The sequence below is a fragment of the Schistocerca serialis genome, chromosome 4, assembly GCF_023864345.2.
Source record: "Schistocerca serialis cubense isolate TAMUIC-IGC-003099 chromosome 4, iqSchSeri2.2, whole genome shotgun sequence".
NCBI classification, from domain to species: domain Eukaryota; kingdom Metazoa; phylum Arthropoda; class Insecta; order Orthoptera; family Acrididae; genus Schistocerca; species Schistocerca serialis.
The window spans coordinates 38,092,811-38,330,436 of NC_064641.1; the positions used below are offsets into that span (position 1 = coordinate 38,092,811).

A 237,626-nucleotide genomic window follows, 5' to 3' on the forward strand; every position below is an offset into this window, starting at 1 on the left:
TACCCATTACCTGAGAAACTTACTTCATACATCATTACACCAAATCTGGCTCTATTTTAAGGACTACACAGAACATATGGCACTCTGCCTCTACTACATGATACACTGAGGTGGGTATGACCTGGAGACAGCTGTAAATGGTCTCAAATGCATTGTTCCAGAGAAAACTGTGGTCTCAATTATTTTTCTTTTTAACACTTTCTGCACCGGCTGAATACTTGTTCATATCTACAGAATCCAGGCAATTTTAGCTACTTTCTTGAAAGACATCATGTTTACACCAGTGACTGTAAAACTTTTTATTTCCACTATTGCAATTTCGGCCTTAGGCAATTATCAGGTGCAGATGTTTTGGCTTTAAGCCATGTCTACTTTATACAAGCTGACACATTTATATGTCGTTCATTTGCTGTTATATACATTCGTAACACTGCTAAGTAGTGTGAGCACACATAGCCATATATCGTAAAACAGCACAGCCTGTACATACACATGTTCATTCTACCATCACTAGTAACTTTTGCACAAAACCACAGCAGCGAACTAGTGATGGTGGAATGAACCTATGTATGTACAGACTGAGCTGTTTTACGATATATGGACATGTGTGCTCGCACTACTTAGCAGCGTTACGAATGTATATAACAGCAAATGACGACAACATATAAAAGTGGCAGATGGTATAAAGTAGACGTGGCTTAAAGCCAAAACATCTGCACCTGATAACAGCCTAAGGCTGAAATTGCAATAGTGGAAATAAAAAGTTTAACAGTCACTGGCGTAAACATAATGTCTTTCAAGAAATTTCACATGACTGTGATCCCAGTTATGAAAAGTTAATTTTAACTACATTAAAAAATTTATATCTTGTAAAACATTGAACATATAAATAAAAAAATTAACACAATTTTAAGCCAAGTTTGTCTCCTTTAATACGCAGCTGTGAACAAAATCCAGCCTGGTATAACATGGACAAATTATTATATTATTATATATGACATTGTTTTCATAAAAAGTTAAAAAAAGTTATACATTCATTTAAGTAGAGTGCACGAGTTCATAAATACACAACGATCAGTGCTAAATATCATATTTAAATACAATAGCACTTTCTACACACTGCTTTTTGGTATGGAATATTTTAAAATAGGGTTCCATACACAATGCCACACAGCACAGATTGGACTGATAACATGTCTCCTTACGATATGCTTTCCCACTTTCTTTCTTTGATTTTGAAAACAAATGTGTCATACACAGGAGTCGTTCTTTTTGCTTGGAGATGGTAAATGATTCAAGAAATGTCCCTGTGTCAGTCTGCCTGTAGGACCATTTTGGTTATTTGGAGCTGTCAGTATATGATATTGAACCACTTGCACAGCAAGATTGGTAGTTAAACAGTTATTGTCATTTTTATGGTATTAAATGAAATGTGTAACCAAAATGCATTCCATTCTCCTACTAGGAGCAAATGAAGAAACAGCTTCCACCACCATTTTACAGTCTGTGCCTGAACGCATTCTACTGCAGTCGCTGGTCTCCGAGGTCCATTCCAGCCTTGTTCAAATTATAATCTAAGATTTGAAGTGGCTTCATTACTTCAACTCCATTCCTTTCTGTGAGAAATCCAGAAGTGGCTCCATGTCTTGTAGACAATGAAGATACATCTGTATGTCATTTCACCGTTGTTCAATTTAGCTGTGACCAAATCTTTAGGCATTGACTTTGTTTTTATTTACAGCCCCTACAACACCAGTACTTTCATCAGATAATTGATTGCTCAAAGATTTCTGGACTAGAATACAATCAATCTAGATAAACAGTATGGCCTTTGTTCAAGCAACTGCTGCTACACAGCATCCTCATAACAACTGCTGACAATGAATTGTCATTGTTGTTTTTTCCAGCATAAACTTCAAAGTGTATAACATAGATACTCTTAGCATCTGCAAGCATTTATAACTTCAGTCATACTTATGTGGTTTATTCAGCACATAAATATGAAAACTGACACAACCTCAAAATGGGCATATACCTTTATCAATAGCTAATTTTCCAGAGGAGTGATAAGATTGAATGTATCACTCTTTCAAATTACTGTAGCAAGGAAGCACTTTGAAAAGTTGATGAAAGCCTTCTTCTCCTGGTTTTCTTGGGTCAAAGTTATCAACAATATGAAAACGTGACAATATCTGCATGAAATGCAAATGACTCATTATGGGCGGACAAAAATTACAACTGACCACATTATTAGTGCTTCCGTGAGCTGATAATTTTGGACTACATGACATGCACGTATGAAACACGATACCCAAGAAGCATCAAATTTCAGCAAGAGAAACTGGCTTCCAGGAGGTAAGTACTGAATGAGGTTTCAGTTCATTTTTTAAGCTTTCTTTAATTGTTTGTGATGCATAGAGATCTGTTTGTGACTTCAGTCACTTTATGTCATTGTCTGTTATGAATATACTGACACTATCAAGCACTGAACTCAAACGATCAATGTCCGTGAGAATTAGTGTCAGAGTTGGTTTTCACTGGTATTACTGGAGCAGCACATTTCACTCATTTCACTCCATTCACCAATTCTACATCTACATCATACTCTGAAAGCCACCTAATGGTGCGTGGCGGAAGGTACTTTCAGTTCCACTATCTGATCCATCCAACCCTGTTCCACTCGTGAATAGTGCGTGGGAAGAATGATTGTCCGTACGCCTCTGTATTGGCTCTAATTTCTCAAATTTTCTCCCCGTGGTCAATATGCGAGATGTATGTGGGAGAAAGTGCCTCCTCCTGAAAAGTGCTGTCCCAAAATTTCAATAGTAAATCTCTTCATGATGCACAATGCCTCTCTTGTAACGTCTGCCAGTGGAGTTTGTTTAGCGTCTCCGTAACGCTCTCTCACCAGCTAAACAATTCTGTGACGAAACGTGCCACTCTTCGTTGGATCTTCTCTATCTCCTCTATCAGTCCTACCTGATAGGGACCCCAGATAGATGAATGATACTCAAGAATGAACAATACTAAAGAACTGGGTGAGCAAGTGCTTTATAAGCCACTTCTTTTGTGGATCAGTTACATTTCCTGAAGATTCTTCCTATGAATCTGAGTCTGTTGTCTGCTTGTCCTACTATCTGTTTTATAGAGTCATTCCACTTAAGGTCACTCTGAATACTTACGACTAGATATTTTACGGCAGACGCTGTCTCCAACTGTTTGTCATCAATAGTGTAGCTGTAAAGTAGTGGATTTCTTTTCCTATATATGCACAATATGTTACATTTATTTGCTTTCAGGGTCAACTGCCAGTCTCTGCACCATTCATCAATTCTCTGCAGGTTGTTCTGCAAATTCTTACTATCTTCTGGCAGTGTTACTTCGGTATAAAGAACTGCACCATCTGCGAATAGCCTTAAAGAGCATCCGACGCTTTCTACTAGATCATTTATATATATTGTGAACAGCAATGGTCCTATCACACTTCCCTGTGGTACTCCGGATATTACCTTTACATCTGTCGATTTAGTTCTGTTAAGAGCGACGTGTTGAGTTCTATCCACAAGAAAGTCTTGAATCCAATCGCAGGTATGCTCCGATATCCATAAGCTCGTATTTTTTTCATTAAGCGGCAATGCGGGATGGTGTCAAATGGCTTACTGAAATCAAGGAACATGGCATCAACCTGAGTGCCGTTGTCCACTGCACTATGGATCTCGGGGAGGAACAAAGCAAGCTGAGTTTTGCAGGATCTCTGTTTGCGGAGTCCATGTTGATTAATATAAAGGAAATGCTCATTTTCCAAAAACATTATTCTTGAGCATAAAACATGTTCAATAATTCTACAACAGATTGACGTCAACAGCGTAGGTCTATAATTGTGTGAATCTGTCTTACAGCCTTTCTTAAAAACGGAAATGACCTACGCTTTTTTCCAGTCATTAGGTACCTTTCATTGCTCAAGTGATCTACAATATATTACTGCTAGATGAGGAGCAAGTTCTTTCACATAATCTTTATAGAATGTTATAGGTATCTCATCTGGTCCTGAAGCCTTTCCACTACTACGCAATTGTAGCTGCTTTTCAGTTCTATGATCGGTTATCTCAGTATCTCCCATTTCGACAATTGCACGACGATTGAAAGGAGGGACAGTGTTGCGATCTTCCATGGCGAAACAGCTTCGGACGACCGAATTCAGTATTTCGGCCTTCTCTCTGTTATCTTCCATTTCGGTGCCGGTGTGGTCACTGAGAGAATGAATAGATGATTTTCACCCACTTACTGATTTTACACATGACCAAAAGCTCTTAGGGGTTTTACTCAGGTCAGTTGACAATGTCTTACTTTCAAAATCATTGAACACTTCTCTCATTGCTGTCCTTATGCTCATTTTTGCTTCGTTCAGCTTTCGTTTGTCAGCTAGGATTTTACTTCTCTTGGATCTGAGATGAAGTGTTCTTTGTTTACATAGCGCTTTTCTAACATGGCTATTAAACCATGGTGGATATTTCCCATCCCTTAAAACCTTACTCGGAACATACTTGTCTAGGGCATAGTGAACGATGCCTTTGAATTTTTTCCATTTGTTCTCCACATTTTCATCTTCATCACCAAATATTTGATGCTGACTGCTGAGATATTCTGAAATTTGTATCCTGTCATCCTTGCTGAGCAAACATATCTTCCTACCTCTCTTAACATTCCTTGTGGGACCTGTCGTCATAAATGCTGTCACAGCCTTGTTGTTGTGGTCTTCAGTCCTGAGACTGGTTTGATGCAGCTCTCCATGCTACTCTATCCTGTGCAAGCTTCTTCATCTCCCAGTACTTACTGCAACCTACGTCCTTCTGAATCTGCTCAGTGTATTCATCTCTTGGTCTTCCTCTGTGATTTTTACCCTCCATGCTGCCCTCTAATGCTAAATTTGTGACCCCTTGATGCCTCAGAACATGTCCTACCGACCGATCCCTTCTTCTTGTCAAGTTGTGCCACAAACTCCTTTTCTCGCCAATTCTATTCAATACCTTCTCATTAGTTATGTGATCTACCCATTTAATCTTCAGCATTCTTCTGTAGCACCACATTTCGAAAGCTTCTATTCTCTTCTTGTCCAAACTATTTATCGTCCATGTCTCACTTCCATACATGGCTACATTCCACACAAATATTTTCAGAAACGACTTCCTAACACTTAAATCTATACTCGATGTTAACAAATTTCTCTTCTTCAGAAATGCTTTCCTTGCCATTGCCAGTCTACATTTTATATCCTCTCTACTTCGACCATCGTCAGTTATTTTGCTTCCCAAATAGCAAAACTCCTTTACTGCTTTAAGTGTCTCATTTCCTAATATAATTCACTCAGCATCACCCGCCTTAATTTGACAACATTCCATTATCCTCGTTTTGCTTTTGTTGATGTTCATCCTATACCCTCCTTTCATGACACTGTCCATTCCGTTCAACTGCTCTTCCAAGTCCTTTGCTGTCTCTGACAGAATTACAATGTCATCGGTGAACCTCAAAGTTTTTATTTCTTCTCCATGGATTTTAATACCTACTCCGAATTTTTCTTTTGTTTCCTTTACTGCTTGCTCAATATACAGATTGAATAACATCGGGGATAGGCTAAAACCCTGTCTCACTCCCTTCCCAACCACTGCTTCCCTTTCATGCCCCTCGACTCTTATTACTGCCATCTGGTTTCTGTACAAATTGTAAATAGCCTTTCGCTCCCTGTATTTTACCCCTGCCACCTTTAGAATTTGAAAGAGAGTATTCCAGTTAACATTGTCAAAAGCTTTCTCTAAGTCTACAAATGCTAGAAACATAGGTTTGCCTTTCCTTAATCTTTCTTCTAAGATAAGTCGTAAGGTCAGTATTGCCTCACATGTTCCAACATTTCTACGGAATCCAAACTGATCTTCCCGGAGGTCGGCTTCTACCAGTTTTTCCATTCGTTTGTAAAGAATTCATGTTAGTATTTTGCAGCCGTGACTTATTAAACTGATAGCCTTATGATCACTTATACCTTCCTCTGCGTTACCTGATTCGATAATTTCAGGTCTGTTTGTTGCCAGGAGGTCTAAGACATTACCCTCACGAGTTGGTTCTCTAGCAATCTGCTCGAGGTAATTTTCAGACAAGACATCTAGAACACAATTCCCTGTCTCTGGCACCAGTTTTGATAGCATGACACTCCTAATCTACACCTTGAAAGTGAAAGTAACTCCCTATTACAATGGCACGATCAGGAAAATTACTAATGATATTCTGCAAGTTCTGTCTGAAGTGCTCTACAACTACAGATCCTGACCCAGGTGGTCAGGCTTTTACAAATGTAAAAGCATCCAGCCACCATTTTTGCTGTTCTTTGATACTCAGTTTCACCCAGATTAATTCACATTCCGAATCCGTGATAACCTCGCTAGACTTTATTGAATTTTTTACTGCACTTAACACACCGCCACCATTGGCAACTAACCTATCCTTACGATAAACATTCCAGTCTGAACTTAGGATTTCATTGCCATTGACATCTGGCTTCAACCAGCTCTCTGTTCCCAATACTATCTGTGCATTATATCCTTCAGTAAGCGATACTAATTCTGCGACCTTTCCTTGGATGCTCTAGTTTACTAAAATCATATTTATCTTTTCTGTCTCTGATTTACAAGGACGAAGATTCTCCGAGGTCGCTGTGGGTGATTTAACAGGCAAATCGAGTTTACTCTCAAGGGAGGGGTCCTCTGACCTAAAAAAGCCCCATGCGCATGCCACACGTACTCTGCTACCCTAGTAGCCCTTTCCTGCATGTAGCGCATGCCTGATCTGTTAAGACGAACCTACAGTTCTGCACCCGATAGCGGAGGTAGAGAAATTCGCATCAGATACCGTCGCAGAGCTGTCTGAGCCTCTGGTTTAGATCTTCCACTCTGCTCCAAACCAGAGGACTGTAATCAGCCCTGGGTATAATGCTACAAATAGCCTGTACCCCGTGTGCATTGCTAACTGCCTTCACCAAATCTGCCAGCTGCTGAAAGGAGGGAAGGATAGCCTCAGGATCTGAGCGGCAGGCATCATTCACGCTGACATGTGCCACTTGATGCAGCCGGTTGCACCCAGTGTGCTCGACAGGTGCCGGCGAGGCCTCCTCCACACAATGGGTGAGACCTTGCAGCAAACATACCGAATGCACACTGGAATTCTTTCTCAGTTTGCCTGCTATCTCTCTGAGGGGCTCCATCACCCGCGTAATATTGGAGCTCCCAATGACTAGCATACCCACCCTCTGTACTTTTCCGGACTGGGCAGGAAAATTGACCGCTGGCCCAACAGGAGAGGCATCTCGCGCTGGCTCAGAGTTATCATCAAAACTAGGAAGCACCTCGTATCTGCTGCTAAGACATAGGGAGCCAGCCACACAGCCTCTTCCTCCTTTCGCCTTCTGCCCTATGACGCGTGAACCAACCACTGTCTGCGATCCAGTCTGGAGTGAGGACAGACCTGTCAGATGTTGTGTATCGGAAGCTGCAGCAACATCCGGGTCACCAGCAGATTCCAGTGGCACTAAAGGTGTTGCAGGTCTCATCACTGGCACCCCGACGCCACTGAAACTTCGAGCATTAGCTAGAAGCTTGTCAACGATAGCTAACGCAGCTTTCAGCTGTTTACGGACAGCAGCCAACTCTCCTTGTGTCCGCTCACAACAAGCACAGTACCTAACCATCCGTAGTGTGTATAAAATAGATATAAGGCATCAAATGGCGCTACTGAGTTTGAAAATATACCAAAGAAGAATAAAGTAACACTAAGAGTTAGTGTGCATATTTCTCACTGTACTCTGAGACCGCAAGCTATTAAACAGAAATAGCTTTCTCTACACAGAAAATTTACACTAGGGAGCCGCCCTACACAAGTATATTCACAAAACTTATGCAACAACAAAAACTGTGATTAATTTTCTAACCCCTAGTCTATACAGTAAAATACACACATACAGTTCACTTCTTTGCAGACACACATGAACAAAACACAAAGACTAAATTAATTTACAGCTTATCACACAAGAGCTGCTGCTGCTCTGCTGTGCATCCTCTCAGCTCGGTGGCTGTCTTGGAAGGAACAGCAGCACTGTATATAATGTCATTATCACTACTGTAGCTTTCTGAAGAACTGCTTTCAACTGATTCTTCAACTAAAAAATGGGAGGAGATATAAAAACTAAAATTCCTTAAACTTATGCATGGTGTTTATCTGCTTTTGCTAAACACTGTAAATACACAATTTTATAGAATTTTACTGAAAGACATACCTTTAAAGACCTGAGTAGTCCAAATCATCATCCTTCACTATTCAGAGCGTTGACAAAGTTTCTAGAATATAGCAAATTGACATTTTCTTCATGGGTTAAACCACAGCGTGCCATTTCTCTTACACAGAATACCAATAATAAGCTCTATCTGCAGGTGAAAACAATGACTCGTATCAAACAAAATACCGCAAAAACAACACACACATTCATGCCATCTATCCATGTAACTAACAGTATAAACAGTGTATATTGATAGTCATCAAAGCAAAATCAACACACAGCACTTTTTACGCAACAAAATTCAGGCTTGACACTTTTGAAAGGGTGGGCATCCAGTAGAACCTACAGGCTTGGTGCTGAGAGTGTTAACCAGCTATTCAGAATGTAACGTTTCCTTGCCTATGACAAGGCTACAGATAGCAATTTGCAACTTCAGTTCATTCACTGTTACAGGAAACCGACAATGCTCTCACTGTTAGTTGCTGAGTAACAGTTTGTTACTCTTTTCATCAAGTTGAAAATGATATTGTTAGAAATTCGTTATGACTTGAAGCTTTGTAGTTTTTGTCTCACACATTGTGGAACAGTAGTCTCTAATTCAAATGTCACTCTGACAGTACCATTTCTTGATTTATTCACTACATTGTCCCACTTCCAGTCATTCTGGGCACTGATGACCATACAGTTGAGTGCTCCACAAACCAAATATCATCACACCACTTTACCTTTGAACAGTCTGCATTCAGTTTCCTGGTCAATGAAAATGTTTTATTTTCATTGTTTCTTGATGTGTAATTTGCATGGTGTTATATACCCTTCACCACTGCCTGAATCATTAAAATCACTTTCTTTCAACAAACACTGAATTGTGTGGCTGTTTGTTCACGTAGGTTAGGCATGCTGTCACTTATTGAGTTCTTGAAATGCAGGCTCAACACCTGTAAGCTCAGATTGTGGGTCCAGCTTCACAAATATACAAGTTGTGCCATCTAACAGTATTGCCATCATAATATTATACAAAGCAGACAAAACATGATTCTTGTCTACAATGCAGCATCCATCACTGTAGTGCAATACTGTTGTGATAGCTACAGCCATCACCATAGTTGAATGGGTTAAAAACAGTTAATATAAGTACAGTGATAACAGCAGATAATTTTATGGCTGATTCAATCTCGAGAGTGTACTCAATGTGCCAACAGGTGCAACACATACCTGCCTTGACTATTCTCCAGATTAAAAACACATTCCTTCATGTTGCTGGGAATCTGGACATTGATGAGAAATTCTCATACTTGAAATTACTGACAGTAGAAATTTGTGGAATTGGAAGTGCGGTGCTGTAAATATTGCAGTGCCACCATTATGACAGTTACGACAACCACCATTCATTCACAGGTACGCATGCAGCAGGCAGCCCCTTCACTGAAGAATGGACTTCAGGACCTCAACAGGCTCCAGCCACCTAACATTATTACCCTTGTGAACAGAGTGTGTGAATGAATATGGGAGTGTGTGTTTACTTCTCTGATGAAGGCTGCGGCTGGAAGCTACTGTGCAAGTTTTTTTTAGTTTTGCCTGTCTGCAACTTAATGTGTCATCTTTCTGGGAAAGGACTTTGTAAATATGGTCTTATTTGTGTTCATATCTAATTGCATCAAAATGTCTTGTTTATTCTATCTGGTAACCAACGAACTGTAAAATGATCTCTGGTCTAAGCTTTGGATTAATTTCGTGAACTTCACTCACCTTGCTAGTATAGATACAATTTTGTGAACAATCACATAGCCTGTTTCTACACTCCTGGAAATGGAAAAAAGAACACATTGACACCGGTGTGTCAGACCCACCATACTTGCTCCGGACACTGCGAGAGGGCTGTACAAGCAATGATCACACGCACGGCACAGCGGACACACCAGGAACCGCGGTGTTGGCCGTCGAATGGCGCTAGCTGCGCAGCATTTGTGCACCGCCGCCGTCAGTGTCAGCCAGTTTGCCGTGGCATACGGAGCTCCATCGCAGTCTTTAACACTGGTAGCATGCCGCAACAGCGTGGACGTGAACCGTATGTGCAGTTGACGGACTTTGAGCGAGGGCGTATAGTGGGCATGCGGGAGGCCAGGTGGACATACCGCCGAATTGCTCAACACGTGGGGCGTGAGGTCTCCACAGTACATCGATGTTGTCGCCAATGGTCGGCGGAAGGTGCACGTGCCCGTCGACCTGGGACCGGATCGCAGCGACGCACGGATGCACGCCAAGACCGTAGGATCCTACGCAGTGCCGTAGGGGACCGCACCGCCACTTCCCAGCAAATTAGGGACACTGTTGCTCCTGGGGTATCGGCGAGGACCATTCGCAACCGTCTCCATGAAGCTGGGCTACGGTCCCGCACACCGTTAGGCCGTCTTCCGCTCACACCCCAACATCGTGCAGCCCGCCTCCAGTGGTGTCGCGACAGGCGTGAATGGAGGGACCAATGGAGACGTGTCGTCTTCAGCGATGAGAGTCGCTTCTGCCTTGGTGCCAATGATGGTCGTATGCGTGTTTGGCGCTGTGCAGGTGAGCGCCACAATCAGGACTGCATACGACCGAGGCACACAGGGCCAACACCCGGCATCATGGTGTGGGGAGCGATCTCCTACACTGGCCGTACACCACTGGTGATCGTCGAGGGGACACTGAATAGTGCACGGTACATCCAAACCGTCATCGAACCCATCGTTCTACCATTCCTAGACCGGCAAGGGAACTTGCTGTTCCAACAGGACAATGAACGTCCGCATGTATCCCGTGCCACCCAACGTGCTCTAGAAGGTGTAAGTCAACTACCCTGGCCAGCAAGATCTCCGGATCTGTCCCCCATTGAGCATGTTTGGGACTGGATGAAGCGTCGTCTCACGCGGTCTGCACGTCCAGCACGAACGCTGGTCCAACTGAGGCGCCAGGTGGAAATGGCATGGCAAGCCGTTCCACAGGACTACATCCAGCATCTCTACGATCGTCTCCATGGGAGAATAGCAGCCTGCATTGCTGCGAAAGGTGGATATACACTGTACTAGTGCTGACATTGTGCATGCTCTGTTGCCTCTGTCTATGTGCCTGTGGTTCTGTCAGTGTGATCATGTGATGTATCTGACCCCAGGAATGTGTCAATAAAGTTTCCCCTTCCTGGGACAATGAATTCACGGTGTTCTTATTTCAATTTCCAGGAGTGTATTTTGTTATTAAAACTGCATAATTGTTGTACTTAGTCATTCCAATTTATACAATTTTTGTTGTTAAATAACTTTGTCCTTATGATACAAATGATGGAACTGGACCAATCCATAATTTCGAGTAGCAATTGCTTGGTACACCAATTTACATTCAGATTCACTTTGAAGTAATAGTAAATGTTCGCTGTCAGTAAAAAATCCTACATTCAGTCCATGGTTAACAACAAATGAAAACCACAATGAGGGTGCTCCACAGATATTTAATAGCCACACATTGTTATAATATGCAACAATATACTGAACTTGTTGCAGTTGTGTATTTCTTGAAAGATTAAAATTGAGGAGAAACCATTAAACACTTAATAAACTTATAGTAGCTCTTCATATTATACACTGTGCAGCTAGATCTATATAACATTAGAAATTATTGAAATAAATGTAATGTTCTATCTTTATTGCTTAGATCAGTTGGTGTTAGAAATCGACACACTGTCTTTGGAGAAAATCTGCTATCATTTGTTTTAAAACATACTTTGCTGTTCATCTACCTTGTCCCTTTTTTTGAATGGACAATTTCTGTTCCACTTGAACTGTCCTCAGATGTAATTGTGTTGGCTACAGGAGTAATCTGCCCAACCCATTTGCAATATCTACTCCTGCAACAGACACCATCAAGTCTGAGGCCATTAACTACAAGCTGCCATTCAAAAATAAATAAAACAATCTATGCAGACAACAAACTCTGTTTCAATCAGTGTCATTTTGATGATAAACTTTTATGATTTTGTCATTTATTGGCAGAATTATTGAACACAAATACAAATTTGAGGTACACCTCAAGATGTATACTGCTTTTATGTGCATTTAGTCCAGTTAAAAAACACGCATAAACTATTACTATATGTATTCCAGCGCTACCTGCTGGAGACAGTCGTGTGTATGAGGTGTGCTTTGTTGTGTGAATGAATATGAGAGTGTGTGTTTACTTCTCTGATGAAGGCTGTGGCAGGAACCTACTGTGCAAGTTATTTTCAGTTTTGCCTGTCTGCAACTTAATGTGTCATCTTTCTGGGAAATAACAATCTATCTTTTCCTTATATTGGTAAACTAGTATTTGGTTATTTCTGCAACATATACACTGGTGTCCAAACTTAAAGCAACAAACTGCCATTTCCCCATCCTGTGTCTAATTCATTATATAATCGTACAAACTGTCAACAGATGTCATTACTATCATGCTCTGCACAGGAGACAACATTCCGATCAACGGGCAGCAACGCGAGCAATGACGCAACAGCACCTATCAAGCAGGGTAGTGTTTGCAGGGTAGTTTCACATCCATAATTGCTATGTACACAGAGACAGACAGTGCAGTATGGCACAGAGAAGATGCCTACAGACTCTCTGCTGAGGAGGGCCATAGGAAGAATGGAAGCAAGAGTGTCGCAAACCGGTGTGGCCCGACGGTTTATTGTGTATCATTCTGTTTCTTGGATGTGGCGACAGTTTATAGAGACCGAAACTGTATCCTGGAGACCAGGACAGGGTGACCACATGTGACATCACAAAGAGTGGACCGTTATTTGTCTGTAAGGGTATGACAGTACCGCCTTACTACTGCATTGCAACTGGCACCTGACCTTGCAGCGTCCCCTGGACATGCTGTATTGAGGCAAATGGTGTACCGAAGGTTTCAGCAGAGTGGCCTTTATTGTTGGAGACCTGCTGCCTGTTTGCGTCTGGTGTCTCTTCACAGAAGGGAAGATCTATAGTGGAGATGCCAACATGCCTCCTGGACAGTAGAACTGTGGTCCAATGCTCTTTTCGCAGACGAGTTCTGATTTGGTCTGGAGTTGGATTCTCAAGAGATTCACATATGATTTTGGGACCCAAACATTGTGGAAAAATACCAATATCGAGGATACCTAATGGTGTGGGCAGGGATTCTGTCGACTACTTGAACACCTCTTCACGAAATTGTACCGCTGAATCGGCAAGATTTGACTGCTGTTAGGTACCATGAGATCTTGAGATCTCACACGTGGCTGTTGTGAGATGCTGTGGGCCCAGACTTTGTATTGATGGATGATAATGCTTGGCCTTATGGAGCATGTGTGGTTGATGTCTTTTTTGGAAACAGAAGATATTGCACACACAGGGTAGCCTGCTCACTCTCCCGATTTGAGTCCCACGGAGCATGTCTGGGATGCACTAGGGAGACAGGTTGCATCATGTTACCATCCACTAACCACTTTCCAAGACTTATGAGCAGCTCAGCAGCAAGAACGGGCATTATTGCCTTCACATGAGATCGATGACATCACTCACAGCATGTCCCCTTGTTGTCAGGCCTGTATTCGTGCCAGAGATGATCACACCCCATACTGAGCACATTAACAAGTTGTCAGAATGTGTGTGCAAATCCATTAAGTTGGGAAAAAAATGAAGAACATTTTTGTCTATCATTATGCATGTTGCAGTTGGTTACATTCTGTGTTCTTTGCATCATTTCTACTTTACTACCACCTGTTTATACTGTTTTGAGGCAAAATAAATGCAACCTTGCAAAATTTCCATTTGTTGCTTTAATTTTGGACACCAGTGTATTATCAGCATGATAGCATTAACTGATACCCCCAATAGTAATGCTGTTGACTGAGCTGTTGTCTGTGACTCTGTGAGTACAATGGTACTGGAGCCACATCCTGATTTGTTAAGTTGTGCAGAAAGTGACCACCTTCACACTCTTTCTCCTAATGGTAGCCTGATTAGTTAACTAGTCATGCCGTGTTGGAAATATGGTGTCATTCTATTGCATAAACAATTGGTACAAGAATAAAACAATCTGAATAACTGTTTTTAACAATCTTAATATATTTATAAATTAAACATTCAATGGAATGTACATACAACAGTCTTTGGTATAATCTTTGTTTTCTTCTTGATTACAGTTTCAAAAAATACCCTCAAGATCTCGAGGGGGTGGTGGGGATAATTGAAGGGGGAACTTTGGGCTCTGTATCAGAAGTTCTTGTGAATGAGGAGAGGTTGCTGCACTTGATGACGATGATGAATTTCCCTGAAAGTAGAAAACAAACAATAACTCCTCTGGCAACTCTAGTGACTGCTATGTATTTAAAAAAATAACAATAAAAAGGCAGCAAACAGAATGATTGGTATTCCCTTTCTTACATAATAATGTTACTTACATTTCTTTTAAGTAACATAATTAAAGTAGTTATAACATATTTTCATAAAGAAATACGCAGTAGAAACTCACATTTAAAACAAATGAAAGGGATAACAATTATATTAAGATGACATATTTCTTTGTTTTAAAGCAACTTTTTTAAAAAAGCTGCATGGCATTGCAACTGTGGAGAATGGCTGCCATGCAAAAGAAGTACTTAATGTTTGACAAATGTTTACATTTCATGAATAAATTCTCAATTACATTAACAGAAATAAAGAGCAGATATGAAAAGCTATATGAAGTTATATGATGAACTTACATCTATTGAAATTTAAGATAGGATCAGGAAGCGGCAGCAGAACACATACATAAAAGACTGTTGTGACTGGCAGGCTTTTGGAGCCAGTGGCTTCTTCTTCGGCTAGAAGGGTTGAAGGTGAAGGAAGTCCACTTCAACCCTTCTGCCAGGAGGAGGAGCCACTGGTTCCGAAAGCTTGCCAATCACAATAGTCTTTTTGTGGGTGTTTTGTCACCGCTTGATGAGTAGATTTTGTATCTATCCAATAAAATTTTTTGTCAATAATTGACTGTTTTTGCTGAAATATAAGACAGAGACAACACAACAAGATGTCTGTCTGAGAACTACCAATTTGTCTTCAGTTACCTCAATAGCAGTTGTAAACTATTCTCCTTACATAATTGTCTTCCCAGGAGAAGCTACATATAAACTTTATAACTTACCTGAGGATCATTTATTGATAGAGGTGCTGGCATTCTGCCCCATCTGCACACATAACAATGAGGGGGATCCTTCATACAGTCTGAATGGTAGGCATGACCACACCTGCAACATAACAATATAAGAAACTAACAACTAAATTTTTAAACTGCATCATTGAACTTTCCATTAGTCAGGCCATATATAGTATAGCACTGGCTCAGAAAATATTGAAATATATGTTCTTTTTCTCTCCATCACCTTTGCTTCTTCAGGCAATGTGTGACCTATCTTAACACAGGTTCTAAGTGACCTGCTACCCTAGCCAGCACCCAGTGGCTATTTTCTCTTTTGTGGCACAAAGAAGGAACCCAAGGATACAAAACTTAACAGAACTACCTTTACCTATTTTCTATGCATATATTTGCCATACTGGACACTGCACATTCTCAATATAAGCATACATCGTTCTTTTTAAATTTATGAATTTCCAAAAGGAATTGTCATTTTCATATGCGTAAAAGACATTGCAATACAATTAAAAACATCAACTTGGTGCAGAAGCTTGCCACAAATCTTCAGATACTGCAACAGTTTAACTGAATTTTAATAGTGAGATGCAATGTCACTTTCAAAAAGTACATCTGTCTTAGAAAGTTTACATCACACTTGAAACATTACAAAAACACTTAACACATGATGAGCTTTATACAGCACTTTCTTAGACTCAATATGAGTTACGGATTTCTGGTGGAGATAGAGAAGTATAACACATCATTTTCATGATAACGACAGACCAGAAAACAAAATGAACACTCTCCCACACATTATACTTATCTTTTTCTGCAGGCAGCCAACAAAGCACACTGAGACTTAAAAATATTACATTAAAATTTGTGATTACTGAAATTAAATATTTTTGAATTTGCATTTTTGCCTGATGATGATGTCACAGCTTCAAATATGTCACAGTAATAATATAATTTCAGCAGTCTTCGTTGAATAACGACCAATGTAGATATCAATAATCATGATTTATTAATTTCTGTTTAATTTAAATGCTACATACACCATCACTGAAATTATTCATGCAACAGTTATTAATTCTGCACAAGGGCATGTGCACACTCCAGAAAAGTGTGAACTCAATTACCTGAAAAGAACTACAGATTCATTATCCCTAAGATGTGTAATCATCTGGCGACACATGCTGCAGGTGGAGAGGCGTGGTGTCATGCCCCTGTTGGCTGCTGCCAGATGCTTGGCGAGCTGCTGGTGTAAGTCTGAGCTCAGCAGGCGAGATGTCGCCTGAAGCAGTGTCTCCTCGTAGCACGAGTTGCTGAGCATGCCTGCATCATACATGAATTGCAAGTAAGTGACAATACAAAGAGAGAAACAGGGCCTTTTTACCCCAATGTGATATTTACTCTAAAATATTTTACATCAGACCAATTGCTGAAGTTCAGTAAATTGTACATTTTCTTAGTGAAAGAATTTCACTGTAAACTTCAACATCTGCCATATCATGATACCTGTCTGTCCAAGAGCTCTCATGTGCCTTAAGTACGTAACTCCATAAAAAAAGTAGTTGCTACCATAACTCAGAAGTAGAAGAAGTAGAAGTAGTAGTAGTAGTAGTAGTAGTAGTAGTAGTCCAGTTCTAGAGGAGGGCAGTGACCTCCCCACCACCACCACCATACACTATGTCATTCCATCTTATTAGATGGATGGGCAAGCGAGGCTTCTCCACAAACTGCAGTCCTGTAAGTTCTCTCCCTCTTCAGTGCTGTCCCGAGCATGCTTCCTCTGCTGGATGTCATATTTCCACCATATCCTTATACCTGAATCTTGCTGTTTTCTCTCTGAGTTTCAAATCATACATTAGTCTTGGTAGCCTCTTAGCATCCATGCATCACATTGTTCATTCCATTTCAACTGGATTACATCCCTCTGTGTCTTTCTGACCATACTACGAACAAATTCTGATTATGCCTGAATTCTGATTATGACTTTACTTCTCAAGGCCCATGTTTCACAATCATACTTCAAAATGGGCATGTAATAGGCTTCACAGATGACTCTTTACATTTTAATGTTACTTTCTTGTTCCTTACTAGGTCTTTATCTTCCATTTTGACATTTCTCCTTAGTTGCTCATATACCTAACTTATCTCCTATCTGAAAATGAGACCATACACTTCAGGAGCTTCTGCCCAGGTGTTTATTTGATCTTGAAGATCTTTTTTTGATTTGGCCAACAGCTATACATCATTAACAAACAACATGGATTTCATTTTTTCATCTCCAATGGTTCAGTGTATTTTCCCTGGAGTTCATTCACTACAGTAATGAAAAGGAGATGGACACAATCTTGCTTAAACCCAGATTTTGTGCCAAAGGTTTCGGTCATTCCTACCGGTGTTTTGACTTTATTGTGGCTATCTTTATACAAATTTTTTTATGCCATGTAACATGTCAACCTGTATTCCAATTTTCTTCCGTGTTTCCCACACCTTTTCCCTGTTCACATCATCAAATGTTTTCTTCATATCCAGAAAGGGTAACCATAGGTCACAATTGGGTTCATAGTATTTTTCCATTTACTGGAAGAAAGCAAAAATTAAATAAGTTGTTGATCTTTCCTTTTCTGAATCCAAACTGTTCTTCCAAGAGAATTTCTTCATTGATGTGGCTAATCTTACATTCTACAATTCTTTCATAAAGTTCAATAACTTGAGATGTTAAAGGTCTTAAGCTACAGCTTCAAAATTTCTTTCCATCACCTTTCTTGATAGTTGGGATTACAATACCCGTTTTTCAATCAGCAGGCATCTTTCTTTCTTTCCACATCTTATAAAAGAGTCTGCAGATCCATTGTTTTTCAGCAACTCCATTGGCTCTGATTATTTCTCCAGTTATTTCATCAACACCAGTCATTTTTCCAGCTTTCATTTATTTCAAAAGTGGAAGTAACATGGGAGCAAAAAAATTACACATATGGGAAGAGAACCAATGTTTCTAAAATATAGTGCTACAGAAGAATGGAAATTAAATAGATGATTGAGTAACTAATGAAGAGGTACTGAATTCAATTGCGGAGAACACCAGATAGATTGATAGCAGATTCCTGGCCCATTAAGAAATGGTTAATTTGCTGATGGAGTGAAGTGTGTGCGGTAGAAACTGTTCAGTGAGATACAGTCTTGAATGCGATATGCAGGTTCAACTGAATGTATGAGGGCATCCCAGAAAGTAACGCCTCTGAATTTTTTATCTGAAAAGCCTCAAAGCTTTTTAAATAAAACAAACATTACTAACATTCTATGGCTTTATTCCTCATGCCTACATATCTGCAGCCTTCTTCTGCTGGTGGGCTCCTTACTGCTGTGTGTAGCATAACTATGTTGGTGTGTGAAAAATCGAGTTTCAAACTTGAAGAGAGTGTTCACACATGGAGCACCCTCTCCCTTCAGCATGACAATGCCAGACCACATACAAGCATTGCAACATCTGTAACAATCCAACTCCTTGCATTCACTGTGAATGAGCATGTTCTGCGCAGCACTGACATGGCCTCCTATGTTTTGAATCTGTTTTCAAAACTTAAAGAACACCTTTGGGGATTTTACTTTGGTAGTGATGAAGCAGTCAGGGTGTATACATGGACAAAAAATATTTAAACAAATAAAAACCCGATTTCCCAGGTGAAAATATATTTTTTCCATGTTAAGTGATCATATACTTCTCTCCAAGCTGTAAAATTTGTCAATCCTTTCAGTGGTAGAAAGTTTTATAAACCAATGTAGAACTTTCTGGCACTTCAGGAAAAGGTCTTTCATGTATGGCAACATGTACACTACACATTTTCGTATTGTGGAAGTATAAATACCAACGCCACCAAATGCAGCAGAGTAGCTGCAGAAACACTGAAATCGAGACTGCATTACAAGATGCGCTTCTGGACATAGTTGGAAAACTTTGCATACCCATACAGAACTATGGAACAAAGTATTGCCTCAGTGATAAAACATCAACAACACAGGAAGAAAGTGGTATAAGGAGCTAAAACAATATAGCAGATGGACATGGCTGGCTGAGCACAAGAATAGAAAAAGGAGAAGCCAGTCACTCTGCAACACACTAAAATGTCCAGCCTAAAATTTTAGGCCAGAGTCCAAACACATCAAAAAACTTTAAAACCTTAGTCCCACTAGTCTCATCATTGGCTAAAATAGATGGCAGATCCCTACCAATATTTGCTTCTGCCCTTGCATCACAATATAAAATGCTCTCCATTAAAATATGGCAGATAGGGATGTGCACGACACAAGCATCACAAAACAGGGGATCCTCTTGCCGTAGTAAAAAGCTATGTGTGAGATGGCAGTGCCCAATTCTAAGACACGTGAAGTCCCTTCATCCCACCTGAGCAACTGGCAGGAGGTACGCCATGGCCGGGCTGTTGACTTCACCAACTGCAGCTTATTGGCCGTCACTGCCAGCCATTCCTCATCCGACAACTGCATGCACTTTCTGTGTAGTGCAGAAACAATAGCCTGCAAGGGAACAGGACACTGTGCCACGTCCTGTCCTCTACAGGCCTCCTTGGCCGGCCGATCAGCCTGTTCACTTCCCCATATCCCTACATGACCTGGCACACAGCAAAATGACACCTGCTTACCCTGCCATTGGAGCAAGTACAGTTGGTCATATATCAGCCAGACCAACTCCTCAGCTGGGTACAGATTCTGTAACATTTGTAAGGCACTAAGGGAATCTGAGCAAATGAGAAACAGTTTGCCCCAAATATGAGCAAATGAGAAACAGTTTGCCCCAAATACGATGCACCTGTTCCAGTGCTTTTAGGTTCATGTGAAGCTCTGCTGAGAAAATAGTATACCCATCATGAAGGCGAATCCTGGTGACACAGTCAGAGAACATTACAGAGCAGCCAAGGGAATTCCTTTGTTTGGAGCCATCAGTGTACACCACTGTGAAACTGTGATACATATCTAAAATCTTGAAGAACAGAGATTGAAATGTAAAATCTTAAAATTCGTCAAGTCTAAAATAAATCTGGGCTTCCGGTGAAGCCAATGTGGAAACCCGCTCCCACTGCGATGTAAAACAAGAAGATCATCCACACTTATCTCTAGCAGCCAAGCCTGTGCACGAATCCCCTATGGCCTCACTGCCTGTCGCCGGTTACGAAAAAGCCTTTCCAGGGAGATGAACAATGGTATGGTAGTCGGTATGTATGGTGTGGACAGTGTTTTATACATATAGTGCACCTTAAGTAACCGTTGCCTGACGTGAAGTGGTGCTTCACCAGCCTCTGCACAGAGGATTGGTATGGGGCTTGTTCTGAATGCCCCAGTGGCCAACCGAATCCCTTCATGGTGCACCATGTCCAACATCCCTCAATAAGAGGGTCTCGCAGACCCATACACCATGCACCCACAATCAAGCCAAGATTGCACAAATGCCCTATAAAACTGGAGGAGACAAGTCCTGTCTGCTCCTCATGCACTGTGGCTAAGACATTTTAAAATACTTAAAGCTTTAAGTTAGCATTTTTTCAGGTCCTTAAGATGTGGTAACCACGTAAGCTTAGGGTTAAATATGAGGCCCAGAAACCTCAATGCATCAATAAAAGTAAGGAGAGTGTCCCTCATCCCCAACTCAGGAAAGTTTAAAATGGAATGAGAATGGTTAAAAAGAACACACACAGATTTCTCGGAGGAAATGATGTGCTTCTGCCATCCACTCATAGCTCATGTCACATGATCTCACCAGTTAATTACATCAGATATTCAGAGCATAGGACATGTGATGTAGTCATCACTATTAACAATATGTCGTCTGGCAACACTACAGTGGTTTCGTGCGCGAAATAGTGGCCAATGGCTGGCGACACCACAGTGGTGTCGTGAGCATTGTATCGCGCAGTGGTCAGCGACAGCACTTTAGTATCTTTTGCATTCTGTTGGTGTTTTGTACAGGTAACAATAAGTTACACACATCAACAAGCATGTGCCTTTTCATCATGGCAGATGAAACAGGTGATTACGATGAATACACGGATGTTTTGTCGGACGACTTGGACATGTGCGAAGAAGACATTGAATATCGAAAAAATGAAAGTGAAGCAGAATCATTGGAAGATAGTGAAATACGTCCAAGAAGAATTCGGCGAATACTACGGTTACCAACTGATTCAGATGAATCAGAAGACGACGACAGTGCACAGTGATCAGACTTTGATTTACCGAGGACCAATAATAAATTTCAAGGATCTCCCGGTCCAATCATATTTCCAAAAGATACCGGTCCAAACATATTTACCGAAGATACACAGAGCATCGAGGATATCGCAGAATTGGACAGCCTTTAGCAAAAACAGTGATGGAACTATTGACACCTTCTTATGGAAAGTGGCATCACCTCTACATGCATAATAATTATAAAAGTGTAGAACTTGCAGAGAAGTTATTTAAAAAATTAAAAAAAAAAATCCAAGTTTGTGGAATGATATGGCAAAATATAGGATCTCCAGAAAAATTAAAGTGCCCAAAAGTCAATGTGTTTGTAGCTTGTCATCAATGGAAAGCTGAAGTACTCGCACAGGTATGGAGAGCTTCGAAAACTAAAACAATACGAATGATCTCTACAATACATAATGCCACTTTGACTGACACTCAAAGAAAATGTAGAAAAACCAATTACACAATAAAGAAACCTGAAAGTGTATTAGACTACAACAAATACATGAAAGGAGTGGGTCGGGCAGACCAATATTTGAGTTATTACCCCATATACAGAAAAACTATAAAATGGTCAAAAAAGGTTTGCATGTACGTCTTTAATTGCGCATTATTTAATGCATTCTGTACATGGAAATATTTCAATACACACCACAAGAGTCTGCGACTTCACGATTTTTTATTGAAGGTGTCCGATTTATGGATAAAAGACCATGCACCTGCTTCTGAGCAAAACTTGGGGGTTGACACTACATCACGTACGTCTCACCATGATCCGGTTGGCAGACTTTCCAGTCACACACCAGCACACCAGCTAATACTTATTTCAGAAATGAATAAACGAAAACGAAGAAACTGTCATGTATGCTTAAAAAAAAAAAAAAAAAAAAAAAAAAAAAAAAAAAAAAAAAAAAAAAAAAAAAAAAAAAAAGAAGAACAACAAACTTAATGTGCAAGTCTTGTGGAGTTGCGTTACATCTTGGAGACTGTTTTGCTGCATATCATACGAAAGAGAAGTACCAAGTACCAAAGACAATGCAAATAAACAAATATATGAAACAAACAAATTTTGTATTTATTTACGTATGTGTATCTTCAACATTTTATGAAAGTAGGGGAACAGGGTTGCGAACTTAAGAGAAGTAACAACGAGATTAGTAAAACTTAACAATTTATAATCTCCTGATAATGTCAAGAACGGCCGGCGACAAACCAAGTAATCCGAACTAGTGCTGCCGGCGCCAAGTGAATACATTTGTACGAGATGTGCGGACGGCAAAGTGTTAAGTAGCGCAAACACACAAATAGGAAAAGTTAATGGGTTTTAAGTCTTTCCTTCTGATCCCAGCCAGTAAGTCTCCCCTGACGCCGGGTTCTGTGTGACTTTCCTGAACTCTATCCCTTTTCCTAAGCCTCACCAGTTCTTTTCCTTTGCCCCTCTTCCTTCCCCTTCAACCTTTCTGCCAGAAGAAGGAGCCCCTGGCTCTGAATGCTTGCATACATAATACTTTTTTATGTGCATTCTCCTGCCGCCACTTGTTATCTTTCCAATTACATTATATTTTCAAAAATTGATTATTTTCATTGATATAATAGTTTAAATTAATATACATACAGTATAGCTACAAGAAAAGCTAAGCTGTCACATATATTATTGGTCTTTTTTAGCATGTGTTACCATTTAAGATATATTCAACACAAATGTGATAATAAAATTTTAAATAATAGTGTAAATGGCTGGTCATTTGGACTCAAAATTGTTCTAAGTGGCTGGTCCTCAAAGTTTTAAAAAAGAAAATTTTCTTTGAAAGTCATGCTTCTCAAACCACCATTCGCAATATTTTCCTGCATCCCGTTAGAAGTGTAAACAGTTTGACATCATGCTCATCAAAAGCACATTATTTTTACATAGCGTCATAGTCTTCATCCTAATGCCTTTGAAACATATTGCCATTAGCAGATGTTTGTATGCGCAGAGTTTTATTGTTGTAAATGGCGCATTTTCTTTCCAACTGAATTTTTATTTTAGTGTTGTTCTCTCTTTTACTGTTGCAGTATTATTCTGCAGTAGTGAGCTACTGTTCAAGTATCAGTTCTTACCAGTCAAAATTAGAAAAATTTAACTGGAAACTAAAACAATGAAAAATTCTTAAGTTTTTCCCAGATGAAAAAATTACTGTGGTTTTTCCCAGATTTTCTAGTTGTCCCAGGGTGTAAACACGTCGAAGAGTGCAAGCACAGGTGAGATTTTGGCTCAATCAACAAAGTCAAACATTCTACAGTGATGGTATGAGGAAGCTGACCTCTTGTTTGTCGCCAGGGTGACTATTTTGAGAAATAAATATGTAGACACGAAGAAAAAAGATGGAGAATGTTAATAACATTTTTTCTATAAAAAAAAACTTTATAAGTTTTCACATAAAAAAATTTGGAGACATTGCTTTCCAGTATGCCCTCATATTTACAGCAATTATGCATATACAGAAACACTTACACAAAACAGAGTATCACACAGAGCTGCATCAAATCACTCATTCACTGGACTGGTAACTACAAGAACAATATATGTATGTGATATGATGAATCATTATTGGTGGCAGGTGTAGGAACTGATCGTGAAAGGTGGGAGGCAGGTGCATGCGTAGGGTAATAGTAGTTGGCGTCGTCTGCAGGTATTGTATGACTGGATATAACACTAAAAATAATCAATTATTGATAATGTAATATAAACGGATAGATAAAAAAACCTACTCACCAAGCAGCAACAAGGGCACACACACACACACACACACACACACACACACACACAAAAGGATTCAACTTTTACAAGATTTTGGAGCCAGTGGCTCCTCCTCCTGACAGAAGTGTTGAAGGGGAAGGAAAAGGGGTGAAGGAAAAGGGGTGAAGGAAAAGGGGTGAAGGAAAAGGGGTGAAGGAAAAGGGGTGAAGGAAAAGGGGTGAAGGAAAAGGGGTGAAGGAAAAGGGGTGAAGGAAAAGGGGTGAAGGAAAAGGGGTGAAGGAAAAGGGGTGAAGGAAAATGACTGGAGAGGTTTAGGGAATAGAGTACAGTTCAGAAAAGTCACCCACAACCCCGGGTCAGGGGGGACTTACAGGGTGTTTCAAAAATGACCGGTATATTTGAAACGGCAATAAAAACTAAATGAGCAGCGATAGAAATACACCATTTGTTGCAATATGCTTGGGACAACAGTACATTTTCAGGCAGACAAACTTTCGAAATTACAGTAGTTACAATTTTCAACAACAGATGGCGCTGCGGTCTGGGAAACTCTATAGTACGATATTTTCCACATATCCACCATGCGTAGCAATAATATGGCGTAGTCTCTGAATGAAATTACCCGAAACCTTTGACAACGTGTCTGGCGGAATGGCTTCACATGCAGATGAGATGTACTGCTTCAGCTGTTCAATTGTTTCTGGATTCTGGCGGTACACCTGGTCTTTCAAGTGTCCCCACGGAAAGAAGTCACAGGGGTTCATGTCTGGCGAATAGGGAGGCCAATCCACGCCGCCTCCTGTATGTTTCGGATAGCCCAAAGCAATCACACGATCATCGAAATATTCATTCAGGAAATTAAAGACGTCGGCCGTGCGATGTGGCCGGGCACCATCTTGCATAAACCACGAGGTGTTCGCAGTGTCGTCTAAGGCAGTTTGTACCGCCACAAATTCACGAAGAATGTCCAGATAGCGTGATGCAGTAATCGTTTCGGATCTGAAAAATGGGCCAATGATTCCTTTGGAAGAAATGGCGGCCCAGACCAGTACTTTTTAAGGATGCAGGGACGATGGGACTGCAACATGGGGCTTTTCGGTTCCCCATATGCACCAGTTCTATTTATTGACGAAGCCGTCCAGGTAAAAATAAGCTTCGTCAGTAAACCAAATGCTGCCCACATGCATATCGCCGTCATCAATCCTGTGCACTATATCGTTAGCGAATTTCTCTCTTGCAGCAATGGTTGCGGCGCTGAGGGGTTGCCGCGTTTGAATTTTGTACGGATAGAGGTGTAAACTCTGGTGCATGAGACGATACGTGGACGTTGGCGTCATTTGTACCGCAGCTGCAACACGGTGAACGGAAACCCGAGGCCGCTGTCGGATTACCTGCTGCACTACCTGTGCGTTGCCCTCTGTGGTTGCCGTACACGGTCGCCCTACATTTCCAGCACGTTCATCCGTCACGTTCCCAGTCCGTTGAAATTTTTCAAACAGATCCTTTATTGTATCGCTTTTCGGTCCTTTGGTTCCATTAAACCTCCGTCGAAAACTTCGTCTTGTTGCAACAACACTGTGTTCTAGGCGGTGGAATTCCAACACCAGAAAAATCCTCTGTTCTAAGGAATAAACCATGTTGTCTACAGCACACTTGCATGTTGTGAACAGCACACGCTTACAGCAGAAAGACGACGTACAGAATGGCGCACCCACAGACTGCGTTGTCTTCTATATCTTTCACATCACTTGCAGCGCCATCTGTTGTTGAAAATTGTAACCACTGTAATTTCGAAAGTTTGTCCGCCTGAAAATGTACTGTTGTCCCAAGCATATTGCAACAAACGGTGTATTTCTATCGCTGCTCGTTTAGTTTTTATTGCCGTTTCAAATATACCGGTCATTTTTGAAACACCCTGTACCATCTGGTAAAATTATTATTTACTACATAATGATTATTTACTACATAATGATTATTTACTACATAATGATTATTTACTACATAATGATTATTTCCTGCCGAGTAGGAAAGAGAGTATAGTGTACACGTAGATGTGTTATTAGTAGAGGCAGAAAAAATTTGTAAAAATGATAAAGCAAAAAATAACGTGGAAATAGAGGTCTTTAGACAGGTAATGCAAAATTTGCAATTTTTAGGGGTTACAGAGAATTCCCCCCCATTAACCATGGACCTTGCCGTTGGTGGGGGCGCTTGCGTGCCTCAGCGATACAGATGGCCGTACCGTAGGTGCAACCACAACGGAGGGGTATCTGTTGAGAGGCCAGACAAACATGTGGTTCCTGAAGAGGGGCAGCAGCCTTTTCAGTAGTTGCAGGGGCAACAGTCTGGATGATTGACTGATCTGGCCTTGTAACATTAACCAAAACGGCCTTGCTGTGCTGGTACTGCGAACGGCTGAAAGCAAGGGGAAACTGCGGCCGTATTTTTACCCGAGGACATGCAGCTTTACTGTATGATTAAATGATGATGGCGTCCTCTTGGGTAAAATATTCCGGAGGTAAAATAGTCCCCCATTCGGATCTCCGGGCGGGGACTACTCAAGAGGACGTCGTTATCAGGAGAAAGAAAACTGGCGTTCTACCGATGGGAGCGTGGAATGTCAGATCCCTTAATCGGGCAGGTAGGTTAGAAAATTTAAAAAGGGAAATGGATAGGCTAACGTTAGATATAGTGGGAATTAGTGAAGTTCGGTGGCAGGAGGAACAAGACTTTTGGTCTGGTGATTACAGGGTTATAAATACAAAATCAAATAGGGGTAATGCAGGAGTAGGTTTAATAATGAATAAAAAAATAGGAGTGTGGGTTAGCTACTACAAACAGCATAGCGAACGCATTATTGTGGCCAAGATTGACACAAAGCCCATGCCTACTACAGTAGTACAAGTCTATATGCCAACTAGCTCTGCAGATGATGAAGAAATAGATGAAATGTATGATGAGATAAAAGAAATTATTCAGGTAGTGAAAGGAGACGAAAATTTAATAGTCATGGGTGACTGGAATTCGTCAGTAGGAAAAGGGAGAGAAGGAAACATAGTAGGCGAATATGGATTGGGGGGAAGAAATGAAAGAGGAAGCCGCCTTGTAGAATTTTGCACAGAGCATAACTTAATCATAGCTAACACTTGGTTCAAGAATCATAAAAGAAGGTTGTATACCTGGAAGAACCCTGGAGATACTAAAAGGTATCAGATAGATTATATAATGGTAAGACAGAGATTTAAGAACCAGGTTTTAAATTGTAAGACATTTCCAGGGGCAGATGTGGATTCTGACCACAATCTATTGGTTATGAACTGCAGATTGAAACTGAAGAAACTGAAAAAAGGTGGGAATTTAAGGAGATGGGACCTGGATAAACTGAAAGAACCAAAGGTTGTACAGAGTTTCAGGGAGAGCATTAAGGGACAATTGACAGGAATGGGGGAAAGAAATACAGTAGAAGAAGAATGGGTAGCTCTGAGGGATGAAGTAGTGAAGGCAGCAGACGATCAAGTAGGTAAAAAGACGAGGGCTAATAAAAATCCTTGGGTAACAGAAGAAATATTGAATTTAATTGATGAAAGGAGAAAATATAAAAATGCAGTAAATGAAGCAGGCAAAAAGGAATACAAACGTCTCAAAAATGAGATCGACAGGAAGTGCAAAATTGCTAAGCAGGGATGGCTAGAGGACAAATGTAAGGATGTAGAGGCTTGTCTCACTAGGGGTAAGATAGATACTGCCTACAGGAAAATTAAAGAGACCTTTGGAGAGAAGAGAACCTCTTTTATGAATATCAAGAGCTCAGATGGCAACCCAGTTCTAAGCAAAGAAGGGAAGGCAGAAAGGTGGAAGAAGTATATAGAGGGTTTATACAAGGGCGATGTACTTGAGGACAATATTATGGAAATGGAAGAGGATGTAGATGAAGACGAAGTGGGAGATAAGATACTGCGTGAAGAGTTTGACAGAGCATTGAAAGACCTGAGTCAAAACAAGGCTCCGGGAGTAGACAACATTCCATTAGAACTACTGATGGCCTTGGGAGAGCCAGTCATGACAAAACTCTACCATCTGGTGAGCAAGATGTATTAGACAGGCGAAATACCCTCAGACTTCAAGAAGAATATAATAATTCCAATCCCAAAGAAAGCAGTTGTTGAGAGATATGAAAATTACCGAACTATCAGTTTAATAAGTCACAGCTGCAAAATACTAATGCGAATTCCTTACAGACGAATGGAAAAACTGGTACAGGCGGACCTCGGGGAAGATCAGTCTGGATTCCGCAGAAATGTTGGAACACGTGAGGCAATACTGACCTTATGACTTATCTTAGAAGAAAGATTAAGAAAAGGCAAACCTACGTTTCTAGCATTTGTAGACTTAGAGAAAGCTTTTGACAATGTTAACTGGAATACTCTCTTTCAAATTCTGAAGGTAGCAGGGGTAAAATACAGGGAGCGAAAGGCTATTTACAATTTGTACAGAAACCAGATGGCAGTTATAAGAGTCGAGGGGCATGAAAGGGAAGCAGTGGTTGGGAAAGGAGTGAGACAGGGTTGTAGCCTCTCCCCAATGTTATTCAATCTGTATATTGAGCAAGCAGTAAAGGAAACAAAAGAAAAATTCGGAGTAGGTATTAAAATTCATGGAGAAGAAGTAAAAACTTTGAGGTTCACCGATGACATTGTAATTCTGTCAGAGACAGCAAAGGACTTGGAAGAGCAGTTGAACGGAATGGACAGTGTCTTGAAAGGAGGATATAAGATGAACATCAACAAAAGCAAAACGAGGATAATGGAATGTAGTCAAATTAAATCGGGTGATGCTGAGGGAATTAGATTAGGAAATGAGACACTTAAAGTAGTAAAGGAGTTTTGCTATTTAGGGAGTAAAATAACTGATGATGGTCGAGGTAGAGAGGATATAAAATGTAGACTGGCAATGGCAAGGAAATCATTTCTAAAAGAAGAGAAATTTGTTAACATCGAGTATAGATTTAAGTGTCAGGAAGTCGTTTCTGAAAGTATTTGTACGGAGTGTAGCCATGTATGGAAGTGAAACATGGACGATAACTAGTTTGGACAAGAAGAGAATAGAAGCTTTCGAAATGTGGTGCTACAGAAGAATGCTGGAGATTAAATGGGTAGATCACATAACTAATGAGAAGGTATTGAATAGAATTGGCGAGAAAAGGAGTTTGTGGCACAACTTGACAAGAAGAAGGGATCGGTCGGTAGGACATGTTCTGAGGCATCAAGGGGTCACAAATTTAGCATTAGAGGGCAGCATGGAGGGTAAAAATCGTAGAGGGAGACCAAGAGATGAATACACTAAGCAGATTCAGAAGGATGTAGGTTGCAGTAAGTACTGGGAGATGAAGAAGCTTGCACAGGATAGAGTAGCATGGAGAGCTGCATCAAACCCGTCTCAGGACTGAAGACCACAACAACAACAACAACAACAACAACAACAGAGAAATTTGTAATTTTTCCAGGATGGCAGTTTATTGATATTAGTAATAATTAATAATTGTATTCTTAAACTGGCAGTTCATTTCCCATTACCAATTTCAAGGTGGTGATGAAAACAGCACTGAACTTAGTGCAATTAACATGGTATTTGGCAAAAAACACCAAATTTCACAACAAACATCATCAAAATTACACTGAATTTGCCAAAACAAACAACACTGACTTTAGCGAGAGACTTTGAATTTACCATACAAACACATTGAATTTGGTGATCGGGGAGGGGAGGGGGGGGGGGGGTGATAACATCAAATTTGGCAAAAAATATCATCGATTTTGGCCATAAAATAAAATGATTTTATTCTATTCCTAGTTATTGGTAAATAATATATCAATGCTAGTAACTTACATGTTTGCTGATATATCACCTTGTATTTACAATTATTTCGAAACTGAATGTACTACTGTGTCTTTTTTCCCTTTAAAGGGAGCACTATTTGTATATGAACAACTGTCAGCACATGTACTGCTCAATAATAGAGAAATTATATAAATGACACCTGAAGTCACAGGTACCTTTACTGTATACCACACCACTTTACACACTGTGCACAGAAGAATTCATATAAAAGGTTGTGTATCTGACAACGAATTTGGTCATTTTGTTCCTGCCGGGTCTACTACGATCAACATTTTGTAAAAAACAAAATATTTCTCAATTATTCCTATTCATAGTGTCAATTCTACAATAATTTTAAATTCAATCATTTACTAACCCATCATAAGTTCCCTTATGTCTCCAAACTTGCCACCAGCATATGCAGGATCCTGGAGAACAACTTGCAGCATAGCAGGCAATGAGACAAAGCTGCTCATAGCCATCAACAACTGTTGCGTGAGTTCCTGCAAAACTGTCAGAACAGCTCTGGTTATAACATTTCATGTGTAAACACCTGTACAACTCTACAAAACCTCACACCCCACAAATAACATTATTACAAACAAACCTCATATATGAAACTTTCAGCACAGAAATCGAGATATGTGGCAGATTACTAGCATTGGTGAAGGAGGTACATAAAAGGATGACAGCTGTCTGCAGAGATAGTGCTTACTGTTTTCAGGGGGAAAGGAAAGTGATTTATGTGAATTGTCAAAATTAGGGGTAACCATTGGTCTTAGGGGCGAAGGAGGCAACATTTCTGAAATAGTTCGTAGTAATAGATGGCAAATCGAGTAAAACTGAAGTGATATCAGGTGTTCCCGAGGGAAGCGTCCTGGGACCTCTGCTGTTCCTGATCTATACAAATGACCTGGGTGACAATCTGAGCAGTTCTCTTAGGTTGTTCGCAGATGATGCTGTAATTTACCGTCTAGTAAGGTCATCCGAAGACCAGAATCAGTTGCAAAGCGATTTAGAAAAGATTGCTGTATGGTGTGGCAGGTGGCAGTTGACGCTAAATAACGAAAAGTGAGGTGATCCACATGAGTTCCAAAAGAAATCCGTTGGAATTCGATTACTCGATAAATAGTACAATTCTCAAGGCTGTCAATTCAACCTGGGTGTTAAAATTATGAACAACTTCAGTTGGAAAGACTACATAGATAATATTGTGGGGAAGGCGAGCCAAAGGTTGTGTTTCATTGGCAGGACACTTAGAAGATGCAACGAGTCCACTAAAGAGACAGCTTACACTACACTCATTCGTCCTCTGTTAGAATATTGCTGCGCCGTGTGGGATCCTTACCAGGCGGGATTGACGGAGGACATCGAAAGGGTGCAGAAAAGGGCAGCTCGTTTTGTATTATCATGTAATAGGGGAGAGAGTGTGGCAGATATGATACGCAAGTTGGGATGGAAGTCATTAAAGCAAAGATGTTTTTCGTTACGAAATTTCAGTCAGCAACTTTCACTTCCGAAGGCGAAAATATTTTGTTGAGCCCAACCTACATAGGTAGGAATGATCATCAAAATAAAATAAGAGAAATCAGAGCTCGAACAGAAAGGTTTAGGTGTTCGTTTTTCCCGTGCGCTGTTCGGGAGTGGAATGGTAGAGAGATAGTATGATAGTGGTTCGATGAACCCTCTGCCAAGCACTTAAAAGTGAATTGCAGAGTAATCGTGTAGATGTAGATGAGTGTAGTCTGTGAGTTGTAAGAGCATCATTGTACTGATGTACGGAGTATCAAGCGAAATTTATGACTGGATTGAGGGTCTTTTAGTAGGGGGTGGTGGGACATAGCATGTTATCATGGGGGAGAGTCATTGTTAGATATAGAAGTACTTTGGGTGTGTACCAGGGAAATATATTGGGACCGTAGCTGTTCATGGTGTCTATAAATGACTTAAGGGCAATACTGACAGTAACTTCACACATTTTGCAAGATATGCAGTTGTCTACAATGGAGTACTGTCTGAAAGAAGCTGCGTAAATATTCAATCAGATCTTGTTAAGATTTAAAAGTGACACAAAGAATGAAAACTTGCTTTAAATGTTCAGAAATGTAAAATTTTGCATGTCACAAAATGAAAAAAACAATAGTATCCTATGACTATAATATCAATGAGTCACATTTGGAATCGCCCAATTCGTACAAATATCTGTGTGTAAAACTTTGTAGGAATATGAACTGGAATGAACACAAAGGCTCAGTCATGGGTAAAGCAGATGGTGAATTTCGGTTTATTAGTAGAATATATGGGAAACACAATCAGTCTACAAAGGAGATTGCTTACAAATCACTCGTGCAACCCATCAAGTGTGTTGGACCTGTACCAAATAGGTCTAACAGCGAATATTGAATGTATACAGAGAAGAGCACCACGAATGGTCATAAGTTTGTTTAATCTGTGGGAGAGTGTCACAAAGATGCTGAAGAAATTGACCTGGCAGACTCCAGAAGACAGATGTAAGCTATCCCAAGAAAGACTACCTACTATGTTTCAAGAACCTGCTTTAAATGAGAACTCTAAGAATATACTACAATCCCTACATATTGCTCACATACAGATTGCGGGGAGAAAATTCAATTAATTACAGCATGCACAGAGGCATTTAAACAATCATTCTTCTCATACTTTGATTATGAATGGAATGGGAAGAAACCATATAACTCGTACAATGGGATGTACCATCTGTCACGCACTTGACAGTGGTTTGCAGAGTACAGAAGTAGATTGAACTGAAACTACAGAGATTCACATGTCACTGATGTCCAGAAATAACATGAATTACAATAGCAAATATATGGTGTATGTACTCATGCTGACAACAGGGTTATAACAGAAAAAGTCTAATTTCTCAAATATACCAAGAATTCCTCAATTTCAGCATCACCACCTATTGGGCGACTGAGTCACAAGCTATCCATAAATTGAAGATTGACTACTTTACTCTGTCTCCCTTTGCACAGACTTCACCATTGTGATACTTAAGCATATGGAGTATGAGCTACAGGAGCTTCAACAGCTTCTGGACACCGTGACATATAAAAGTTTTCTAAATGACCTCTTCCTCCCATCAAAACTGAGATATAGAAAATTCTAAAAAAAAACCAGGCTCATCACAAATCCTCCATAATAATTCTTACCCCTCCGGATCTCTGATATTGTATCACTACCACCTACTATTCAACTATACTTCATGCAGCCGTGTATCCTACGTGGCTGCCCATTTCGCCTGCTTGCTACAAGACTCCTGTTGAGCACCGGAAAACAGTCCGATATACACACAAACAGGCCAGATTGTTTTCCTCCAAATCTATGGTGTCACCATTGGCTCCACATTGCTGCTGCCAGTCACATGCCTCCAAATGCTGGCCCCTATGTCCTTCCGCACACCAGAGGACTCCATGGTCACGAGCTGACATTCATGATTCTTCAGCAAGGAGCACACCTGCAACTCACTGAGAGTAACATCGTGGCCACCTCGCCACAGTTTCCTTAGTAAGGAACTCCCACTGCTGAGTTTTCCAGACTCACCCGATTGATGTCCGACACTTCAAAACCCATGCAGTCTTATCTTCTATCACCCAAAATACAAAAACATAAACACTCTGGCTCTCCCATTGTAGCAGGCTTCAAAACCTCAACAGAACACATTTCAGCTGCAGTAGACAAGCATGTCCAAAGTAAAAAACAGAGCTTCCTATCCTAGGTAAGAGAGAATATCTCGAATCTATTCCCACCCTTATCCCAAGTAAACCTTCACATCACTAACTGATTTGATCTCGCTCTACACTAATATGTGACATGTGCATGGTCTTTCAGCCCTCGATCAATACCTTAGCCCAAAGCCAACCAAAAAATCTCTCAAAAACCTCATTTACTGTCACACCAACCAACTTCATCCTTACCCATAACTAATTCATCTTACATGGCCAATTGAGGCATTCCTCAACATCGAGACATTGGGTCCCCTGGCCTGGTTAAGATTTTGATATCTTTATTGGCTGGATTCCTAGTGAAGAAGAACTATTCAAATTCCCACTACAGCTTAACGCCTTTTCCTAACTGAAATGCATCTAGCCATTTCACAAACCCAAAGTCATTTTCCTTGACGTTTTCCTCCGCCACACTGAGGCTCATATAAAAACCTCAGCCTATATAAAACCAACCAATAAGCAATAAAGCCTCTTTCCTCCCTGAGGAAGGAACATACTAGCTCTTAAAGTTAATTTTTAGGTTCTTCTAACAGTGGAAAATCCGGGACGGAATGAAACAATATTATGGGAACGAAAGTTACTACACACAATATAGTGGAGACGCTGAGTTGCAGATGGGCACAGCAAAAAGACTCTCACAATTATAGCTTTTGGCCATTAAGGCCTTCGACAACAATATATGCACATGCACACACATTCACCACGCAAACACAACTCACACACACGACTGCGGTCTCAGGCAACTGAAACCACTGGCAGTGTGCTTTCAGTTGCCTGAGACTGCAGTCCGTGTGTGTGTGTGTGTGTGTGTGTGTGTGTGTGTTTCGTTGATGAAGGCATTAATGGCCAAAAGCTATAATTGTGAGTGTCTTTTTTATTGTGCCTATCTGTGACTCAGCATCTCTGCTATATGGTGAGTAGCAACTTTCCTTCTCAGAATACTCTAAGTTTTTCTATTGGATGAACTCAGAATTTTGCCTCTTGGAGATATATACTGACCACCCATTCCATCTCCTTGTAATTTAACTGTTTCATCAACTGAATTTTCCTTTTGAAATAATTTTCTATACAACACCAAATTTTGATGCCGAGTTTTGACAGAAAACTTAGTGTTGTTACATTATTCACTTAATATGAAAGATGGTCTGGTTGTCTGCTTATCTGGTAATAAATGTATGACAAGGGGATCCTATGAGGCAGCCCGATCCAATTTCTTTTTCATACTTACAGCACCTGCATTTCAGTTTCCTAAAACAGTGTGATGCAATTCTCAAAATATCTGAAAACATCCCCTCTGAAAATTAGAAGATTTCTGAGCACTGCAAAGGACAAAATATTTGTAAATTTTTAACAAAATCGTCCATAGTTAACCACCGGCTAGTAATTACAAAGTTGCTAGTGCAGCATACTTTTTTAAATTTCATATTTATTAACAAATGGAAATGTTAATAAACAAATACAGAATGATAATTTTCCAGAAATAAATAGATCTTTTTGTTTTTCATTACTATTCACATGAAAATAAGAGTATTCACAATAAATTAAAATATGGTATAAATATGCGAAACATCAAATAGAAAATTAGACACTTTCTAATTTCTTATTACTGAACAGTAGTAGTCATGTACATAATTTTTTCATTTAACAAATTGTCATTAACATGTCTGTTTTACATTTTAATTTATTTTCATAGTACCACTACTTCAAAATAAAACAATCTTTTTTATTAATAAATAATGATTCAATTTTTGTTAGTAAATATGGATTTTTTTTAAAAAGCTTTGAAAAGGTATGATATTAACAAGACTCACACCAGCAACTTCATAATTAAAATCCAATTACAAAATACCCTGGGCTACCGATGAATTTGTTAATGAATTACAACTGTTTTACACTTAACAGTGCTCACAAATCTTTTGATTTCAAAGGCTTTATTTCCAAATTGTTTTGAAAAATGTGTCTTACTGCTTTATGACATTCATGGTTGGGCAATAACCTTCAAATCCTTTAAGTATGAAGAAAATCAAAGAGAGCCAATCTGTAAGGTCCCATTGTGAATACAAACACTGCAAGAAAGCAAGGCAGTTTAGATTAGATTAGATTTACTTTCATTCCAATTGATCCGTAGTGAGGAGGTCCTCCAGGATGTGGAACATGTCAGAAAAACAACAATACATGACAAATATTTACAACTAAAACAAATAAGCTAATGTACCATTCCACAGGTCCCAAGTGGAATGATTGTCATTTTTTAATGAACACTAAGTCATTTTACAAATACTAATGCACTGAATTTAAAATAAAGTTTATTTATTTATTTATAAGGTAATAAATATGTAATACAACTACTGTAATACTTATTTACAATGAACATATTACTGCACTGAAATGGTGCAGAAGTTAGATTATACTTACACACACACACACACATTTTCAATGAACACATTACTGCACTGAAATTGCGCAGAAGTTATATTGTACTTATATACAAATCAGTTGGTTTTACTAAGAAATTCATCAATGGAATAGAAGGAGTTGGCCACCAATAAATCCTTTAGGTTTCTCTTAAACTGAATTTCATTGGTTGTTAAGCTTTTTATGGCTGCTGGCAAGTTATTGAAAATGTGTGTTCCTGAATAATGCACAACTTTTTGTACAAGACTAAGTGACTTTAAATCCTTGTGAAGATTATTCTTATTTCTAGTATTGATTCCATGAATTGAGCTATTGGTTTGAAAAAATGATATATTTTTAATGACAAATTTCATTAAGGAATAAATATATTGGGAAGCAGTAGTTAGTATCCCTAGTTCCCTAAACAGGCTTATGAAGGATGTTCTTGAGTTCACACCACATATAACTCTTACTGCACGTTTTTGTGCCCGGAAAACTTTAGCTTGGCTTGATGAATTACCCCAAAAAATAATCCCATATGACATTATGGAATGAAAGTAAGCATAGTATGCCAGCTTTTTCATTTTTATATCCCCTATGTCTGACAAAATTCGCATAGCAAACAGAGATTTGTTAAGACGCTTCAGCAGTTCTGTGGTGTGCTCCTCCCAGTTGAATTTATTATCAAGCTGTAATCCCAAGAATTTAACACTGTCCACTTCTTCTATCTTCTTGTCATCATATGTTAGACATATACTCTTGGGACACCCCTTACAAGTTCTGATCTGCATGTAGTGTGTTTTTTCAAAGTTTAGTGACAAAGAATTGGCTAGGAACCAGTGATTAATGTCCACAAATATTTTATTGGCTGATCTTTCTAAGACTACACTTGATTTGCTATTTATTGCAATGTTTGTGTCATCGGCAAACAAAACAAACTTGGCATCTGGTAATGTTACTGATGAAAGGTCATTGATATACACAAGAAAAAGTAAGGGCCCCAAAATGGAACCTTGTGGGACCCCGCATGTAATTAGTTCCCAGTTGGATGATGCTTGATACATGTCTCTTTCCTAATAATACCCTTTGTTTCCTGCCAGAGATATAAGATTTGAACCATTTTGCAGCATTTCCTGTTACACTATAATATTCTAGTTTACTTAAAAGGATATTGTGATTTACACAGTCAAATGCCTTTGACAGATCACAAAATATACCAGCTGCCTGCAATTTTTTGTCTAATGAATTAAGCACATTTTCACTGTAAGTGTAGATAGCCTTCTCAATATCAGAACCTTTTATAAATCCAAACTGTGACTTTGACAGTATGTTATTTGAGATAAGATGGTTATAAAGACGACTGTACATTACTTTTTCGAAAATTTTTGAGAATGCTGGCAACGGTGAAATTGGACGGAAATTTGATGCTATTTCTTTATCTCCCTTCTTAAACAGTGGCTTAACTTCAGCACATTTCAGCCATTCAGGAAATATTCCACTGATAAACGACTGGTTACACAGATAGCTTAATATGTTACTTAGCTCAGAATCACATTCTTTAATTAACTTTGTTGATATTTCATCATACCCACTATATGTTTTTGATTTTAAAGATTTTATGATGGACATTATTTCTGTTGGGGTAGTGAGGATCAAATTCATATTATGGAAGTTACTTGAAATGTCTGGTCTAAGGTAATCCATAGCAGCATCTACAGAACCTGACAACCCCATCTTTTCAGTAACAGTTATAAAATGTTTGTTAAAAAGTTCTGCAAGACTATACACATCTGTCACCAATGTATCATTTACTCTTAATGCTATTTGTTCCTCTTCATGTCTGGTTCTACCGGTCTCCTCCTTCACTATATCCCATACTGGCTTTATTTTGCTATCTGATATGACTATCTTTTCCTTGTAATATATTTGCTTTGACATCCGTATTACAGTCTTTAATATTTTGCAGTATTTCTTATAATGTGCTATAGCATCAACATTGGAAATGTTTCGGATTGACAGATACAGTTTTCTTTTTGTTTTACAAGATACCCCTATTCCTCGAGTAATCCATGGCTTCTTTGTAGACTTTGCCATGAGCACTGTAAACATCAGTCCAGTGAATGTCTCTGAGGAGTGTCCTAAAATAATCAATTTTTGGCTTACTGATTACCCTCTTGAGCTCAGATTTAACAGATTTTATATCCTGTTCAGTATTAACATTTAACAGAAGGAACTGCATGTCGTGGTCGGAGAGGCCATTGACTATTGGTTTTGTAATATAATTTTGTTCATTTGACTTTTCTATAAAGATATTATCAATGGCTGTTTGTGAGGAAGTGGTTAACCTAGTGGGGAACTTTACAGTGGGAATTAAGTTGAATGATAGTGTTACTAACTCAAATAAGTTCTTATTGGGAGAGTCTTTAAGGAAATCTACATTGAAATCACTAGCAACCACTATTTCTTTGTTTTTGGTTGTTAAATGGGCCAGTACAGCTTCAAGGTGGTTTACAAACAGATTAAAGTTACCTGCAGGTGCTCGATATACACTTAATATTATGAAGGATTTTTGTGAAATTCTAATTCTGTTGCACATGCTTCCATATGCTGTTCTAGGCAAAATTTATGAATGTCTATGTTCTTAAATTTATGACAGTTCCTGATGAATGTGGCAACTCCTCCTTTCTCCATTTCTGATCTACAAAAGTGAGATGCTAACCTAAACCCTGTAACACTTAAAAGTTCTATACCAGTGGTCACATGATGTTCAGAGAGGCAGATTATGTCAGCTGGGTTTGAAGACTCTAATTCATCTATGCAGATAGTTAATTCATTAATTTTATTTCTCAGTCTTCGAATATTTTGATGCAATAAAGATAGCTGACATTTCACATTGACTGAGTTAAAATTGGGTGGAGTTAAAATATCTGCTGACAGTTGAAAATTCTTAACCAATGGCTGTTTATGCTGATGTAATAAGCTGGAATTATGTTTTTTGATTTCTTTCTCAAACTGAAGGTTTGTCTCAGTTCTAACCTCTCTTAAAATTTGATTTCTTTCTGTCCTCCCTACCCTAAAAAATGATCTTTTCTGAATCCTATAACCACTGGTATTTTACCACTCATGACAGTGCCTCCCCCCTTTAACTTTCCTGCTATTTCCCCAGCCAATTTACCCTTCCCCTTCCTGTTGAGGTGAAGGCCATGCCTAGTATAATCCCACCTACTGAGAGAATCAACATGAACCACACCAATGTGTGACCCTGCACACGAAATAAGCAGCTGTTCCAACTCCAAATTAACTCTCTTAACAGAAGAGTTCAAATGAGGTCGGTCATGGCGCCCAAGAACAGATACAAACTCAACACTAGTATGCTTCGATGCTGATGCAATCTTCGCCAGGTCACACTCTATACTGTACCCAGGATCTCTGTCAATACTGTTACCTGCCCCACCCACTATAACCACGGTGTCTTCCTTAGTGAAATCTTTACAAAGTGATCCTAAATCCTCTGTCACCTGCTCCAGACCAGCACTAGGTTTAAAAAAATTGGTGACCTGGTATTCTGATCCTAGTTCATCCTGCAAAAGTTGGCCAACACCTCATCCATGGGAACTACTTAACAACACTTCCTTTCTCTTTACTGATTTCCCTACATTCTTACTTTTCAATTTGCTGCTGAAAGTTTGTTGTGCCCTGTCTACACCTGCAACTGCTTGAGGCTCACCAGCTTCTAACTGAAGCAACAGGTCAAATCTATTTTCCACATTCACCATAAAGCTGTCAGACAAAGTTCTAGGCCTGTTCCTCCTGTTGCCTGTTGCCACTTCCCACCTCTCTTTACCCTTCTCCCTCCTTAACCTGTCAAGATCTCCCCTGGCCTTGTCTATCTCAGCCTGAAGGGCGGCAATTTTCCCCTCCTGTTCTAGTATCTTCCTATCTCTACTACAAATCGTACAAAACCACTGATGAGTCTCATTTACTTCCCCTATTCCCACGCCACTAAAGTCACCCACGTGGAAAAAACTACAGCACTCATCACACCAAAGCCCCGACCTAACAATTCTACGGCAAGTCAAGCACTTTTCACTCACGATAAACGTAATAGTTTATTAAGAATAAGTCAGTTAAATTACAGATAAACACGAAAATAGGGTTACACAAATTTGGCGTATACGCAACTGTGTGTAAACAAAAACAAAAGTGCAAAGTTTCTGAAACAACAACTTAAACTTTACGCTACTTTCCGGAAATGCTAGTTAAATAATGAAGAGGTACGCTAAGTTAAATTGCTGGAGAGAGCAAGGAACAACTAAACTAAATTCTACAGATTTGCTGCAGCAGAACGTAAACAGAAAATACGACTGTACGGTCTTTTCGCGTTTTCTGCTATATTACGTAAAGAAAAATGAAACCTTTAATGGTACACTTAAACGGCACACTAATACACTTATTTACCACGTAGTCAGTACTAATCTATATGTTTTATAATCTAAAATGACTTATCTTTACGAGAACACCAAAACTCGCACTAGTCGCCTGGCTGCAGGGCTGCAGTGGGAATAGCTTTATGAATGAATGTTAAGGCTTAACATCCCATTAGCAATGAGACCATTAGATTCAGTACAACTATGTGCTGGTGAAGTATGGATATGGAAATTGACCATATCCTTTTCAAATGAAACATCCCAGCAACTGTCTTCAGCTGCTTACAAAAACTAATGAAAACCTAAATCTTTATGTGGGGAAGGAGATTTTAACCCTCATTCTCCTGGAAGTGCTCTAGTCACAGACATTACAGGCAAGACATTGTGCACCATGGAAAGTGAAATAACTTCAAGTTGAACAAATATATTTCAAGGAAGACGCAATACATGAAAGTCACAGATCAAGTAAACAGAGTAAGACCTGTGTACACTTTAACATTCAAATCACAATTGAGTCTGAGTCTAGCGGCCGCTGGCTGGCTGGCCGCTTAGGTGGCGCTGCTGCTGTATGGCTGGCAGACAGCGCCGCATGTAGAGGACACGCGTAACTGTGCGTCGGCACTTTGAAAGATCGGCGAGTCACAACACTTTTCCCCCCCTTTGAATTTTTTGCACAGGTCTTGATGGAGGTGGCCTGTAGACTGCTAATGTCCATAGGTGTTGTTTGACTGGCCGTAAAGTCTCGAGGAGGAGGCTTCCCGTACGCACGGAAGTGTCCCCGATGATAACGGGTCGAGATGACAGGAGACGTGGGGGTCGAACCTGCTGGGGCCCCGTGCACCAATCTGCCAGTTGCGGGAAGTCCGGTTGTTATAACAGGAGACATGGGCAATGTGTCCGTGTCCGTGTCCGTAGGAGAAGGAGGCGAGTAGAGTTGCTCCAACAGATGATGGTCATCTGGTTCCTGCATGGGCACGTCTCCTGGTGGCGTCAGTTCTTGTGCTGGCACCAATATGATGGTGAGAGTACTGCGTTGTGAGTAATGAGAGATTCCAGTATCCCGAGCGTCAGGTAGAGCCGAAGGTGGTGTAGCGGCATCCGGAACAGGCGTTGCCGGCACACGAGGCCGAAGCTGGTCCGAATGACGCACTGCAACACCCGTGTCCGTCTGGATTTCATACAGGTGTTGGCCACGGTGTCATAAGATGTGGCCAGGACTCCATTTTGGCTGCCTGCCATGTCCCCGTACCCATACAAGGTCGTCGGCGGTGAACCGGCCAAGCGAAGGCACCTGCGGCCGTGAGGTGGAAGGCCGCAGAAGATGAAGTAGTGTGCGGGGCTGTCGGACATGTAAGAGCTCAGCCGAGCTGTGGTCGCCCAATGGGGGGAAACAATAAGAAGCCATAAATTGCAGAAGCGCATCATCAGCAGAAGAAGAAGTCAGGAGTTTCCTCATCTGAGCCTTAAATGTGCAGACCAGATGTTCAGCCTCACAGTTTGACTGTGGATGGAACGGAGGGGCCGTGACATGCATGATGCCGTGACGGGCACAAAAATCCACAAAATCAGAAGAGGCAAATTGCGGACCATTATCAGTAACAAGAGTAGAGGGAAAGCCTTCCAAAGAGAAAATGCGAGCTAGAGCATTGGTGGTTGCCGCGGTGGTAGGCGACATGCAACAGACAATGAAAGGAAAGTTAGAGTAGGCGTCAATAACGAGAAGCCAATGAGTACCTAAAAGAGGTCCCGCGAAGTCAGCATGAATACGCTCCCATGGCTTCTCAGGTGAAGGCCACAGTGACAAGCTTCTCAGGTGAAGGCCACAGTGACAAAGATGACTTCGGGGTGGCGGCCTGTGATGCACAAGGGCCGCAGGCAGCAATCGTGTGCAATTTCAGAGTCAATGCTGGGCCAGTACACATGACGGCGCACCAGAGATTTTGTGCGAGAGACACCCCAGTGCCCTTGGTGAAGGAGGCGCAAGACCAAAGCACGCAAACATGCAGGTAACACAACACGTGGCGAAGCATTTTCGGTGGAAAGGAGGGTAACACCATCCCTAGCCGTGAGGCGGTAACGCAAAGCGTAGTAGTTCCCCAACGGATCAGAAGTCTTAGCGGATGGACAATCTGGCCAACCCTTCTGAATACAGCATAAAACCCGGGAGAGGGTAGGGTCAGAACATGTAGCAGCTGCCAGCCGGCCCCCGGTGATGGGGAACCCGTCCACAACCCGCTGCTCGGCAACATCCAGGTGGAAACACAAAAGTTCGTCCGTATCGAATGCCAGATCAGGACCCATGGGAAGGCGAGACAGTGCATCAGCATTTGCATGTTGAGCCGTCAGCCGGAATTGAATCTCAGAATTGAAACAAGACAAGTAAAGAGCCCAACGCTGGAGGCGGTGTGCAGCCTTGTCGGGAAGTGACGTTGATTGATGAAACAAGGAAACAAGTGGTTTGTGATCCGTAACAAGATGAAATTTGGATCCATAGAGGAGGAGGAGGAGGAGGAGGAGGAGGAGATAAGTGATTAACGTCCCGTCGACAACGAGGTCATAAGAGACGGAGCGCAAGCTCGGGTGAGGGATGGATGGGGAAGGAAATCGGCCGTGCCCTTTCAAAGGAACCATCCCAGCATTTGCCTGAAGCGATTTAGGGAAATCACGGAAAACCTAAATCAGGATGACCGGAGACGGGATTGTACCGTCGTCCTCCCGAATGCGAGTCCAGTGTGCTAACCACTGCGCCACCTCGCTCAGTGGATCCATAGAGAAAAACACCAAACTTATGAAGAGCATAAATAATGGCCAAAGCTTCTTTTTCAATTTAAGAATAGTTCTGTTGGGCATCCGTGAGCATTTTGGAGGCATAAGCAATGGGTTGTTCAGAACCGTCAGGAAAACGGCGCGCAAGGACTGCACCGACCCTGCATTGAGAGACATCTGTGGCAAGAACAAGATGCTGGCCAGGTCGATAAGTAGCCAGGCACGGGGGCCGTTTCAGCATAGTCTTCAATTTCTGGAAAGCTTCATCGCATGACGCAGACCAGTGAAAAGGCACGTTTTTATGCGACAGGTGATGCAACGGCTGAGCCAATGAAGCAGTAGACGGTAAAAACTTGTGATAGTATGCTATTTTCCCCAAGAAGGCCTGCAGTTCCTTAACACATGTAGGGCGAGGAAGGGTATCGATCGCAGCGACAGTTTGCTGAAGCGGACGAATACCATCCCAAGAGAGTTGAAACCCCAAGTACGTGATAGACGCCTGAAAAAATTTTGATTTCTGAAGATTACACTTAAGACCGGCAGTCTGTAAGACATGAAAAAGTGTGCGGAGATTTTAAAGATGTTCGTCAGTGGTGGAGCCAGTGACAACAACGTCATCCTGGTAATTTATACACCCAGGGACAGTGAGCAATAATTGTTCCAACAATCGCTGAAAGAGAGCAGGGGCGCTGGCAACCCCAAATGGCAATCGTTGGTATTGATAGAGGCCGAAAGGCATGCTAAGGACCAGAAACTGCTGGGAAGCAGCATCGACGGGAAGTTGATGATAAGCTTCTGACAGGTCAAGTTTAGAAAAATACTGGCCTCCAGCAAGTTTAGTGAACAATTCTACAGGTCGAGGCATAGGGTAAGTGTCGATAAGGCACTGAGCATTTACAGTGGCTTTGAAATCGCCACAGAGACGAATATCACCATTTGGCTTAGCAACGACGACGACAGGAGAGGACCACTCACTGGAAGTGACAGGAAGCAAAACCCCTGAAGCAGTGAGACGATCCAGCTCCCATTTGACCTGATCACGAAGGGCCACGGGAATGGGCCGAGCCCGAAAAAACTTAGGCCGAGCAGTGGGTTTGAGCGTGATATGAGCTTCAAAGTTGTTTGCACGGCCTAACCCAGGAGAAAAAAGGGATGAAAATGTCCTCGACAAGGAATCCAATTGAGCATAAGGAATAGCATCAGAGACGATATTGACAGAGTCATCTATGGAGAACGCTAAAACACAAAAGGCATCTAAACCAAAAAGATTCTCCACGTTACTATGGTCGACCGCAAATATGGGAACAGTGCGAACGATAGATTTTTAAGATACCTCAGCATCAAACTGTCCCAAGAGAAAAATCTTCTGTTTATTCTAAGTCCGTAATTGCCTAGTGACAGGTGACAGGATTGGAGAACCCAACTGAAGATACGTCTGAGAATTGATGATAGTGGCAGCAGAACCAGTATCCACCTGCATGCGAACATCTCGACCAAGTATTTGGACAGTGAGGAATAACTTTCCTGAAAGGGAAGAAGTACAATTGACAGACAACACAGAATCAGAATAAGCGTCATGTTCATGAACATCATGTATGGATCAGATTTGCAAACAGATGACACATGACCCTTTCTTTTGCATTTGTGACACACGGCCCAACGTTGTGGACAATCTGCTCATGAATGTTTCGTAAAACACTGTGGACAGGAAGGAAGCTGCCGTGGGTTTTGCTGCAGTTTCTTAGAGGTTTGTTTACGGTTAGGCCGAGGCTGTGCTTGGGAACGTACTGCGGCCACGTCGACCGTCGACCGGTGGGGACACGCCACACGCTTCGTCAACATCGCACAGAGGTTGTATACCCCCGATGTCGCCCCATGCCTCTATTTGCGCTCCAGCGGCGCGAGAAATTTCAAAAGACTGAGCAATGGATAGGACTTCATTTAGAGTCGGATTTGCCAACTGGAGGGCACGTTGCCTAACTTCTTTGTCGGGCGCCGTTCGGATAATAGCATCCTGTACCATGGGATCGGCGTAGGATTCTTTGTGGACTTCAGTAACAAATTGACACTTTCTACTGAGACCGTGAAGTTCAGCAGCCCAAGCACGATAGGATTGATTCGGTTGTTTTTGACAATGATAAAAGGCAACACGAGAGGCTACCACATGCGTTTGCTTTTGAAAATAGACGGACAGAAGTGAGCCACATTTCAGCAAAGGACAAAGACGCAGGATCTTTCAAAGGAGCCACTTGCGACAACAACCGATACATTCGAGGTGAAATCCATGAAAGCAACAGAGACTTACATGTTTGTTTGTCTGCGACATGAAATGCCAAGAAGTGCCGTCGAAGACCTTTTTCGTAATCAGACCAGTCTTCCGCCGTCTCGTCGTAAGGAGGAAAAGTAGGTGGAGACAACGACGAGAGACGCCCCGCATTTGATGCCGCGACGAAATCACAAATCGCATTTGTGAGAAGCGTTTGCTGTTCTATGAGATCTTGCAATAGTTGCTCTAAAGTAGCCATGGAAACATGTGGGTCAACGATGGAAAAGAAAAATCACTACCTCGTCACCAATTGTAATAACTTCAAGTTGAACAAATATATTTCAAGGAAGACGCAATACATGAAAGTCACAGATCAAGTAAACAGAGTAAGACCTGTGTACACTTTAACAGTCAAATTACAACTGAGTCCAAGTCTAGCGGCCGCTGGCTGGCCGGCCGCTTAGGTGGCGCTGCTGCTGCATGGCTGGCAGACAGCGCCGCATGTAGAGGACGCGCGTAACTGTGCGGCGGCACTTTGAAAGATCGGTGAGTCACAACAGAATATGATGTCACTGCACCACTCTGCTCTATGGCAGCTTTATCATCTGACCGATATTTTTGTGTTATAGTGTATATAGGGCTATTAATCCACATGGAAGGCATTACTGACCAATTAAGTTATGAAATCACACTCTCCTCCACATTCTGATTGTCTTCCTAATAGAGAACGGTATTTTTCAGCAAGGTAATGTGCCTCATTACACAGTTACTAGTGTCTGTAAATGGCTTGAAGAATGCTATCAAGACTTCTTCACGATTCACTTGCAACCAGTCTCTCTACGTCTTAACCCAGTTGAATATCTATGGGATAACTTTGATCATTGTATTCACTAGTCACCTCAGTTGAACACAAAATGCTCCCAGATTACCAGAAAGTATCAAGCACAGCTTCACACTAGACTGCCATCTCGTGAAATAAAGATGAAATTCATTAATTTCAGATCAATGACAGTCAATCGTTGTTAACAGTCACAAGCATTAAATACACTAAAAAAAAGATGGACCACAAAAGGGTTATGCAAATTGGTCACAGATTGATATTCATATGGTTATGGGGAAAGGAGATGTCATTCTTCATAGGAAAAATACGAAAATAATGTGATTCATCCACAAAAGAGGTAGCCAATGAAATTTTTCATTGACTGATTCTTGATGACCAGCTGTCTGTCTGTGAGCCTTGCCATGCAGGATTAATACAGGAAACACAGATGGTCTTTAGAAGTGCAGCATGTTACATCATCGGTTTGTTTAGTCATGCAGGAGTGTCTGGATAGCACTCATCCAAGACTAGTGACAGACACTGTTAGAAAAGCAATGTATATCACAGAGAACATTACTCTTACAATCCAGGACAGTACCTTTAAAAAACAATAGAGTGAAAGATTACTATCTTTCACGCATCTTTCTTTTAATGACCATGATGGTAAAATTGGAGCAATAAGAGTAAATGCAAAAGCAACGAAGTTGTTGTTCTGGTACTCTGTCTATGAATTGAACAGGAAAAAGGGAAGATGGGGATATCATGACATCTGCCATACACCCATGTCAAAGCTTGTCGAATATACAAATGGATGTGTAAATCTTTTTCAATGGGAGCTGCAAATGCAGATACTCTGGTTACCAGAAGTGAATATAATGCTTACTTCCTGAAAATGTACTTCACCCACCTGGCAGCCGTGTAGTCTCATTTCGCTGTGGTCGCATGAGGCTGTCGAGCAGAGGAAACCATACACTGTGACGGCCAGCCTCATCCAGTGTGGCTGAACCTCTTCTACACAGTTCCACGAGACGTGTGGTCAGCTCTCGCACCGCAGTTTCTTCTTCAACCTTATTTACTCCATCTCTTGATGTTGTAATTAACAAATCTATTCTGCTGTTAAGGTGGCCCAGTAACAGCTGCAGCGCTCCTTGGAAGTCTCCAGTCTTCTCCAGCAAATAAGCTGTAGCGTCAGTCTGTTCATACTTCCTTGTGATCTATGAATGTAAAACCAAACTGCTGAAATTAAAGTTGAATTTCTTAAAATGAAATCATTACATGAACACTTTCCCAAAATAAAGTATTACTACTGCAATTAGCAGCTTTCCACATGCTCATACTGATGTGCAAGTGTTTTGATTTAAGGAACTAGAGCTCAAAAGGTGAGCATAACTCACGAAAAGAAGGTATCTGGGTTTGTGCCACAATATGGTACAAGTTTTAGATAGCTAGCTAGCTAGTTAGTCATCCTTATTTATAATTTTTCATCTACTGATTATTATTAACTTTAACATTACAGTATTACACATTCATAAATTCTTCTTTGAAACAGAAGGAGTCATACATCACATAATATTTCAGTTTATGTTTGAAATTAAGTTTATCTACTAGATTCTTCACATCCCTTGATGAGTGATCTAAGATTTTTCCCTATTCTTTTAGCTCAATACTAAGAACAAGTGATGCATAGTATCAATCATTATATTACAATCACTCATTACAGAATGATAAATCAAGGGTTGATTAAAGAATAAGAACTGAATACAGTACAGTGTTGCGCTGAGAAGTTGAAAATATGGCACTTTATGTGTTTTGGTACAGTATTCCTGCTGAAGCGTCATGTAGGGTTGGACTGGCAAATTCTTTGGATTTTGTCACAGTTCTTAGAGCAGCTATGTACTTAAAGGAAATAGATATAGTGACCAAGGCCTCATGGTGACTGTCGTGTAAGGTTCACAGTAAATTGTCACAGATGTGGGTGTGAAGGGCATCTCTGGAAACAGTGTCATCAGCCAAAGTGCTACAAACGTGAGCAAGTGGGTTAGAAAGCACAGGAGTGAGTGCAAGGCTAAGAAACAAGAGAATCGGTCTCAGGAGAAGTGATCATCGAAAACAAATGGGAAAGTAAAAGCTGTCTAACAAAGTTCCCAATAAAATATGATACTGCACAGTTAGAGGCAGAGATAGGATGCTGCTTGTGGGGTTTTGATGATGGCAAGGAACATAGGTTTTTAACAGATACAGGGGTACATCTATTGGTCACTGCACTGCATCTCTTGGGTAGAAAGAGACTACGAGTGCCTCATTAAATATCACAGGCGGAGTTGGTAACAATGATTTAGATTCATTGGGGACAACAAAGCTCAAGTTCAACCTCGAGGCTAAGACTTTTTCTGAGCATATGGAAGCATTGCCAGAAGTGTGTCAAGGGTATTCTGTGACTGTTGGGCTCTATTCTCTTACTAAACATTATGCCAAAATCAATATTTTGCAGCACACAACTGAACTTGGTGAAACTTTGTTTTCACTAGGTGATACCACTGCAAATGAGGCAATGTTGCAAGGCTAACCAATTATGGAGGTGTACTGTGTGTGTGCACAGTCCACACTGAAGATGGGTTCTTGTAACAAGACACTACCAGTCACAGAGAATTTAGTTTGGGTATCCATAGGTACAGGCTTACCACAGGAAATGTTATGAGTGGTTGAACCACTGGGGAATAATGAGGATTTGGATACAATGCACCATTTTGTACGCAGGAGCATAATACACATAAATAATGTAGCTGAGGTGTATATATATAGTTCCTGTTAACCTGGATAGTTTTGGTATGGAAGATGTGAGTCAACTGAAGGGTTTAATGATCACCACATTGGGTATTTTAGAGGAAGATGATATACATAGGTCATATACAAACTCCAACCACAAACATACAGTTAGTGATCCTGCATTTGAAGTAAAGTGAGTCATTGGCAAGGCAGTGATCAGGTAGTTATGGAAACACTATTGTTACAATTTAGGGATTTGCTTATTGCACAGTGTCTATTACCCACGATTCCTATTACCCAACACTGCATACCAAAAGGGAGTAATTCTCCAATTTATAAGACACTATATTGTGTACTGAAGCATTTACAACTGCTTAAGGAAGGATTTATTGACAAACAACTGGCAGAAGGTATTATAGAAACCAGTGACTGTCCATGGGGAGTGAAACAGGCAATGAATGGCACTAAAAAATATCAATATCAATTTTGTTGTAACTACATACATCCGAGTGCATGAATTATCACAACGCCTCTGCCAACACCAAATATCACAGAAACACTTGGCAATTTGGATGGTCGCTGGATACCATTCGGGCTTAAAAATATACAAAGATTGCTAAATGGAGTTCTGCTTAGCCTGAAACCTAGGAAGTGCATGACGTATCTTGATACTATAGCTTTTTTTTTTTTTTTTTTTGCGGAGTATATGAATGAACATGTGAAATAGATGGAGGAAGTTACAACAGCCTGAGAGCAGCACGTCTTATGCTAAGTGTCGGCAAATGTAATTTTGCACGGACCCAGGTCAAGTATTTGATGTCATTAGTGAAGAGGGTGTTCAACTGATCCTCATGTAGTATTAGCAGTTTCTGAAATTGCGACTCAACACACAACAAAACAGTTACGATCTTTTCTCTGACTTTTTAACTATCAACAAAAATTTATTAAAGACTATGCACCAACTGCTCAACTGTTAAAACCATTGGTTAGGAAAAGAGATTAAATTTGAGTGGTCAACAGATTACAAGTGTACCTTTCAGGAATTAAAGGAAGCACTAATCAAAGACCCAGTACTCTCATTTCTATATTTAGGCAAGGAATTCATCCTTTCTTGCTACACTACCAATTGGTTGTGTTCCAAGTCAGGGGCATCCTTTGGCATACACTTCTCGACAGTTAAACACAGAGAAGGAAATGTTTAGTGGTGATCTATGGAATCTCATACTTTAGATTTTACCTATATGGGCAGAAATTCAAAGTATTAAAGTATCAATCTTCCTTATTGTGGCTAATGGTATTGAAGGATACCTCTATCACATTATCCAGGTGGGCCCTTATGTTGATGGAGTTCAATCATACATCTTTTCACAAACCTGGGAGAAAACACATAAATATACACACTTTGAGCTGCAAGATTGCAGTGTTGCAAACACCTGGAAAAAGTGTGAGTGGCTGTCAGAGAGAACAGGCAGCTGACATGAACTATCAGGAATTATGTCGCACCCACGGTTCACACGAAGGTTTACTTTGTGGACCTGCAAAATGCTGACTGTACATAGTGGTTCAATTTCGCTGAGGAAAGAAGTGTTACAACATGCAAGTCGGTTGGGGATAAATATAAATTTACTAAACAACTCACTACAATCACATTTGAAGCTCACATTAGCTACGGCATTCACAGCAGAGCACTCGGAACACTACTGAATGCTCACTGGCTGTTGGAGTATGTGGACGTAGATGTACAGAACCAGCCCAAACTCGATCGCCGTGTTAGTGACTCCAACTATAGTCGGAGGCAACTTTAACCTATCAAGTATAGATTGGGATGTCTATGGATTCAGTCTGGAGTGTACAGACAGACAGTCATTTGAAATACTTTTGAACACGTTTTCTAAGTACTGTTTTGAGCAGCTTGTTCAGCAGCCCACACACAATGGAAATATCTTAGACCATGTAGCTACGAACAGGCTGGATCTTATCAACAATGTCAGTACAGAAACGGGTATTAGCAATGATGATGTCATTATAGCAACTATGATTACAAAAGTCAATAAATCAGTCAAGAAGGCTAGGAGTGTGTTTCTGCAAGATAGTAACAAAGAGATAGAGGGGCTGGCCAGTACTTACCTCAGCTCAGTACAGCCGATAGATACACATAAAACAGAACCGAAAATTTACGTTCCTAGCTTTCGGAACAAATGTTCCTTCATCGGGGAGGAGAGAGGGGAAAGAAAGGGAAGAAGGGACAGGAGATTCAGTTACTCACAGCCCAGGTTATGAAGCAACAGGGAAAGGAAAATAGGGAGGGTAGCAAGGATGGAGGCATGGTTGTCAGAGGGAAGCCAAAGATATTCTACTGTAAGTACTGAGCCAGCTTCAAACCAAAGAGGATGCATACAGAAGTAAAGAGGTATATAGTATAAAGATAAACACCACTATGTAGGATGAAAAGATGCGTGAATGCCTAAAGAGGAAAGAGAAAGAGGAGAAGACTGAAGAGTGAATGGGAGTGAGGTTGTTTAACGTAGGTTCAGTCCAGGGGGATGGCGGGATGACAGGATGTGTTGGAGTGCAAGTTCCCATCTCCGCAGTTCAGAGGGACTGGTGTTGGGTGAGAGAAGCCAAATGGCACATACGGTGTAGCAGGTTCCTAGGTCCCTAGAATTATGCTGGAGGGCATGCTCCGCTACTGGGTATTGGGCATCTCCCAGGCGGACAGTTCGTCTGTGTCCGTTCATGCGCTCAGCCAGTTTAGTTGTTGTCATGCCGATGTAAAAGGCTGTGCAGTGCAGGCATGTCATTTGATAAATGACATGTGTAGTTTCACACGTGGCCCTGCCTTGAATTGCATATGTTTTACCAGTAGCGGGGCTGGAGTAGGTGGTTGTGGGGGGATGCATGGGGCAGGTTTTGCAGCGGGGTCGGTTACAGGGGTAGGAACCGCTGGGTAGAGAAGGTAGTCTGGGAATATTGTAGGGTTTAACAAGGATGTTAGGGAGGTTAGGGGGGCGACGAAAGGCAACTCTGGGTGGTGTGGGGAGAATTTTGTCAAGGGATGATCTCATTTCAGGGGTTGACTTGAGAAAGTCATATCCCTGGCGGAGTAATTTGTTGATGTTTTCGAGGATGTTTGTGTAAAGGGATGTAGCAAACATCCCACATACCCATGGTCTCTCTGCCCTTGAGCACTACCTCTCCCAATGCCCACCTGAAGATCTTCCAAAAACCTCGTTCCTTATCACACTTACCAACTTCATCCTCACCCATAATTACTTCACTTTTGAAGGCCAGACCTACAAACAAATCAGGGGAACGGCCATGGGAACCAGGATGGCTCCGTCCTATGCCAACCTCTTCATGGGCCACATGGAGGAGGCTTTCCTGAAGACCCAACAGCTGCTTCCCCTGGCCTGGCATAGGTTTATAGATGACATCTTTGTGGTCTGGACTCATGGTGAAGAAACACTCCTTAATTTCCTCCATAACCTCAACTCCTTTTCGAATCTGAATTTCACCTGGTCCTTCTCCAAAACCCAAGCCACCTTCCTGGATGTTGACCTTCATCTTGTTGAAGCTCACATCCACACCTCTGTCCATATCAAACCCACAAACAAACAACAGTACCTTCACTTTGATAGCTGCCATCCTTTCCACATCAAACGCTCCCTTACCTACAGCCTAGGTATTCGTGGCAAACGTATCTGCTCCAGTGACGAATCCCTCAACAATTACACCAATAACCTTACCAGTGCTTTCCTCTCCCGCAACTATCCTGCAGACCTTGTCCACAAACAGATTTCCCGAGCAATACATTCCTCCCCGTCCAACAACAATGTTCCTACCCCCAGACCACACAGAAGCATCTCCCTTGTCACCCAATATTTTCCTGGCCTCGAAAACATCAACAAATTACTCCGCCAGGGATATGACTTTCTCAAGTCAACCCCTGAAATGAGATCATCCCTTGACAAAATTCTCCCCACACCACCCAGAGTTGCCTTTCGTCGCCCCCCTAACCTCCCTAACATCCTTGTTAAACCCTACAATATTCCCAGACTACCTTCTCTACCCAGCGGTTCCTACCCCTGTAACCGACCCCGCTGCAAAACCTGCCCCATGCATCCACCCACAACCACCTACTCCAGCCCCGCTACTGGTAAAACATACACAATTCAAGGCAGGGCTACATGTGAAACTACACATGTCATTTATCAACTGACATGCCTGCACTGCACAGCCTTTTACATCGGCATGACAACAACTAAACTGGCTGAGCGCATCAACGGACACAGACGAACTGTCCGCCTAGGAGATGCCCAATACCCAGTAGCGGAGCATGCCCTCCAGCATAATTCTAGGGACCTAGGAACCTGCTACACCGTATGTGCCATTTGGCTTCTCCCACCCAACACCAGTCCCTCTGAACTGCGGAGATGGGAACTTGCACTCCAACACATCCTTTCATCCCGCCATCCCCCTGGGCTGAACCTACGTTAAACAACCTCACTCCCATTTACTCTTCAGTCTTATCCTCTTTCCCTTTCCTCTTTAGCCATTCACGCATCTTTTCATCCTACATAGTGGTGTTTATCTTTATACTATATACCTCTTTACTTCTGTATGCATCCTCTTTGGTTTGAAGCTGGCACAGTACTTACAGTAGAATATCTTTGGCTTCCCTCTGACAACCATGCCTCCATCCTTGCTACCCTCCCTATTTTCCTTTCCCTGTTGCTTCATAACCTGGGCTGTGAGTAACTGAATCTCCTTTCCCTTCTTCCCTTTCTTTCCCCTCTCTCCTCCTCGATGAAGGAACATTTGTTCTGAAAGCTAGGAACGTAAATATTCGGTTCTGTTTTCTGTGTATCTATCGGCTGTACAGAGCTGAGGTAAGTACTGGCCAGCCCGTCTATCTCTCTGTTAGCATTTGTTTCACATCTTTATATGAGATTTTCCATTAATCATTTCTGCAAGATAGAGCAGATTAGCAGTTGTTAGCACCTCACTTGGTGAATTGACATCAATTAGTTCCAGTAAGATGGATATAGAGTAATTACGGACAAAGCTTAACCAGTATATAAATCCTGGTCTGGAGAGTTATGTACTTAGTAAGTGGATAAGGGATGAAAAAATCCACTGTGGTTTAACAACGAAATTCAGAAGATTCTGAGAAGATTCATGCATTTGTCAAAAGATCTATGAGTGAAGCATACAACAACTACCACCATCATACCTGATTAAGAGATCTGGCGGAGAACCTGAGAAAATTCTGGTACTACGTAAAATTGCTAAGTGGATCTAAGGCTTCCATTCAGTTCCTTGTTGACCAGTCTGGTGTGGAAATTGAAGACATCAAAACCAAAGCTGAAGTTTTAAATTTCACGTTCAAGAAATTGTTCACACATGAGAATCTTGCAAACATATCATTTGACTATTGGACAGACTTTCATATGGACAACATAGTAATAAGCATCCCTGGTGTAGAGAAACAACTGAAAGATTTGAAAGCAAAATAAATCACCAGGTCTGGATGGAATCCCAATTTAGTTTTACAAAGAGCACTTTACAGCAGTGGCCCCTTACCTAGGCTGCATTTATCGTGAATCTCTCACCCAGCTCAAAGTCCCAAGGGGCTGGAAAAAAGCGCAAGCAGCTCCAGTATATAGTAAGGGTAAAAGAATGGACCCTCAAAATTAGAGACCAAGAATCCTAACTTCAGTTTTCTGCAGAATCCTTGAACATATCCTCAGTTCGCATATACTGAACTTCCTTTAGACTAAGCAGCTTATGTCCACAAATCAGCATGGTTTTAAAAAGCATCACTGATGTGAAACTCAACTTGCCCTTTTCTCAGATGATATACTGTGAACTATGGATGAAGGGCAACAGAAAGATTCCATATTTCTATATTTTTGGGAAGCATTTGACATGGTGCCCCAGTGCAGGATGTTAAAGAAGGTACGAGCAGATGGAATAAGTTCACAGATATGTGAATGGCTCAAAGATGTCTTACGTAATAGAACCTAGTATGTCATCCTTGACAGCGAGTGTTCATCAGAGACAAGGGTATCATCATGGGTGCCCCAGGGAAGTGCGATAGGACTGCTGCTGTTATCTATATACATAAATGATTTATCAGACAGGGTGGGCAACAATCTGTGGCTGTTTTCTGATGAAGCTTTGGTGTACGGTAAGGTGTCGAAGTTGAATGACTGTAGGAAGATGCAAGACGACTTAGACAAAATTTCCAGATGGTGCAATGAATCACAACTGTCTCTAAAAGTAGAAAAATGCAATTTAATGCAGATGAGTAGGAAAAATAAAATCGTTATGTTCGGATACAGTATTAGTATTGTCCTGCTTGATACAGTCACATCGTTTAAATATCTGTGCGTAATGTTGCAAAGCAATACGTTATGGAACGAGCATGTGATTAAAGCGGTTGGGAAGGTGAATGGTCGACTGGTTTATTGAGAGAGTTTTGGTTCAAAATGGTTCAAATGGCTCTGAGCACTATGGGACTCAACTGCTGTGGTCATAAGTCCCCTAGAACTTAGAACTACTTGAACCTAACTAACCTAAGGACATCACTCACATCCATGCCCGAGGCAGGATTCGAACCTGCTACCGTAGCGGTTGTACGGTTCCAGACTGTAGCGCCTTTAACCGCTCGGCCACTCCAGCCGGCAGAGAGAGAGAGAGATAGTTAGTTTTGGGGAAGTATGGTTCATGTGTAAAGGAGACCACTTATAGGATGCTAGAGCAATCTGTTCTTGGGTACTGCTCGAGTGTTTGGGAACCACACCAGGTTGGATTAAAGGAAGACTTCGAAACAATTCAGAGGAGGGGTGCTAGATTTGAATGATGTGATGTGATGTGTGATGAATGGCAGCTAGCTCTAAATGTGGAAAAAGGTAAATTATGTGGATGAGAAGGAAGGAAAAACCTGTAATGTTCAGATACAGTATTACTAGTGTCCTGCTTGACACAGTCAAGTAGTTTAAATATCTGGGTGTAACACTGGAAAGCTATATGAAATGAAAAGAGCATCCAAGAACTGTGGTAGGGAAGGTGAATGGTCGATTTCGGTTTATTGGGAGAATTTTAGAAAAAAGGGTGGTTCACCTGTAAAGGAGACGGCATATAGGATGCTGGTGTGAGCTATTCTTGAGTAATGAGTTTGTGATCTGCACCAGGTCAGACTGAAGGAAGACATTGAAGCAATTCAGAGACCGACTGCTATATTTGTTACCGGTAGGTTTGAACAACACGTAAGTATTATGGAGATGCTTTGAGTACTCAAATGGGGATCTCTGGAGCGAAGGCGACATTCTTTTTGAGAAACACTATTGAGAAAATTTAGAGAACTGCCTTTTAAAGCTGACTGCCAAACGATTCTACTGCCTCCAACATACATCACGCTTAAGGACCAAGAAGATAAGATACGAGAAATTAGGGCTCATACAAAGGCATATATACAGTCATTTCTCCCTTGCTATATTTGCGAGTGGAACAAGAAAGAAAATGACTAGTACGATAGCTTGCAGAGTACCTATGTAAATGTACATCGAGGACTAGTTTACAGTATACTTTTGCACTTTCTTCTTCTTTGTTTTGTAGTATTATATCTGTATTGTGGGCTAGCAGTTTATAAGCTATTAATGTCAGTCATTTGTTATTTTTCTTATATGGACACACCTTTTGAAGAAGGAAGGGGTATTGATGAGCATTCCTTTCCAGTAAGCAATGTAACAGTGAGGACAATCCAAAGACTAATTGTACTCATGATGTGACTACATGTTATTGAAGATGTGGGAATTGCAATCGTGAACCAACCACTGAACTCCAGAGTGTTGTTTTCCAAACAACCGCATGTATTGCTGACTATTTATCACTGAATGCTAGGACTAACTTACGAGGTATGGAAAGTTAGAAATGAGATTTGCAGACGACAAGAGATATTCAGGAAAAGTTACTGTTAATCCAACTAGGATGGTACAAATAGATACAATTCATGCAAGGTACAACTGTTCGGAGGTGATCCTGATGCCACACAGTGCCACGGACAAGTGTAGGAACTTACCAACACTTTGAATCCAGAATTGTCATACTTCGTTGATGAGCTAATCGCAGAAGGACATATTGCTACAGAACACATGTTCAGGCATATGAAAAATTTTTGAGAACAACATAATTGGACTGATACTACTATAACCATTTCTATTATTAGTCCAACTGTGTTTCTTGTAGTAAGTTGTATTGTGCGCTACATATGCTTGAGGTGTAAAGCTGCCAATCCTTTAGACCTACCATCACATCAGATCTCTATAGACTAACCTGGCTCTATAAAAAAGGCGTGTGGGGACCACAATAACAAATTAATGGGCAACTATCCGTCTGAGACGAAGCAAATGACTCAGTCAAACAAAGCTTTTTTCATATTTTCATGACAATGATTTTGAATTTGTATGATTTATATTAAAGTTGACATCTGCTAACAAAAATCTCGTTGTAGTCTTTACTGAATTGGTAGAGACTTTGGTGAATAAAGGACACCTGGTTGAATCAACTTTCACTCAAAATAATGACCAGATTATGAAAAGGATAGGTTGCTACTCAACACAGAAAAACACTGTCTCCAGCCACAGAAACTTCTAAATGCCTCATAGGAGATGCAAGATTTGTGTAGAACGAAGAAAGGCAAGATGTGGGAAGGTGGCAAGAACTGTCATGAAGAGTGTGATGTAGGTTCAAATGGCTCTGAGCACTATGGGACTCAACTGCTGAGGTCATTAGTCCCCTAGAACTTAGAACTAGTTAAACCTAACTAACCTAAGGACATCACAAACATCCATGCCCGAGGCAGGATTCGAACCTGCGACCGTAGCGAGTGTGATGTAGGACTTCATTTTACAAAATGCTTCAAAATTTTTCATTCTACAGCAAATTTAACTAAGAAGTTATCAATAAAGAACAATATTTTCAAATAGTTTCATTTTTAGTATCACCTTGTATTCCTATGTCCATTTACAGGGCGTATACGCAGACAAGGAAAATAAATTCCCGAACTTCCCGGTTAAAAATACACTTTCTCCCGGGTGAAAACACGCTTCTTCCGTGTTAAGTGACAATATCTTTTCCCTCAGAACCGCAAAACTTATCAATCCTTTGAATGGTTATGGTTGTATACATGAGCATTGAATTTCCCAGCACTTTAGAAAACGAAACTCAAGGAAAAAGAAACGTTTTGGAAATATCTTTGATGTGCAGCAACATGTACGCTGCGTATTTTCATATTATGAAACCAAACACCCCAAGTTACTTTCCGAATCATTGAAATAGAGATTGCGATGCGCTTTTGTAAGCCAGTCATAGCTCATGTCACGAGATCTCGCCAGCTGATGACAGCATATATTCAGAGCATGGGACACGTGATGATGTCAGCCAACAGCAACATCACTGTTAAGTAGCACGAACACCCACATAGGGAAACTTAATAGTTTAAATTAATATACATAGTGTTGCTACAAGAAAAACAAAGCTTTCACATATAATATTGGTCTCTAAGGTTTAAGCTGCAAGAGAAGCTAAGCTTTCGCATATAATGTTGATCTTTTTTGTGCGTGTTACACTTTAAGATATATCACACAAATGTGCTAGTAAAATTTTTAATAATGACAAAAACGTCTGATCTTCAGGGTTCGAAATTATTCTAAGTGGCTCATCATCAAAGAGTTGATTTTTAAATGAGAGTCAAACTCTCTGTGATTTAAGAAATCCATGGTACATTCTCGCACATAGTTCAACTTACGTAAAAGGATATTTACTTTGAAAGTAACGCTTTTCAAACCACCATTCGCAATATTTTTCGCGACCTGCTAGAAATAGGTTCGTTTCAGCAGTTGCCACAAAGCACAGACAACAGGTGACATCGCACACGCGTAGCTACCATGACGTAGCCCGTATGTACGTACGTGTAAAACACTGAAAGATCATACATTATGTCATACAAGAAACAAGACATCAGAGAATACTCAAAGAGCATCAGAATTTCGTGAACCATACTAAAATATGCACATTTAAAGTGTATACTTGAAGTGCAGATTTGTATGCCCAGATTTCCAATGAAGTAGACCTCGACCTGATATTAAGCTTTTCAGTGTGATTTTCGGGACGTAAATTTTCTTGGAGCACCAGTAATCTACTATATCATGTTTGGTTCTTTATTATGGCATAATGCCATATGTGCTAGAAGATGAAAACGTGCACTTGAAATGCAGCGAACCGTTGAAACTAGCCAGTACTGTGGAATGAAACATTTCGTTTCAAATAAATTGACTGCCTCTGCGGAAAAGGCTAATAAAAGTCAAATTTCTTTAGCAGACAGACAAAAATAACTTCATTGTTCTGTGAGGCGATTAATGCTTGACTGTCAGGAAGATGGAAATAAAATAAAATCTGAAACCAAAAACATATGTTAGCCTTCCGTAATTATGTGAATTATTTTAATTCACTTGATAGCTCCCGGCCACAGATATCCATTTTATTTTCATTTGACGTGAGAGTAAATGAAGGGGAAACAGTAAAATCACTAAATGTAAACACGGGTCACGTGGAGACTACCCACTATAACTCAGACTGTTCTGCGCATCAGCCCCGGATTTACAATATTTGCTAACTGGGTCAGTACTTAAAAAAAGAAAAAAAAAAAATATATCGAATTTTCAAAAGTATGTTCATCTTGTAGTGCACATCTTTCTGAAAAGTCTGAAACATAAAAAATATGTGTCCGAGGAAATGTAAGACATGTTATTTGGTCTTAAGTGTGGCAAAGTGCAGTGTCACGGCTCTTCACACAACATTCTTCTATCGCACGTCACTATTTCGCTCTGTGGAATTCAAACATGTATATTTTGTAATGGATGCCATCAAACTATACTCAGGACAGTGTCAATTGAAATGTCATGTGGTGCTTCTCCTGCTCCCAGTCGGCTGGTTTGACAGCCTGCCACTTTTTTTTTTTTTTTTTTTTTTTTTTTAAAATCTCGCATTTAATAGTGGATGGGATTATTTCTAATCGGGAGAACAAGAACTCTTCAGAAAATGTGCACTCTTTACTGCCTACTAGCTAATAACTTGATGTTTTGTGTGACATAAAATTAAATATAGGATACATAAAACCAATAAAGACAAGAGACAAGCAAGAAAGTATACATTTCTTCAATCCTTAGCTCCTAGCATTTGTTTCTCTCCAATCTTGCTACAGATTTACATGGCGTGCCTTCATTTCTGCGAAAGAATCTATTACCTCATCAAAGTTTGTCAAACATTTTGCTACATGAAAAATCAAAGTGTTGTTATCTAATACTGAAAAAACTGTTAATACAAATAATATCCAAGACTGGTGTGGTTTCTCATTCTTATTACATCTATTTTGTCACTGTTTGCTAGATAAAACAAAATAGGCCTTTCTAATATTGCAGCAATTTTGTAACTCACACCGAATAAACGAGACAAATGGTCATTTTTATAACACGACAGAATATAATTCACGAAGTACCAATATCAAAACCCTATTAGGCCTACTACAAGCAAACAGCTTTATGTTAGGAATTAATTTCACATTTCATTCATACACACCAGTTTCTCAAGCACGAGATCGAAAAGTAGGCTAGTATCACAAAAATTTTTTATAAATTTGAAATTGTTTTATTGTTCCATAATTTGTGTGATGTCCCCGTTTCTTCTCCTTCCTCGTTCTAACAAACAATCATCACCAATTCTGTAGCTATTCCTGCCATTGTCAAAATTTGTTTGCTGGTTAACTTCACTAAACCTGCCGAAATCACAGGTTTAGTTATCCCGCGATTATTCTCCCGTCAGGCGTTATTACGTGTTGGTACAACATGTTTTCCGCGTTACTTCCAGAACAGAACTTAAGCAGCTGCTAGCCGGGAACTGTACAACTGGTCCTTACTAGTGTAGTGATCTGGCCAAAAACTTTCTTTCAAAATTTCATTTTCTTGGGTACACCGAGAAGATAATACGTAATCTTTCTCACCTGTTATTCCTGTTAGTTGTTTATTTCCATTCTGGTAGTCTTAATCTATGGATTTCACTAGTAATTATAACAACGCTGATCATTCGCAAACCCAATCAACCCTATAAATGGAAATGTCATGTGACTAGGGCCTCCCATCGGGTAGACTGTTTGCCGGGTGCAAGTCTTCCGATTTGACGCCACTTCAGCGAATTGCACATTGATGGGGAAGAAATGATGATGATTAGGACAACACAACACCCAGTTCCTGAGCAGAGAAAATCTCCGACCCAGCCGAGAATCGAACCCGGGGTCTTAGGATTGACATTCTGTCGTGCTGACCACTCACCTACCGGGGGTGGACATCAATCACATAATCAGACAGCGATTGCCATCTGCTCAGCTTGTATAGCCCCGTCCCCTTCTGTCTGCAGAAGTTTATTTTTAGATGTGACGAGGATTCCCCTGACAGAGACATCACATACACTATGCAACATTCAAAAATCAACTTATGATTCATTCAGAAATCAACTTTAAATGTGTTCAGAAATGTTCAAAAACCAACAGGGATGCGTTTCAAAACCATATGAATAATTGATAGATCAACGTGCGCTGGATGCTAGGCTCTTTGCGAAACAAGTTTTTTTTCGCCTCAAGAATATGAATTTGGCACCCCGATTTCCCGGTAGCATCTACTACTCAAACGCGACTCAACTGTGCATGCAAATGACCCCGCTCGTAACTGCTAAAATGAATCTAATGTAAACAGTTGTGACTTCACGCTCATCATCGGAAGCAATTTGTTGTTATGAAGCATTGCATAGTCTTTCTAAAGCCTTTGACACATTTTGCTGTTGGCAAACACTTTCATGAGCACTGTGTGTCATTGTTGTGTATGGTGCATTTCCTTTGCAATTTAAGTTATTTTTGTTTTTTTTTTTCCTCTCTCGTTTATGTTTTATTGTTGAAGTATTATTCTGCAGTAGCACGATACAGTAATATCCTTTGTTAGAGTATTGGTTATTACCAGTCAAAATTTAAAAAAATTAACAGAAAATTAAAACAATAAAAATTTCCCAGATTCTAAAAAATTCCCGGGTTTTTCCCGGTTTTCCCCCAGACGGAAAATTTCCAGAGTTTTTCCGGGATCTCCCTGATTAGGAAACAAAAAATGAAAAAAATTGTGAAATAACACATTTTCATTCCAATATAAAAAAATATTGTCACTGATGTAACTTTATGTTTCTTTGCAGAATTTCATAAAAAAAAGACCCTCTTGTGAATGCAATAAACTGATCTAAGTTCTATGCACCAGAGCCTACTACACAAAGTTCAGAAAAACTGTGAAGACACACAGTCTCAATCAGTTGAATGATGCTCTAACAGCCCACACCTCAAAGTGTTAAAAAGCAATTACATTTTTCTACACAACAAACACTTTCTTCCTAAAAGAAGAGTTGCCCCTAAATACGATCAGGTAAGACATTAACGAATGAAAAGTCAACTTTTAGAAATTTTCTCTCTGAAGGCTGTTATTCATAATGCAAAAGTTATAGAGAATTGACATTTAATAAGATGAATAAATCTGATTGCTAGTTCAGGTTCTTACCAACACACACCTGAAAATTCCTCATACATACATTATTGCTAATGGTGGGGTCAGGCCTTAGGCAGTACTAAATAGCATGTATTGCACTTTATCTAAATTCAATGATCGTATATTTGCACAGAACCAGTTATTAATTTTGAAAAAAAAAAAATGTTATTTATGTTTTCAAGTTTTTAACAAGAGTTGAACCAATATCAATTCCTGTGATTATTCCCCATTCTGTGTATGTTGCTTAAGTGTGTACATTTCCTGGATTTCTTAATGTGAATCACTGCTTTGTTTTAATGAGATAGGGATGAGAAATAGTTTATAGCAAGATCTCTGATGCCATAATACTTGAGTTTCTGCAAGAGAAAATTTGTGATCTGGACAACCAAAGGCTTTTCACAAGAGACACAAAATACCATCTGGCAATATTGAAAGTTTTGTATAATCTGATCTATGAATTGAAAAAGTCACATTCTGTGGAGAGATCCTTTTGAAATCCAAACTGATACTAAGAATCTTATTTTGGGATAGGTGTGTTTTGTTTGTGCATACAGTTTGTCACATATTATCACCAATTTATGCAATTTGCAAGCCCTGTTATCTCTAATAACCATCATATTTGCTTCCAAATGCACACACACAAAGACACACAAAGTCCAGGGTCATTTGAATGCTTTAAAAATATTGATTACCTTCAATGTATTATCAAGACGATATCCATCGAAGCTAGTAATAAAGGAATAAACCTTTGCTGGATCATACTGGCACATTAACTGAATGTATTGCTCAACTAATTGTGGCTCAAGGGTCAGGTCGTCCTTCAGATGACTTAAGTTTGCATGTGAATCCCTGAAAATAAATGTCATCCAATTTGTAATGATCAAGTAACTGTTCCACTATTTCAGATCAGGCTTTTCATGACAATGCATCAGTGACTATGATAGAACATATCTAATCTGCAATTTACAGAAAATACCTATTGCTTTACCAGAAAAATATAAGCTGGAGAGTTACCTGAAATCAAACAAACCATGGAGGAACTGATACAAGACCTCTGGTTCAAGGTCAAGTTTTCTTAATATCTTTGGAATTGTCTGAGGTAAATGCAAGACTATAATTTGAGCGGTCTTTACAGCATCAATGTCCAACAGTTCCTGCCAAACAGAAAACAATGCCATCATCATCATCATCATCATCATCATCATCATCATCAGTAATAATTACATACGAGATACAGAACTTGAGAACTAAATGTGACCGCAAACTAAACTGGTAGAATAACAATAACCTAACAAGAGTTTTTGTTAATATTATAAAGATGTAGAATGAATGGCCAATACTTGCCTTCAGAGGGTGCAACTCCAAATAGAAACACTTTAAATAGAAAATAAGAATCCTAGCTTTTTGAACTACACAACTTCTTCAGGAACCAAAAGGGTTTGGTCAGGGCAGATATAAATGGGGCACAGTCATATAGAGAGGAATCCATCTGTTGCGAGGATGAAGAGGTAAAGATGGAGAAAAAGGAACCAGAGAAAGTGAAAGACAGTAGATAAGCAAGCACTGTACTGGCTTCAGTTTAGGATGACAGTCGGCACAGAGTTAGAAGCGAGGAAGAGAAAATGAAAAGTAGAAAGAATAATGGAATAGAAGGAAAGGGAGAGTGGAAAAGAGTGGTTGGGGTGACAGGGAGGGGGGACGGGGGGGGGGGGGGGGAGTGGGAGGGGGGAGTGGGAGGGGGGAGTGGGAGGGGGGAGTGGGAGGGGGGAGTGGGAGGGGGAAGTGGGAGGGGGGAGTGGGAGGGGGGAGTGGGAGGGGGGAGTGGGAGGGGGGAGTGGGAGGGGGGAGTGGGAGGGGGGAGTGGGAGGGGGGAGTGGGAGTGGGAGGGGGGAGTGGGAGGGGGGAGTGGGAAACAAAATAAGTCAGTAAATAATAAAATTGCAATGACTGCCGTGTAGGAAAAGGGATGTGGGCTTATGCTAACCAGAGGTTATGTCCAAGAAGTTGTTCTATGAAAGTATATACCAAAGAGTTGGGTCTTATCTTTGGAGTTCAGGGGAATTATGACTCAGCAGAAGAATCCAAATAGCTTGTATGGTATAGCAGTTTCTGCGTCATACTGTAGACCATCCACAAGGTGACCAATCCTTTTGAGTCTATTCATACATTTGGCCAGATTGGCAGGTCCTTAGATGGAAAATTATGCAGTGAACACATACCTCATGGTAAACAACATAAATAATTTGATATGCTGCTCTGCATTTAATGTTACTTGATTCATGATGGGGATGAGGTATGTGGTAGTAGACGGGTGCACAGGGCAGATTTTATAGCAGGACAGTTGGAGGAGTAAGAATCTTGGAGTAGGGACGGAGGGGGGGGGGGTCGGGTCCGTGAATGTCACATGGTTTGGCAAGGGTATTGTGGAGATAAGGAGAGCAATGGAAGGCAAACTTGGGTGATGTGGAGAGGATATAAGGCAGATATGGTCTCATTTCACGGCTTCATTTGAGAAAGTTACATCCCTTACACAGTAATCTATTCAGGCTTTCAAGGTCTGAATGATACTGGGTTATGGGAGAGTGGCAGCTATACTGGTTGAAGCTTTGGAGGAGGGAACTGACCACGAGATTTGTTCTTGAACAAGATCAGTAATGTAACTGTGGGTGAGTAAATTAAGAGAGGTTACTGGTGCAGGTGTTAAGGTATTTGGTACAGGGGCAGACATGTTTTACCATACATGTCTGGGCTGTAGGGAAGGTTGTGTTTGACAAGGAAGAGTGTGACAGTAGTTGAATTGTAGATACTGTAGGCTGTTGGTGAGCTGGTTCGATTGGATTGGAATTATAGGGTTAGAGACACCAAACTGCAAGGTCACGTCCCTTTATCCTATATGTGTCAAGTCAGGAAGAGTCCTCGGACAGGAAGGACACAGAAGACAAACCCTGATGAATCTGATTGTATCTGAGAATAAAATAAATTAAAAAAACAATGGGACAGAAGCAAGTTGAAGTGAAAGAGGGACAGGAGGGTGATGTTCAGTGAATTGCTCCTCTCAGAAAGCAGCTGGAGGCCCCAGGGCATTTTATGCAATGGGAGACACACACACTGCATCCGATCAGAATTTCCCCACCCTCCATTACCGCATGAAAACCAGCAATGCAGACAACTTGACTAAATCTCAGAAAAGAGAACAATGACAACAAGACAGAAAACCAACGAAAGACTTAAAAGAATACAAAGAATTAAAAAGGTGGGAGGGGCAGGAGCCACGTCAGACCATGAAGCAAGAGCAACCTTGGGGGCCTTGTGTCAGAGCATGCAATAAGGCACCCCTCCAATCCCTCAAGCAACCGAAGAGGCCAACGTGCCTTACCTCACTAAGAGTAGTAGAAACCACCTTCACGGGTAAAACTGAACACCAGATCAGTCACTTTGACATCATCTGCTATCACCAGAGGCAGCCTGTCATCAGGTTTAAGATTTCACCATAAGGTGGCCAAATTAGAGCAGTCCAGTAGGCTGTGGGCCACTGTCAGATAGGCATCACACTGACAGTGGGGTGGAAACTCATGTCATACGATGTGGCTATAGATCAGCCAAGTGTGACCTATGTTAAGATGACAGAGAACACTAGATTATCTGCAAGAAGCATTAAGGGAAGACTGCCATATGGTTGCGGTCCCCTTTATTGCTAGCATTTGTTTGGAGAAACCAAGGCACACTATTCCGTGTTTTCCAAGCCCTCAACAACTGATGGCATAGAGCCAACCAAAAGTCCGGTTCCAGTATACCCATCTCCAAAGTCAGCAACCTGGTAGCCAACTTGGCAAACCGGTCAGCACCTTCATTCCCTGGGATCCAACATGACCTGGGGTTCACACAAAGATGACTGAATATTCACCTTGAAGGAGGTCAGAAAGGAGATCCTGTATAGTCACGGCCAATGGATGTCAAGAGTAGCACTGGTTGATAGCCTGAAGACCACTCAGGGAGTTATGCAAATTAAGAATGTCTCACTGGTGTGAGAATGAATGACTCAGGGCTCGAGTGATGGTCACCAATTCTGCAGTAAATACAACGCATCCATTTTGCAGGGAGCATAGTTCACTGCATCTTGCGTATGTGTTGGCAAAATGGGTTTATTTGTCAATTATAGAGCTGTCAGTGCACACCACTGTGAACCCAGAAATAGATCAATAAAGGTCGGGAACAGGAAGCCAAAAACCCTGGCGTCAACAGAACCTTTCAATCCACAGGATAGGTCAAGACAGACCAAAGGACAGGTTACACGCCATGAGGGTGTATGTGATTGCTCCCCGACAAGATGTGAGAAAGGGGGAAGATGGAGTTCAGAGCAGATGGTGTATACAAACTGTGATAGTGACTCCAGTCCTGGGCCTATGTTGTGTGAGTTTGATCCCACTACCAGGATAAAGCGTGCAATAGTTCAGAAGCACAGGGGAGCAGCAAATGTGCATCATGTAATTGAGCAGCAGTTGGTGCCTATTATGAGTCTCCGCAAATAGCCTGTTCACATGGATAGCCTGAAAGGCACCTGTTGCAAGTCAGACCCTACAATGGTGTATCGGGTCCAGCATCCACAATACTGAAGGTGATAATGAGCAATATACCAGACTTCCCCTAATCAAGATAGGACAGGATCAGAGATTTGTAACGCCACAAAAGTGTAGAGCAGTCTGCACCTCAGCTGGTGTTACTAAGGCAGTGAAGAGTATTAAGCTGTGGCCAGCATGTTTGCTTAAGTTGGGGAAGCACTGAAGACCAGTCTGACTGAAAACTGGAAACCAGGGATAAAAGCCCACACAGTGCGTTTCGTATGGCACCCTGCACTCAGCAACACCCACAGTGGAGGAGCAATAGTACATTCAAAAAACCTAAGGATGACACCGTAGGCCTCACAGCTGCAGCTAGACCACTGATAGCCACCAGAAAAAGGGGAACACTCAGTGAAGAGCCCTGCAGGATCCCACTCTTTTGTACATGAGGGGTTCTGTAGGAAGTACCAACTTCAATCCAGAACATACAGAGTAACAAGAAGTTCCCAACAAAAGTCGTGAGTGGGCCTCTGAGACCCCACCGACAGAGTAATGAAGATAGTGATTCTACCATATGGCGTTGTAAGCCTTTTGCAAGTTGAAGAAGACACTGATAAGGGAAAAAGTTGACTGAATGGCAGACTACAGGCAGACCAAATTGTTGGGAGTAGAATGACCATTATGAAAACTGCCTTGGGACAGAGCAACAAGACCTCAATACTCAAGGTACCAACACAACTGCTGGCTCACCATACGTTCGAGCAACTTGCAGAGAACAATAGTTAGACTAATTGGGTGATCACTGTCCATCACAAGGAGGTGTTTATCCAGTTTCAGGACCAGAATGGTCATGAGATAGGAATTCACCCTTGCTCCAGACATGGTTAGAAATGGCAAGGATGGATGTTGGCAATCCACCAATTGGTGTTAGTGCATTTGGCTGTGGATGTAATCTGGCCCTCGAGCCATGTCAGTGCACAGGACTAAGGCACTAAGGAATTCCCACTCACTGAAAGGGCATTATATGGCTCTATATTATATGTAGTGACAGGAAAGTGAATTCGCTCCATCCACCATTTGAGGACACAAAATGCAGGCTGATATTTCTCAGACACGGAGGCTTGAGCAATGTGTTTGATGATAGCATGTGGGTCAGTGTATACAATACCATTCAGAGAGACACCTGATACACATGTGGGAGGACTGTTGTCCACAGAAGTACTGACCCTTTGTCAAAACCTGTGAAGGAGGGGAACGTGGTCCAGTTGTAGTAACACTCTGTTCCCAGCATCCTTCTTTCTGTTGTTTTGTTAGGCAGTGGACCCATGCATGCCATTTAAGGCAGTGAGGTTCTCCATCGATGGATGTTGCTTATGATGTAGGAGAGCCTCTCTGTGATCTCTAATGGCCATGGTGATTTCTTAAGTCCACCGTTATCCACATTGTCTTCCGATGGAGGTATGCCGAGGTGTAGGAGATGATTAAGTCTGCAGCTGATCGAATGGCTATACTCTGGCCAACCCCATCGATATCTCCACATGGTGGGATGCTAAGGGTGATGGCAGAGGCAAAAGCATCCCAGTCAACACTGTTGAGAGCTCATCTGCATGGACACGCAGGTAAGTGATGCTGATTGAGGGACAGGACAATCAGAAAATAGCTGCTGGCACACAAGTTGTCACGGACTCACCAATGGCTGGAAGGGAGAAGATTAGGGTTGCAAATGGGACGATTAAAGGCCAAATAAGATCCATATGCCACAATGATGGGTGTGTGGGCACTAGCGTTCAAGAGACAGACCAAGCTCTGTGAGCAATGGTTCAATAGCTGTACCACGGCCAACGGCTGCAGTCCCATGTTGCAGATGGTTGCTGGCATTGAAGTCATCCAAAAAGAGGAAAGGCGGGAGGAGCTCAGAAATCACAGCTGACAATACGGTCTGAAACACTTCACAATCAGGAGAGAGATACACATTACAAACGGTAAAATCCAGAGGCATCCTCACACAAACAGCTAAGGCCTACAAAGTCACAAAGAGCGCACTTGTCTGCTGTAGACAGAGTCCATGACAACCTGTGTAACAGCAATTATTTCTATTGTGTTGGGTTTTTGGTGTAGCACCTCTGCCAGAAAGGAAGGACGCAAAGACAGAAAGGCACAAAAAGTGGAATGTACACCACAGTGGGTCACCTTCCGAGCACAATTTGTGAAAGGCAGAGGGAGAAAAACAGAAGAATAGGCTTGCAATAGAAAAGGGAACTGGTGCTACATGGTTGGTTAGTCACGGTGGTCAAGCACGTTCTCACAAGAAAGAGATGTGAGCCCCTCGGGGGGGATTGGTTTCATGTGCATTGAAGTTTGTTGCAGGTCTTTGGAAGATGGAGGTCAACTTCCAAGGAAGGGGCTAATGCTGAAGACTTGGAGAAATCTGGGTGAATTTAAGGTGGGAAATGTATTAAGCTATTGGTGGAGGAGTAGTAGTACTTTCTTTACAGTGAATCCAGATCACAAAGATACTGTCCATGAACTTGTACCAAGACTGTGTAAACTGCTTCCGAGATTAAAAATTCCATTTATTTACTATTAAAAACAGTCTTAACCACGATTTATTTATCAAGGTGACCGGTTTCGACCACTACTGTGGTCATCTTCAGACCATTGAGTAGGAACCTCTTTCTGTTGGAGAATCACTGAATTCCATCATGGCCATGAAAACATGGAAAAAAAGGTGAAGCATCCTGGTTCTCATAGCCATCCACTTCTGGGACCTGCCCTTCCATTCCAATCTTTCCCCAACAAATCCCTCTTTGTTCCCTGCAGACAGAACATATATTTCTGAAAAGCTAGGATTATTATTTTTGATTTTGAGTGTTTCTATTGGTATTTAGAGCCAGCCTTTCTGTCTCTCTGTAAGTTTAACAAATTTCTTAAATGAACTTCCTGTTTTACACAGGCAAAAACAACCTTCTTTGTTCGTTTCCTTCTGGGTGGGCTATATAGCCACTATAAATGTGAGGAAAGACATCACCCCACTGGGCTGTATTTTACAACTGTACTTTACTCAGCAGAACTAGTTTTGGGCATGGTCCACTTTCAAATGCATCTAAAACATAACAACATACCATAACAAAAAGAAAGTTACAACCTAAAAGCCATACCACTACACTGGATGTATTGTTCATGCAAACATTCACTTTAAACCGGGCCATGCCTGAAACTAGTAGTGCTGAATGAAGCACCATTTAAAAATACAACCTGGTGGAATGATGTCTTTGTGCAAATCTTCATTTCAGTGAAAGACAATATTAACTAAATATAACACGATGAAAATTTCTGACAATTGAACTTGGCCACACTCAGCATTTAAAAATATTTGAGTGTAAATACTAAAATGTGAAAGCATGAGGTCAGCATTATTGACAAAGCTGCATAAGGCTGGTTTGAAATGGTGGTCTGGTCTATCATGGAGTCCATTCTGCCATGTACATTAGGTTTAGACATTTGCAGCACATTATTTTCTCTTCTTGTCACACCACTTGTTCTTATGAGTTATGTTGTGCTGATTAGAGGTTGTCTGTGGTCTAGGTGTAGCATCTTTGATCAGTAATCAAAACATCCTCAGTTCAGTGTTTGAAACCAGCCACAACTTAAATCTTTATTAATAATTAGCATTGATGGCTGAAGACTTCCGGCATAAAAGTCTCCCTCATTCTGCCAACAGCCTCGTCAAAGAGGGCGGAGGAGTGGACAGAGAGTTTGGGCACTGTCTCAATCCTAGAGTGGGAAACTGCCCCTAAAGGCAGAAGACTCAGAAATGATCAATGGCCTGAGGATGCAGAAGGCAATGGGAACTACTGCATTAAAGACACATAATGTGTATCCACAGGTCATGTGGCCTGTAAATGGAAAAGTGTCATGATGATATTTCCATTGGAAAAAGATTCTGGAATAGTCCCCCATTTGGATCTCCAGGACAGGACTGTCAAGGGGGAGGCACCTATGAAAAAAAAAAAAAAAAAAAAAAATTAATGAAGTGATAACATTCTACAAGTCGGGGCCTGGAATGTCAGAAGCTTTAACATGGTAAGAAAGCCAGAAAATTTGAAAAGGGAAGTGCACAGGCTCAATGGAGATATAGTAGGGGCTAATGAAGTGAATTGGAAATAAGATGAGGATTTCTGGTCAGATGAGTATAGGATAATATCAACAGCAGCAGTAAGTGACATAATGGGAGTAGGATTCACTATGAATAGGAAGGTAGGGCAGATTGTGTATTACTGTGAACAGTTCAGTGATACGGCTGTCCATAGAATTGACAGCAAATCAACACCAACAACGATAGTTCAGGTACATATGCCAATGTTGCAAGCTTTAGATGGAGAGAGAAAGAAAGTATATGAGGCTGTTGAAAGGATAATACAGTATGTAAAAGGAGATGAAAATCTAAAAGTCATGGGGCTGGAATGTAGTTGAAGGGGAAGGAGTAGAAGAAATGGTTACAGGAGAATATGGGCTTGGGACAGCGAATGAGAGAGGACAAAGACTAATAGACTTCTGTAATAAATTTCAGCTAGTAATAGCAAATACTCTGCTTAAGAATCACAAGGGGAGGTTGCATGAAAAACGTGAAGAAATTGGAAAGGAAATGATTGTCGAATGACTGACTCAGCATATAGGAAAGTCAAAACATCCTTTGGTGACACTAAAAGGAAGGGCGGTAACATTAAGATGGAGAGGGGGGATAGGTGCAAAGAGTACGCTGAAAGCCTCTATGAGGGGGAAGATTTGTCTGATGTGATAGAAGAAGAAACAGGAGACGACTTAGAAGAGACAGGGGATCCAGTATCAGAATCAGAATTTAAAAGAGCTTTGAAGGACTTAAGATAGAATAAGGCAGAAGGAACAGATAACATTCCATAAGAATTTCTAAAATTGTTGGTGGAAGTGGCAACAAAACGACTATTGACATTGGTGTGTAGAACATACAAGTCTGGCAACATACCATGTGACTTCCAGAAAAAAATCAGCCACACAATACCGAAGACTGCAAGAGCTGACAAATGCAAGAATTATCACACAATCAGCTTAACAGAAAAAGAAAATTTAAGACATGTTGGATGACAATCAGTTTGGCTTTAGGAAAGGTGAAGTCACCAGAGAGGCAATTCTGATGTTGCAGCTGATAATAGAAGCAAGACTAAAGAAAAACTGAGGGACATTCAGAACACTGTCAACCTGGAAAAAACGTGATCTGCTGAATGGAATGAACAATCTAATGAGAACAGACTATGGATTGAGGGTTAATCGAAGAAAGGCTACAGTAATGAGAAGTAGCAGAAATGAGAACAGTGAGAAACTTAACATCAAGATTGATGGTCACAAAGTAGATGAAGTTGAGGAATTCTACTACCTGAGTATCGAAGTAAACAATGTCGGGCAGGGCAAGGAGTACATCAAAAGCCAACTAGCATTGACATAAAGGGAATTCCTGGCAAAGAGGAGTCTACTACTATAAAACATAGACCTTAATTTGAGGAAGAAGTTTCTGAGAAACAATGTTTGGAGCACAGCACCATAAGGTAGTGAAACATGGACTATGGGAAAACAAGGAAAGAAATCAATCGAAGTATTTGAGATGTGGTGGTACAGATGATGTTAAAAATTAGGTTGACTGATAAGGTAAGGAATGAGGAGGTTCTGTGCAGAACCAGAGAGGAAAGGAATATGTGGAAAAGACAACAAGGAGAAGGGACAGGATGATAGGACATCTGTTATGACATTAGGGAATGACTTCCACAATACTAGAGGGAGCTGTAGAGGGCACAAGCTATAGAGGAAGACAGATACTGGAATGCATCAAGCAAATAATTGAGGACATAGGTTGCAAGTACTACTCTGAGATGAAGAGGTTGGCACATAAGAGGAATTTGTGGCGGGCTGCTTCAAACCAGTCAGAAGATGGATGAAAAAAAGAAGTTACTAAAGAGAAGTAAAGGTGGAAAATTTGCAATTGGTTATCCCAGTGCCTTTGTAGCTGAGTTAAGTTAAAGAAATGAGAATAGACTAGCATTGCTTGTATCTCCATTTCAGACGACAGAGAAACACTAAGAACAATCACGTAGTTAACTCAGTCAAAGACACATTGCTACCTAGCCAGACTATTCTCATAATCACAATAAAATGAACACCATAAATTAATATTAACAATATTTATGGCAATAGGGAAGTGTTTATAACAAGCAACAGAGAGAAAAATGTAGTGGGCTGCCACACACAAATTTAAAAACATAATTTTCATCTTCAGTTTTTGGAACTTCTCAAAAATATTGTTTACAGCTATATTGTTGAATTTGTGCATTGAAACTCTGGTCCAAAAAACTGAAATATAGTTCAAGGGAAAATTAAATAGGTCTCACCTTTATATTATCCACCACCTGGGCTTCTACTTTACTCCTTTCAGCAGTGTTATTGTACAACAAAAGAATATTGCGCAAATATGAAAACACCTGCGGTTTACGGAGTGGATCCCATAGGTAACACTGCAGAATCTTGTCGTATTCATGTCTTTGTTCATACAATAGCTCACATACACGGTAGCTGACAATACAATAAATTATGTTAGTCATCAAACTGACATCACAGGCACTTCAGAAATTATGTATGTCTACTTAAATCAAGTCAGAAAAAAAGATTTTTCACAAGGAGAAAATTAAGTGGGACCTGTTAAACTATATACTCCAGTTCATTAAGAAAAGGTGATGTCTATGAGCTGAAGAAAGAATGTACAATAGCTACCTGAGCAAGTAACTGACACAGTGACGCTTAAATGGACATGCAGAATGGCATAAAAGTGATAGATATACTTGTTCTTGAATGAGTAATTAAAAGCATAAGCCACCTGCATAATGAAAATACAAAACAATAAATACTATGATATAACACAAACCAAACAACATGCTCAGGAATGAAAACAAACATGAATTCAACGACCTCCGCCACGCTATTTGAATTATGTCTGTTAGTATATCTGGTTTCTGTTTAGTTAAAGATAGAACTCTGTGTGGTAAACTGACATTGCTACTGCTTTTTACTCTTACATCATTGATTCAAAATACTTAAATATTAATGCAAATTCCTGTTGTTGATGCTAATCAGCATGCTTTGGTTACTGCTGTCTAGTCATCAACTTCAATATATTTTTGTTACTTCCTAACACATCTCCACATTAACTGTCATACATCACAACCACCATATTCCTATTCCAAGATTTCAAGATTTTTAAGTTTCTGTTTCACTTCTTTCTTGCTCCTATTTTGATTATTGTTTGTCCACCATTAATGGTTATGCAAGTGGAATTATGTCTAATCAAATGCAGAGACAAATGTCAATAATTATAAAATATTGTAATTTTTAAACAAATTTATTCAGTTTTTATATTTATGAAACAATTAGTCAACTGCTTGCAATGTCACAACATTATGCACACAATGATTTAGTGGAATAATGAGGTAAACATTTCTACGTTATATGCATTTCTGTTAAGTACAAGCAGAAGGAAAAATTAAGATAATCTCTATTGCACTCTCCCATTAGATGATATTAATAACTGTTAATGTGGTATCCACAATTAGTAAAGGCAAGACTGAACTCAAAAGTTGATATGATCACTGTAGTGCTCCTGTTACCCATGTCCCAACTGTTATACAGTATACACTTGACTTCCTCTGACCTTTGAACTAATTTAATACCCAACTGCAGGGTGTACTACAGTTTAATACACACTCCAAGCCATTGTGCAACTTGACATTTTACAATTTCTAGGACTGACAGAAATGGATCCCAGACTACTACTATGTATCACTTCTTGTAACATTCAAAATTCATGTCCTGCTGCTGGATCCTCATGTGAGGAAAGTAGAAGTCATAGTGTGTGAATAAAGAGGATGGGAAAAATTTCATAGTCCAGAGTAGCTGCCTGAAGTGAATAACTTGCTGACACAAATTGCAGTGAACTTATTTGGACAACATCCAGTGCTGCTTGGGTCTGACACTTTGTATCAATATGCAACCCATTATTTTCTAATAATTGACCCCCACAGAGATAATCGGCCAACAATGCACTATGGCAGTTCTAAAGGACACTAAAGAGACTTTCGGAAATTATATTTGTTTCCCTTTCTTTGGCAGCAGTGATGTTGAGTGCTCCCGTTGCTTGCTCGGCTGCTTAGAACTCAGTCACAACAATTAATACAGCATGCATCCATGGTGATCAGATGTTCAAAAAAGGTCATCACACTGGCCAAGCCATAACCTTTTTATGTTGTTATTCTTGTGGTGTGATTTTTGTTCAGGCATGAGAAACTACTAACTCTATCACATCTAGAAGCTTGCAAATGACCACTGTATTTGCTTTTGAGTTACTAGTTCCTCATTAGGATATGAATTAATGCTTTTCTCCTCATCATCCAATAACTTTGCCACACTGGAAATCACTATTCCATTAAGCCACAGAGTAATAATTGGAGATGCTGTTTTCATACAAGTCATCCAGCTCACCAAGCATTTCATTAAGTGTTTTTCTTTTCAAGAATGGGAAAGGAATCTATGCTCAAACCTCCATCATTTCAAGAGGGTGCACCATCTTTCAGTTTGTACTCTAGTGGAGTTCTGCATTTGATAATAAAAAGCTATCATCACCTGTTATATAATTACAGTCCTAACAGAAGATGATATTTTCTTCATAAACCGCAGTAATCAAATGCCTGGCACAACTTGCTACACAGTCAGTTCGTACATTTGAAAATGTTATGAAGCGACAACTGAGCTATTTATTTTATGTAAAAAATGAAATAAAACACTGCCATCTTGATAAGTCACTAATCACCCATAGATGTGAAACTCAGTGTCATTGAGGCACTTGAAATATGCAGACAGTTCTGAAAAGTCACAAAATATTCAGTATTCAGACCCAACAAGACTATAGAAAATTGTTCTCACAAGGGAACCTCCCCATAGCACCCCCCTCAGATTTAGTTATAAGTTGGCACAGTGGATAGGCCTTGAAAAACTGAACACAGATCAATCGAGAAAACAGGAAGAAGTTGTGTGGAACTATGAAAAAAATAAGCAAAATATAAAAACTGAGTAGTCCATGTGCAAGATATGCAACATCAAGGATAATGTAAGCTCAGGAGCGCCGTGGTCCTGTGGTTAGCGTGAGCAGCTGCGGAACGAGGGGTTCTTGGTTTGAGTCACCCTCGAATGGAAATTTTAATTTTTTATTTTCAGACAATTATCAAAGTTCAGGCACTCACACATAATCAACTTCGCTCTCCAAAATTCCAGGACATGTTCAGATTTGCTTGGACATATGCAGGATTTAACGGTCTAGACACGGAAAAATTTGAAAACGTTAAAAACATGTTTTGACAGAGCACAGGGAAAACTGTGCGACCGTGAAACTGTTGCATTCATTTGTTGCAGTTTATGTGACAAACTCTTATGCTTTCATCACTTTTTTGGGAGTGATCATCACATCCACAAGAAACCCTAAATCGGGAAAGGTAGAAGAATCTTTTTACCCATTTGCCAAGTGTACAAGTTAGGTGGGTCGACAACATATTTCTGTCATGTGACGCACATGCCGTCACCAGTGTCGTGTAGAATATATCAGACTTGTTTTCCTGTGGGGGAATCGGTTGACCTATGACCTTGCGATCAAATGTTTTCGGTTCCCATTGGAGTGGCACGTCCTTTCGTCTACAAATCGCACGGTTTTGCGGTGCGGTCACAACACACAGACATTAAACTTACTACAGTGAACAGAGACGTCAATGAACGAACGGACAGATCATAACTTTGCAAAAATAAAGTAAGTAAACTTTTCACTCGAGAGGAGAGTTGAACCAAGGACCTCTGGTTCCACAGCTGCTCACGCTAACCACGGGACCACAGCGCGCCTGTGCTCACATCATCCTTGATGATGACTATGTTGCCCATGGATTACTCAGTTTGTATATTTTGCTTATTTTTTCTTAGTTCCACACAACTTCTTCCTGTTTTCTCGATTGATTTGTGTTCAGTTTTTCAAGGCCTATCCACTGTTCCAAATTATAACTAAATCTGAGGGACGTGCAATGGGGAGGTTCCCTTGTCAGTACTAAACATGGACTGTCTTCTTATGTGGCAGCACAACAGGAACCATTTAGATGTACACAAATAATCCCCTGAATTGAAAAGATTGATGCAGTAGCAATATGTGTGAAATCTACACTACATTAAGAATTTTTAATATTCTGTACAGCACCATGAAACTCATTTGGAAAAGAACAGTGACTTTTAGAACTTTTACAAACAATAGCTTCAATATTCAGATTTTTTTCCTTACATGACAACTGCTACAAGCTGCATTTTCTCTGGTGTTTCAGTAGATATCTGCAATTATGTTTTTGAAATATGTAGATTGAGTAATCCAAATAAATACTGCCCAGTGTCAAAAGAAAATTTCAGTTTGTTTCTCATCACAAACAAAATATTTTTAAAAGAGAAACTTTATATGGTCATTCAACAGGTTGGTTCTGTTATATCCTAGCCAGTAATGCCACCCGAGCCCGCTGCCAAAAGGTTGGCAGCATCAAAGTCCGGACGCCATCCGCATAAGCAGCGCCAGCGAGACAGGAAATCGCCGCAAGTCTGCGCGCGCCACCGCTGGCTTCTGGTTTCTTAAGCGCTGGAGTCGCGAGCGCTAGGACAGTTCTGTATTCGCCGCTCAGTTGTATACTCGCCACCGAATTGTGTACTTGCTAGTCAGTTGTGTGTTCATCGCAGCAGAGTAGTTGTTTGTCGTCAGCCGACGCTGATCTAGCCGCTCCGACTCGAACTAGACAGATTTCTGTAGACACGGAGTTCACTACTGTGTTGCTGTATCTTCGTTAACAAAGATAAGTACCGACTTTTATTTAATCAGAGTGTTTGGGTTTTCCTCTTTCTGTTCACTGTTCCAGCGGACCGGTTGGCCTGCTACTAAAAGTGTGGCGGTGACTTCGTAAGCCGTTTCTACAGCGAATTGCTTGTCGCTACGAACGCCGCCACAAAAGGTTCCAAAGTAGTTTAGTGGGATATTCAGTTCTATAATACAGTATGTCTCAACAGGAGTAGCAAAATAAGAATAACAATCAGTAGACCAGCAGTGCCTCAGTAGAGCAACTGCCCAGTCATAGTGGAAAGATGGCACGGCACATCCTGGGACACAAAATATGACAAGGAAGGCAATATGACAGGAAGTTTCAAATCAGCACACACTACACTGCAGAATGAAAATTAATTCTGGAAAACATTCACCAGACTGCAGCTAAGCCATGTCTTGTGATACTCTTTCTTCCAGAAGTACTAGTCCTGCAAGGTATGCAGGACAACTTCTGTGAAGTTTTGGAATGTGGGAGAGAGGTATTGGTGGAAGTTTAGCTGTGAGGGTGGATCTTAAATTGTTCTTGGATATCTGTCAGTAGAGCACTTGCCTGAGAAAGGCAAAGGTTCCAAGTTTGAGTCCTGGTCTAGCTTCTAGTTGCAAGAAAGACATGGCAAATAACTATTTACCCAGCTTTTGGCATGTTTTGTTGTTATCAACTGCATTACAGACAGATCACGAGCAAGCCATACAGCCACAGTGCTAACACAGGTAGGACAATATAACTTCCACGAGTTTTTTGCAGAGTGTCCTAGAGTTTCCTTTGCCACATCACTAATATGATAGGATTTACTGGATTTTACTAAGTCCTGAGATCAACAAAAAAACCAGTTCCACTACCTTCTGGCACAGATAATATCTGTTATGATTTGTTCGTCATGCCATTTTTGTTCTAGTTGCTCCGACTTCAGGGCTGGCCTGCACTGTGCTTTCTGTCTGCTACCACCATGTTTTGCTATCATTGTTAAGACAAACTGATAAATATCACATTCAACTATTTTTGGTTCCAATCTATTGAATGGGCTCATAAAATTCCATTTTAAGAAACATTTTTATACCAAGAAACAAACTTAAGTATTCCTTTGACAATGGGCATTAATTGTTTGGCATAACTTAGTCCACACTAATCACAATATGAAATAAGAATTGAACCTGGAACATTTCATGTAACGTCTAGTCATCCAAAGTTCATCTGTATATACTGCCAGCAAAAGTCACATCTCCCTTGGCTCTCACCTATTTTGTTACTATATTTGTACCTAAATATAATATTGGTTACCTATTCCATATGTAGGAAAGTTTTTCCATTTATTTGGAAAAAGTAATGATTTTTTGCACAATACTAAAGTAGTGGTTCAAACAAACATATTAGAAAGCACTAAAAAAGCATAGACAGTTTCATCACAGATTTAAGTGAATTCAAAGCCTTATTAACAATCAAAAACTGAATGGAGCATAAGGAGAGCAATGCAAGAAACGGTCAATGAATTCAAAAGAAGAACATTTTGCCAACCAATCTGATGAAAAATCCTATGTAGTTATGTCTTCATAAAGTCAGTACATCAATCAAAATAATCTACTCTGCTGCTCAGTGATCATACTGATGCTGAAACAGAAGATAGCAGAGAAGTTCAAAGTACGTATTATATCAGCCAAGAACTATACTGTCTTCCAGGCAGGTGTTGTAGGTTGCCAGCTCTCCGGGAGGATGTGATTAACAGTTCACATCAACATAACTCACCAATCTGTTTACAAGCCTAGCCTTGCACAGCTCAGGCCATTTATGTCATAGTTTCAACACCTCCTCCATGGCGTCCAGCACTATCAGCCTCACTGATAGGCAGCATTACTATCATGGTAGAGTGCTGCAATCTGGACACTACTTTGTTACGCCACGTCTCATGCCCACCCAATGCCACTCCGATATCCCTCCGCTGGAGAGTATTTAGGCCACCATGCTGTGGCCAGTACACCGTCTGGGTGTCACGTTGGTCACACCAGCAACCCAGCGATCGGAGTCATCACCCTTGCTGTGAGCACCTGTTGCCAGCAATATGCAATGCAGGACCACAGTCCGCTGCTCCCAGGTGCCACGTCTTGCTGCGTGTCGTCCCACCAGTGGCTGCCATTGTCAAGCCATCACCACCTCCATCCACCGAGGCCTGAAGTTCCAGAAGCATTGCCATCTAGCTACATCCCCGACATCCACCATCACCCAACATCTGCCAACGCCCCATGTCCCAGAAGCATCATCATCCCACCAATAGTTACTGTCATCAAGCCATTGCCTCCAACACCTACTGATGCTCTATGTCCTTCAAGCCCTTCATCCTTAAGCACCATCAATCATCCTCGGCACCTTCTGTTCTGCCACTCAGTATGACTTGTGGAGTTTACTGTGTATGCACAACCCAGGCAACATTGAAAAATGACATATCTGTCTGTATTTATGGTTAGTGAATCTGACTTTTACTGATAATAAGCAGTTATTGTGGCACTCCCGCATTTTGTTGGTAATCTGCAGCACACATTGGTCACTGGCACAAAATTTTGAATTATGTCTTCCGAAACTATTTCACTGTAGATCATAATATGGTTCATTCTTTCAGTCACCGCATGGACACTGAAATGAAACATTAAAGTTCGACATCGTGGATCAGAAAAGCAACTAAAATTTTTCAGTTGAGGAAATGCAAATGGATTGGCTGATGTACTTGGACCATTTTATGTAGATTATTAAAAGAACTTACTCCCCTTCTAAAAGTAGTTTATACTTGGTAGGTCACTGGAAAAGTGAAAGGATCCAACTGCGTGGAGGGAGATGCAGGTGATTTTGTTTTTTTTAGATGGAATGTCTGGCAGATGTACATTATTGTATTATTTGAAACATGAATTGGTTAATCAATGTGTGTTCTCTCTCAGCAGATAAACAGAGGAATCTGCAACAATGGGCAATTTTGGGGGGGAAGTGGGGGAGGGAAGAGAATGTCCTCGTGTGTTAGTATAGTCAATTACTAGATTTGTCCCACACTGTTACCCATAATTAAAAACTTATTTATGAATAAATGTTAATGCTAAGACTTACTATCCACATGTATATGCCACTTCAAAAATTCTCTCGAGACTCTCTGTATTATATACAATTTAAAATGTGTAGCTTATGCCTTTGTCCTCATCCAACTCTTCCCCCCCCCCCCCCCCCCCCCCCCCTCTCTCTCTCTCTCTCTCTCTCTCTCTCTCTCTCTCTCTCTCTCTCTCTCTCTCTGTGTGTGTGTGTGTGTGTGTGTGTGTGTGTGTGTGTGTCAATGTTTTCATGTTGTATTTTACATGTATGTGTACTGTGATAAACTATTTATATTAAACATATAGAGCCTAGGTGCTAATTTAGGGCATACTCATCTCCACTCCAAATTTCATCCAAATCCATTCAGCCATTTCAGCGTAAAGTAGTGCAGTTTGCACTGTGTTTATTGTGATAAAAAAGACAATAAAGAAAGAACTCACAAAGGCAACTATGGCTAAAAAAGTATCTAAATAACAGAGGTACTTTACCGCGAGATATGCAAAATGATGGCAATGTTTTGTTTGAAAATTCCACATGAACGTCACAGCAAGATTTTGAATTTTTGGTTATGAAACAGAAACATGTATCTCTACGGAAGATACTGTTACACGAAATGCAATTTCTGTAGAGATGCAAGTGGCAATAACATTCCATTACCTGCATCTGGCAATTCATATACTAGTCTGAGCTATTTGTTTCGCGTCTCAAAATAAAGCATTTCAGTGGTTATTTCTGAAACTGCAAAGCACGTAAGGGGTAGTCTTAGTGATTATGTGAAGTTTAGGTAGCATTCATAAGTTTTTTATTTTATACAGATATTGTTTGCAAAGTTAAAACACAGAATGAGACTGGTCCTGAAGATTCGAGGGTTTGGCAGTTGGCGTGTCAAAGGCGCTGTGATGCTGAGACGATCCATCTTGTTCCAAATTTTTCTGCATACAAGCAGTGCAGTTGAAGTTCATTTATTGAAATGAAAAATAGACTTGAAAATGTCAGAATTTGTAACTGATTTCTCTGATCAGTCAGTGTTAGATTCATGGCACTAAATCCACGTTCACATTCAGTGGTAAATGTAGATATAATTTCAATTGCTTTCACAAGTTCTTTTCACAGAAGTTGGCGTGTATTGAGGATTTTCTTTATAAAATCTTTCGAAAATCTTTTGACTAGTGAAGCACATGTGCTTTCACTTAATTTAAAATCTACCTTCTTACATAAGTGAGGAATTGACATGTCACCATAAAACACAAGTTCATATCCGTCTCACGGCTATGCTTCTGAATTTAAAATGGCTGCAAATGAAAAGAAATACAAGTCTTCAAAGCAGTTTTTTTATATTGTCTAGCAAAGACTGGAAACAGTTCTTCCTAAATATCTTAAATTTATTACATTCATCGCAAGAAGATTCTTTAATTAATACTTCTTTGAATGTGTGCTTTTCCTCCAACTCTTTTACAATTATCCTCATTTGCACTTTGCATGATCACAAATTTTATCATTTAGTTCTTTTGTATTATCAGCAGAAACACCAACTAAAAATGCATTTTCTATATGCACACATTCCATGCTTTCCACCATAAGTTCACAAACTTCAGAACACACTGTGAATATTGCAAAGTTTTAGTCATTTACAGATAGCTACACAGCTTAATCTTTTGTTAGTTTTGAAAATGCGATAATGCTACACAATTACCTATTACAATTTCAAGCCTACTGTTACTCCCATCCCTACCTTCGCAATTCTCACAGTTTTCAGTCCCCAAAGATTCACTATTTCTTCCTGTTGGCATCATCATCATCATTTTGTTTCTCAAATCCACCGTCTGTTTTATCTCCTTTAGCACCACTGTTAGTATGTGTTTGCACATGTACCTAGTAATGCACTGTTCTTAAGGTATGGTGAAATTTTGCTTTGCTAGAAAGCCATGCTGAAATTCCATAGTTCTTACAGGTTGAAATTCCATAGTTCTCACAGGCCTGCACGCACTCAGCTCACTAACAATGCTACTGAAGCGGGAACTTGCGGAGATCGCCGTATCTTTTGTGGATGCGAGAGAACAACCGAACAGCACCAATTAATTTCACATTCGTGATACTGGGGAAGCTGTGTTAAGCTTGACCCATGTGGTCCACGACTAGCAAGGCCAGACTGCTGAATCCCATCTGCTGTGTATTCTTGCTCAGTTTGGACTGCTTTGTGCTTCTGTCCAGTACAAATTCGTCCATGCTGCACTGTTGCCAAAATCTGGTCTAATTTAAATGTGGCTGCAGGTACCGCGGTTGCCCGCCTTGTGCTGGGACCCGTGGGTGAATTTCAGCTCTGCTGCTCAGGCACCTCTGTGGTATGGCTGCCACACTACTTGTCTTGCAAGCACGCACGTAATGAATGGTGGACCTTACATGAAATCAACAATGACAGCATGAAAATGACAATTCAGTTTGAAATGATTTGAGGTGCTTAAGGACATTAGGCTTTTTCCAAAATTAATGAGCAAACATGTTAACAGTAATAATGTGTCAATATTTTCTGTCTACGGGTCCACAAATTTAAATTAAATGTTGGGGGTTTTATGTACGAGTGGAAAATAAACATCCTTGGATCGGATAGGTAATTTCAAATCAGAAAGGGGGAGGGGGGGATGGAAATCACCCCCCCTCAGCCCTCCCTCCAAATTGCACACTGATCTGCACATAAAAAAAGCCTTACCATGTTGATTGCACGGATTACCACATGGCGTAAAGACTATTTAAAAATTGATCAAAATGATCAAAGAGTATCTCAGATCAGCAAAGGGCAAAGAGGGCTCACTAACAATGTCGGGAATATACCACATACCCTGAACTTAAGACTTTCCTACATGTTGAAATGATTGTATGATCTATCATCAAACATAGACAGTAATGCAGGTTGGGATGGGTGGGGAAATTGGACATGATGGAGCACACACTGTAAGACACCAACCACATAATAGAATTTGCCGACATGGAAGTTCTTGCTGTGGAGAAGAGCTACCGAGCACATGTGTTCAGCGAAGCTACAGATATCCACAAACATGGTAACAGCTTTAACAAGAAAGAGGAAAGAACCAAGATGAATGGATCCTGATTCCAGTGCTGCAGCAAACAATCGTTGCAGGTAACAAGGCGAGCACCACTACGATAATAACCAGCGAAATGCCCCTCAGACATTGGTGCAACAGGTACATATAATCTGCCGCTGTGAGTTCGACTCCTGTCCGCCACCAGCAATGGAGAGGGAAGCTTTGACAAGCCAGCCACTTGTGGTCGTGAAACATCAGAAAAATCATCAAACATTGGCAAAAGAACCCGAGAATAAGCCAATAGGCAGTTTGTCATATTTAAACTCCAGTGGAAGACACTAGGATCATGGAGAGGTTACCCACAAAAATTCTGAGAGTGTACGTTCCAAGAAGTCTGGAAACATATTTCCTCCCACGTCTCTCAAAATGATTAGAATTCAAAAGTCACAAAAATATAGAGATCATACAGAGGTTTACTGTTGGCTGGCTGCCCTTCCCAGTACCATTTATGGACACAACGGGGACGAGGGGAAATGATGGTGGCACTGGAAATACTTTTCATCACATTGCACAGTTTAGACGTAGATGAATATTTTTCCAAGTGTGTTACATGAGACGGCTATACTGTTATCACTGTTAATAATGCCATTCAGTATAACTTTTGTATTTATTTTTTCATTTCTTTATTTTTACATATTTGGTATTATTTACGAGGGCTGTTCAAAAAGCAGCTGCGCTGATCTAATTTGCTGATTCATTATGAATGTAGATTAATGTAAGATATGAACTGATAAAGACAGTACATTAAAAATCATATAATTTAACAGCATTCTTTTTAGGAAAAGGACAATGGTAAATTTGGCATGGAATATAAACAACAGAAGCAGTAAAAGTTACACCTCATCTTGCACTTTTGATAACAAGCTGTCAACAGGAACATAAAAAAGATCTCAATCTTGTTAATGTGACTGTTGAGCACTCAATGCCTCTGCTAAACTGTGAGTGATTACCTTTACTTTTTCCATTGCTTTTAGGAAATTGAAGACAATACATTTAGTGAGTGACGTATGTAGGTGAATTGCCAGAATGAATCTTTCACTTTGCAGCACAATGTGCACTGATTTGGGACTTCTTGGCAGATTAAAACTTTGTGTAGCACCAGGATTTGAATCTGGAGCATATCTGTGGACGGTGAATGTCCGGATTAATGTGATGGTCCGGCATACAGTTTTAATCTGCCAGGAAACTGGGTACATGGGTGATGTGGATAAGCAGTTAGGGATGCCTGTGAACAATGGCACAATACTTACAAGTATGCTTTGTGAGCAAGAGTGAGAAGGCGGTCTTGGTCGTAATGTTGCAGACCACCAGCTCTTATTAGCTCCAGCAGGGCCTGTTGGCGCTCCTCATGGTGGCCTGTGCTTGGTGAGCCACTGCCTTCAGTCAGGAACTCAACCACCTGTTCAAAGAGCTGCCGCTCCACGTGCAGCAGACCACACCACGGCCGGGCCAGCTGACGTGCCAGGAATGTGAACAGAGAACCGACCTGGCTTGGCTGCAACCCAATCAGTCCTGTTATTAAAATGTAATTTTAATGGCTATCCAAATTTTAAATATTGCATGTACATAAGTCAGGTAGTGACTCTGGAAAAAAAACTATCCAAACTGAAAAATATTAAAAATTCCCCACTTTAATGCGTGCTGGACAAGAACTTGGACCCTTACACCAGTCTTTAGCAGATAGTGTTTGCCAAATGTACTGCTCACAGAGACTAAAGGCATTTGATCCTTAATAACAACAGTATACCTGTTCTTTCTGAACTGCTGGTCCCACTGCATTGTGGGAGAGGCTTTGAATAAATGTAGAAAAGCTGGTGGTAGATGCTCAAGTAGCATAACTGAAGATATATTGGTCACAAAAAGCAAGTATCAGGATTTTAGTCCTTGTCTGGCACATTTTTCTGGGTTTGTATCCCAGTTAATACTGTCGTTTTCTTTCCACTATATTTTGAGACCTTCCCCAGTTGCCTCTGCTAGAAATTGAGTGCACACTTCATTGGTACGAGGGGCATTTGGAAAGTCCGTGCAAAAATAAAAACTACTAATGTGTTTGGGGCAAACCTTTTTTATTTTTTGACAGTCTCCTTTTAGACTTATACACTTCGTGCAACACTGTTCTAATTTTTTGATCTCTTCCGAATAATAGGAATTGTCCAAGTCTGCAAAATAGCTATTAGTTGCTGCAATCCCCTCCTTGTTTGAATAAAATCTTTGTCCCGCCATCCATTTCTTCAAATTGGGGAACAAATAGTAGTCCAAGGGAGCCAAGTCTGGAGAATAGGGGGATGTGAAACGAGTTGGAATCCTACTTCCATTAATTTTGCGACCACAACTGCTGATGTGTGTGCTGGTGCATTGTCGTGATAGAAAAGGACTTTTTCGCGTCCAATCGCCGGCGTTTTTCTTGTAGCTCGGTTTTCAAACGGTCCAATTACGATGAATAATATGCACCTGTAATAGTTTTACCCTTTCCTAGATAGTCGATGAGGATTATCCCTTGCGCATCCCAAAAGACAGTCGCCATAACCTTTCCAGTCTAAGGACTGGTCTTCGCCTGTTTTGGTGCAGATTCGTCCTTGGTAACTCATTGTTTAGATTGTGTTTTGGCCTCAGGAGTATAGTAATGCATGCATGTTTCACCCACAGTGACAAAACGACGCTTAAAGTACTGTGGATCCTTCCTGAACAGCTGCAAACCATCCTTGCAACACTTCACATGATTCCGTTTTTGGTCAAGCGTGAGCAATCACTGAACCCATCTTGTGGATAGCTTTCTCATGTCCAAATGTTTATGCAAAATATAATGTACCCGTTCATTCGAGATGCCCGCAGCACTAGCGATCTCATGCACCTTAACTCTTCTGTCATCCAGCACCATATCATGGATTTTATCAATGATTTCTGGAGTCATAACATCCACAGGGTATCCAGAACATTCAGCATCACTTGTGCCCATATGACCACTCCGAAAATTTTGAAACCACTTATAAACTATTCTAATCGAAGGTGCAGAGTCACCGTAAATTTATCAAGCTTCTCTTTAGTCTCCCAAGGAGTTTTGCCTTTCATAAAGTAATGTTTAATCACCAAACAAAATTCTTCTTCATCCATTTTTGACAATCACTCGACTTCCCTGATTCACGCAAATGCCAAACACAAAGAAATAGACCAATATGGCTGAAACTTTGTGTGTCATCTTTCCAAAGATGCTACTATCTAAAAATGACCTTGATACGCGTCAGTGGTGCCATCTCTCGGACTTTGCACGGACTTTTCAAACGCCCTTCGTAACTGTTTGAGCTCCAACTGAACTGCAAAAAGAGACATGCTGTATGCCACTCTAGCAATTGCAGCCTCACACCTTCAAAGAATGAAGCAGTTCCAAGTCTGACAATTTGAGGAGAGACACCATCTTATCTGTGTTGTGTCCCAGCTGAAAACTCAGAAATAATCTATTTCACCAATAAAGCGTGAAGGATTATCATTTCACTCGAGGGGAGGAGATAATTTGTAACATATATGCTCTTCACAGCTACACTGCTACTGTGAAAGTTGACATTTATTACGAGGTGCCAGGATGAATATATCATATCTACATTCACAAAAACAGAGTATGACATCAATATTTTGGCAATGAACAGTAAAAAAGTTATATCAGCCTGGTGCTAGAATTGGAACTGCACAACAGATAAGATCATGTGTCTCCTCCACTCACCATACTTGGAATGTGACAACATTAGACCAATTTATTCTTTGTCAGTCAAACAAATGCCAGTAATTCATGCAGTGTGTCCTATTCACAACTTGCTTAGAGTCCAGAAAATGAGCATGTCACACCTGACAAGGACAAATAGTGAAGTTTTAAAAATATCATGCAAGAAAAATAACAATGTGCTCAGCTCCAAAACCCAAAAGCTTCCTAATCATCACTTTCACTAAGAAAGCCAGAAAGATCATTGATTTAACTTGACACATATAATAAATGCGATGTATAAGTTACAAATATTAGAAGATTTCTCGTTCCACATTCTTCATTGTCACACAAACTCTTCAAGGAATGCCACAGTGAAAGGCAAAGATTATACTGTATGTCACTATCATTCCATTTTACCATCCCCTCTCTCTGTCCTATTCTTCTCATGAAAGGTGTACTGGAAAAACAATGGTTTAGGCACTTATGACATTACAATACCACCACCACCAAGAACAACTGTTAGATAGCTACTGCGTAAGTTCTAATTTCTCTTACTTTACCCCCTTTTTCATTTTGTGGGACTTGTAAGTGGGAGAAAATAATGCGTCATTAGTCTCTTATCATAAGGCATGATCTTCAAAGTATTAAAATGAATTCATTATGAATTTTCTCTGTGTCCTCTACTTTTATTACCCCGTAAAGGTCCCAGAATGATGAGCAGTGCTCAAGTACAGTACAATGGATGAATTTTAAGCTAATTCTTTGGGATTTTCTAGACAAAGTTAATCTGGCATTTGCTTTTCTGGCATAATTTTCATGGAGTTGTTTCACATTAAAACGATTCAGACACATACATCTCAACTTTTGCAGTAGAGGCTGGTTACAGTACTTCATCAACAACAGTTCGACATGCAAGTCGCCGAAGTGGCGTCAAATCTAAAGACTTGCAACTGGCAAATGGTCTACCCGACGGGAGGTCCTAGTCACACGACATTTCATCAACAACAGTGTAATGGAAATAATAACTGGTCCTTATGCATATTTATGAGCAATATTACATATGTGTATGGTGCGGGTTAGCTGTTAGAATCTGCAACAAGTTATGTTCATTTGAAAGTATTCCTATAATTTTATAAAATTTAGTAGTGTTTTGACACCCTCCACAAAAACAGCATACTCCATGATGCCTCTTATAACTTCCAATTTTATTCACTAGCTCATTTAAGGTATATTTACCCAGGGAAGTGATAGTTTTAACTAACTGATGCTGCCTTCCTTACTTTTGGTAGGCACTTAATTCAGTTCTGCAATGCAGTTCAGTGAGCAAAATATGAGCTTACCAAGTATCAAACCAGATTTGTGACTGGATTCAGACCCTTACTTGCAGACAGAACTCAACACATCACTCTTTAAAGCATAAATTGACACATGCAAAGTTAATTTTGGGAGCACCCCGAGGTATTGTTGGAGGCCCAGTGCTGTTGGGAATATATATAAATAATCTATCTAAAAACAAAGATGATGTAATTTACCAAACGAAAGCGTTGGCATGTTGATAGACACACAAAGAAACACAAACAAACACAAACACACACACAAAATTTAAGCTTTCGCAACCAACGGTTGCTTCATCAGGAAAGAGGGAAGGAGAGGGAAAGACGAAAGGATATGGGATTTAAGGGAGAGGGTAAGGAGTCATTCCAATCCTGGGAGCGGAAACACTTACCTTAGGGGGAAAAATGGACAGGTATATACTTGCACACACACACATATCCATCCGCGCATATACAGACACAAGCAGACATTTGTAAAGGCAAGATGGATGTGTGTGTGTGTGTGTGTGTGTGGGCGCGCGCACAAGTGTATGCCCGTTATTTTTTCCCCCCTAAGGTAAGTCTTTCCACTCCCGGGATTGGAATGACTCCATACCTTCTCCCTTAAAACCCACATCCTTTCGTCTTTCCCTCTCCTTCCCTCTTTCCTGATGAAGTAACCGTTGGTTGCGAAAGCTTGAATTTTGTGTGTGTGTTTGTATTTGTTTGTGTGTCTATCAACATGCCAACGCTTTCGTTTGGTAAGTTACATCATCTTTGTTTTTAGATATATTTTTCCAACGTGGAATGTTTCTCTCTATTATATTTATATAAATAATCTAGTAGATAAAATTAGATGCTCCAAGAGGTCTTTCACAGACAATGTTGTTGTTTACAGCAAGGCTGCAACACAACAAAGACTGTGCTAAAATATAGGAAGAACTGCAAAGGATGGATAATTAGTGTCATTGACCATGAAAATGAAAACATAATGTACTGCACATAAACAGGTAAATAATTTGATTATGATTTGATTACATTGTTGGCAACAAATCACTGGAAAGACTAGCAATCACAAACTATCTAGGCATAGTTGTATGGAGCGGCCTAAAGTGGAATGAGCATATAAAACTAGCTGGAGAAAATGCAGATGCCAATCAGTCACTGGAAGAATATTCAAGAACTGCAAATTACCCAGCAAAACAGTGGCTTTCAAAACATTTATGTGACTGATTCTTCAGTGTGCTCTTCAGTCCAGGTCCCTTTATCAGGTTGCATTAATAGAAGAGACAGAAAAGTTTCAATGAGTAGTGGGATGTTTCATTATGGGTTCATTTAATAAGAACAACAGCATAATGGAAACACTCAACAAACTCTAGTGGCTGAGGCTACAAGAGAAATTTTGTAGATAACTAATAGATCTACTATTGAAATTGTATGAGCAAGTTCCACATATATCTCATAAAATGACCAAAATGAGAAAAATGGAGCAATTTGAGCTCCTATGGAGATCTATCTGCTGTGTCGTATGCATGCACAAAACACAGCCAGGGCAAAAGCACCACAGGCGCAAAGATGCAAACTGCTGACAGTGCAACACAGACTTGCCACTTGCCACCTGCGCAAGTTCCACCAGTGCCACGGGCGGCGTTGAGGATGAAGATATCGACTTCACCTCGGCCAACTGCTGGTCGAGTACAATCCACCAACGACTGGACGACAATGGATAGAAGCCTACTTGCAAGGTAGAAGAGCTGCTCTCACCTACTTGGTTAGAGATCATTGTCCAGGGCTGACTTAGACAGGGAACACCATTTAGTGATCTCTTAGAAGTGAACAGACAGTTGTTGCAAATTGCATTTGCTGTGGACTGTGAAGTTTACCTATGATTATTTGCACTTAGCCATAAAGGGCCTTTTTTTGTGTTTTATTACATGCAGCACTGTAGACTTCATTATTCGACAAGTCAATAAAATAAATAAGCTTTTTTAACTCATTAGTGTAACTTTATAACTAGTTCATTGGAGTGTTGTAGAACCTTTGTTCTCCTACACTGTTACCTGACCCTGGGGGACAGTTCTGTAATAGTGGCAGGGAGAAATTGTCTTAGCAGCATACTGCATCAGAAGTCGTTTCATGAGCTCACAAATTTGGCCTACCGTAACAACAACAGCAACTCTACCTCCACAGCAGTAGCAGCGAGACCTTTACATAACACAAAACAGGCAACGAGGGTTTACAAATTTACCATTACTTGTTCTTCCAACACAAGATTTGCAAATGTAACAGAGATGCAGGAAATGAAAGGGTACTGTACCTCCCCCCTCCCCTCCCACCACATGGTGTGAGGTAGCTTGCAGAGTCCAAATGTAGATGTATAATTTGTGTCTTTGGTTGACAAATAACAGTGAAGTTTGAAACTCCAGACATCTCTTACAACATTTACAACAGTAAGAACCAATTTTAAACTGTCCAGTAGATTTACTGTTTGCTTATTATGTTAATACACAGAGATACAGACATAAAGACAACTTGTGTACTGCTGTGAAAGATGCAAATAAGGAAAGTAACAATTGAATATTTTACATGGTGAATATGTTTTATTCTGATATGTATAACTTTTGTTCAAAATATTAAGAAAAGATAAATTATTACTCACTCTAAAGATGACACGTTGAGTTGCAGACAGGCACAATGAAAAACTGTTACATATTTAGCTTGTGACTAGCGATCTTGAAATTTCAACCTTAAGTTTCCATTGTTTGATTTTGTTCAAAATATTAAATTATACATGCTAGGTGAGCCTCAAATGTAAAGGCTGTTTGACACAAAATATGACCAACTGCAGTGAACATCCTGTGCCTGTACAGTAGCATGCCCTTCCTTTTTAGGGTTCTGTACATCAGTCGATAAAAATGGAACCCTTATAGGATCACTTCGTTGTTTGTCTGTGTGCCTGATTGTTAACAACCCTTTTTCTCAGGATCGGGTAGATGTCCCACTTTGGAATTTATGTCACATACTAATGTCCACAGACCCTTGATGGTGCAAAAATTTAAGTTTCGTAGTCAATGCAATCAAAAGATACAGCCACTTATGTTACAAATTCCGATACTTGCAGACTCATTCATTAAAACTTATAGGGTACATTCCGTGACCTAGAATCGTGAAACGTGGCAGGAGCACGGTTTCACAGTACAAGTAAAAAAATAAATTTGAAAATTGTTAATTTATAATTATGTCACATGAAGAAACGTTTTAATCAGTTGTTATCTGACTGTCTGTCCATCTGTTAAGATCACTTTTTCCCAGGAATGGATAGAGGTATCAAGTTGAAATTTATGTTGCATACTAAGGTCAGTTGTCCCTCAGCGATGTGAAAAATTTAAGCTTAGAAGTCAATGCAATTAAAAGATACAATCATTTATGTCACACGTTTTGATACTCACACACTATATGGTACAACCTGTTGAACTAGAATCATGAAATTTGGCAAGAAGCACAGTACAAGCAAAGGGAAAAAAAATTGAAAATTGTTACACTCCCAGGATCAATATATTACCAGTATTGATATTGCTAACAAGTAAAAATTATCGAGATTCTTGATTCTCGGTGTGGATGAACTATCTATACACATAATTAAATTTGTGCAGAACCCTCAGTGCAAGAGTGCTACTTGCACCTGACAAATGTTTTGTGTGTGCAACTGAAGTTATTTGTATTACCTGGTATTGTTACTTTCTTTCTGTGTGCCAGAGTGGCTGCAAAAATACAGTGGTCTGAATCCCCAATTCAAAGAGATGTAGTGTGAATGTAAATTACAATGAACTGAGTGACACTTGAGCACCTTCACCAATTGGAGAAGTAGATCAAAGTAAAGCAATTGCATCATGCATTTACAGAAAGTTTGACAACTGTGCAATGTGGGGAGAGCAGTGGCATGCCTAGCACACATGAGATGAAATGTATGTATGTAGTACGTAAATGGGTACAGGAAAAATTGCTGGACAAATATTAACATTCCAATGGTGTTTCCAAAAGGTGACCTAAACAAGAGTGTGCCTAACTGTTACCAATATATGAATTGTTTGTGCAAGTGCACGTTCAGAACTGAAAAGAGTTGAGATGCTCACAAAAAATAAGCAATGATACTTACACATTACATTACTGCTTTTTACAAGTCCAAACAGCGAACTAGCTTCAGGTGTCCCTCACTGTGATAAAAGCTAAAGTAGTTCACAGAAATACAATATTCTAGGAAAATGAAAAAGCTGCATTATAGGAATAGAATGTGGTGTGAACTTTGTAAACTTTACCCAGCAAAGAACATGAGTAATACCTGAGGTGTACTGTAGAAGACATACAAAACTGAGGCATGACATTCAGACACGAAAATCAGAGAAGTTGATAAGAGGAACTGCTCTCATTAAAAAAAAAATTCACACTTGCACTAATCAGATGGTTTGGAATTTCAGGAGAGAAATTTATGGACCCTTTCCTCCTTGCAAACCAATCTCATATTCAGCAACTGTCACTTTCTCATTTCAGGAAAAAAGTTGCTTCTCAAAATTTTGAAGATGTGCAGTGTTGAAATTGGTACTTTGGAACTGTCTGAGAACATTTCCGTGGAGAAATTTAATGTGAAACTGTGATAAAAATGAGATGAAATGTATGTATGTAGTACGTAAATCCTAAAATGCACCTTTGATTTGCATTTTTGAGATCTTTTTTGTTTTTTAATAAAATAGCCTTTATTTTTTGAGATTCTACTTTGCACAATGTTGTCTGATAAATATATCAACAAGAACCCTGTTGCTCTTGGACGAAACTTACGCTATAAAGAGTTCGCATTTTTTCCCCCCACAATATAGCGATATCCAATTCAAAAACCACACTAAAAAAGAATGTAAGTAAGGTGGTGATAGCTGCTACAAGTGCAGTAAGGTTAACACTTTATCTTTCATTGTGTCTATAAATAATTAACTAACTCAAAATCTTAATTTCAAATGAGATCAGTGTTGGCTCATTCCCAATTTATTAATGGAAGAAATAAAATGAAAAGATGATCACAATGATATCAGTTAATAGCTGTCCACTTACCGTGAAACCCTCGCCCTGCACCATTATAAGCAACAATATATCAACAAGCCGTTGCACTTGTCTCATCCCCACCTCAGACAGAAACTCTGGCTCTTCAAATGCTAGTGCAAGCACATTTAAAAACTCACGAGTATCAAAATGTAGAAGGACCCTGTGGATTAAAATACCACACATTACTAATAAGTATGAGTTGTATTGAAAACAGAGATGAATCCATTAAAGTACCAAAAAACATTGCCTTGAAAAGGTGCAATGAATTTGCAATTTACCTATCTCCATTAAATAGCAGAGAAAAATACATTTTAACGTCTTTAGCTTTAATTACAATATCTACAAAATTTAATCACATTTCATTAACTACTTCCAGCCTTGAACATTAATAGCACATTGCCCCTACTGTTGTTCAGAAAATTAATTATTTATTAGAGCAGTAAACAGAATAATTACATCCCTCTTGCATAGTGGTGACAGTACTTCTGAAACAGCAAAGTCTGCCAACTGCTGCTATGCTAAATATACTGCATGCAAATAGAAAGACGTGAAGAGAGCAGTGCAAGCGGAAACTGAGAGTCACTGTCTATCACTGCTGTGAGTGCCAAAGGCCTAGTTTGAAGCCAAATGATCTGATTTTACACTTGATTGTGGAGCAGTTAATGGATGAAAAGAACACATCACTATCAGATTATGTACCTACAATGATTTCAGTAAACCTACTGTATATAACAAAGTGAAACAAACTGATGGTAGTTTCATGTGGATTAAAAGAAGGTGCACTAGTAAGAGATGTTTAATTTGCACAACAGAATAATAACTAATTCTCACTGAATGGTGAAGGTCTGTCTCCTCCAATATTAGCCATTTTCAGTTTCCGAGAACAACACTAAACACTTACGAAAATTACAGGAATGACAGAGAGTGATATGACACTATACTGCTTGGGGAATTTTTCAATGTCATTCTCTGCAAGATCTGTGCATTGAGTGTGGTGTCAGTTTCAAAAATAAAGGGTCCCATACTTATGATAGTTCAGATTCCACATCACATCACAAACTATTCACCAAGGAAAGGTTTTTTCAGGTATTTTTCTAACAAGGAAGGGTACCCAACTGTTGTAACACACTTTTTGAATCTATATAGTACGTTGAACAGCCAATATCAAAATACACATACCATTCAAATTACAGCCGGCGAGCAAATTATTTTGATAACATTTAAATCATGGAAATAAACAACGTTATACACCTATGGTAGTTCAAATGCAGTAGACATGAAAGTCAATAGTTCATTGTCTAGATATAAACATATTTTACAGTGAGCACATCACAGGAAGAAAAGCTGAACCCAGCCATCTTTGGAATCTCCTCCTTCTAAATCACTCTCGAAACAGTATTTGGAAGGTGTCTGAAATGATCACAGATGTTCATCAGTGTAACCACATTTTAAGAATGCAAAGCGGATAAATTGTTTGAATCTATTTGCTAGAAACTGGATGTGCACAAAAAAACTAAATGTGAAGAAATTATTCTCTTTGCCACACTTTAACTGCAGACAATAACATTATCCTACCTGTGATGAACAGTGCTATACTTCTGAACGGACAGAAAACGAAGATGTCCACTGGGTGCACCAATCCAGTACGTTCTGCAGTGATCAGTTTCTTGTGAAATTCAACATCTGCTGGAACTGTCTCAGTATGTAAAGCATCATCTTTATTTGCTGTCCAAGAATCAACCAAAAGAAGAATTCAATCTCTGCTATCCAAATCTGGCTGTAACACCTGTTCCAGGAACACTTTCAAATTCCATTTTGTCAGGTTTGGTGATTTGCTGGCACATGCTTTCACACTGTGTAATTCAAGTGTCACACTTGTTGGAATTTTCACACTTGTTTCCAAGACAAGAACATACATGTGTGGAATAAGGGTGTGATCCATTACAATAGGCACTGTCACGTGTGAACGGGTGGTTGCTACAACTGATCTCACTGCACCAAAATCAGTTTTGCTCCTTTAACGGCAAGAGTTATCCCAGAATGTAACTCTTCAGCAAATACTGACTGCACTAATTATCTGCTCTGGTGAAAAATTACTCTCTCCAATGAAATTTCTTACTTTCATAAGAAACTCATCAGCTTTCTTTCCTACATCAGTGTTATCACCAACAAATCTGACAACTTTACTCGTGATCATGCGAGAAACAATCTTGTTTTCTTGAGCTGCAGCAGCTATGTTTTGGAAGCTTTGAATGTTAAGATATTGTTTTGCTCAATTGTGCTTTAAAAGACAGTGCCCAGATTCATAGCATTCGGTGATCACTTACATTGTTAGTTGTTATCCTTGTAGCACCTTCCTCTTTTTGTCATGTCATTTCACCATCTTTTTGGAATTTTGAAAAATTGTCTTGTTTTTTACTTGTCTTTTCTGTGCCATTATGGCACTGAATGTGACTCTACAGAGTATGTCTAGGGCTAAACCAGGAGGGCACCATCATGAAGTTCATTCCTCTAGGCTGTTTCAGCCAGATTTTGTAAGCATCAGCCAAATAACCTTCTGAAAATTTTGTCCTATTTTCTTTGGTGGTGATGGACAATATGAGGAACCACTCCTCTCATCTCTGCCACATAATGCTGGACCCCATTCTGAAGTCTGCTCATTTTCTAGCTATATTGCTGGACTGTGCCCAAAATCACTTTCAGTATTATCTTCCTTAGTGACTTCACCCACCGTAATAGTTCTGTACTCTTCAACATCAATGTTTTCATCGAGTAACTGTTTCCTAAACCGTTAAAAAAAACCATGCCATCTATTTTAGTTGGCCTTTCCTCTGAAATGCCAAAGAAATTCACTAGTAACTTAATAACTACAGCTGGTTTCATTGTGTAACAGCCTTTTCACAAAACCTGTCACATTCACATCTGATATGTAACTACACATGAAACTGCACCAAATATTTTTTCTTATGTTCTGTAACAAATAAACTTGACTCATTCAAAAGTCAGTGATAACTACAGGTACCATTCCTTCCTGTTTCCAGCCACTATTCTCCAGACTGAATGGCTTCACTTATTAGGAGAACCATTCAAACTTGACCCTATCATTCAACAGAAAAATGTTAAATTCTGGATTATTCAAAATCTTCTGAAGAAATGTTTCACAAGGAAACAAATGTGTCTCTTTCTTCCATTCACGTAACTCTGGGTATGGGTGTCTCCTTAAAAATCAGTCTAGTTTCTACTGAACGCACACTATATGGCAACAGTGCTGCCCATTTTGATAAACTCAACTATGTGATATATTCAGCATTGCAAAGCTCAAAATGTTAAGACTGATAGCGACTTAAGAATAGAACTTTGAATATGCTCCACCGCACACAAAATGAAACATAGAAGATTAGCATCAAACTTACAATCTACTATAAAGTTATTAGAGATGAAGCACAAGCTCTTGTTGGACAAGGACATAAAACAGAACATATAATCGAAATATGGCATACATAACAGTATGCGTGTATTTAAGGTATACAAAGACATTGTCTATATGTGATGTGACTGACCTGAGGTAAGGATATGGCGGCTCAGAGTCAGGAGCATCTTTACTGTGTAGGCAGGTGAGGCACTTGAAGACTTCATGCTTCACACTGGCAACCATATCTGAAGGTATGTATCCCACTGGATATGCACGCCCAGCTAAGCAACAGCTGATGTACACCAGAAGCTTGTTGCCCAGAGCTATCTGCTGGTCTGTAAGTTGCTTTCCTGACATGAAAAAGAAAGAAGGTAATGCATACACTGTGGGTGTGTTGGCATATTTGGATGTATTAAATAAAAACTGTAGGATATTTCTGTCAGCAGAGAGGAAAACAACAATGTTCATTAACAGTACTGAACGAAGAAAACTACACCCTCTAATTTGTCGGCAGAGTTCAGTCTTGCCCTGTGTCTTTATTTCTGAGGCTAAATGTGTAACTCCTCCCAAAATTGAGTGACTAAGTGGCATAAGGGTTGGTTTTAAATAGTACAGAGTTTTATTATATTCTAGATTTTACAAACTTTTTAAGTTTTATAAAATATTTTTATGGAACAGCATTGTAAAACTCTACAAGAATTTCGCCTGCAAATACTTTATAAATGTTCATTTGCAGAAAAAACTTAAAACTTCACAAAAATTTTTCAACAACTACTTCAAAATTATGACAAAAGATTGAATCTGAACACACACATTTTATGTACTTCTTTTTAATATATAACATATAAATTAATATGTAATATACAGGGTGTTACAAAAAGATACGACCAAACTTTCAGGAAACATTCCTCACACACAAATAAAGAAAAGATGTTATGTGGACATCTGTCCGGAATTGCTTAATTTCCCTGTTAGAGCTCATTTTAGTTTCGTCAGTATGTACTGTATTTCCTCGATTCACCGCCAGTTGGCCCAATTGAAGGAAGGTAATGTTGACTTCGGTGCTTGTGTTGACATACGACTTATTGCTCTACAGTACTAGCATCAAGCACATCAGTACGTAGCATCAACAGGTTAGTGTTCATCACGAACGTGGTTTTGCAGTCAGTGCAATGTTTACAAATGCGGAGTTGGCAGATGCCGATTTGATGTATGGATTAGCACGGGGCAATAGCCGTGGCGCGGTACGTTTGTATCGAGACACGATTTCCAGAACGAAGGTCTTAGGGAGCACGGAACATTCCAGCCTATGACTCGCGACTGGAGAAGACCTAGAAAGACGAGGACACCTGCAATGGACAAGGCAATTCCTTGTGCAGTTGACGATAACCTTAATGTCAGCGTCAGAGAAGTTGCTGCTGTATAAGGTAACGTTGACCACGTCACTGTATGGAGAGTGCTACGGGAGAACCAGTTGTTTCCGTACCATGTACAGCATGTGCAGGCACTATCAGCAGCTGATTGGCCTCCATGGGTACACTTCCGCGAATGGTTCATCCAACAATGTGTGAATCCTCATTTCAGTGCAAATGTTCTCTTTACGGATGAGGCTTCATTCAAACGTGATCAAATTGTAAATTTTCACAATCAACATGTGTGGGCTGATGAGAATCCGCACGCAATTGTGCAATCACGTCATCAACACAGATTTTCTGTGAACGTTTCGGCAGGCATTGTTGGTGATGTCTTGATTGGGCCCCATGTACTTCCACCTACTCGCAATGGAGCACATTATCATGATTTCATACGGGATACTCTACCTGTGCTGCTAGAACATGTGCCTTTACAAGTACGACACAACAGGTGGTTCATGCACGATGGAGCTCCTGCACATTTCAGTCGAAGTGTTCGTATGCTTCTCAACAACAGATTCGGTGACCGATGGATTGGTAGAGGCGGACCAATTCCATGGCCTTCACGCTCTCCTGACCTCAACCCTCTAGACTTTCATTTATGGGGGCATTTGAAAGCTCTTGTCTATGCAACCCCGGTACCAAATGTAGAGACTCTTCGTGCTCCTATTGTAGACGGCTGTGATACAATACGCCATTCTCCAGGGCTGTGTCAGCGCATCAGGGTTTCCATGCGACGGAGGGTGGATGCATGTATCCTCGCTAACGAGGACATTTTGAACATTTCCTGTAACAAAGTGTTTGAAGTCATGCTGGTACGTTCTGTTGCTGTGTGTTTCCATTCCATGATTAATGTGATTTGAAGAGAAGTAATAAAATGAGCCCTAACATGGAAAGTAAGCGTTTCCGGACACATGTCCACATAACATATTTTCTTTCTTTGTGTGTGAGGAAAGTTTCCAGAAAGTTTGGCCGTACATTTTGTAACACCCTGCATATAAAGGGGAAATGTGTTTACCAGAAACAATAAACTAGGCTCAAGGTCACAGAGAGGGGGGGAAGAGGAGGTGGACAAAGTGGTGGGAGGAATTGGAAATAGAAAGCAGGAAGGACATGGACAGAGGGGGCAGGAGGAAAAGGAGAGGGAGCGGGGAGGGGGGGGGGGGATGAGGACATGGACAGAGAAAGGAGGGGCATACATGTAAGAAATTTGTGCTTTGTTTTCTTTCTTTTCTACTTAACGAGGCTGAGCCACAGCAATGTGTGGCTGGGAACAGCTAGCGGTAAATATAAAAGTGCCTTCACTCTTTGCTTTAAGGTTTCTGTAGAACATCTGGTATAAATTATGCAACATTACTATATTTTAATTTCTTAATGTGCCACAAGGGTATTTTCCTGAAAGGTTACATTAAGCTGCATGAAGCAGTTACTTTTTTCCAACAATTTTTTTTGTTGGAACTAACTGTTCAAAGAAAATTTTGCATACACTACACATTCATGGCTTGTAAAATTATCATATCTAATTTCTTTTACGCTTATGGATATAATAGAGGGAAACATTCCACGTGGGAAAAATATATCTAAAAACAAAGATGATGTGACTTACCAAACGAAAGTGCTGGCAGGTCGATACACACACAAACAAACACAAACATACACACAAAATTCAAGCTATCGCAACCAACGGTTGCTTCGTCAGGAAAGAGGGAAGGAGAGGAAAAGACAAAAGGATGCGGGTTTTAAGGGAGAGGGTAAGGAGTCATTCCAATCCCGGGAGCGGAAAGACTTACCTTAGGGGGAGAAAAGGACAGGTATACACACACACACACACACACACACACACACACACACACACACACACACATATCCAACCGCACATACACAGACACAAGCAGACATTTGTAAAGGCCATCCATATGTGTGTGTGTGTGTGTGTGTGTGTGTGTGTGTGTGTGTGTGTGTGTGCCCGCGAGTGTATACCCGTCCTTTTTTCCCCCTAAGGTAAGTCTTTCCGCTCCCGGGATTGGAATGACTCCTTACCCTCTCCCTTAAAACCCCACATCCTTTCGTCTTTTCCTCTCCTTCCCTCTTTCCTGACGAAGCAACCGTTGGTTGCGAAAGCTTGAATTTTGTGTGTATGTTTGTGTGTCTATCGACCTGCCAGTGCTTTCGTTTGGTAAGTCACACCATCTTTGTTTTTAGATATATTCTTTTACGCTTAGCTACAGAAATTCTTTCCAACATTTTACTCAGATTAGTAAAAAACTTATTTTGGTCCTTCTTTATGAATTCAGCCTGTTGTCCCATTTAGTTAAATACTCACACCGCCTTTCTATTACAGCAAAATTTATTTTGTGTGGAATGGAGGTAGCTCATTCTTCATTGTAGGACCACAAATCCAAATTCTGGATGCCACAGACGTGTTGTGCAAGCACTGTCCACTAGCAAACTGCTTAAATCCAGAGAAGAATGTGAAGCTTTGTGGTATCTTACAGATACCCACTGCCAGAAATGACTGCACCCATACATCACTGCAAGGCACGCAACATAATACAGCAAAAACAATGATGTATGATGGTGGCAGGAAATTCGAATGCCTGCCACTGGAGGGCCAACACGCAGCCAGTGTGGACCACAATGATTAGCCTCTTTTACAAGTAATGTCACAGAATCTGTAGCGAAACACGCTCTTTCTGGGCCATCACAGACACTGAGCCATTGTGGCCACAGAGGTCTGCTGAAGAATAATTTTGGGTGTTCTGTCCATGAATCCTAAGGAGATCCAGACCCTGGCCACTTGAGAAGGCAGCTTGGAGGTGAAAAGGCAACAAAGCACAGCACTACAGGGAGAGATGTTGAATTGAGCATAATTTTCTAAATAACCATAGGTCAGAAGTAAACTGTTGCAGAGTTATGGCCATAAAAAGATGACCATCAGTGATGAGTGTGTGTACCTTTGTCCATTAAGAGATAATGACTGGGTTTGTGTATAAGTGTGGTTCTGTCCAAGTTGCTGCTTTGTTATGCTTACTATCTTAATAAATTAATAACATTATGGTGCACTTACAGTAGCTAATTTTACTGTCAAGCTTTACCCAGTGACGATCACAGGAATTTTGCATCTTATGTAAAGAGTCACGAATAGGAATTCAAAGTTTGTTTAGCCTTGACTGTTCAGCTGAAAATATTATTTTCAGTGGATTTATTTAGTAACTGCAGTCTTTCACGTAACAAGTATTAGCTGGGGCAAATTATTTTAAGTGCACGGACTTCCATGTGTTCATCACAGATGGCTGTCGTCTTATGGCCACACAAGGGTGCATTTCCGACTCATCTAAAAAATTTTGCACAATTTGATGTTATCTAGCCCGTGCTGATCTTACTACCAGGTTGTTTTTCTCCACTCTATATATACAAGAGAGCACAGACCATTTAATTATGGAATTACATTATACTACATCCTCATCTTGTTTAGCAGAACACATGTACAATCAATTACAAATTGTAATAACAGATGTAACATGATCAATTGTAGTACCTTGACAGCAGGTCATAAGTCAATGCCAGCAAACAAATAAAACAAAAAGGGAGGTACATGCTGGCACAAGAAAGTTCTGTTTGATTCCCTCAAACTATCAGCATACAGTAACATACAGTTATCGCCCCTATTTTTACCATGAAATTCATATTTTGGCCAACAAAACAATCTTTATAAAATATTCATATTTTTCTTTCTTTTAACTTGCTCAAGAACCAAGGGTACCACTTCCACCAGACAGCTGCTTTTCATCAGTATTTATATTAGTTTGAACACCTTGTATATCAAATACAGTGCAGCTACTGTCAAAATAATGAAATCTGCGTTTCCTGGTGCTACAGTGGTGGTATGTGGTCTGGGTTGTGTTACTTCCATTCAACCTTGCAAACATTGGAATCACATGCTATCAAACACACTTCCCATGCATCAAAGTAAATGACAGTGTATACGTGATATTCTGTAGACTGAGCAAGGATACAAGATATGTACTTAGCTCATTTCCAATAACAGGCTGGCTCTGATAGTTTAGCATGGGTTAGAATTCTCTGCTGAGGGAGGATGTTGGGCAGCTGAAGAAGGTCTGATGAAGGTTACAATGACTTCTTTACTGAGGCTCGATTACAATCACTAGTGGTTGGCATGGACAATATAAGGCGATGGTCGCCAGCTGCTGACTGTGCGTCCCCTGTTGAATGTCTGGTGCTGCATCACCACATTCCCACGTTTCTGGCTGTAAATGAGTGTGGCTGGTGGCAGTGACCACAGTGATGTCAGGCTGCATCACACTCCCGGGCTTGGAGTGTAGTAGTGGAGGCAGAGATGGCTGGATTTTGGCATGGTACTCTAGGGATGGTGCCGGAACATGGAGCTGCCTCTGGTGCCAAGGTGCGTAGGTGATGAGCAGCAGTTTGTGTGTCAGCTGAGGCAGAGCCATCCGAGTCAGTGGTACGGCACGGAGTAGCACAGGCTTCATGTCACATCACTGCCCAGCTGTCCAGATCATGGGATGGTTCAAGCGTTCTTAAATACTGCTTCTCCGTGCTGATTTCTGTTGTTTAATGCAGTTGTGTGTCACGATGAACTGTCAGGAATGTGTTCGTGACCTTCTGGCTGTCGTAACTAGGTTGCAACAGTTTTGCAGGCTGCGCCAGAAGTTGGCAGCAAGTGTCATCTGTCGACAACACAGTGTTGCAAAGTTGCTGACATGCAACACCTTCACCGGCTGCAGCTTGCTTAGCATTGCCCTGGTTTTGTAAGGACTCCATTTAGACTCACTTATAACTTTATCCCTTTACATTCCTCCCTGCCCACAGAGAAAACTAGCTTTTGAATTTTACTGAAATGGAACCCCAGTTATTTACACTTCAGATTTGCTCCTCCAATCATGGAATCACATTGTACACTATTTGCTCGACTTTACTAGCACTTATCTCTACACAGAGGTCTTTGTCCATGTTGCACTTTGCCACTCGTGACGTCGTCTGTTGTTGGTGCCATTGTGACAAGTTTGAATTCACAGGTTGAAGATTAGAAGGGATGGGATTTGGATTATTTTCCACTTGAGTTGGTAGCATAAAATTCCAGTTATTGTGAAAATTACACAGGCAGCTGAGGTTGAGGATTCTACAACTACCAGTCAATGCTGATGTTCATTGCAACACTTCTTTACAGTTGTTCCACTGAAACATTGCCATGCTGTGTGAACATTTGATACGAGTTATTTAGGAATGTAAGGTTTCCTGTGGGTAAAATCTCTTAAGAGTAGATTCAGAATGGAACTGTCTGACATTAATTGCCCTTCTTCTTACATAAATAAGCTGAGTACAAACAAAATCTCTCCCCATAAAGCTAAAAGTCTACAACTAATACATGAATCCATACACACTCATCCCCAGCGACCATCTACCTTCTGTTCAAGCCTGTTGAGAACAAACAACTACATCATAAAGTAGAATGTGCACTCTTCACAAATGTAATTAACTTATTTACTGCACATGTCAGTGTTTTCCCTGTCAACCCAAGAGCAAAACTAAACTGCCATTAGTAATACTGCAAGTATAGTTTCATCTAAAGTTCTTTCAATCTAGAACTTACACCAAATGTTTGATTTATGTTCAATTGCATAATCCTCTTTCACAAAAATAACATCATCTTCAATCCAGCCTTTGCTAAAATACACATATAACCACACAGCACCTAACTTGAATAATTCATAATAAAACACACGAATTTCATAAATGCAATGCGTTCACAGTTATCCCACTATTCTCTAATTACCTTATTATCCCCACTCGCAGCCTAAATGCATAGTGACATGACATGATGGTTACAGAACTGTCTTGCTTTCCTTGCCTAATCTTTTGCTTTTTTTCCCCGTTTTCCCCAGGTTCTTCCTCCCCTCTTTTGAAGACACTGCTGATACGGGGCAGCACCTCTACAGTTCCCTTAAAAGGATGAATCTGATTGTCGTGGACTATCGTGGAGCAAGTTGGGAGTTTTACCTTAATGTTAACATGTGACGTCATTTCTATAACCTGAAAGGGGCCTTAATAAAATGTCACAAACTTCCTAGTTTTTCCTTTTGGTACATATGGGTTGGTCAACATACTTGATTGATGTATGTGATACTTAGGTAAAACTGCTTTCTTCTTATGTGTCCTGTCTTGTGGTTCCAAGGATTTTGTCTTCACCTTTTTGACTTGTTGCCAAATAGTTTTTAGCCATTTGGAGAAATTTTTCACTGGCGAACTATCCCTCTCTGGTGGAGGCTTAAAAAACTCCGAAGAAGATGGCATATTCTGACCAAAAACAATCTCATAGTGCAACAAACCTATGTTCTCATGGGTTTTTGAATTGTATACTACCATGAGGTATGCAATTAAAACATTCCAGTTGTCAAGCTGTGAGTTAACTTAGTAACTTAACATCTTCACAATTGTCCGATAAACCTTTTCTGTTTGACCATTTGCATGTGGATGTAATGCACTAATCTGAAGTTTCTTAATGTGCAGTAACTGGCATAACTGCTTCTTAAAACTGCACATAAAGTTTGTTTCTTACTGTTCCAGGTGTTCCAAACTTGAGCATCCACTGGTTTACCACTGCATGTGCTACTGTTTCAGCCTGCTGATACGGTATGGCTGTCATAGAAATGAAACATGAAAAAATGATTGATTATTGTCGAAACATACAGGTTTACTGCTAGCTTTTTTTGCAAAAGGTCCTAGGTCATCCAACCCAAGCATTTGAAATGGTTTATATACCTCAGGTAGCCTTTGTAACATAAGTTTTGATAACTGAGCTCTGCCCATGGCACACGTGGTATACAGTTCCTTAAGTAACGATCTACATCATGTCTGCATGTTATCCACCAGTAATTTTGTGCTACTCTCCATTCTGTCACTCTACAAACAGCATTTTCTGCCAAAATCAAATCACGAGCTTGCCTCAACACTGTTTCATAGACACTCTGGGACTATGATGTGTAGCCTGCATTTCATCTTTCTGTACAATACGCCATCCTCCATGTTGAACTATGGCTGCCTGGTGAACTGCTGGGCTATCTGGACCACTGTTTTGTGCTTTGATCCATCCATATTCATATGTACTAGCACATTTCACAGTGCGTACTTTGCAGCTTAGATCGTCTGCATTTGCGTGTAACCTTCCTGAAGGATGCACTACTTCAAAATCAAACTCACTGAGACACAATGCCCATCTAGTTACATTACTACTTGGATCTTTATGTCTTGGTAACCATTTGACAGCTGCAAGGTCAGTTATTACTTTGAAAGTACATTCATATAAATGACATCTGAAGTAAATTATTCAGAATATTAATGTCAGAATTTATTTCCAGTTGTTGAATAGTTCCTTTCTTCTCAGTTAAGCTGCCTGGAAACATATACTGCATATTCTACAATTTTTTCCATCTGAGCTATTGATATTCATAGAAGTGGTTCTTTTGACTCCAAAGGTCTCTCTAATTTTCCTGTGGGCAGTATCTGTCTAACTCCTAGTGATATATGCCTCTACATCCTTAAATTTGTCCTCTAGCCATCCCTGCTTAGCCATTTTGCACTTCCCATCCATCTCATTTTTGATATGTTTGTATTCTGTTTTGCCTGCTTCATTTACTGCACTTTTTGAATTTTCTCCTTTCATCAATTAAATTCAATATCTCTTCTGTTACCCAAGGATTTCTACGAGCCCTCATCTTTTTACCTACCTGATCCTCTGTTGCCTTCACTATTTCATCTGTCAAAGCTACCCATTCTTCTTCTATTGTATTTCTTTCACCCGTTCTTGTCAATCGTTCCCTAATGCTCTCTCTGAAACACTCTACAACCTCTAGTTCTTTCAGTTTGTCCCAGTCCCATCTCCTTAAATTCCTACTTTTTTGCAGTTTCTTCAGTTTTAGCCTACAGTTCATAACCAAGAAATTGTGGTCAGAGTCCACATCTGCCCCTGGAAATGTCTTACAATTTAAAATCTGGTTCCTAAATCTCTATCTTACCATTATATAATCTATCTGAAATATTCCAGTGTCTCCAGGCCTCTTCCACATATACAACCTTCTTTCATGATTCATAAAACCAGTGTTGGCTACGATTAAGGTATGCTCTTCACAAAACCTTCAAAGCAGTTTCCTCTTTCTTTCCTTACCCCCATTCCATATCCACCTACTACTTTTCCTTCTCTTCCTACTATTAAATTCCAGTCACTCATGACTATTAAATTTTCATCTCACCTCACTATCTGAATGATTTCTTTTCTCTCATCAAACATTTCTTCACTGTCTGCGTCATCTGCAGGCTAGCTGGCATATAAACTTTTAGTACTGTGGTAGGCATGGGCTTCATGCCTATCTGGGTTACAATAATGCATTCACTATGCTGTTCATAGTAGCTTACCCTTGCTCCTATTTTTTTATTCATTATTAAACCTACTCCTGCATTACCCCTATTTGATTTTGTATTTATAACCCTGTATTTACCTGACCAAAAGTCTTGTTCCTCCTGCCACCGAACTTCACTAATTCCCACTATATCTAACTTTAACCTATCCATTTCCCTTTTAAAATTTTCTAACCTACCTGCCCAATTAAGAGATCTGACATTCCATGCTCCGAACCACAGAATGCCAGTTTTGTTTCTCCTGATAATGACGTCCTCCTGAGTAGCCTCCGCAAGGAGATCCGAATGAGGGAATAATTTACCTCTGGAATATTTTACCCAAAAGGACACCATCATCATTTAACCATACAGTAAAGCTGCATGCCCTTGGGAAAATTACGGCTGTATTTTCCCCTTGCTTTTAGCCATTCGCAGTACCAGCACAGCAAGACCGTTTTGGTTAATGTTGCAAGGCCATATCAGTCAATCATTCAGACTGTTGGCCCTGCAACTACTGAAAAGACTGCTACCTCTCTTCAGGAACCACACATTTGTCTGGCCTTTCAACAGACACCCCTCCGTTGTGGTTGCACCTGTGGTATGGCTGTCTGTATCGCTGAGGCATGCAAGCCTCCCCACCAATAGCAAGGTCCATGGTTCATGTATGTAATCAATTTCCTAATTTATTTAGACTATTCCTAGTTAATATTTTTTGTTACAGAGCGAAATCAGTAATCGTTTTGTGACTTATGTTGTTATTACCGGGCACCAGGTCCAACCGTGACAGTTCTAGAATCATTCAAAGGGAGTCTACATTCTGTATCGCAGAAGTACCCGGATCATGCTATATTAGTCGGAGGCGACTTCAACCTACCTAGTATAGACAGGGATATCTATGGATTCATTACAGGTGGTACAGACAAGCCGTCGTGTGAATTACTTTTGAACACATTATCCGAAAACTGTCTTGAGCAGCTAAATCAACAGCCAACGCGTAATGGAAATATTTTAGATCTGGTAGCCACGAACAGACCAGACCTCATCGACAGTGTCAGTCTTGAGACAGGGATTAGTGATCATGATGTCATTACGACATTGGTCAAGAAGGTTAGGAGAGTATTCTTACTAGAAAGAGCAGATAAGCAGTTGTTAGCATCCCACTTAGTAAATGAATCGACTTCATTTACTTCCAGTACGATGGACATAGAAGAATTATGGGCAAATTTTAAACACATTGTAAATCATGCATTGGACAAGTATGTGCCAAAAAAATAGGTTGCAGATGGAAAAGACCCACCGTGGTTTAACAGCACAATTCGGAGAATGTTCAGGAAGCAAAGGCAGTTGCACTCGCGGTACAAGAAAGGTTGGGAGAATGAGGACAGGCAAAAGTTAGTAGAGATGGTGTGCTGCCTATGAGCGCAGAACATAGAGACCAACTAGCACGATGGAAAGCCGAGCTGGGTAATGTGGTCATCGGGAGGCGGGAAGGGAACTAGAGAATCAAAGGGAAGTTGCCACTATCACAGAGGTCATAATGTGGTGACTGTGTAAGGAAGGAGGAAGAGAGCTAAAGATCAATGGCAGGAAAGTGCCATACATGGCACTAAAATGAGTAGGGGAACTACCATCAAGGCGGCACAGGTCGTGACCTGCAAGAAATTGGTCAATGAGGAGCCCCTGACTAGATGAAAAAGCGCTGCCCCACAAATGGTGATGGGCATTAAAATCCCCAAGGAGGAGCAAGGGAGTGGAAAGATGCTGAAGGAGGGCGGCCATGGTACCAAATGTAGGTAGAATGTCAGTAGGGAGATAGAGATTGCACACTGTGACCACAGAGTTCAAGTGGACCCAGACGGCAACTGATTCCAATGGGGGAAAACAGTGGGATCCATGAACTAACAATATCCATATGGAGAAATGTGCAGACACTATGAGAGTCCTTACTACTCCGCGACATGCTGGTGACTCAGATGCTTCTGACTCAGCCAGGACATGAACTGCTGCCTGCCCCCTATTAAGCCTGTGGGCACTATGGGCAGCTCTGTGCTCTGCCACCATCACTGGTCCAGCCATCTCTGCCCCCTCTCCCCACCGCACCCTCCACCAACAGAAGACAGTTACTCTTCACGCCAAGGAGTGATGGCACCCCCCCACCCGAACTGATGGTTCTTTCAAGAGTTCATGCATGGTGCCCATGAGACCCCAGGCTATTGCAGCCCATGCTTATTTCCTGGGCTGCATTTTCCTCCCCATGCTCTGACCTCCACATCCACGCTCCTTCCTTGCAGCCCCCTCCTTCCTGTCTCTCTGGGTTCTTACTTATGTCGACCTGGCTGTTCTCTTGGTTTCCTGTATTCCATGTGGTTTTGTTCCCCTTACATTTTTTCTGTCACCCTTCTGTTTTGGCATTTTTGGTCCTCCTATGGGGTTTGAGCTCCACTTCTAAATTTTTTGTCTGTAGTGTGAGCCATTTGAGGAAGTGCTGCCTCCCTAGCACCTAAGGTGTGGATTTCTCTCTACCCTTCCTTCTCCCCCTTTCTTCTCTGCCATAGCCCCTCCCTCCACCCTGCCAGGTCACTAGCACATGTAGTCAGTCCTTGTGGTGGAGCTGTTACGTACCCATCTGGCTGATCCCCCTGACAACACAGGGATCCCACTACTGATACCTGAACTGTAGCCTACTCAAATACGTCCAGGAGTGGTTGCTTGTTATTCCAGAGCATCAGAACTCCTGGCGGCGGCCTCTGTGCCCGATGGCCCTTGCTGTAGCTGGGTGGTGCCAATTGGTAGAGCCCTTGATTGGAGTAGGTGGTATCAGGACAGATGCTTTGCGTACGAATTGTATCAAGCTCCAAAAATCTGTCTGTTCTTCCATGGCTGTGTCTTTGAATGGTAACTGATCATTGAATGCAATTTCTTATGACATTGCATCCTACCCTTTCCTGGCGACACTGTGGGAGGAGGGCCCAGCTTGCCAGCTTGGATGAAATGCTGAGTCAGAAGCATCTGAGTCACCAGCATGTCGCGGAGTAGTAAGGCTCCGCATCACAACTGTTTGACAAAGACTGACTGGTTCAAGTGTCCTTAAATATCACATCTGTGTGCTGATTTCTGTTGTTTACCATGGCTAGTGTGCTGTGACAAATATTTGGAATGTGTTGGTGACCTTCTGGCAGTCATAACTAGGTTGCAATAGTCCTGCAAGCTGTATCAGATGTTGACGGCAAGTTTGTCCGTTGTCACTCTAGTGCTGTGAAGTCACTGACTCTGTAGCCCCTTCTTTGGCTGCAACTGACTTGATAGTGCCCTGGCTTCATCATGATGCTCTTCTGCTGGTTTCAAAAGTCACTTACAATTTTATCCCTTTTACAGTCTGTTGGGATCAACTCTTCCACCACTGAGCCATTCAATTGGAAAAAAGGTGACGTGTTAGTATAAAGACAGTTACACAAATGAGACTGTAATAAAAAGATTGTAATACACATGCAGATGGTGAAATATTGATTATGATCACATACGAAAAATGTCAAATAGCATGCAGTAAACTGCAAATTATTTTTTCTGCAGATAATGGTGTTCACAGTTCTGAGAAACATAATTCTGAAGAAATTTGTCCATTAATAACAACAACAACAAGGTAACAACGAGGATGGAAAAAAAGGCAACTGAAAAGTATGAGGAATTAACATTCAAACGAGAGCTATCTGGAAACTGCAGTGCTGAATCATACTTCTGCATAAAAATTCATAGTTTCAAGGAGCTTCTAGGAAAATTAAGATCTTGTAACTGCCTCAGAGGGTATATAGCCAAAGACAGATTATGGAAATTATCTGACTCTAAAACAACTTCGAATGGACATACTCAACTAGTAACTAAATCAAGTATGAAAATATATGCTTCAGATTAGAGTAACAACAAACATGCATGGGAGATGTTGGGTTTGCTGCACTAAGCTGTCACTCATTTATATAGTATTGTTATTTCAAGTCAGTTCTCAATTCTAGTGAGTTGATCCACATAACCAATACTGATATTTGAGCCTTCATAGAGTCATTTACACCAAGAACATATACTTTATAAGTCTGATCCATTGTTACCATTTCTGAACCAAGGCAGTGCCATCACAAAGGAACACCAATTAAGAGTTTGATAATTCAGTGTATCTTGTAACTAAGTACATAGCCTTTTGAAACAAGCGGTGCATTTCATCATGGGTTCATTAAGTCAGTGCGAGAGTGTTTTGCTGAAGATTAATGGGAAGATGGAATAACTAATGAGGAGGCAATGAATCCAACGGACGGGGGGAATAAATTTGTGGCATAAGAAGGGATTGGTTGATAAAATAATTTTCAGCCAGGTAATAGAAGAGAGAGAGAGAGAGAGAGAGAGAGAGAGAGAGAGAGAGAGAGAGAGAGAGAATTGGGGAGGGGGGATTGTAGCAAGAGACCATAAGTTGGTTCAAATGGATGCAGGTTGCAGTAGTTATACAGAGATGAGGAGGCTTGTACAGGATACACTACTGTGCATAGCTGCATAAAACCAGTCTTTTGAGTGAAGATGACAAATGTATCGAATATGTTGTCCTGTTGCCCTCATGAGTTACAAAAGAAAGGAGAACACAAAAACACCAATCAATAATTAAAAAAGAAAATGGTATAATAACCAGGAAAATTTTAGTAATTGTAACATTTCCAACTGTGACAGTTTAAATCTCATTAACACAAAAAATCATGTCTCATTTTCTAAAACAATAAAACTAGGATGGAATATGTGGTTCCTGACGAGGCCTGTTTCGCTTAAAATAGTTCTGCTTTGGTAAGTGCTGCTACAGTTTCAACATTTTTCTCACTCTCGGGGACAATAATTTGTGCAGTTGCATAGTATGAACTCAAATTATAAATGGTGTACCACATCTCACTTTGCAAGCATAAAGGAAACCACTAACATAATGGAAGTACAGTACTGCAATTAGGGCATGCAGCAAAATCACACTGACATGGTGCAGAACAGCCAAGAATTGCCTCATCTCTCCCACTTTTACCTGATGCTCATTGTTACCTGTAAACAACAGAGAAAAAGAATTCTTTCCACTTTTGTCTATTTTTTCCTCAATCTTTGGGCACTGTGAACAACTCTCTTTGTAGCTGTGATAACTCTTTTGTAACAATAACTACCTGTTATGTAGATCTAGGCAGAAGGTGTAACAAAACTCATGAATCAATAAGAAAGAGAGATTACAATTGAAGTTTTCTTCAGCCATCATCAACAATGGGCTTGAAATTTCTCATTTTTGCTGGTGTCATTATACCGAGCAATGACTGAACCGAAATTTTAAGAATAGCTCCCACATATTTTTAATTTAATCAAAGATTTTGCAGCTATATTTTCTAAACTGATAAAATTTTACATGACTATTCTGACACAATATAGCAAAAGCAGGCAGATCATTTGTGACTTTTTCCTTGGGGAAAAAAAAGAAGAAGAAATATTACAATTGGATCGTCAGTAATTACATATACAAAACTGAAAGGAACAAATGAATAAGCTGTTTTACCTGTTGCTAGAGCAGCTTGCAGTATAGGCATAAGCTCTTGTAGTGGTGTTACATAATCCATTAGAGCTTTATTATGTATGTATATAATGGCATTATACAATCCCTGAGACCAACACAAGCCCATTACTTGATGAATATCAAGTGATGCAACGTCCATATGCACCAAACATTCTTCTAAAGTCTGTCAATAATAGAAGGGAAAATATTCAGAAGCAAATAACTTTCATCACTTCTTAAAAGCAGCATGACAACAGTAATCTACAGTATGTGGGTTCAAGCAGAATCCTCCTGACTATAGTTTAAACAGCTAAACTTTATAAAGTGACATCCACAAACTGCTCTCGCTCATGGTATAGAGCAGATTTTGGCAATGTGTCTTCTTTATCCTGCTAACATACAAATTAAAGTCTGTGGACAATGTTACCTTCACATTATATTGTGTAATACAGTTTGACTGCATTAATTTTTAATTTATTTCCGGCAATTAAAAATAAAAATACATTGTTATTAAAAAACTGTAATTCAACATCTGTTTATTAACATTTCCATTTGTTAATATATATGTGGAATTTATATGACAGTAAAAAACCATAGTTGCTACTACAGAGATTTGAACCAGTAACTATACGATTAAAAAAACTTCTGTGATATGCATTGTGGCACCAGTACCTTGTTCAGCTAGAATTTATTTTTACTTGACATAGCTCAAATCTTCTCTCTTCTTGTTGTAGTATTATTCTTTCCTGTCTCAGACGTTATGTCTGGTTGAAAATGGAAAGTGACGCAGACCTTGATCAAGCGTGACTGCCTTTTAACTGTACGGTATATGTTACATTGCATTTAGGAACTTTCGGGTAATTGAACATGTATCAATAATTACAGATTTCTGTAGTTGTATATATATGTTTGGATGTAGCTGTATTGCGTTGATGTACTGGTGGATATTGTGTGGTATGACTCCTGAAGTTGATAGTATAATTGGTATAATGTCAACTTTGTACTGATGCCACATGTCCTTAACTTCCTCAGCCAGTTGCATGTATTTTTCAATTTTTTCTCCTGTTTTCTTCCGTATATTTGTTGTATTGGGTATGGATATTTCGATTAGTTGTGTTAATTTCTTCTTTTTATTGGTGAGTATGATGTCAGGTTTGTTATGTGGTGTTGTTTTATCTGTTATAATGGTTCTGTTCCAGTATAATTTGTATTCATCATTCTCCAGTACATTTTTTGGTGCATACTTGTATGTGGGAACGTGTTGTTTTATTAGTTTATGTTGTATGGCAAGTTGTTGATGTATTATTTTTGCTACATTGTCTTGTCTTCTGGGGTATTCTGTATTTGCTAGTATTGTACATCCGCTTGTGATGTGATCTACTGTTTCTATTTGTTGTTTGCAAAGCCTGCATTTATCTGTTGTGGTATTGGGATCTTTAATAATATGCTTGCTGTAATATATGGTGTTTATTGTTTGATCCTGTATTGCAATGATGAATCCTTCCATCTCACTCTATATATTGCCTTTTCTTAGCCATGTGTTGGATGCGTCTTGATCGATGTGTGGCTGTGTTAGATGACACGGGTGCTTGCCATGTAGTGTTTTCTTTTTCCAATTTACTTTCTTCGTATCCGTTGATGTTATGTGATCTAATGGGTTGTAGAAGTGGTTATGAAATTGCAATGGTGTAGCTGATGTATTTATATGAGTGACTGCTTTGTGTATTTTGCTAGTTTCTGCTCGTTCTGTAAAGAATTTTCTTAAATTGTCTACCTGTCCATAATGTAGGTTTTTTATGTAGATAAATCCCCTTCCTCCTTCCTTTCTGCTTAATGTGAATCTTTCTGTTGCTGAATGTATGTGATGTATTCTATATTTGTGGCATTGTGATCGTGTAAGTGAATTGAGCGCTTCTAGGTCTGTGTTACTCCATTTCACTACTCCAAATGAGTAGGTCAATATTGGTATAGCATAAGTATTTATAGCTTTTGTCTTGTTTCTTGCTGTCAATTCTGTTTTCAGTATTTTTGTTAGTCTTTGTCTATATTTTTCTTTTAGTTCTTCTTTAATATTTGTATTATCTATTCCTATTTTTTGTCTGTATCCTAGATATTTATAGGCATCTGTTTTTTCCATCGCTTCTATGCGGTTGCTGTGGTTATCCAATATGTAATCTTCTTGTATAGTGTGTTTTCCCTTAACTCTGCTATTTTTCTTACATTTGTCTGTTCCAAAAGCCATATTTATATCATTGCTGAATACTTCTGTTATCTTTATTAATTGGTTGAGTTGTTGCTGCCAGTAGTTTTAGATCATCCATGTACAGCAAATGTTTTATTTTGTGTGGGTATGTTCCAGTAATATTATATCCATAATTTGTATTATTTAGCATGTTGGATAGTGGGTTCAGAGCAAGGCAGAACCAGAAAGGACTTAATGAGTCTCCTTGGTATATTCCACACTTAATCTGTATTGGCTGTGATGTGATATTATTTGAATTTGTTTGGATATTAAGCATGGTTTTCCAATTTTTCATTACTATGTTTAGGAACTGTATTAATTTAGGATCTACTTTGTATATTTCCAATATCTGTAGTAACCATGAGTGGGGTACACTATCAAAAGCTTTTTGGTAATCAATGTATGTGTAGTGCAGTGACCTTTGTTTAGTTTTAGCTTGATATGTCACCTCTGTATCTATTATCAGTTGCTCTTTACATCCTCGTGCTCCTTTACAGCAGCCTTTTTGTTCTTCATTTATAATTTTGTTCTGTGTTGTATGTGTCATTAATTTCTGTGTTAATATCTTGTATATTGTTGGTAGGCATGTACTGGGGCGATATTTAGCTGGGTTTGCTGTGTCTGCTTGATCGTTAGGTTTCAGATAAGTTATTCCTTGTGTAAGTGTATCAGGGAATGTGTATTGGTCTGCAATGTAACTGTTAAATAATTTAGTTAGATGTGAATGTGTTGAGGTGAACTTCTTTAGCCAGAAATTTGCTATTTTATCATTTCCAGGGGCTTTCCAATTGTGCGTAGAATTAATTGCTCGTGTAACTTCATGTTGCAAAATTATCACTTTAGGCATTTGTGGTATCATCTTGTATGTGTCTGTTTCTGCTTGTATCCACCTTGTGTGTCTGTTATGTTGTACCGGGTTTGACCATATGTTGCTCCAGAAGTGATCCATGTCTGTTATGTTTGGTGGATTGTCTATTTTAATGTGTGTGTTATCTATTGTCTGGTAACATTTATTTTGGTTTGTGTTGAATGTTTGGTTTTGTTTCCTTCTATTTTCACTTTTTTTGTATCTTCTAAGTCGTTTGGCCAATGCTTGTAGTTTCTGCTTCTTTTCATCTAACTGCTCTATCGCTTCTTGTTGTCAGATTTTACCTAACCTTTTTCGTTTTTAGTCTGATATTTCATTTCTTTTAAATTGTGTTAGCTGTCCGATGTCTTTTATCAGTTTTTCTATTCTGATCTGTAGCCTGTGTTGCCATGCTGGTTTTGTGGGTTTCTTCTGTGTCTTGGTTGGTTCTGATCTCTGCCTAGTGTGTATATTTAGTGTAGTGATTGTTCCTACATAAACCAGTAGTTGTAACTCTTCCGTAGTTGTATTTTCATTTATTTTGTTGTGTATGATTGTGTTGATAGTTGTTATTGTTGTTTCGACTTGTGGGTTATTTGGTGGTCTATGCAAGAATGGTCTAATATCTGTATTTGTTACTGTATTTTCTTCTTCTTCTTCTGACTGCACATTATTTTGTTCCAGTATTTGTTGTACTTGTTGTTTGATGTTTTCTAATTCTGACTGGGGTATCCTGTTATTTTTGATTACTACACGAATCTGATCCGCAAGTCGTTGTTCTGTTAAAAATTTTAATTCTGGGTATCTGGTAATAAATGTTGTGTATACTTGTGATCTGTATCCAGTTGTGTTGGTTCCTAAGTTTGTTGCTTGGTAATAACAGAACATGAGGTGTCTGTTAACTTCATCTGACCATCTCATCCTCTGGCTTTGTTTTCCTTCTAGAGTGGTTGCAGGAAGCATGTCCTGCAAAACACCTCTATTCGGATTTAAATCATTTTCCATGTGGCTAGCAGTGTCGTTACCATTGTGGACGGGCATAGGGTTCAAGCGTCGCCCCCGACCATGACAGCGCTTGTCCGAGGCTTCATTAGTTCTATCCTGAACCAACTAATCACACTAAAAGGGGGGTTAGCCCTATTAGTGGTTTGTTCTTTTTGTCGCCTTTTACGACTGGCAGAACTAACCGAAGGCCTATTCTTTTCCCGAGCCTCCAAGGGAGTATTATTACTATTATTATTATTATTATTATTTACAATTACACCATATTGCTTTTAGAAACTGATGTCCAGACAGTGACTTTAAAATCCTGTAACTATGAAGCAAATCTAAGAGGGCCAATTTATAAGGTTACACCTTACAGCGATTAGGGCAGCAATTTTCAAAATTCAGACTAAAAAAAGTTGATGACTTGAGTGAACGAAATAGATAAGAATGGATGCCAGGTAGTTCGATTTTCCTATAATCCTTTCAAGGGATTACCAGATGCGTTTCAGAAGCAGACAGGTGAACAACGTAGAAGGAACTGTATTGATAAATTCATTTTTTTAACAGGTAATACAGGATTAAAAACACACACACACACACACACACACACACACACACACACACAGACAGAGAGAGAGAGAGAGAGAGAGAGAGAGAGAGAGAGAGGCAGGCTTAAATAATACCATTGATAAACATTGTTTGTAGAAGCTACAGTGGAAAATAAGGCCCAAGTACATCAAAAAATGAGTTCCAGTGTATTGAGAATGCTTGTGTTAATTTTAACATATATTATTATTATATTCGTATATTAAAATTGAACAAGAATGGGCAGACACAATGAATGAAAGGAACTACAACTGAATTAAGAATGGTGGAGCTGGAATGAGGAACGAGCGACCACCCAAAAAAGGAACAAGATCAAGGAGGGAATAATGAACGGTGGAACTGGAACAAGACTGGCCAAATAAAACCAATGTGTGAACAATAAACAGAGGTACTGGAACGACACCAGCCAAATGAGATTGAGGTGGGAACAAGCAAGACCAATCTGAAAAGAATGGTGAGCAACTTTTCCTTAGAAGTCATTCCTCGGTCCTTTCATTCAGTTTCTTGAACTTTGGACCCATCCTTTTAAGAACAATCCACCTCTAGAGTAGACAGTACTTTCTTAATTGACTGCTTTTACAGCTTACAGATGCTTCTTTTACTGATGTATGCACCACTTCTGCACTATCTGTGCTCAAATATTGTTAATAATTTTGTGTCAAAGGTGAAAGTATGTTATGACAGGCTTATCCTTAGTGCAGCCCGAGGTTTAGATAATACTGCAAGGTGACAATTTTGTTTTGAGATGATGAAGCCAAAGAGTGTGAATATAATGTGGTCACAGACTGATCCATATTGTAGTTGGGTGTCTATGTTAATGTGAAAGCTGACAGCTTCAATTTTCATTACTTTCTCTTTATTTTCATCCAGAATCTCACTGTATCTATACCAATGACAAAAATGCTTAAACATGGTAAAAGTACAAAATGAAAACTCAGGATTCAATAATTTATTATGTATCTGTACGTATCTGCCCCAGTAAACAAAGTGTTTCTCTTCAAAAACACAGTTTGATCACATCCCAGCATCTACTATCTCACGATAACTGTTACATTAAATACGTAACATTTCCCCTGCTGTTAAAGGAAAAACATTATTACAAAACTGACTATACAAATCAGCTATTCTGCTGACACAACTTCCCACAACTGCTTATGACAGGTGTTAGCAACATGTAATTTGGCGTAAAGATGACAAATTCAGTTGCAGATAGGTAGAACAAAAGGACTGTTACAGACTGAGCTTTCAGCCAAAGCCTTCTTCAGGAAAGAAAATACACACATATTCACATAAGTAGGCACACCTCACACACAAATGTTCACTATCTATGGTCGCTTCAGGCAGAATGCAACTCTTGTGTTTAACAAAGGGGATGGGAGGATGAGGTTGCTTGGTTTGTGGGGCACTCAACTGCGCAGTTATCAGAGCCCGTACAAATTCCCAACCTTTGCTCAGTTCAGTCTCGCCGCTTTCATGAATGATGATGAAATATGAGGACAATACAAACGCCCAGTCATCTCGAGGCAGGTGAAAATCCCTGACCCCACTGGGAATCTACCCGGGGAACCCGTGCTCGGGAAGCGAGAACGCGACCGCAAGACCACGAGCTGCGGACAAAGTGCGGGTGGGGAAAACAGGGTACGGGTGAGGGGAGAGAGGAGTGCTGTATGAAGAGTGTGCAGGGACCAGATGTACAGCAGCAGGACAAGGCTGGCAGGTGCAGCATCGGGAGAGACAGGTGGGGGGAGGGGAGGAATGGAGAGGTGCAGAGGGGGAAAAGATCAGTGGGTGGGTTGGCAGTGTGTGAGGTGAGCGGACGTCAATTGGGAGGAGGTGAGCGGACAGAGGAGACAAAAACTATTGGATGGAGGGTACGGAGACAGTAGGTTATTGTAGGTTGAGGCTGGGATAATTTTGAGAGTGGAGAATGTGTTGTTTGTGCAGTTCAGAAAAGCTGGTCATGGTGGCCCAGATTATGAAGCAGTCATTTAAATCAAGCACATTATATTCAGCAGGATGTTGTGCCATAGGGTGCCCCACTTTGCTTTTCGCCACAGTTTGGCAGTGGTCATTCATCCTGGTGGACAGCTTGTTGGTAGTCACACCAATCTAAAAAGCTGTACAATGATTGTAACAGAGCTAGTATGTTACATGGCTGCTTCCACAGGTGGTCCTACCTCCACAGAAGGGTAAATTGAAATAACAATTCTAAAACAATACAATGGAAAATTTGAAATGGAATAATGACAATATTATGAAAACAATAGATTGCTACTCGCCATATAGTGGAGACGCAGAGCGGCGGACAGGCGCAACGAAAAGACTGCTACACAAGTAAGCTTTCAGTCATAAGGCCTCTTTTGAACTAGACAAAACACACACACACACACACACACACACACACACACGACCACTGTGTCTGGCTGCCAAATCCAGACTGCGAGCTACAGTGCATGAAGTGAGAAGCAATGTTTGGTGGGTGTAAGGAGGAGGCTGGAATGGGCAGGGGGAGGGATAGCAGGGTATGGGTAGGGGAAGGGGACAGCAGAGTGCTGCTAGTGTGACATACAGGAATGAAGTGAGGAGAGGGCAGTGCAGCTAGATGCAGTCGGGTGAAGGGGCGGGTTAGATTGGGGGAGGGGGGGGGGGGTTAGGTGTAAGAAAGGGGGGAAGGGGCAGAGCGGAAAAGGAGAGAAGTAAAAAGACTGTGGGTGCACTGATGAAACAGAAGGCTGTGTAGTGCTGGAGTGGGAAAAGGGAAGGGGATAGGTGGGTGAAGGACAGTGATTAATGAAGGTTGAGGCCAGGAGGGTTACGGGAATGTAGAATATGGTATATTACAGAGAGAGTTACCACATCTGCAATTCAGAAAAGCTGGTCTTGGTAGGAAGGATTCAGATGGGACAGGCTGTGAAGCAGTCACTGAAATTCGGAACACTATATTAAGCAGTGTGCTCAGCATCTGGGTGGTCCAGCTGTTTCTTGGCCACAGTTCGGCGGTGGCCTTTCATGCAGACAGACAGCTTGTTATTTGTCACGCTCACGTAGAACACAGCACAGTGGTTGGAGCTTTGCTTGTAGATCATATGACTGGTTTCACACGTAGCCCTGCCTATGATGGGGTAGGTGATGCTTGTGGCTGGACTAGAGCAGATGTGCCTGGACTGGAGTATATGTATGGGACAGGTCATGCATCTAGATCTATTTCAGAGGTATGAGCCATAAGGCAAGGGGTTGGGAGCAAGGGTTCTGTAAGGATGGCGAGGATACTGTGTAGGTTCAGTGGGCAGCGCAATACCACTGAGGGAGGGGAAGGAAGGATAGTGGGTAGGACATTCCTCATTTCAGGGCACAACAAGAGGTAGTCGAAACACTGGCGTAGAATGTGATTCAGTTGCTCCAGTCCTGTGTGGTACTGAAACATGAGGGGAAGCACTCTGTGGCCCAGCGGTGGGACTTTGGGAGGTGATGGGTGAATAGAGAGAATGCATGGGACATCTGTTTCTGTACAAGGTTAGGTGGGTTATTATGGTCTGTGAAGGCCTCAGTGAGACCCTTTGTATATTTTGAAAGGGACTGTTTGCCACTGCGGAACTGATGGCCATGGGTGGCTAGGATAGGCTGTATGGATGTGACTTCTTGGTATGGAATGGGTGGCACCTGTCGAAGTAGAGGTATTGCTACCCACCAACCACCAGCAGTCTTCACTTCAATGACTGCTTCATAGCCTGTGCTATCTTGATCCTTCCTACCAATACCACCTTTTCTGAATTGTGCAGGTGAGAATTCTCCCTGCAATATATCCTACATTCCTGTAACTGTCCTGATCTGAACTTGCAATACTCACTGTCCTTTACCCACTTATCACTTTCCTTGTCCCCCAGCCTTCTATTCTACTACCACACCCACTTTTTACTTCTATCCTTTTCTTTCTGCCCCCCCCCCTCCCCCACTGCCTACCATCTAACCTCACAACTGCACTTAGCTGCACTGTCCTCTTACCACCACATCTCTCTATGCTCTCACAAGCAGCACTTAATTGTCCCCTTCTCCTTATGTGATCCTGCTATATCTGCCTCTCAGCACTCACCATCCTAGCCTAGCCTCTCCCTTGCCCACACCACCCAGATTGCTTCTTCCATCATGTGCTGTAGCTTGCAGTCTGGCCTCAGCAGCCAGAGACAGTGGTCGTGGTCATGTGTGTGAATTGCATTTGCATGAATATGTGTGTGTGTGTTTTGTCTAATTCAGAAAAAGGCCTTTTGTGATTCATCATCTCAACTATAGCAGCAATCTATCCTTTTCATATTATTTGCATTGATCCTACAATTGTGAATTTTAACTGAACACACAAATCAGAAGACAAAATGGCTGTGAAAGTACTATTAGTCTATGGAAAATTGTAATGTAATACTAACCTGTTGTTATAAATTAAGAGAGAATGGAAAAGAAATTACAGACACTGAGGATCAGTGAAGAAGCTTAGGGTAGTGGTGGAAGTGGGATTGGTGGTGGTGGTGGTGGTGGTTGTAGTAGTAGTAACAGAGACAGAATATTAAAACACACATGAGCAACATAAAATTATATTGGTTCCAAATTATCCAGCTTGTACACAGACAGAAAGAAAGCACATAGCATAACCAAGGGTTAGCCCTCTTACTAGCACAAGGTCTGCTTTTGTCTTGCATCTAGCAGTGGCTTGCTTCTGTGATCATTTGCTGTTCCTATCACTATAATTTCACTAGCCTATAGCAGACAATACATTTGTGTATGCTGTGTGTATGAACAATTTAAACTTTTTCTTTTTTCAGTTTATTTTGACCGTTCGTATGTTGGGACTTAGAATTCTGCTTTCTTGTTTTCAGCTGATACCAGTCAAGACTTCTGGCAAATGTGTACTGATGTCTAAAACTGCTTGCTTTTGCTACTGAACAGCATCACATTTTAATCTTTCTATTTTTAATTTTCATGAAAACTGGTATCAACTGCCCAGAAAAACATCCTCATGAGTTTTTTTAATAAATCAGAAAACTCACTCGATGCTCTTTTGATAGTGTAAACTCAATAGGCACAGCATTTTGTACAAACAAGGGAAGAGTAAAGTAAACCTCCATTCACAGGACAGTTCAATAGAGGCATGTGTCTTCAATTATAAACAGGACAATGTGGCTTCTGTAAAATGTTCAGTGTCAATTGTCACTCTACAGCAAGAAGGGCTATCAGCACTGGAAGCTGCCCGTTGAATCCAGTACACCGCAGTGATATCACCGGAACATTCATCCTTTTGAGAGAGACAGGGAAGGCATGCTTAGTAATGGTTGCCCATAATCAACAACAACAGCTGATGGCCATTTCCTACAAACCATGGCTTCTAGGTATCCCAAGGAAAATGCAAAAGAACCATGCTTCCCTTTTTAGAGATAATGGCGACAAACAAATTGATAGACACAATTTATGTACTACATAAATGTCTCAACATGGTCAATTTGGTATTTAGATGTCCATTATTAAGAACAGCACAAATCCTCCAGCACCATGGAAGTTAATTTGAATCAATGGTGTCCGTTTCTCTTCCTCGATGAGTGTTGATTTCTATGACACCTGGTGATTGTCATGGATGAGTGTGGAAGTGACCAGGTACAGTGTGTGTCACAAGCGTACAGTCTCATGGATTCAGAAGGCAAAACATAGGCCAGTCATGTTTTGGACAGGTATTGTGTACAGATGCTGGATGCCTCTCATCACTATCAAGGATAATATGAGAGCTTCACTATCAAGGATAATTTGAGGGCTGGGACAGGATCCTGCACTCTACTATGCAGCTCTACTGCCAGAATTCTACTGGTGAGTTAGTCTCAGGACAGTAGTGCACAAGTACACCATACCCATCTATTAAACACCCTCCCTTCAGGAGGCAGGAATCAACTGCATCAACCCTCACACATTGGGCCACCACTGACAGGTGAAATAGGTTTGAGCAGAAACATCTTTATCACATTGTGCCAAGTAGAATCCACATGTTTTCACGAAGAAGGGGTTGGAGCAATAATGTACTGAATGTTAACCAGCAGCAGATTTTGAAAGCTGTGAGAAGAGGTACACTTTCATTTTGGTTAGCATTTTATTTCACAGTAAAGCTATCTTTTTTGTTCAATGGGATTAATTCTTTCACTCTCAGCTTACTATGAATAGAAGCCCACGTTTTCACCTATACCGAGGCACCAAAGAAAAAGGTATAGGCATGCATATTCAAAAACAGAGATATGTAAACAGGCAGAATATGGCACTGCAGTCAGCAACACTTACATAAGACAACAAGTGTCTGGTGCACTTGTTAGATCAGTTACTGCTGCTACAATGGCAGGTTATCACGATTTAAGTGAGTTTGATTATGGCGTTATACTCTGCACACGAGCGATGGGACACAGCATCTCTGAGGTAACGACGAAGTGGTGATTTTCCCATACAACCATTTCACGAGTGTACCGTGAATATCAGGAATCTGGTAAAACATCAAATCCCCAACACTGCAGTGGCCAGGAAAAGATCCTGCAAGAATGGGAACAATGACGACTGAAGAGAATTTTTCAACATAACAGAAGTGCAACCCTTCCACAAAATGCTGCAGATTTCAATGCTGGGCTATCAACAAGTGACAGTGTGCGAAACATTAAACATAACACCATCGTTATAGCCTTTTGGAGCTGAAGGCCTACTCTTATACTCTTGATGACTGTATGACAAAGCTTTATGCCTTGCCTGGGCTAGTCAACAATCACATTGGACTGTCAATGACTGGAAACATGTTGCCTGGTCAGACAAGTCTTGTTTCAACTTATATCAAGTGGATGGATGTGGATCTGTATGGGTATGGAGAATCTCATGAATCCATGGACACTGCATGGCAGAAAGACAATGTTCAAGCTGGTGGAGGGTCTGTAATGGTGTGAGGCGTGTGCAGTTGGAATGATCTGGGAGCCCTGATATGTCTAGATACGACTCTGACAGGTGACATGTACATAAGCATCCTGTGTGATTACCTGCATCCATTCATGTCCATGGTGCATTCTGATGGACTTCGGCAATTTCAGCAGGGCAATGCAACACCCGACAAGTCCACAATTGCTACAGAGTGGCTCCAGGAACACTCTTCTGAATTTAAACACTTCCGCTGGCCACCAAACTCCCCAAACATGAACACTATTGAGCATACCTTGGATGCCTTGCAACACGTTGATCAAAAGAGATCTGCACCACCTCATACCCATATGGATTTATGGACAGTCCTGTAGGATTCATGGTGTCAATTCCATCCAGCACTACTTCAGACATCAGTCGAGTCCATACCATGTCGTGTTGCGGCACTTCTGCATGCTTGCGGGTGCCCTACACAATATTAGGCAGCTGTGTAAGTTTCTTTGGCTCTTCAGTGTATATGCAAGGGACACCAAGCTTCTTTTTGAGCAGTTCTTGTTACATGACTACACAGTGAGTGGACCTTTAGTGCAAAAATTACACACAGTCTGGAAGACTGTAAACTGAGTCTTTGAAATGAGGAACTAATTAGTCACAAATTAATATTTAATTCTTTTATTGGCGATCAATTTTTATATTACACACAGCAGCTGCCAAGGTAACATATATCAGTCTCGGTGTATGCATTGCAAGGGTACGTAAAATTCTGACACCCACTAAAAATCCTTGCCTGTTGCACAGCAAGACAGGTAGTTACAATCCTATCTATCAGTTCCTTTTAAATTTCTACAGAGGTTTCATAAATTAGTGACTGTGAAATCCCACAGGGAAAAAATACCACCAACATCAATGGACAAACATAAGCATTTTACAGATACATGCTTTATAAGCATTGCTCATTCAAGACCTTGTATTGCCTGAACTATACCTTTCTGGCTACTGGTTCCTGATTTAGAAATACTCAGTATTTCATACAGTGGAAAAACCAGGTTGAAATAATATGAATTAGGAGGCACTGCACAGCAGACAGGCACATTTAAAAGCAGACATTTAATTTTTCCCTAAATCTAACAGTCTACTTTTAAATCTTCCTGACTGCAGTTCAGTGTCTCCTCAATGTGGGGAGTAGCTATTTATATAATATAAATTCATATTATTGATGGACACAGTGTATGGACCTGTAATGCCTACATAATTGTAGGACACCCTGTATAACCCTATGGGCAGACAATTTATTATAACTGTTTCTGACACTCAAAATCTAGATCACATGCTTTTGTATGTATGTTTATCAAGAAACTCAATTTGTTCAAGTTAATACATTATTGGTTCCAGCAGCCACATTGTCTGCTATGAAGTAACCCAGTAACCCACAGTTGGCAGTCTATGTCTTAACATTTATCATATCAACACAAGGGACGCTGTGTACATTTTTAGGTTAGAATCAGGATGTAGGCACTCTTATGACTCAAGTTAAAATAACAGAAAACGCCCACAAAAGTGCTTAAGAATACACAGAAAAGTAAGGGTACCTTATTACATGTGAGTGATAGAGAGTACAGTAATAATACAGAACAACTTTTTGCCTGTATCAAAAATTTACAGAGCTCTGGAAAGATAGAGATCCTGTGCCTACCTGAGCACCACATGCATACATGATTAAGTTAAATACAAAATAAATAAAAAGCAAAATGTGGTTTAAGTTTTACAGCAGGGTTTCCCAAACTTTTCCTCTGATGGGACTTTGAGAATCCTGGTACTTTAATGGAACATCTTGTTTTTGAAAGTTAACAAAATTTTTTAAAAATGAGATAATTTGTTTTATTCAGTGATTGCATAATTTTAAATCATAACTCACAACACACAAATCATAATAAAATTTTCAATGAATGAGTATCACCAAATGTAGAGAAAAAATAAATACAAATATGCTATGTTACTAACAACATTATGAGGAGCAAAGTTGCTACTCACCATATAGTGGACATGCTGAATTGCAGACAGGCACAACAGAAAGACTCACAAACTTTTTATTGTGCCTATCTGCAACTCAGCATCTCCGCTATAGGGTGAGTAGCAACTTCCCTTCTCATAGTATTCTTACATTCCATCCTGGATTTCCCATTGTTCCATGTTATTAATAGTTCTTTTGCATAGCACTTACACACTTCCCGCAGAACACCAGTGTTTGGCAGAACACAGTTTGGGAAACACTTTCTACAAGATAAATATGGTGTTTCTCATTTATTGCTATGTTGTCTTGCATAAAACTGACAAAAGAATAGTTAATATGTTAAGTGTAAAAGACTAGCCATTACCCATGGCTGCACTTGTTTATCAGTAGTTTTGCTATGATGAGTGATGGTAAGTAAGTAAGCTACTGTATGTGCAATAACATCAGCTGCACTCATGTCTGCCTGGTTGCATAAGCATAACTTGTGATGCATGCCCTTCCAACTGCTGCAAACCACGACAATGTGGCATTCACAGCATTTCTGCCGAGTAGTGCGTGCAGAGGGGCGTGGGAAGGAGCATCCATCTATGCTTCAGGGTATCTAAGTAGCTATTGTCGTTGTTGTCTTCAGTCCAGAAATCAGTTTGGTGCAGATCTCCACGCTACCCTATCCTGTGCAAGCTGCTTCATCTTAAATTACCTACTGCAACCTTCATCTGTCTGAATCTGCTTAGTGTACTCACCTCTTGGTCTCCCTCTATAATTTTTACCCTCCATGCTGCCCTAAAATACTAAATTGGTGATCCCTTGATGCCTTAGAACATGTCCTACCAACTGATACCTTCTTCTAGTCAAGTTGTGCCACAAATTCCTCTTCTCCCCAATTATATTCAGTACCACCTCATTAGTTACGTGATCTATCCATCTAATCTTCAGCATATTTTCTGTAGTACCACTTTTTGAAAGTTTCTCATCTCTTCTTGTTTAAACTATTTATCGTCCTTGTTTCACTTCCATACATGACTACACTCCATACAGACACTTTCAAAAAAGCCTTCCTGACACTTAAATCTATACTCAATGCTAACAACTTTCTCTTCTTCAGAAAAACTTTCCTTGCCATTGCCACTAAACATTTTATATCCTCTCTACTTCCACCACCATCAGTTATTTTGCTTCCCAAATAGCAAAATTCATCTACTACTTTAAGTGTCTCATTTCCTAATCTAATTACCTCGGCATCACCTGATTTAATTCAACTACATTCTATTATCCTCATTTTGCTTTTGTTGATGTTCATCTTATATCCTCCTTTCAAGACACTGTCCATTCCATTCAAATGCTCTTACAGGTCCTTTGCTGTCTCTGACGGAATTGCAATGTCATCGGCAAACCTCAAAGTTTTCATTTCTTCTCCATGCACTTTTATTTCTACTCCAAATTTTTTTTGTTTCTTTTACTGCTTGCTAGATATACAGACTGAATAACATCAGGGATAGGCTACAGCCCTGTCCCACTCCCTTTCCAGCTGCTGCTTCCTTTTCATGCCCCTCGACTCTCATAACTTCCATCTGGTTTCTGTACAAACTGTAAATTCCCTTTCATTCCCTTTATTTTACCCCCACCACATTCAGAATTTGAAAGCGAGTGTTCCTGTCAACATTGTCAAAAGCTTTCTCTAAGTCTACAAATGCTAGAAATGTAGGTTTGCCTTTCCTTAACCTATCTTGTAAGATACGTCATAGGGTCAGTAGTGTCTCACACGTTCCAACATTTCTATGGAATCCAAACTGATATTCCCCAAGGCCGACTTCTACCAGATTTTCCATTTGTCTATAAATAATTCGTGTTAGTATTTTGCAGCCATGACTTATTAAACTGATAATTCGGTAATTTTCACGTCTGTCAACCCCTGCTTCCTTTGGAATTGGAATTATTATATTCTTCTTTAAGTCTGAGGTTATTTTGCCTGTCTCATACATCTTGCTTGGTAGAGTTTTGTCAGGGCTGGCTCTCCCAAGGCTATCAGTAGTTCTAATGGAACATTATCCACTCCTGGGACCTTCTTTCAACTCAGGTCTTTCAGTGCTCTGTCAAACTTGTCACACAGTTTTGTATCTCCCATTTCCTCTTCATCTACATATTCTTCCATTTCCATAATATTGCCCTCTAGTACAGCACCCTTGTATAGAACCTCTATGTAGTCCTTCCACCTTTCTGCTTTCCCTTCTTTGCTTAGAATTGGTTTTCCATCTGAGCTCTTGATATTCATACAAGTGGTTCATTTTTCTGGTGATATATGCCTGTACATCGTTACATTTGTCCTCTAGCCATCCCTGCTTAGCCATTTTTCCCTTCCCGTCCATCTCATTTTTGAGACATTTGTATTCCTTTTTGCCTGGTTAATTTACTGCATTTTCGTATCTTCTCCTTGCATCAATTAAATTCAATATCTCTACTGTTACCTAAGGATTTCTACCAGCCCTCATCTTTTTACCTACTTGATCCTCTGCTGCCTTCACTATTTCATCTGTCAAAGCTACCCATTCTTCTTCTATTGTATTTCTTTCACCCTTTCTTGTCAATCGTTCCCTAATGCTCTCTCTGAAACACTCTACCTTTAGTTCTTTCAGTTTGTCCCAGTCCCATCTTCTTAAATTCCTACCTTTTTGCAGTTTATTCAGTTTTAATCTACAGTTCACAACCGATAAATTGTGGTCAAAGTCCACATCTGCCCCTGGAAATGTCTTACAATTTAAAAACTGGTTCCTAAATCTCTATCTTACCATTATATAATCTATCTGAAATATTCCAGTGTGTCTAGGCCTCTTCCACATATACAACCTTCTTCCACAATTCATAAACCAAGTGTTGGCTATGATTAAGGTATGCTCTTTGCAAAATCCTACCAAGCGGCTTCCTCTTTCATTCCTTATCCCCATTCCATATCCACCTACTACTTTTCCTTCTCTTCCTTTTCCTACTATTAAATTCCAGTCACCCATGACTATTAAATTTTCGTCTCCCCTCACTATCTGAATGATTTCGTTTCTCTCATCGTACATTTCTTCAATGTCTGCATCATACGCAGGCTAGTTGGCATACAAATTTGTACTACTGTGGTAGGCGTGGGCTACTGATTTAAGTACTGATCACTACTGATATAAGTACAAGGGCTACAAATAAGCAGTCACAGGTAGCAAGTATGTTTAAGAATCATTTCTTGGGTGTAGCAGAAAATATAGGGACATTTTAACAGTTTAAGAGAAAAATCACAGCAATATGTTGAAAAAGCAACTCACATAAAAGTCTATCATAAGGATGTATTATATATGCTCTCAAAAATAAAAGATGATCTGGATTTGATGGTGTTTCCAACACACTACTAATGACTTGTTCCCATAAAATACCCATTCATCACTTCAAGGTATTTCCCCACTGAGTTTGAAATATGCCATTGTTAAGCCCCTCAAAGATACTCGATGTGATAGCGTCCGCAGCTGTGATGAAGGTTTTGAATGATTGCTTGAAGCCTTCAAGTTGCCATTTTCTTTATTTCCTGTATGATTGTACAATTTCAGTTAGGCCATTTTCAAGTATCTAAAAAGGACGTTTCATACATTATATATATATTAGTACATGATTTAAAGAACACACGACAATAAACGACAATATACCATCCACATGTGCTGCACATTTAAAAGACACCAACCACAAAACACCAAATATAGATGGATCACTTCAAATATTACTTAAGCTACAGAAAGGAAAAATCATGGATGTAATGGAAGAAATTGAAATCTACATACATCTAGAAGATCAGTTAGTCAAAGTTTTAAATGAGCAAAAAGACCTGCGAAATGGGAAATTCCTAGACAACTTTCTACCAGTTCTAGGGCGAAGTGTTACAGAAGCAGAGAATGTAAAATTATCACTACACTCATTAATAAATATGACTGTAATGATAACCATAAAGCAGTTTTTACTACACTCTCGTGGTCCTCAGTACTATTTCATTAGAATAATGTGATAAATGTGATATATAAGATCTTTGTACCAACTATTCAAAAATTACGTGCTCCTACAATAACAGAACAAATATTTACAAGTTATTTCAAAGAAACTACAGACAGTCATATTTACACCAATGATGAACGGTAATTAAATATAACTGAGAACAAAAGCATATGCAGGTTACATAGCAAAATTCTGTAGAATAATTATAATCTTCCTAGTGTTAAGTATGTTATATATCAGAGCATTGAAACAACTGCTCGAAAGTAGTGTGCTTCTAAAATAGTGTGAATACTTCAAACTAATTTACGAGCATAACGTATGTCATAGGAGCAACGACGTATACGACATAATCTGTTACCACAGAAAACCATCCATGAAGTTAAGTTACAACGCGCCTAGTATATCTACAGGTATGACTTGCTCCTATATAAAGATCACAAGTGTCACTAATGTATCTACTGTATGAAACTTTTAGGTACTTGAAAATGGCCTAAGGTCGAAATTGTACAATCATACAGGAAATAAAGAAAATGGCAGCTGAAGGCTTCAAGAAATCATTCAAAAAAGGTGACATGCCAGTAATGACCAATCTGTTTCACTCCAAATTTTTTGAGTAGGTGATGTATTCTACAATAGTATTCCACCCGAAAAACTATAATATACTGACTAAATAACAGTTGGATTTAAGAAGAGTTGGATAGTGTTATATGAAACCAAAATGATAAAGGAAGTTTTACTTAGTAATTCAACCAACGTAACCACATGAAATTCTTCTCACTGGGGAAAAAATCAAGTTGCAGTTCTCAAGAGTCAATCTTAAGTCTGCTATTGTTCTCATATATGTAAATAATTTTCAATTTAATACACAATGAGCAGAATTAGCTCTTTTTGCAGAGGACAGTAGTATTGTAATCAATTCAAGCATACCTACAGCAACAAAAGAAATGGTAAACAACGTTCTTAAATATATCACTGACTGGTTTTCGGCGTGAAGTCACTCTCAATCGAAAAAAGGAGACAACATATTCAGTTTTGTAAATGTAAAGGACCTTCATTATTGGTAAGTGTAACACATGGTGAGGAAATGATAAATTGGGTGTAAACTTCAAAATTTTTAAGTGTCCACATTGATGAATATTTAAACCGGAGAAAGCACATTTTGGAACTCTAAAACAAGTTAGTTCAGTCACTTTTGCACTTAGCAGATCTTGGGTACAGAGAAATCAGTAAGTTGACATATTTTGCACATCTTCATTCAATAATGTCATAAGGAATAATGTTCTGGTGTAACTCATCCTTAAGGAGCAGCCTACATTGCTCAAGAAATAACTTAAGAATAATATGCAGTGCTCACTCACAATCCCCACGCATCTGTTTAAGGCGTTAGCCATTTTGACTACTGCTTCACAGTATATTTATTCCCTAACGAAGTTTGTTCTAAATAATCCACTGCAGTTCAAAGTAACAATGACTTGCATAATTACAATACAAGAAGAAAAATGACATTTATTATTTCAAATTAAGGTTGACTTTAGCACGAAAAGAGGTTCACAACACTGAAACCAAAATTTCTGATTACTTGCCCTGTTAAAAAATGTCTGACAAATGGCAAAGTAAAATTTAAAAACAAATTTAAAAAGTTTCTCCTTGGTATCTTCTCCTAGTCCTTAGAAGAATTTCTGTTATCATAAAGTGTAAAGGCAGTAGATAGGAACTACTAATACACATCTGTATATTTAATAATAAAAAACAATAATAATTAAAAAATGTCAGCACACACCCACATATTTGCAAACTAATTTATTTACACGTAAAATGACTTGTTCCACATCCATGCACTCTCTATGCTCAGATGGAACATCTCTGCTCTATTGCCTGCAACCCTGTCCCCTTAAAATTGGAAAAGAAAGTGGGTGGACAATATGAACCACATTCAGGCTGGCCTTTTCTTTCTTTCTTTCTTTCTTTCTTTCTTCCTTCCTTCCTCTTCTTCTTCTTCTTCTTCTTCTTCTTCTTCTTCATCAAGTACACAGATTTAGTCTGGGTTGGGTTAAGCTTTCTGTCATATAAGTCACCCTAATGTGCAGTGCATGCACTACACATTAGATGACATAAAAAGGTCTTAGCTGAAACACAATGAAGTTTATAGCTCTATCAACATTCAAAAAACTTCAATGATTAGAAACTAACCTGTAGATTGCCCAGATTCTCATAATGAGAAACAAATTGCTGGCTTATGATGGGTGGCACATGACGCAATCGATCATTCAGCAACCATGGTTCAAGACTTTCCAAATAGACGGCCTTCATTACTTCGTCATTACTGCAGGCATCCCACAACTTTCCAAACAGCAAGTCCCTGCCATAGAAGTAAACAACCAACTGTAGGGCAAAATAACTTTCTATTATTCTCTGTATGGCTATTTTGAACTTTTAAGGAAGTAATATATAAATATCTGTTGAGTGGTGGCAGCATGATTTTTAGGAAGAGAACACAAAATTATTACAGCACACGTTTTCTGGAACTGGTCCTCTTATAGTCAGCAGCACTGAGAACAGTCATATCAGTCATGTCACAAACAGCAAAATCATTTTTTAGTCATGTGCAATTATATATTGCAAAACAATTAAGATTATTCATTTTGTTACCTTTGTGAAAGCGGCCAATCTAGTCCACATATGGTATTGGTTGGTTGAGGTTTAAGGGATTACAGGTGAGGTCATCAGTCCCTTGTTCAAGTGGTATTTCATTTGGAGTTACTGACGAGTGGCAGAAATTTGATAAAATTATGGAAGTATACAACAGTGGAAATATCAAGGCACTGAAAGCAATATTGGTGCCAAAGCTGAGAAATAATTTAAGGTTAAGGAAAAGTATACTGGTCAGGCCACCCTAAACAGCTCAGAGCAGATGAGGAGTCTCATAGGACTCAGCTAAAGCAAGAGAAATCTTAGCTCATCCAACCCCCTCCCAACCTGGATAAGGGCAAAATCAATTACAGAGTAAAGAACACCTTTTAGCTGCGATATTCATAACGGTAAATGTGAAAAGGCTGAAAACATAATGAACATCAGCTGGACTGATAATAATAAAAAGGCGAGAGAAAAAAAGTCAAGTCTGTAGATGGGTGTGGCTACATGGGTGTCAGCCAGGGATCTGCATGCAATGGGGGCCATGATTTCCACAATCCCACCCAAAATCAATTTTAGACAGCATGTTAAAGAGAGAGAACAGCACCCAATATTCACTGGAATGATAACCCTAAAATGTAAAATGGGGCGCGGCAGAAAAAAGGGGGCTAACTGCCTCTAAGAGCAATTAAAACAGTGTAAAAGAAGGATGACCAAGGAAGCTGGCAAAAGAAAAAGGGTCGAGAGTCCACAGACTAAGCATGCAGTGCGAGATGCCACACTCCCACCCACCCTGCCCCCACCATGAAAGTAGTTTAAAATGTCATACTTAAGAATAAAAATCACTTTCACTGAGAAAATGGAGAACCAGTTACACTGTCCACGAGTCATCTGCCAATATTCGGGCAAAGAATCCAATATGCCAGGCTTAGCAGGCAGCGGTAAAAGCAGATGTCATTCTACAAAGATGTGAGCCACTGTCTATACAGTTCTGCAAACCACAATGTAAGATGGACTTGTTACATAAAATAAAACAATGCATTAATCTGGTAGGATCGATACAGAGGCAACAATGGAAGAAGAAGTGTCATGCAGCAGTAATCTCTGCCACTGCAGAGTTTGTCAGAGGTGTCAGTGACACACCACATGTTCCATTTATTGAGTGAGGAGTGATCTTATCTGCACTTGCAAATCTACACATGAAATTGTCAAAGTGAATGTTGGACGATTAATCACATCCCTAATCAAATGTCTGGCCAGTTCATTCCCTGGGATATTAAGATGACTTGGGATCCAGAGAAGGAAAACTGAGCAGGCAGTGCGACTAAGTTCAGGCAGGTCACGAATTGCCAATATTGAGGGTGACAAGAGGAGACTGCTCACTGAGTCATTACAAATCAAAATAAAGCCAAGGTGGTCTGTTTAATGAAATGTAAGGCTCTGCTGACCACTATCAGCTTTACTGTAAAATACACTACACACTGCTGGCAAAAAATGTTGTTATTGACTGGCAGGAGATATTAACCCATATCCTGTCTTACCAGTGGTTTTAAAGTCATTAGTATATATGATTGTAACACCTAGACCTAGATACTCCTGAAGAACTGACAGGAACAGACATGGAAAGGCGATAGGGGTGAGAGATTTTAGAACCTTGAAATAGATGAGTCTTATTTGTGGTCTGGGTACTAACCAGGGCAGAATGTGTGGGAAAATGCTGGGAGCATATTCTAGAACAGAGGTCCTCCAGAGGCAGTCCAACTTGTGATCCTGCCCAAGGGCGGGTGTCAGGGGTTCAATGTCCCTTGCTGTAAAAAGAATTTTATAAGTTGTATGATTTGGAAATTGCCAGGTGATGATTATGTAAGTGAGTAACAGTTAGTACCATTGGAATGGAAGAAGGAAAAGGGCCAAGTGAAGGCTTCAGATGACACCTTGGAGCTGAAGTTTGGCAAAGGCTACAGGTAGGGAGCTGTATCAAACATTGTCACAGATGCAGGGGTAATCCACGGTCTGATAGGGGTCACTAGCCCACTGATGCTGATGAAGAGTGTAACACCCCAGCACAGAGACCTGAAAGACGCCATTTCTTGGATTTGTGAGGAGCTGAATGATTAGCAACTCTAATGTTAAACAATCAGTGGGATAAACCCCAACAAATAAAAATGTGTAGGGAGCCTCAAAAGCCACAGCTGTGTAGGGTTAGTAAAATGTGATGGTGACAAACTCTCTAACACCTTATGTTGGTACAAAGGGTCTCCAATGATGTGTTGATGTTTAGAAAACCCCCAAAACATTGCTGTCTCCAACCTAACCATATGGATGGCTGTGGACTGTCCCTCCTAGAAACCACACTCATAAGAGGCCAAAAGGCTCCATGATTTGAGAACACAGCATAATCCTCAGGTTACCATACTTTCAACCAGTCTGTATGCATATTTTTAATAAGGTATTGAGCCTTAGTTCACAGCTGCTGAAAGTTCGGAGGGTTGTCAGTGAAGATGTTGCTCGAAACATTGCAGAGCCCTTCGACAATCCTGAAGAGCTGCTGCTATGTCTTTGGTCAAGATCAATAGCTGAAATGATGCCGTGGGTGGTGCTGAAGTGGTTAGGAATACTGCGATTGAGGAGAGACAGATCAAGACCAGAAAGAAGCTGGTCAATCAGAAGGTCCCTACTAGACAAGGTGGTACTCCCTCATGGAAATGGAGTGGGGAGGAGGGGTGGGGAGGGGAGCGAGAGGCAGGGGCATTGAAATCCGCCAGAGGAAAAGTGGGGAAGAGGGGAGTTGTTGGATTAAGGGGATTATCTGAAGGTGAGCTAAATAAACATTACAAAAGGGGATCATTTGCTCTTGCACTGCTATTGCTTCCTATACACTTGCTATCTACTCAATGATAACACCTGTGCGAACTAATTTACAGACCCCTCCAGATGCTCTCTCAGGGTCAGTTGGTTTTGACAGAAGGCATGGTAAATTTGAGGAGTTGGTGAATGGTCATCAGTGAAGAATGTTTCTTGGAGAACAACACATATGGGCGAACAAGAAGAAATTAGTAGCTCCTGTTGTTTAGCATGTAGCAATATTATCCACTGCAGTTCTATTGGATCATCATGTTGAGGGTGTCCTGGTTAGACATGAAGTAACCTGGAGAGCAGGTCATGTGTCAAGGTCTCTGAGTCACTATTGGTGGAGGGTAAACATCATCAATGAACATGGTTTGGAATCCAATGCCATGGGGGGAATGGCACCTCCAGTGTGACAGGAGTAACTTTCTCCTGAGATTTCTTCTTCTCCTCTTCCTCCTCCTCCTCTTTCACATTTGGCAGTTGATATTTACATGAGGGTTTATCTATTGGGAGTGTAGGAACAAAACAAAGAGTGGGCAGCCCTGGGGCTCTCAGTCTGTGGCTCCTTCAATCAATGGCTAGAGTCAGGTCTCTGATACGTTGATTTTTAGGGAAAAGGTTCCCGAGATAGAGTGGTTCCTGAAGATGGCACCACATTAATCATGAGAAGGGGGGAGCGTCCATTGTCAAATTTATTTTCAAAACTACTGGGTATTGGTGTCACAGTAAATACATCAGTTCCTGCTGATGACCTGGCCACAGTAGTGGGAAAGATCGATATCACTGAGACTGGGTACAAACAATCACAGTTTTTCTGAGCTCCAAAATATGAGAGGTGAACAGTGGATTTTGTATCCCTTGAGTAGTAGCATACTTCGGGGATCAGAGAGTTTGTCCATTCCTGCAATTGACGTAGACAGGTGGTAGTGCATATGGTTTCTGTGAAGTGGCTAGCCACAATCTCTGCCAACCACATCATATGTATGCTAGGAAGACATTTGCCCAAAAGATGGCATGTAGAACACCACATCTGGGGTAGAGAATATGGCTTCTCATCACAGTGGTAACACATAATTTTGACCTTTTCTGGAAGAAAATGTTCCTCAAAAGTGAGGATGAATTCACTGGTGTCTGTCTTATTGCATGATGGCCCTTGACATACACGATGTACAAAGTGGATCTCTCGCTCCTCCAAGTGTTCACATAGTTCTTAGTCCATCTGCAGTGTTAGGTGCCAATGAAAAATTAATCCCTGTACCATACTGAGGTTCTTGTGGAGTGTAATGGTAACAGGTACATCACCAAATTGTTTATAAGAGAGTAATACACTGGGATGGGTAGCAGGATTTGTCATTTTAATTAAGATGGAACCACTTTGTAATTCGTTAACAGAAGAGGGATAGCCACATACGTTTTTATATTCTCCACAAAAAACATTGGTTAAGTAGAGAGATAGGATCCATCACCTGTTTGGGTGCAAACCAGTAACAGAGGGAAATAACTGTCCAGATGTCATCTGGTGTTGTTTTTCTTCCACAGGGAAGCCAAGGAGGTAAAGAAAGCTCTTAAGGTCATACGTATCGACAGTGAATTGTGGTCTGTCTGAAAAGACTGCTGGGCTCTTGTGGCCACTGGCTGGCAACTTTGGTCATATCATGATGTCAAATATCTGCCACAATTCTGCTTACTCCAAACAAGAAGTTTCCACACAACTGCTAACCAGCCAAAGCAAAGGCCCCAGGGCATGGTAGCCAGTGTCTGGAGTCCCAGTGCTCACACATGAACAGGCACCTACTTCGCAGCATGCACAGGGAGGTGACGGTTCGACAGCTCAGACATCGATGGTATGATCCCAGTGTGATCAGGAGGCTACTGCTGTACAAGTACCTGACAACCCACCGCACTGACAAGATAGCATGGTGGGTAATGAGTGACCTTCCCCACACAATCTCTAAAAAAATTTGAAAAATGTGGAGGTCAAACACAGATGTGGGGACTGAATACAAATTAATCAAAATATGTGGTGTAAAAAAAGGGAACACAATGTGTCCAGTACACTCATTATTTGAGCAACAACTGAAGGTATCACCATCAGCATATCTCTTTGCCTAACGGGAGCAACTCTATACAAGTCTTTATACATCTTCAGGGAGAGAGGAAGAAAAAATGTTGATATCAAATACTCACATCTAAACAGAAAGCCTTCTCTCCCCACCAAGGATAGTGTGACATTACAGCTCGACAGTAAGCCTAATTTCACCAGAAGACTTATGCCTGACCCTTGGGGATCATAAACTGATACTTGCTCACCAAGTATGGAAAAATGTATAGTATTCTTCATGTAAATGTTTAGTGCTGGAAGGAAACTAGCTTTTTGTGTCAGTTAAAGTTTTTCTTCTAAGAAATGAACATTTTGAGCATTGTGTTATAAGTGAGATGTGGCCAGTGTCTAGCAAGTAAAACTGGAGATATGATCATTACCAATATTGTGACCCATGTGGAAATTCCAGGATGGAGATATCAGCCAAAAATGAGGAAAAGCAACTTCTCGCGTGTAGGTGATTGATGCATGGCACATTGAACCATTCAGACTGTTGCTAATACTGCTTCCTCTCTCTCTCTCTCTCTCTCTCTCTCTCTCTCTCATGGTGTATGTATAACTTCTCACATTCACAACTACCTAGACAGCCAAATTCAGCCAACAGCAGCTATCAAAGAAACACTCTGCTTTCATTTCACACACAGCATTCACAACATTAGAATAATAATGCACCTCAGAAGACATTGTGAGATCAAACAAAAATTTGTATTACCAAACTAGAAACTTCTTTAACAAGCCACAAAACAACAAAAAAAAACTTGCAGAAAATTATATAAGTTCTGAAATCTGACACAAAGTCACAAACAGAAGTTACTTAGGAACATAGCAACATTATCCGTTGTGCTTTACGGCAAAATTCAGTCTGATACCTAAACTAAGACCACCACTCACATTACATCCAATGACACACAGTATTCCACACATGCAGGTATGGACTCTTGATAGATATCAGTACTGCCACCATGAATTAGTGTTTCATCTATGTAAATGTTCAGTATCTCCAGCACCTGAAACATAGTACAAATTATGTTTAACAAACTGATTGTTTATATCACAAAATTTTCAAAAATTATCAGGGTCATACACAACAGCATGTATTAGTACCTTCTGCCAAATTATTTCTTTTCTTTTGGTTTTAGGGCCTTTCAATCCTATGACTGCCTTCCCTCTTTCATGGTAGAAGTCCATTCCGAGTGAAAGTGCTTCCAGGTACCGATCCTAGGAAAGAATGAAAATGTCACAATTTTGCATAGAAACCCAATGCTGCATGTAACAATTTAATCCTGATGTAAGTGAAGGAAGGCCAGGTTTTCAATTAACTTTGCAGTTTACCTATCAAACATTGGTATCATGTCACACATTTAAAATGATAGTGTTTCGGAGACACCTGCCCTCATATACAAGTGGGTTAAAGAACCCAATTCTGGGACACAGGAAGGCCTGCCAGCCCCAGATTGAATTCATTTCACAGATTAAAAATGACGACCAGTGCAATGACCAGCCTCAATGCAACCTTTATGCGATTTTCCAAATTTACCACAAATTCCTGGTTGGTTTCTGTGTTCTGCCTCAGATACAAAATACTCAATCATTTTTAAAAACAATGTCACATTTGACCATTCACTTATACTAGATGCAAACAGAAGGGAGTACAGGTATTCCTTGCTGGGGAGACACTGGCAGAGGCTTTTAAATGCTTTTGGGAGTGGTGAACCCATCATAACAATAGCTTGTACATACTTCAGCGAATAACAACTGCCAGACTGCTTTATTTCTTGTCACTGCTATTTTAATTCACGTAATAAAACACTTTCCTTGATTTTCAGTCTTAATTTAAAGGTTATGATATACACTGAAGACACCGAGAGTACATTTACAAAAAAATTGCCCACTAGGATTTTAAAAACTATCATAGTCAGCAGGAAAAAGGCAGTGGGCAACATGCTTCTACTAAGCTCAGCTTCCTTACAAAGAGGAATAGCTGGTATAGTCTGTCATGAGAATTCATATGTAATATACTGTATTTCTACAAGCATAAGAATACTCCTTTTTTAAAGAGGTCCTTTGAGAAAACTTTATTTTTAACATATTTTCACTAATTAAAATTACGAACTGGTTCATTGATATAGAGCACCTGTCTTAAAAATTAATGAGAATATAACAATATTTTCCTTCATTTCCTGATACCCAACATGTTGTCTCCTTGATGCTCTCTCACTGGCTGCATAGAACCAGCAGCTGACACACTACCTTTCATTTCCGCTATTCCATCAACATACGCATTGTTAATATCGGTGTACAACAAACGTATGTGTTCCACTGGCCTCTATACAGACTTTTACCATCTTCTCCAAAAATGTATTCAACTATTGAGGATCTGCCCAATTTTAAAGCCATTTCCACCCCAACTACAAATGAAAAGGCAGCTAACTACGAAAAACATTTTCTTGCAGTCCCTTTTTCGTTGCTACTATGGAAATAGTCAAGTTTTTTCCTTTGTTAAGTATAATATAGTTTGGTAAAATCAACACGGACTTCGGCGTTGGTGGGGAGGCTTGCGTGCCTCATTGATACAGATAGCCGTACCGTAGGTGCAACCACAACGAAGGGGTATCTGTTGAGAGGCTAGACAAACGTGTGGTTCCTGAAGAGGGGCAGCAGCCTTTTCAGTAGTTGCAGGGGCAACAGTCTGGATGATTGACTGATCTGGCCTTGTAACACTAACCAAAATAGCCTTGCTGTTGTGGTGCTGCGAACGGCTGAAAGCAAGGGGAAACTACAGCCGTAATTTTTCCCGAGGGCATGCAGCTTTACTGTATGGTTAAATGATGATGGCGTCCTCTTGGGTAAAATATTCCGGAGGTAAAATAGTCCCCCATTCGGATCTCTGGGAGGGGACTACTCAGGAGGACGTCGTTATCAGGAGAAAGAAAACTGGCGTTCTACGGATCGGAGCGTGGAATGTCAGATCCCTTAATTGGGCAGGTAGGTTAGAAAATTTACCCCTTTTAGTGCCAAATACGATCTGATCGTGATCCAGATTCATTTTTTCCGTGCTTGAAGGCAAAGTTGTTACTATTTCCTAGCGAATGAGGAAGGCATCACGATCAGATAGTTACTGGCATTTTCCGCCGAAAATCTGGATCACGATCAGATCGTATTTGGCACTAAAAGGGTTAAAAAGGGAAATGGATAGGTTAAAGTTAGATATAGTGGGAATTAGTGAAGTTCGGTGGCAGGAGCAACAAGACTTTTGGTCAGGTGAATACAGGGTTATAATGTTGATTGGAATACTCTCTTTCAAATTCTGAAGGTGGTAGGGGTAAAATACAGGGAGTGAAAGGCTATTTACAATTTGTACAGAAAGCAGATGGCAGTAATAAGAGTCGAGGGGTATGAAAGGGAAGCAGTGGTTGGAAAGGGAGTGAGACAGGATTGTAGCCTATCCCCGATGTTATTCAATATTGAGCAAGCAATAAAGGAAACAAAAGAAAAGTTCGGAATTGGAATTAAAATGCATGGAGAAGAAATAAAGACTTCGAGGTTCGCTGATGACATTGTAATTCTGTCAGAGACAGAAAAGGACTTGGAAGAGCAGTTGAACGGAATGGACAGTGTCTTGAAAGGAGGGTATAAGATGATCATCAACAAAAGCAAAATGAGGATAATAGAATGTAGTCGAATTAAGTCGGGTGATGCTGAGGGAATTAGATTAGAAAATGAGACACTTAAAGTAGATTAGATTAGATTAGATTAGATTTACTTTCATTCCAATTGATCTGTAGTGAGGAGGTCCTCCAGGATGTGGAACATGTCAGAAAAACAACAATACATGACAAATATTTACAACTAAAACAAATAAGCTAATGTACCATTCCACAGGTCCCAAGTGGAATGATCGTCATTTTTTAATGAACACTAAGAGTCATTTTACAAATACTATTGCACTGAATTTAAAATAAAAAAGTTTTTTATTTATTTATAAGGTAAGAAACATGTAATACAACTACTGTAATACTTATTTACAATGAACACATTACTGCACTGAAATGGTGCAGAAGTTAGATTATACTTACACACTTACACACACACAAGCACACGCACACACACACACACACACACACACACACACACACACACACACACACAAATTTTCAGTGAACACATTACTGCACTGAAATTGTGCAGAAGTTATGTTGTACTTATATACAAATCAGTTGGTTTTCCTAAGAAATTCATCAATGGAGTAGAAGGAGTTGGCCACCAATAAATCCTTTAGGCTTCTCTTAAACTGAATTTCATTGGTTGTTAAGCTTTTTATGGCTGCTGGCAAGTTATTGAAAATGTGTGTTCCTGAATAATGCACACCTTTTTGTACAAGACTAAGTGACTTTAAATCCTTGTGAAGATTATTCTTATTTCTAGTATTGATTCCATGAATTGAGCTGTTGGTTTGAAAAAGTGATATATTTTTAATGACAAATTTCATTAAGGAATAAATATATTGGGAAGCTGTAGTTAGTATCCCTAGTTCCCTAAACAGGCTTCTGCAGGATGTTCTTGAGTTCACACCACATATAATTCTTACTGCACGTTTTTGTGCCCGGAAAACTTTAGCTTGGCTTGATGAATTACCCCAGAAAATAATCCCATATGACATTATGGAATGAAAGTAAGCATAGTATGCCAGCTTTTTCATTTTTATATCCCCTATGTCTGACAAAATTCGCATTGCAAACAGAGATTTGTTAAGACGCTTCAGCAGTTCTGTGGTGTGCTCCTCCCAGTTGAATTTATTATCAAGCTGTAATCCCAAGAATTTAACACCGTCCACTTCTTCTATCTTCTTGTCATCATATGTTAGACATATACTCTTGGGACACCCCTTACAAGTTCTGAACTGCATGTAGTGTGTTTTTTCAAAGTTTAGTGACAAAGAATTGGCTAGGAACCAGTGATTAATGTCCACAAATATTTTATTGGCTGATCTTTCTAAGACTACACTTGATTTGCTATTTATTGCAATGTTTGTATCATCAGCAAACAAAACAAACTTGGCATCTGGTAATGTTACTGATGACAGGTCATTGATATACACAAGAAAAAGTAAGGGCCCCAAAATGGAACCTTGTGGGACCCCACATGTAATTAGTTCCCAGTTGGATGATGCCTGATAGCTTGATACATGTCTCTTTCCTAATAACACCCTTTGTTTCCTGCCAGAGATATAAGATTTGAACCATTTTGCAGCATTTCCTGTTACACTATAATATTCTAGTTTACTTAAAAGGATATTGTGATTTACACAGTCAAATGCCTTTGACAGATCACAAAATATACCAGTTGCCTGCAATTTTTTGTCTAATGAATTAAGTACATTTTCACTGTAAGTGTAGATAGCCTTCTCAATATCAGAACCTTTTAGAAATCCAAACTGTGACTTTGACAGTATGTTATTTGAGATAAGATGGTTATAAAGACGACTGTACATTACTTTTTCAAAAATTTTTGAGAATGCTGGCAACAGTGAAATTGGACGGAAATTTGATGCTATTTCTTTATCTCCCTTCTTAAACAGTGGCTTAACTTCAGCATATTTCAGCCATTCGGGAAATATTCCACTGATAAACGACTGGTTACACAGATAGCTTAATATGTTCCTTAGCTCAGAATCACATTCTTTAATTAACTTTGTTGATATTTCATCATACCCACTAGATGTTTTTGATTTTAAAGATTTTATGATGGACGTTATTTCTGTTGGGGTAGTGAGGGTCAAATTCATATTATGGAAGTTACTTGAAATGTCTGGTCTAAGGTAATCCATAGCAGCATCTACTGAACCTGACAACCCCATCTTTTCAGTAACAGTTATAAAATGTTTGTTAAAAAGTTCTGCAACACTATACACATCTGTCACCAATGCATCATTTACTCTTAATGCTATTTGTTCCTCTTCATGTCTGGTTCTACCGGTCTCCTCCTTCACTATATCCCATATTGTCTTTATTTTGTTATCTGATATGACTATCTTTTCCTTGTAATGTATTTGCTTTGACATCCGTATTACAGTCTTTAATATTTTGCAGTATTTCTTATAATGTGCTATAGCATCAACATTGGAAATGTTTCGGATTGACAGATACAGTTTTCTTTTTGTTTTACAAGATACCCCTATTCCTCGAGTAATCCATGGCTTCTTTGTAGACTTTGCTCTAACCTTGGTAAGTTTTGGGGGAAAGCAGTGTTCAAATAAGGTAAGCACTTTATTAGCAAAAATGTTATATTTTTCATTCATGCCATGAGCACTGTAAACATCAGTCCAGTGAATTTCTCTGAGGAGTGTCCTAAAATAATCAATTTTTGGCTTACTGATTACCCTCTTGAGCTCAGATTTAACAGATTTTATATCCTGTTCAGTATTAACATTTAACAGAAGGAACTGCATGTCATGGTCTGAGAGGCCATTGACTATTGGTTTTGTAATATAATTTTGTTCATTTGACTTTTCTATAAAGATATTATCAATGGCTGTTTGTGAGCAAGTGGTTATCCTAGTGGGGAACTTTACTGTGGGAATTAAGTTGAATGATAGTGTTACTAACTCAAATAGGTTCTTATTGGGAGAGTCTTTAAGGAAATCTACATTGAAATCACCAGCAACCACTATTTCTTTGTTTTTGGTTGTTAAATGGGCCAGTACAGCTTCAAGGTGGTTTACAAACAGATTAAAGTTACCTGCAGGTGCTCGATATACACTTAATATTATGAAAGATTTTTTGTGAAAATCTAATTCTGTTGCACATGCTTCCATATGCTGTTCTAGGCAAAATTTATGAATGTCTATGTTCTTAAATTTATGACCGTTCCTGATGAATGTGGCAACTCCTCCTTTCTCCATTTCTGATCTACAAAAATGAGATGCTAACCTAAACCCTGTAACACTTAAAAGTTCTATACCAGTGGTCACATGATGTTCAGAGAGGCAGATTATGTCAGCTGGGTTTGAAGACTCTAATTCATCTATGCAGATAGTTAATTCATTAATTTTATTTCTCAGTCCTCGAATATTTTGATGCAATAAAGATAGCTGACATTTCACATTGACTGACTTAAAATTGGGTGGAGTTAAAATATCTGCTGACAGTTGAAAATTCTTAACCAGTGGCTGTTTGTGTTGATGTAATAAGCTGGAATTATGTTTTTTGATTTCTTTCTCAAACTGAAGGTTTGTCTCAGTTCTAACCTCTCTTAAAATTTGTTTTCTTTCTGTCCTCCCTACCCTAAAAAAGGGTCTTTTCTGAATCCTATAACCACTGGTATTTTACCACTCATGACAGTGCCTCCCCCCTTTAACTTTCTTGCTATTTCCCCAGCCAATTTGCCCTTCCCCTTCCTGTTGAGGTGAAGGCCATGCCTAGTATAATCCCACCTACTGATAGAATCAACATGAACCACACCAATGTGTGACCCCGCACCCGACATGAGCAGCCGTTCCAGCTCCAAATTAACTCTCTTGACAGAAGAGTTCAAATGAGGTCGGTCATGGCGCCCAAGAACAGATACAAACTCAACACTGGTATGCCTCGATGCTGATGCAATCTTCGCCAGGTCACACTCTACGCTGTACCCAGGATCTCTGTCAATACTGTTACCTGCCCCACCCACTATAACCACGGTGTCTTCCTTAGTGAAATCTTTGCAAAGTGATCCTAAATCCTCTGTCACCTGCTCCAGACCAGCACTAGGTTTAAAAAAATTGGTGACCTGGTATTCTGATCCTAGTTCATCCTGCAAGAGTTGGCCAACACCTCTTCCATGGGAACTACCTAACAACAACACTTTCTTTCTCTTTACTGATTTCCCTACATTCTTACTTTTCAATTTGCTGCTGAAAGTTTGTTGTGCCCTGTCTACACCTGTAACTGCTTGAGGCTCACCAGCTTCTAACTGAAGCAACAGGTCAAATCTATTTTCCACATTCACCATAAAGCTGTCAGACAAAGTTCTAGGCCTGTTCCTCCTGTTGCCTGTTGCCACTTCCCACCTCTCTTTACCCTTCTCCCTCCTTAACCTGTCAAGATCTCCCCTGGCCTTGTCTAACTCAGCCTGAAGGGCAGCAATTTTCCCCTCCTGTTCCAGTATCTTCCTATCTCTACTACAAATCCTACAAAACCACTGATGAGTCTCATTTACTTCCCCTATTCCCACGCCACTACAGTCACCCACATGGAAAAAACTACAGCACCCATCACACCAAAGCCCCGACCTAACAATTCTACGGCAAGTCAAGCACTTTTCACTCATGATAAACGTAATAATTGATTAAGAATAAGTCAGTTAAATTACAGATAAACACGAAAATATGGTTACACAGGAGTTTTGTTATTTGGGGAGCAAAATAACTGATGATGGTCGAAGTAGAGAGGATATAAAATGTAGACTGGCAATGGCAACAAAAGCGTTTCTGAAGAAGAAAAATTTGTTAACATCGAGTATAGATTTAAATGTCAGGAAGTCGTTTCTGAAAGTATTTGTATGGAGTGTATCCATGTATGGAAGTGAAACGTGGACGATAAATAGTTTAGACAAGAAGAGAATAGAAGCTTTCGAAATGTGGTGCTACAGAACAATGCTGAAGCTTAGGTGGGTAGATCACATAACTAATGAGGAGGTATTGAATAGAATTGGGGAGAAGAGTAGCTTGTGGCACAACTTGACTAGAAGAAGGGATCGGTTGGTAGGACATGTTCCGAGACATCGAGGGATCACCAATTTAGTATTGGAGGGCAGCTGGGAGGGTAAAGATTGTAGAGGGAGACCAATAGATGAATACACTAAGCAGATTCAGAAGGATGTAGGCTGTTATAGGTACTGGGAGATGAAGAAGCTTGCACAGGATAGAGTAGCATGGAGAGCTGTATCAAACCAGTCTCAGGACTGAAGACCACAACAACAAAATCAATGTTACATTTTGCTCACTGGAGCTAATTAACAAATAATATCACTTTTGTGATAACTTTCTCCAATCACTCCAGTAAAACAATTAGTAACAATTTACTATTAACATAAGAACAGCACCTATGTGGCACGAGGAGGTCAGAACACATTCTGACCTCCTTGATGCAGTGTCATGGAGCTTGGCCTCTCAACAACTTTGGCATGTGTGGCAGGAGCAACAGCTGTCAGCTTATGTTATGTGGCAGATGGACACCAGTCACCTGCAGTACTCACTTGGCTCACACAATGTTGTTAAATAAATAACATCCTCGTGAAAGAAAGAATGAATGAAATACATTAAATAATTGCTCATAAAAACAAAACACAGTCAATTAGGCACTGCCTGTGACTGCGCCAGAAGTAGGAGTACAAGGTGAGGGAGTAAAGTAATGGAACTGATTTTTATCTATCACAGTTTTTATTTTTTTCAAAGAATAATATCGTCCCCTTCAAAGTAGTTCTCTTCAGCACCAATACACAGGCGAAGTTGTTCCCAGTCCTGGTAGCAGCAACGAAAGGTCTCAAGTGATAGGGCCTTTAACATGTCACTCACATTCTTTTGAACGTTCTCCAGAGTCCAAAACGTGTGTCCTTTTAAGACATTTTTCAGTTTCAGGTAAAGGAAAGAGTCACAAGGACTCAGATCAGGTGACTGGGGGGGGGTGGGGGGGGCGGCGGCTGTGGAACAACAGGAAGGCCCTTTTGAGGTCAAAAATTCCATGATGGAATTGGCCGTGTGACATGGGCCAGTGTCATTACGCAGTGTCCAGTTGTCTGCAATGTCTGGTCTCACCCTTTTCCTGAGCCTTTCAAGGATATCTTTGTAAAACACTTTGTTGACAAGGTTGTCCTGGAAGAACAGATTATTTATGCATGATACCCTATTGCCAAAAACGCAATTCAGCATTGTTTTAATCTTTGATTCGCTCATTCGAGCTTTTTTCACTCAAGAAAATGTCTCAAAGTGCCACTCCTCACTTTGGCTCCTTGTCTCAGTATCATACTAAAAAACCCAGGATTCACCATCTGTGATAACACGCCTGAACCTTTTTATCATTCCTCTCAAGATTATCAATGCACACGTTTCTTTGACTGTCCTTCTGCTCTGCTATAAGGTTTATCGACCCATTTTGGCATAGACCTTTTGAATGTGCAAAACTTTGGTCAAAATTTGACATATGGTGAAAGTGTAAGTTTAACAGCTCATCCATCATCCTTATTGTTAAACGTGAATCCGATCTCTCAAGAGCACACAAATGTTCGACGTTTTCAGTGGTTTTTGAAGTTCAAGTCTCCCTGAGAAAGGTTCCTCTTTAACATGTTCTCAGCTTTCCAAAAATGTTTTGTGCCAGTCAAAAACTTGAGCTCTTGATAAGGAATGGTCTCCATATGCTGTTTCAACATTTCAGTGTTCATACCAATGGATTCCCCAACTTTAACACAGAACTTGATGGCATAACGTTGCTCTAAATACCCACACACACACACACACACACACACACACACACACACACACAACTTCACTAATGGTTGCTCTCCAAAAGTCACATGATGATTCTATAGAGCTGAAACTCTGCCTGAGCATCTGAAAGGGATGAACACACAAGTCTACACATGTAGAAAAACACAGGTTGCCATATCATCTTCAGTGTTGTCATTCTCATTAGTTTTTACACACCTAGTATGAACACTAGTGTCTGCGATTTTGTGACACTACACAACCTTCCCAAATTCTTCAGAATCAATCTTCAAGTGACTTCAATTGCCAAAGTTTCATCTGTAAATATAAGACAATCCCCATATTAGTCTTTTACGTAATGTAAAAATATTGACTTCACCGGCAGTAGTTTAATCTGTGAATGTAAGACAACCTCGTATTTTCGAACATGAAGTTGGGGAAAAAATCTTAATTTGTAGTTGGGCAAATATGACATCATTTATTACTTACTTTATCAAAAATGGAAGTGTCTCAGACTAAATAAAATGCCTAAATAAGAATCTAAATAATCTTGAAGTAAAGAAGACCTCTTGCCGAATACTAGAAGCATTGAGCCATCAACAAAAAAGAATGAAAACTCTGCTTGCTTTTGGGTGAAACCTGTAATGAGCTAAGAGTACACGCTCAGGCACACGCACAAGCACACACTTACTATATTCATCTAAGAGTCTGCTACTTTTATTTCTCAAGCAACATAGTTACATGTAGCATGTAACACTAGTTACTACAAACACACTGTTGGAAAGCATAGGTTATGGAAAACATACCACTTACTGTTAGTTATGCACGAATGAAACATTGTAATGTTGTTTACTGAATTTACTCTCTCCCTATGAATGTAATTATATTCAAAGCAACCATCACTGTGTTGCTGTTGGATCCCAACCAAAAAATGTGAAATTCATGAACAAATATTTTCAAGGGATACCCCATTCATCAGACAAGCAAAATGGAAATAGAAAACAAAGCAGAACTCTCATCTTCTAGGTTGGGATATTAATCCGTTACTGATCTCAGTACAGTATGGAAACTCGGGCTGATAAGGCACATACCAAGAGACAAAGTAAGAGGCCATTGCCAATTTATATCATTTCTACACTTTCATAGAGAGATATATGATGCAGTTTACAGTTTAATTACAAGCAACACTATCAGCTTACATGACTTAAAACAATTTTTTTCTTACTTGAAAAATAAATAGCAAAAGCAAAATAATTTCAAGTCTTCCAGAGTTACTTATGTTTCAGTAAAAGAGCATAAGAAAACACAGACAGCAGGAAAGAACCCTTCAAAAAGAAAATGAGTGTTGGAAATTATGGGCAAGCAGGGTCGCAGGGTCGCGCGCGCGCGGTTGTGTGTGTGCGTGTGTGTGTGTGTGTGTGTGTGTGTGTGTGTGTAAGGAATGAGGTGGGGGGTGTAGGGGGTGATAACAACACATGACAGGAGTAACAAAACAAAGGGTGTAGGTCATTTAATTTTCATCCTATGTTATAAGGAAAAAAAGTATAGAATGTTTAGGAACTATCCTTTTTACTTCCTAAGACGTGTACAGGAGATGTACCGTTTTCATGCCAATGAAATAAACATGTAAAACACCATGCTATAATCTGTCATATTTGTTTGGTGACAGAACAACAATAATTTAATCTCTTTCTTTTACTTATTACAATTATAGCCAACTATCAAAAGTGGCAATAATGCATGATGCTATCCTTCATTACAGTAACGGAGCAGAATGTGACAACTCACCTGTTTCACAAGGTGTGCTAGACGATCATTCCAAGTTCTGATTGACAACACATGAAATGTTTTAGTGCCCAACAGTAGCAGCTGGCTTCCAAAGCTGACTACAGAATTATAGCAGGCATGTTCCCCTGCTAAGGCCTGGAAAGTGAACAAATTAAAATTAACAATGCAGGAACAATAAATGAAATATACGAGAACTACTAATGTTTGTGGGGAAAAATCATTTCAGTTTTGTACTGTCATAAGTAGGAACTTCTTTACTTGTCGTAAACTGACATTAAGGGCTTAGTTTCACGTACCTCCATACATTTTCTTGCAGAAATTATGCCAGAAATCAGTTACTAGTATTTACTCTGTTTCATGTCAAAAACTGGGAATTAGTAGTTTTGAACCTTTGAGCTTCATATATGTATGGAAGTATACATTTCATGGATTTCTTGTACATTCCACTGACAACAACAAAGCAGAAATGAGTTATAATGTGTACTGGATCAGGAGAAACAGTTACCAAACCTCGTTCATATATGGTAAAACAACAGTGACTAGTAGTCATGTGTAACCACTGCTAACTGGGTAAGTGCAATTTACAAACCAAAATGTTGGAGGTCCAATCAAAAATTGGTCCTAGAATTTTTCTCTCACTTATCACTCTGCCAATGATTTGTTAATGTGAAAATGGTACATTGCACTGTGGTTCAGAGTGCACATTAAACAGTATGTCAACCTGTAAGAAAAGGGCTGTCAGTCAAAGATTGGAGGAAGCCAAGAGCATAGCATCTCCATGAAGACTGCATCCAGTAAAGCACAGTGGTGTTCAAACCCATCTACTGGTTGAGGACAACTTAGCTCTTTCAGTTACAGTCTTCATTTTTCCCAAAAAACATTATATATGCTTATTTGGCTTATATTGATAGGAATGTGGAATGCATCATTTCCTGACCATTTCAAACAATGTTCCTCCAGTTGCGTTTCTGCCCTGAGATGAAGTGTACTGTATTTATTACAAAACTGGGGGCTCTGGATTTGTTTTTTGAAAGTAACACTTCTTCTCACCCAAACTTCCAAGTAAATTTTATCACATTTATGATGTTGTTATACACAGTTTGAGAATGTAACAGTTTCAAGCTATAGAGTACACAAAATGTCAGACATTGTGGTTGTTGGAAAATAGCATACCAATGCTTTGCTGACATTTCCACCAGTTGCAAGACCCTTGAAGTGTGCTGTTGCGTATACCAGGCCAACAGCTGATAGGTCCAGAACCTCTAGCTCCTCATGTGACCGAACATCCACGAGATGCAGCTGCTCCAGTGTGTCCAAAACAGCCAGGGTGCGTGTATTCAGCCAGTGCAGACTCAGTAATTGGTAACCGACACTCAAGCGCTGTAGTGCCACAAACCGTACTTTGCTTTTATTGTCTACAGAAACCTGTAAAAAAGCATAAACTGCATACGGTTAATATGTAATGAAGTTATATGAACACTGACTGGAAAAATACTGACAGAAGTTCTGAAGATTCAGTGTAATGTTACAAAACTGTGTGAAAGTTGTGACACCTTGTGTAATAATGAGACGAATACTTTATCATCACTAAAGCTCCAGAACAGAAACAAGGATTAACAAGAAGAACTGTTCAAGGTCTGCTACAGCTTTCATTTGTGGCTTTGCCCTTTTATTCTCGTGGTGCAACAAATCACTAAGTACAACTTCAAAAGAAACTGAATACTCAGTTTTGATGACTGATTGACGAATACATACCTTCTGCATTGGCTGCATCATAGCTTTCACGTCGGATGCATTAAAGAAATTTTGCAAAACCAAAATCAAGTGGCTTAGCCAGATTCTGAATTAGTATTGTCTCAAAGAAGAGAAAACACTTCACAATTTACAACACGTCACCCAGTACCACTTGAAGGAAACATATATAACATGCTCATTTTTCAGCAGAAAACAATGAAAGAACACTTTTATATATAAAGTAAGTCTAAAACTATTTAACAATATTATGACGAAGATAGTTGCTACTTACCAAATAGCGGAGATGCTGAGTCACTATATGGTGAGTAGCAACTATCCTTTCCATAATATTGTTACATTCCATCCTGGATTTTTGATTGTCTAAAACTATTTAGTCTTTCTGAAAGATAAACAATTGTCTTAGGTTCTCACTGAAGTTGACCTTATTTCTTACAACTATTGAGAGTGACCTGTTTTGAGACACTATGTGAAAGAAATGCATCCTTAACTACCTCGTCTGCTGCTTTCATCAACAACTACTTTGATCAAACGGCATTTCCACAATAAATCACTATTTGCTTCAGAATACCGAGTAAGTGTAACTGACACTTGCAAAAGAAGGAAACTTTTACACATTTTACTTTATTAACATACAAATATTTCTTTAAGTACAGATATTTCTCTCTAAAAAGTACACAGATTTTTGTTTAAGTAATAAGCAATATCCACTGGTTACATGATTCCATGTTACGCGATAATTTTAATGTTTCACCAGGACTAGCGTGCGCGCGCGCGCCCACACACACACACACACACACACACACACACACACACACACACTTTAGCTGTTCAGATTTCTCATTTTATCTTAGACTAACAATCTTTGTTGAGAACAAATAATAACCCAGAAATACTTTCCTATTATAAACAGTACTGTAACATATTACAAAAAGTTATAAAAATCCAGCATTATGCACATCTCATCTGAAATTGACAGATCATATAATAAAATCAAACCAACAGGGAATATTCTTAAAAAAGAGACAGGAAAAGAAGCCTTAGGAAATGACACTATTGCTGTTAAACAGACTGGAAACATTGTAAAAGACTGTTCATGTGCAGCAGATATTTTTAGTAATTACCTTTTTTAAAAAAAAAAAAAGGGAAGTGAGGAGACTGATGCAAATATTCAGAACAAAAAGCAAAGCAGTATGCTGAAGAAGCAATACAGAGGACATTTAGTGAAATAAAAGTTAATCTCACATCTCTACTGAAATAAGGGAGAGGATCATGACTTTTAAAATCAAAAGTTCATATAGGATGGGTAATATCTCCAGCAAGGCACTAAAATGTTGTAAGGCTATAATAAGTAATTTTCTTCGCCATGTATGTAAAGCAGCATTAACTCACAGTGATTTCCCAAGAAGATTGAAATATGCTATTGTTAGGCCTCTATAAAGAAAAAAGGCAACTCCAAAGATGTCAATACTGCTGCCCAGTGCCAATACTCATGTTCAGAAAAAACATAACACCTTGAGCAACTAGAGATGGGACATTCATACTCGCAGGACATGTACATTAATACATTCTGCAGAAATCATGAGCATTTGAACCATGTTGGCCCCATGGGTTCAAAGTCAACATTGATATCACGACGCAACACCACTTACTGGTAAAATGTGCCTGCAGCTGTCATTGTCACTATAAACTGAAGGTAATGGATCAGTGTGGTTGGAGCAGACATGCAGGATGCCTCACAGTCATAGGCACGAACTGTACCATCAAGTCAGTGAGTTTAAAAGAGAACGCATTATTGGCATGTGAGTATGTGATTCATCCATCCAGAAACATGGTTCATCCAGTTTTGTCCTGTTACAAATACTCCACTTCCTATTAACGTAGTACACTAACAAGAAATAATACACATGTTAGAAAAATACAGCTCTTACGTATGCATACTGATGAAAACAAATTGGGAAAAACATATAGCAGATTTGCTAAAATCTGTTAGTTTTGCTGTAAGAATAATTGCCAATTTTTGGGATATAGAGGTCTTTAAGTTAAAGTATTTTGCGTATTTTCATTAGCTGATGCCTCATGTTATAATATTTTGGGGGTAACTCCTTGCTTAGGTTAAAAGTATTCATTGCACACAAGAAAAGGATTCCAATTATTTACAGAAGTTCCCACATGTAGATCTTGGAGGTATGTGTTTAAGGAACTGGGAATATTAACCACAGCCTCATGCTACATTTATTCACTTATGAAATTTGTTATCAACTATCTATCCAAGTTTGATACGCTATGTGATCGAAAGTATCTGGACACCTGGCTGAAAATGACAAGTTCGTAGCGTCCTCCATCGGTAATGCTGGAATTCAATATGGTGTTGGCCCACCCTTAGCCTTGATGACAGCTTCCACTCTCACAGGCACACGTTCAGTCAGTTGCTGGAAGGTTTCTTGGGGAATGGCTGCCCATTCTTCATGGAGTGCTGCACTGAGGTGAGGTATCGATGTCGGTCGGTGAGGCCTGGCATGAAGTCGGCGTTCCAAAACATCCCAAAGGTGTTCTATAGCATTCAAGTCAGGATTCTGTGCAGGACATTTCAGGGATGTTATTGACATGTAATCACTCCACCACAGGCCATGAATTATTAAGAGGTGCTTGATCGTGTTGAAACATGCAATTGCCATCCCTGAATGGCTCTTCAACAGTGGGAAGCAGGAAGATGCTTAAAACATCAATGTAGGACTGTGCTGTGATAGTGCCATATCCACACCATGCCATCAGATGGCCACATTGTGTACCGTGATCCGTCACTCCACACAACGTTTTCCCACTGTTCAAACATCCAATGTTTATGCTTCTTACACCAAGTGAGGCATCATTCGGCATTTACCGGTGTGATGTGGGGCTTATGAGCAGTTGCTCAACCATGAAATCTAAGTTTTCTCACCTCCTGCCTAACTGTCATAGTACTTGTAGTGGATCCTGATGCAGTTTGGAATTCCTGTGTGGTGGTCTGGATGGATGTCTGCATATTACACATTACGACCCTCTTTGACTGTCGGCAGTCTCTGTCAGTCAACAGATGAAGTCAGCCTGTACGCTTCTGTGCTGCACGTGTCCCTTCACATTTCCACTTCACTATCACATCAGGCACAGTGGACCTAGGGATGCTTAGGAGTGTGGAAATCTTGCATACAGACATATGACACAAGTGACACCCAATCACCTGACCACGTTCAAAGTCCGTGAGTTCCGTGTAGCACCCCATCCTGCTCTCTCATGATGGCTAATGACTACTGAGGTCGCTACTGTGGAGTACCTGGCAGTAGGTGGCAGCACAATGCACCTAATATGAAGAACATATGTTTTTGGTGGTGTCTGGATACTTTTGATCACATAGTGTAGTGACAGAGATGTTCATGAATGCAACACTAGAAGGGAAAATGATCTGCATTACCCTAATCCAAATTTGGCACAGGAAGGGGTGAAATATGCAGCTACAAAAGTCTTAATAGCCAGAATGTAGCCATACACAAGGTGTGATAAATATACAACATACAGCTATACAACCTCCTGTCGCGCTGCCGCATGTTGGGAGGTTGGTACTGGAATGCAGCAGACATTGAAAGTTCAAGAGCAGCAGTCACCATTTGTTTCATCCTTAGGTCTGTTTCAGTTTGCTTTTGAGCCTTAGCTGTAGAGGATATTGTTCTGCAGTAGTGCCATGAGCATGGTGAACTTCAAAATTGAGTAGCACATTAACCCAAATTCCCCGTGAAATTAAAAAGGTCACCAATGGAATGTTTTTATATGTTAAAGGATGTGTCTAGTGATAATGCTAGGTCACATGCATGAGTTTTTGAATGGCACGAACTGTTTTCAGACGGTCACAAAGAGGTTGAAGATAATGAACTTTCCAGTTGATCTGCGAGTTCTGGGAATGAGGCACACATTCAGAAGATTAATGAAACTATGTGGAATGACCAACATCTGAGCATTCCGGATATCACATACATGGTGAGCACGTAAAGAAGATAGTAAGACAAATTTTGGATGACGAATTAAACATGACCAAAGTTTATGCAAAACTGGTTCTGAAAAACCTCTCTCAGGAACAAAGCTGTCATTGGAAGAACGTCTGCTCTGATGTCATGGAACAAATCAATGGGAAACCGGACTTGGTCACGTGTTACGATGGTACTGGGCACTACGCACTATAGATTGTATAGTTTGGCTCGAGCACCAATGTGCTACAGCACGAAAAAATATATATATTTGTTACACTCAACTCTCAGCTTGAGCAGCCCAGCTGGTCTCAATGTTTGCCTATGTTTTTCGTCATAGGGTGCCAGCTCACACTTGTCGTAAACTCAATTTTCAAGATGAAATAAAATATAAAAAAAAATTCAGGCAGGTATTGTGGTGAAATTTAAAAATATTGAGTCACTCACATTTATTTATAATTTGAACAAGTAGTTTATTTCAATTTTTCCACAAACAGTCAAATATATATCACATAGAAGAAGGTGTAATTAGATGAATGACGAACACTAACTTCACTTAATGAAGGTTTATTCAGCACTTGCACATACAAGAGTGCGGAGCGAACTGCCTCCGGCCAGAACACATAAGGTATGTGTACAGTTACAGAACATTCCAGTATAATGATTCTTGACATTTGTGGATACTTCTAGAATGTACTCGAACCGAATACAGAAATTAAAATTTTACAGTTCAAGTGAGTTTTGAACTCACAATCCTCCCTGCAACAGCCTAGCATCATAACCACTACACCACAGTGACTGTGCTACTCAGCTCCTTCTGCGACAATATTGACTTAACACACAAAATGCAGTCTGAGGGGCTTTTAGGTAATGGCAGCTGCTGATAACTGATGCTACAACACTTCACTATAAAATTCATATGTCGCGATCACGGCACTGTTCACAGTTCACAAAATACACTGCTGTCTGCTGCCCTAAACCACTATATTGCGCTAAACTTGATCGTTTTCGAACGTCGCTACATACATACTTGTCCCCAATCATGGCTACCAACCCAATACCAGCCCCAGATGAGCGGCACATCTGGCTCTTAGCGTCGCTCAAACTCAACTGCCCTCACAGATGGCCACCCTATGCACCCCTCGAAATGACTGCCTAAGTCAAAACAATGTTTGACAAAAAATTTATGAATATTCTAAAACTAAACACGAAACACATACGATACATTAAAAAAATATGGAAATTTTCTGGGCAATAACAATCTTGAGTACAATTTTTTTTTTGTATCTGCCTTCATTTTTTCACAGATAATGTTCTTGTGGTGTGATTTTGCTTTTCCCGGATTTATGATACTGAACATAAATAAGCAAATAAAGATACATACTTATTAATACATACTAAATAAAAATACCTACCTCTTTAGAGTTTAGAATGCTGCCGCTAGTTTTGTCTATTTATTTATTACCAAAAACACAGTTTCTCTCAGTTGAATCCCATATTCCGACCTCTCATTAAAAAATGGTACATATTCTGCTAAATCCACTACGATTGCTTGATGCAGTTCTACTAGCCACATCCATGAACACTTTGTTCATATTAATCAGCCAAAGCATTGCTGAGATATTAGCTTCTGAACTTTCATAAATTGACAATTTTTAAGACAACAGTAACTTTTAAACTATTATATATTTTTGTGGTGCATCTACATAATTTAGCTTTACATATTTTTCTGTCCATGAGTGCCAACTCGCACCTCCGTGTCACTCTTAGCACGCATACATTTTCTGATCTGCTGATCTTCTGATCATGACAAGCAATCGGGTACACATGCCGCTATAGTGGCTACAGCACATGTATGGGATAAAACGCAAATGTCAGACTTCGAAAATTCCTGATCGTTAGCGTCAGTCGAGAACTGCTAGTCGTACATCGCAAACCTGGGGCTCAAGGATGCAACAGTTTTGTTTGTATAAGTAATGATTTTGTTAAGAAGGCGTCAGTCTTCATGCAGCCGCACACGCAGCAGCATTGACCACTCACGGTGAAAATGCCACGTTATTATAGGAGAAGAAGGCGTGCCTGCCCAACTGTCTATAAAACAACAGACAATATTACTACCAAGACCAAGAACTACGTAGGTGCACAAGTCATCCTGCACAGTCCATCAGTTTTCTGTGGTGGAGTTCTGAACTTTACCCTTAGCAACAATGAAGCCAATCAAAAAGGTAATGGCTGGGCTACCGTTGCTTTAGTATGTGGACTTAAAGTCAATAAAGTGGCAGGACTGGAGTCGTTCAACAGCCGTGACGTCATCGCTTATTGGACGTTTCAGATTGTGGAAGTGTACGATAGAGATATAGGTAAATCTTATTACCTGTCGTCCATGCCTTTGGTTCTCACGACAAGGAATCATCACAAGATAAATGAATCTGAAGCTGTGTCAGTGTGGGTTAAAGGTGTTGACAACTGTAAAAAAAATACTGTCACTGGCAATCTCACTCATTAATATAGAAATTAAATAAAGTATTCCTATCCTTTATCCCTACCAAAAAAACTACAATTATCTTACTTCATTAACGAGCGTATGGCATCAGCCACATGGGATGCACTCTGTGCAAGCATTGACCTCAGTGATTACGCAACCACTTCTCGCTCTGTTTACAAACGTGACAAGAAAGCAGGTACGCATAAATTTTTCTCTGGCATATAAATTTCTCCAAGTGCAAAAACATTGGCATATGCACTCCTGCCAAGCTTCTGCTCAGGTTTCTCCAAGGCCACGTAAACGCTAGCCTCTTGCCATGGCCCCCTTAGCAACCGCCAGCCACGTGCTCTGCGGCGGGAAACTGCCACTCTAATCTCCATCCACAGCTTGTACAGTGTGTCATCACATCTGGTGAAACATGGATCTTCCAGTACGACCCAGAAACAAAGCACCAACTGATGCCCTGGAAGACTCCCACATTGCCAAGAATGAAAAAAAGCACTAACGAGAATGTCCATACTGAAGGCGATGGTGATTTATTTGTTTTTGTTATCAGGGGCATTATCAAGATTGAATAGATGCCTGACAGTCAAATCATTAATCAGGGATACTACAAAGAAGTCCTAATCAAACTGGCAGAAAGAGTAAGGAAGAAACGACTCAATATGTGGAAGACCAATGCTTGGATTCTGTGTCTGGAAAATGCATCAGCCCACAATGCCGTTTTGTGAACCAACAATCAAATTCCTACACTCTAACATCCTTTGCATTCGCAAGATCTAACTCCCTGTGACTTATCTGTTCCCAGAGTGAAAATTGCATTGAAGGGAGCATATTGAAGAGGTACAAGAAAAAATGGCAGAGTTGTTAAAGAGAGTGACAAAGGATGACCTACAACATTTCTTTGAACAATAGAAGATTCATGTGCAGTGGTGTATGGATAGGGGGGGGCAGGCATATGTTGAAGAGGATAAAAATTAGTTCTAAATTTGTTTGCAATAAATCACATTTCTGATAGTAGTTTCATTATTTACTTGCCACACCTCCACAATATTTTTTTATTTTCATTTTTAGTTGTGTAGATGCTCTAGCAAACACTTACATACACATTAGGTCATGTTCTACAGGAGAGCAATCAACAGAGAGAGATCTATTGCTTTTCAATGTGACATGCCCTCAGTTAGTACCTACGATGTAGTGTCGTCTTACAAGTGAGGTTCCATGTCAAAGTTGGTATCTCATGACAGCACCACAAACTAAAGACCAAACTGCCAGATGCAGCCACAAATGAAAGATGGCGATGAAGACACGCCCTCAGGACATTCCGTACACCGCTGTTGCAGGAAGTCTATTTATATCACAGTGCAGTGCCACACACCACACTCTTTGACAGCCAGTGTGATAGCATCAGCACCCTGGTTCACATTAAAGGAACAGACTTGTGTCATTAGTCAGATCAGTGCAGCAATTTCAGAGTTAAATGTAAAGTGATACTTGACTGTTATTCAAGGCAAGAACTAAACTGTTATCATTGTGACCCGAAATTGTATTAAATGTAATTCGTCCATCATAGGGACATGGGTGTTGGTTGGTTGGTTGGTTTGGGGTGTAAGGGGATCAAACTACACTGTCACCAGTCCCTTTTTCCTGATGCAAGCAAGGCTCAAGGTACAAAAACACCCAAAGCACGTTTTAGAAAGTAAAAGGGGGGGAAAAGGAATAGGGAACCACACCAAAAAAGAAAACGAATGGAATGAACAGAAAATGGGAAAAAATACACCACAAAGAAAAGTAGAAGGAGGTATTAAAACCATAGAGCAGATGGTCTGGGCTGGCTGATCACAATAATAAGAGAGGATGAGCCAGCCACTCTGCAACACATTAAAATGTCTACCCCAAAAAGACAAGGCGAGATGAACACATGTAGGGAAATGACGACCACCAAGACAAACAAATGCAAAGAAAGTGTAACAGAGTTAAAATGGAGGGAGGGTGGTGGCCTTGGAGAGAAGGCTAAATCCCCACCCTTATATGGTACAATGAAAAACCACCCCCATGAATAAAATGTAAAACTAAATCTGCTGTTGAGGCATTGTTGCCCAACACCGAAGGTAGGGTGCTGGGAAGGTTGAAAGTCTGCTGCAGAGGGGCTAAAAGTGGGCAGTCCAGCAACATGTGGATGACTGTCATTTGGGAGTCACAGCGACACAGAAGTGGGTCCTCAGGACAGAGGAGGTAACCATGTACTAGCCACATATGGCCAATGCAGAACTGGCAGAGAACCACAGAGTCACTGCGAGGGGCCCGCACGAGCACGAGAAATGGTTGCCAGCTCTGCAGTGAAAACACTGCAGCCATCTTGCAAGGAGTGCTGTTCAATATGTCATCCATGAACATATGCGAAGCCAACATGACCATCAGACATTGAGCCATCTGTGTAAACCACTTCATGGTCCTAGTACATGTCAAGAATCGAGAGGAAGTGCCATCGGAGAGCCATGGGGTTAACTGAGTTCTTAGGACCACATGAAAGGTCCAGGTGAAGCTTCAACCTAAGTGTACGCCACGGAGGTGTACATGAATGGACCTCGAGTAAGCCCTGACCTGTGCCTTCAATGCGGGAGATGAACTGCCGTGGGTGCGAAAAGGAGATGGTAATTTGGATGCTCAGGATAACTACGAATATGTGAAACATAACTAGCGAGCAGGGAGGGACTCCAGCCTCCACCAGGACACTGGTAACCAGACTCATCCTAAAAGCTCCCATTGCCAGTCGAATGCCACAGTGGTGCACTGGGTCGAGTAAACACAACACTGTGGGCTCCGGCTGAACCACAAACCAGACTCCCACAGTCAAGGCGGGATTGAACAGGGGCTCTGTAGTGCTGCAGCAGCATAGAGCAATTTGCAGCCCAGTTGGTGTTACTCAGGCAGTGGAGGGCATTGAGGTGCTGCCAGCAATTCCACTTCAGCTGACAAAGATGAGGAAGCCACATCAATAGAGCATTGAAAATCAGTACTAAGACTCAATATGTCTCCACTACAGTGAGTGGATCATCATTAAGGTGAACTTCTGGTCCCGGATGAACGGTACGACACCGACATAAGCGCATGACACATGACTCTGTGGGTGAAAACTGGAAGCCGTGGGCTAGAGCCTATGACTGCACCTTGTGAATGGCTCCCTGTAGGTGCAGCTCAGCAACACCAGTACTGGAGGAGCAGTATGAAATGCAGAAGTTGTCTGCATACAGGGAAGGTGAGACAGACAGCCTGACAGCTGCTGCTAGACCGTTAATGGCTACTAAAAATAGAGCCCTGCAGGACCCCATTCTCCTGGATATGGGGGAACTGCGGGAGGCACCAACTAGGGCACGGAAAGTATGGAGCGAAAAGAAATTTTGGATAAAAATTGGGAGCGGGCCCCACAGACCTCACTCATGTAATGTGGCAAGGATATGATGTCGCCAGGTCGTGTCTTAAGCTTTTCGTAAATCAAAAAAGGTGGCACCAAGGTGTTGGCATCTGGAAAAGGCTGTTCGAATGGCAGACTCGAGGGAAACTAGATTATCAGTGATAGAGTAACCCTGGCGGAAACTGCCCTGGTGTGGAGCCAGTGGGCCCTGTGACTCCAGGACCCAACACCGCTGCCAGCTTACCATACGTTCCAACAGCTTACAAAGAACGTTGGCGAGGCTGATGGGCCGATAGCTATCCACATCAAGTGGGGATTTGCCGGGCTTGAGCATTGGAATGAAGGTGCTCTCTTGCCATTGCGATGGAAAGACGCCATGACACCAGATCCGGTTGAAGATGACGAGGAGATGTCACTTGTACTTGGATGAGAGATGTTTGATCATCTGATTGTGGATCCGATCTGGAGCAAGAGCTGTGACAGGGCAATGTGCAGGGATGCTGAGGAGCTCCCACTCCATAAATGGGGCATTATAGGGTTCACTGTGACGTTCAGTGAATGAGAGGGCTTTCCTTTCCATCCGCCTTTTGAGGTGGCGAAATGCTGGGGGATAATTCTCCGACGCGAAGGCTCGAGCACAGTACTCAGCAAAGTGCTAGGCTATTGCGTTTGCGTCGGTAGGTAACACACCACTGATGTTAATGCCAGTGACACCTTCGGGGTCTGGTACCCACAAACATGTCTGATCTTAGTCCAGACTTGGGAAGGTGACGTATGGCACCCAATGGTCGAGACTTACCTCTCGCAAAATTCCTGTTTCCGTCTTTTTGTGAGCTGGCGAAAGTTGGCACAGAACTGTTAAGCTATTAGGTGCTCTAGGGAAGGGTGCCACTTATGTCGCTGTAGAGCTTGCCGACGCTCTTTAATGGCCTCAGTGATTTCTGGCGACCACCAAGGTACTGACTTTCGCCAGGGGCACCCTAAAGATCAAGGGGTCGCGTTTTCCGCCACAGAAACGATAGATTTAGTTACCTGCTCAACTACCACATTGATGGTACCATGTCGGGGAGATTCAATGGTGACAGCAGAGGTGAAAGCTTCCCAGTCTGCCTGGTTTAAAGCCCATCTTGATAGACGTCTGGGGAATGGCACTGGGGGAGTGACAGGAAGATGGGAAAGTGGTCACTACCACACAAGTCATCATGGGCTCTCCAGTGAACAGACGGGTGAAGTTATGGGATGTAGAGGGATAAATCAATGGCCGAGTAAGTGCCATGAGCCACACTGAAATGTATGGGGGCCCCAGTAATTAAGAGGCAGAGGTTGAGTTGAGACAGTGAAGTTTCAACATATCTACCTCGGCCAGTAGGCACAGTGCCACCCCACAAGGGGTTATGGGTGTTAAAACCTCCTAAAGGTAGGAAAGGTTAAGGGAGTTGGCGAATCAGTGCAGCCAATGTGTTCAGGGGTACTGCACCATCTGGAGGAAGATATACATAGCAAACTTACTTCCTGTGTCGTCCTTACCCTGACAGCCACAGCTTCAAGAGGGGTTTGAAGGGGCACAAGTTCACTGCATACCGAGTTCAGGACACAGACACAAACTTCACCTGACACACTATTATAGTCGCTATGGTTCTTATAACATCCACGGAGGGCAGGGTCCACATTGCCAGGAACCAGGTTTCCTGGAGGGCAATGCAGAAAGCAGATGTGAAGCTTAACAGTTGTCATAGCTCAGCCAGGTGGTGGAAAAACCTGTAGCAATTCCACTGGAGGATGACATTATCATGAGGTTGGGAAGGCATGAAGTGCACAAGGAGGCAGATTATGCATCAGGGTCACCTGCTGCCACTGATTGAGTATTTGTATCCATTCTTATTGTGGATGAGGCATCAGTGAGATCCAGATCCTCAGGGGACACTAAGATCTCCGCCTCATCAGGTACAGAATTGCTAGGGAGCAGTGGTGTTGGGGCCACCGGAGGGTCCTTTTTCTTAGCACACTTCTTTGTTTGCTTGCCCTCTTGCTTCTCTTTAGGGGCTTGCTGGGAGGACTTCTCCGAAGTAGCTTCAGGCACGGTGGAAGACTGAAGCTTTTTGTCCAGCAGCTTTTGGCTCCTTTAGCCACTGATGAGGATCCACTGTGGCATTAGTGTAGACTTTGGGAGGGTGTGGGAGAGTGGGTCCCAAGGGAGCACTTCTGCATGAGAGGAGCTGGAGGAGGCTGTTGCTTCTCCGGCTGGGGGAGGGGACCGATGTCCCCTGTGTTTGGGAAGTAGGTACTTTGGGAGCACTGGAAGGAGATTTTCCCCTACCACCAAGGGGGCAGATGTATTCTGGAGGCCTGGAGGGACCACTGTTCATGGCACAGAGTGCGGTAAGACTGGTACTTGCAACGGTGATGGTAACATAGCTGCAGCATATGTGGATGTCAACCGAACGGGGTGTAATCGTTCAAATTTACGTTTAGCCTCTTGGTAAGTCAACTGGTTCAGGGTCTTTTACTCCATGATTTTCCACTCCTTTTGGAGTACAGTGTAGTCTGGCGAGCTGGAGGAGTGCTGCTCTCCACAGTTGATACAAGTGGGAGGAGGTGGACATGGAGTATCTGGATGCACTGGACGTCCGCAGTCTCGACATGTGGCATTGGAATTGCAGCGGGAAGACATGTGCCCAAATTTCCAGCACTTAAAGTGCCACTGAGGGGGAGGGACGTATGGTTTAACGTCACAATGGTAAACCATCACCTTGACCTTTTCAGGCAATGAATCACCCTCAAAGGCCAAGATGAAGGCAATGGTAGTAACCCTGTTGTCTTCGGGTCCCCTGTAAATGCACCAGATGAAATTAACACCCTGCTGTTCTAGACTGGCATGGAGCTCATTGTCAGACCGCAAGAGGAGGTCGCGATGGAAAATAAACTCCTGGACCATGTTGATGCTTTTATTGGGAGTGACAGAAACAGGAATATCACCCAGCCGGTCACAAGTGAGTAACACCTGGGATTGGGCTGGGGATGCTGTCTGAATCAAGACTGCACCACTTCTCATCTTAGACAGCGCTGTCACTTCCCCAAACTTATCCTCAAGATGTTCAACAAAAAATTTGAGGTTTAGTAAGTAGATAGGAGTCCCTGTCCATTCTGCTACAGACTAAATACCGAGGCGAATAGGGCTCTCTTCTTTCTGTAGCCCTATGTTTCTCCCATGGTGTAGCGTGGGAGGGAAATGATTTAGGTTCATATCTGTCAGCATTGTACTCGATCTTGCCCTTCTTAGAGGCTGCTGGCACTGTACGGTCACCAGCAATAGATGACAGTCAATTTCATTGCGGGTCATCTGCTCTGATGCCACCCACTCCGAACAGCGGTTCTCCCAGCCACAGCAAAGGCCACCTGGCATGATGGCCATTGCCGGCAGTCCTGATGCCCCAGGAAGACAGGTATCTGCTCCTTTGACATATGTGGGGAGTTTACAGCTCGGGTATCAGCAGTGCGATCCCTGTGTTGTCAGGAGGCTACCACCATATTGGTACATGACGGCCCCACCACAACGGACTGGCTACAGTGCTGGATATTGGGCATAGAGAAATCCAGTATCGTCTTGGGGGCGAAAGAGGACAGGAGACAATGGAAGAAGATGACACCCCAGAAAGTGTCCTTGCCCAAGTAGTTTAATAGCAGGTGGAGATGCATAGCCATGACAAGTGGTTCAGGAGATCGAATCTAAGGACACTGGATAACTCATGCACCACGTAAGGCATCCTACCACATATGCCCGCACTTCTGTAGAATTTGGAAAGTGGCAGGTCAAACCATAAAATAGGACCTGAACCTATAGGGCTGAAAAGTGAGAGACTGCTTTTAGTTGCCTGTTACGGCAGGCAGGAATACCTCGAGTCTATTCTAACACCCGGACCCGCGGGGGGAGGAAGGGGGGGGGGGGGGGGCATGGATGTTCACCAATGTTTCATTTGCTTAATAGCAAGAAAGAAGATTAGCTGGAATATCGCACTCAACTCAAAGCTCATTTCAGCACCTACAGCATTCAAGGCACAGTGTGCATAGTATTCTTTCTGTCCACTCTTGGAGTTGATGTCTATTGCTTGTGTCTCAAGCTGTTTCCCAAAGATGTATAATACGAAGAACTGGTTAGGAATATCGATGAATGTTATAAGACACAGATTCATGTCACAGTGGCAAGATTTAAATTTTGCCATCTGAAGAAGCACCCTGAAAAGTCATTAAAATAGTGGAATGCTGAACTTAAAATGACTAAGAAGACATTGTCTGTTCAAGTGTTTTTGTGGACAAAGTTATAGTGATGTGAGGCTACATGAGGCAGTCGTGCAAAACACATCAGATATAAGCATATGGGCTGCTATCCTAGAATTTCCAGACCTGGATTTGAAAACAGTTCTGTCAAATGGTTCAAATGGCTCTGAGCACTATGGGACTTAACTACTGAGGTCATCAGGCCCCTAGAACTTAGAACTACTTAAACCTAACCAACCTAAGGACATCACACACATCCATGCCCGAGGCAGGATCCGAACCTGCGACCGTAGCGGTCACGTGGTTCCAAACTGACGCGCTTAGAACTGCACGGCCACACCGGCCGGCAAAACAGTTCTGTCAATTACAACACCTCACAGTACTGTGGAAGGAACTGAAGTTGATTTTGAGATTCTGTCTATTTCTCTTGTTTGTAGTACACAAGACAATCAGTTGTCAGCTAATGTTAAAGTGCATAAAAACAGGGCTCAGATTAAAGGTAAAATCTTTTGGTCATGTGGTACATGAGCTGTAGTTCAGAAAAAGGAGAGGAAGTCTTGTCTACAGTATTTTCCTACTCATGACAGCAAGCATGTCCTTTTTTATGAAGAACAGTGCTTCAAGTATGACAAGCAAAGTCACATCCAAATAGTCTATTTACAAGAGTGCCAGTCTAACACAAAGCCACAGCAAGTTCATGCTATGGTGACCAAGCAACTGCGACATTCACAAAGTAAGTCTCACTTTTTCACTTCATGCCAATCTTCTGCTGTAGTTCACTGAAAGTAGAAAAAACTTTTTGTCCAATTAAGAGTGACTCGCAAGACAGTTTAATTTCAATTAGACACAGGTGCATCTGTATCCCTAATCAGTAAAGACACCTATAATCTGATTGGTAGACCACAACTACAAAAGTCTACTTCTATTTTGTTTGCTTATGGCAGACAAGAAATACATGTATTATGTGTGTGCAGTTTGCCTGCAACTTTTCGTGATGTTACGAAGTGTATTTCATTCCACGTACTACATTCTAGAAACAGTGCAAACATTTTTGGCATAGACTTGTTTGATTTGTTCAATTGTACATAAAAGGCAATGTGTCACAAATCAGTGTTTCAGTGTCTCATTCCCTTGCTTCTGATTATTACAAGAAGTAAAGTGAACTTTTTGAACCAGGATTAAGAAGGGCTACAGATTTTAAGGCACACATACAATTAAAGATCATGCAAAACCACAGTTTTATCATGCTAGGCCTGTCCCCCATGCTATACACGAGCAGGCTGCAATGGACTGCGATGATGGAAAGACAATGGGGGATACAACTTGCTTCTGCAAGCCAATGGGCATCCCTCCTTGCTAATACTTAAAAAGCTGTCAGGAGGTTTACGTGTGTGCGAATGCTGCTATCGACGGTTGTGTGTGATTCATTCCCAGGCTTATTAATTTATTCTGTACCTTAAAATAGCTCATTTGGTAACTTTTTCTTAGCTGGAATTGTATTGATGTAACTTGCTGCAGTATCCTGGCCATTATTGATCATTAATGTGCAACCTTAGCATGTTGTACAGGTACTCTGCATCTGTTTGGCCTTTCTAACCGTGGCACAGTGACAAAATTATTGCACTGTCAAAGTGTTTGGTTGTATCTTGGTAGTGATTGTCCGTCACATCGCCTGGTTATTTTAACATGTTTTAATTTCTTGTTGGCTGAATGCCCAAAATTTTCCAAAATTAATTATTACTGTTTAAAGGGAGCATTTTGGTTCTTACTATCATCACCATTTGAGCATAATATGTTAATTATTCTGCAATTGTTCTCAATTCTTTGTACTGAAGTTACTCATCATTGGAGTCTCTTTATTTTATTTATTACTGGTTTACATGAGAGTTATTTGGCTATGTCTTTTTTAGCTGAAGCTGATTTAAAATTTTCAGTCATTTAAATTTTATTAATTACGGGTTTACACAAGAGTTATTTGTCTAAGTCAGGTGTGTAACTAAAGTTGGTTAGAAATTTTCAGTCATTTAAATTTTATTATTTACTGGTTTAGAGGAGTGTGTCTTATCTCTATTTTAACTGAAGCTGTTATTATTGAAGGCTGGGCTGTTTGTATTTGGTAATTTTGCTTAACTGAAGCTGTTATTACTGAAGGCCTGTCTGTTCCCTTTTAATTAAATTAAGAGCTGTATCATAATTTGGGTTAGCTGAAACTCTCATTAACCAAGGTCTACCTGTCTCTATTGCTCTGTTATTGAGATCTGATACGTTAATCTATGTTGTAATTAACTGAAATTGTGATTGTCAAAGGGCTTACTGTTTCAGAGGTATTATGTCAGCAAGTTAGTAACAGGAAATGACACATGATAGTACATGAGCCCTGAGCTTTTGCCTTATATCCCTTTATCCATAATTGTAGGTTTCACCACCTGATGGGAAGGTGCAGGCAGGATTGTTACACTGTTGTCATTAGCATGCCCTGTTGCATCATCTGCGGCTGCCACGGAAACAGTTTTTTCGTCATGTCAGATGAAATTTCAGTCACAGAACAAAGTTTTTGGCAAGAACAGGATTGGGCACATGGAGTTATCACACAAGTGCTGGGTCATTCGCCTTCCATTGTTCAAGGGTGCAAGGACTGCACTGGCATCAGCAGAAACAGCTGCAGCACTTTAATGGCAGTGACTCTGCTGCAGAATATTTGCCAACAGATCCAGCAAGCTGTTAGAATCTGCAATAGCAGTCATCTCCAGCTCTCCACCTGTCACAGTTGATGCTGTAAAGTGCAGTGCCAATGGAGATTGACGTCGGCCTTGGTCCCCCCCGCCAGAGCCGATGTATGTGGAGGCACTGCCTCTGATTAGCCACCATAGCACCCTGCAGTTCTACCTGCTGTCTTCCTGACCACAGCATCTGCATCCCTGGTTGCGGGCATGCACCCTGTGGCTGGTTTTTTTGGCCAGTTTTCCTGGTCACTCTCAAGGTGAATACCAGAGTGAGAACAGGGAGCTGCCATTGGCTGTTGCTACAGTCCCTGTACCCTCATCTATGTCTGCATTCAGGCCTGCTCCCCCCCCCCCCCCCCACGCCCTTTTCCCCCTCCACACATGCAGCACTGAATGACCATGGTGCTGAGATTTGACAGGCAGGAATGTGGTGTCATCTGAACAGTGAGGTCCCATATTAGAGTTGGTATCTCACAACAAGCCACAATCTAAAGACATTTATTGCTAGATGCAGGCATAAATGAGGGATGACGAAGACACGCCCTCAAGATGTTCTGTACACTGCTACTGGAAGTCTACTTATGTCGGAGAGCAGAACTGCTCACTTCAGTCTTTGGTAGTCAGTCTGCTAGCATAATTATCACAGTTCAGATTCTGGAGCAAGCTTGTGTCATTAGTCAGGACAGTGTTCCAAGTTCAGAATTAAATGTAAAATGATACTAGATTTTCATTCAGTGCAAGAACTTAACTGTTATCATTGAAATCTGTAATTGTATTAAATGTATATCGTCCCTCAAATGGACATGGGATATTTACCAAAGTTAGGTATTCTGTGTTAAAGTGTTTTACTAAAACTGATCAATGTCCATTATATGTTTAGCATCTTCTCAACCTCCTCTAGATGTAAATACTTAGAACTGTCATCTAGGCTTGCTACAACATATAAAATATGCCACCATGCCCTCATCTGGTTGTGTGTAACTAACTCCATAATCTCCACAATACAAAATATTCGCTACTGTAACTGTCTCATCCCCTGACAGCAATCCTGAAAAATCTTTTACTCTCTCTGGAGATATCAACAATCATCCAAAACACAAACAATGGACAGTGCCTTCATCAATTACGGGTGGCACCAAAACCGAGGGACACACTCTTCAGACAGACATCACATTACACGGTGTAAACCAATTGTCATTGGCTGGACTTAAAGGTGTAGCCCATCCCCAGAATCAATCTGCAAATGATTTGAGTTAATGTTACTACAGGTATGCTGGCTTGTTCTATTACATTGCCAATAGGTTGTTTACCTGGGCTTTATTTCGGCTGGTAGTACTGTGAGCACATTAAGATAACATTGTGTGGATTCCCAACAAAGTTCACAAATATAAATGCCAAGCAAATAAGTTTTGCCAATCCTGTGGAGTAACATGTTCCACATCTAACCACTTAGGCCAACAAAAGATGTTTGTGGGAACTGGATATGTTGTTTAGCTAGTTGTGGAACACCCTAATGTGCACACTCTGGTTTTCCATACGAGTAGATTTGGTGTAAAACACATCAGCTCAGAACATCGATGAGATGTGATGCTGTGTGCATATCCCCACCTACTGTGGGGGCCTGTTTGTGCTTTGGCATTTTGTCTTGTCTTGTCAGTACCTGGGAAGACAGAGCAAAGGGGGCTAGCAATAACGACACCACATGAACAGCTGAAGATTATGCATAGGTACAGTCAATTCTGAATAGATTGGAGCTCTCTTTCAGCACCGTCCACTGCAAAGGATAAAGAAGTTACATGCCACGAGTTAGTGGCATTGCATAGCCGGTCCAGTACACCAAATAACTTCAAGAACAGCGACAGCAAAATATCTGTAAGGTAAAAGCTGGAATACATATCAACCTGTGTTAATATACTGAATAATATACGGGGGTTAAAACTTTAATAATAGCAACTACTTATTTACAACTCGTACAAAATAGACACGTGTTTCAAAGTTCTGCTGACCTTCAAATTAGCCACCAGCATTGTGTATAACCTGTTGCTAGGGATGTGGAAAGCATAGGATACTCTTAGCAGTGCCAGTTGTGGTGACAGTTTGAGCAGCGTGGTCTATTGCCCGACGAATCTGTAGCAGTTCTGAAGCTAATGCCATCAAGTGTTTCTTTCAGATTAGAAATCTAGTTGAATTTATGAGGGCTTAAGTCAGGGGAATGCAGTAGGTGATATAGCACTTAGCAGCCCCATCAATCAACAAATCAGTGACAGCTTGTACAGTACGTGCTTGGGCATTGTCCTGAAAAATGATGGTCAGGTCCTGCAGAAAGCGTCAACACTTCTGTCTCTATGATGTTCATTTTTGGAACACAACCTACGACCAGCTTAGAGACAGAAGTGATGACACTTTCTGCAGGACCTGACCATCATTTTGCAGGACAATGCTCAAGCACGTATAGTGAAAGCTGTTACTGATTTGTTTGGCTAATGGGGTTGCTAAGTGCTATACCACCTACTGCGCTCCCCTGACTTAAGCCCTCATGAATTCAACTCTATTTCTAAACTGAAGGAAACACTTCACGGCTTTCGCTTCAGAACTGCTACAAATTTGCTGGGCAATAGACAGTGCTGCTCAAACTGTCAACACAACTGGCACTGCTAAGGGTATCCTACAACTTCCACATTGCTGGCAACGGGTTATACACGATGCTGGTGACTACTTTGAAGGTTAGTAAAACTTTGATACATGTATCTATTTTGTACGAGCTGTAAATAAGTAGTTGCCACTATTGAAGTTCCAACCCTTGTATATGTTCATGCTGCAACTTCCATTGTACTTCACCAAGATATTGAGAAATTTAAAAGTGAAAGAGAGCGGCCAAGCAGATTCCATATCACCAGAATTATTCACAGCATTCCTAATAGGAAGAAAGCAAAGAAAGAATGTGTGTTACCACAAGATTCCTGAACCACTACTTTGATGATGGCACTGTGCTCTTTTGTCTCTGTTGCAAGCAAACTTCAGTAATTAATGGAAGAACTTAATAGATTCAATTTGGAAACAGGCCTGAAACTCGCGTACAATAAGGCTGAAGTATGGTATGGTATAAGCAACATACTAAAACTGAAGTTATTTACATGCTGAAATCAGTGTGTGTTACCTGTTCTGAATAGCTGGGGTGAGATATTTTATGTAAAAGTAATTCAAAACCCGAGTGTTTCTCAGCAAGCAATGGAGAAATTCATGGTGAGAATTATGAAAAGAGACAGGAAAGAGTGGCATATTATAAAGTAAAGTCTCATGGTGCATTTTTCTGCCTCTACGTGGAGGCTAATATCATGAGCTACTGTGGGGATTTTGATGTGGTTTTTGCTAAGAGACAGACTGATTCACATGGAAGGTGTGTGTGTTCGATTTATGAATTTTTGTGCAAAACAGTTGAAATACAACGATTATTGATTAAGTATTTCTTCTGAGAAGTATTCTGGCATGTGCTATTCAAATTGTTTAAGTTATACTAGAATTCAGTTACCTAACATTGTATTTTAATCATAACTGGCCTCTAAACAAAATTACAGGTATGCTAGACAAGTCATTCAACCTTAGACGCTTAATTCTACCTGAGAGAAGCTGGGGTGGGTCATTAGTTGCAACAGTAATGATAATGAAGTTGAAGTGGGCAGGACACACAGCTAATGAATGAATCACAGATGGCCAAGGAAGTTCTTCCAAAAAGTTAGAAACGACAGAGGCCAGCCTGATGATTGAAGGTGGCCTAGGTGACATTAGAATGCATAGGTATATGTGTGTAGCTGAAGACTAATTCATGCGAAAGTTTAGAGGTGATACTTACTCTATTGTGGATGTCAAAGTGATTATGTTGATGATTCACAATAATTTCTCTCTGAAATACAAAATCTTGATTGTGTTGACAGACTGGTGTTAAGAAAAGGTAAAGATTTAAGATAGATTGGAAAGTGATGGTTTTATTTGACACCAGTGAATTGAGTGAGTGAACAAGCTGATTATACAAATTTTTACAATTGTGAAAGCTAAAGTTTCACAAGGATCATTCACAAGCGGTGTTAATTTTATGTACATTTACGACTATCTGCTTCAACAATATGATTGTTTCCATTTTGACCTCTTGTTATGTTACAACTCAGGCTCAAAACAAAATTATTCCATCTTTACATTAGTGACTACTCAAAAGCATCTATTAGTCTGCTGTCCTTACACTTTTACCAACGTTGTATTGATGCAAAGAGATGGTGGAGTACGTTTGTTGACTACATGGGTGATGTAAACATGATTTTGCTATTTTAAGTTTAAAGATGAACTTTAACCTTTTAGGCACATTAGTTTACTCAAGTCTGTATGGATTTTTTCTGTATCTCAAGTGACACATATATGGAGATATATAGCAGACACACATTTGCATACATATTGCTTAGAAGAGAGTTGTAAACATTAATTATACAGAGAAGCGACAATCTTGTAGAGTAATCATTTTGGTTCCAAAATAAACCATTTAATTTTACCTTTAGGAAGAAAGGGCTATTGGATGCATGAAATTGAGTCAAAGATTTTTGAAATTACCATCACGAAAAGGACCAATCTATAACTTTCCTTTCATTCTATAAAGCTACTTTAGATTAAAATTATTTGAATGTCAGACAGACAAGACTAGACTAGGCATATTTTCTGACAACTCAATAAAGGAAAGGAAAGAGTTACACTTTTAATATGGTCAGTCTTGGGCTTCAAGTAGAAGAAACTTGCAGGTCTCAGAGTACAGCAGCATCTACATGAGATAATCAATTCTTAATTTTAAGAAATCTTTTATTTTGATAATAGAGAGGCTAGATTATTTTTTTATGAAGACTGTGATTCCAACTTTCATCCTTTAAATCCTTTGCATTCACTATAGTTACTGGAGTTTTTAATTCTAGGTTAATAAGAGCATACTTTTATTTTATTAATAAAAGTTGATAAAGCCAAATCAGCTATTATTTTTTAGCTTTTATCTTAAACAGTTTATTATGAATCTAAAAAAATTTCACTTTTCAACCTAGAGTAGCATTATTTGGCCACAAACTCACCTGAAAGAAGTGTAAAGTTGAATCCCTTGCAAAAGCAAGTACAGGATCCACAACTCTACTGGTGTCAGCCATCTGAATTATGACAAACTGCCATGAGATTAGTGGCAGGGACACTGGACTGCTCTGCAGAGGGTGGGTGAACAGGACACGCATCCTTGGTCGAATGCTTACGACAATAACCTGGGCCACAGAACACTCATAATAATTGCTGTGTGTCAAATGTTAAATTATTGCTTGCAACAACCATCTATAGTATATTACACACTTTCTTCAACAATTCTTCAAAATATACATTTGTACATTACAAGCCTGCCAACATAAGGATCATTCAGTCATTTGTTCATAAAGTTCTGCAGACACACTAACAAAAGAGCACCTTCAGGGATACGGAACGAGTCAAGGTAAACATTAACAAAAAGACAGGCAAATCATTGAAACTTAATCTGTACACAGTATTAACAATAATTTATTCTATACTGCTTAATACTGTTTGTGATTATGCCTACTAAATGTAATCTAGTAAATTAGAAGGAAATTTGCTACTTCAAAAAAGCTGCCTTTTCCTCTGTTGTATTAAATAGCTGCTTTTTGTTGTCCACGTATCTTAATATTTACTTTTGATAACAGTGGTCTTTTTCAAAATAAAACAGTTATATACAACTGTAATAACACAGGTCTGTTTACAATACCATAATATTTGTCTTGTAGCTTTCACAAAAAAAAAAAAAAAAAAAAAAAAAAAAACACTGCTACTGACATGAATTTCCAATCCTTGAAGCCAGATAATCAGATAAACTGTAAAATGAGGGAATAATTAAGCAAAATTAATTTCTTTTTGGACTGGTTGGATTTCCAGTTTCTTGCATCATCAACAGAAGCTTGCTGAATACCTTTACACTAGAGGACAACTCCATTATGTACCCTGGACAGGAATGGCAAAGTATCTCACATTGTTATGAAATCCTACAATTTCAGAGAATTTGCAGGTCTGATACATACAGGGTGTTACAAAAAGGTACGGCCAAACTTTCAGGAAACATTCCACACACACAAATAAAGAAAAGATGTTATGTGGACATGTGTCCGGAAACGCTTAATTTCCATGTTAGAGCTCATTTTAGTTTCGTCAGTATGTACTGTACTTCCTCGATTCACCGCCAGTTGGCCCAATTGAAGGAAGGTAATGTTGACTTCAGTGCTTGTGTTGACATGCGACTCATTGCTCTACAGTACTAGCATCAAGCACATCAGTACGTAGCATCAACAGGTTAGTGTTCATCATGAACGTGGTTTTGCAGTCAGTGCAATGTTTACAAATGCAGAGTTGGCAGATGCCCATTTGATGTATGGATTAGCACGTGGCAATAGCCGTGGCGCAGTACGTTTGTATCGAGACAGATTTCCAGAACGAAGGTGTCCCGACAGGAAGACGTTCGAAGCAATTGATCGGCGTCTTAGGGAGCACGGAACATTCCAGCCTATGACTCGCGACTGGGGAAGACCTAGAACGACGAGGACACCTGCAATGGACGAGGCAATTCTTCGTGCAGTTGACGATAACCCTAATGACAGCGTCAGAGAAGTTGCTGCTGTACAAGGTAACGTTGACCACATCCCTGTATGGAGAGTGCTACGGGAGAACCAGTTGTTTCCGTACCATGTACAGCGTGTGCAGGCACTATCAGCAGCTGATTGGCATCCACGGGTACACTTCAGCGAATGGTTCATCCAACAATGTGTCAATCCTCATTTCAGTGCAAATGTTCTCTTTACGGATGAGGCTTCATTCCAACGTGATCGAATTGTAAATTTTCACAATCAACATGTGTGGGCTGACGAGAATCCGCATGCAATTGTGCAATTACGTCATCAACACAGATTTTCTGTGAACATTTGGGCAGGCATTGTTGGTGATGTCTTGATTGGGTCCCATGTTCTTCCACCTATGCTCAATGGAGCACGTTATCATGATTTCATACGGGATACTCCACCTGTGCTGCTAGAACATGTGCCTTTACAAGTACGACACAACATGTGGTTCATGCACGATGGAGCTCCTGCACAATTCAGTCGAAGTGTTTGTACGCTTCTCAACAACAGATTCGGTGACCGATCGATTGGCAGAGGCGGACCAATTACATGGCCTCCACGCTCTCCTGACCTCAACCCTCTTGACTTTCATTTATGAGGGCATTTGAAAGCTCTTGTCTACACAACCCCGGTACCAAATGTAGAGACTCTTCGTGCTCGTATTGTGGACGGCTGTGATACAATACGCCATTCTCCAGGGCTGCATCAGCACATCAGGGATTCCATGCGATGGAGGGTGGATGCACGTATCCTCGCTAACGGAGGACACTTTGAACATTTCCTGTAACAAAGTGTTTGAAGTCATGCTGGTACGTTCTGTTGCTGTGTGTTTCCATTCCACGATTAATGTGATTTGAAGAGAAGTAATAAAATGAGCTCTAACGTGGAAAGTAAGTGTTTCCGGACACATGTCCACATAACATATTTTCTTTCCTTGTGTGTGAGGACTGTTTCCTGAAAGTTTTGCCGTACCTTTTTGTAACATCCTGTATATGATTTTATGTACATACACTGAAGCAGCAAGTGAAAATTTGTACCAAGGCCAGAATCACACCTGGGTCTCCTTCTTACTACAGAGATGCACTAGTCACTAAACCACCTTGGTACAGCAGTTCACACAACTGAACGTATTACCCTGGTATACCTTCGTCCTTGACCGAATTCTCAATGTCACACCAGCCCACTTTCAATTCTCCCTTACACACAATGGAATATGAAAATATTGTGGAATGTATAGCTGCTACTCACCATATAGCGAAGCTGCTGAGTCACAGATAAGAATAATAAAAAGACTGTCAGAAAGCAAGTTTTCAGCCAACTCTGCCTTCATTGGAAATAGACAAAACACACACACACACACACACACACACACACACACACACACACACACACACACACAGAAAGAGAGTTTCTGACAGTCTTTCATTGTGCCTATCTGAGTCGCATATTTAGCTTTCATATTTGTTTTGTAGTTTGATTCTTAATTTCTTTCCGAGTGTTTGTGCGCTTCCATATTTAATTACATAAAATCCATAGGTATTCTCGTATTTGAGAGGAGTTATATTGCTTATTGATAGCTGTAAAGTATAAATTCGTGGAGTCGTTGGTCAATTGTTTGTTTTGGACAGCCAGTGCTTTATGTTTATTTTGTAGGGCCAGTCAGCAGCAGACAGAGGCCAGTGCAGTCTTATCTGTGCTTGCAGAGTGACGTGTGCGAGCAGCCGTAGCAGAAACTAGTCGTATATTCAGTTTTTCGTATTAGTTCCGCAGGTTTAATTCAAATTACTTTGTGTGTGTGTGTGCTTGTGTGGTAAAATTTTTCGGATCTTTGCATATTTTCGAATTAGAAAGGGGTAGTATCAAATTTTAATAACGGTAGAGTGTAACATCGTGTAGGCGGTTGTCATTTGTACTAAGACAGGGGTAGGATCGCACTGTAATATCTGTATAGTGGCATAGTCGTGGTCATTTGATTGCTTGGTTCATAAGTAATTTTTCATATATCGCAGCTCAATCTGGCGCTGGTGACGCAACTGTGCAGTCACATATTGCTGTTTTATTTGTTGCAACTCTATACGCCCAGATATTAGCAGTAGGATGGATAGGGTGTGTGCATGCTGTGTGCGGGCGCAGGAGGAACTGGCCGCAGTCTTCGAGCAGCTGAGCGTGCTGTTGGCCACGGTCACCCGCCTTCAGCCTGCTGCCTCAAGGTGCAGCGACGGCGGAGGGTCTGGCACGTCGCTTGAAACACCCCAGGTGTCGCTTGCTGCGTCCGCTGACTCAGCCGCCGAGGCACCTTCTAGTGTACCCGGTGCGTTGGGGCCGCCCTCACCTTAGGGTGAGTGGCGGACTGCAACGCGTTCACATCACTCAAGGCAGAGGGTCAATGTGGAGGCTGGCTAGCTGGCCTCGCCTGTTCATCCTGTCAGTGCGCAGGTAGCCGCTCCTTCAGCAGGGCCTGAGCAGGCACACGGGGGCAAAGGCTTGCTGGTTATTGGGAGCTCCAATGTTAGGCGGGTGATGGAGCCCCTTAGGGAAATAGTATACAGGGCTGGAAAGAATTCCAATGTGGGCTTGGTTTGTCTTCCGGGGGCCTCATCCAAGATGTGGAGGCGGCCTTGCCTGTGGCTATCGAGCGTACAGGGTGCAGTCATCTGCAAGTAGTTGCTCACGTCGACACCAATGATGCCTGTCGCTTGGGTTCTGAGGCAATCCTCAGTTCGTTCGGGCAGCTGGCGGATTTGGTGAAGACCGCTGGCCTCGCACGCGGGGTGCAAGCAGAGCTCTCTACTTGCAGCATCGTTCCAAGAGTGGATCGGGGTCCTTTGGTTTGGAGCCGAGTGGGGGGTCTCAACCAGAGGCTTCGTCGACTCGGTGACGGTCTTGGTTGCAGATTTCTAGACTTGCGTTATTGGGTAGGGAATTGTAGGATGCCCCTAGATAGGTCAGAGGTGCACTACACAAAGGAAGCGGCTACTCGGGTAGCAGAGTACTTGTGGCGTGCACATGGGTTTTTTTTAGGCTAGGCAGTAGTACAAGGTGTCCTGATGAACACTCACCAGTCGACGTGCATGCAGCGAAATCAGGATGAGCTCAGTGTAAAGACACTTCAGCTAGCAAGATATTAGCAGTAAATTTTCAGAGTGTTCGGAATAAAGTTCCTGAATTAACTGCCCTCCACGAAGCGTGTGGCGCGCAAATTAATTCTCGGGACTGAGACCTGGCTGAACCCTGAGATAGGAAGTTCAGAAATATTTAGTGAGGGTTGGAACGTATATCAGAAAGACAGATTAGACACCATAGGAGGTGGTGTCTTCATTGCAGTTGACAAAAATATTGTGTCTACTGAGATCGAAGTAGAGTGTGATTGTGAAGTTATCTGGACACGTTTAACAGGGCTAGGAGAAATAAAGTTAATTGTTGGGTGTTATTACCGGCCACCAGGTTCCACCGTGACAGTTCTAGAATCATTCAAAGGGAGTCTACACTCGGTATCGGACAAGTACCCGGATCATGCTATATTAGTCGGAGGCGACTTCAACCTACCTAGTATAGACTGGGATATCTATGGATTCATTACCGGTGGTACAGACAAGCCGTCGGGTGAATTATTTTTGAACACATTATCCGAAAACTGTCTTGAGCAGCTAAATCGACAGCCAACGCGTAATGGAAATATTCTAGATCTGGTAGCCACGAACAGACCAGACCTCATCGACGGTGTCAGTGTTGAGACAGGGATTAGTGATCATGATGTTGTCATTACGAGTATGGTTACGAAAGTTAAAAAGTCGGTCAAGAAGGCGAGGAAAGTATTCTTACTAGAAAGAGCAGATAAGCAGTTCTTAACATCCCACTTAGTACATGAATCGACTTCATTTACTTCCGGTACGATGGACGTGGAAGAATTATGGGCAAATTTTAAACACATTGTAAATCATGCACTGGAGAAGTATGTACCGAAAAAGTGGGTTATGGACGGAAAAGATCCACCGTGGTTTAACAGCGGAATTCGGAGAATGCTCAGGAAGCAAAGACAGTTGCACTCGCGGTACAAGAAAGATCATGAGAATGAGGACAGACAAAAGTTAGTAGATATTCGTGCTGCTGTAAAAAGAGTGATGCGCGGAGCATACAACCACTACCACTGTCATACCTTAGCGAAAGATCTTGCTGAAAACTCAAGGAAATTCTGGTCTTACGTAAAATCGGTAAGTGGGTTGAAGGCTTCCATCCAGTCACTCACTGATCAGTCTGGCCTGGCAACGGAAGACAGCAAAACAAAAGCTGAAATTTTAAATTTAGCATTTGAGAAATCTTTCACGTGGGAGGATCGTAAAGACATACCGCCATTTGAGTCTCGTACAGATTCCCGTGTGGAGGACATAGTGATCAAGACATCCCTGGGGTTGTGAAGCAGCTGAATGGGTTGAAAATAAATAAATCACCAGGTCCTGATGGGATTCCAGTTCGGTTTTACAGAGAGTACTCTACTGCATTGGCTCCTTACTTAGCTTGCATTTATCGCAAATCTCTTGTCCAACGTAAAGTACCGAGTGAATGGAGAAAAGCGCAGGTGACGCCTGTATATAAGAAGCGTAGAAGAACGGATCCTCAAAATTACAGACCAATATCCTTAACATCGGTTTGTTGCAGGATTCTCGAACATATTCTCAGTTCGAATATAATGAATTTCCTTGAGACAGAGAAGTTGCTGTCCATGCATCAGCACGGCTTTAGAAAGCATCGCTCCTGCGAAACACAACTCGCCCTTTTTTCACATGATATCTTGCAAACCATGGATGAAGGACATCAATGGATGCCATATTCCTTGACTTCTGGAAAGCGTTTTATCGGTGCCCCACTGCAGACTCCTAACTAAGGTACGAGCATATGTGTTTGGTTCCCAAGTATGTGAGTGGCTCACAGACTTCTTAAGTAATAGAACCCAGTACGTTGTCCTCGATGGTGAGTGTTCATCGGAGGTGAGGGTATCATCTGGAGTGCCCCAGGGAAGTGTGGTAGATCCGCTGTTGTTTTCTATCTACATAAATTATCTTTTGGATAGGGTGGATAGCAATGTGCGGCTGTTTGCCGATGATGCTGTGGTGTACAGGAAGGTGTAGTCGTTGAGTGACTGTAGAAGGATACAAGATGACTTGGACGGGATTTGTGATTGGTGTAAAGAATGGCAGCTAATTCTAAATATAGATAAATGTAAATTAATGCAGATGAATAGGAAAAAGAATCCCGTAATGTATGGATACTCCATTAGTAGTGTAGCGCTTGACACAGTCACGTTGATTAAATATTTGGGCGTAACATTGCAGAGCGATATGAAGTGGGAGAAGCATGTAATGGCAGTTGTGGGGAAGGCGGCTAGTCGTCTTCAGTTCATTGGTAGAATTTTGGGAAGATGTGGTTCATCTGTAAAGAAGACCACTTATGAAACACTAATACGACCTATTCTTGAGTACTGCTCGAGCGTTTGGGATCCCTATCAGGTCGGATTGAGGGAGGACATAGAAGAAATTCAGAGGCGGGCTGCTAGATTTGTTACTGGTAGGTTTGATCATCACGCAAGTGTTACAGAAATGCTTCAGGAACTCTGGTGGGAGTCTCTGGAGGAAAGGAGGCATTCTTTTTGTGAATCACTACTGAGGAAATTTAGAGAACCAGCATTTGAGGCTGACCGCAGTACAATTTTACTGCCGCCAACTTATATTTCGCGGGAAGACCACAAAGATAAGAGAGATTAGGGCTCGTACAGAGGCATGTAGGCAGTCATTTTTCCCTCGTTCTGTTTGGGAGTGGAATAGGGATAGAAGATGCTAGTTGTGGTATGAGGTACCCTCCGCCACTCACCGTATGGTGGATTGCGGAGTATGTATGTAGATGTAATGTAGATGAGACTCAGCATCTCCATTAGTGAGTAGCAACTATCCTTTTTATAATATTGTCATGCTTATACAAATGAAATGATAATTTCAGAGATTTTACTGGTGTCTCACAGGAGGGGGAATTTAAAGTAGACAGGGGCAGCAGTGAGAATATGGACCAAAGAGAGAAGCATGTTAGGGTAATCCTTGCAGTTGTGTGAACTACTCTGCCAATGTGATTTAGTGGCTAGCACACCTATCTAGTAACCAGGAGACCCGGGTTCAATTTCTGGCCCTGATACAAATGTTTGCTCGTAGCCTCAGTTTATATTAATAAAATCTTGTACAGTGTTTGCGCAAATCAAAGTTCAGCTGAAACAGATATTTATCATCAGCAGAAAAAACAAAAATTAAATGTACTGGAAAGTGAGTAAGAATTAAATGAGACTGTAGATCATAAGGTGCTGGACTGAGCTTTAACTGGTTTATCTATGTATTGACTCAGTTTTAACTTGTTATAAAATTGGACCCCAAAGGAATTTTGTGCACAATGTTTCATTTGGTGTATGATCATTAATGCCTTTATTTAGTGCTAGCAGGGTTTGAAATTACGTATTATGAGCCTCTGTGTTTGTCATGTATCGGCAATAGGCCCACTGGGCTATCATCTGAGCTGTATCTGCTATGGCAGTGTTTGGGTGCTTGATTATTGTGCTTGTGTAGTCAGCAAACATTACAGGTTTTTATCCATACTCTGTTGTTCGTCTGTTTGAGAAAGTTGTACATAACAGCCTTTTTTCTTCATGAAAGATTAACAAGAGCAACATAAAACATGTCACATATCCCCCATATAACCTGTTAAGTACAGTGTCAAGCAATAAGAAATTACTGATTTTTTCTACGTCAACTATGTTCTGAATTTTATTTGGCAAAACTTACTTTTGAAAGTGTGGCCATTGCTATGAGGATGACCCCCTGCAGTGGATGTGATGACAGCTGCTGATGGTGGAGGAGCAGAGGTTCTATGCATACCACTTCCCCCCTGCTGCCCGAAAAAAGGCATTTTGAATCACATCCTCGCATACCCATTGTCCTCCGGAAATTTAGTTCGAACACAGATCCTCCACTGTCACTGCAAAGTGCAAGAGTTGGTGAATCTGTAAACTGATAATGTACAGATGTTACCGCAAGTTCTAATGCAAGACAAACAAAGATTAGAAAAACAATACTTCACAAATTGTGTTCTATCTGGCTTTAAAAGCCACGATATTCTACCCCAAGTTTCACTTAGCTGAACTGTGACGTAAGTGGAGGACGACAGATGGTGTGGTGGGAACCAATTCCGTGACAAGTTATGCCAGTTCAGCAGGAGTATAATCTGATTGGCTGCCACGACAGGAGCCAGTGGAGCAAATCCCTAATTTTAATTTACTAATATTTTATAAAACATACCTCAGATTTAATTGTCTATCATGCTAAATATTCTCTCAGTAGCAAGCTATCATCAAATCACACCAGATGTCATTATAACAACAAATTTCATTAACACCAGAATAACGATAGTCAGATGAAGTCCTTTGTGCATCTTTGGCTCCTGCCTAAACATGTATGCTGAGTGAAGTGATTTGTGCTGACCACCACAGCTTGGTGCAGGAGCCCTAGACTGACAGTCGAGTCGAGTATGAGGGGCGATACAGTATAGTTCACATTATGAGCCGCACGATTAGGAACTGAGCTGCACATCTTATAGAAAGATTTATATATGAAGAAGAACGTCTGCATATAAGTCATACAAATCTCTTGTTTTATTCTGGTCTTGATGAAATTTTGCACACTTTACCTTCAAGATACGAGCAAGATGACAGTCTACATAGCATACTGTATATGTATGGAATACATAAAGGGGAAAGGTTGTTACCAAAAATCTCTAGAGGTTATTGGCTAATTTACTTCAAATTTCTACGTTAAGAAGAAACAATGAAAATTAACGAAAAATTGAATGCCTAACAAATGAAATACAATGTAGTAAACTGACTGCAATTTCTATCGCCAGAATAAATTACAGTGGCAATACATGTCTTTGAGATAGAGCCATGAGATGTCACTAGATTGTGGGATGAGTGAAAGCTCGAGAACCTGACAGAAACGTTTATTGCAAACTTTTATTTATTGATTAAATGCCATTGCTACATATGACATACACTCTAGAAGATATTTTAGTCTGCGTTTCACTTATTTTTATTATTAACACTCGAGTGGGTTCATTTGGATATAAAGTGCACCCCAACTACAAATAACATTATCTTATACCTTTTCATTGTGGTTTTACAGTTGTGAGCGGATATCTATTCCTTCGTTATTTCTTCATTTCTTCAGCTAACAGTGTGAAAAGTTGTGCTGTCATATGACAAAGTCAGCAGCAGTGTTTATTTTATAACACTGAGCTAGGTGCGAAAAAATTAACAATTCATGCAACAAAATGACCACAATCCCACTATGAGACACTTGACTACAAGATAATTAACAATGGAATAGGCAGATGGCTGGTATCTGAAGCAACTGCACTGTTTAATAATTTGGATGGTTCATTACTGAGCTGTAACACTTATGTGTCGACAGAGTGAAATAATGAAAGTATATTTTATTACCACTCAAACAATGATTCAGTTTGTATAATTTAAATTTATTTTATCATTGTTTCATTACATTGAGATTGAATGGTGATACTGCTCATACATGATTACGTTGGCAACATAAATACAACTATTCACGACACATGCATGAAGTACGCCACATGCCGCTCGCATGATAAAAAAAATAGGGCACCTGCTTGAAGGTTAAGATCGACAGTGTTGTACAAATGCTAATGCAGGTTGTGGACATAGTACCCACAAAAGTCATTATATAGTGGAGCAATCAAAAGATTGAACAGAACTTGAGATTTCCTGAGCTGCGACGTAAACTGTTCAAACAGTTCGAGTCGTGCTCAAATACAGCCCTACTTGAAAGAGTGAAAACTGAGCTGAAACAATAGAAGACAAATTCTCCATGGTGCAACTAATCATCTTTTCATACGGAAAAAATACAAAGTTTGTGAAAATTTGCTTGAAGAAATGAATTAAAAATGCTGACAGAATATCATTTAATTCCTACTGAAGTTTAACAGACATATTAAAGTTCCATTTATTGAAGTTCTGTTTATCGAATACTGATTATAAAGCACAACTCAACTTTCTCATGGAGCAAATGTTTTAAAGTCGTTTTCATTGCTATGAAAATCAACAAGGCACACAGCCAATCTCTTTGTGTGGCATCCTGGGCAACACCAGCTACTGGAGCTCGTCTAAAGTAATCACAACTCTGCGTGCAAGACAGAGAAGATTAGAGCAGAAAATGTGTAAATTATTTTTGTGAACACAATTCCTACAATGTTAAAATACTTCCACTGGAGGATACTTTCACCAGCTCCCAGTGACAGAGGCCAACAAAGAGGGGAAAGTTGGATCTCAAACACCAACTGTCAGAGATGCAGGCAAGGGCACATTCTGCACCAATGGAGGGGGTAGGCTTGCAGATGCCCTCAACTTGCTTTAAGAATGGACATCCTGTGAATGCCCTGGTGAAAAATGAGAAATGTGCTGATAATTTGTGGACCTCTGCAGCCAATGTGATTGCACATAAACATGATAGCATCAACAACGCACATGTGGAGGCATGTGAAACTCTGGGCTGGCTGCAGCTGTTTGGCCTGCCTTAAAAAGTGAGAAACATGCTCATAATTCATGGACTCCTGCAGGCACTGAGATGGAGCGTAGACACAAGGTGCCAAGAATGCACACAGCGAGGCATATGTACCTATGGAACTGCGGAAGAAGTAACAGCCTGTGTACGAAAATGTTTACCAGACAGTGAGAAAGTTGTTTATAATTCACAAATGCCAGCACAAATGAAAGATCATCCAGGCCTCACACAGAGACAGCTGTTATAAAGAAGTGTTGTGCGGCTACTTTCACAGCAACTAAGGAATGTGGAGAAACATGATAACAGCCTTGACAGTGAACACTTGAGAAAAATGCCAGTTCCCAAGTCACACATCAGTCCCTGCAAGGTGATAAATTTCAGCCTGCATTGGGAGGTGTGGTCATGCTGTGGCAATTACTCATTGGGTGTCACTGCAAATTTAGACTGCCTATAACAATGTTGAGAGGACGAAACATTCGAGGAGTCTGTGACCTAAGTAGAGTGATGAGAAATGAAGGACAGTTGGTGAGATAGCGTGAAAGTAAGAGGACATCGAGGTTCTTTCAACCATTATCTACTTAGTCTGCTGACTGATTCTGATCCTTACTCCCACCCTAATGTTCATCACTTTTTCACTTATTCTTTTACTGTTCCATGTTAAGTGGATGATCACTTATGGTCCAGCACTAGGGAATGAAGCACTCACTGGAATATTACAATTTTTTTGCCTAATCTCCATCTCCTAACACCAATATGACACTGTTTTGGTTATGATAAGCCACAACAATCAGTTCACAGAGACTATTCTGGGGCCTCACAGCAAAGGCATGGAAGACTGGTGAGAGTTGCCGACTCACTGCTGCACAGCTCTGAGGTGACGCACCATACTGACCCAGCATCTGCCACTCATCATGACACATGACTACCAAGAATTCCAAGAAGATTGATTCTCCCCTCCTTCCACTTAAATAACTGAGTCATGTCCATGCCCAGTCCAATCAGCACTGAGATTCATAATTTTGTGTAAAAGGTACTGTAGTAAAAACAAACATTTCATGTTTTAATCCTCTAATTAATCTGCTAAATTTGCTTATCACACCCTTACTCTCATACTCTTTTGCTGTTTGCTTTCAGTCCCTGATTGGAGAAGTCAATTATTAGCTCCCAGGGTGGCATGATCTCATTAGTAATCTGCATGTCATTACATGCCAGGAGATGATTTTCAGTTTACTATGAGGCATTTAATGTAGAAGACTACTTATTGTTTCAAACATGGGCTGTAATACCCGTAACTTTGCAGGCATAAAGTGTTCTGATAGAAGTTCAGGTTTGCTGCTACATGATTCATGTGCTAATTAAAGAAAAATCTCTGGCATCCCAAATTTAAATCTGACTGATTATTTTGTAGCACTGAGAGCCTTAGGCATATGTTCCTTACCATCTCACCTCAAGAACAACAAACCAACATCCTGAGTGTCACATCTGCACAAGGATTAGGACATCTTTGAAAACACCATTACAGAATCTCAGTGTTGGTGCAGCAGGGAACACTTCGGCCCCTCACATGTCCTGAATTTCCAGTATAAATGTGAACAGTTACATGTTATATATGGTAACACACAGGAGGGAATAAATGAATGAATGTGGAGTGCACGGGTTTCACTGGACAGTGACTGCATTCATTACATCCAAGCACTACCCTCCAGTCACTCTGACCTACGTATTTCCTTTCATTCTTTTTTGTATCGCCATAAAATATACAACCAATTTATGAAAAAAATAAAAAAGATCAGTTCATACCAGGCACATTGTAATATTCTACACTGAAATGAAGCAGTACTCATAAGAAGTTATGTGGGAGTGGGTGAGGGTGGGGGTGGACTGCAACATTCATTCTCTAATGTTTACTCCTTTATGTTTGTGTTACACGAGCGACTTTCTAGTCATCATCAACCATTGTAAAGGGGCACTTCACACGTCGGCATGTACATCACTTAACAACCATTTAAGGAGTGGGTTGGTGATGCCAATTATCAATTCACTGTGGTAAGTACTAAAATCCTTAGTATGCTGAAGACTGTGCACACAAATAAACTGTAGAGTGCTGCTGCTGCTGATGATGGGAAACAATGGCATCATCTGCTGACAGTGGAAGGTAAGGCAGTTTTTGTGACACTCACTCAAGTTGTAATACTGGATTTTAGCAGTTTATATCTTCCTAATCTTTATTTTATTGTTTGATTTTTAGTGATGCATATTAAATGTTGCACGATGACTTGATATTTTTTTAAGAAATGTTCTCTCACAAGAAAGAAAAAATATCTGAAAGCAAAATGTAATTTTGATTTTACAGTACCTGTAAGAACAAACCCACACTTTGCATAAACAAGAGTGTATATAGATAAAAATGTTTTAATGAGAATTATTTCAACAATGAAAGAGTCAGCTCTATTTAAGGAGAAAAACTTTTTGGGTGTTATATGGCAATTAGAAACATAATGAGACACAAACCAAATAGACACTATCTACACCTTCTAAATATTGTTTGTCAGTTTTGTATATATGTAAGATTAGATTAGATTCAGTTTTCGTTCCACAGACCCAAAAAATCAGATGATTCTTGTGGGTGTGGAACATGACAGAAAGAATAACATAAAACATTTGAATATAATACTTACTACCCTGATCATTTGTAAGGAGATTGTCAAACTAGGTGAATACAATACAGTAAACTGGAACAGCTAAAATTTACTGAATATGCTGCCAGAATGAAACACTGTTATATTAATAGATTTATCATACACAAAATACCGAATCTTGACTGTTGTGACAAAGTGCTGTCAAAACTGAAATGTAACAGACATTTTTACTTATGCTGGCCCAACAGTCTCTGTTAAGATATTCATCTATAGAGTAGAAGGAGTTGCCTATCAAAAAGTCTCCCAAACTCTGTTTAAACTGTGCTTTATCTTAAAAAAGTTTTTAATGGTTGCTGGCAACTTATTGAAAATGTGTGTTCCTGAATATTGGACCCCTTTTTGGACCAAGGTAAGTAATTTTAGGTCTTTATGTAGATTGTTCTTATTCCTAGTATTGATAGTATCTATTGAGCTATTGGTTGGAAATAGATATATATTACTTGCAACAAATTTCATTAAGGAATAAATGTACTGAGAAACAGTGGTTAGAATGCAAAGTTCCTTAAACAGGTTTCTACATGGTGTTCTTGAATTTATACCACAAATTATTCTTGTAACACGCTAAAAAGTTTTGCTTGGTTTGATGAGTTGACTCAGAACATGATCCCGTATGACATGATAGAATGAAAATAAGCGAAGTATGCAAGGTTTTTTATATTTATATCTTCTACATCTGACATCATTCTCACTGCAAATACAGACTTGTTTAGATGCTTAAGCAATTCTGTGGTATTCTCTTCCCAACTGAATTTATTATCGAATTGTAATCCCAAGAAATTTAACACTGTCAACTTCTTCGATCTGCATGTCTTCATATGTTACACACATGTTGGAAGGAAATCTCTTATAGGTTCTGAACTGCATATAGTGGGTCTTTTCAAAGTTTAATGACAGTGAACTAGCTTTAAACCATTTATTAATGTCAGTGAAAATTTGATTAGCAGCTATTTCTAAATCTGTACTTGACTTGCTAGTTATTGCAATGTTTGTATCACCTGCAAACAAAACAAACTTAGCATCTGGCAATGTAACAGACAAGAAGTCATTAATGTACACAAGAAACAGCAATGGACCCAAGATGGAATCTTGAGGAACACCACATGTAATTAATTCCCAATCAGATGAAGACTGACTGCTTACTGCACAGCTATTTCGCAACGACACCCTTTGTTTCCTTTTAATTAGATAAGACTCAAACAATTTCACATTCTAATTTACTTAAGAGAATGATATTGTTCACACAGTCAAAGGCTTTTGACTGGTAACAGAAAATTCCAGTAGCCCCTAACTCATTATGTAATTATGTAATGAATTAAGTACATTCTCAATGTAAATGTAAATAGCTTTCTCTATATCAGAACCATTAAGAAATCCAAACTGTGTCTTGGACAATATATTATTTGCAGTCAGATGCTTAAGGACACACTTGAACACAATCTTTTCAAATATTTTTGAGAAAGCCAACAAAAGTGAAATTGGGCAATAGTTTGATGGTATCTCTTTATCCCCCTTCTTGTAAAGAGGCTTAACTTCAGCATATTTTAGCCACTCTGGAAATGTTCCACTGATGAGAGATTGATTACACAAATAACTTAAGATAGAACTCAACTCACATGACTACTCTTTGATTAACTTCATTGATATGTTATCATACCCACTAGAATACTTAGATTTTAAGGATTATGATGGATGCTACTTCTTTGGGAGACATGAGTGTCATTTGCATTTTACTGAAGTTATTTTTAAAAGACTGGTCTCAGATACTACATTGCACTGTTCACCAAACCTGATAACCCCAAGCTGTCAGTAGCAGAAATTTGATTACAAAGATATCATCAATAGCAGTCTCAGAGCATTTACGTACCCTATTTGTGAAGTTCACAGTAGGAACTAAATTGAATGATAGTGTTACTGACTGCAGGAATTGTTCACTGACAGGGCTTTTCAATAAATCCAAATTAAAATCACCAACAACCACTATTTTTACTGTGAGATGGGACAACAGAGCTTACAGATTTTTTTAAGAAGAAGTTAAAATTTCCTGAAGGTGATCTGTATATACCTACTATTATTAAGAACTTATCATAAAATACTACTTCTATTGCACATGATTCTAAGTGCTCCTCTGAGCAAAACTTATTAATATCAATTTTCTTGAAATCAAAACAGTTTCTGACAAATGTGGCAACTCCTCTTTCTCCATTTTTCTCTACAGAAGTTAGAAGCTAACTTGAATCCTGCAACATTTAACATTAATTTTTTGATAAAGTAAATGCTGATGTTATGCATTGTCTCTGTCAAGAAAATAAACTAAGACTTTTTCTTTGCCATTAATAAACCCTATAATCATTGCTAGTTCCTTGTTTCTGACACTATAGTCAGAATATTTGTGATAAGCACAGTCTCTCTATAATATCAGTCTCACTGTTCAAGTGATAAACTGCACAGCAGACAGCACTCAAAATTTAGGCACTGACATGTAAATAAAAACAACCACCCATGACAAGAGTGTCCCAGAATAATAATTGCTTCTCATTATCCATATGCAAGCCACTTATCCATTCAGTACTAACATAAACCCAGTTACTCCATGGATGGAAATTGACTGTGTTATGAAACAAATCACACTGGTGAGAAGGCAAAACTCATCATTTGTGTCTTGCAACTATTGTTTATTATTACAATGGAGGATGTAAATAAGGAGTACACAAGTTGTGTATGAAGTATCTGTATGCGAAATTTTTTCAGGCTATCTATTCTTTCACCTTTTCTTTAGTTCTTCCAGATATCAGAGGGAATTATCTCCAGTCCACATATAAAATCCCTTTGTGGAGGAGACAGGTGTGGGATAAAGAAGCAACCAAGTAAGTGGTAGCTGTGTATTGTTCTTCATTCAGAGGAGTTACTGATTTAAAACAAAACTGCAGACATAAAAATCTACTTAATTGTTTTGGGTAAACAAACAGCTTTTTCCTCAGAAAAATCAAACTCAGCACTATGAAACAAAAGACAATTTCAGCAATAGCAACACTAATGCCAGTCCTACATCATTGCATTGTTTGCACACAAGGATTTGTGAAATCTGAAGTGCAGAATACTTCTGGCTTCTGACCTAAAGAGTTTAAGAGCCAAGGGAAAGTAAACAAACAGCAACTGGAAGGAACAGGAGACTTCAATTTTGAACAAGAGCACACTGCTGGAATATGATTACATGGTGCAAGTACGTTGAAGGCAGGCTGCAAATTACCTATTCTGACACTAATGGAGTCCTTCACACTAAGGTGACATAATCCATGATGGAATAATTACAATATTATGAAAAGGAAAAATTGCTAATCATCACACAGAGGAGATGCTGAGTTGCAGGCAGGCACAACAGATGGACTGCTAAACATGGAAGCTTTCAGCCAAAAGACTTTCTTCTAACAGACACATTCACAACTCTCACACATGTGACTGTTGTGTTTGCCCCCTGAGGCCAGACTGTGAGCACATGATGGGAAAAGAAATCTGGGTGGTGGGGGCAAAGAGGAGGCTAGGGTGTGGATGGGGAGGAACAGTAGCGTAGGGGTGTGTGATGGTAAAGTGCAACTCCCACAAGGAACACTTCACCCAAATCACCCACATTGATTCTACCAGCGTGTGTAGTTGCTTGCAGTGGGCCTCAGTGGCTGGAGACAGTGGTCAAGCGTGATTGCATGAGTGTGTGTGTGTGTGTGTGTGTGTGTGTGTGTGTGTGTGTGTGTGTGTGTGTGTTTTGTCTTCTTCAGAAGAAGGCCTTTTGGTCAAAAGCTTACATGTTTAGCAGTCTGCTTGTTGTGCTTGCCTGCAACTCAACATCTCCTCTACATGGCGAGTAGCCTCTATCCTTTCATAATACTGTCATTATTCTATTATGGATTCTCCATTCTTTGATTATGTCTAACAGCTTTTCTTCCATCCCACAACCCAATGCTACTTTCCTTTGTTACTACTCTTTAACACATTACTTTACTTGGTGTTTATCCTTTCTCTCTCTTGTTTCCTGTGATTTACCAGTTGTCTTTCTAATTGAAATACACAAACAGTCTTTACGAGCCTCACTGCATCAACCATCTTGTCTGCATACAGCACACAGCTACATGACAATGCTGATTGTTGGTGCAGCATCTCATGAGCCACATTACTCCCACTGATATAATTAATCCTCAGCCTTCAAACTGGTCATTCTTCCTGCCTCACTCTCACATATTTTTGTACATTATTTTCCATACCTTCCTATGCCATAAAACCTTTTTGTACCTCTTACTTCCAACTCCCCCTCCCCTCCCCTTCTGCTCGCTTCTTCTCCTCTCTTATTCTAGTATGCGTATACGAACTTCACTGAATCCAATCATACCTGTTGTCCTCCATTTTCATATATATCTGTCCACCTGTCTGCATTCCAGATGATGGTCCTTTTATATATTTTTCTTTCTGATCTCATCGTGTTTTCTCATAATTTTCAGCTTGTTTTTGCCTTTCACTACTGGCCCTAATCCCTATGACATCACCTTGTTTACACATACTTCACTTGTTCATCCACTCCTACTCAACCCCTGCTCCCAATCCCTTGACTCATAGCTCATATCTCACTTGTTCATCCACTCCTACTCAACCCCTGCTCCCAACCCCTTGACTCATAGCTCATATCTCTGTAACAGACCTAGATGCAAGGCCTGTCGCATATGTCATCCTACTATCACCTACTCCAGTCCACTCACAAGCACCACCTATCCCATCAAAAACATGGTTATCTGTGACTGTGACCAAGAGACAGCTGGTCCACCCAGTTGCCCAGCATGTTGCCCAACACAACGTTCTTCACTTCAGTGATTGCTTCACAGCCTGCACTATCTGGATCCTTCCTACCAATACCAGCTTTTCTTAACTGCATAGGTGGGAACTCTCCCTGCAATATATCCAACGTTCCCATAACCCCCCTAGTCTCAACCTTCATTAGTCCCTGTCCTTCACCCACCTATCCCCTCCCTGCTCCTACTCCAGCACTACGCAGTCTTCTATTCCTCTAGTCCACCAACTTCCCAATAGTCTCCTTTTTTGCCCTCCTCTCCTTATCTCCAGTCATAATTGTTCCCCACTGCCGCCGCTCCCGCCCCACACCCATCTAAACTAAACTCCCAGCCCCCCCCCCCCCCCCTCCGCCCCCATCTCCCACAAGTAGCCCTTTACCTCACCACCCAGATTGCATCTCGTATCATGCGCAGTTGCTTATAGTGAGGCCTCAGTGGCCAGAGAAGGTGGTTGTTTTCACTTGTGGGGTGTGTGTGTGTGTGTGTGTGTGTGTGTGTGTGTGTGTGTGTAATCTTGCAACCGCTAATAACCACAAAAACGGCTTATACAGCATAAATGGTATCTTGACAGTGGATAACTGGCCTATAACAGCTGGAGGAGAGTTGAATAATAGAGCTTGATCAGTCAATTTTACCTCTGATGTAAGTAACTTGTGAGGATCCTGTACACACTGCATATTCAGATATACGTGCAAACAGATAATTTATTCCAGTTATCTTGTGATATGCAACTCCAAGAGTCACTGCACATTGTATTATGAAGCCTTTAATTACAACTTGTCAGCATTCCTGGTTCCGATATGAAACAGTATTGTGATATTTCCAGTGAATAGTGTCGCCCATTTTTGCTTTGCAGTTTCCACAGACATGATAGGGTTGATAGAAGATATAGAGAAGATCCAACGGAGAGCAGCGCGCTTCGTTACAGGATCATTTAGTAATCGCGAAAGCGTTACGGAGATGATAGATAAACTCCAGTGGAAGACTCTGCAGGAGAGACGCTCAGTAGCTCGGTACGGGCTTTTGTCAAAGTTTCGAGAACATACCTTCACCGAAGAGTCAAGCAGTATATTGCTCCCTCCTACGTATATCTCGCGAAGAGACCATGAGGATAAAATCAGAGAGATTAGAGCCCACACAGAGGCATACCGACAATCCTTCTTTCCACGAACAATACGAGACTGGAATAGAAGGGAGAACCGATAGAGGTACTCAAGGTACCCTCCACCACACACCGTCAGGTGGCTTGCGGAGTATGGATGTAGATGTAGAATCTGGTTGCTTAGAAGGCTGTTGTATGCATCTAACCACTCATAAAATCTCAAACAGGTATAACATGTCCCATTTTAATGCCTACCTTGCTTGTGATGTATTCATAATAACAGAAAATGTTATATAAGGGAAAAAGAGAAAATTTTACTTGTTAACTGACGGAAAAAGGGAAAGAAAGATAAATTTACTCCCATTATTTATGTTGTGTCTAGACAAGACAGCCTAGACACAATGAAAGGAAGCCGAAAGGCACGCGCTAAGTTAAAGCAGGATGGCGTGAGGTCTGAAACAGGATACGTAATGAATGCTATAAAGAAAAGTACGTAGCTTCTGGAATACTTAACTTTAATCCATCCTTTTGGTACATCTGGAGATTGTGGCGATACAAGTGAGACTCTTTAGATACATGCAATGTTACTAATGGCGCCTTGCTAGGTCGTAGCCATTGACTTAGCTGAAGGCTATTCTAACTATCTGCTCGGCAAAGGAGCGAGGCTTCGTCAGTATAGTCGCTAGCTACGTCGTCCGTACAACTGGGGCGAGTGCTAGTCCGTATCTCGAGACCTGCCTTGTGGTGGCGCTCGGTCTGCGATCACACAGTGGCGACACGCGGGTCCGACGTATACTAATGGACCGCGGCCGATTTAAAACTACCACCCAGCAAGTGTGGTGTCTGGCGGTGACACCACAATTTATTTAGTTTTCATCACATTTGCATATAATCTTTAATGGTGACTAGTTTCAAATGCTTGAGTTCAGTACCACTGCATATAGCAGAAGGTACAATACAGTCAGAGCAGCTTTGATGATACTCATTCAAACTACTTACGAATTTGTTCAGGTAAATCAGCAGTGATAGCATACAAATTATTGGCATTCATATACCCCATAACAATAAACATTTATTAACAGATACATGTTGATATTAAGAAGCAACACCTTCAGACTTACAAACTGCAATAAATTACATTAAGAATGATGTGTGTGTATTTGCAAAGATGTTCTCACTGTCTACTCTTATAAAACTTTGACAAAAACTAAACAACTGCTGACTGAAACAAAAATGCCTATGGCGGCCAGCCAATGCATTCACTGATAGCTATGAAATACAGTAGTTAACTTCTATTTGCTACATCAGTCACTTAGAGAGAAGCGGAGCATCATACAAAAATCTTGCCGGAAATTGACCTCTGTGGCTGGAGCATGCTCTTCTGTTATGTTGTGTATCTGTTTTGGATAGTAGTGTTCAGTGTTCCTCTGTCAAGTTGTGTTTCAGTTTTGTATAGTATTACTTGTATTTGAGATGGGGGCCAGTTTTGAGGCACAATAGTAGGCTGCATTCTGGAAATAGGTGCATCAGTTTTACCCTGTCTATTGAGACAGTAATAGTCTTATCGTTTAGTACCATATGCAGTGTTCATTCCCCTCTTTCAATCACCTTATGTGGGCCTGTGCACATATCTTTTTAGAGGGTTTGACAACATCCGTACATAACATAACATACATGCATGTTTGCACACTGTGATACACAAAGGTACATGCCATTCCATGTCTGGAGGCTTGATGTGGGGCAACAAATGCATGCAGAGTGGCTCCTCAGAAAACAAACGAATTCCGATGGGTCATGGTCTGGTAGCTATGCAAATCTCACACCAATGAATTTGCTGGCCAGTCAAAGTGTTTTGCCATATAACAAGCTTCACTGATTATGAGCTTAAGTCCATTTTGTAATTAGTGCAAAGGATAAGACCACTGTTAATCAGTCATCCAAGCAGATGGCATGACACATCAATGCAGCATTTAAAGAACATTGCCATTGTTCAACCACACCATTGTTCACAGGGTGGTAGCTGGTTGTTCGTTGATGGAGAGCACTGCAGGATTTGCTGAGCTGATTAATTAACTCTGACTCGAATTGTCTGCCACAATTCATATTACTACAAAGCAGACAATAAAGGCAAGACACCCAATTTGAAATGAAGGCAAAGGCTAGTGTCTGCATCGGTATGTTAACTGGTATAGCTTCCAGCCAATGGATAAAGTGATCAGTGGCACTCAACAGATAATGATGACCGCATTAGGAGGAGGAAGTAGATGCACGTCATCAATGTGCACTTGCATAAAGTGCATTGTAGTGTCTGGAAATTCTACAATAGGCACAGGTGCATGACAGGCTGTTTTACTGTAGTGACACTGAAGGCACAAACGAGCCCATTCATGATGATTCTTTTGCAAACCAGGCTAGGCAAAGCATTTTGACACCAGGCAAGTTGATGCTCCAATGGCGGGGTGGCATAGGCTGTGAATGCTGTCGAAATCATGTCTGTGGAAACTGCAAAGCAAAAATGGGCGACAATATTCACTGGAAATATCACAATATTGTTTCATATCGGAACCAGGAATGCTGACAAGTTGTAATTAAAGGCTTCATAATACAATGTGCAGTGACTCTTGGAGTTGCATATCAGATTCTTAAGTCTTTGTGGGCTGAATGATATTAATAACATTTTTCACTCTGTCAACCTGTAACAGGCTTATTGGTGACCAATTCATTTATACCACAAATGTAGTGGATATTAGTGCTGAACTGAGCAATAAATTCCAGATGGATGTAAGGCCGCAGTGAATATTTCTTGTTTTGTCTGAAGGCATACATAAGCAGCTTGTTAGTAAATATCTTAAATTCTATTGTCTCCAACTGTGTCCAAGAGTACTTGATTGCTCCGTACACAGACATAAGTTCATGATTATAAGCACTCATTTTCATTGAGAAGCAGAGAGCTTATGTGAAAACAAGGGAAGTGGTTGCCAAATGCCATCAATTTGCTGCTGCAATGCTGCACCAACAACTGTCTGACTGGCATCAACTACTAATAAGAGTGGTACATCCAACGCAGGGTGTGACAGGAATGCAATATTTGCTAGGCTTTGCTTTGCTGCATTAAAAGCAGAGCTCATCTCTTCTGTCCAGTGGGAGGGACATCTTGAGCCCAGTAACTGCTGAAGTTAGCATTCACAAAAAATGACATAGCTCCTTTATAGTTTCCGACTGTGGAATCTTCATGATGGCTTCCACTTTCTCAGGTAGTGGCAATGACCCTACAGGCGAAATTAGATGGCCAAAAAAAGGTTATCTGAGGTTTGCTGAAAACGACATTGTGTTCTCCTAAGTGTTTGAAAAGCTCCACCATGTGTTGCTGATGCTGCTCTGCTGTGGCCAAAAAGATGAGAATGTCATCCAAGTATAAAAATCAGAATGACAGTCTCTGCAGCACAGAGTCAATGAACCTCTGCAATGACTGAGTGGCTTTGCACAAACCAATGTCATATAAAGACTTTTGAATCAACCAAATGGAGTTATTACAGCAGTCTTCGGAATGTCTTCGTTCACCACAGGAATTTCCATACAAGCCTTTTCATAGTCCAGTACGCTAAACACCGTTGTATCACTGAGAGCATAATTGTAGTTCCTTAATAGGGACACTGCATATATCTGGGATTGTCCTAACATTCAGTGCATAGTAATCGCCACACGGGTGCCACGTGGCACCCTTTTTGTGTACAAGATCCAGCGGTGAAGACCAAGGACTAGAAGAGGGGTGAATAACACCTTCCCTGAGCACTGACTTATCTCTGTCTATGCAATCATGAGCTAAATGTCTAAGATGGCATGAAATTGGTGGACTATTGCCACTTCAGGTAGTTGTGTTACTGATGGATACTGGTCAAGCAACTCTGTTTTCCTGCTTTCTGCCATCAGAACTAGCTTAGCCCTGTGAATCACTGCATTGCACTAGAATCCAGCAATAGAAGGTCCTGTCACACTGTCTGCAAGCCACGCATTTGCTGCATCAGACAACTGATGATAATAAGCCAGGCAGTCAGTTCCGATTATAGGCTCTGTGACACTCACAACAATAAAACTCCAGATGAGAACATGATGCAGCCCCAAGTCAAACAAAACATGTCCCTTACCTACTGGTGTGCTGTTAGTGACAGAAAGGAATTCTACAGTTGGTGACCAGCGACTACACAGAAAAGTCTGTGGGAAAATGCACAAATCTGAGCCCATATCCAAAAGACATTTCTGTCCAGTCTTCCGGTCTCTAGCGTAGGGGCACAGAGAGTGTGCATCAATTGGATGCAACTATGTTCGACTGCTGATGCTGTTTGGGTAGGTGCAAGCCGAGATGAATTTGTGCAATTGATCCCCAAAGTCCTGATGATACCATATTGTAGTTGGCTGCTCTGTGACACTCAGAACTGAGGAGTTCATTCTGGAACAACTGCCTGATCTGTTGTGGTAACGACATCTAACCTTGCTTTAACTGTGTCGAGCCAGTAGTTCACACATTTGACTAGACACAATGTCTACTTTGACAGACTATTTTAATCTGCTAACATCACTGCTGATGGCGCACTGTTGCACCCTGCAGTACTGATTGATGGCAGCACACTGCATCCTGAATCCAGTCAGCCAAATTTGCGACAGCTGTCAGATGCTTCTACAGCTTTAATCTGAGATGGGAGACAGCTACACCAGAGTGTACAAAGTAACGTGTTGGATACAGTTCCTACACCGACTTTAATACACAGGTGCCTTACGACTGCTTCCTGTCTCCAATATCTTCTTGCCTTAACACTTGAGGCACATGATCCTCTCATGATGCACACATTTGGCGAATCAATGACGTCTTCAGTTATCGAATGAATCTTCTACAGGAGGTGCTGTGATTACTTCAATTTCAGCCATATACTGATGGTCAAGCTGACTGACCACTAGAGTAAACTTCATAGAATCCATGGTTATTACTGCACAAAGAAAACTATCTCCCACCTGCACAAACCAGAGCCCTGGATTGGGAGGCCAGATTGGCAATAATCACACAGCAAGTCTTCACACTGTCCGACATTCAGTACCTACAGTCTTGGAGTTTAGAAATTGAAAATTCTGTTGACAGTCACAATAGTTTGTATTATTCTTCTAGTATCTGTAGACTGATCATGTCAGGGTTGCCAATTTTGGAGCAGCTGTGGCAAGAAGCATCTGAAATACTTATGCTTGTGTTCAAGTAAATCAGCCGTGACAGCATACAAATTAATGGTGCTTGTAGAACTCATAACAACAAATGTTTATTAAATGATACATAAAGCAACATTAGATACTAGAAGAAACATCTTCAGACTTCTCTAGGCACAATGTGTGTATTTGCAAAAAAAAGTTCTCTGTGTCTACTCTCATGGAGCATCGGTAAACAAAACAAAACCATCACTGGTTCCAAAACATGAAAGCCTCTGTTGGCTAGCCCATGAACTCACTGACAGCTACGAAATACATTAGGTGACTTATTCATTACAATATTAATAAAGGTATAAAACACAAAATGTTAAAACACATAAATAGTTTTCCAGTGTAGGAAAGTGTCCCTATCTAATTTAATTAAATAATCACTTAAAATTAGTTAAAGTTGAGCACGAGAGAACAGGCATTTAGGTACTGGCACAATGAATAATGTTTACAAGTAGTTCAACACAAACAACCATTTTACTGAATCAATTAAACTACTACAAGGAGCAATGAAATAAACTCAAGAATTAATAGTTCTGTGTGATTTCTGAAACCAAGATGCACACTACTGATATAACATGCTAATATGATGAACACTAAATAAAACATTGGTGTCATGAGGCATGGCAAGAATAGTGCCCTTGGTAGTGATTTGCCCATAAAATAAACTCTCTAGACACAGTCCAAAATGAGCTCGGTGACACACACTAAAGTCATTAACTCATCACTCGCTGTTCACCAGCACTAACACAAATTTGCAGACATGAGACATGAAATAACATTTTTTGTGGGGGAAATGGTCAGGGCAAATCTCAATGGAATGAGACCCAGTCTTCACACGAGAGTACTGGCTGTGAAAGACAGAAGCACAAATCTTGGCTAGAACCCATGTGGGCACATACACTTGCTGGTGGGAGAGAGCAACTTGAGGTGCATTGCACTACTTTACTGCATTGCAGGTGTACAGATTGTGTGGCATGAGCGAGTCTGAATACTTCTGCAACAAGCATTTAAGAATCCATTCGGTACTGTGTACACCACCACTTGAAATACAAAGTCTGCAGCCATGTGGCATGTCCTTCACAGCGTGTCCGCAGGACTGAACTCCAGTTTCGTTGCTCAAAGAGAACTGAGAGTATGGATAGCTAGCTATGTTCAAAGCTATTGCCTTGATTCCACTAGCTAATGACCTTGATAGATGGGTGTCTGATTGCATGGCAGAACAGAGAGCTTTGGATGGAAGTAGTCAGAGATGACAAATAAATAACCTCCGTGCATTAGCAGATGGTTATATGTCAACTAGATGTGTACAGAATGGGGCCAGACAGCTAAAACCAATATGCGGTGAAGGGCCAGCATTCTGTAAGCACAGATTAAAGTAGTTTAATACATTGGTTATGACATACCTGCATCTCTGATATTTGGCTGTAACATATTTCAATTGAACATTCAAAAGACTTGTCCGTACAACAGGTCAACTTAACAAATGTGGCTAGGAGAATTTGACAGGTGTCCTCAACTGTTTACTATGCATTTATACATCCTGTCATCATACCTCACCAGTCTAAATTTACGGCAAATAGTACCTCACAATTTCATATTGAGATTCCCAAATAATTTAACCACTTGCTTTCAGAACTTTGACTAGGTCTATTCAAGAGACAGATACAGAGAAAACACACACACACACACACACACACACACACACACACACACACACAGAGAGAGAGAGAGAGAGAGAGAGAGAGAGAGAGAGAGAGAGAGAGAGAGAGAGAGAGAGAGGGGAGGGGGGAGGGGGGGGAGGGAGGGAGGGGGGAGGGGGGGAGGGAGGGAGGGAGGGGGGAGGGGGGGAGGGGGGGAGGGAGGGAGGGGGGAGGGGGGGAGGGAGGGAGGGAGAGGGAGAGAGAGTTGCTCCTCTTCTGTCTCACTCTCACAATATCTGTGCACAACTTTTTAATTTCTTTAGTATTTTAAATGTTAACTTCTACACAAAAGATTCACATACAGTATGTGAATAACAATCAGTACTGTTTTCCAAAATACCTTAACATGCAAAACAGCTGTCCCTGGTGGATGTGCATCTGCCATAGTTCTAAGAAGTTTTCCATTCAGAATGTCATACATTAGGATCAGTCCTCGGGCAAAGCCAACCAGAAGACGGGAACAGTCATGATTGAATCCTAAGCTGGAAACAGATCCCTGCTCTTGGTCTGTTGAACCGAGACACCACCGCAAGCGCTGTGAGGCATCGAAGACGAGCACCAGTCCATGAGATGTCCCCACAGCAATCATTGTTGTGGCAGCCATGGCTGTGGGCAATCCAGCATTTGATCGCTCCTGTGGGGATAATACAAACTTGTGATGATGTTACAAAATAAGAGGATTCTTACTGCAATTCTAGTAATATAACTCTATTAAAGGCTATGAAAGATAAATAATCTCAATCACTTCAGGTGAAACCAAACTGATATATCTTTCTTTTTAATTTTAGCATTAACCACCTGTAAAGGTTCAAGATGCTGTATTCACTATTGATGACAAAGTGGAATATGCATCTTTATTGAAGAAGCTATGAATTGAAAGAATATTTATTTAGCAGAATACCTAAAAACTTAGTGCTGACATTACCTACCATGCATAAAAAAATCTTAATCCTGCAGAGTCTATGTTCTAATAAGAGGTTACATTTTTTCAACATTGAAAATGGTCTGAAGAATTGACTGAGTGCGACATAAGACATATTTGGACAGTAAGGGTAATTTACATAGTTACCAATGTTGTACCTACTGAACTGTCATTTGACCTGGGGTGGAAGCAAAATAATAATGACTTTGAAAATTGTTAATGAGGGTATGATATCCCTCATTTAAAAGCGCAGTGAGAGATAGCTGAATATGTGGTGAAGGTATTGCTTTGTCAAGGGCTGGATGAAAATGGGAGCATTGGTTGTGACTGCTTCACAGTGGAGACATGTTTGTTTGTTGTCACAGGAAGAGATTGCAGCAAGAGAAACATGATTCTGGACTAGCCAAGAAGGATATTGTCTGGTTGTACAGACTAACATTAGTACATCCAAGAAACTCACGGTCCACATGGTACACAGATGTCACAATGTGGGCAATGTATGTGCATTTGATACTGACAAGAGCTATAAGGAAACTATATCAGCAGTAAAATAAACAGGAATGTAGCTCAAATGACTGAGTGCTATGGGACTTGACATCTGAGGTCATCAGCCCCCTAGAACTTAGAACTATTTGAACCTAACTAACCTAAGGACATCACACACATCCACGCCCGAGGTAGGATTCGAACCTGCAACCGTAGTGATCGTGCGGTTCCAGACTGAAGCGCCTAGAACCGCTCGGCCAGGAATGTAGCATGTTGAGTTAAGATGGATTAGTTGAAATGTATATCACCTCTAAAATACAAATAATTATGAACAGAATGTGGAAACATCCCCAGGCTGTGGCTAAACCATGTCTCCACAGTATCGTTTCTTCCAGGAGTGCCAGCTCTGCAAGGTTCACAGAAGAGCTTCTGTGAAGTTTGGAAGGTGTGAGACGAGGTACTGGCAGAATTGAAGCAGTGGGGGGTGGGTCGTGAGTCTTGCTTGGATAGCTCAGATGGTAGAGCACTTGCCCGCGAAAGGCAAAGGTCCTGAGTTCAAGTCTTCGTCCAGCACACAGTTTCAATCTGCCAGGAAGTTTCAACAGAATGTGGTTGACTATAGGATCACGCAATTGGTGGTGCATTTGGTGTCATATGTGTCAGGAAAATGTAGTGTTCCAGTACAGGAAAACCACGAGAATGTAGTATGGTGGTTTTCTGGAAACTGTCTTGAGCAGCTATCATGGCAGCCCACATGTAATGGAAATACCTTAGACCTTCTAGCTACAAACAGGCTGGACCTTATCAACAATGTCAACTCAGAAACGGGGTTTAGCAATCATGATGTATTACAGCAGTTATGATTACGAAAGTTAATAAATCGGTCAAGAATGCTAGGAGAGTGTTTCTGCTAGATAGAGCAGATAAGCAGTTATTAGCATCACACTTAGACTGTCAATTGGCATCACCTACATCCAATAAGATAGGAATTATGGGCAACATTTAAGCTGATTGTAAATTGTGGTCTAGAGAGTTATGTGCCTAGTAAGTGGATAAAAGATGCAAAAGAACTACCATGGTTTAACAATGAAATTCAGAGGATGCTGAGGAAGCTGAGGCTGTTGCACTCTCAGCTCAAAAGAGAATGCACAAATGATGACAAGCAAAGGTTAGTAGAGATTCGTGTGTCTATGAAAAGATCTAAGAGCGAACCACAAAACAACTACCACCGTCACACCTTAGCAAAAGATCTGGCAGAGTACCCTAGGATATTTTGGTTGATTGGTTGGTTAGAGAAGGGACCAAACTACGCAGACATCCGTCCCTCCGACCTTATATTAACTAAAACCGATAAAACCCTACATTAAAAGAGGGAACTACAATATCCATAAAATGATAAACTATTAACAGGGAAGGAAGAAAAAGGACAAGAAGAAGTGAAGGAAAGAAAGTGACAAATGACAGGGGCATGAAGGAAGAAGCACAGGAGACAAGAGAGATGCTGAAGACACAACAGACCCACCAGGGAAAGGAATGGGAAGGCAGAGAGCTGGGGGGGGGGGGGGGGGGGGAAGCCAACAAGCCAAGTTGAAGCCAATCCAGTTGGGGTGAAGGGGGCAGCAAGAGGGCCTGCTATCCCCTCCACTCACCGATAAGGTGGAAGGTCCCTCCCTTAAATAAAGCGATAAAAACCCTCATCACGAATAAAATGTAAAACGAGATCCACTGTTGAGGCATTGTCAGCCAACACCACGGGTAGTGAGTCTGGAAAGCTAAAAGTCCATCGCAGGGTGGCGAAGTTGGGGCAGTCCAATAAGATGTGAGCCACAGTCAACATTGATCCACAACGACAGTGAGGGGGGTCCCCATGACGAAGGAGATAACCGTGAGTCAACCGAGTATGGCCAATGCGGAGCCACCATAGGATGACAGAGGCCTTACGAGAGGCTCAGAAGGAAGACCACCACGGAGTTGTAGAATCCTTAATCGCCCTGAGCTTTTTCAGCGAAGAAAGCGTGTGCCCTTCTGCATCGAAAAGGCCCAGAACCTGACGACATAATGCCGAGCGAAGGTCTATTTCTGGAATGCCAATAGCAAGAGATGGCCTGGTAGTAGCTAACTTAGCCAGTCGATTGGCAAGTTCATTGCCAGGAATCCCAACATGGCCTGGGGTCCAAATGAAAACCACCGAGCATCCATGTTGAGCAAGGAGAGAAAGGGAGTCCTGGATAGCGATGACCAACAGGTGGAGAGGGAAGCACTGGCCGATAGCATGCAAACTGCTCAATGAGTCACTACAGATAGTGAAGGATAGTCCAGAGCAGGAGCGGATATGGTCCAGTGCGTGCAAGATGGCTACCAATTCTGCAGTAAAAACACTACAGCCATCGGGCAAGGAACGAAGTTCTTTGTGTTGCGCAGAGGTGTAAGCAACACCAGTGCGGCCAGAAACCATGGAACCATCAGATCACTTCTGAACCCTGGAATGAACAGAGGAGGCAGCAGAATTGGTGGCGAAGAGCCATCGGAGGGACAGAATCCTTTGAATTGATTGAGAGATCAAGACAGAGCTCTGGCCGAGAGATGCTCCAAGGAGGGGTACGTGCGTGAGCAGAGAAGAGAGGCGGTAAAGGGAATTGCTGGAGTTCAGAAAACAGCAACTGAATGCGGACAACCATGGTAAGCTCACATCGTTGCCACCGCTGTGGCAGGGTGATCTCCGTGTCTGGATAAAGGAGACCATAATTAGGGTGCTCTGGGGTGCATCGAATGCGGAGCGCACAAGATATCAGCAGTTGTTGGCGCAAAACTCGCAGTGGTGGAATCCCTGCCTCTGCGAGTAGCCTAAGTATGGGGCTAGTCTGGAAGGCACCAGTCGCAAGTCGGACCCCACAGTGGTGGATGGGGTCTAGGATCTGCAGCGTCGAAGGTGATGCAAACCATAGACAGGACTTCCATAGTCTAAACAAGACTGGATCAACGCTTGATACAATCTCAGGAGAACAGAGCGGTCTGCACCCCAGGCGGTATTGCACAGACACCTAAGAACATTGAGCGCCCATTACAGAGGAAGCAAGGTAGATAAAAAAATTGTAAGCATACAAAGAGGGGGACACTGTCAGCCCAACAGCTGATACCAGACCATTAATGGCTCCGAGAAAGAGGGGGGATTCTCAACACGGAGCCCTGTGGAACCCCATTTTCTTGGCGATGGGAGTGCTGTAGCAGCAGCTAATGTGGACCCAAAAAGAGTAACAAGAAAGGAAATTACGGATAAAAATGGGCAGAGCACCACGAAGACCCCATTTGTGAAGGGTGGTGAGGATGTGGTGGTGCCAGGTGGTGTTATAGGCTTTATGCAGATCAAAGAAGACTGCAAGGAGGTGTGCCAATGGGCAAAAGCTGACTGGATAGCAAATTCCAGGTGCACCAAGTTATCCACCGTAGAGTGGCCACAGTGAAAACCACTTTGAGTCGATGACAAAAGGTCGCGGGATTCAAGGATCCAAAACAGCCGCCGACTCACCATGCATCCAAGGAGCTTGCAGAGGGTGTTAGTAAGACTAATTGGATGGTAGCTATCCAACTGAAGAAGCGGCTTCAACACCGGAACAACAATGCTTTCCTGCCACTGGGTAGGAAAGACTCCCTCACGCCACAGACGGTTGAAGAGGGTCAGTATACGATGGTGGCCAGCCACCGACAAGTGTTGGAGCATTTGGTTATGTATCCGATTCGATCCAGGAGCCATGTCAGGACAAAGGGCAAAGGCACTGGCAAATTCCCACTCGCTGAATGGAGCATTATATGGCTCCGAGCAGCAAGAAACAAAAGACAGAGGCAGTCGTTTTGAGTGCTCTTTCAGGAGGAGGAACGTGGGCAGATACGGAGCTGATGCCGAAGCTTGAGCAAAGTTTTGAGCGAAATTTTCTGCTACAAAGTCTGGATTGGTACGGACAACACCATGCACAGAAATTCCTGCAACCCCGGTGGGAGGACGGTGGCCAAAAATTCGCTTGAGTTTCGCCCAGACTTGTGAAGAAGGGGTGTGTGGTCCTATGGCCGCTACATATCGTTCCCAGCAAATCCGTTTCTGAAATTTGATTAGGTAGTGGGCCCAGGTGTGGAGTCGTTTAAAGACCAGAAGAAGAGCAGTAGAAGGGTGCCCCTTGAAGTGTTGAAGAGCATGGCAGCAGTGGTTTATGGCTGCAGCAATTTCCAGAGTCCACCAAGGGACCATCTTCCAGCGTGGGGAACCTGAGGAAGAAGGGACTGCCGAAAGGATGGCAGCAGTCAAAGTCTGAGTAGATTCATCAACACTGTCGTGTGGCAATACGGAGGGGGGGGGGGGGGGGGATGGGAGCAGAGAAGAAGGCACCCCAATCAGCCTTAGATATGGCCCACCTGGAAGGGTGAAGAGCAAGAGACAATGAAGGAAGGTCAAAACAATCGGATAATGGTCGCTGTCACACAAGTCATCGTGGACTCCCCACTGAATGGAGGGAAGAAGGCCGGGACTGCTGATGGAGAGGTCAATGGTAGAGAAAGTGCTGTGCGCCACACTAAAGTGTGTGGGAGCACCTGTGTTTAACAAACAGAGGTCAAGCCCTGCCAGAACAGCTTCAAATGTCCTGCCCAGGGCAGTAGTCATATGATTACCCCAAAGAGGGTTGTGGGCATTAAAGTCCCCTAATAGTAGGAAGGGAGAAGGGAGCTGTTAGAGAAGGGTGGTGAGGGCATGGGATGTGGGCAGCCTGTCAGGTGGGAGGTAGAGAGTACAGATTGTGATTGGAGTGGGCAGATGGACCCTGACAGCAATGGCTTCCAGAGTGGTATGGAGGGGAACCCATTTACTAACAATGTCCTTGCAGACCAAGGTGCAAACACCACCAGAAGCCCGCAAAGGGCCAATTCGGTTCCGACAGAAAGTGTGGAACCCACGAAGGGTAGGTGAGTAAGAACTGACAAAATGGGTCTCCTGGAGCGCAATACAAGTGACAGAGTAGAAGGAAAGAAGGGGCTGCAACTCTGGAAGGTGATGCAAATACCCATTACAATTCCACTGGAGGATTCTCAAGCCGGTGGCCAAGGGAAAGCAAAGGGACCAGAGTGGGTCAAGCCGCTGAGTCGCCACCCGTCACCAGTAAGGATGGGGTAATATCCATATAGGTGGGGTCAGACTGTTAGTTCATTGAATGGAGGAGGGGGAAGGCTGCACCTCAGGGGGTACTGGAGGGGTCTTGCCCTTGTTCTTGCGTTTCTGCTTCTTCTCTTGGGAAGGAAGAGAAGGGCAGACTTCAGCGAAAGTGGGCACGGAATTACACCAGGCAATCTTGGCACCCACCGGCCACGGATCGTGCTGCCGATGTGGAACCGTAGATTGCCTTTCAGGGGGGTGCTGGGAAGAGGAGTCCCGGGAGCGAGCTCCAGTACGGTGGCCGCCGAAGAAGAAGAGCACTTCTCCGGCGGGGAAGGGGGAGCAGCACCCGAAGGGGTGGGTATGGGTTCTGACAGGGAGGGGGAGTGGGAGGAGGCGGCTGACGGCATGGGGCAAATGGGATGGGGCTGGGAAGAGGACGGGGTAGGAGGGGGAATGGATGTAACAGAAGCAAAAGTAGAAGACAAACACAGGATGGAGCCGGTCATACTTTTGGCGAGCCTCAGTGTAGGTGAGTCGATTTAAGGTTTTGTACTCTTGAATCCTCCTTTCTTTCACAAACACCGGGCACACAGGCGAGTGTGGAGAATGCTGTCCATGACAATTTACACACACTGGTGGGCGAGCACAGGCAGTCCCCTAATGGAGGGGGCACCCAGTCACCGCAGAGGGGATCAGTGGAGCAGTGGGAAGACATGTGTCCAAACCGTAAGCATTTAAAGCATCTCATCGGTGGTGGAATATAAGGTTTTACATCACAGCGATACGCCATTACCTTGACTTTTCCTGGGAGGACATCCCCTCGAAGGCCAGGATAAAGGCACCCGTAGCAGTGCGACTTTTTGGAAGGCCTAAAGCACTGCACCACATTTTACTCATGGATTCCACTTCGCCGTACTTATCTTCAATTGTCTCCATGAAAAACAAAGGCTTGGTCATGGCAAAACTGCTGCCATCCGTCCTGGTGCAAACCAGGTACCAAGGGTGAGCTTGACCCTCCTCCCAGGGTGTGGCCAAGGAAGGGAAGGCTGAAGGATCAGGAGAAGGAGCGTCCCATCTGCTACTACTCTTAGAGACGGCCACAGAATGGCCAGAATGGTGAAGCTTTTGTCGCTTCATGTGCAAGGCGTCTGCCCTAGTAGCACCCACTCCGACAGGGGCTCGCCCCGTGGGTGCCACCCAACCGCAGCTAGGGCCGTCTGGCACGGCAGCCATTGCCGGGAGTTCTGGTGCCCCAAAGTGATGAGCATAGACTCCTGGGCATACAAGAGGCGTTAACAGCTCAGGTACTAGCAGTGTGATCCCTGTGGTTTCAGCGGGCTCAGCCAAATGGGTACTTAATAGCCCCACCAAACGGACTGGCTACTGTGCTGGTGACCAAATAGGAGGGGGGCCAGGGTGCAAAGGGAAAGGGGAGGGGGAGAGGGAGAGGAACCTGCACCATGGAAGCTAGGTAGGGAGTTCATCCCCAAACGGTTCACACTGAAGGGAAAATTCTGGGAATGGAGGCCAAACGCCAAGAAGGAGATGGAAACAGCAAACTAAACAATAGCACACATCAAAACAAAGCCAGGAGGATACCCAGGCTGACAAAGAAGTCCACGAGAGGGAAAAGAGGGGGCAGGCACAAAAAGAGTAAGGATAGGGAGGGAGAGGAACAGGGAGGGTAATGCAGCCTGGAAAGGAAAGGAGACTGCAATAGCTCGGAGCCCCGTGTGCACCACACATGGACCCACTAAAGGATTGTGGGTTCCCTGGGAGGAGGAAATTTTGGTCTTATATAAAATTGCTAAGTGGGTCTAAGGTTCTATTCAGACCTCGCTGACCAGTATGGTGTGTCAGTTAAAGATAGCAAAATGAAAGCCGAAGTTTTAAAATTTCATGTTCAAGGAATTTTTCACACAGTAGAATCATACAAAAATACCATCATCTGACCATCAGACAAACTCCCATGTGAATGACATAGTACAGTAACAAGCATCCCTGGCATAGAGAGGCAACTGAAAGATCTGAAAGCAAATATATCACCAGGTCCGGATGGAATCCCAGTTCAATTTTACGAAGAGTACTCTACAGCACTGGCCCCTTACCTAGCTTGCATGTATCACTAAGCTCTCACCCAGTTCAAAGTCCCAAGCAACGGGGAAAAAAGTGCATGAGACTCCAGTATATAAGAAAGGCAAAAGAACAGACCCGCAAATTTACATACCAATATCCTTAACTTCTATTTGCTGCAGAATCCTTGACCATATTCTCAGTTTGAATAGAATAAACTTTCTTGAGACAGAGAAGCTTATGGCCACAAATCAGCACAGTTTTAGAAAGCATTGCTTGTGCTAAACTCAGCTTGCCCTTTTCACACATGATATACTGTGAACTATGGATGAAGGGCAACAGGCAGATTCTGTACGTTTAGATTTCCAGAAAGCATTTCACATGGTGTCACATTGCAGTCTGTTAATGAAGGTACGAGAATATGGAATAAGTTCATAGATAGGTCAGTGGCTTGACGACTTCTTACATAATAGAATCCAGTATGTTGTTCTTGATGGTGAGCGTTCATCAGAGACACGGGAATTGTCAGGAGTGAACCAGGGACGTGTGATAGGACTGCTGCTGCTCTCTATACACACAAATGATTTGGCGGACAGGGTGGGCATCAATTTGCAGTTGTTTGCTGATGATGCTGTGGTGTATGGTAAGATGTCATAGTTGAGTGACTGCAGGAAGATACGAGATGATTTAGACAAAATTTTCTCTGGGTGTGATGAACGGCTGCTAGCCCTGAATGTGGAAAAATGTAAGTTGATGTGGATGAGTAGGAAGATCAAACCAGTAATGGTTGGATACAGTATTACTACTGCCCTGCTTGACACAGTTACATCGCTCAAATATCTGGGCATAATGCAGCAAAGCGATACGAGATGGAATGAGCATGTGAGAACTGTGGTAGGGAAGGCGAATAGTTGACTTCAGTTTAATGGGAGAATTTTAAGGAGTGGTTCACCTGTAAAGGAGACTGCACATGGGATGTTGTTGCAACCTGTTCTTGAGTTCTGCTTGAGTGTTTGGGATCTGTACGAGGTTGGATTGAAGGATGACATCAAAGCAATTAAGAGGTGGGCTGCTAGACCTGTTACCATAACGATGTAGATGTAGGTGGTGTTCAAAAGCATGGCAAGGTAGACAATGAGCTAGACGTTAGTAATGCGGCAAAAATAGAGGACAGATGTGGAGGAACTGATTAGTATCTTCAGTGCAGGAAGGGAGAATGCATACAATTTGATGGAGACATCTGTCAACAAACACAGACAATCTTTCTTCTGGAGCATTGTAACCAGCTGTGATGGGGTGACCAATAGGGATACTAGTATAGTTGGATTTATGGAACTCTGGTGGCAGGTGCATTTACAGGAGACTACAAATATGTGGAGAGAGACAGATCCAGGTGACCTACTGTTTTCAGGAACAGTTACAGGTAAGGCTGCATTTCTCAAATACAACAGTGATGTTTGTCAGTGGAGATGTCTGAATACCGATGGACAAGCTGTCACTGCATTTGCTGACAATGTTTGTGGCGCACATTTTTGGAAGTATATTAAAGTCAGATTGATTTTAAGGTTATGAGAGTTATGATATAGGGGTTACTGGGATGGGATTTAGGAATGTAAGGTGATGACATTTGGATATGAGGTACTCCGTGGAGATTGACAACTGGTGAAAAGGGCTGTATTGTAGTCGGAAGGTTAAGACAAGGTTCACAGTGTATTTTAGTGAAATGCTTCCACTGAGAGGAATGAGTTAAGTAGAAGGTGTAATTGTCAAGTTCAGCATAAATGAATCTGGATTTGGGGCTAAATATGAGGCTTTACAAGAGGATGGAGCCTTCTGTCAGTGTTAGGTTTCTGAAAAACACGTTAATAACAGTGCTTGGAGTCTGGAGAATGTTTTTGGGGAGTAGAGTGGGGATTGGAAAATTCTGTTAAAAACTGAAATGATTTTGCAAAAGCAAGAGAAGCATTTCAGCAAAATCTGTTCTAAGACAATGTGGTTACATGGGACTAAAGTTGTGAGGGTTAAGACTAATTGAACTGAAAAGGATGATGCCCTTTGTGAAAGGAAGGATGGTATCCATAAATGGTAAATCCATTAGGAGGGATACGCAATAACAGGATTTCAGGTTGAGTACGTGGGACAATATGTCTGCCAAGATAAAAGCAACTTTTCTGAACGAGTAGAGGTAGAACAAGAAAAATATTTACTGGTAAGTTTTTCCATAAATTCATAAGCATAAGAACTAAAAGTTAATCAGTAGGTATATTACAGAAACATACATACACAGGCAGAAACAAGCTGAGTGGATATTCCCTTCAGTATCACATGCCGCAATATGGAACCTGTTCTCTGCGTATTTGGTGCAGTTCCAGTCCAAGCGTTTGTTTTCGTCTGTCGGCGTTCTGACGAACTGCGACTTACACTGCCCACACTACCCAAGGACAAAGTCTCACTGCCTTCAAACGTCCCCTACAGAAGAAAAATAAAAGTAAAATACTATACTTTAATAATTCTTGATGAACAATTTTCAGCAAATATATGAAGGCCTACACTAAACATGCAAAAAAAGAAAGACTATTTACAAACAGGAAGATATATAGAATGAAGGTGAGGTACTGGCACAAGTAAAGCTGTGAGGACGGGGCGCGAGTCGTGCTTGGGGTCGACAGAAGCGTCCGATCCAACGCGTCGGCTTTGACCCGTGACGTAAGGGTGTTGTCGTGTGTGACGTCATGACGGCGCGGAGTTTGGTTTGAGTGTGGCTGTCTCCAGTTCTGTTTCATTTTATTTTATTTACTTTTCTGATCTGTTCGTTGTATCTCGTGAAATTTTTTTAAAATTTAAAAACACTTATTACTTATTTTAATTATCTGTTTCCTCGAATTTCTGTTTTAGTTTATTATATTTATCTTTCTGATCTGTTCGTTCTATCCCGTGAGATTTTTTTTTTTAAAAAAGACAAAAAACACTAATCAGCTACTGAAGCATCTTTATCTTCTATGGGTTGCAGGGGTTACGACCCCTGGGGAGGTGGGTGGGTATTCATGCATGGCTGTCTTCACTTACACGTTGTAGCTACGCAAGGCGTCTAAATTTGTTTATATTTAGTTTGCCCCCCACCCAAAACACCCCATTTCCCGCACTTGTCCCGTTAGTGTCATTAGGCTTCTTGTGGAAAGTGTGTGTGTTTGTTTTTGTTTCCGCCATATTTGTGACGTCATGGGTCAAAGCAGACGGGTGGGATCGGACGCTTCAGTATTTCCCGTGCTTGGGTAGCTCAGTCTGTAGAGCACTTGCCCGTGAAAGGCAAAGGTCCCGAGTTCGAGTCTCGGTCCGGCACACAGTTTTAATCTGCCAGGAAGTTTCAGGAAGATATATATATTACAAAGACTAATTCTGCAAACAACTGCAGATTTTAAAAACAAAGAATCAATGCCTATCTTCTTCCATTACTGACAACCATGCAGTTCGTCTGTATAGTCACTTCCTGTGCCTAGTGCCCAGTTATCTACATGCATTCTTGATAAAGACAATATTACAGGAAGGATAGACTGCTACTGACCAAATAGAGGAGATGCTGAGTTGCAGACATGCACAACAGAAAGACTGCCATATACACAGTTGCTGTATGTGGGTGAGTTGTGCTTGTGTGAATGTGTTTTCTACCTTCGGAGGCTGTGTGGCCTAATGCTCAAATGTATATAAGTCATTCTCTTGTGCCTGTCTGTAAGTCAGCGTCTCCTCTAAACGGTGAATAGCAATCTGTCCTCCCCATAATATTGCCGTTATTCAATCCTGAATGTTCCAGCGCATTCTTAGTACAGGATAAATACAGCACCTACAACTAAACACTACTGTTTGTGAAAATATAGCCTACACAAACCCAAGATCTAGAATTATAACAATGGTTAATTTAACTTTATACAGTATTACAACAATAATTTATGTATTTTATTTCATGGGTACCACATGCAGGAATCTTCTGTGTGGTTTCTACTTTAAGAGCCTTAATTTTACCAGGTTTGCAAACTGGTTGTAGATTTCCTTAAATTCCACATAGCCAACTGTCTTATTTAGCACATATACGAACAACTCTTTCGTGTTGGATCTACCATCTCATTGAGTTGGTGCTCTTATGGGTAGATTAAAATTAACCACAATTTGAAACACATGTATGATATTTTATTAATTTAATATTTATTCAGTCGACTTCTGCATAAGATTAATACACGCCAAATATTGAACTTACTAAAAGGAAACAAAATAGAAGTACAAGATGAAACTATAAAATGTCAGAATGAAAACAATCAAACAAATAATAATAAAATTTTGTTTCCAAGTCTTGGTAATTTAGTCTATGAGGAAAGGTGAAGATGTCAGCCACTGGCTATCACAAAGAAGCATCACAGTGTTCGTCTATAATGATTTGGAAGAACTATGGAGTTCATAATTAGGACCCCTGAATATGGAAGTAAAACAGATTTCTTTTAGGCCTATTCCTAACAATCTACAACTGGCAGACAAAATGACGAATTATAGAGTCATAAATAAATTCAGCCATCTCTAATGAATTAATGGTATTCAAAGACAATTAAAAACTGAAATAATTTTATGTGATACTGTTCTTATTACAAATTTTTAAACAAGCAGTACGCGTGTGTGCATGAACTCTATTCCACTTTGGGGCATCATACACATTATACAGATAAAAAACATGCCATGTGTAACCACATATTCACTTGGAAAACGAATGTTTCTGTAGAAATGTCGTCATGTGTCATAAGATGATAAATCAATAATGATGGATGGAATACGAAAGTAACTAACAAAGCAATTTGTCATTAAATTTCAGATATGAATGGCTGCTGAAACTACGAATTGCAACGGCAACTGGGCTTTTGGTGAATCAAGTTACACTTCCCAATTCAGAACTGTCCACAGGTATATAACCGCTCTTCTCTGCATTGCTAACGCAGAAGCCTCACATACGCGCAAATAAAACTAGATTACAGGAGTTGAATGCAATTATTTAGTCACATTGTTGAAAGCGTCGAAAGTTTCTGGGTGTGTTATACACTGTATGTCTTTTAACCTATTTTACAAGGTCTGAGTTGTGACCACAACTTGTCTGACATATCAAATTCATGGTAGATCAGCTGTCTGCAATGTTAACGCCGCAGGAGAGAGAAGGTGCTACCTTACCTCGGCTGGCGGCAACAGTGAATTCGACAATTCATCTTCGCTGGCTGATGTCCTATCATCCAAATCATTCAAGATGCTCTCTAATGTTGGCGTATGTTCTACTGGCGGGATATTGTACTCGTCATCATCCAGCTGAAAGAGTAAACAATAAAGCGGCCTTTTTTTCCTTTAAAGCCACGGAAAATGTTTCACACAACAACAGCACAAATGTTTACCTCCTCTATATCAAGATTGACTGATCCCACGCATGAATGATCTGACAGATCTCCTAAAGAGCCGACTTCGGCCATGACTAACCTCAAATTTTGCACAGAAAAACAAGCAGCAACACATGAAAAATTGTGTTAAATTATATAATTTGCAATAATAAGTAAAGGCTTAATTAAACTCCACTACGCCATCCTGTAATTTGAAACTACCCCGACGCCTCTCACGTACACTATCGCATAACACTCTACAGTAAGCCCAAAGCACTTCACCTGTCAACAACTTTTGCAATGCCGTATCTTTAGTTCTGAGATCTTCGGTCAACGAACAGATGACAAATCATCAGTGATGCCATCTCCAAAAACACTAGAAAAAACTTTAGAGATATCACGTACTATTTGTAGGGGGAATGAGACAGGAACTGGAATTGAGGATAGCGACAGAAAAGCTGAAATGTTTAACTCAGTTTTCAAATATTCCTTTACAAAGAAAACCTTGGGAGAATTGCCCCACTTTAATCCTCATACTACTAAAAACATGAATGAAATAAGTAGTGTCAGTGGTGTTGAGAAACAACTGAAATCGCTAAAATTGAACAAAGCTCCAGTGCCCGATGGAATCCCTGTCAGATTCTATACTGAATTTGCGGCTGAGTTAGACCCTCTTCTAACCATAATCTATTGTAGATCCTTTGAACAAAAAAACTGTGATCAGCTCTTGGATAAAAAGCACTGGTCACACCAGTCTACAAGAAAGGTAGTAGAAGTGATCCACTAAGTATCTGTGACATGTCAGTATCCTTAACATCAATTTGCTGTAGAATCTTGGAACACATTCTGAGCTCAAATGTAATGAGGTACCTTGAACAGAATGACCTACTCAGTGCCAACCAGCATGGATTCCGAAAACGTCGATCATATGAAACCAAACTCGCACTTTTCTCAAGCGACACACTGAAAGCTTTGGCTCAAGGCAGTCAGGTAGATGCAGTATTTCTTGATTTCCGAAAAGCATTTGACTTCGAGTGCCACATTTATGCTTATTGTTAAAAGTTCGAAGTATCAAGTGACTGGACTGGTGCGTGTAGGGAGGGGACAGCATGTTATCTTGGTTGGAGAGTCATCAGCAGACGTGGAAGTAATTTTGGGTGTGCCCCAGGGAATTGTTTTGTGACCCTTGCTGTTCATGTTGTACATTAATGAAGTTGCAAATAATATTAACAGTAACATCGAACTTGTGGCGCCTCTGGCGTGGAGCGCCATGTCTTTGGACCCGATGATCTTTGACTCTACTTCTGTCTATGTCTCTTTGCGCGCTATGTTCGTACAGCCATATTGTATTCGCCTTGTTCAGTGTTTAAATAAATGTGCATTCGACTGCAAAAGTGTGTTATTACCGATCTACGACTCGTAATATCCACACTGTTGACCCCGACATCGTCGTCATGTGTTTGTGAATTACTTTGTGCTTCTTTTCATCTTTAACAGGCTTTGTGTGCTGGTCCACATTGTATTCAGAACAATGGATCTATCAGTGTCGTTTTGTGCCAGTGACTTGCACGCTATTAACTGTGCTTGCGTTTATACTAGTGTTCCTAATTTACGTTTGGTTAAAAGTGAACAGTTACCTGGCCCCAGCCATACTGGCGACCAATTGACCATAACTGGCCCAACATGGCCACCGTCAAATGCTACTACACAGCAACAGCTGCTATATGGACAGTGCATGCTGGTTAGTGATATTGTGAACGATGATAATGTGAAGAATGTTGTGTTTCATCCCTCAGCTAAGCGGCAGTCGCCTTTAGTTTGGTCTGAAATCCCGACAACGTTCCAACGTTCGAGAACTGTAATTCGAACGTTCATGTGCACCGATTTCCGCGACCATCACTCTGTCGTCACACCACGATCACCTTCCGACCACTCTCGTAATGGCACTGGCCATTTCTTTCACGCCAGTTTCCAGATCAGCCCCCCCTTGGCTTGCTGTTACACCCATGCTGAGTACTCCTCCGGGCCAGCAGTTAGGAGACATTGTGCTGTCAGTTGCACCGGCTCACTCCACATCATGTGCAGACCTCGAGTGACACATCATCCACCGCTATTGTACTCCTGGTGTCAGGGGCTTCCTACACCGCTCACACAGATCTTTACCTCCCAGTGCTGCATCAACATGCATTACCCAGCAGGTTTCCTGAGCTGCCTGCGTTGCAAAAGGACAACCCTAAGACCTGGTTCGCATTGGTTGATCATGTACTGGATATCCAAGGGATTTCAGACGATGATGCACTTTTCGTCTGCTTGGTGAGCCACCTCCATGCTCATCCAGACCTCATCAGTGATCTGCACCTCTCACTGCCTGCCTTTCCCAAGTATGTAATGGCAAAAACATTTTTGTGCTCCAGCAGAGGCTATCCACCACATCATCCATGCCAAGCACCTCAATGTCCGCACACCTTTGCAACTTTGGTGGCACCTTCAACCATTAATTGATGACCAAGCACTACCAGACACCATGCTGTGGACCTCATGGCTGGTTAAGCTTCTGTCGGACCTACAACTTCACCTACTGTCTCACGTAACTGACCCTCTCGAGATTCATTTACACATGGCCAACTGGGCCTATGCAATCATTCACCAACACCGCCTGTCACAGACGTCATCACCTTCACCTTCAGTTGGCACGCCTGTACCTTTGGTTTCGCACTCTGCCAGTAGGGGCCACCGCACAGACCTCAGCAGCTATGTGACCTGCCAGGAGCTGCCTCCTGGCAACCTAACAGGGGGGAGGGGGGGTACTGCCTGCAACCTCCTGGCAGCAGCCGACCTCACCCAAACAGCAGCTCGAGCGGTCTCGGGCTACAATGCAGTCAACTGCGTCCTCCACTCACTCCACACCGCCTCACCTTCAAGCTTACCGACTATGCTGGTACCATGCAACGTATGAGGATGCTTCTCGCAACTGCTACACACCTTGTGCGTACCTAAACAATTCCGGTGAGCACATTTAGGCAAAATGTCCTGCCATGATTTTCCATGGCGCCTACCTTCCGACGCGACACCACTTGTTCCTGCGGCACGATGCCTCTGCGTCATAGACTTGTCATCGGGCACATGCTTTCTCATCGACACCGGCGCCGATGTCAGCGTTATCCCAGCCAAGCAACCAAGCAACACACTTTCTCCTGATAGCCTCGCTTTGATCACTGCAAATCACTCTCCTATTGTGGTTCTTGTTTGGCTACTTGGAGACTGTTTGCAGTTATTCGTGGACTGCGGGTTCTCAAACAATGATGGAATGTTTATGGACAACAATACACCGTGTCACAATCGTTGGTGATTGGTTTCAAGAACAATCTGGACAGTTCAGAAGAATGATATGGCCATCAAGATAGCCCAACATGAATTCAGTTGAACATTTATGGTACGTAATAGAGAGCTCAGTTCATACACAAAGTCTTGCACCAGGAAGATTTTTACAATTATGGATGGCTATAGAGGCAGCATCCTCAATTCACTTCGAGTTACTGCACTGTTGGGTAAAAGGAGGTATGACACAATATCAGAAGGTATCCCATGACATTTGTCACTTCAGTGCATTTGGCAGGCATGACTCCACGTGACTTTTTTATGTTCAAGAAAAAAAGAAAGAAAACCTTAAAGGGTTCTCGTCTTACAAGCATACATGAAATTAAAACTGCATTGCTGGGAGAGCTACAAGCTATACCAAAGATAGAGTTCCAGAAGAGTTTCGGAGACTGGAGAAAACGATAGCATGAGAATGTAATATATAATGGGGAGTATTTTGAAGCAGATACGTTGATGTGGATGAGTAAATAAAATTCTTTCCAAAAAAACAGAAATACCGTTTCTTTTTAAGGCACCTTGTACAACTGATCCTCAAAAGTGAAAAGTCAAACGAAACAACATAATCAAGATAACCAAGCAACTGCAGTTGCCAGATGCTGTTAAAATATTATGTTGTTGTTGTTGTGGTCTTCAGTCCTGAGACTGGTTTGATGCAGCTCTCCATGCTACTCTGTCCTGTGCAAGATTCTTCATCTCCCTGTACCTACTGCAGCCTACATCTTTCTGAATCTGCTTAGTGTATTCATGGTCTCCCTCTACGATTTTTACCCTCCATGCTGCCCTCCAGTACTAAATTGGTGACCCCTTGATGCCTCAGAACATGTCCTACCAACCAATCCCTTCTTCTGGTCAAGTTGTGCCACAAACTCCTCTTCTCTCCAATTCTCTTCAATACCTTCTCATTAGTTATGTGATCTACCCATCTAATCTTCAGCATTCTTCTGTAGCACCACATTTCGAAAGCTTCTATTCTCTTCTTGTCTAAACTATTTATCATCCATGTTTCACTTCCACACATGGCTACACTCCATACAAATACTTTCAGAAACGACTTCCTGACACTTAAATCTATGCTCGATGTTAACAAATTTCTCTTCTTCAGAAACGCTTTCCTTGCCATTGCCAGTCTACATTTTATATCCTCTCTACTTCGACCATCATCAGTTATTTTGCTCCCCAAATAACAAAACTCATTTACTACTTTAAGTGTCTCATTTCCTAATCTAATTCCCTAAGCATCACCCGACTTAATTCGACTACATTCCATTATCCTCGTTTTGCTTTTGTTGATGTTCATCTTATATCCTCCTTTCAAGACACTGTCCATTCCGTTCAACTGCTCTTCCAAGTCCTTTGCTCTCTCTGACAGAACTACAATGTCATCGGCGAACCTCAAAGTTTTTATTTCTTCTCCATAGATTTTAATACCTACTCCAAACTTTTCTTTTGTTTCCTTTACTGCTTGTTCAATATACAGATTGAATAACATTGGGGAGAGGCTACAACCCTGTCTCACTCTCTTCCCAACCACTGCTTCCCTTTCATGTCCCTCGACTCTTATAACTGCCATCTGCTTTCTGTACCAATTGTAAATAGCCTTTCGCTCCCTGTAGATAGTGTCTTTGTCTCATAATGTCCAAGCAGAACGACCATACTGCTTCTCTGAGAATACATTGCAGAGGCAGTGGCCATCACGAAATCTTTCCAGGTAATCAAGCCGCTTGGAATGAACAGGATCTTATCATATCTGGCTTTTTAAGAGTACTATCGGCTCTCAACACCCCAGAAATATGGAGGCAAATCAATGTTCATTTCAGAAATATCATGCGGGACGTAGGTGATCTGGAAGGGTTTGGTAAATCAATGAATTTTCTCTGGATTTTGTCATACGAAGGTAACCCAGGAAATAGAGTATGTGAAGAACACCGCAGTCAACGAGCAGCCACTCAGCTCCAAATTCAGAGCATGTTACTACACCCATGTACACAAAGTCGAGACACACAACATATGGAGAGAAGAGCGAATTGGAACAAAAGGGCCATCAGTAAAAGATCCAAAGATACAGCAAATGCTCAATAATAAGGTCTGTTTCCATCAACTTAATTGCCCCAGTCACCTCCACAGGAAAGGCGTTAGAGACTCACCAACAGATGCACGATTTAAATCACATGCTTTTTAAGTGCAAGTAGTATTGTAATCATCAAAATCATGCAAGAGAGCTGGTCGTTGTGGCCGAGCAGTTCTTGGTGCTTCAGATTGGAACCACACTGCTGCTACGGTCGCAGGTTCGAATCCTGCCTCAGGCATGGATGTGTGTGCTGTCCTTAGGTTAATTAGGTTTCAATAGTTCTAATTCTAGGGGACTGATGACAGATGTTAAGTCCCATAGTGCTCAGAGCCGTTTTTCATGCAAGAGACTAAGCAAACTGAAACACTAAATTCTCACAAATATGAACATAGTTGCCACAACAGAACATGCAGAAAAAACTAACAAAATAATCGTGGACATTTTATGGGATTTTTTAATCTGTACAAAATATAGGATGTTAGGTGTATAAGAGCAAATATTTTATTCTTGACTGAAGATAGTGTACTGGACAACATTACATCAGTATTTACTTCATTTTCAGACTAATAATTATAGCTATTAGGAGTAATGCTTTTAGGTTGGTTAGTAACTCCAAGTACATATGGCAAGAGCAGGTCATTGGAGGTATTTGCAGACAAGCCCCAAGAACAAGCTATTAATGCTTATTTTCCCCTGGGCTGCAAGTAAGGTGTTCTAGTGTGGACACACGGACGCAAAATGGCGAGTCTGTAATGAAGTTATGTGACAGAGACAGAGAGAGAAAAAAACTAACACAACTGAAGTAGGTACATATTGAGGTACCACAGTGATCACAATATCTGCACTTACACAACGAGCCAAAACATTATGGCCATCTGTTTAATAACTTGTTGGTCCATCTTTGGAAAGCAATAATGAATTCGACAGTTTGTTGGCAGGTTTGTGGATGTATGTCGCACCAGATGTCCATGGACAAGTCATGTAATTTCCTTAAACAGCGGGCCACTGATTTGTGTGGTGATGGCACCTGGTAGTGACCCATAATGGGTTCCATTGGATTCACGTCAAGCGAATTTCGTGGCCGAGACATAAATGTAAGTACATTATCAAGCTCCTCAAACCACTTTCGCATGGTTCTGGCTTCGAGATACAGACAATTATCCTGCTGGAAGATGTCACTGTCAGCGAGGAAGACATCGAGCATGAAGGGGTGCAGATGGTCCACAGATGTCAGCGTGTCTTTGGTTACTACCACAGGTCCCATGTGAGCGTAGCAGAATATCTCCCATAGCACAATACTGCTCCCACCAGCCTGCATCCTCGGCGCGGTGCACAATTCTTACTGCTATTCGCGTGGTCGATGGCGGTTGTGGAGATGACCATCGATCTGACGTAGCAGAAACGTGATTCTTCCGACGAGGTGACACATTTCCATTGATCCACGGTCTAATCTCGACGATCCTCTGGCCACCGCAGTCGTAATTGTCGATGTCGTTGGGCCAACATATGAACAAGTGGGGTCGTCTGCTGCAGAGTCCCATGTTCAACAATGTACGATGAACGGCGTGCTCCAAAACACTTATGCAGGCATCAGCATTTTACGCTTTTGGCAGAGACGCCACAGATTGCCACCTATCCTGCTTTACAGAGCAGACAAGCCTCCATCCCACATTCTGTGAAGAGTCGTGGACGTCCAACCACTTACTGCCCAGCGGTCGTTTCACAGTCGTCCTACCACTTTCCGTATATGCTCACTACAGTAGCGCATGAACATTCGACGAGTTACGCCGTTTTCGAGATACTCGTTCACAGGCTCTGGTTAATAATAATTTCACCTTTGTTAAAGTCGCTTATGTCAGCAGATTTCCCCATTTGCGTCCCATCTCGTCGCTAGAATGGTTCCTCATTCCGCTTTGATCCACATATATATTTTCCTTACCACGCCACGTTCCCGCAATGCCACCAGGCGTCATCCAACCTCGCGGTGGGCAGATCGTATAATATTTTGTCTTATCAGTGTGCATCCCTAACACCCTGTATATACACTGACGAGACAAAGCGTTATGACCACCTGCTTAATTTCGTGGTGGTTGACCTTTGGAATGGAGTACAGCAGCGATTCTGCACAGCATGGAATCGACAGGTCCTTGGTAGGTTTTGGAAGGTATGTGGCACAAAATGACTATGTAGATGTCACGCAACACTGTTGAATTATGGGCGGGTGGTTTGTGGGCGAAGTGTTGGCGTCCGATAGCATCCCAGATGTGTTCCATCGAATTCGCCCTTAGGGGAATTTGGTGGCAAGTCATGAGTGTCATGCTTCTCAAATCACCGTAGCACTTATCTATCCTTGTAACACGGAAGTTAAATGAGTTAGAATTACTATTCAAAATTTCTATGCTGTTAGAATTCTGCAGCTAACGTACTGAAGCTTAGTTTAGTGGTTTCATTTTATTTATACAATCGCTTAATAAGAATTTAGAATGAATTTATACCCAAGTTGTGGTTTCTGTCTATATGTTCAGGCCAGTCTTAGGAACTGTAGGGGATTTGATACAGATACTGATTCACAAGCAGGGCTTATGTTAATCATTTATTGCTGCTAAATAACGATGAGTGTGTAATGTATATGTATTATTGTCTGTTCCATATGTAACGCATTATAGTGACCTTTCGCGTCAATGGTAGGGTCTACAGACTAGTGGAGGCGGTATCTGGTTGGAAAATCAATAAACAGCTGCCGTAACTCCAGACCAGTGGTCTGCGTCGGCAAGGCCGTCTGTACAGGAAGGTGAGGTTGGGGATTGGTGGCGGGGGGTAGGGGGGGGGGGGGGGGCGCACAGTGCTACCGACCAGGACGGCAGGTTTTGGGGGCTGCAAAATCTCAAATTTTAATATGATTCCAAAAGGACGAATTAAACACGAGAGTTCCGTGTAAGTGAAGAAGTGTGAGAATAAGTTGTAAATACAAATAATTTATAAAATCTAGCGTCTTGTTGGAAATTGTCGACGGTGTTTTGTAACAGATGACGGAGGAAGTGCTGGAGTTGGTCGCCTTGGTCGTGTCTTTCAAAATGGCAGAGACTACAACTGGCAGTGTTGGCAACTCAGTTTCTAGCATGCACCTACACAATGCTTGAAATGTACATAGGTCAGCTTGAATGCCCGTGCAGAGGTTCAATTGATCCAAATGGCTCTAAGCACTATGGGACTTAACATCTGAGGTCATCAGTCCTCTAGACTTAGAACTACTTAAACGTAACTAACCTAAGGACATCACACACATCCATGGCCGAGGCAGGATTTCCAACCTGCGACCGTAGCAGTCGCGCGGTTCCGGACTGAAGCGCCTAGAATTAGCCCGCACGGTTGCTCAGCGTGTTCGGTTGGAGAGCTGGCTGCTCTCTGTAATAAAAAACGCTCTGTAATTAAAAACGCTCTGCCACAGCGGACGGCTCCCGTACAGAGGCTAAATAATAAAGAAAAAAAGCTAAGTCTCAGAATATGATGGGCTAACAACTCCTTAAATACCTATAGGGGTATTGCTGGGAAAAACACTTTGTAATATATAGAGAAAGAATAAGTAAACTACGCACTGTCCGTCACATGCTATAGTCTTTTGGATTCAGACGTTGTGATTAAGGGGCGTTTACGCATGGGAAGATGTATGGCCTCCTTTCCCTACGACTCTCTCTCCTTTGGATCTGCCATGAATACCATTTACATTGCTCTTCTTCTTCTTCTCACAGTCCTCTAAATTAATTTTTTGCTTTGTCTGTAACTTCTTCTAAGGTTTCCCTCATTTCCTTTCTTTTCTCCGTGCTGAAGCGACAATCAATAGGTATTAATTTTTAAAATAATACGGAAAAAGCTTGTCAAATCTTATTTTGGAGCTGAAGCAAGTAAATTGTACGGTTTATCAGGTTTCGTCGTATTTTACGCGGTTTGAATTCCAGCAACTTTATTTGGCATATAAAGGGCGTTCGAAAAAAGTGTCGAATACTTTGAGAGGTGCTAGTATTCAACGAAACACGAAAAATAATACCAATAAGCATGGGTCCGGAAATGCATACTTTCTTAGATAAGTCCAATAAACATGGGTCCGGAAATGCAAACTTTATGCGTTAAACAAGTGGTGTTTACAGGAGGTGTTCAACGTGGCGTCCATTCATGACAATGTACCCCTCTGCCCTCCGGCATAAGGAATGACACACGCTCTGAAGTATACTTGGTTGTCGTGCTTACTGGCACGCATTGAACACGCGACCCTACAGTGTCTGCACATCGTTGATTGGGGTGGCGTAACCCAATTCGTACAACCAAAAGTCTAGGGGATTGAGCTCTGGGGGAATGAGCAGGCGAAGGTGTACCCCATCCCCCTCCCCCACCCCACCAATCCACCGGTCCTAAAATATCTGCATCAGATGTTCGCGCACCGTACATTGTGACGAAAGTGTGATGATGCGTCATCATGCATGAACCACATTTGTAAAAACAGACATAATGTCTGATGGGATAGCCACAATCAGTGGTTTTACAATGTTATTTATAATCCGTCTTGATTGCAAAATGTTTATTCATATGACCGGTTTCGGTTCTTCTAGAACCATCTTCAGATCCGATATTTCGGTTACAGGAGTAACCCATCCACACATAGCAATCTTCACATGCTGCGCCATCTCTTGTAACCGAAATATCAGATCTGAAGATGGTTCTAGAGGAACCGAAACTGGTCATATGAATAAACATTTTGCAATAATGACGGATTATTAGTAACATTGTAAAACCACATTTGTATTCGTTGCTGCAATGGCACAGCCTCCAGCAAGGTTGGCAATACAGGAAATACATTAATGAGAAAGTCCAGATAACGCGCCGTTAATCTTTGTGCCGGCCGCGGTGGTCGTGAGGTTCTAGGCGCTGCAGTCCGGAACCGCGGGACTGCTACGGTCGCAGGTTCGAATCTGCCTCGGGCATGGAAGTGTGTGATGTCCTTAGGTTAGTTAGGTTTAAGTAGTTCTAAGTTCTAGGGAACTGATGACCTAAGATGTTAAGTCCTATAGTGCTCAGAGCAATCTGAACCATTTAACCTTTGTGACAGCACATATGGCCCTATTAATCTATCGCCAAGTACACCTGTCCATACGTTGATTGAGGGCTGCTGTCGATGCCCTCTTTCCTGAACTGCTTGGGGATTTACATCTGCCCATACATGTTGGCTATGGAAATTCACAACACCACCTCTTGTGAACACTGCCTCATCGGTAAGTAAAATATTGGATGTGAAAGTGGATCTGCGGCACGCTTCTACAACAGCCATTGACAGAACCGCTGTCTGCCACGATGATCCTGTGGCTTGGGACCTGAAGGCGCTGGAGGTGATATGGGTGCAGCAATTATTCATGATGTAACCCCCCTCCCCCCAGGTAAGAGAATGAGAAAAGCCTTCTGCTGCTGCTAGTAATCACATACTGGTCCCAGTGGTTTCTTCCACCGAATGTAGCACATGCTCCTCCATAACAGGCATGCGGACTGTGCGGGGCCTTCCACTGTCAGTCTTCTGAGGTGCAAGGGTACCTGTGTCCCTTACATGCTGCCGAAAAGTCTTCCAAACAGCTTATCAGAGGGCACTCTGAGCTGTGGGTATTTTTCAGCATAGAGGGCACAAGCTCGTAGGCTACATGCATTTGCTAAACCACAGCAGAATATCATATCCGCCATTTCACTTGCCGAGTAGTAGGCTTCCATTGCTAACAAATGGTGGAAGAGAGATGATGTAAATGTACTACACCATTTGTAAGTACAGACAGCGTAATAACAGTAAACACGTAAGTGAATCAGCCTTTGGAAGAGGGTGAAACACCATGATACCTACCCAGGGTTGTCAGTAGCATACAATAAGGCACACAAAAACGATGAAAACTAATGTAGCCTACAACACGACTCGAACCACGCAACTGACTGCAGACCACCTAAAGGTATGTAGAGTGCTGTCAGTAAGGCTCATACTATCCTACCGACACATTTGACTGAGCGCGAATGCGAATGCAACGGCTGTGCTAATATCCGCAATCAAGCGTGGTGAAGCCCTTCCTACAAGCACGTGTTTATCTTGGAAAGTATGCGTTTCCGGACTCACGTTCATTGAACTAATTTTTCTTATTTGCCATCTCTCAAATTACTTGACACTTTTCTGAACACTCTGTCAGTAATGGTCAGTAATGGTATGTAGAGTACTGTCAGTAAGGCTCATACTATCCTACCGACACATTTGACTGAGCGCGAATGCGAATGCAACGGCTGTGCTAATATCCGCAATCAAGCGTGGTGAAGCCCTTCCTACAAGCACGTGTTTATCTTGGAAAGTATGCGTTTCCGGACTCACGTTCATTGAACTAATTTTTCTTATTTGCCATCTCTCAAATTACTTGACACTTTTCTGAACACTCTGTCAGTAATGGTCAGTAATGGTATGTAGAGTACTGTCAGTAAGGCTCATACTATCCTACCGACACATTTGACTGAGCGCGAATGCGAATGCAACGGCTGTGCTAATATCCGCAATCAAGCGTGGTGAAGCCCTTCCTACAAGCACGTGTTTATCTTGGAAAGTATGCGTTTCCGGACTCACGTTCATTGAACTAATTTTTCTTATTTGCCATCTCTCAAATTACTTGACACTTTTCTGAACACTCTGTCAGTAATGGTCAGTAATGGTATGTAGAGTACTGTCAGTAAGGCTCATACTATCCTACCGACACATTTGACTGAGCGCGAATGCGAATGCAACGGCTGTGCTAATATCCGCAATCAAGCGTGGTGAAGCCCTTCCTACAAGCACGTGTTTATCTTGGAAAGTATGCGTTTCCGGACTCACGTTCATTGAACTAATTTTTCTTATTTGCCATCTCTCAAATTACTTGACACTTTTCTGAACACTCTGTCAGTAATGGTCAGTAATGGTATGTAGAGTACTGTCAGTAAGGCTCATACTATCCTACCGACACATTTGACTGAGCGCGAATACGAATGCAACGGCTGTGCTAATATCCGCAATCAAGCGTGGTGAAGCCCTTCCTACAAGCACGTGTTTATCTTGGAAAGTATGCGTTTCCGGACTCACGTTCATTGAACTAATTTTTCTTATTTGCCATCTCTCAAATTACTTGACACTTTTCTGAACACTCTGTCAGTAATGGTCAGTAATGGTATGTAGAGTACTGTCAGTAAGGCTCATACTATCCTACCGACACATTTGACTGAGCGCGAATGCGAATGCAACGGCTGTGCTAATATCCGCAATCAAGCGTGGTGAAGCCCTTCCTACAAGCACGTGTTTATCTTGGAAAGTATGCGTTTCCGGACTCACGTTCATTGAACTAATTTTTCTTATTTGCCATCTCTCAAATTACTTGACACTTTTCTGAACACTCTGTCAGTAATGGTCAGTAATGGTATGTAGAGTACTGTCAGTAAGGCTCATACTATCCTACCGACACATTTGACTGAGCGCGAATGCGAATGCAACGGCTGTGCTAATATCCGCAATCAAGCGTGGTGAAGCCCTTCCTACAAGCACGTGTTTATCTTGGAAAGTATGCGTTTCCGGACTCACGTTCATTGAACTAAGTTTTCTTATTTGCCATCTCTCAAATTACTTGACACTTTTCTGAACACTCTGTCAGTAATGGTCAGTAATGGTATGTAGAGTACTGTCAGTAAGGCTCATACTATCCTACCGACACATTTGACTGAGCGCGAATGCGAATGCAACGGCTGTGCTAATATCCGCAATCAAGCGTGGTGAAGCCCTTCCTACAAGCACGTGTTTATCTTGGAAAGTATGCGTTTCCGGACTCACGTTCATTGAACTAATTTTTCTTATTTGCCATCTCTCAAATTACTTGACACTTTTCTGAACACTCTGTTCAGTAATGGTCAGTAATGGTATGTAGAGTACTGTCAGTAAGGCTCATACTATCCTACCGACACATTTGACTGAGCGCGAATGCGAATGCAACGGCTGTGCTAATATCCGCAATCAAGCGTGGTGAAGCCCTTCCTACAAGCACGTGTTTATCTTGGAAAGTATGCGTTTCCGGACTCACGTTCATTGAACTAATTTTTCTTATTTGCCATCTCTCAAATTACTTGACACTTTTCTGAACACTCTGTCAGTAATGGTCAGTAATGGTATGTAGAGTACTGTCAGTAAGGCTCATACTATCCTACCGACACATTTGACTGAGCGCGAATGCGAATGCAACGGCTGTGCTAATATCCGCAATCAAGCGTGGTGAAGCCCTTCCTACAAGCACGTGTTTATCTTGGAAAGTATGCGTTTCCGGACTCACGTTCATTGAACTAATTTTTCTTATTTGCCATCTCTCAAATTACTTGACACTTTTCTGAACACTCTGTCAGTAATGGTCAGTAATGGTATGTAGAGTACTGTCAGTAAGGCTCATACTATCCTACCGACACATTTGACTGAGCGCGAATGCGAATGCAACGGCTGTGCTAATATCCGCAATCAAGCGTGGTGAAGCCCTTCCTACAAGCACGTGTTTATCTTGGAAAGTATGCGTTTCCGGACTCACGTTCATTGAACTAATTTTTCTTATTTGCCATCTCTCAAATTACTTGACACTTTTCTGAACACTCTGTCAGTAATGGTCAGTAATGGTATGTAGAGTACTGTCAGTAAGGCTCATACTATCCTACCGACACATTTGACTGAGCGCGAATGCGAATGCAACGGCTGTGCTAATATCCGCAATCAAGCGTGGTGAAGCCCTTCCTACAAGCACGTGTTTATCTTGGAAAGTATGCGTTTCCGGACTCACGTTCATTGAACTAATTTTTCTTATTTGCCATCTCTCAAATTACTTGACACTTTTCTGAACACTCTGTCAGTAATGGTCAGTAATGGTATGTAGAGTACTGTCAGTAAGGCTCATACTATCCTACCGACACATTTGACTGAGCGCGAATGCGAATGCAACGGCTGTGCTAATATCCGCAATCAAGCGTGGTGAAGCCCTTCCTACAAGCACGTGTTTATCTTGGAAAGTATGCGTTTCCGGACTCACGTTCATTGAACTAATTTTTCTTATTTGCCATCTCTCAAATTACTTGACACTTTTCTGAACACTCTGTCAGTAATGGTCAGTAATGGTATGTAGAGTACTGTCAGTAAGGCTCATACTATCCTACCGACACATTTGACTGAGCGCGAATGCGAATGCAACGGCTGTGCTAATATCCGCAATCAAGCGTGGTGAAGCCCTTCCTACAAGCACGTGTTTATCTTGGAAAGTATGCGTTTCCGGACTCACGTTCATTGAACTAATTTTTCTTATTTGCCATCTCTCAAATTACTTGACACTTTTTTGAACACTCTGTAACTGTTACTTTTCGCTGCAATAAATGGAACTACTTTCAAAACTGCTTGTTTTGTGCCCCATGACGGAAAGCGCACCTTCTTTATGTACAGAATCACTGTGCTGCCTTGTCCTAGGTCCTCTGCAGACCTGTCCCCTGTGGACTTTTTTTTTCCGAAGTTGGAAACCCCGTTGAAAGTGCCACCCGGTGCTGGCACACAGCCTACTCCTGGCGAATAGCACCAAGGGGACCACCAAGCTCAACTTCTCTGTTCACTGGACGGATTACCATCAACAGTGTCACACGCCCTCACTTCATGAGACACTCCGAAAAGGTGATCAGGAACTTTAAATTACCACTTCTCCTCCGCTTCCGGCTGAATACTGGCAGGGAAAAATTGTTCACAAGCAGATTTCGAACCGACTTATTTGCAGGTCGAGCGTCGCCGCAGAAGCGTGCGTTAGTGAACTTCTTTCTTTTTTCATTGACTGGGAATCGAACTCAGCCCCCCTCCCCCGAGGGCACGCGAGCATATTACTATTTTTTTACATGCTACCCCTTTTTTTCCAAGGTGAAGAGTAGAGTGGTCAGTTTTGAGCCAGTGGAGACAAGGTAGGCCGGGGTCGAAACCCAAGGCCTGGTCACAATGCCTCCGCCTTTTCATATCTGAACCACTCCCCTCTATTTAAAAAAAAAAAAAAAAAAAACTGGAAGCGGGTTAAGTGAACAAATTATCTTTATTTGTACAAGCATAAATGCAACAGAAAGGCCATCCTTCCGGCGGAAACAACATGAGACATTATACTCGAACAAGGTGAGCAAAAGTCTTTACTAACAAGGTGTGGGAAAAAAATAATAACAATGATACTGAAGTAAGCTAAGAGGCATGAGGCCATAGACAAAGGGTAAAGAAGGTGCGGGGTTATGATAAGATTTACAGGCATCCCCCTGCCCGGTAAATGGGGTATGGAGGCAGAGTGGACAGGGGTCAACATGCGAGGCTTAGCCACGGTGTTCCCGGCACCACTACCGGGTAGAAATGTCTGAAAGAAGGGCAGAAGCCAAGGAGGATGGGACAGTGTGACCTGGCATAGCGCATAAAAGAAAGGAGCGCACGTCCATGCGCCTACTCCACTGTGGGTTACGATATAGAAATGTGTGGAGAGTCTCAGATGTCAGCAGGGTGGGGGGGGGGGGGGGAAGTGTTGTCCGCGTTTGGCACCATCCAGCTGAGCGGGGATGGGGTGACGTAAAGGTCGCTTGAAGGTAATTGGCGAAGAAGGAGCAGTAGCGTGGTGAGCAGTAGCGTGGTCAGTGCTCGACTTCATTGTGGGCAGTTTGTAAGTAATGCTATAAGTCAAGGCATGATTTATCGCCATCATTATACAGGTAAGTGATCGCCCACTCCTTGATCCATATAACTGCATGAGTTTTGGTGGCGGGGAAATAAGTATCCTGAGGATGGATAAAAGTCCATGGGTCAATCGCATCTGGCGGAACACGATGGTAGCAGGCAAAGAACTGTCGCCCCAGTTTCGAGACGTCACTGGTGGCAGCAAAAGTCAGGTGGTGGCCATCGTCATCCAGGAGGTGTCAAATTGAACAAAGCAGAGGGTCCATTAGTCTGATGGCGTGAAGGCGTTGATTTGGAAGAATTTTCTGCCACTTGGTACTATGTTGCCTGGATGCTGGAGATAAGGAAACGCTGGTGGATACAACTCCAAACCGTGGACCGCTGCGTCGATGGATGTTTGAGTTCAACGTTGTTGCGGATATGCAACGAAGCAGTAGGGTGTAGAAGTCTTTGGTTTGAGGAAGACGCGTGCTCGGTAAGTGATGTGGCCGACTGGTGCAGGCGGCGATATGGTCGCGGGTATAAGAATTTCTAGCAAGCTGCGAGTAAGGAAGGCAACTCCATTCCACTGCTTGTGCACGGTGGACATGTACAAAGACGCCGCTCGGAGTCGCACATTGATAATGCCCAGGCCCCCCGCTCTCGGGGAAGGTGAGCATTTGGTAATAGACCTTAAAGAGAGTACTGGCCATAAGAAAGTATCCGAACGCGGCCGGGATTACCTGTGTGATGTGGACCAGTCTAGACGCCACATGTTGAGTGAGGTATTCGACTCGTTGTAAAAAATCGAGTTGGCGGAGAAGATTTTGTCGCACAGCCGTGCGGATAATTTGGAGAGAACGCCGAAATTTCATGGCAGCGGAGCGGTGCACGGTGGATGTGAAAATGATACCAAGGTATCGTAGTTTCTGTACGCACGGAAGAGTTGCTAAGCTGTCTTATGAGAGGCTTTGCCGAGGATTTAGCCACATTCACGTCACTATCCGCTGAAGTTCCATACGTTGATACCAAATCAAGAACCATTTGTGTTTCATGCCGGGAGCGGACCAAGAGGAGGAGATTGTCCGCATACGCACGATACTGAAAAGTGTGCTCTCGCAAAGTGAGACCAGAAAGGTGAATCGTCAGACTCCCGATAAGTGACTCCAGATTTATGGCATAGAGTAGTGTCGAAAGTGGGCAACCCTGCCTTATGGAGCGCCGGATGGTCACTGGTCCTGCCACACGGCCATTGAGCTGCACCACCGCCGGATGATGTCGATAAAGGAGGGAGGAAAACCCATTTGGCTCATTCCTGAGAACAGAAAATGGTGCTGCGCCTTGTCGAATGAGCTGTCAAAATCAATGGCAACCACCGTGACGCGGAATACGCACGTCGCTGCCAGTGCAATTAAATCACGACAGCTGGCCACGGTGGCCGAGCGATTCTAGGCGCTTCAGTCCGGAACCGCGCGACAGCTACAATCGCAGGTTCGAATCCTGCCTCGGGCATGGATGTGTGTGATGTCCTTAGGTTAGTTAGTTTAAGTAGTTCTAAGTTCTAGGGGACTGATGACCTCAGATGTTAAGTCCCATAGTGCTCAGAGCCATTTGAACCATAAATCACGACATTCTCCTGCAGCCGTTTGTATATTAACTGAGCCATCTAGAGTTGTCTGTTCTGGGGATAGAAAGACTAGGAAGTATCTTGCGGCAACCCGTCGCCAGGTGTTGTGCACAAATTTTAAGCAGACTTAGGGGACGCTAATGCGCTGTCGTTACTCCCAGTGTCGGTTTGTGGATAGGTATAATAATCCCAGTGACAAGGGACGGCGGTACGGCGTTCTCTATCACCAACAGTTCATGAAACATTCTCGTCCGTTAGCGCAAAGAAGGCGTGATAAAATTCTATCGGCAATCTGTCGACGTCAGGTGACTTATTCAGAGCAGCTTTGTTGATTGCATCGTGGACTTCGTCACACGTAACTGGCTGCCTCAGCTCGTCCGCCTCGTCGCCAGCGAGGGTGCGAGTTACGTGTGGTAACACAAACTCCTCAGTGCGGTTGTTGATGTCACCTCCTGGTACATTGTGCGGTGGTAGTCTACAAAGGCACTGACGATTTCGGCCTGGCAAGTGACGTGCTGGACGCAGTAGATGGAGACCTCGGTGTTGTCGTTCGTGTTTCTTTTCGAATCCTATGTTGTTGGATGTTGGATGTTACTGTGCACCGAATCTTGACGTCGGGTCTGCGCCATTGCCCCCTGCAGTCTACGGCGTGTCAACGTTACAATTTGTGCCTTAACCGTACTGCGTTTCCTCTGGGTTTCAGGGGCGGTTGATGGGGCATCCAGGTAGTCGGTAGCGTGTTGGCGCAACGCAGCTACTGCCTTGCCATACTGAATCAAGGTACGTCGAATGGCGGTTTGGAACATTCCAGCCACCAAGTCAAGGTTGTGCAGTACTTAAGTAAGCGACGTTGACAGGTGGCCCATGTCTCGGTAACACGTTGAAGAGATTCGGGATCGTGAAGATGGGAGGTGTTTAGTATCCACGTTGCACGTCTGCGCAGACCACTTGTTGCGGGTGGAGGATGTTGCAGATGTAGGCACAGTGGTCCGAAGAGGCCAAGGGCCAAAGTTCTGCAAAAAAAAAAAAAAAAAAAAAAATGGCTCTGAGCACTATGGGACTTAACTTCGGAGGTCATCAGTCCCCTAGAACTTAGAACTACTTAAACCTAACTAACCTAAGGACATAACACACATCCATGCCCGAGGCAGGATTCGAACCTGCGACCGTAGCGATCGCGCGGCTCCAGACTGTAGCGCCTAGAACCGCTCGGCCACTCCGGCCGGCCAAAGTTCTGCACCTTGAAGTGCTGGTGTGAGTTCTCCAAGGACGTAAACCCTATCAAGGAGGCTCGCGGAGTGACTCATCTGGTAAGTTTCTCCAGGTGCGTCACTGTGTCAAACTTCCCTAGCGTTGTGGAGCAATAGATCACACACGACAAGACTCAGTTCTTGACAGGTGTTTTAGTGGAGCGTTTGATCATTAGGATGCAGGACACAATTAAAATCACCCACAAGCAAGTAATGGTCACGCGCCCAAGAAAAAAAGGGGCGATTTCTTCTGAATAGAAGTGTGCTCTGTCGCGGCTGCAGGTGGAGCTAGACGGAGCATAAATGTTTACAATACGCGTCCCTATGACGGTGAAAGCCATGCCTCTGGCGGACGGAAGGTATGTGATATCAGTCACCGGAATGTCTTTTCGGGAGTAGATGGCTATGGCGCGTCCCACGTTGTCACGAGGGGAAGGGTAAGTGTTATATCCCTCGACGTCCGGAAGTGTGGCCAAGTGTACTTCCTGTAGTAGGGCGACGTCAACGTCAGATGGCCATACAGTCTCTCGCAGCAATTGAATTTTCACGCGGGAGCTAATGTTGTTAGTGTTGATCATTGCTATTTGATACGTTTGGAGTTGTGCCCTGCTGTGGAGGGGAACTGCATCAATGGGGGCGAGGCAGCGGCGAGCCACATGACGGCATTGTCGGTGACGTAACTAGGTCTTCGTCTGCGGTAACTCCGTCCCCAGCATGTGGTTCGGGCCATCATCGACGTCGTCACTCCACGCCGTCGAGGTCGCTGTCGTTTGGCGTTCTTATGTTCGACCTCGTCCGTAGGAGTGGAGGACGTCTCCGTGGCAGTCGCAACAGTGGAATCCATTGGTTCGGGTGCTCCTGGGCAAGCCGGCAGAGTAGGCACCGGGACAGCCAGAGCCGGCGTCGTCATTCTTGTCGTTGTGCAGTTTCTCCGAGGCCTCGTCGGGACGGAAGGCCTCTAGGGCCTCAGGGGGAGGTGAGCTGTCTCGTTCCGAGACAGTAAGGCGTTTCCTCTTGCACCTTTTAGGCGAACGTTGTTTGCATGTTAGTTCCTCTGTGTCGGAAGACGGGAGGGAATCGCGGCGGTCTGGGAAGAAGGTCGTCACGTGGACGATGAGTGAAGGGACGTCTACACTCCTGGAAATTGAAATAAGAACACCGTGAATTCATTGTCCCAGGAAGGGGAAACTTTATTGACACATTCCTGGGGTCAGATACATCACATGATCACACTGACAGAACCACAGGCACATAGACACAGGCAACAGAGCATGCACAATGTCGGCACTAGTACAGTGTATATCCACCTTTCGCAGCAATGCAGGCTGCTATTCTCCCATGGAGACGATCGTAGAGATGCTGGATGTAGTCCTGTGGAACGGCTTGCCATGCCATTTCCACCTGGCGCCTCAGTTGGACCAGCGTTCGTGCTGGACGTGCAGACCGCGTGAGACGACGCTTCATCCAGTCCCAAACATGCTCAATGGGGGACAGATCCGGAGATCTTGCTGGCCAGGGTAGTTGACTTACACCTTCTAGAGCACGTTGGGTGGCACGGGATACATGCGGACGTGCATTGTCCTGTTGGAACTGCAAATTCCCTTGCCGGTCTAGGAATGGTAGAACGATGGGTTCGATGACGGTTTGGATGTACCGTGCACTATTCAGTGTCCCCTCGACGATCACCAGTGGTGTACGGCCAGTGTAGGAGATCGCTCCCGACACCATGATGCCGGGTGTTGGCCCTGTGTGCCTCGGTCGTATGCAGTCCTGATTGTGGCGCTCACCTGCACGGCGCCAAACGCGCGTACGACCATCATTGGCACCAAGGCAGAAGCGACTCTCATCGCTGAAGACGACACGTCTCCATTCGTCCCTCCATTCACGCCTGTCGCGACACCACTGGAGGCGGGCTGCACGATGTTGGGGCGTGAGCGGAAGACGGCCTAACGGTGTGCGGGACCGTAGCCCAGCTTCATGGAGACGGTTGCGAATGGTCCTCGCCGATACCCCAGGAGCAACGGTGTCCCTAATTTGCTGGGAAGTGGCGGTGCGGTCCCCTACGGCACTGCGTAGGATCCTACGGTCTTGGCGTGCATCCGTGCGTCGCTGCGGTCCGGTCCCAGGTCGACGGGCACTTGCACCTTCCGCCGACCACTGGCGACAACATCGATGTACTGTGGAGACCTCACGCACCACATGTTGAGCAATTCGGCGGTACGTCCACCCGGCCTCCCGCATGCCCACTATACGCCCTCGCTCAAAGTCCGTCAACTGCACATACGGTTCACGTCCACGCTGTCGTGGCAGGTTACCAGTGTTAAAGACTGCGATGGAGCTCCGTATGCCACGGCAAACTGGCTGACACTGACGGCGGCGGTGCACAAATGCTGCGCAGCTAGCGCCAATCGACGGCCAACACCGCGGTTCCTGGTGTGTCCGCTGTGCCGTGCGTGCGATCATTGCTTGTACAGCCCTCTCGCAGTGTCCGGAGCAAGTATGGTGGGTCTGACACACCGGTGTCAATGTGTTCTTTTTTCTATTTCCAGGAGTGTAGTATGGTTCACATTCACAAGCCAGCGAGATCGACAGTGACTGCACGGCATATCCGTGGGCGTGGCAAAAGCGCAGTTCATGTTTGGTGTCACGAAGTATTTTGTCTCACACCGCGTCACTGGCGAGTTTGGCGTACACCGTACTGCTTAAGATGGACAAATGGATGCCCAAAATGTCGGAAGCTGAGATCTTAGCTATGTCGCGTAGGAAGCGTTCCATTTCAAAGGGCTTTGATCGGGTGTAGTCGTTGCAGA

General features: G+C 41.3%; 1 protein-coding gene across 1 annotated transcript; it reads right to left on the minus strand.

Annotated features, from left to right (window-relative positions):
• Window positions 1–14,388: 14,388 nt before the first annotated feature.
• On the minus strand, window positions 14,389–216,047 carry LOC126473829 (vacuolar protein sorting-associated protein 8 homolog). Its single transcript, XM_050101150.1, has 23 exons — window positions 215,795–216,047; window positions 215,580–215,711; window positions 212,661–212,846; window positions 202,097–202,390; window positions 183,381–183,605; window positions 174,973–175,152; window positions 152,399–152,650; window positions 151,226–151,360; window positions 140,083–140,196; window positions 139,870–139,985; window positions 133,587–133,755; window positions 113,772–113,952; window positions 98,518–98,719; window positions 94,967–95,117; window positions 86,110–86,354; window positions 74,145–74,325; window positions 64,184–64,323; window positions 63,862–64,018; window positions 47,674–47,980; window positions 30,706–30,840; window positions 16,603–16,798; window positions 15,473–15,575; window positions 14,389–14,617 (listed from the first exon to the last, which is right to left on the minus strand). The coding sequence occupies exons 1-23, from the start codon at window positions 215,867–215,869 to the stop codon at window positions 14,492–14,494; spliced, it is 4,002 nt and encodes a 1,333-aa protein (XP_049957107.1). The 5' UTR covers window positions 215,870–216,047; the 3' UTR covers window positions 14,389–14,491.
• Window positions 216,048–237,626: the final 21,579 nt, after the last annotated feature.

Excerpts from the sequence above, each read along its gene's own strand:
- LOC126473829 (XM_050101150.1), bottom strand. The coding sequence starts at position 215,869 with ATGGCCGAAGTCGGCTCTTTAGGAGATCTGTCAGATCATTCATGCGTG. Across the intron at positions 140,197-151,225 it reads TAGCACACCTTGTGAAACAG|GATCGGTACCTGGAAGCACT; the intron begins GTGAGTTGTCAC and ends ATTCTTTCCTAG. Across the intron at positions 64,324-74,144 it reads AGGTGGTGGATAATATAAAG|GAACTGTTGGACATTGATGC; the intron begins GTGAGACCTATT and ends TCTGTTTGGCAG.